Here is a 288,358-nt window from a genome sequence, read left to right as displayed (position 1 = left end):
CAAGAGCTAGGGGGTTATAGCTCCCTTCTAGTAGAAGCTAGAGAATGAGAGAAGGTTGTAGCCTTCTGCAAGTAGAAGCCTGCATACTGGTATAAGACTGCACCAGTACAAAAATTGTAAACAGAATTCTCTTATTATTAAAAGAAGATAGAGACGATTGCAACAGGTGGTTTTCACCCACATTGGGTTTCCACCTTATATCTTGGTGTTCATGTGTGTTTCTTGTGTGTGATGATCTGTTCTATTTTTACTACACCTGGTTACTGTTTATATGGTTCTGATGCATTGATTACAGATCAATATATGATGAATTAACTAAATCATTAGTTTACTGGATATACGGTAGTTGCATTAAACACAGTTGCATGTACACGCGGGTTCCCTTAACTAAAGTAGTGTATATGAATCTGATTATGGAAATGAAAATTTATTGATTTGCTAATATTGATTCACCCCCCCCTCTCAGTATTATTTCCAACAGAAGAGATGTGAAATATGATGATATAACAAATTAATCCAAACATCATATACAAATACATTAATCACAATTTAATTTATATGAATACTATTATAAGATATATGTCAACTTTATGAATAACGAATTTTAAAAATTACAATAACTGCACTATTACAACTCGGTGTTTCTATAAAAAAGAAAATCTCATATGAAATATCAATGGGTCTATAACATAAACATGCATCGGTGCGTTATTGTATCTAAAAGCACAGTTACTTCAAGATTGTTTGCATGGTCGGTGCCTTTTTCTGAAAACAATAGCACCAAGGTGTTATATTCTTCAAGCACCAATGTTGTTTGCATTTAACGCCTTGGTGCATTGCAATTCTTAAAGCACCAATGCTTTCATAGACCTAGCACCCCGATACATTATTCAAATTAACAACACTAATTCTTTTATATGAGTAGTGCACTGATGCTTTTATACAAATCATATGCATCTAAGCTGTGAGTTTAATTAGAGCATCGGGTATATAATATTTTTTTACCTGCCCCAGTGCCATTCCGGGGCATTTTGTTAATATATACGCACCAGGGCGGTATACATTTCAGGCACCGGTGTTCTTTACATTCAACACCTCAGTGCTTTTTGTTATGTATACAGCCCTGGTGCTTTTATTTATTTAGTGCGTTGATGTTATTGTTTCAATGAAGCACGCCGCTAAAAAAACATCCACTAAAACCTCCTACCGCCCATATTTTTTCAGGTGTAATGAAGTTTCATTATCATCTCCACTAAAACATCTGCTACCACAAATAGATGTTGTAGCGGAGTTTTTTTTTTACAGATTTTGCGAATTTTATAACACTAAAAACCTTTGTTATAACCTCCACTAGAAAGTATTTTATTTTTAGTGAGGCCACTAGGTTGATTATATTGATTTAATTTCTCTCCAATATTTGCTACACAAAATTTCCATTTCTATATTCCTCCTTATTGTGAGGAGTTATAAGTCAATTGTATTATGTAAATGCCTACACATCTACCAGTTCCCTCCTAACAATCCTATTAATCATAGGTTCTTACTTCTGGTGCTTTTGTGTTTTTAAACCATGACTAGGAGATTTTAGATAAAGTAAAAATTGCAGTGGAGCTTGCAACAAGAGTCCAACAAAAATCTAGTGGGATTTTTTTATAACAAAAATAGAAAAGAGAGTCATCTTCTAGCATATAGTTGCACATCATGTCTATTTCAATAAACCAAACATCCCAGAATAGCATAGTGATGTAGAATCTAATATCTATAAATAAACATAAAAAATTGATCACTTCCCAAAATATATAAACTTAACACAAGGCACGACAATTGATTGCTTCTTTCAATGTTTTTTTGGCTGGATTTGAGTCCTTCTTGACAACTTCCACATGCTTAGGGAGTTTATGTATTGTTTCTTCTTCTATAGTCTCCCATAGTTTTTATTGATTGATTACATTTAATTAGATGCTTTAGACTACTCACCCATAGTCCTATTTATGACCATATTCCTAAGCATGTTGCATTTTGCCTCCAAAATAGTGACTTGCCATTTTTTGTTGAACCAAGGTTCCCATAATTATTTGTTGCAATTTGGGTGTTGACTTGATGATCCTGCTCATGAACTTTTGTTGTGGTCAAAAGGATTGAGCATCTATTACTATGAATATCATCCTTATGTTGTTGCCATGCAAGTGTAATCTCTTATAACTTGCTATAATCCATATGAGAACCATAATAGTCTCAGTCCCAAATTCAAATTTAAAAACTCAATAATATCAATAATTCCTTGCCTTTGATCTACTATTAGGTCCTTTAAATCCAAGAACAAATGCTATCTTGACTTGAGGAAATTGAAAGAAGCACCACCCAAATAATTTTTATTCAAAATAAATAAGGGACTCAAAGATGGCAACAAATGTTGAAAATTTGGTAGCTTCGGTCAATATTTTCATTGGAAAGGTGAAGGAAAAATTATGATTTTATATGTTGATCAAGTCAGCCTAAATTTTCTCAAGTCAACCCCTCTTAGAACATGTCTTCCTACCTAATAGACATGTATAGTCGCATGGATGAACAACTATATATTGAGCCTAATAGCTCTCCTCTAAGGCAAATTCGTATCTCATGTATCTTTGTTCTATGCATTCTTTGAGGTAGCATTTTTCTATGGAAATATGTGAGTTTTTGTGGAACTATTGCTCTCTGTTCATGCAAGCTTCTAAGGCACCATTCTTCTTTGTTCTTGTGAGCTTCTATGGCACCATTCTTCTATGTTCATGTGAACATTCTTCTATGGCACCTATTCATGGAAATATCTATGGAACCTCTGCCCTTGCTCATGCGAAGGGCTGAAGCTAACCTTTGTGGATATTATGAAGGTCTATAATATCTTCTTTTATGATAAATCTGAGGCTAAGAATGAGGTAAATATTTGTACCTATTGGAGACCATGCAAAGACCTAGTTGCAAACATCTTATGGACAGAATTGAAGGAATTCTTGTGCACATAATTGAAGGGTTGACTTGAGCTACTATGATGGTAAGTTTTGTTTATGTACCTTGTTGAAGTTTTTGTTATGGCATATTGATTGATGTATAAATTGATGAATTTGACTCTCTCTCTCAAAAGGACATATTTACTAGGTTTTCCCCTTGTGGGTTTCGCCCTGGCCTTTAACATAATTTCTAGTGTCTCTTGTCTCATTGATTTACAATGATCTATTCTACTCTATATTGTTAATGGTTTTAATTTTCATGTGTAACTGCTTGATGATTGAAATGCTATAAAATTCAAATTGAATGCTCTAAATATGTCTACTATATCATTGGAAGTAGTTACCATATTTGAAAAATTATACTAGTCTCGATTGAACTAGAAGAAACAACATGGTATCAAAGTTATGGTGAAGAAGAATGAGCACTAGATCACTCTTGAAGAGAAGCCTTCCTACACTTGGGAAGATTTATCATCCTCTCTTAAGGAAGATCTGAAGAAGGAATCATATTTTTGTTCACTCTAGAAACCTAATCCTTAGAAAATTATATGTTGAATAAGAGCTTTTCTCAGCCAAAGAAAGAAGAATGAAGTATATAGTCTTCAAATTTAATACTTAAAATGTTATGATTTGTTTTAGTTTCAAGGCATGACTCTAATCTATGTTTTTGGGATAGTCCAAGCTATTTATTATCCAAGATTGAGTTTTATCCCAACTCATTTACTCTCTGAAGGAGGTTCGAGTTACCTCTGTGGAAAAGCCTGAACTCCTTTTGTTGTTGAGATTGAGTCTTATTGTATCTCTTTGAGGAAAAGACTAATACTTTTTAATATCAAAGCCTTATTTGAGGAAGGTTTAAATCCTATACCAAATTTTGTAATAGGATCATTTATTACATCAAAATTTGTTGACCTATTTGTTTTGAGTTTCAATGGAAAGCTTTATGGAAGGTGATAAAGCCTAAAGCCTTTTGTCCCTGTGTAATGTCCGAGATTATCACTATGAGATAAAATTTGAGCCTATTATACCTATGATCTCTGAATCTCAATTCTGAAAGTGAAAGTACCATCTGAGGCTTTAGGTGGAACCCTGCAATGTGCTCTTTATGGAACAGTGTCAGTCTGTGATATACATCACCCTATGGAACTTTGCATACAATGTGAAGTCTTGAGACAAAATCCGAGGTCTATTGTTGAACTCTTATATAGATGGAATTAAAGTAGAATATATTCTAAAGAGAAGGATGAGCCTTTTGGAAGGCCTTAATTTTCCCTAATCAATATTGAGTTCTTATAGAGGACTAACATAACACTTGTTATGGACAAATTCTATAATGTCTTGCTACAATATTTCTCCTTATCCAAAGATGCATGATAGGCAAAAATTATTTGCAAGGTTCCTAATTCAAGCAAGTCATTCTTGTGAATTATGAATTTTGGAGAAGGACTAGAACATAAAATCAAGGTATGTATTATTGTGTTGTTTTTGGAGATCAAGTACAGGTCTAGCATGAAAGGAATGAGTGTCTTTTAAAACTTACAATGCTCGCAAATAATTTTAGAAGTTCAAGTATGATGAAGTCCTCTCAACATTTTTTTAATTGATATACCTCATGGAAAATATTGTTGATAAGTTACACAAAAATTTCCTTGAAATAATAATGAGTATTTGATATTTTAATGCCTCCTTGGATGCAAGACATGTAGATCTATTGTCTAGAATTCTTGAGCTAATGTCCTCTATCAGGTAGGACTAGATAGGGACCTGTGTTTTGCATCATAATTTTCTTTGGTTCTAATATGTCTCAAAGAATGTAGTTGTTGTGCTCTCATCCAAATATGAGTGGTATGGATTTATTTCAATAAGCTTCAAGTACTATCTCTTGGAATAAGTGTACCCATTTGATGATAGAATGCCATTCCAAAACTTAATGAAGGTTTTATAAGAAATGGTATTGGACATCATTTTGGAAAAGTATCTCTTGTGGATGGTCAAACCCTTTTTCATGATTATCTCTCAAGAAAAAAAGTATAATTGAAGAAGGTCGTGTGTCTTTTCAAGGTTGAAGTACAACGTACTTGATTGAGGAACTAGAAGGAATCATGCTTTGAAATCTTGAATAAAATAATGCAAAGTCACCTTATTGAACTCTACCAAAATATGAAATATATCACTTGTGTAAACCTCTTTTAAAGTCATGAATACCAAAGTCTCTCTCTTGACAATTTTAAGTGGTTTCATAAATATTTTTTGGTAAAAGGATTGGACCTAGGTGTTGGAACTTATTGATGTTAAAAAAAGGGATTCTTGATTATAATCATCATTAAAAAACTTAGGTGTTTTGAGTTGAAAACCCTAGCAAGGGTTTGAACAAGGAATTCCTAGGGTTTATGTACAAAACCCTAGGACTAATCAATCATAATACTAATATTAAAAGATGAAGTTGGAAACAAATGAGTGTTGCTCATTTATGTAATTTTTAGGGTTTGGAGACAAAACCCTAGCTGAACAATTATCTAGAGAAAAAGGGTTGAAGAATAAATCCTAGGAATTATGGATTGTTTGCTTCTGTATGAAAGAAGAAACCCTAGCTCTTGCAAGGAAGATATGGCTTCATAATTATGATATGGACCATATGATCTACAAGAAGGTTGAAGATCAAGAGGGAGTCGACAGGTTCTCAAAAAGGATAATGAGGATTGCATGTACATGAGGAAGCTTGCCAAGGTTGTTGCAATAGATGAAAAGGTTGGAAGAACAAAGCTTGTGACTAAAAGACTTATGTATTAGATGAGCCCTGGATTTAGAGGGAGTAGACAAATCAACCAATATTAAAGCTTGTTTTTATTTGAGATGATGAATATTGCCAAAAGTACTAAGAAAAATATTACCTCAGTAAGAGATAAAATATTATGTAAATACATTTTCTCATGTTGCCAACCTCGAGGCTTTGAGGTTCATGATAGAGTGATTCATGTTTGTAAATTGAAGAAAGCCTTATGTGGGCTTAAGTTGTCTCCTCGTGCATGGTACTCTCATAGTGACGGTTATCTGTTGAGTCTTGATTTTACAAAGAGCGATGCTAATTTGTACTTCAAATTTATTGAAGGTGAGTCCTTGATTTTGCTGCAATCTCATTGACTAGTGTAAGAGGGAGTTGATTGAAGAATATTAAAATAATGAAAGCATGACATGAATCCGGCATGATGGAATGTGAGTACATTGACACTTCCATGATTGGAAGAAGCTGCAAAATTGTGACTTTGATTGATTAGCTCAACCTAATGTCTTCTATGTTGTGAACTCATTAAGCCAATCTCCATCGCACCATTGATTATGGTTTGAGATATGTTTCTAATAGAGAATGGAAGTTGCATGGACATATTGATGTTGTTTGGTATGATTGCACCAAAGAGCACCTCTGGTTTCTGTTTTTGGCTTGGGATCTACAGTGATATCATGGTGGCCTCGAAAGCTAGTTGCAAGTTTGTTTGGACAAGTGATGGAATTGATCATTGTTTATTGTGACAATCAAAGTTGTGTGAAGCTTTTTGAGAATGTAGTTTTTAATGACAGGTCGAAGCACACTGAGATCACTTTGTTCATGGCCTTGTGACAGATGCCCTCCTTGGTATAAGATGATGATCTTGTCTTGGTGATAGATGCTTTCCTTGGTAGAAAAGTATGTTCTTGTCTTGCTAACATATGTTTGCCTTGGTGGCAGATGATGTTCCTGTATTGGTGACAGATGCTTTCCTTGGTGGCAAATGATTTTCTTGTCTTGGTGACAAATTCCTACCCTGATGGCAGATGATACTTTTGTTATGGTGACAAATGTTTACATATAAATTTTACTTGCTTCTATGTAGCCTGGAGTGGCTGACAATCCCTCTAACAGAGAGGGAGCATTGATTGTACAACATCATATGATGTAAAATATTCCTTAGGTTATAGTCAGGAAACCTATGGATTTGACCGGAAGATTGTCACTCCCTGTTGATGGTGCTAGAAATCCCTTAACCAAGGGGGTATCCCCGGTATGAAGTCCCAGTTAGACCTCACACCATTTGGAGTAGGAGCCCCAACTTGGAAATAATGTCAGTTTCCATTATCCGTAGGAATTTTCCTTGGTTGCAATTATCAACATAAGAGATTGTACAAACGGTATTTGGGAAAACTAAGTAAGTTGACATTGTGAGGCATACAATTTCTATGTGTATAAGGTAGTTTCACTGAAGGGGAAAAGAAAGAGTGCACCTCTAGAAGAAAAGTAGGAGTACTATCCTAAAATAGACACACAAGAGCATGAAAGAATCATTGATTAACCTATAAATCAATTCACAAGATAACAATGATCATAAAAGCAAGTAACAATGCACATTCAACAAGATCCATACCAAATCCAACGAAATAGTTCATTTTAATTAGTATGTGTTAGCATAAACATACACCACAAATAATGAAATAATAGTCTCACAATCATTCATGACATATGCATGAAAGTGTGTTAGCTCTTAGAGCTTCAAATATTAAGTGAAAGTCCCAAAATACATGATTACAATGTTCCCACACTAGCCCCAATAGTGGAAAATTAAGTTACCACTTTCTCCTCCAAAGAAATATCTTGTCTCCTATGCCAAGCTAGAGAAGCCAGGGTGAAAATTCCAAAAGTCTCTTCTCTTGAGCTATGAGGGTGCATTTATGACAAATGAGGTGACTCTTGTGACTCTTGACCTCCCTCATGAACCATGAGCTTCTACTATGACTTTTTGAATTCCTATTTGACATTTAAACTTCTACATGACTCTAGGACTTTCTTGTGACTCTTTACATTCCATGTGGGACCCTTGGGCTTCCACACATTTTAAATTTTCTCATTTTTTTGGAAATTACATGATTACATTCCACATGTGATGTGGAAAAATATAATTGACACATATGTCTTTGTAATGACTTGATGACGTTGACTTGAGAATTCATTTTATCAATGCCAAGCTCTTCTCCTTGTTGTTAGGACTTTGACTTATTTATGATGGATTTGTGCTTGTGCTTTATCTCCACCCTCCAACAAGTCTATATGAGTGTCGGAACCTTCCAAGTCAGCATGATTTTCCATGATGTTGTCTTGGTCCAAGATTCCTTCAAGTTATTCATCATGGTCCTTTTAGTGCTTCTTCTTTACAAGTGCCTTATTGTAGCCTATCCTTAATAACCTACCTTAAGCATCACCTTGTCATGCTAAGATGATAACGCCTACAAATGAATTCCACTCAGGACAATACAACATTAGTCTAGAAATAACCTATTCTACATGTGCTTGCTCATGGAGGATGCTAACTATGATGGTTCCGTGCAAGGGGTGAGAGGGAGAGGTGTCCTTGGGTGTATTGCACATTTTTTAGTTGCAAGGGTCTAAGGATGCCTCACTACTGACTGGAACTGTGCAATGCCTAACAAAGAGAGGGCATGACTAGCAGGAAGTTCGGGTGAAAAGGGTGGAGTGATTGTTGACTATGATTGTGCAATGCACAGTGCCCAGGGAAGAGCAAGAATGGATTTCACAATTGAGCTACACATGGACTGAAGGATGGCCCCACTATCCACTAGAACTATGCAATGTGTAGTGGGAGGTAATACAAGGCAATGGATTGTGTAGTGAGGGGTTTCAGTCAGCATGAGAGAGAGATACTAGCCACTATAACTGCACAATGTGCAGTGATTAAGCGACAGGCTCAATGAATTGCACAGTTGAGGATTTCAGTGACCTAGAGGTGACCTATTACTTACTAGAATTGCACAATTCATAGTAGAAGGCCCACCAGATGAAGGGATTGTGCAATTGAGCAAGTTAGGGAGACAAGGAGGTGCGTTAGGACATTGTAATTGTGCAATGCGCATTAGCTGAAGAGGAGGTTTATGAGATTGCACAGTTGGGCATGTTAGTGACATAGGGATGGCCCATTTTCCACTATAACTGCGCACTCCACAATCCATAGTAAGAGGGATGATGAGTTGTGCATTTGGAAACACTAAGAAACCAGATTGATGGTACAGATTCTAAGGTTGCGCAATATGTAAGTGGAGAAGGAAATTGTCTTCTAGGATTGTACAATGTGTAGTTCAAAGAGGCAGAGGATGCTTCACGTTGACTTAATACTATGAAGTGCATAGTTCCAAAAGGGAGAAAGGTTAGCAAGTTGCAAAGGCAGTGAATGCTTTAAAAGTGACTAAGTGTGGGATCAATGAGACAAGAGAGAACAAGGCATCCAAACAAAACTTGAAATAGTGATCTAATACTCACATAACATCAACACAAGCCAAGTGAATGCACAACACTCAAAATCCACGTGCTTACCTTGAAATGATAGCAAAGTGACACTTGTTTCTAAGTGTGCCAATTGAAACATAGTTGTGCGACACTTAGAATACAAGTTACAATAGAAGTGTCGACTACAACCATAAAGTGCGCTAAGCTGAGGGAGAGTGCCTAACACATATTCTTATGATATATATGATAAAATAATGTAGAAGAGTGTGCTAGAGATTCCTCTAGTGGTGCGCTAAAGGGAAATGCATACAGGAGTGAAAACAATCAAAATCGACACTTATGACAGAAAGAATAAGTGAAAATGAAACTTTCAAAAGCTAAATAAAGTGAAAGAAATGTGTGCCAAAGCGAAGAAAAATAAAAAGCGACACTTGTTAAAGTGAAAGAAAGCAAAAGCAACACTTGTTAAAGTGAAAGAAGGCAAAAGTGACAATTGCGAAAGTGAAAACAACACTTGTGAAAGCGAAGGTGCGAAAAGAAATAGTTATAAAATTCACCTGAATGATGATACAATTTCAACTAAGAGTGACAGAGATTGTCAAATGATGTTGTGCATTGACCGTCAGCATGGATTATGCAGTGCACTATCCTTATGGACTGTGCAGTCACTATCAATAATGCCTATGCAATTACTGTAACTAAACATTGCACAAGCACTATTGCTCGAGACTGTGCAAGCCTTACTCTCAAGAACTTCTCAATGCCTATCTTCAAGGATGGTCATTGAATATTGAGCTTGCTAGGAAGATGTGTGCTTATGGATGCATCAAAGGCTAAGCATGTGTAAGAAAGTGACTTTGACACTTAAAATATTTAGAAGAATACTAAATCACTTAGCAAAACATTGACCAGTCATGAAGTGACTAGGAACAATCATGGAATGACAAATCATAAGATCTCAAGGAGGCTCCAAAATTCAAGTGCAGAAAAAATTTTAGAATGTTCTTATCATTGCAAAAATACTTGGCGACACACTAGAAGAACTCTAGCTTCTCTGCTTAGGTTTAATCCTTAAGTGCAAGGTCTCAGTCTTTTAGGAAGTATTGATTCATCGTGTATATTACCCTAGCTTTGACACTTATCCAGATTAAAGTTATAGTTTCTTATTTTCCTTTCTCAACCTCAAAAACATTTACATAATAGTCAGACCTCAAATGTTTCATTAGGGGAGAAGGATAATAAGTATACCAAGTTTTTGATGTTCAGAGTTAAGCACTTTCCCTAGTGTTTCTCTGCTACCAACGAGCCTATTCAGTACCCCCGGTGGATTCTCCTCAAGGAATCATAAGCATTGCTTTGCTATTACTAGGTTTGTTCAGTACCCTAATGAAGTTGCTTGTTTCACCTGTCTGCATAGGAATCCTTTATCTTCTTCACCCTCTATTTATTTTCAATATGCTTTAGCATTTATTAGACTTTATTACACTAGGGTGGAAGAGGCATCCCGACTTATTTTACATGCAAGAGAGGTTGTTCCTTGTTTGAGGGATTTGAATGATATCTGAAATTGATATGCTCGTTTTAGGTTTTCTCCTTTCCCTTCTCTACTCAATTGAGTTGATAGTTCAAAGCACCATTTAATTGCAAGGTCAAGTCAGGAATGAAGATCCTAAAAAACACAACCCACGGGGCTTTGGATTGATGGTGAATGGGTGCACTATTAAGGCACTCCTTGCGATAGGTCACTGGTTCAAATCCCCCGTGGGTGCTTACCTACCAAAAAAAAAAAGATCCTAAAAGACACAACTTCATAGTTTGGCCAAAGACTTTCCATCTAGAAAGAATCATATTTTCCATTCAGACATCATTGAATTTAAAGATATGTAAACCAAAATAAAGAAGAGGATAACAAATTACCAAGCATTTTTCGTGTCACGATTTCCCTTTCAAGTCTTTGCCACATTTTCTTTCAAGCCAAACAAGAGAAATTTTCATGCATGGTCTTATTAAGAAAAACACGAAATAAAATACATTATAAAGCAGGAAAACAAATACAAAATAACGAGGTAAATTTAAGACTGAACTAAAAAGTAGCATGTGAGACAAAAGAAAGAAGACAAAGAAAAGAGTAAATGGAGAGCAAATGCAAGGTGAAAGTAAAAGAAACTAGAATGCAGCTAGACCTACTCCTAACCTAACTAGCTAGAAGGTCAAGGCTAAGTGAAGAGAAATTTCCAATGTTTCCACAAAAGCTTCTATCAACCTGCAAGTAGAAAGATGCGAGCAATTAAAAACAACATAAAGCAATGTGAAAAAAAGTAAAAATAACAACTTGAATATGTTGCACAAGAAATTGAAGCTTTTGCCTAAAGGCAGAAAGATGTGTCATAACAATTAACTTTAACGAGTCTAAAACCTTACCTTTTTTATTAGAACAACAATCATACAAACCTCGAAAGCTTCTTGTGAATGTACCTTCATCTGTGTTCTCATTATTAGAAAACATCAAGAAAGATTGAAACTTATTTTTTACAACAGAACTTGCTAGGTAAGATGTTTCCAACCAATCATAGATTCGATCATGGAAATCGAAACAATATTTATGAAAACCCTGAAACTCTTGGAAAAATAAACTTTCAATTAATGCATTCGAATCATGGGGAGAATATTGCAAAGAAAAGACAACCTGAACTAATTCAAAAACCTAATCAAGATAGTGAGGACCTAACATAACCATCAAAAAAGGCAGAAGTTCCCTAACTCCTTGACGAGGATCTGAACAACGAAATCATGGATCATAATAATTTGTGGCCTTGATGAGATCAATAAATGTAAAACAACCAACATCAGACAAACCAGTGGGAAAATGATACGTTGAACAATAGTTGTTAAGGCTAGTATTACGATCAAGTGGATCAATTAAAGTATAATATTCTCAATTCTCGATTGGTCCCTTTTTCATCAAATTACATAGTAGACCTGTAATATGAAAACTTAGGGAATTTAAATTAGTTGTTGGTATCATAAATTCAGGAAACCAATTAGGATACCCGGTCGACAAAAAATTGGAATCATGTGTTAAATCAAATCTGGTATCTGTAGCCGAGTGAAGGTTTTGATCTACTGAATGATTCAAGCATGTGCTAACCTTGAAAATGATAGATTGTATTAGATCCAAAATAACTTGTTTTAGAACATTCACAAGAAATACTAGGAGTTGATAGTTCACAGAAGCATTTGACATATAAGAATCCTTCGGTTGATGATAATCTTTGTCATGATAATTAGAATTATAGGCTTCATAGATTTTTGCATCCACGAAAGATATACATTCCAATCTCGAGTTCAATGCAAGAGGTTTACACAAAGATGAATTCACCACAGCATAACTCTCTATCTGATCAGAAACCCAATCTTGAAAATTAGAAAATTGTTTTGAAAAAAACCAAAATCTTTCGAGAACAATGAAACAACATGGAGAAAAGAATCATTCGAGAAAATATAGATATGACCTAGTGCGGGTACCCAATTAGGATTGTGAGAACCTGACATAACCATCAACAAGAGTTTAAGTGCGTTGACTCGCTAACAAGTCTCAAAACTTTCAAATGTTGAATAATTATATTTTGAGAGTTGAGTCAAGTCGTGAATTGTATCTAGTCAACTACTATCAGTTAGTGCAACAAGATCGCTATTATCAAGATGGAAACCATTTACATCATTGGTTTGATCATATTTTTCTACCTCAACAAACAAATTACTCAAGTTGTAAGATTCTTCTAACTACATGTCTGAGAATGTATAGATCAGGAAAATTTCATGAATAACCAGAACTATCTACATGCAAGACCAGAGATTGTAAGGAATGGAATGGATGCTCAATAATTTGATTTTTTCTTATTCACTATGTGCGGCCTTACCACCTTGTGTCAATTCAAAATTCATCTCATCAGATTATAGATTCGAAGAGCATGGCATATTTTAATCACAAGTTAATTCATTACAAGTAGTAGGACACGAGGATAACAAGCTAAAGAAGAATTTCCTACAAGAAGATCTTCTTGAGAAATTAAAATATTGGCTGATATACCTAGGCATTCATTAATGAGATCATGATCATTAAAAATATTATTGTCCAAAGCTTTAGTTTGATTAAAAATCTTGATTTCTTTTCATTGATTACAAGATTCTAGATCAACCAAGAATGAAGGAACAATATCTTTACATGGAGGATTTTGAAAGAGAGAAGACAGATTAAAATCATCTCCACATTCTCGTTCCTCTACCTACAGAATGTGGCCACTGTGCACCTTATCACCATTTGGACTAGTAGATTAAAAATCAAGAGTATCTGAAGAACTAGTTGGTGGAGTAGATTGATCAAGTGAATCAACAATCCAAGTGGATATTGCTGGCTACCCACCTATCCCACTTGGACCCTAGATATTGTTTCTTTTATTTTCCTTAATTATAGCACAATTTACTATTTTTGGCAGTTTTTCAAGTCCTGAACTTTTGGAGTCCTTTTTAGGACCTAAATGATGTTTTTTTTTGGGGAAAAAAGGAAACCCAATAGCTTGTGATAAATTATGTAGTTCAAAGTTGTATTCCTTGGATAGATATTTATAACAAGGTATCATACGCGTCAAACATAGATCGTATTCCAAAGTTACGACCCCGAGAGGTTGATTTACCAATTTACCCCAATGGAGCCCACAAGCACTTCATCTCCTAGGGTTAGATTTTTGGATGTTTTGGGTTTTCCATTGTTTCTCAATAATAAATAGGAATTTGAGCCTCATTGTAACATAGTTCAGAAGGCATGTAGCCACACATCTCTTCTAAGAGATAAGCTACCATCGCCCTAGTTAGTATATTTCCATTCTGCATGGAAACAGTTTTCAGCACTTTGTTATTAATGAATTGAAGTTTTGTTTTTGTTGTAGCTATGTGCCTCTATTTATATTTGTATTTCATTTCATTCCTTCATAAATAAGGATCAATTAGTGAAGAAAGGGACATGAAATGTAGATGATAGAGGATAACCCTTGAAGAAACAATACTTTCCATGGTATCAGATTCAAAATTTCAGTGATCTTGAGGAATCAAGGGATCAATCTTCACCTTAGGCTCCATGGAATTATTAGAACATTCAAGGTTTTCTCATGCAAAGAGATCAAATGAGGATGGGATGAATGGATCAACAATCTGATTTTCGAACTTCTCAACTTCAACAATAACACCAGAGACAACCTTGTTAGGCAATGAAAAGGGAGGAGGACAAGGGACAAAAGGAACAGTAGGTTCCTCCTATGAGATTGAAGGTGTCTCATGATTAATAAAATTTGGGAGAGCACTATTAACCAAGGATTCAAATTCATATTGTTTCAAGGAGATTTGAACCAAGCACTAAAACTTTTCTTTGAAGAAATCCCAATCCATATCTTCTTCAGGAAACTCATAACATAGGTGAAGAAATCTATTAGAAAAATTCTTTATTAATTCATCATGCTTCATTCTAAGTTGATTAATTCTTTTATAAACATCTCGGTAATCATGTCTGCCAAAGGCTTGATGAAGCTCCTTGAAAAGTTTTTCAAATGAATGAATAGAAGCAGATGGTAAGGTATGACACCATAGTTTAACTCGACCTTCAAGAGTGAGGGTGAATAATTTACAAGCAACATCTTCACAATTGATTTCATGAGATTCACAAAACTTGAGAAAATGATATTTGTGTCCAGCTATGTATATTTCACCCTCATCGTCAAACCTTAATTGAGACAAGTTCTAAAAAAATTCCATGATGATTGAAAATTTAAATTGGATCTATTAGAAAAACATCTCAGGAATATGCTTTGGGAATGAGCCATTCAAGGTAAGAGATTCAAAACAAGCTCAATGGGATCAGCTTGTCATTTGGCCCTCCTTCTAGCGCCAATTGTTGATGGTGTTGGAAATTCGTCAACCAAGGGGGGTCTCCCTAGTATGAAGTCCCAATTAGACCTCACACCATTTGGAGTAGTAGCCCCAACCAGGAAACAAGGTTGGTTGCCATTATCCTTATGAATTTTCCTTGGCTGCAAATATCAACATAAGAGATTGTACAAACAATGTTTGGGACAAGCAAGTAAGTTGACACGTGAGGCATACAATTGCAATGTGTATAAGGTACTTTCAAAGAAGGGGAAAAGAGAGAGTTCGCCTCTAGAAAAAAGTAGTAGTATTGTCCTAAAAGAGACACACAAGAGCATGAAAGAATCATTGATTAACCTTCAAAGTATTTCATAAGATAACAACGATCATAAAAGAAAGTAACAACACACTTTCAACAAGATGCATACCAAAGCAACCGAAATATTCCATTTTCATTAGTATGTGTTAGCATAATCATACACCACAAACGATGAAAGAATAGTCTCACAATAATTCACGATATATGCATGAAAGTGCGTCGAATCTTAGACCTCATATATTAAGTGAAAGTCCCTAAATACACAATTACAATGTTGCCACACTAGCACCAATAATGGAACATTAAGTCACCACTTTCTCCTCAAAAGAAATATCATCTCTCTTATGCCAAGCTAGAGAAGTTGAGGTAAAAAGTCCAAAAGTCCCTTCTCTTGAGCTATGAGGGTGTATTTATAAAAAAAATGAGGTGACTCCCCACCTCCCATGTGACTCTTGACCTCCCTCATGACTCTTGAGCTTCTACTATGATTTTTCAAATTCCTATGTGACCTTTGAACTTCTACATGACTCTAGGACTTTCTTGTGACTCTTTACATTTGATGTGGGACTCTTGGGCTTCCACACATTTTACATTTTCTTAGTTTTTTTGAAATTACATGATTACATTCCACATGTGATGTGGCAAAATACATTAACACATTTGACTTTGTAATGACACTTTGAGAATCCATGACTTTTCGACAGTGACTTAAGACTTCATTTCATCAATGCCAATATCTTCTCTGTGATGTTATGAATTTGAATTATTTATGATGGATATTTGCTTGTTCTTTATCCTCACCCTCCAATAGGTCTAGATGAGTGTTGGAACCTTCCAAGTCAATATTAGTTTCCATGTCTTTGTCTTGGTCCAAGATTCCTTCAAGTTCATCATGATGGCTCTTCAGGTGCTTCTTCTTTGCAATTTCCTTCTTGTAGCCTCTCCTTAATAACCTCCCTTAAGCATCACCTTGTCATGTTGAGATGATAACACCTACAAATGAATTCCACTCATGAAAAGCCAAGATCAGTCCAGAAATAACCTATTCTACCTATGATTTCTCATGGAGGATGTTGACTGTGATAGGTATGTGCAAGGGGTGAGAGGGAGAGGCTTCCTTGGGTATATTTCATAGTTTTCAGTTGCAATGGTCCAAGGATGCCTCACTGTTTATAGAAACTGTGCAATGTGTAGCAAAGAGAGGAGATGAGAAATCTTTTATGTAGTTGGGAAGTTCAAGGGACAAGGGTGGAGTGATTGCTGACTGTGACTGCACAATGCATAATGCTTAGGGAAGGGGAGGAATGGATTGTGTATTTGAGTTTCACAGAGATGGAGGGATGACCCCACTATCCACAAGAACTATGTATGCGCAGTGAGAGGTAAGACAAGGAAAGGGATTATGTAGTGAGGGGTTTCAGTCAGCAAGAGAGAGAGACTAGCCACTATAACTGGGAAATGTGCAATGATTAAGGGAAAGGCTTAGTGAATTGCACAATTGAGGATTTCAGTGACCTAGAGGTGACCTAATACTCACTAGAATTGTGCAATGAATATTAGGAGGCCCACCAAATGAAGGGATTCCACAGTTAAGCAAGTTAGCGAGACAAGGAGGCAGATTAGGACACTATAACTACGCAATGTACAATAGTTGAAGAGGAGGCATATGAGACTACACAGTTGGGCATGTTAGTGACATAGGGATGGACCAATTTCCACTACAACTACACAATGTGTGATCCAGAGCAGGAGGGATGATGAACTATGTAGTTGGCAAGGTTAGGCAGCCAAATTGATGGGTTAGATTCCAAGGTTGCTCAATGTGTAAATGGAGAAGGAAATTGTCCTCTACGACTACATAGTCCATGGTTCCAAGAGGTAGAGGATGCTTCATTTAGACTTAATACTACACAATGCACAGTTCCAGGAGGGATAAAGGTTAGCAAGTTTCAAAGACATTGAATCCTTCAAAAATTATTAAGTTGAGATCAATGAGAAAAAAGAGAACAAGAAATGCAAACAATACCTAAAATAGTGATATCACACTTGTATAACATCAACACAATCCAATCGAATGCACAACACACAACACCCACATGCATACCTTGAAACAACAACAAAGCGACACTTATTACTAAGTGCAACAGTTGAAACATAGTTTTGCAACACTTAGAATATAAGTCACAACAGAAGTGTTGATTGCAACCAAAAATTTTGTTAAGATGAGGAAGAGTGTCTAGCACATATTCTTATGATATATATTATCGACTAATTCAAAAGAGTGTGCTAGAGCCTCCTCTAGTGGTGCATTAAAGGTAAACACGTGCAGAAGTGAAAATAATCAAAAGGGACACTTGCGACGGTAAGAATAAGTGAAAATGACACTTGCAAAAGCTAAAGAAAGTGAAAGTGATACATGTCAAAGAAAAGAAAAATAAAAAGTGACACTTGTTAAAGTGAAATCAAGCTAAAGTGATAGTTATGAAAGTTAAGATGACACATGTGAAAGTGAAGGTGCGCAAAAGCAACAGTTGAGAAAAATCACCTGAATGATGATACAATTACAACTAAGAGTAAGAGAGATTTTCAAATGATGTTGCACACTGACCGTTGGCATGGATTGCGTAGTGCACTATCCTTATGGAATGTGTAGTCACTTTCAAAAGTGATAGCACAAGTACTGTAACTAAACATTACGCAAGCACTATTCCTAGAGACTTTGCAAGCCTTACTCTCAAGAACTACATAATGCCTATCTTCAAGGATGGTCATTGACTATTGAACTTGCTAGAAATATTTGTGCTTATGAATGCATAAAAGGTTGAGCATGTGCAATCAAGTGACTTTGACACATAAAATCTTTAGAAGAAGACTTGATTACTTAGCAAAATGTTGACCGGCCACGAAATGATTATGAACAATCGTGGAACGACAGATCGTAAGATCTCAAGGAAGCTCCAAAATTCAAGTGTAGGAAAAATTTTGGAAGGTGCTTATCACAGCGGAAACACTCCCTTAGATCAATTAACGGGGAGGCTAGTGAGTCTGGTCGGGTAGCTTGTTTCTAAGGCATAGAGTGATCCCTTAGGTTTTTACCAGGATACTAGTTTTTTTGAGGACGTTGATTGTGTGAGCTCTCTCTTAGGCGATGGCCAAGAGACCTGTGGATTTGTCAGGGAGATTGATATTGAGTTTCCTCCATTGGATTATGAGTCAAGATACCTGTGGATTGGTCAGGGAGATGTATCTTGTGCATATGTTGGGTTTACCTCATTGATTGATCCCACTGGTCAGTAAGGCAGTGAGAAAAATGCCATGGGGTTGTGGCTTTTGGGATGTGTTGGATGTTATGTATCTTTCCTTATGATGCGACTAATGATTTCTCCCTTAGGTTGTGGGTCAGGAGACCTATGGATTAGTCAAGGAGATTTATCTTGAGAGAGAATCAAAAGTACCTCCCTAGCTAAGAGGGAGTGTTGAAAATTTGGTAGCTTCGGTCAATATTTTCATTGGAAAAGTGAAGGAAAAAGTATGAGTTTATATGTTGATCAAGTTGGCCTAAATTTTTTGAATTCGACCCCTCCTAGAACATGTCAGCCTTCCCAATAGACATGTATATTCACAAGGAAGAACAAGTATATAATCATCATATTATCTCTCCTCGAAGGCAGATTCAGATCTCATGTATCTTTATCTATGTTAGCTCTGAGGTAACATTTCTCTATGGAAATATTTAAGCTTTTGTGGCACTATTCTTCTTTGTTCATGTGAGTTTTTGTGGCACCATTCCTCTTTGCTCCTGTCAGCATTCTTTTGTGGCACTTATTCATGTGAATTTTTGTGGCACTTCTTCCCTTGCTCATGTGAAGGGAAGCTACTCTCTGTGGATAATACGAAGGTCTGTAATAACTTCTTATGTGATAAGTCTGAGGCTAATAATGAGGTCAATATTCAGACCTCTTAGAGACCATGCAAATACCTAGTTGTAGACCTCTTATGGACAGAATTGAAGGAATTCTTGTGCACATAAATGAAGGGTTGACTTGAGCTACTATCATGGTCAATTTTGTCAATGTACCTTGTGGAAGGTTTATGTTTATGGCATATTTATTGATGTACAAATTGATGAATTGGATTTTCTCTCTCATAAAGAAAGATTTAATGGGTTTTCTCCTTGTGGGTTTCGCCTCGGTCCCTGGCCTAATTTATGGTGTCTCGTGTCTCATTGATTTACTGTGATCTCCTTTGCTTTGTATTGTTAATGGCTATAGCTTTTTCATGTGTAACTATTTGATTATTGAAATGATCTAAATATGTCAATTGTATCATTCGAAGTAGTTACTATATTTTAAAAATTATACTAGTCTAGATTACACTAGAAAAAACACCAACAAAAAATCCAAAAAAGAACCTCCTCAATGTAAGGACAACAGAAACCCTGAAAAAATGAACTACCATAAGCATAGAGGAAGCTCTTCCCTCACACAGCGCCCTAATTTGATCTTGATGGGAGTCTAAATTGAAAGAGGGCTCCCTCAAAAGGACAAAATCTCCCAAAGATAACTAAAATTAAAATAGAGACATAACAAGTTCTTTAGAGGATGAGATTGAAACTAGGACTATACCTTTAGAGCTAAAGTTTGTGACAATCCCATTAATTGCAAACTCATTAGGAAAATAGGAAACAAAATTGGTAGTTTACTCATAGTATAGAAGAGGATTAATACTACTCACACAATTTAGACCTAAGTACCAAAATCACAAGATAGAAGCTTGATCCTATCAGTCATAATATGCACATGAAAGTTGAACACAAAGTCATAATCCCGCAATGGTAAGGAAAATTGCATTCCATGAATTTAAGTTCATGTTAATCAAGTTCTCAAGGTATGTGAGGAGATGAGAAGAGTCTTCTTTCACAAAACACTATGGCTTATGATGAACGTGTAGATTTAACCTTGTACAATTAATCGATGCAAAGAATTTCTTAATAAAATAGAAAAGATGCAATGTCAAACACACAAATTTACATAGATATTTTATCCTAGAAACCCAAACTAGGAAAAAAACAATATTTTTCAATATATTCTTCTATATATTATTACAATATATTATATATATTCGGTGGCATCCATAAAATGCTAATCGATTTTCCATGGTTTAGAATATAATCGTAGTTCCTTAATCAAACATACAAAACCATGGACAAAACCATCATGTGCCACAAAACTACTAAAGGAAAAAATCGTGTGTTGAAAACCACCAAACATGGATGCAAAAAACTATAAAAAAAAAATATTTTCAAGGGTGTTTCCCTGGAACCACTATGCAAGGGGGCTTTCGTTCTTGAAAACTCCCCCGAGTAGGGGTGGGGGGGATTCAGCCTCGTTGCACCCAACACAACATACAATGTGTGAATATTGTCGTGAAAAAACTATAACATGTAACCAACATTCTCCCACTTGTTGTTATATTTACACATAGTGGATCACAAGAGTACATGATCATCAATCCAAGGCAATAATTTCCATTATTTGTCTACACCAAGAGAGATTCTTCGTGCTCATAAATTTTGTTAATGAATTTTCAACACTCTTTTCTTTTCTTCAACAATATCTCTCACAAAGTGTCCACCTTCTTTTCTTCAACCATATCTCTCACAAAGTGTCCACCTTCTTTTCTTCAACCACATCTCTCATAAAGTGATATTGAACATCGATATGCTTTGTATTAGAATGATACATTGGGTTCTTTGCTAGGAATATTGGAATTTGACTATCACAATCTATCCTCATAGCACATTGTACCAACCCAATACTTGAACACAATCTTTGCAACCATATTAATTCCTTTCTTGCAAGAGTGGCTACCATTTATTTAGCTTTTGTAGTTGAGAGTGCCACTACATATTGTCTCTTGCTCATCCAATTGATTTTCCCTCCAAATAGGTTAAACACATACCCATTTGTAGATCTTCTACGATCAAGATATATAACCCAGTCTACACCAACAAAACCATGTATGTCCAACACTTTGTCCAATCCTAGTCTTCCTTGGTAGCATAATCCATAACTATTAGTGCCATGCAAATAATTAAAAACCCTCTTTAATTTTGTCCAATGCTCCATCCTTGGTTTTGACATGTATCTACTCAACACTTCCATTGCATGCGAAATGTTTTTTCTAGTACAAACCATTGCATACATCAAACTTCCTACTATACTAGCATATGGAACTCGAAACATGTCCTCCTTTTCTTCCCATGTTTGGGGACACTGTTATGCATATAACATTAGATCTACATGAATAGGGACTTTTACTGGTTTACGTTCCTACACATTAAACCTCTACAAAACTATCTCAACATATTTCCTTTGATTTAACCATAATTTATTATTTTCCCTATCTCTTTTAATTACCATACCTAAGATGAAATTTGCAGCACCAAGATCCTTCATGTCAAATTTAAAGGGCAACTGATTTTTCACTTCCTAGATGATTTCCCTATCATTTCTAATCAGCAATGTATCATCCACATACAACACCAAATGACTAAGATGGTGACCAACTAAGCTGAAATACACACAGTGGTCTGCATTGCTTCTTGTGAAGCCAAGTCCCAAGATAAGTATCAAATTTTTGATACCACATCCTTAGTGACTTTTTTAACCCATACAAGTACTTTTCCAGCCTGCATACCAACTCTTTATTTCCTTTAATAGAAAAACCTTTTGGATTCTTCCTATATATTTCTACTTATAAATCCCCATGTAATAATGTTGTCTTCACAACCATTTGTTCTACTTCGGAATCAAAGGAAACAAGAAGAGATAATAATATATATATAATAAAAGTTAACTTGGCAGCAAGAGAAAAATCTCACCAAAGTCAATTCCCTCTACCTAGAAATAACCTTTTGCTACCAATCAAGCTTTGTATTTCTCCACTCTGCCTTTTATGTTCAACTTCTTCTTAAATGCCCATTTGCTACCAATGGGATTTCTTCCAACTGACAACTCCACTAGATCTGAAGCCTCATTCTTGTCCAAGGATGTCATTTCTTTAACCATGGCCTTTTTCCATATTTTTTCATCCTCTAAATCCATTATCTCCCTAATAGTTCTAAGATCATCATCAATAACAAACAAAGCAAAATTTGAATGGAAATTAGGTGGAGTACACATTTATGGATACCTTCTCTCCTGAATTGATCACCTCATTACTAGAGCATGTGGTTCTTCTTATGATCCATGTTCTTTTATAGAATCTAATCCATCATCCTTCAATTCAAACTCTATCTTTTTTGGTTCTTTCTCCCTTGGTATCACTTCTTGTTTGACAACATTCTTGTCTTCTCTAAATACTATGTCTCAACTATACCCTACCACATGAGCAAAACAACCAATCGATACCTCATGTGGAGTCTTATCATCCAACCCTGATGAGGGTGATATATTTACCAGGTAACATGTAGTATCCACTTCCTCCACCTTAAATTCCTATCCTAACCTAACACCACTAAGCATGCTCCTTGCTTTCTCCATCAATGTCACACTCATATTTTCTATAACTCCATTATGTTGAGGTGTGTATGGAGTAGTATTTTGCCTTAATCTACCACACTTCTTATAGAATTCTTTGAAATCATTCCCCGGAAAATTATCCACCTTTATTTGTCCTCAACACATTAATTTTCTTGTTTGTATAATTTTCCACGAGATCCTTAAACTCTTCGAATTTGAAGAAGAGATTGTAACCAAAATATGGTCCACAATTCCATTTTTAAGTCAATGTTGCGAGTCTAGAACAAGACCCATCATTAGGACATAATCGAGCCATTATTTCCTAATGATGGGTATTGTTCTGGACTTGAAACGTCAACTTAAAAATGGAAATATGGATCATATTATAGATATACTATATTCTTCAAATTCGAACCACAGAAGCTTACAAACATTAACTCTTTGAATTTTTCAAAGACTTCATATTTCTTCCAAAGGAATTAAATCCATGTATTCCTAGAGAAGTAAACTACAAATTAGACATAGTACATAAATTTACCTAGTGATTGAACTGACACAGGTCCAAACATGTCATTATGCACCAATTGTAATATTCTCTCTAACCTTATAGAACTAGAGGAGAATCTTACCCAATTTTGCTTCCGAACACATCACTATGTACCAACTATAATATTATATCTCGCCTTGTAGAAATAAAGGAGAATCTTACCCAATTTCGTGTCTTGTATAAATAAAGTTCATAGAAATCAAAATCCAAGGGGAAATTAGACATACTTTCTACCATACCATTATCATGTAGTACTTGAAGGCCCTTCTTTGACACATCCCAGTATTTGATGCCACAACATAGTCTTTTCTCTAGAGACTATAGTATTTTTTCCTTCTTCTACTCCACTCTTAGGAACAAAAGAATTGTTGCACCCATCACTAACAGTGCTACCTAGTAGCTTATATATAGAGTTCCAATCCATACTCCCCTCAATAATACCATTGCTCCTCAAAACATCCTACAAGTATATCTTCAAACATTGTTTTTACACCTACATTGCTCATCTTGCTCACATAAATCAAATTTCTATCCAATCATGGAATGTCCAAAACACTAGGGAGTGTTCTAATCCTTCTACCCACAAGCTTCAACTTGACTTTTCCTCGTCCTAGGATTTTGGTTATTGATTCATCTCCTAAGAAAATATCACCACCATCGTATTTTTCATACTCATAAAACCACTCCTTGTGACGAGTGGCATATGAAAGGATGTGCCTAAGTCAACCAATAATGCCTCATGATCTACATGTGTTCTTGAAGAAGCAAAATACACATCCCCTCCTTCATAGAACGATCTTTTTTCTTTTGTAGAAGGAGCATCATCATATCCCTTCTGTTTCGCAAAAATTTTGGATTTACAATCCCATCCCACTTAAGGACTTTTTTTTTTAATTCTAGGAGCATTCTCTTATAGACAAGGCAAAAATGTTTTGACTTTCCATATTTTTCCATCACATCTCCTCTGATAACAAGGATAAGACTATATCATCAAAACTTAAAGTAGCTCAATTACTACCTATGTCAACAACCAAACCATCCCATGAGTCTAGTAAAGAACATAACAGAATGATACACTTATCTTCATTTGAAATTTTGATATCAATAGATAATATTTGACTTACCATGGTATTAAAGGCGTTTAAATACTTTGTCACTAATTCCCCATCCCTCATCCTTAGGTTATACAATTTCTTCCATATGAATAATTTATTCACCAAGGACTTGAACTGATACAAATTCCCTAATTTGTTCCATAATTCCTTCATTGTAGCTTCTCTTGAAACATTCGTTAATACTAAATTTGAGAGACATAATTTTATTGTGACGTTTCCCTTTCGTTCCAACTTGGTGTAGTCATTTTTTTACATCCCTGTTGTGCGGTACTTAGATCCACTAATATTTTTCCACCAACATATCTTTTATTTTTAGTGTTATCACTCAGGTTGTCCCTGAAGGTTAAGAAAGGGATACGACCGAGGTAACCACAAACCAACTTTGGACTGCAGGTTCTAGCCAACCTGCAATCAAAGAGGGCTCTCTCTTTTAGATTTAGCTTTGTTTGAAAGGATTTAAGCTAGGTCTTGGGTCCAGGGGTTTCTTTGTTTTGTTTTGGTGGGAAAACTGACACTTTCAGGTAGAGAGGCCGAGTATAGTCTGAATATTTCAAACCATTGGGCGTGGAGTCGAGGAGGGGAACTGCTGGTGCGTTTTCTTAATAATAGTGAGGGAACATGGAGCAAGATAGCTGAGGTTTGAAGCAATCTTCAGGTTTAAAGGGTGAAATGAATGCTAAAGAAAGAGAGGCAGTTAAGAATCTCTCCAACAGATTAGCAGAGAAAATAACAAGGCGCTACCTAGGGGCAGTTAAGAATCCCTAGATAATTGGCCAACACGGGCGAATTGGGGTAAACATGAGCCGGAAGGAATTCAATGTTCATAACCAATTCTTTTTAGAGGAAAACATCAAGAAACAACAGAAACTGAGCATAGAGAGTATTTAAACTAATTCTAGGCTATTCTTTTTTTCTGCTATTTAGATAATGGCAAACACATAAACAGAGATAAGAGGCACTTATTGCTTCAGGTCGCAGCACAGGAATTCCATCTTCAACTCTTCAAAACATTCATCAACAACAGACAGTTCGCTCTCCAAGATTTAAGCAATCTTTGATTACAGAAAAATTCAGGTATACACAGCGAGTCTCTAGTGAAAATTCTCAATTAACCAACCCTTAAAACTATACAGAGGGTGGTATATATAGGGCAAAACTTTCTATCTACTGGTTTTATTACATCTTGACCTAATCAGGTCATAAAACATAATTTATTGACCTAACTCTATCTGGAACTAAATGCAAAAAATCTCTTGAGCGGTGCTGAGGGTCGCTGTATCAGAAATAAATGAATGATGTAGTCCTTGGTGGCTTGTTGTAGTGTCTTCTAAAATAAATATGCATGGGTTCCTGCTCCTCAATGTATGCCTGCATTTAAAGTTTAAGCTGTGATTTGAGTGCAGGAATGGGCTTTAGCTGCTTGATTTGACTTTCTGGGGGGCTCATTAATTCTTAGCTGCTTCGAGCCACTAAAATATCTTCGGCTGATACTCTTTGGCATTTTTCCTTCTCTGATACTCTTTGACAAAATCTGGACTACTGATCTGATGTGTTGCGGGTCTAATCACCAGTAAATGGCCGTTGTTCGGCCTCTGTATCTTCTGAAATGATCTTCTGCTCCTTTTGGTGTGCTCTGTGAAGAAAACGGATCATTTTTGCACCTTTTCGAGTTTCCTGGGGCCGCGTGGCGGGATGACGTTAGCATGACGTCATCTCGTACGGATGATGACGTGGCAGGTACGGTGGCGGGGACACGTGGCAGTGACTGTGCAGGGGGTGACGTAGGCGGTGACGTCACCTAGGCAGGAGGCGGTAAGTGGTATGTGGCGCACCGCTTTTCGGGGATGGCAGTTTTGGAGGGAGGGGCTCCGCCACAGCCCAGCGCCTGACGCGTGGCGGGAGTACGGCGGTAATACCGCCCATCTCCCGGACGCTAAAGTTCGGGCGGTTCGGGGATGGGGCAGCCCGCCCACCGTCGATCTGCGGGGCTGTGGATCGGACGGCTGGCGGTTAATGCGATATGACGGAGGGATAAGGGGCTGGTATATTCGCGGTATATGCCTTTTTTAATAATGCGCGCGGGGTTTAAACTTCGGGAAAGTGGGTTATGGGGTTTCAAGAATGCGCGGGTTAATATTTATGCACAAAACTTCGGCTTAGGGGTAGAATATGGGTTTTTTAGAGCGTTAGGGTGAAATTTTACGAGGGGAAAGGTGAAAACATGGGTTTTTTGGGGGTTCTTAGGGGAGAGGTTATTATTCTGACCAGATGTCAGAGTAATCCCTGGACACAGATAGGCTAAAAACAGTCTCAGATGGACTGTGATTTCCCGGACTTAGAGAGAATATGGCTATATTGCCAGGGAGGGGTATTTACATAGGGGAGTTTATATACATGATTTTAATAGGGGAAGGGAAAAACTGATAGGGAGTTATATAATAAAGTTAAACATTAATATGGAGATGAAAAGAGGGCGCTAAGGTGTGAGACCTTATGCCATTTTGGGGAAAAGAAGGCTCACAGATGATGAGTGAGCAGTCCTTGAGTGAAGGAGATCCTCACCAAGGCAAATGTCATGGAGATGATGAAACTGAGAGGCTCAAGCAGATCTTGACCTCTTGGGGGATGTTAGTAAGTGACTTGGGGGAAATGAGAAGAAGGGGATGTTAGTGAATTTATAGCCTGAGTACCTTCATGAAACTGCAAAACTGCCTGATAACTGTGATCTGAAAAAGATAAGACATTGTGAGGTACAAAATTGATCACTAGTCATCACTCTGCCACTGAACAGCTACCTACCCAGCCTACTGTCCTAACATTTTTTCTTCTTTTTGTCTTGGGTGCACTTAGACTTGCAGACCCAGATTCACAATTTTTCTTTTTTCTATTTTCCTATCTAAATCTACACTTATTTCTGCCAGGGCCCAGATTAAACAGTTGGGTCCCTTTGATTCTCTACCTATCTACAAATCTGCCAAGATTGAACTGTTTGGACAGATGCATTCTCTACATTCTATAACAAGAAATTGAAACCTAGGGAGACCAAGATTAGACTGTTTGGACCTCCCTTCAAGAAATTCTTCAATACTGGAACAACTCATCAAAACTGGAAACAGCAGTGGCATTTGAATTGGCACACTTTATTACTTCTTCTCTGGTTTTCTTCTCTGGAAATATGGAACCTTGCTGCAAGAAAGATGACATATTTGGCATGTAAAAATATCAATCATGAAAAATGAAACCTGTTGCAACAGGAGGCTAACAGTGGCTCCACTTGGGGATGGCTTTTCCTTGTGAAAAGTCAAGAACAGCAGGTCAGACTGCCTTGATCTCTGTTGTCACCGTAAACTGAAAGACTTCTTTGCTCTGGCCGTTAGAAATATGAAACTCTGTGACATAACAACCTTCTCCTCAAGTGAATCTTTGTGAACTGCTCAGCAACGCCTGCTTTCTTCTGCGTGCTAGATTATTATGTACAATGTTGCCTGAGAATATATCTTTGAAAACATGGGTTGCAAATTGATGTATTTCTTTCAGCTTTGGTCTGAAACAGTTTGCTGAAATTTTTCCTCTTCTGTTAACCTTTTCTTGCCTGAAAATTTCAAGTGCAAAACCGCTTCTCTTTGACCCGAATTGCTGTTATGACATTGTTACTCCTGCTGCTTTGCTGAGATTGATACAGAGATAGATCTTTAAAACTGGACAATCAGCACCGGTTGTGACTTCATGAATTTACTGTTGTTCTTTCAATAATCGGCCTGCTTATCAAAAGGAATTAAAAACAGTGCTCATATATACATAATATAACTGTACAAAGATATTTACAGAACTTGCATTGTTTCAACAACAAGGGTCGTGATAATGTTTTAACATCCTACCATTCACAGGGCCTTCTTCAACAGTGTTATCCTCCATAGATCTGAGAAAATAGGTGTTGTTTCCTTGAACAGCAAAAATAATAAATGGGCCTTTCCATAGGAAATCAAACTTTGCATGCTTGCCCTTGTCTTCTCTTCTTGAGTCCCACTTTAAAACTTTGTCACCAATACTGAAATTTTCAGCTTTAGCCCTCTTCTCAAACATCTTTTTGAGCTTTTCTTGTAAGATTTGTGATCTGTCATAGACTTTTTCTCTGGTTTGCTGAAGATGAATTGTCTGATTAATTCTTCTTTGAATGTCATTTGGTTCTGCCTGAATCTCTTGTAACAGCTTGATGGTGGGAATGCCCAGGGATGAAGGGAATCTAGCCTCCATGCCATATACCAGCTCATAAGGGCTCATTCCGATTGATCTTTTGCTTGAAATTTTGTCTGCCAATAGGGCATTCACCAGCTTTTTGTGCCAGTTTTTCTTGTTTTCTTCTAGCATTTTCTTTATGACGTTGATGAGGCTCTTGTTAGATGATTCGGCCAATCCATTGCCTTGAGGGTAATATGCTGTAGAGTGGCCCAGGGTGATATGAAACTTATGGCAAAAACTGATCATCTTTTTGGACTTAAAGGCAGTGGCATTGTCAGTGATGATTTTCTCAGGGCAGCCAAATCTGGAAAGGATGTTGCATTCAAGGAATTGGATAATGATGGTATCATTGGCTTGTCTACAGAGAATGGCTTCAACCCACTTGGTGAAATAATCGGTGGCTGTTAGGATCCATTTGTGTTGGCCTAAGGAAGATGGATGGATTTCTCCAATGAAGTCAAGACCCCATTGTTGAAAAGGTTTTTCGGTGGAGATGGGTTTAAGGGGCATGGGCAACAGTTTTCTCTTGCCTTCAAAAATTTGGCACTTGTGACATGTCATGGAAAACTTTTTTACGTCTGCAAAGAGAGTGGGCCAGTAGAAACCAGCCCTCAGGATTTTGTCTGCTGTGGACTTCCAGTAGAGATGTCCTCCACAATCAACTGCATGGAATTATTTCATGACATTGCTAGTTTCATGCATGGTTAAACAATTTAACAATATACCTTCACGATTTCTCCAAAACAATGCAGCATCAATAACACAAAATCTCAAAGCCTTCATTTTCAAAAATCTTTTCTTTGTCCTGGACAATCCTGGGGGAGCACACAGGTTTAACAATACAAAGCAAATATCAGTGTACCAGGGGCATTGTAGAAATATTTCACTGATCTGTGGAGTCGCCAGCTCCGGTTCATTGTCCAGCTGGTTAATGTCTAAGGCTTGAAAATTTGTTTCGGACATCAGTTTAGCTAAACCTTGTCCCTTTATCAGCTTGGTTGGTTTTATTTCAATGTCGTATTCGAGGATACTTACGATCCACTTTCCTATTTTGCCTTCTAATCCGTCTTGAGTCAGTATGTCTTTTACAGCGGCGTGTGGGACGTAGGCAATCACGTGTGAATACAATATGTACACTCTAAAATCCTTGATGGCCTTGACAAGTGCGTAGGCCTGTTTTTCCATTATCGGGTACTTCAATGGGGTGTCTCTTAAGGCTCGGCTGAAAAAAGCAATTGGATTTTCAGCTCCCTGCTCGTCTTTCTGCAGCAGGACAGCAGCTATCGTATGCTCGGATGCAAATGAGAATATGATGAAATCTTTATCGAACTGTGGACTAGTTAGGACAGGGGTTTGAGTTAAGGAAGATTTGATACTTTCAAATGCTTGCTTAGCTTCCAGGGACCATCTTACCTTGGCATATTTCTTTAACATGTTGCTTAACAGTCTTATTAATTCAGCTAGATTTGGAATGAATCTCCTCAAGAAGTTGATTTTCCCAAGGAATGCTTGGAGCTCTTTTATGTTTCTGGGGTATGGAATTTGGAGGATGGCTTGTATTCTTTCAGGATCAATTCTGATCCCATCTTTTGATATAATGTGGCCAAGTAATTTTCCTTCTTCAAGGCCAAATAAGGACTTCTTAGGATTCAAGGAAATGCCATACTTTCTGCATGTTATGAAAATTTGCCTGAGGTACTTGAGATGTTCTTCATCAGATTTGGAAAATGGGGTTAGATCATCAAGGTACACAACTAGGAAGTCATGTATTTCTTTGGCGAAAGCAATATCCATTGCTCGTTGAAAAGTAGCACCGGCGTTTTTAAGTCCAAATGGCATCTTTACATACTTAAATGTTCCCCAGGGTGTGGTAAAAGTTGTTTTGTCTTGATCATCTGGGTGAACAAGTATCTGGTTAAAACCTGAAAATCCATCTAGTAAAGAGATTCTAGATGATCCCACTACTCTCTGCAATATGTGGTCCATTTTGGGCAAAGGATAGTGGTCTTTTAAGGAGACTTGGTTCAAGTTTCTGAGGTCTACACAAAGTCTGATTTCACCTGTCTTTTTTCTTGTAGGAACAAGATTGGACACCCACTCAGAGAATCTGATAGGGGCTATTATGCCTGCTTCCCACATCCTTTTTACTTCTTTTTCAATCGGGGGAAGCAGCACAGGGTTGATTCTTATCAATTTCTATTTGAAGGGCTTCTGATTGGGCTTCAATGGGATTGTGTGTTGAATCACTGATGTATCATAGGACTTCAAATCCTCATAGCTCCAAGCAAATACATCTTGAAATTCTTTGAATAAGTCAATGTACTTGGGCTTTTGATCGGGTGGCAAATTTTTGGACAGTTTGATCATTTTTGGATTCTCTGGCGTCCCAATGTTGTGTTCTTCAATTTCCGTGTTTATTGGTTGCAGTTTTGGTTTTCTGGGAATGTCATTAGAGTCAAACATGTCTTCTAGCGGAGTTAGTCCAGCAGGCAAAAAATTATCTTTTAGGTCAATGATTTCTACCTCTGTTATGTCTGCTTCTTCTGCCTGTGTTTGTTTCAGCTGTTCAATGTTTTCATTGTCAAAAACTGTTGGCTTCAGAATCAGCTTGGCTGTTGCAGCATCTAGAGCTTGCTGACTTTCATTTCTCTGTTCTTCAGAATCTGTTATGGCATCCGTGTCAATGTGAGTATTTGAAAATTCATGTGCAAGGGTAAGGAAATTATTAATCTGGGCATCATTCTCGAATACTTGCCAATCTCTGACGTTATTTGGGACGGTGGGCCTATGTTTTATTTCGGCCGTGAAGTGATGGTGTGGGTCAAAAGGGAGCTTACATGTACTTGAAAATGTGGCTAGGTTGTGTGCATGAATGTTGTGGTTTCTGGAAATCTTGTCAAGCTTGAATTCAGTGAATGACTGGAGTATGTCAGTAGCAGCAGTTCTGTAGGCTCTCATTCTGTTGTCATTGGTAACAAAATTACCTTTCATCTGTTGTATGACTAGATCAGAGTCACCTAGGATAGATATTTTAACATCTCCTAGAGTTTTTAACGGTTTAAGGCCTAAAAGCAGAGCCTCATACTCTGCCATGTTATTTGTGCATTTAAAGTTCAGTCTGTAGGCATGTCCTTCTGCATGGTTATTGTGTGTGTTGTGAATCCAGACACCTGCCCCTGCTCCTAACTTGTTAACAGAGCCATCAAACTCTAGAAACCATGTGATTTCTTGCTTGTGATCAGTATCAAGAGATTGAGCTGTTTTAGGATTGGGCAGATTTGAAACTTCTGTTTGGGCAGGTTCTTGTAACATGTTGGTTGCATTTACTGTTTTGACAATCTCTCTATTGTGGGTAACCGTTTCTTCACTGATGTGTACTTGTTGTTCTAGAGCTAGCAGTTTACCCTCAGTGGGTAAATTTATTTCATCATTAAATAAAATGAAAGAATCCATATCGGAATGGATCGAATAAATGGGAAAATTTTCAGGCTTGCTTTCACTACTCACTACATATTTCATGAGCGTTTCTCTGTACAGTCTCTTTGGTTGCCCAAAGACTGAAATGGTAGCATAGGAAAGGTCTAGTTGAAGGGATCCTTGAAGCTTCGCTCCCCATGATCTTGACAGGAGCATGCCGTACTTGGGAGGAATGTCAGCGACTACTACATCCATGAGGATGGTTTTGTTCGGATATTGGACTAAGGAAACACACAGGTCTTTGATGAGACCTAGACATTTCACTTGACTTGAGTCAAATGAGTATAAATCTTTGTAAGGCCTTGTGATGTCGAGATTCAGTTTTTCCATAACTGCTTTGGGCATAAGATTGTGCGATGCCCCTGAGTCAAACATAGCGTTGTGTAAAACTTTGTCATGTATATGCAGACTGACATAAAAGGGTGGGACAGGTCCGTGGGTGGATTTTCCATTAACTTCTGGTCCAAACAATAGCTCAGGGGAATCATCCAAAACATTTACATCATCTTTGTTTTCTGGCATTTGCAATGATCTTTGAATTTGTTGCCTATACACATCGTGTTTAGCCAATTCTGAAAGAGGAATGGCTATCTTGAGTTTTCCTATTTCTGTCTCCAAATTAAATGGCTTTTCCAGTGGAGTCTTGGTGTTGATAACAGCAGTTTTTTCCTTTTCACCTGAAATATCAGTGGCTTTTTCTTGTTTATCAATGCTATGGGAAGTATTCGCTTGCGGTTTTGCAACTTCAAGAGTATTTTTTGGGACGTTGTTTGAGTTTTGTTTTGAGAAAGGAGGTGGCGAAGGCTGATCCTTGGAAGGCTTCCTGTCTGTTATGTCTTCTACAGTCACTTGACTTGAGTTTGAGGCAGTCGTATCAGCTGGTTGGGTTATGACAGCTGTGTTTTTAATCTTGTTGGGATGTTTACTTTCCTTTATCTTGCTGGGCTCAAAGATGTCAATGGTCCTAGTTCTGAGCTTATACTGTTTGTGTACTTCATACACAGCAGTATCATAACCCTGTTTGAAATCAAAAGACTCGCCAGTTTTAGTTTGAAATTGACTACCATCATGTTCATTTTGGTCTTCTTATGTCAGGAAAGTTTGATGCTCACCCTTTAGGTCCATTAAATTCATGTGATCGTCTTCTATGGGTTGACTAGAAGTAGATCCTTCTACATAGTTATCTTGAAAAGGGGGTCTGATGTCTTGGTCTTGGTTAGACCTACCAGCATTTATGTTCTGTGTTTTCCTGAAATTTGGATTTCTTATGGTGTTGGACTGCTGTCCTTCCCATGATGCTTTTCTCTCAACATGTTCTACTCTTTCTCCTAGTCTTTGCAGGCCATTAATGATAGCATCAAGCTTCTGGTCAAAGGCTGAGGGCTCTTCCTTAAAGGTAGTTCTCTTTTCCATTCTCGCTCTGTTTCTCTTGGCAATTAAGTTAGCTTCTACGGTAACAGCAACCTTTTGGGCGTCTTCAAGAGTTGTAGGGGCTCTTTCTTTCAACTAATATGCCATATCAGGGTCAAAACCATCGGGAAATTTGTACAAGGCCAAGTCAGGTGGAGGCCTTAAATTTTGTGGTATCGCATTATATACATTATTGAATCTTGCACAGTACTCCAAAACGGTCTCTTGAGGACCTCGTTTGATTGTATCATATTCAGCTAATATGTGCAAGGGATCTTTCTTTTTATCCCATCTGTTGGTGAAGGATAGGTAAAGCTCATCAGGAGTGGTTATGGAATTTGCAGCAAGTGATCTGAACCAAGTTCTTACATCACCTGTTAGGCTCTGGACAAAAACTCTCATTCTCACGCTGTCATCATCTATTTCATAATTTTCAAAATAGTCTTGCATCTTTTTGGCATGCTGAATGGCCGTGAAGGGACCAGTGGAATCAAAATATGAAATTTTCAATTGGTAATCTTGGGGTAAAGCTGCAGCGTTAGTAGGTAATTGCAGGGGTGCATATCTATTAGCCATATTGGTGGGGATAAGAGGAACAACAGGGATTACAGGGACAACAGGAACGGTTGGTACAACAGGGGTGATAGGAACGGTAGAAACAACAGTAGTGGTAATGGGTATATGTGCAGTGAATGAAGGTGTGAAGGGAGGGCTTTGAGATGTAGACGATGAACTAGGGGAAGCAGGGGTAGACCGGAATAAAACCTTGACAGGAGTTGGAACAGAGCTAGGGTAAGTTGTTTCAGGACTCAAATCAGCAAAATTTTCCTGTCTTTGTTGCTTCCTAAGGATTTTAGGGATTATGTTAGGGTTTTCAAAAACAGCTGGAGGGTCTGGGTCTGGGTTTGACCTTGTATATCGTGGATTTTTCTTGGGAGCCAGCTTCCGAACTTGTTTTTTGGGTTTATTATTTATTTTTTTTGGAATATTTTTGTATTCACAAGGGCCAGATAAGATTTTGGAATGGCTGTGTATATCTTAAAACTAGCATGAAGATTGACTGAAGCAGCTTTTATCTAAACCTGTTAATGTAAAACAAAAACAGTTTCAAAGGCTTCCTGGCTGACATTCAGGCTTCATCTGTAGTTTTAGGAAATATACAGCAATTGGAAAATCAATTTCTACAAGGGATTTTTAACCTTCTTCGTGAAACTTTGAAAAAATAACTGAGGAAGTTCCCCAGTGGAGTCACCATTATGTTATCACTCAGGTTGTCCCTGAAGGTTAAGAAAGGGATACGGCCGAGGTAACCACAAACCAACTTTGGACTGCAGGTTCTAGCCAACCTGCAATCAGAAAGGGCTCTCTCTTTTAGATTTAGCTTTGTTTGAAAGGATTTAGGCTAGGTCTTGGGTCCAGGGGTTTCTTTGTTTTGTTTTGGTGGGAAAACTGACACTTTTAGGTACAGAGGCCGAGTATAGTCTGAATATTTCAAACCATTGGGCGTGGAGTCGAGGAGGGGAACTGCTGGTGCGTTTTCTTAATAATAGTGAGGGAACATGGACCAAGATATCTGAGGTTTGAAGCAATCTTCAGGTTTAAAGGGTGAAATGAATGCTAAAGAAAGAGAGGCAGTTAAGAATCTCTCCAACAGATTAGCAGAGAAAATAACAAGGCGCTACCTAGGGGCAGTTAAGAATCCCTAGATAATTGGCCAACACGGGCGAATTGGGGTAAACATGAGCCGGAAGGAATTCAATGTTCATAACCAATTCTTTTTAGAGGAAAACATCAAGAAACAACAGAAATTGAGCATAGAGAGTATTTAAACTAATTCTAGGCTATTCTTTTTTTCTGCTATTTAGATAATGGCAAACACATAAACAGAGATAAGAGGCACTTATTGCTTCAGGCCGCAGCGCAGGAATTCCATCTTCAACTCTTCAAAACATTCATCAACAACAGACAATTCGCTCTCCAAGCTTTAAGCAATCTTTGATTACAGAAAAATTTAGGTATACACAGCGAGTCTCTAGTGAAAATTCTCAATTAACCAACCCTTAAAACTATACAGAGGGTGGTATATATAGGGAAAAACTTTCTATCTACTGCTTTTATTACATCTTGACCTAATCAGGTCATAAAACATAATTTATTGACCTAACTCTATCTGGAACTAAATGCAAAAAATCTCTTGAGTGGCGCTGAGGATCGCCGTATCAGAAATAAATGAATGATGTAGGCCTTGGTGGCTTGCTGTAGTGTCTTCTGAAAAAAATATGCATGGGTTCCTGCTCCTCGATGTCTGCCTGCATTTAAAGTTTAAGCTGTGATTTGAGTGCAGGAATGGGCTTTAGCTGCTTGATTTGACTTTCTGGGGGGCTCATTAATTCTTAGCTGCTTCGAGCCACTAAAATATCTTCGGCTGATACTCTTTGGAGTTTTTTCCTTCTGTGATACTCTTTGACAAAATCTGGACTGCTAATTTGATGTGTTGCGGGTCTAATCACCAGTAAATGGCCGTTGTTCGGCCTCTGTATCTTCTGAAATGATCTTATTCTCCTTTTGGTGTGCTCTGTGAAGAAAACGGATCATTTTTGCGCCTTTTCGGGCTTCCTGGGGCCGCATGGTGAGAAGATTCCCTGAAGATTCTCCATTTCGGCCTAAAAAATCTTGTGATGAGCGATTTGCGCTAGGCGCAAATCAAAAACTGCCTCAGAATTCGATTCCGGGGCTCCGAAGTGCGACTTTTGCGCCTCTGCGCCCAAAAAGGAGCTGATGACGTCAGCATTGTACAGCGAGTGACGTCAGCAGGGCGACGTGGCGGGACGACGTCAGCATGACGTCATCTCGTACGGATGATGACGTGGCAGGTACGGTGGCGGGGACACGTGGCAGTGACTGTGCAGGGGGTGACGTAGGCGGTGACGTCACCTAGGCAGGAGGCGGTAAGTGGTATGTGGCGCACCGCTTTTCGGGGATGGCGGTTTTGGAGGGAGGGGCTCCGCCACAGCCCAGCGCCTGACGCGTGGCGGGAGTACGACGGTAATACCGCCCATATCCCGGATGCTAAAGTTCGAGCGGTTCGGGGATGGGGCGGCCCGCCCACCGTCGATCTGCGGGGCTGTGGATCGGACGGCTGGCAGTTAATGCGATATGACGGAGGGATAAGGGGGTGGTATATTCGCGGTATATGCCTTTTTTAATAATGCGCGCGGGGTTTAAACTTCGGGAAAGTGGGTTATGGGGCTTCAAGAATGCGCGGGTTAATATTTATGCACAAAACTTCGGCTTAGGGGTAGAATATGGGTTTTTTAGAGCGTTAGGGTGAAATTTTACAAGGGGAAAGGTGAAAACATGGGTTTTTTGGGGGTTTTTAGGGGAGAGGTTATTATTCTGACCGGATGTCAGAGTAATCCCTGGACACGGATGGGCTAAAAACAGTCTCAGATGGACTGTGATTTGACTTATAGAGAATATGGCTATATTGCCAGGGAGGGGTATTTAGATAGGGGAGTTTATATACATGATTTTAATAGGGGAAGGGAAAAACTGATAGGGAGTTATATAATAAAGTTAAACGTTAATATGGAGATGAAAAGAGGGCGCTAAGGTGTGAGACCTTATGCCATTTTGGGGAAAAGAAGGCTCACAGATGATGAGTGAGCAGTCCTTGAGTGAAGGAGATCCTCACCAAGGCAAATGTCATGGAGATGATGAAACTGAGAGGCTCAAGCAGATCTTGACCTCTTGGGGGATGTTAGTAAGTGACTTGGGGGAAATGAGAAGAAGGGGATGTTAGTGAATTTCCAGCTTGAGTACCTTCATGAAACTGCAAAACTGCCTGATAACTGTGATCTGAAAAAGATAAGACATTGTGAGGTACAAAATTGATCACTAGTCATCACTCTGCCACTGAACAGCTACCTACCCAGCCTACTGTCCTAACATTTTTTCTTCTTTTTGTTTTGGGTGCACTTAGACTTGCAGACCCAGATTCACAATTTTTCTTTTGAATTTTCCTATCTAAATCTACACTTATTTCTGCCAAGGCCCAGATTAAACATTTGGGTCCCTTTGATTCTCTACCTATCTACAAATCTGCCAAGATTGAACTGCTTGGACAGATGCATTCTCTACATTCTATAACAAGAAATTGAAACCTAGGGAGACCAAGATTAGACTGTTTGGACCTCCCTTCAAGAAATTCTTCAAAACTGGAACAACTCATCAAAACTGGAAACAGCAGTGGCATTTGAATTGGCACACTTTATTACTTCTTCTCTGGTTTTCTTCCCTGGAAATATGGAACCTTGCTGCAAGAAAGATGACATATTTGGCATGTAAAAATATCAATCATGAAAAATGAAACCTGTTGCAACAGGAGGCTAACATTTAGCTTCCACAACCCAACGCTCTACCCATTTAATTTCTCGGTCTCTATCTTTGAACTACTCACCATTTTCGTTCACCACAAGATATCTCCCACTATAATAGGGTCTACCATAAGCCCAAGAAAATCTCCTTAGCCACAGAATCGTTTCCTTGAAGTCAAAATTGTTGTGATACCAAATGTAGGCTTTTGCCATGTACAAATAATTATTGCAAAGAGATTCTTAATAAAATAGAAAAGATGCAATTGTAAACACACACATTGACACAAAGATTCTATCTTGGAAACCCGAACCAAGAAATCCAACAAGATATATATATATATATATATATATATATCCTAGCATGCATAAACCACCAATCCATTTACAATGGATTAGAATACAAATTTAGTTCCTTAATTGAAACTACAAAACCATAGGAAAAAACATCATGCACCACAAAACTACTAAAGGCAAAAATTATGTGTTGAAAACCACCAAAAATGAATTAAAAAATCTGCCCAAAAAAAATTTCGAGGGTGTTGTGTCAGTGCAACATAGAACATGTGGACATAGTCGTGCAAATAATATAACACATAACCAACATAGCACGCCTTACACTTCCTTATTTAATTGATATGTGTTTTTTCCTCCATTAATATGTCATGGGATAGGTTGGGTGTATACCTTGCCATTGATGACAATGTTCCTCACTTTTATCAAATATGTTTGATTGGAAAACTTGTCCACTGAGATGTTATTCTTCTTAAAACATGATAAAATGCACCATGAAAAATGGTTTTTCTCTTCGTTTTCTCCACTCTAACCCTAATGCCAAGATAATATTAACTAGAATGATGTTCAAAACCATATGTCAATTACATTTTTTGAATCCCCCACCATAGTCCATTTTTTAATGCAACGGTTGATGGTGACTTTCAGGCCTTGCAATAATGCATAGGCTTGGGCCTAATTATTGATGGATGTGATGATGACCCAAGCAAATGAAGTTTCTATTCTTCCTATGAAATGCTTACTTCCAATGCATTTCCCTTTTCCCTCTTTTCCATTACTATAAGTAGATTAGAAATAAGATAATTTGTTTTATCCATTTAAATATAAATCCATCCATGGTTGGGAGCTCTAACATCTTACAATTGGGTGGGTGAAAGAGTAACAATGGAAGGGGAGCCAACTAGAAAGAAAGACCACCACTCATTGAAAAGAAAAATGCATGGGAAGTAATCCACTAGAGAGTGAAACAAATTAAGTTTTTTGTTATAATCAAAGATTAAATTACAAGGATAAAAGGATGCACCTTAAATTTAAGCAAAGTATGGATATGAGGATAAGTGAAATTAGTGATAAAGAGTGGACAAAAATACGAAGTACACATAAGATAAATGTTATATAATTAATGTTGGAGTGCACTAGCAATGTTAACAAAATCGCAACACAAATTATGATAAATTAAACTTAATTAATTAATCAATTCATACATAAATGAACCACATATTAAATATACCTTGGTGCCGTAAAAATGGGCAAAAAAACAAATCCAAATATACATTGATTGAAAAATAGTCATGTACATTTTGACAATAGCATGAACAATATGAAGCAAATATAATCAGTAATTAATTCATCCAATTATAATGTTAACATAAGGTATTTCCCCAATCGGGGTGTGAGCCAGCTATATTGGACTGCGGAGATGATTAATGTGATGGGTAGTAAGGGCAGAGTGTAGAAATTTTGAATAATTTAACACATATTCAATGGAGATTATCCTGATCATGTACTATTGCGGAAAACATACACAATACATAAGCTCCTCTACGTTGATCATCAATATAGCAGCATCAATAACAATAAAACATCAAGAGCATTCACACATTAACACAGTATGTATCCCGGGGAAAGCATCTCGCTAAAAACCCCAACTATCTGTATATTAATGATTGAGTCATGTAACATTACACAGCATAATACTTCTCACAAGTATCTCCACCTCTGTTACACACAATACAGCTCAGATCTGATCTCCAAATCTCTTCCACTGCTTGCCTGCCTCCACTGCTCAATACCTGCTCAAGAACTGATGAGAATGGCTCACCAAACTCATTTTTCACCTGCAAATAGTCACTCACACTTTGTTGGACGTGAGCACAAGCTATAATGTGGGCAAATACGTGGGCAAACTCATTGGCATACTCAATCCCTTGATTGTGTAAGATCTGGTGCACAACTATAGTCACAACTGATAGCAATCTGATTCTCTACCACCTGTCCCTGTTGAACTGAACATGCACTGACATGCAACTGAGTTAACTGATGTATTCATTAGTTGTATTATGAGTTAATAACTTGTGAATTAATTAATAACTAATTCACCCAACTCATCTCTAGTCTATTTGCCAGTTAGACTAAATACAACCAGTTTAACAAAGCTAAACTGAACACAACTCCATCAACTCCACAATCAACTCCACCAAACTCAACGGATTGAGTTCTAACTGAAGTCATGCATGCAACAACTCAACTGACTCATAAGAAAAGCGTATTTCCTTCTGGCAGCTGCATGTGCCACCACTGTAGCTCAAACTGAAGTGCTCCAAGAGAATAAGATCAAGTTTATAGTCCAAATATTATTATGAGATAATAATATTTGACTTTTCTATTTTTGACAGCCAGTCTAAAAATAGACTTTGATCACTCACACTGTGATCACTCACACTTTCATCAAAAATAGAAGTCCATCTATTTTTTCCAACTTGACCAATCATCCATAAACAGCAACCTGCAATCCATAGACATGATCCATATGTCTAAAAATAGACATAGTCTAAAAATAGACTTGCGCCAAAAATAGCCTGCAGGTCCACTTAGTGAAGGCGACTCTTTTCACTAAGCTCCATCATCTTGTTGCAATCTCAACACAGAGGGTGGTGATACTCCATCCCTCACACATTTGGTTTGATGGAAAAGGTGGCAATGCACATGTCTCTTATTAATGGCGAGGGAGAAGTTACCAGGGTCGCTTGTGTTCTGGAGATTTCTAAAGGTTTCCTTCCATCGGCATTCCATAACCTTCTAGTTATGAGAGTGGTTACGATATCAGGTGGGTTGGACAATAGTGGTCAGCAAGCGACGGAGCTCCAAGTGGCCCATCACCTGTGAGCAGTTGGCCTCCTCCCCTCACCAGTCTTCATCTATGGGTATGTACTTATTGCAAGTTTTTTTGTTGCAATTCCCTTTGTTCACTCCTTTTTTATTGGAAAAGTGTGTTCATAATGATGTCTGGAGCTAGTTAGAAGCTACCTCGTGAATTTTGGAAGGAAACAATGGTTTTCTATGAAGAATTGTCTACTTCTCACTTTGTTGTTTCTATTTATTTCGACATCTTGCTTTCGCACATGGGGTTGTATTCGAGGATTTTGCTTTGGGATTTAATTGTTTTTGCATGTTGGTTTTCCTATGGTAACGTCCATGACAATATTCTGGTTATAATGCTTCATATGTCCTGGGTATTTCTGAGTATGGTTCTCCCTTGTCTGTCTGATTATCTTGGTTCCTCTTGACCTGGGGAGACTTGGGTGGTAATACTAAACCTCCTAAGCCAAACACATTGCACTTTTCCTTAAAATTAGTGGGTCGTTAGTTTCATAACTCACCGTAATCTATATGTATGCTAGGAAATTCCTACAGGTCCTTCAGTGTCGAGAGGGTTATGGGGTCCTAAGTTAATCACTTACCATGCAACTACAATTATAAAGCCTTGGTCCAGGGTTAGCCATTATCGTGGTCCTTTATTCTTCAATCTTATGGCATGCCCTTCCTTTGTCATTGGTTCTTCAGCTGGGGGGAGCGGGGGGGGCATGGATGAGGCAAAAATAAAGGGTCAAACCATGGTACCAAACAGGCCCAACCTCGCCCAGTGAGAAGTTGGGGCCACAAAACCACCTCCCGCCTCATTCATGAAGCAGCCCATGTATTTCAAACTAGAACTCCGTTACAGGTACGTCATTTTATCTCGAGTTGGGAAAGTTGAATTGAACCATTAGGCAGCAGAAAAAAATGTGGATTTGGGTGATTGGTAGGATTTGGCGCCCCACCCAAGCCACTCCAGAGGAAGGTCCTCCCAATATAAGAAAACAACCTATCTTTATTAGTTAATGAAGAACATTGTAGCCAAAGCATTGCTTATTCCTCCAGTTGAATCCTCCAAGACAGATTATGGATTTGCTGATATACAAAAGGAATTCCAGTTGATTCAGTTTCAACTCCAACAACATAATGGATGCCTCAGTCGCATTAAGCGGCATATTCTGTGAATCCCTCAATCTAAACTTCCTAGATCAAGCACAAAGGATCCAACCCTAGTGGATTCTTCTGAATATTAGTAGCATGGTTGGCTCAATTTTGACTTTCATTTTTTCATATGCAGTATTTACAGTTTATAGTTTTTTTTATCTTAGTTATTTAGTATATAGAAGGCCACATGATACTCAAACATACATAGCTCTTCTTGAAAGTATTAAACTTTTCTATTTTTGGATGGCATATAATGCAGTTAGGTGGCCAACAGACCTAGTTTCCCCCTGGGTAGGTTGAGGCCACCTAACGATTTGAATTTTGTTTGTAACCTGCCTTTTTGAAGCAAATTAATGAAAGAGCTCATGCCAAGCTTACAAAGAAAATGTTAAGGTAGGGTATTTATAATCTAGTCAAAGGATTACAAAACACTTCATTTCATGGTATTTTTCCTCTATATTAAATAATTCACAATTGAAGGAAGAGGAATAGAAACATCAGTGAGACAATCCATTATGATTGTTGGTGTTTTGTGCATGTGCTGTTAATTTTTCCAAACACAACAACATGCCACACTATTTAGTTGTGTTTGGACAAAGTGAATGCACAAGGGTTGCATGAAAAATATTAGCATAACCAAAATTTCTACCTATGCAAACAAATTTCAATCACAATACTACACAAAAATATTTTAGAAATTTTGCAACAAAATATTAATGGTCACTCTGATCCATGTCAAAGGTTCACCACTACAATGTTGGATCTACATTAATGTTGCTATGTAATTATGCACCTTTGATGTATCAACCAAATATATGTGCCCACACATATAATTCTATCTTAAATCTAATTTTAGTATAACTCCAGCAATTATAGGCTCAATTAGTCTATGGCTTCCTTAGAAGTCAAACTCCTCGCTTACTAGCTTTAGGTCCATGACAACTATCCTTCCAATCAAGTAAACTTTGTTTTGGTATTCTCTAAAGTTTACCACTGCTCAACCTAGGGTTAATATCATTTTAGCCAAATCTAATAAAAGTATAGGGTTTTATGTATGTTTCCTTATCATTGCAATGTAGAACTATATCTTCTTCCAAGTTTTCACCAATTTCAATGAAAAATGTGTTAGGTATCAACACAATACATTCTTCTGCATCCCTTGCCTAACATTGATCCTTATAGAATTTTTAGTAATCTACAATGAACATTAGTTGAATTTCCGTATAGGCTATCAAATCCAACTTGAACATAATCTCTGCATTCTACATTGATGATGGTGTAGGGGCATTTTATAAAGTATTTTAACATTTTGGTTATTTTATTGAAAGGATATTTCGTGGATAAAAACTAGACTTTGTCATTGTCATGAATTTGACGATATACATGATATTAATAATGCATTTCCTTGTGCTTCTAATGGCCATTCCACTAAGATTCTCAAACTTAATTATTGATCTTCTATATGTGGTTGATGAATCTAATGAATTTCCCACCTATATTTGATTCTTTCATCATTAGTTCCTTGAATACAGGGACTAGAATCATTAATGGACCTTTCAACAAGACTCTAAATCACACTTAAAAAGGAACAATATTAATCACATTATGAATTACATGGTTGTAACAATGTTAAACATATGGAATATTTGAATCCATAATTAGTATTATTATGAATAAAATGTGAAATTATTATACTATAGTGCAATTTTACTCCATCTTTAGCTTCATATCCATTGGTCGCCATAATGCTTGTGAAAAGTATCTATGAAATCTATTAGTACAATAATAGATGATTGATAATGGTAGATGAAAGTGCACCTAAACTCCAATAAATAAAAAGTAGGGCAGTTGCACTAAAAATATATTCTTGCAAAAAGTATCATGATGACCATTTTGTTGAAGACTTGATAACCATTACCTTTATTAGTTGTCAATAAACCTTTAAGGAAGTATATTGACATTGATCCATGTGGTCTAATCCAGAGGAATATTAGTATCTACAAGGATGCAATTGCATATGAACTTTTCCCTCTATCTAAACCATTATCAATTAGTATAAATGCCCATTCAAATAGCATATGTCTTCTCCACTCCAAAGTGTTTTGATTATTTGGAACAGTATAATGGAATTATGATATATCTTTAGTGAACACAAATGCTTCTATGTCTATCTAGAGTCCCATCCTTTAGAAAGTAGCTATGGAACTTTTCATTTGGTAAGGCCATAGTAGAGTTTGATAGGACTGCATAATCTTTATGAAGCATAAGAGCCATACAAAGGCTAGTTCTAAAAGTGTCCAAACTATTGAAACTTTGTAGATGTCGTCAATCCAACTATTGGAGGTCATGAAAGGAAGTCCACAAATTATTTGTGGTTCCCTTTTAATAATTTTCCAAGTTATTAAAACTTGTACAAATTGGTGATCCATTCAATCCATCATACATTCTCAATCTTCCTTTATGTCGAAATAAATTAGAGAGGCTTATTGACATTATGTGTGCCTATTTTTTCTTAAAAAATAATGTCACAAATGCTTGACATATTATGCCAACATGTGCATATCACAATCATAGGTTGTGTGATTCAGTATAGCGACCTATGAGTGATTCATTATAGTGCTTGAAAAAGCCTTGGAGCGGTTTGTGACATGTCTTTTGTAATGCCTAATAATTATACCCATTACATGTTCGAAAGCATCTTCTTCACTCTCAAATTCTTGTTGAATTTCATGTAATACAAGGATAGGAACAAACAATCATTAGATTGCACTTGATCTCTTCAAATACTTATTACTATATGACTTTTCAATTAATCTAGATTTGATCAAAGTTTAGCATGTTAATTAGGTGCCTGAACTTTTGTATGTAATTTTTCGATTCCCATGAAACTTTATAAGACATGAAGGTGGAAGCTAGTTGATGGCACCTAAAATATTCATTAGATCAATTCTTAATCCATCTCATTTCATGTACAATTCAAGATAAATTAGTTCCTACTACCCAAATGATGAAACTGCTTTTTGCTACCCAATAAACTATTTTTATGAAATACTACAAATACTTGGTTCAAATGGTGCAAGTTAGTTCATGTTGAAGATGAGTGTGTAATTTAGATACGTTATCATTATGAGTAAATATATAATCTTAGCACTTCATTCATCATTCTCGCGAACATCACAGGGGCATTAGTAAGATTGAATGACATCATCAACTATTCAAACACTCCTTGAAACACATGGAAGTTTGTCTTACGCATATCCTCTAGCTTGATAATAATCTAATGATTGATCTTAATGAAGAATTTTTCTCCATGTAGTTAATTTAATGGGTCAACGATGCATGACAATGGATAATTTTTAATCATAATTTAGTTTCGAAGTTGATAAACCATGTGTATTATTGATGTGTCATTTTCATTTATAACAATATAACAATTGCTCCATAAGGTGGTGTGTTAGAATGTATATGCCCTTTATTCAACAACTTCAACTCTACCTATTGACCTTTTCATTCTCTAACATGGAAGCCTTGCATAATTATTTGTTTTGAAACACAACTCAAAGTTATGTTTAAATGCAGTAATCAACTATCCCTAAAGATCCAATTAGAAGATGGAAAAGTGGGTCAAAGGAGAGGTGTCTACATCCCTCTCTTCTTTCCTAAACTTGCCTTCCAATAATCTTTGTAGGTGCAAGTCGACTAGATTGCATAAAGAGGTAGGTGGTTTCAGGGATAAGTGGAATGATAACATCTCTAGAGGATTACTTAATTGTGTGATTAACTTTTTTGTGCTAGTTTGGGTTTTTATGGTTGTAGTGTGGCAGGGGTTAGTTTGGCCCTGCCACTCATTAGTGGTGGACATGCCTAGTCAATGCTTAAGAAAGTTACAAACTTATCAAGAATTATGACCTTAAAATGAGAACTATGACCTTGACAACCCACATTTTTGCATAAAAAGCATGAAAAGAGACCCCCCAATTTAAAAAACAATGCCACAGGTGGCACCCCTTTTTAAGGGTTAACATTATAACATTTTTCAATATGGCATTAAAATCCAAATATCATGACTATGGAAAACCTTAATAATAAGCAAGTAAATTAGAGAATGGCTCTACCAAGACTTTTTTCTTTTTAAGATGACAATCATAGCTCATTTGAAATCTTAGCCTAAGATCATGTATACCATTACAACCAAAACTTAAAAATCAACCATCAAATTGAAATGTATTGCAACCCCTTTTCAATGGGGCATTAAAATTACAACATTTTCAACTATGATCTAGAAAATCATCACTAGTGTAAATAATATCATTAAAAATGAACCTTTTTTTAAAGATAATATAATGTTGATTTTTTAATAAAAAAAAAACATTTAATTAAAAAAAAAAAATTACATGCTTAAAAAAACATTTTTTTAATAAAATTTAACTTCTTAAACAAACCCTTTTAATAATAATAAAAATAAAAAACAAATAAATATATATATATATAGCCATGTATATTTATTTAAATAAATTTTATCTTTTAATTTCTTTTTTATATTTATATTTAATTTTTTAATATTTTATATGGAAATGTATATTTTTTAAAATAAATTTTATCTTTTAATTTCTTTTTTATATTTTTATTTTTTATTTTTTAATATTTTATATAGCAATTTATATTTTTTATTTTTTAATATTTTATATAGCAATGTATATTTTTTTAAATAAATTTTAACTTTTAATTTCTTTTATATATTTTATTTTTTGATATTTTTTTAATTTTTGAATATATTAATTTATTTTATTAATGAAATTTTTTTAATTATGGTAATTTCTAATTTCATTTTTTTTGAATTTTTTTAATTATTTTATTTAGAGGAAATGACAATTGGGTTGGTCTCATACTAGCATGATATTGGGTTGATTCCAATTACTATCATTATAATTTCTATGTGCTTATATATGTCCCTTCCACATAGAGAAGTGAATCTGGAGATTTGAGCCTCGAACCTCCTCGCACATAATACTTCATTTTCACGGCCCTCAAAGACTTATTTTGGGGATATTTTAATATTATTATTATATTTTAATTTTATATTTTAAAAATTTGTTTTCCTCTCCCCTTAAAAAATATTTTTGTTTCCCTTTTTTTAAATAGGTGTTTTTTTTTTTCCAAAATAAAAAGTGTTTTTTTTTTTTTTAAGGGAAAAAATAATTACAATTTGATATGGATGATGAGAAATATCTTTATCACATTTACAACTCATCATGTCATAAACCATCATTATCAAGATTTCTCATAAATTATCATAGATCATAATTTATATTGGAGTTGTTTTTAGTGGACGTTTTGGACTTTCCAGTTCCAGAATCCGACCGAAAAATTTGAGGTTAAATCTTGATTTATGTTATTTACACTGCTTTTTTAAGTGCATATTTGGATTCAGCGCCCTGAAAAACCCCTAGGATGCTTTGATTGTGCAGAGATTACCCATCAAACTTGTGATTTCAATAAATTGCTACCAGAAAAACCCACCGAAAAAAAACTTCTAAAAAATCGCACTAAAGACAAACTCCATTTATATTTACACAGAAAGCGTTTTCTTTGCCGGCTTACGATGAGAAAATACTATTCACTCCAGCCAATCTGAATCTTTCATTTTCATCATTCAATCAAATTGAAATCTGACATGTGAAACAAGTTGAGTGGAAAAAGTGGAATGGAGGTCTCGCTTCGTGTACTTGCTGACCAGAGATGTTCATGCCTAAAAAACTGACACGTGGCTGGTTTGCCTCCCCTTGTTGATGAGTTGCGCCTGTGTTGTAGTAGGAGGATGGTGCTCGACTCTTCCGATGAAGTCGCTATTTGGGTGGCCATGAAAGCACTGTCAATCATTGTTTATGCTGATGCCTCGAAGCCACCCGGTGTGGATACGGATTGTCCCATTTGCTTGGCCGAATTTTAAGAAGGAGAAAAGGTAAGAGTTCTGCCAACGTGTAATTATGGTTTCCATTTGGAATGCATATACAAATGGCTTGTCTTGTGTTATTCATGTCCCGTGTGTAGACATCCTCTGAATCCCCGTAACATTAGGCCAGAAGGCGCTGCAATCTCTGAAGCCACCGGGTAAAACAACGCCATGCATAGAGTCATAGACTTATAGTTTTTCGCCATTCAAACATAATTAACTATAGGCAGATACGTTCAACATGATGTCATGTTTCTCAATTACATCGATAGGATGGCCTATATATGAATTTCGCTGCAACAATTTTGACTATTTAAAATTGAAAAAATGTTTGGATGGTCATGATTTTATAAAGCTCCAATATTCTTCGTTAGATTCACAATCCAACCTAATGAATTAAGGGATTGGATAATGAATAGAAAAGCCAAAAAATGTTTATTTTATTAAATGTTTCATGACAGAGTTGACCCCTCACTCAGTGGAAGCAAGGGAGTCAATCCCTTGCCCATTGTTAAAATTTTATAAAAGAACATAATCTTTAATTTAAACATAATTAACTATAGGTAGATACATTCAACATGATGTCACATTTCTCAAAACTTTGCATAGCATAGTTATTCCCTCAAGTAAGTTATCTCTTGTAAAATGCATTGACAATCCTCCACTCTGCATGAATAAAGAGTCAAGCTATCCCAATACTCATAGAAACCAAAAAGTCTAGGCCATAATTCCAAAACTTCATATAATAATTCATCTACCTTTTGATTCAGCCTTTGTTGTTATGCTTGAAAGAGTACCATTGAAAACGATAGAAAACTATTTTGAATTTCCTAAAGAAGGGGGGAAAGTCATACATTATCCAACACAACATTTTTTCATGTTCAATCTATCACAAATTTAAAGTCACCTATGGCCTCTAATCTGGATACTCCCTACTTGCTTGCAAAATGAAGAAAGGTCTAGAAAGTTACAAACTCAACCTTTTTGTTTGAGCCTTTGCATGAACAATAATGAATATGATCCATAAATTGGTGTAGATATTCCATTGGAATTGTTTGTCAAAAAAATGATAATAATAATAATAATAATAAAAATAAAAATAAATAAATAAATAAAAAACATCACTCAAATATTTATTGTTAATTTTTTTTATTCCAGATTTTTTAGTTAGTTTGTTTTCTGCTTAATTGATTGAGAGAAATAGAAAATAGAAAAAAAAAAAATACACACACCATCCACAATAGACACAAAATTTTCCTAAGAAACCCTTTAGAAGGAATACCTAGCTAGAAGGTGTGGTTGTTTTGATACGTGTTTTTTTTCCTAGAATTTATTTCATGCCATTTTTTAAAAAACCCAAATAAATTAAACTCCTCTAGCATGTACCTTGTGGTTGCAAGGATTTCCATTGTTTTGGGACATTTATGTTAGTCTAACTTTCTTCTTAAATTTAACCTCCTGCTACATTCTTTAGCAAATATAGAAACTCAAATTTCGATTGTATTTCATTGTCAATATATTTCACTTCTTTATTGTCTTCCATATTCCCCAACTCCTATCAATGTTCCTTTGCACCTCTCAGTACAATTTCTAGTTATATTATCATCTTAACATTTGCATCTCCCATATTGTAGCACGCTTGTATTTTGTATAAATAGGTGGCTACTATCCATATCTTATTCTACAAAGTGTGTCGGCTTTATTACTTCAAGTAATCTTTTTTTTCGTTTTTCGTGAAAGATTTTTGTAGCACATATGCATTCTCATCTATGTATGATAGTCGTCTTAGTGGAAATTTTGTTATGCTTTCTACAAAATGTCTTCTTTATTTTTTGAACATGATATTTAGAAGAAATGTAGAAAAGGACAATTTTCTTCTGCAACATAATACTTTGTTTTTCCTTTAACAATATGAGTTCAATCTTTTGGAGCGTACTCTCGATAAATGGATTTATTTTTTTAGCACACATTCAATTACTTTATTTCCTAATGTGGAATACACACCAATAATGTTATTTGGATTTTTTTAAACATTTTTATCTTTTGGTAATTTTACCATGTGACAAGTGTTTTTTTTTTTCTTCTCGAGCTAGGTTGAGCCTAGGCCAAGGCCAACCCTAATGTTGGATGGAAGAACAATTTGTCCACTAGTGGAATGCTATCACTAGGTGTTGTAGCGGCTACAACCACCCTCCAAAATTTTTCCTTAACTTCGTGTTGGAGCCTCCCTACCAACCTTTCACAGCAGCATGTCTTGCCTTGTCAAGTACACAAGCTTCAATGATTTTCTTGCAGAATGACAGCCTATCCATCAAAGCTTGTTGCATCCCCCTCACAAGTTCTTTCACCGGACTTGGTCCAGCTGTAGGCTAAGCAGCTCCCTCGAGAAATTGCACAATTCTGGAGGGAAACCAGCCTTCCCTCCAAAAATTGTGCAATTCTGTCTCGCAACCTGTTGGGCTCCAGAATTGCGGGAATCTGCCTGTCACTATTCATTGAGAAAAATGCGCAATTCCTCCTAGCAGGGCTGCTCAACCCAAAAATTACGCAATTCTGGGCAACAGTCAGCTTCTCTGCCCAGAAATTGCTCAATTCCTCTGGGTAGCCAGCCCAGCTCCCTCCCAGAAATGCGCATTTTTCCCCTCAGCTAAGCAGACTGTTGCATGTGTATCTGGGTTGACCGGTTCCCTCCAGGACCGAGCAAAACTGATTTGCATGCATGGAATGCTTCTCCCAAGGCAACATGCAAAGGCATCCCTTAGGCAGCATGAAAAAGCATCCCTTAGGCAGCATGCAAAGGCATCCCTTGATTTAGGGACCTATTTTTATCAGCTGGAGGTTACATGCAAGGATCATTTCAGAAACCTCCCACCAAGTGTCGATTTTCCTAGATTTGTGGCATGCGCATCACAACCTCGATTCTATCGAAAACTCATCAACCGAACGGTACAAATCTCATTCCTCACATAAAACTTGTAGCTCTGACATCCCACATTGCATCTAGGAGTCATCGACACACTCAGCTCAGTTGTTTTGGGGTAAGCCCGCTTTTCATGTCTTCCGTTGAGTTTGCAATAATGTGATAAGCCCATAGTATTAGATATATGGTATTGAGAGAACCATGGTAATGACCCATGGTATTGTATGTATGAATCTTATATAGAGGCTAGAGACTCCCCATTGAGAGATGTCAAGGAATATTGTATGGACAAGCATATGGCTTGTGGCGTGTTCTCCTTCCTTAAGGAGTGATTGTATGGTGTTACCCTACCTTAAGGGTTTTGATCAATAAAGAGAAGTTTATCTATTTATCTTTTATTATTTCTCGGTATATTTATTTTATCATATATTTTCAAGTCAGATATATTACAATTGGTATCAGAGCACTTTCTTGGGCAAAGCGGAGAAATATTTTTTTTCTTTTTGCAGGAATTTTTTTGGGGCGTGAGTTTGCAAATCCGATATGTAACTTCTGGTGAAAAGTTTGAAGAAATAAATTGCAGATCTGGATTATTTGTGAAAAAATATCAATTTCAAAACAGCAATCGGCCGAATCGGAGTCCGGATGAGGGAGATATCGTTGATTTAAAAATCAGTTGTGTTGCAGAAATTTTGTGACAAAAAATTATGGATGACAATATCTAGTTAATTTTTTATCATTTTTGTGAGGAATTTTGAGAAACTAATTACAGATCTTAGATCCTCTTGAAAAATTGACCAATTTCAAAAAAAAAATCAGTCGAATCGGAGTCCAAATGAGGGAGATATCGCTGATTTAAAATTAGCTCTTTTTTTCAGAAATTTTTTGTGACAGCAAGAGAGTTGCATCGCAAATCTAAACTCGAGGGTGCTTAGATCGGGATTTTTATCACATGGGAAGATGCAGAATGGTCGTTCCATTTCTGAAAACAGGTCATAATAAAGATTCTTAGTAATATTGACCGAACAATGGCCATTGTAAATTTTCGCCAAGTAAGTGAATTTTTTTTTTTCAAAGCCCTCTTCATGGCATCTAGCAATATGTTTTTTACAGGAAAAGTTGATGGGCCGACTATTGAATAATTTATACAAGATCAGAAGTGTGATAGGCCATGGTGTTGGAAGGACAAAATAGACTATTATTTGAAAGATGAGGCTGCTATATGGTGGAAATCACTTGACAGTGAGATTATGAAGTTATGTTGTGCTGACGAAATTGAAAAACTATTTTTGGACAAATGATCTCATACTGGAAAGAAGGAAACCAAAAAACCTAGCAAGGATTTTATTTTTACAGAGAAAGATGATGGCCCTACTATTGAAGAAGTCATAAAATGGGCAAAGTCGGAAGTTGGGCAATTTTGGCGACCTTTGGCATGGTTTAAGTTTAGAGGTGAGGCTGCCATATGGTGGAAATCACCTGACCACCAGAAGCATTTAAGCCTTCCTAATGAAGAGTTTGAAAAAGTCATTTTAGACAAATGGTCTCATGCTAGAAAACAGGAGAATGAGACATGTAAGGGGTTATTTTCTGATGGTATCTCCTTATTACAGATTCATGGATGTATTCAGAAAGAGAGAATAATTGTGTCTATCAATCCTAGTTGCAAGTATAATTTTATTAATTTTTGTTTGGCTAAAAGATTGCATGCCCCACCTAAACAAATGGAGCACACACAGGTTAATAATGAGAAGGTGCAAGTTTATAAAGATTTGAAGATTTCTTTCGATAATTATGTATTGCATTCTGGTTTTTATGCTTCAGATATGGCTAATGTGGATATTGTTTTGGGATACCCTTGGATGGAATCTGTTGGTAGTATCAATATTAATGTGCAGAATAAATTCCTGAAGCTTTGGTATAAAAGGAAGAAAATTACATTACAGGATATTTCCATCAATAAATAAGTAGAGTCCAAAGAGGCTGAAGCAGAAGATGTCGCACGTACTGACACATCAGATGAGGAATCCGTGGTTGAAGTAATAATGGAAGATAAGCAACAACCGCAAGCGCCACAACGGGTACCAGATACCAATCAGGCTCCATTAGGTGGTGAATTAAAGAAAGATACACCAATGGTTAAAACTTCAGCATATCACCACCCACATCACCCAGCAAAAAAACAACCAACAAGATGGCAACAAATTAGCCACAAGGACAACAACCCCTACGCGATAGATAGAGCGGTGCAAAGATCCAACCACAACACATCGACACAGAGGAACCACCAGGATCAACTCCCATCTCAAGCGAGGGAGGCACCGGCTATATCGAGTAATCACCTATCTCTGAGATGGCTAGATGCACATACATGGTACCAGTGGACTACTCTTTTGATTAGATCTTATTATTTGTGTTCTTCTTATGTTTCGAGGACAAAACATGTTTAAGGGGGGTGGAATGTAGTATACCTAGGGGAGATAATATAGGGTACAGAGGGAGGTACCCAAGGGAACAATGTAATAATGGGATGGGCCATAGTTAAAAAATAAAGTGGTTAGCCTGCATCATGTAAGGGACCACAAGTAGTTAGCAATAATGTGATAAGCCCATTGTATTAGATATATGGTATTAAGAGAACCATGGTAATGACCCATGTTATTGTATGTATGAATCTTATATAGAGGCTAAAGACTCCCCATTGAGAGATGTCAAGGAATATTGTGTGGACAAGCATATGGCTTGTGGCGTGTTCTCCTTCCTTTAGGAGTGATTGTATGGTGTTACCCTACCTTAAGTGTTTTGATCAATAAAGAGAAGTTTATCTATTTATCTTTTGTTATTTCTGGGTACATTTGTTTTATCGTATATTTGTAGGTTAGATATATTACAGATCATTTCAAAAACCTCCCGCCAAGTGTCGATTTTCCTACATTTGTGGCATGCGCATCACAACCTCGATTCTATCGAAAACTCATCAACCGAACACTGCAGAGCTCATTCCTCACATCAACCTTGTAGCTTTGACATCCCACATTGCATCTAGGAGTCGTCGACACACTTAGCTCAGTTGTTTTGGGGTAAGCCCACTTTTCATGTCTTGCGTTGCGTTTCTGTCGCTTTTTGTGTTTCGCTTCATGTGAGTGTTGTCTGCTTGATTTCAGTGAACGCTTGTTGTCGTTTTGATGTATGTTAGCTTGTATAAGCATCGTTTCAGTTTTCATTTTCATCTCATTGTTGTCGCATGCATGACACTATTTTGCACGGACGGTCGTCGTTGTAGCGACTCGCTTCACACACATGCATGCTTTCCCATTTTCTGAATCATGCACTTGTTGTTTGCATGAATTATCATTCACTCTTGTTTGCACTCATCTCACCATGCATTCAGACTTCTCATGTTTTCAGTCGCCCATCGTCTGGACTGGGTTGCCTTGGCCCAGACCGTGCCTTGCCTGGCTAGCACTGCGCATTTTTAGAAGTGAAGGCTCTCCCTTCCCTCCAGAAATTGTGCAAGCCTGGCCAAGTACTAACCTCCAGACTTGCATTGCGCAATTCTTGGAGGCAGTGTTCTGCTAGCCCCAGAAACTACGGAATGCAGTTTGCTGGTTGCATGTCACTATTGACTAAAATTACGCATTGCGCAGTTTCAGTCCTCAGTAGGACATGCTGGACTATGAATTGCGCAGTTCCAGCAGTCAGTCAGCCTCCTCACACCCGGACTATGCCTTGTGCAGTTTTGGCAGTCAATCTCTCGACCTCCAAACGGAAATTGTGTAACTTTCACATTCAATCACACAGGTATGTTGCAAGTCAGTCCTTAAGTTTGTTTTGGTTTTCGACTGACAGATTGCTTTCCATGAGTGTTTCTATGTCTCCATACATCATAGATGTTCATCTATCTCTCAACAGCACAAGTACAATGGCTTCCAGGAGAGCAGAGTTAAAGACAATGTTAAGAGCACAACTGGGGATGCAGTTGATCAGGTGTCTATGAACTTGCCTATCCATGAAGACATCAAGTTGTTCATGGAAAAGGATATCAAGATCAATGGCAACGACATCACAACAAGCAGCAGCAGAAGGCAGCACACCTGCGTGCGATGAATGTAAGAGAAAGGTTGTTGGCAGCATAGAGGCAAAGCAAAGCTGCAAGTTCAAAGCAGATCCACTCATAACGAGAGCAGCTTTGGAGATTGAGGCTATGAGGTGACGGCGCGATGTGAAGGTCGCACAAAGGAATAGAATGGAACAGAGAAGGAGTTGCATGCGTTGAAGTAGCAACTCAAGGAAGAACAAGGGTTGCATGGACAAGAGAATGAGTTGCAGCAGGAACGGGTACAGTAGGGGGCGCAACATGCACAAACGGATGAAACTACAATACAAGTTATAGATCCATTTGAGTAGCTGGCATGGAGCAGACAAGGTGAGCGTTGTTGTTGATCGCATGGAAGGGAATTCAAAAACATGCATGTCATTGTGCGCACGCATGCGATCCCACCCATTTGGCACACTCACCGAGGCGAAGACAAGAAGCAAGTCCAACTGGAGCTGAACATGTATTTTGACAAGTTGATGTGCACGACCACCAACACATGCTTGGAGATCAGCGCAGACATTATGCATCAACATGTTTTCAGTCCGGTTGCACCCAGGATGACCATGCACATGCTATCAGACGAGTGGGATGGAGGAGCCATATCAGTGTACCCGGATGCAACAGAGGCAAGAGTTCACTTCAGCAAGATGTCACCATTGAGCACACAGACACCATCATGGACGACCAAGCTTGGCATCAGTTCGCCACCATCGACCATCACAAGGATGTCAAAGAGTTGGTCTCACCACAACAGTCTGAGTGTTAGTGATGTCTTGCATGGCTTGCTCAAGCCGTTTTGTCTCACATGGGTACATGTGCATTGTAATGTAACGTCTTTTCAAGTATAAGTTCAAGTGTCGATAGTTGGATTTAACTATCATAGAGTAGATGAAGAGTCATGAGGGTAGATGAACTGTCACAAAGGGGAATGTCAAGGGACACCCCACCCTTTGTTATAAATAGTCCCTCATAACTCATTGTAGAGGCTTTTGGTCAGCCAAGCTTCCGATAAGACTATCTTAGAGAGAGCTTGGACAGTGTTGTAACGCGCCTTGGCTTCTCCACTGCACAGAGCTAGTACATCTCTTTGGAGGAGCAGGTGATTTTCGCTGTAATGTTCCGTTGTCAGAACTAGTGGTTGGACATGGATGTATTGTATGACTGGAACTTACACTTCTTAATATAACAGAGCCAACACGTTTCATGCATATGTCATATTGTATTCCAGTTATCTTGTTTACTCTAAATGATATATGTATCAGTTTGCTTACGCAAGCATGTATGGACTATTTTGTATAAGTATGTATGAATCTCAATGAAATGTGTTGATTGGTTTAACCATCACTTTGGATTGTTAGCTAACTTGCTTTCCAGTTTGTGATGCATCTTCACTCGTGTGTTCCCTTCCAAGCCGCGTGCTATCACAGGTTTCCAAGGGGCGCACTCACCCCACTCTCCGTGTGTTAGAACTGTTCATGCACCTTCCTTGTCTCGCCGCAGCTATCACATCCTTGCTACCAACAGGGACATCTTACTTGCCTCTGTGTAAAATCGCGGTCAAGGCATTAGCGTACGACCCACTGCTGGGACTCCTACACTAAACGGTTTGAGGTCTAATTGGTACTTCTTATAGGGGAGATCCCTTGACATGTTGGCGGGTCCAGCACCGTCAACATTTTTGGCGCTAGAAGGAGGGCCAAATGACAAGTTGTGCCCTCTCGTCCTATTTTGAACCTTTTCATATCTATCATGGAGTCTTGCACTCTCCTCCCTCCACGATGTTTTTCGCATACCGAATCTATCACCATCACAAGGGAGTTCTTTGATCTCTTGTCTACATTCACATATGATGGTGAAGGGGAAGTGGCTTGGCCTGAATTCTTACAGGACTTCCTTGCCTTGCTTCACGAGGATGATGGATGTCCTGACGAACAGGTCAGTCTGTAGCTTGCATAAAAACTTCACGAATCTCCACATCAGTGGTTGTGTAGCATACCAATTGACAGCGTGCACTCACTTTAGCACTTTTGTGATCTCATTAAAGACACTTTCTATCATTTTGATCCAGAACATCTTGACCAAAAACTGTTACAACAATGGAAGGCTCCACATGAATCGCCTATGGATTTTTGGCAGTGCTTCCGTGATTTGCAGTTTCAAGCTCCGAAGAGCCAGAAGAAATTATTTTATATTTGGGATAGATTCGAGTATTGTCTTAAGAAATATTTCCATCACAAGAAGAAGTTCAAGCTCAAGCCCCGCTCAGCATACTTCGGTGAAGGAGTTGCGCAATTGCTGACAGACACGGTCGCTGTCACAAGTGACTGTCCGTCGTCCCCTCATCAAACAGCTCAACCATCGCAAAGTGATGTGGGAGAGCATGAACACACATTTGTTGAACCGTCACGTCCTATCAACATCACTCCTTCTGATTTTTGCGCAAACTTAGTTGTGAGTCCCATACCTCGTCACATGTATTTTGTACCTCAACCTTCGTTTTCGTATTATGATCATCCTCCGTATTACATTGTCTTGTGTTCTTCCATTCTGGACTCTACACTTATTTTGAACGAGGATCGATCTATCGACGGAGTTGGTGATGCACAACCAACATGCGATGGCATTCATGAAGAGCATGACGGGGAGCTTGAACATCCACCAGTAGCCAAGGACCATCCATGTTTGTCTGTACCTCCTCCATTTTTTCCTGACATCCTTGATGATCCAGCCATCCCTGATTTTTCATGTGCATCTCCATCCACGAATGCCCCCATTGTTGATCATTCCCTAGACACACCGAATATCATTCTATCATCTGATAATGGAGAGGACCAATCATTCATTGAAAATTCACTTGATCTTTCATCTTCTCTTTCTGGAAACGCAGAGGGTGAACATCCTTTCTTCTCATCTACCCCTTTGTGTGATTCATCAAATCATGAGTATGTCGACCAACATCCTAAGTTTTCTAATCTTGGTTGTCGTGATCTCTTTACCTCATCATCTGGTCATGATGTTGATTCACTCATCGTTAATCCATCTAAGCCACTGGTCTATGATGATCTATCTGTCGATGAAGTCGAAACCCCCCAGACTGTCGAGGCACTTCAGCTCGAGCTGATGGTTATGTCCAACCCTCGCTATCCTGAGGTTGGTCTCACTTTTGATAAGGAAATTGTTCAAACACCTAAGGCTCCTCATCACTCATCTATATGCACTGAAGAACAGTCCAACACTCAGATTTCACTTCCTCCACTCGAACTACACGATCCCATCGCTCATGCATTGGAGGAATATTACATAGAAAGCACACTTGCGCAACGTAAGTGGTCTACCTTTCTCATGTTTGATTGCATGTCATGGTCAAGGGAACGCATACACTCAACATCTACACGTAGTGTAGCACAACACCATGGAAAGCCCACAGAGTGCATGTCATGCATTTTCACTCATTTTTGTTCTGTGAACGCTTGTAAGCTCAGAGTGTATCTGTTTTCATTGTTGTATATTTCACATCTGTTGGTTCACACAGCTATGTTGTTCGTGAACCATGCCTTCACTGACATGGGTCAACCAATGCGTCGATGGCTACATTGGAAGTATCACTTCACGTGAAATGACCCATGCACTGTTAGCTTAGGAGTAGGAGTAGTGTTTGTTTTTTGAGTTGTTTGCTTGCATGCATGTTTGCTTCTTTCTTTATGTGTTTGTTTGCTTGCTTGTTTGTTTGCTTACTCACTTTGCTTTCACATTTGCTTCTGCTTCTTGATTTTCTTTTTGGTTTGTTTGCTTGTTTATGTCCATAGGTTAGTTTCGCATGGACCGTGTGCGACTCTTGAAACAAGTTGGGTAAAGTACAAGAGGACTTGTACAACTATCAACATTTGGTTATATGTTGTCCGCTCTCTTATGTAAGAACTTGTTGTCTTCAGTTCATGATACATCAATGGAAAATACGTACTCTTCGAAGTGAACCTTGGTGAAAACACAATGCTTGTGCGCTAACTAGTGTTATCTATTATATTCGGTTGTTTTTGGGTTAACCCTTGCCAGCTCAGTCAAGTAGAGTAAGGTGAGGGGGGAAACCTTAAAAGGCACGTTAGAGGTATATAATAAACTACTTCTCTGAAGGAACAACCTCTTCTTCTCTCAATAAGTCGGGATCCCACTTTCACCTCTGAAATGAATAAGTGTTATGCACAAGTATGAAAAAAAAGAAGAAGTGAAAAGTGAAAATTTTCAACAACAAAAAAAATGAAAAATGAATAAGGTGAAAGAAGAGAAAGACTTCCTGCGTAGGGAGGTGATGCAAGTAACTCCGTCAGGATACTGACCACGCTCGCTGGCAGTGGAGTGATACTTGTGTTCCTGCGTGACTCTATCGGGGTATTGTCCAAGCCTGTTGGTAGCGGAGCAACACCAAAGATGAAACTAAGACTCTGACGACTATACCGCTTATGCACCAATATACCCCTCAACCCCAATCAAAACAAATATGTTGACTTGGCTTGGAATGTGTGTCAATCAACCAAGAGCTTGGCAAATGCTACATCTTACAATCAAGCAAGTGTGGAAACCAACACGAACTGAGAACTGAACAACACTTTAAGAGTTGTTAAAATTGATTTTCACGAGCAAGGTCCATTCAGAGAGCTAGAGTTCTACCATTTTGTCTCCAAGTGTTGTAGCGGCTATAACCACCCTCCAAAAATTTTCCTTAGCTTCATTTTGGAGCCTCCCTAACAACCTTTCACAACAGCATGTTTTGCCTTGTCAAGTACACAAGGTTCAGTGATTTTCTTATAGAATGACAGCCTGTCCATCAAAGCTTGTTGTATCCCCCTCACAGGCTGTTTCGCCAGACTTAGTCCAACTGCAAGCTGAGCGGTTCCCTCAAGAAATTGTTCAATTCTGGAGGGAAACTAGCCTTCCCTTCAGAAATTGCACAATTCTATCTAGCAGCCTACTGGGCTCCAAAATTGCGCAAATCTGCCAATCATTGTTCAATGAGAAAATTACGCAATTCCTCTCAGCAGAGCTACTTAGCCCAGAAATTGCGCAATTCTAGGCAGTAGTTAGTTGCTCTGCCTATAAATTTTGCAATCCCTCTAAGCAGCTAGCCCATCTCCCTCCCAGAAATGCGCATTTTTCCCCTCAACTAAGCAGACTGTTGCATGTGCAGTTGGGTTGACCAGTTCCCTCCGAGACCGAGAAAATTTGATTTGCATGCATTGACTGCTTCTCCCAAGGCAACATGCAAAGGCATCCCTTGATTCAAGGATATATTTTTAGCAGTTGGAGGTTACTTGCAAGGATCATTTCAGAAACCTCCCGCTAAGTGTCGATTTTCCTAGATTTGTGGCATGTGCGTCACAACCTCGATTCTATTGAAACTCATTAATCGGACGATGTAGAGCTCATTCCTCACATCGACCTTGCAGCTCTGACATCCCACATTGCATATAGGATTCTTCGACACACTCAGCTCAGTTGTTTTGGGGTAAGCCCGCTTTTCATGTCTCGCGTTGTGTTTCTGTCGATTTTTGTGTTTCGCTTCATGTGAGTGTTGTCTGCTTGATTTCAGAGAACGTGTGCTGTCGTTTTGATGTATGTTAGCTTGTATAAGCATCATTTCAGTTTTCATTTGCATCTCACTGTTGTCGCATGCATGACATTGTTTTGCAAGGACGGTCATCGTTGCGGCAACTCAATTCACACACATGCATGCTTTCTCGTTTTCTGAATCCTGCACTTGTTGTTTGCATGAATGATCATTCACTCTTGTTTGAACTCATCTCACCATGCATTCAGACTTCTCATGTTTTCGGTCACCCATCGGCCGAACTAGGTTGCCTTGGTCCAGACCGTGCCTTGCCTAGCTAGCACTGCACATTTTCGAAAGCAAAGGCTCTCCCTTACCTCCAGAAATTACGTGAGCCTAGCCAAGCACTAACCTCTAGACTTGCGTAGCACAACTCTTGGAGGCAGTGTCCTGCTGACCCCAGAAACTGCGCAATGCAGTTTGCACGTTGCATGTCACTACTGACTAAAATTGTGCATTGTGCAGTTTCAGTCCTCATTAGGCCAGGCTAGAATGTGCATTGCATAGTTCTAGCTATCAGTCAGCCTCCCGACAGCCCAGACTATTCCTTGCACAGTTTTGGCAGTCAGTCTCCCGACCTCCCAGTGGAAATTGCACAACTTTCACGTTCAATCACACAGGTATATTGCAAGTCAGTCCTTAAGTTTGTTTTGGTTTTCAACTGACAGATTGCTTTCCATGAGTGTTGCTATGTCTCCATGCATCACATATATCCGTCTGTCTCTCAGCAGCACAAGCACAATGACTTCCAGGAGAGTAGAGTCAAAGACACTATTAAGAGCACAATTGGGGATGCAGTCGATCAAGTGTCTATGAACTTGTCTATCCACGAAGACATCAAGTTTTTCATGGACAAGGATATCAAGATCAATGGCAATGGCAACACAGAAAGCAACACCATCAACAGCAGCAGAAGGTAGCACACTTTCCTGCGGTGAATGCAAGAGGAAGGTTGTTGGCAGCATAGAGGCAGAGCAAAGCTGCAAGTTCAAAGCATATCCACTCATAACGAGAGAAACTTTGGAGATTGAGGCTATGAGGTGACGGTGCGACATGAAGGTTGCGTGAAGGCAGAGAATGGAACAGAGAAGGAGTTACATGTGCTGAAGCAGCAACTCAAGGAAGAACAAGAGTTGCATAGACAAGAGAATGAGTTGCAGCAGGAACAGGTACAGCAGGGGGCGCAACATGCACAGACGGATGAAACTACGCCTGTACAAGTTATAGATCCATCCCAACAGCTGGCACAGAGCAGATAAGGTGAGCAGTGATGTTGATCGCATGTAAGGGAATTCAGCAATATGCATGTCATTGTGTGCATGCATGAGATCCCAACCATTTGGCACACTCACCGAGGTGAAGACAAGAAGCAAGTCCAACTAGAGCTGAACATGTATTTTGACAAGTTGATCCGCACGACCACCATCACATGCCTGGAGATCAGCGCAGACATTATGCATCAACATGTTGCCGGTCCGGTCGCACCCAGAACGACCATGCGCATGCTATCAGACGAGTGGGACGGAGGAGCCATATCAGTGTACCCGGATGCAATGAGGCAAGAGTTCACTTCAGCAAGATGTCACCATTGAGCGCACGGACACCATCACAGATGACCAAGATTGGAATTAATTCGCCACCATCGACCATCACAAAGATGTTAAAGAGTTAGTCTCACCACAACGGTCCGAGTGTTAGTGATGTCTTGCATGGCTTGCTCAAGTCGTTTCGTCTCACATGGGTACATGTGCATTGTAATGTAACTATTGAAAATAGTAACATGAAATGCTAAAAATAGAAGTGCTAAAATTGGTACTGCTATAAATAGCATTTCAGGATACATTCCAATTTTAGTTAGTCCCTAAACTAAAATTGTGAATTAAAATTTGAATTTTATATTAGCAATTGTTTGTAAAATAATTAATTAATTCATCTTGAGTTAATTAGTTGTAGGAAATCAAACATGAAGTCTATGTGAAGACATGCAACAATTTCTCCATTGATTGAGAAGTTATCCCTTGATTAAAGGAGATCATAATGAGTTGCACTTTGAGTTGTAATTAGTTAGCTCAGTTAACTGAGTTAAGTCCAGTTAGATTAGTTCAAATAGTTTGTTGAACTAATTGTGAGTTTAGTTAGTTAATGCATGCATGCATGTAACTGTTGCACTTCAGATAACTGAATATTCTCTCATAAATAACTCATGCATGTCAGTTCAGACAGAGACCCAGTTGAGATCAGATGATGGGATAATGTACTATCAGTTGCAGGAATATTCCATGGAGGATATCTCTTGCATGCAGAAGGAATTCATTCCTTGGAGATTGCACAGTTACTTTTGGGTTTGATGAGTGTGTGATGAGGCCAATTCACACAGGTGGCAGCATTGGACCCCAAGGAAAATTGTGCAAGGAAATAGGAGGCTTGGAGGGCTGAGGGAAGGCATATCTTGTGTCTATTCAGTCTGTGAGCTGTATTGTTGGATTGTACTGAGAGCAAGATAGCTTGTGAGTTGATGCTTTGTGTAATCTGAACATATTTCCACTTGTATGATAATACAGAGATCGGGGTTTTTAGCTGAGGCTTTCCCCAGAGTATTCTTCTGTGTTCATGTGTGATTGCTTTCTCATTCTCAGTTATATGTGTTCTATTTGATCTTGCTCATAATTGATTAAGCTTCTGCAAGTTTGTTGTAGAATTAGATCTTGTATTTTGCTTTAGTATATTGCATAATTTGTTGATCTACAGTGGGAATTTCTACATGGGATCGGAGCAAAGGTGATCAAAGTGAAGAACAGTATACAAAGAAGGGAGAAGTTCGAAGTTTGAAGTTCCTGATTATGGAAATCGAGTTCTTATCACATCTCAATTTCACCAATGGCATTCAACGATTTAAGACTCGAGTATGCCCTTGATGGTAGCTCGAATTATATAGCCTGGAAGGATCGCATGGAAGCAGTATTAGAGGACAACGGTCTAAAGGACTTCATTGATCAAGAAGTCCCCAACCCAGCAGCAGCTAATGCTATAGAATTGGCGGAATGGAAGAAATGTGTGGCTAGAGCAAGGAGAATCCTCTTGGAGGGAGTTCAAGACCACATTGTCTCGAGCCTCCATGGGAAGGAGACACCGTTATCAATGTGGAAAACAAATTTCAATACCAGAGTAGCTTATATATTCATAAGCCAATGGGTCAGGTTGTTGGGTCCCTATAATACTAGTGATTACCCCATTACTATTGTAGTTGTACCCCTTATTAATATTGTTGTGCCCCTATTGTCCCCATATTGTTATTATTGTGCCCCATAGAATCCCTCTATTGTTATTTTTGTGGCTTTATATTATTATTGTTAGGTCGGCTGGGTTATATTGTGACTCCTTAGACTCCTATATATAGAAAGGAGGTTTTGTCATTTGAATCATCCAAGAATTGTTCATTTATGTAATGTAAAGGAGGTTGCCCCCTCGAAGAGGCTAAATTTTAAGGTGTTGATCTATCTTTCCTATCTTTTTCTTGAGCTGGTTTCGCAACATTTGGTATCAAAGCTTTGGATTCTAGGGTTTCGCTGCTCCAAACAGGTCATCGTGGAATTTTCGCTATAACTTTTTTTCTGCAATGTTTCAGAAGCTAAAAAAAACCCATTTGAGAAGACATCGCGCTGAATCTCGGGTCTGAATTTCAAAGTTTTTCGCGTTATATTTGCGGAGATATGATCTGAGGAAGTTGGTCCTTTTGCAGACTCCTGAATTACATTCCAAACAGGTGACCTGGGGAAAATCATCATAACTTTCTCTGAAAATCATCATAACTTTCTCTCTGAGCATCGGATTGAAATTTTGTAAGAAGGTACAGAAAGAGGACGGACTATAATTTCTTGTATATATTTTTCAGAGCCAAAGGAGAAAACAGGGACACGTGGCACGTCGTACAAGTTCGCTCTACTGAATTAGTCTATAATCAGGTCACTGTGGGAGATTTGGCATAACTCTTCATTGGAGAATCCAATTGGGGTCAGACTAGTGGCATTGGAAAGAAGACACAGAGGGCTACCACAGGTCGCAATTTTAGAATTGGATGATCTGAAATTACAGAGATACATCAGAGACAATATCGAGCTCCTACAAAGTGAAAAAAGGTGTGTAGATTTTTTAAATTTTTGCTTAAGCTTGGTTTGAAAAATTATTTTGAAGGAATTCAAAGGGCATAGTAGAGCATTAGTATCGGTAACTGATGCCCCAAGGAAAGAAAATGCAAACACCTAGTAAGCAATCTGAAAGCTCTAGCATGACTCATGAAGAAGAGGAAGGAATGCTACATGATATATCAAAATTACAAGACCAAGTGCAACAAATTTCACTCTCACAAAAGCTAACAGAAGCTAAGATAAATGGAGTGGAATCTAAGATAAAGGGCGTGGAAGCCAAGATTGACGATTTGAAGATAGATTTGAAGGCAGATTTGACAAATCTTCTACAAGAAATACTTACTAATGGTGAAAGGGGGGAAAGGAAACTCATGATGCAAACAAAGGAAATGTTAATCGTGATTTCATAGACTCTAATGTTGGATCGAAGACGCACCATATTCCAAAAATCGATATGAGGAAGTTTGATGGCAAGGATCCCGCAACATGGATATTACAGATGGAGCAATTTTTCGATCTCAATAATGTGCAAAACACACAAAAGGTACGTATTGCAACTTTATATTTGGAACCAAATCAGTTTGTATGGTATCAATGGCTTTGCTCTCGTAAACAATTTATCACTTGGGCAATTTTTACGGAAGAATTGATAGCACATTATGAGGATACAAAAAGCAACACTTTTTTTAGCCAATTGATAAGTCTCAAACAAAAGGGTTCAATAATGGAGCACATTGAGGAGTTCCAAAAATTGAACATAAGGGTAAAAAATATTCCAGAGGAGCATAGGATTGATGTGTTCATAGGGTCTTTAAAGGATAATATCCAACATGATGTTCGCCTTTGGGAACCTGATTAATTAGAGAAGGCATTCAGGTTAACAAGAAAAATGGAAAGCAAAATTATGGCAACGAGGAAGCATACCACTCACAACTATAAAGATGGAAGTGTTGTTGCCGCTAGTCTTTCACAACCTATAAGGTTGACACCACAATAATTGGAAGAAAAAAGAGCAAAAGGGCTTTGTTACAGTTGTGATAGCAAATACACTAAAGGTCATAAGTGTGCTGAGAAGAAATTATTCTACATAGATTGTGAAGAGGAAGAAGAAAAGGAGCAAGAAAGGTCAAAAGAAGAGGATATACTCCAGGAACAAAGCCTAGATGAAGAACAAATGAATCCGACCATATCTTGTAATGCATTGGTGGGAATTACCACTCCTCAAACCATCAAGATAGAAGGACAAATCAAGAAGAAAAAGGTAATAGTGTTGATTGATTCAGGAAGTACCCACAATTTTATTCATTGTAAGGTAGCAAAAGAATTGAATTGCTTCTTATATCCAGCACTAGAGTGTCAAGTGATGGTTGCAAATGGAGAAATAATAAATTGCTCTGGAAAGTGCCATAATATCAAGCTATCCATGGGAGAATATGTATTGACTAGCCCAATGCTTTCCATTCCAATGGGAGGTGTTGATGTTGTATTAGGAGTCCAATGGCTACAATCCTTAGGTACAATAGCTTTTAATTTTCAAGAACTTTTCATGAAATTTTCTGTGGAAGGAAAGGAAGTTGAATTAAGGGGTATTGCAGGGAAACCGGGAAAGATAATCAGCTCTAACGGTATGACAAAGCTTCTAAAAAAGGAACGAAAAGGTGTAATTGCACAATTATGTTCGCTAGATGTTTCCACATTGGAATCATCTATTTCTACAGATCTCCAAAAAGTCTTGGAAAATCATTCCAAGGTATTTGAGACTCCCAAAGGTCTCCCACCTATTCGTGATCATGATCATGCTATTCATCTGATTCCAGGAAGTGTTCCTCCAAACATCAGGCCGTACAGATATCCCTATGCCCAAAAGAGTGAAATTGAATATATGGTTGCAAAAATGCTAGAGGCTGGTATAATTCAACCGAGTCAAAGTTCTTTCTCTACTCCAGTAGTATTGGTGCACAAGAAGGATGGATCATGGCGCATGTGTCCGAATTATAGGGAGCTCAACAAGCTCACTATTAAAGATAAGTTTCCATTCCTGTCATTGATGAATTAGTGGATGAATTGCATGGATCAATTTACTTCACCAAGTTGGATCTTCGTTCAGGATATCATCAAATCAGAATGAAGACTGAAGACATTCCGAAAACAGCATTTAGAACTCATGAGGGTCATTATGAATTTTTGGTCATGCCTTTTGGCCTTACCAATGCACCCTCAACATTTCAAGGTTTGATGAATTCAATTTTCAAACCATTCCTTAGAAATATTGTGTTAGTATTTTTTGATGATATACTAATCTACAGCAAGTCTTGGAAGGATCATGTTGAACATGTTGACAGGGTGCTACAACTATTAGAGGAGAAACAATTATATGCAAAAAGATCCAAATGTTTCTTTGGAGTACAAGAGGTGGAATATCTGGGTCATATTGTATCTCATGGAGGAGTTAAGGTAGACCCTAGCAAAATTAAAGCCATTAAGGAATGGAAAATCCCCACATCCATAAAGCATCTGCGAGGATTTCTCGGGTTGACAGGGTATTATCGCAAGTTTGTTAAGAATTATGGGAGAATAGCAGCACCTCTAACAACACTATTGAAGAAAGAGGCATTTTCATGGACTCCAGAAGCAACAAAGGCCTTCGAACATCTTAAAGAGGCAATGTGCCAAGCACCTATCTTAGCTACACCGAACTTCACAAAAACCTTTATTGTGGAATGTGATGCTTCAGGAAATGGAATTGGTGCTGTTTTAATGCAAGATGAAAGACCCATTGCTTTTGAAAGTCGTCCAATCAAGGGAAAGTTTTTACACAAAGCTATTTATGAGAAGGAAATGTTGGCAATACTCCGTGCACTTAAGAAATGGCGACCCTACCTAATGGGAAGACAATTCAAGGTAAAAACGGATCATGATAGCCTTAAATACTTTTTAGAACAAAGATTATCCTCTGAAGAGAAACAAAAGTGGGTCACAAAGATGTTGGGTTATGACTTTGAAATCATCTACAAAAAAGGGAAGCAAAATGTGGTGGCAGATGCACTCTCAAGAAAAGATGAGGATGTGGAAGCATTGTTGTGCGCCATTTCTATTATCCAACCAGATTGGATAAACGAAGCAAGGGAGGAATGGAAGAATGACGAAGAAGTGTGGGCACTTATTCGAAAGTTACAACAAGATTCCACTACATCGGATACATTTAGCTGGAAAAATGATTCGTTATGGTACAAAGATCGCTTATACCTCTGTAAGAATTCCCAGCTAAAACAAAACATTCTTATGGAATTGCACACTTCTCCCTTAGGATGGCACTCGGGATTTTAAAAAACTTACCACAGGGTTAAGAAGGAATTTTTTTGGGATGGCCTTAAATCAGATATTCAAAAGTTTGTGGCGGAATGTTTGGTTTGCCAACAAAATAAAGTTGAAACAATTAAGACACCAGGCCTATTACAACCTTTATCCATTCCAAGCCAACGTTGGGAGGAGGTTTCAATGGATTTTATCGCAGGTTTACCCAAGTCTGAGGGAAAGAGTGTCATCATGGTGGTAGTTGACAGACTTACCAAGTATGCACATTTTTGTGCATTATCACATCCATTTAAAGCCAGTACAGTTTCTACTGCATTTATGGAAACAATTCAAAAGCTACATGGAAACCCAAAGATTATTGTAAGTGACAGAGATCCCATTTTCACTGGAAATTTTTGGACAGAATTATTTTCTTGTCTTGGTACTCAGTTAGCTCATAGCTCATCTTATCATCCTCAATCTGATGGGCAAACTGAGATAGTAAACAAATGTTTGGAAGGATATCTTCGTTTCTTTGTATCTGATAAACAGACACAATGGGTCAAATGGTTGCCTCTGGCTGAATGGTGGTATAACACTTCCTTCCATACAGCAACAAAAATGACCCCATTTATGGCACTTTATGGGTATCAGCCACCATCCAACACATCATATTTAAGAGAAAAATCTAAGCTTCAAGCAGTGGAACATCACATCGAACATCAACAACAAGTCCTCCAACTCTTAAAGGATAACCTCGTGTTGGCACAGAATAGAATGAAACAACAAGCAGATCAACATCGCAGCGAAAGAAGTTTTGATGTAGGTGATTGGGTATTCCTATGGCTACAACCATATAAGCAAATGTCCCTCAAGCAAGCTAAGAAGGATAATAAATTATCACCAAAGTATTATGGTCCGTACAAGTTGTTGCAAAAGATTGGTACTATGGCATACAAATTGGAGCTTCCTGCAGCGTCTCGATTACACCCAGTTTTCCATGTTTCATGTTTAAAGAAGGTTATAGGCGATAAGCTCCCAGTTCAAACAATATTGCCAAAACTTGACGAGGAAGGAAAAATTATATTGGAACCAGAAGCAGTCACAGAAACAAGAACTCGACAGCTACGAAATCGATCAATTTCAGAGTATCTTATCAAGTGGAAGAACTTATCTACTGAAGATTCCACATGGGAGGATGAGAATTTTATACAGAAGCATCCAGAACTACTCAAGCGTTGAGGACAACACTTTTTTGAAGGAGAGGGGCATGTTGGGTCCCTATAATACTAGTGATTACCCCATTACTATTGTAGTTGTACCCCTTATTAATATTGTTGTGCCCCTATTGTCCCCATATTGTTATTACTGTGCCCCATAGAATCCCTCTATTGTTATTTTTGTGACTTTATATTATTATTGCTAGGTCGGCTGGGTTATATTGTGACTCCTTAGACTCCTATATATAGAAAGGAGGTTTTGTCATTTGAATCATCCAAGAATTGTTCATTTATGTAATGTAAAGGAGGTTTCCCCCTCGAAGAGGCTGAATTTTAAGGCGTTGATCTATCTTTTCCATCTTTTTCTTGAGTTGGTTTCATAACACAGGTTCATTTACTTATCCTCCATTTTTTCCACTTCTTTTGAAGACTGGTAATTTGAAATTACCAGGTATCCATAATACCTCTGATATGTTCAAAATTAACAAAGATCAAGTAAACTATACACTGATCTTATAGTAGCAGGATGAAGAAGACTATTATTGAGAAAAATATAGTGGTCCTCCCCTCATATTAGTTGTGAGACTCCGTCATAACAAATGTTTTGCCTGAAACCTATTATGACAGATAGTTTTCGTCCCTGAAAAAGGGTTTTCATCATGAAAAGATGTGGATCATACGATGAGAAATGGACACATTGAAAGATCTATATCAAAACAGCAGCGATCAAAGGAAGTTGGCGCTGAAAGACAAGCTTCGGAAAATCAAGTGTGAAAAGGGCGACACGATCTCTACATATCTGAACAAGCTCACCACCTGCAGGGATGAGCTTGGAAGTGTAGGGATCACGACAGCCAATGATGACATGGTGAGTCTTTCTCTCCTCGGTCTTCCTAAGAGCTGGGATAGCTACCAAGATTCGGTAAATGGAAGAGAGAAACAACCAAGTTGGGAATGACTTTGGTCGGATCTAATGCAGGAGGAGATAAGAAGAAGCAACAGACATGGATCTTCATCAAAGCAAGATGATGAAGAAAATCTAGCCTTAGCGAGTAAGGCGAGGAAAGGGAAAGGGAAGGTGTCCCATCCCAAATCTAGTTCTTCCCATGGTGGGAAGAAGTTTGACAAATCAAAAGTGCAATGTTTTCATTGTCATGAGGTGGGCCATTATGCTACGAATTGTCCACGGAAGAAATCCAATAAGGGATCCTCGAAGGGATCAGATGGTGATGCACTGGCCTCACAGTTCGAGTTGGATTTCTCTCTCATCGCATGCATGGTTTCATCCATGGTGGGATGTGTTTGGTACCTGGACAGTGGAGCCTCTTTCCACATGTCCGACGACAAGAATATTTTCAGTACCTTGGAGGAGAAGGATCTCCATATGCGGATCAATATGGGCGATGATGGAAAGTACCGTGTTTCAGGTGAAGGTATGGTTGTGTTTCAGAGGGAGCATGGAGCTCCTCTCACCCTGACTGATGTAAAGTATGTACCGGGTCTGAAGAAGAATCTTGTGTCTGTCGCTATGCTAGAAGATAAAGGCTATGATGTAGTCTTTAGTAAAGGAAAGGTATTCCTGAGGCATATCGGTACTGGACAAACCAAGAGGATTGGGATTCGAGTAAAGAATATCTACAAGCTAGAGGTAGATAACTGTGTTGCATTGAGTTCCAAAGCAGAGGTGGTGCAAAGCCAAGATGTTGGCGAGCTATGGCATAGAAGATTGGGCCACTTGCACCATGGGGCCTTGAAGATCATGCAGCAGATTTCTACCAGACTTCCCAAGGGAAAACTGGAGCATACAGATACATGCAAAGGTTGTACCTTGGGTAAGTATGCGAAATATTCCTTACAAGATCAAGACAGTAGAGCTGGAGCAATCCTGGAGCGAGTTCACATAGATGTTTGTGGACCATTCTCTACAACCTCCACCACTAAACAAAGGTACTATGTTATTTTCATTGATGATTTTTCTTGTAGATGTTGGATCTACTTTATGCAAAAGAAGGATCAGACCTTCTTGAGGTTTTGTGAGTTTAAAGCCTTGGCAGAGAAAGAATCTAGAAATAAAATAAAAACCTTGCGTAGCAACAATGGTGGAGAGTATGTCTCCCAACAGTTTAAGGACTTTTGCGTTGCAGAAGGAATTAAATGGGAGTTGACGACACCCCATAACCCACAGTAGAATGGGGTGGTTGAAAGGAAGAACAAATCGATTGTGGGAGCAGCTCGAGCAATGTTGCATGACCAAAGCCTACCACTTCATTTGTGTGCTGAGGCATGCAATACAGCAGTATACTTACAGAACAGAAGCCCGCACCATATACTGGGAATGAAGACACCTATGGAGGCCTTTTCCGGTAAGTGACCAGATGTGAGTCACTTCAGGATCTTTGGATCATCGGTTTATTGCCATGTGACCAAAGATGCCCGGAGGAAGCTAGATTCAACAGCTGAGTTGGGGATACTTGTGGGGTACACTGATACACCCCACAACTATCGGGTGTTTTTGCCTACCAGTCAGAGGACAATGGTACGCAGAGATTTGAAGTTCGACGAGTAGAAAGCCATGAGAGTATCACTTGAGAGGGAGCTCAAGTTGTATGCAGAGGAGGAACTTTCATTTCCTAAGGAGGAGAAGCCTCAGATTGATGCGGAGTAGCCGCATGCAGAGGATCCGGGAGTGGAGACATCCACTCATGCTGAGTCTTCCAGAGATGGGCGGAAATGCTCAAGGGAAGCTGACAAGTTGATGATGGATGTGCGAGAGAATGTGGGATAACCATCTTCTCAGTGCAGATAGAGGAGGTCACCCGAGCGGTACACTGGTTACATGACCTTGGTTGGGGAGTGTGTAGAGACCGAACCTTCTTCATTCAAGGAGGCAGTGCAACAACCAGTCTGGGTTGATGTAATGGTAGAGGAGTACGACTCTATCATTCAGAACAATGTGTGGGATGTTGTCCCAAGACCTCAGGACAAGTCAGTGGTTAGTTCCAGATGCCTTTACAAGGCAAAGCAGGCAGTTGATGACAGTGTTGAGAAACATAAGGCAAGGTTTGTTGCTCGTGGTTTCTCACAGGTCAAGGGGATCGACTAAGATGAGACCTTTGCTCCTGTAGCAAGGTACTCATCTATGAGATCGATGTTAGCACTATCAGCTCAGATGGGTTGGAAGATCCATCAGATGGATGTGAAGACCGTGTTCCTCAATGGGAAGATTGAGGAAGAGGTGTACATTAAGCAGCCGAAAGGTTTTGAGACCTTCGATCATGAGTCGCATGTGTCCCAACTCAAGAGGGCTTTATATGGGCTAAAGCAAGCACCTCGTGCTTGGTACACCAGGATCGACAGCTATTTCACCGGGTTGGGCTTCACCAAGAGTGAAGCAAATGTGAACCTTTACCACATCATGGTAGAAGGTAAGCCATTGATCATTGTTCTTTATGTGGACGATCTGATTTGATAGGTGATGATCAGTTAATCAAGTCTTGCAAGGAGGACCTTGCAAGAGAGTCCAAGATGAAAGACATGGGTCTTATGCACTACTTTCTAGGCATGGAAGTGTGGCAGAAAGATGGGGAAGTATTTGTGTCTCAAGGCAAGTATGCCAATGAGATACTCAGGCGCTTTCACATGGAGAAGTGCAAGCCCATGCTGACTCCTCTAGCTGGTAACTGGAGGAAGGAGGATGCTACTTCAGGTGAGCTAGTAGCTACTACTATTTATCGGCAGCTTGTGGGTTCACTTATGTATCTAGTGAACACACGACTAGACTTATGCTTTGCGGTGAGCTAGCTGATTCAAGCTATGGTTCAACCTACCAAGATGTTTTGGAAGGCAGCGAAACATGTGCTGAGATACCTCAGAGGCACATCTCAGTATGGATTGTGGTATAGACGAACTGAGGGAGTGAAGCTTCAGGGCTTCACAGATGCAGATTGGGTAGGGAGTCCATCAGTCCAGAAGAGCACTTCTGGAGGGATCTTCAACCTTGGTTCAGCGACAGTTTCTTGGTACAGCAGAAAACAAAGGTCAGTTACACCTAGCTCAGTAGAGGCTGAATACATGGCTGCCAGTTAGGCAACATGCAAGGCCATTTAGATGCGGAAGATTCTAGTGGGATTGTTTGGTCAGAGGATGGATCCAACTGTGATCTACTGCAATAATCAGAGTTGTATCAAACTCTCTGAGAATCCAGTTTTTCATGACAGGTCCAAGAACATTGATATCCGGTATCACCATCTTCGAGACTATGTGATCAAGAGGATCATGTTGTTATTGTATGTTTCGACTAAGGAACAGGATGCAGATATTTTGACTAAGGCATTGTCAAAATGCAAGTTCGAGTTCCATAGAGACAAGATTGGGGTGATTGATAATCCCTTTCTTGTTGAGAGGGAGTGTTGAAAATAGCAACAAGAAATGCTAAAAATAGTAGTGCTAAAATTAGCACTGCTATAAATAGCGTTTTTGGATACATTCCAATTTTAGTTAGTCCCTAAACTAAAATTGTGAATTAAAATTCGAATTTGATCTTAGCAGATGTTTGTAAAATAATTAATTAATTCATCTTGAGTTAATTAGTTGTATGAAATCAAACATGAAGTCTATGTGAAGACATGCAACAGTTTCTCCATTGATTGAGGAAGTTATCCCTTGATTAAAGGAGATCAGGATGAGTTGTACTTTGAGTTGTAATTAGTTAGCTCAGTTAATTGAGTTAAGTCCAATTAGATTAGTTCAAATAGTTTGTTGAACTAATTGTAAGTTCAGTTAGTTAATGCATGCATGCATGTAACTGCTGCACTTCAGATAGCTGAATATTCTATCATAAATAACTCATGCATGTCAGTTCAGACAGAGACCCAGTTGAGATCAGATGATGTGACAGTGTACTATCAGTTGCAGGAATATTCCATGGAGGATATATCTTGCATGCATAAGGAATTCATTCTTTTGGGATTGTGCAGTTACTTTTGGGTTTGATGAGTGTGTGATGAGGCCAATTCACACAGGTGGCAGCATTGGACCCCAAGGAAAACTGCACAAGGAAATAGGAGGCTTGGAGGGTTGAGGGAAGGCATATCTTGTGTCTATTCAGTCTGTGAGTTGTATTGTTGGATTGTACTGAGAGTAGGATAGCTTGTGAGCTGATGCTTTGTGTAATTTGAACATATTTCCAATTGTATGATAATACAAAGATTGGGGTTTTTAGCTGAGGCTTTCCCCAGAGTATTCTACTATGTTCATGTGTGATTGCTTTCTCATTCTCAGTTATATGTGTTCTATTTGACCTTTCTCATAATCGATTAAGCTTCCGCAAGTTTGTTGTAGAAGTAGATCTTGTATTTTGCTTTAGTATATTGCATAATCTGTTGATCTATAGTGGGAATTTCTACAGTAACGTCTTGTCAAGTGTAAGTTCAAGTGTCGATAGTTGGATGTAACTGTCATAGACTAGATGAAGAGTCATGGGGGTAGATGAAATGTCACAAAGGGGAATGTCAAGAGACACCCCACCCTTTGTTATAAATAGTCCCTCATAACTCATTGTAGAGGCTTTTGGTCAGACAAGCTTCCGATAAGACTATCTTAGGGAGAGCTTGGATAGTATTGTAACGCGCCTTGGCTTCTCCACTGCGCAGAGCTGGTACATCTCTTTGGAGGAGCAGGCAGTTGTGGTTGTAACGTTCCATTGTCGGAACTAGTGGGGTGACATGGATGTATTGTATGACTGGAACTTACACTTCTTAATATAACAGAGACAACACATTTCATGCATATGTCGTATTGTATTCCAGCTATCTTGTTTACTCTAAATGATATATGTATATGTTTGCATACAAATGCATGTATGGACTATTTTGTATAAGTATGTATGAATCTTACTTAAATGTGCTAATTGTTTTAACTATCACTTTGGATTGTTAGCTACATTGCTTTGCAATTTGTGATGCATCTTCGCTCGTATGTTCCCTTCCAAGCTGCGTGTTATCACAGGTTTCCAAGGGGCGCACTCACCCCACTCTCCATGTGTTAGAACCGTTCATGCACCTCCCTTGTCTCGCTGCAGCTGTCACAACCTTGCTACCAACAGGGACATCTTACTTGCCTCTATGTGAAATCGTGGTCAAGGCATTACCGTACGACCCACTGTTGGGACTCCTACACCAAACGGTTTGAGGTCTAATTGGGATTTCTTACCGAGGAGATCCCATGACATGTTGGCGGGTCCAACATCGTCAACACTTGGATTGTGTGAAGTTCGGTCAAGCTTGGACACCCCTTGGGATAGTTTAATTCCCCTAAAGGTGGCTTCCATCCTCAACCCCTCTCCATGAGACTTGAACCAATGACCCGGTGGGGACTAAGCCCCACACAAACTAATTTGTATACACCTCATGGGTGAGTGTATTTTAAGATAGGCATGTCAAACATCTCAAGTTATTTCTAGATCGACACAATTATTAGTTTCCCAATGGTCCATGGGATTCACAACTGATTATAATTCTTCACCCATCATCCCAGTCAATTGGTTGTTTTGGATGTACACATTCACTATTTGAGAGGTAACCCATGGCTTCATTGATTTGATCTCTGAAGTGGTGTGGGCCTCTACTTGTAATTTGTTGCTATGAAAAAGTAGAAAACATGGAAGAAAGAGGTATTTTTCTTGGTAGATTCTAGTTAAGGGGATCTCTAGAAGGACTACAATCTACATTGGAAAATTCCCTCATGAATAAAGATAAATATGTTTAGCTTGGATTATGGAAGAAAGTGGGAGGGAGCCACAAGATTACTTTTAAAGGTAGTAAAACCTCTCTTTAATCTCATAATAGATAAGACATTTGAATATCATATGCTACTTTGACTTGGTATCATGTATAAATGAGGATCGTTGGTGATGAATTATATAATATATAAATTGAATTAAAACATACATGCATGCATGTTGGGTATGTGTTATATTTTTTGCATGACTAGTCCGACACATGATTCGTATGTGCTAGGTGAAATGAAGGTGTCACGGGGGGAGAGCAGGTGGAAAAGCCCTCGGAATAATTTTTGGGTGGTTTTTGCATTTGCTTTCAGTGGTTTTTGATAAACGATTTTCACTTTTGGCAGTTCTTCAACCCATGTTTTTCTAATTTTGGCTAGGCAATTAAGGTCATAATATAATCCAAGTCAATGGATGAGGAGTTTTGGATGTCATAGAATATTAAATATTGTATTGCAAATGTTGAAGTTGAATGATGATAAAAATTAGTGTGGCTCTAAACATTTTGTTGGTTTTCTTAGTTAAAGGTTTCTAGGATAAATCATGGTATCTTGTATGTGATATTTGCATTTGTGCTCATCTTATATTATTAATCTCTTTTAGTTTCTAATATGTGGTGATAGAGCTAGAATTGGATTGGTGGACCAAAGTGGGATAGACCTATAGACTCTTCAACGAGGTTGAACTGATTCGAGATCCATGGAGGCATAAATAAGTTGGTACATGACAAGAGTGAAGCATGTGTGTAAAGAAAACAATTTTTTCTGGCTTGAAGGCATTGCACCAAGATGTGGTTGGAAGTCTCGATGGTTAATCATGCATTATGCGCATTATGGATCATTATCTTCGCAACGCAAAAGTTTGCATGAAATTTGTGAGAGTGAATGAGTAGAAAAGTGTGCAAGGAAGCAAGTGGGTAGATGAGTCTTGAAATGATGGAGTTATAATATTTTTTATGGATTTGATTTTATTCTTCACATGTAAATAAACGTATTGTTGTAAGACCTATTTAGGCATGCATACCCCTAGTTTGAAGCTTCACTAATACAGACTAGATGTAAACTTAGGTGATTAGGGGGGGGGGGGGTCCTGATGTATCACTATGAATTGCTAAATAAACTTTGAGGAGGTGGGATGGATATTCTAAGTCAAGTTTAAAGGGGGGAATGTTAGGCTAAATCTTAACTTGGTTTAGAGTATAAGATAATAGTCATTTATGGATTTACCAATGGTGGTTTACAAGACCATGGTTTTGGAAAACCATAGTGTTTCCCAAGATATTAGATGTAATGAACCTTATTTAAAGGCTTGAGATGCTCCATTATAAGATACTTTGATTAGTTGATTTTGGCCTGGCTTGGTAGATTTGACCAACGCCAATAGATCTGTTAGTTGTTGGTTTTCTTAGTTTAAGGTTTCCAAGATAAATAATTATGTCTTGTGTGCTTGATATTTTTATTTTGTGTCTATGTTTTATATATATACACACACAGACCCTAAGGAATAGCTTGGTCAAACCCAAAGACAATCAACCAAATATATGTTTCCAATAGACATGTTGCAGGTTCCAGTTTGGTCAAGTTCCTTAGAATTACCAACCAATCTTATAACTAGCTAGTGACACTATCATCCATTTTAATATTCCAAGGAAGAGAAAAAAGTCCTTTACATTTTATTTCAAAAAATAAATGTTATATACATGTTTATCTATTAACATTCTAATTTTTTTCTATGTAAATATCACTTTTATAAATTACAAAATTATATTCTTATAAATATGGATTATTTAATAATGCTATATAAAGTCAAGTTCATAAAAGTGCCATTTGAATGTTCTAAGGGACATTATTAATAAGAAAGGAAAAAAAAAAAGGAGGAAGTCCTAAACTAGCCACGGTGTCATATATAAATTTCAAAATTTAATGAACTATATGATAGATGAAGCACCATTAAGTTTAATAAAAATAAATAAAAATTGAAAAGTATTCCATTAAAAATTAAAAATATAAATAACATTATATTAAAGTGTGCATTTTGATCAACAAGTCTAAAAATTAGTTCAAATTTGGTCAAATCTCTCGAGATTACCAGCCATTCTTACATATTGCATATTGACACCATCTTACATATTGATATTCCAAAGAAATGAGGAGAATCTTGTAGAGTTTTCTTACCCACCATTCTTGTGGTTTCAGATTGACACCATCTTCCATATTGATATTCCGAAGAAATTAGGAGAATGTGGTAAAGTTTTCTTGAAATAAAATCATAAATAGATTTATCTATTATACAATTTGATGTATAAAAATATATTTGTAAACTATAAAATTATAAATTTTATAAATATATATTACTATATTGGTATGTAAGGTATTATGTATTTAGTTTTGTTTTGATTGTGTATTAATTTGTGTTTGATTAAAAAAATATGTTACTTATTCATAGTTGGATATTGGGAATTCATTTTTTGTTATTATTTAAATTTCTTTATTTGTAAAGTGATTGGTTGAGGTTTTATTATGAGTTGTTTAGTAATTTTCATTTCTATTAGTTATTAATTTTTAGTTTTTAATTTTATTTATTTTTTATTTAATTATTTATTTATATTTTCATGAATTATAGTTTTTTTAAACATATTTTCAATTTAAGATGACATATATGCTAATATAAACAATATTAGTTAATCATATTTCTTAATTTTTGGTGATGGCATTCAACAACATAATATAATATTTTATTAGTTGTTATATTTTTGTGACGAGATCTTTAGTTTTATTATTTTTTAGTTTAATTTAGTTTTATTATTTTTTAGTTTAATTAAGCTATATTTAAGCTAAGCGAAAGGTGCTACCTACTATATCGCACTTGTTTAATAATATTGTATAAAATCAACTTACGAATATTCCTTTTGAAAATTTCAATAAACATATAAATTAATTATTAAAATATATATATAGCAACCCTAATATCATGATAAAAGTGTCAAAATTTATGGCCAATGATAGATAAGGCATTGTTAAGGTCAAAGAAATAAAAAATTGTGCAATAAAATATGAAAAATATAAATAACTAAGGTTGCATTAAACGATTTAGCACCTACCTATGATTAGATTATGTGGTTTGATAAACAAGTTCAAAAAATGATGATACATGGAATAATATTTAGCCTGTATTTAAAAAAAAAAATCTATATGATTTTTTTTATATAACATTTAAAATATATATATAATAATGAAAATCAAGTTTTTTTTGTAAAATTGATTGTTTAAAATAAAAAATAAAAAATAAAAATATTTATTAAATATTTAAGAAATGTCATATAGAAAAAAAATTATAAAGATAAATTATAATATTTTTAAAAGGTTCTAGTTTAATATAGATAAATTTATTACTTAAATATTAAGGATGGTGTCTTGTCAACTTAAGTAAAAAAAAAATGTTGGGAAAAAATGAAAATGGAAGTATAAGTTGTTGACAAAGAGACATCAATTAATCTACAATTAAAATTAGATTAAGGATATTTTTAGATATATACTAAGAATACATAAACCTTAGCAAATTAAAATGTCATTAGTAATGAAATATCAATGATTTGATAGAATGACATAAGTATATAACATAGACATGATACATAAAGTAATTTGGAAGAATATCAAATTCAAGATCAAGAAGAATCGAGTTACAAGAACACCATTTCAACATCTTAATAACAAGATTTATCATATCAACCAATCAACTTATCATTGTCACTTTGAACTACATTTTGAAGAATACCAATTCTAACAAAACTTCGTTCAAAATCAAAGTTATTGTTAGAATCACATCACAAGCTTTGTCCAAAGCCCTTGTCAATAAGTAGTGTTAAAGAAAAATATAAACCTAATGGAATGATTAATCTGTTATGCGACAATACTAATTAAAATTTGAAAAGCCTTTTTATTGGATTTCTTCAACTACTTTGAGGATGAAGCATATTTAGAAGGGGTGACATGTAATCAACATTGGTTACATAAAATTATACTAGATATTATGACATATATTATATTATGAACATTTGTTACATTATTAATGATACTAGATATTATGATATAGATATCATGATACAAGTTTGTGCCCCTTTTGACATGTATTTTCTCTTGGGCACTATATACAAAATATTTTTTACTACACTTTAATCATTATTGTGTATTTTATTTTCATTAAAAATTATTTATGTACTTTAAACATTATATTTATGGATTCAATTTTTTATTTTTTTTGTGTAATAGCTTGGTTAATCAACTGTTTAGTTATTTATACTTGATTTGTTTTGTGACGAGTTCAACTTAATATAATTGTGCTCTAGTTTATGGCATGACTTAGCTAGCTAAATATAAATATAGTGTTATATCACATACACTTGAGCATGATAAAATAAGACAATAAATAAAATTCAAAACCTCATTTATGGGATAAAAAAATGTACAACAAGAACATAAAAACACATGAAATTAATATTGCTCAAATGGGATGTTAAGGAGAGATATGTCACCTTATTCACTATCATATGTGGAAATACTAACATCTTATCAATCCCCAACAACATGCACATTTGACATTCATGTAGTGGTATAGGAGATACAAAGGAGGGAATTTCTTGGATTAGACCAAAGTTACATCTTGATGAACGTTTTACAAGGAATGATGAGGGGGGTACAATTCAAGATAATGCAGAGTTTATGGATGTTTATGAATCTTTACCTCACAACTAGTTTGATTCTCATGTTCATGATGAATAAAATGGACTATGTCAACCTCCCCATTGTGTTTCATCTTTGCAACATACAATAGAGGATCGAGGTGACTCTAAGGAACTTTGTGGAAGTAACAACAAAAGGAGTTGAGGGATTGAGTGCAAGAGTAGAATATAAAGCACTTATTTTGGTTTGTGAAGCATGTAATCTACAAAAATAAATAGAGGAAGATATGGAGCTAGACCCACTTAGACATAAAGGTAGAGGCATGTCTCTTGAGAACAAGACACATTGAGATGATACCCCTAAATGAAATGACAAAAGGGGTCACAATTTTGAAGCATTCCACATGGGAAAAAGGGTTTATGGGTTGGCATAAGGTCACCTTGATTTGGTACTTAAAAGGACGAGAGGAAAAATTTAGAGCTTAAAGAGTTGTGACAAGTAGACAAGAAATCGATGGAGCATAACCCATTGTTCTAGGGATAGGGTTATCAAGGAGATACCACTAGTTACTCTCTCATAATTGACATCTATTTGCATGTAAAGTATTTGATAGCATGCTGTATGGATTTCATCTAAGAGAAAAAGTAACCCTCTCTTGAACACCATCCCTAAAGAGCTACTCCAACTCAATGGTAGGTGCTCTTGCTTACTGCTAGGTTGGAACCATTCCTTAGCACCCCATTTCCATTACAAATGATGAAGAATAGTCCAAATTCACTCTAGTTCAATACTCTCTTTAAGATTCTAGTTTATATGCTTTTTTTATTGTCGAGATATGATAGGTGATGGTTATGAGCCAAGGTATTCTCATTACAATGGAGTTTTATTAATCTTTTGGTTTTATGGGGACATTATTGTACATTTCCAAATTTTGAATATGGTACTCTCAAAATTATAGACTTGAGAGAATAATATCTTGGAATCAACTTGAGGGTTTATGTTCTAATTTTTCATATACATGTGACTTTTTATTGCGCATATGAATAGATAATCTAAATTTTACTTAAAAAACATGAAGCTAATACATCCTATAAATAATCCATCCCTTTAAAATGTTATGGGTATCTATAATCTAATTTCGCTAAAGAAGATGAATAATTTTGTTTTCCATTTATTATAATTTACAATAATTTGGGGAAGAGAAATATTTAGGAAAGAGAGAGGACCCGATATCTTAATCATGTCCCTTTGACATTATGTGTCACTTTATTAGTCCTTGCCTCGCCATGGACTATAGCATTCACCTCGCGGTCAAAGTGTGTTGACTCTGCATTATTTTACTATGTTTTTTGCAATTTTAACCAAAGTTTTGGGAAAATGCTTAATATTTCTAATTTCCATAGATTCAAAAATATTTTTCTAGAAATTTTATTTCTAATTTTTTATTGGTTGAGAAAGTTCTGAAGGAACATAATTCCCCTAGTGGAGGGCATTTTATTTTTGGTATTTGTTAGTGCTTGACAATTCATTAAATAAAAAAACTAATTTTGTGGGTGGCCATTCTGTCAGTGAGTGCTCTGACACTAACACTGACACTCATATTGTTATGCCACTGCTCTACTCAATGTTTCCAAAACTAATGCGCTTGCAGATCCTTTACGTAAGTTGGGGAGGGAAAAATAAACCTCCATAACATTGAGTTCAAAGGTGTGAGAGGAATCATATTGAAAGTTTACTGAAAGTTTCTTCCGCACTCCATGTATATCTATAGGTGTTCGTTATTGACAAGCTATTTTTTAGGGCAAGATCATACGATTAGCAGGATATTTACATGTACAACAAGGTGATGGCAGATGCTTCTTCTAAGTGATGGGTTACTCCCTTCCATGATATTTTCCTTACGATGAATGTTTCGATGATCGTTGACTCCCACATGATCATCATATTAAAATGAAATTTGTTCATGATGGAGTCAATGAACTTAAATATGATTAACATATGGTTTATTTATTTTAAAGCAAAGGATTATTTCACTATCTTTCCATATTAAGCCATTGTATTACAAGCATTAAAGCATTGTTTTATGCGGAGGTGCAAAGAATTTAAAGCTCGGGTGCAGATGGTGTTCAACTGGGGGAGTTTGTGATAAAGCTTCTTTTATATGCTAACGACCTTGTATTGATTACTAAATTGACCTAGGGATTGCAGATGCACCTATATGCCCTTGAGCATTTTTGTACAGCAGTGGGGATACAAGTCAATACCAACAAGACCAAAGTAATGATTTTCTCAAATAAAAAGAAGTAGAGACATCATACATTCTTCTTTGAAGGCAACATTCTTGAAGAAGTAAATGAATACAAGTACATCGATATTGATTTCAACAACAAGTTTAATTGGGAGCACTACGGGAAGAAGAGAATCGTAGGAGGGTGGAAAGCATTATATGCTCTTCAAAACAGATGTAGGGAGGCAGAGTAAGGGATTGGAAAACAATTAAAGTGATTTTTGGGCTCCTAGGTTGTCCAGTGATATTATATGGGTGTGAATTGTGGGCTAGCAGCATCCCTATCTCAAAATGGAAGCAAATTGAGAAAATCCAAAAGCGCTTGATCATAAGCAAGTTTAAAATAAAAAGTTCGTTTTCTTATGAGATAATGTTGAGTGAAACAAGAGCAACTTCCATCGAAGCAATTGCTATGGTGCATTTCATGAGGTATCTTCATAGAATTGAGAAAATGGGAGAAGGTAGATGGCCTAAAGTTATCTTCAATGAAGGAATGAGTGAAAGAAAGAAATCTTGGATGAGACCAAACAAAAAATGGATGCAAAAATGGAATATTTATATCAATGCATGTCCCACAAATAGCAAGAATTTGAAGAGTTATGTCATGGAGAAGTTTCGTAAGCATATATGGGGAAAAGAGTTGGGTAGAAAGAAGAAGTATTATGTTCAAGAATTCAACCCCACGTGTGACCTCCAACAAAAAGAATACATTGGAGCTAGCATTCCATGGAGAAAAAAGATTCTTATTGCTCAATTAAGAACTAACTCGCATAAATTAAGGTGCGAAACAAATCGGAGGAAAAGACCTAAAGAAGCTTGGGAAGAGCGGGTGTGTACATTTTTCACTTATGGGGCAGTGGAATCGAAAAAACATTTCATTTTGGAATGTGATGCTTTCAGAGACATTAGAGACAGTTACATCAGTATGTTGACATCAGTTCCTTCGCATTGTCTTTTCATTGAAGGGACTGTTAGTAGATTGGGTCAGTTCATCATTAATTTGAATAATAAGAGGATTGAATTGCAAAAGGAAAAAAGCAGGGAAGCTAGTGGTCCCATAGACTATAACTAGTCTCGTGGACATTAAAATTTCATTCATTCATTTAATAATCTTAGTTGTCCAAGCCTTTAAATATCACAACATGTCTAACTAAATCAGAACATTTTTTGCTGAAAATGTTATCTATTAACTAGAAAACATACAACATCATCTAATTTCTAGTCTAAATATAGTTAGAGCGATAAATAAACCAAAAAGAGAGTGTGAATAAAGGAGCAAAAGTTGGTGGTATTCCAACAACAATGCCACAAGACTGCCCTTAACATATCACCAAGTTTCAACTCAAACAATGAGATTCACTGTTGCATACTATAAAGAAGAAGTCTTTGTACAAACCAACAAATGATAAATTATCAAAATGTTGGCCAACAATTATTCAAAATTTCTTCCAGTCGGTGGCTCTGTTGCAGAATGATCAAGAACCTTGAAGGAGCTAATGGCACTACAAGGATCAATTGAACTTGCTAGCCAAAACAATATAGCATAATAAGGGATGTTATCATTTTTAAGCCTAAAAAACAACTTGAATTTGTTGAGGCCCAAGCTGAGGCAACCCATGTTTGGCTCTGTTTTTTTCCACAAATCTCGGATTTTTCACAACATGGCATTATTTTTCTTTGAAGTTGATAAGCTTTCCATGTCATTTGACACTATTCAACAGTTGGAAATTTACATTTGCATCTCTGAGATATATATTGATGGTCAGATCTTGCTCCTGATCTTGGTACTAATGATGAACCTAGATTTAGGTTTGAAATGCATCGACCCTTTGTTTTCTATGTGATTTTTGCAGAAAATTTTGAGCATTATTGGAGATGTTAATTTCATGCTGAGAACATCAAAATCTGATCATAAGTGTGTATCCAAAGAGGTTGATCTTTCCACTAGTTTACCATTTAGTTCAAGGCAACTATCAAAACAATTGTTGCTGCATCTGCTACATTTTTCCATTGCTCAATATATATCCTCAATCTCTTCATTTCAGATTCCATAGCCAAGTTCAAGCCTGTGAAACCTCAAGCTTCTCTAATTATTTGTTTGCTCTCTAGCTATTGTTTTCCATCTCAAGAATGACAACTTTTAGCTTCTCTATAACCTCCTCTTCCTTGGCATTAGAAACCTCAGCTTTTGCAAGGGCCTCTGTTATTTTTTCTTGTGCACAAGCTTCTATCTCCTAGAGTTTTTTATAAACTAAACCGTTACCTTCCAATGAAATTAAAGAGTCACAATTTGGGGTTGTGGCAAGTGATTTCTCCATTTGTTCCATTTTTTTTACAATGGGAAGCTCTCTGCATTTCATATTTTCATTTTCTTCCTTGATATTCTACAGTTCATTCTCTTGACCATTAGAGAGGCCTTGAGATCTGCCACTTCCATCTTGCTTTGTTCTAATTCTTATTTTGTGGCAATGGCCTTGACTTCAGCTTCTCTTAGAGATGCCATCAATTGACCCTCTCTTTCAGTAGACTAAGCCATGATTTCCTCTACTTCTCACTTATACTTCTCAATGGATTCTTTGACATGCTTTGCCTCTGATCTAGCCTCTCTTAACATTGCTTCAAATTTTCCCTCTATGGCTTCCAAAGAAGCCCTCAATTGCTAATTTAGATAGCGAGTTTTGATTCTAACAACACATGTGACTAAACATAAACATAACTGAAACAAATATTAATTTAATAGTTGAAGGATCATAATATAATTCATCGATGCTTTTATTTTGTGGTTTTAATGTTAAAGCAGAGAAGCAAACCAATCATAAAATATTTTTTTACTGTCCCGAACAATGCACTTGGAACTCAAAATATGGGGAGAGATATAAATGTTTTATGTTAGAATTGATTCCATAGAAGTACAATTTTAGAAGTTTAGAAGCTACATCTTTTGGTATCCTATAGTTTTGCTTCATAACATTGTCACCCTCGACTACGGGCATCATTACTTTGTTGAGCAGAGGGGCTCATTCTACAACCTAGTATGATGTGTAAGGATGTTCATCCATCATCAAAGTTGAAATTTTTCGCATGTCGATCGAAATAAAAATTAAAAAAAAAATCTAAAAATAAAAATAAAAGAATTAAATAACTTTACAAAACATTCAAATAATTTTGGCTCATAAAAAAAATTGCACGTGAAGAAATTGGATCCCTCTCGGCTCATATTAGATCTGTATTTAAGATGGATCTTGCTAGTATGTAAAAGTCTCGAACAATGCACTTGGACTTCAAAATTTGGGGAGAGATGATTGTATTCTGACCAAATTGATTCCATGTAAGTATAGTTTTGAAAGTTTAAAAGCTACAATTTTTGGCATGCCATCATTTTTCTCCATAACATTGTTGCCATCAACTAAGGGCGACGTCGCTTTGTCTGTAAAAATCCTGAAAAATGCACATGGAATTTAAAATTTGGGGAGAGATGACTATTTTCTAGCAAAATTGATTCATAGAAGCACAATTTCGGAAGTTTAGAAGCTACAATTTTTGGTATCCTATCATTTTGTGACGTTGGCCTTGTTCCATATCTCGTACGATAAAATTGATCCACTAGCATAATAAAACCTATCCACTATTAAATGTTCCACTAGTTGGCTTTCTATCAAAACTAGGACACATTGGATAATCAACAATATAAAAAAATTTGTAGGCCCCACTCTATATGGTTCCGGTGCGGAAGAAGCTCATTGTGCGGAATTACAGAGCTTCGCGCAACCTCCGCACTTTGCACAATGAACTTTCTTAGCATTTTGTATAGTTAAAGCAACTCGGAAACGAGTGTAAAAATGTAGAATACTATTTTAGATTAGGATCAAAGATGTAGGGATTCACGGGGCTGCAAATTTGCCTTGAAAATCATGGAAATTCCAGCAAGATTTTGATCAAATCCGGCAGTAATTTTTGTAAATCTAGGTTACAGCTGTCAAATTTCAAGATTTGGGTGCCCCAGAGGTTTTTGATGGTGTTGAATCCATTTCCACCATCAAAAAAATTATTCAAACACTACTACTGCGGGATTTTTTGAATTTGTTTTTGGCCGGATTCCAACGACTTTTGATCGTCTACACAATTCCTCTGCCTCGGTAGTCACTGCTAGTAAATCCTCCTTCACTCCTCCATTCAGGTAAATTTACTTTTCCCTTGAAGCATGTAGTTTCTTGGATATTATAGATTAGGTTTACTTAATTAGATTGCCTCGGACTAGAGTGTTAATTATTTTTTTTGGTGTCACAAGTGGCATCATAGAGTTTTCAAATTGGGCAACAATATGTTTCTTTGTCAAGCCTGGTTCACAAATGATTCCCGAGACCTTCTAGTGAGCGGTAGTTACGATTTACTTTCTATATCACATTTTGCATATGATTTTGTTTTAGAAAAATGGTAATAAATCAATTATTATTTTTTTGGAAAAATGATAATGGATCAATTTAGAATTCATGTGGGAATTCATTAACATTGCATTTATTCATTCTTCCATGAATATATTTGTAATTTAATGTTATCTTTATGTATTTGTGTTGAATTAATGAGCCCATGTTTAACGGTGCTTATCAAATCTAAATCAATTATGCAATATTCTATGTGATTGAAATGAATCCATTGAATATGATGTTGTTTAAAAGATTAACTTCACTAGAAAAAATACAATTGCCTTGATGAGTCAATATTACTCTTTTAATGCTTCATCTCACTCGATGCAAAAGACTTTTGGCATAGAAATTCATTTCACTCAACTATTGGTAAGTGCTTATCGATGGTGTGTAATTACTACATTGTTAGTTGATGTGTCATTACTACATCGCTCCTTCCAGTTCACACCATTGATTATGGTTGTGTGGTAAATCTGGTAGTTAATGGACCAAAAACATAGAAGCCTTGATACATTGATACATCAAAGAGCCATTCCATTTGAAGCCAACATGTTTTTGGTGCATGTTGCAAACAAGGACAAGGGTTTTTCTTGGAGTCAATCTCTGAACCTCCACCTCATGCACAGAGAAAAGATGATAACATAATGAAGATGAAAAAATCATCTCTAAGTCCAAATCGTAAGATAGCAGTACCCAGGAGGATGAGATTGGCCTCTGTTAATTCAAGACTCAGTGAAAATCTTGATATTAAAATAGGCGGTTGTAATGATCATGGCACAATCCAAAAGAGACTCAAGATTCTGGGAAGGCTTATTCTCGGGGGCAAGAAAATGTGGGTCGATACCCTTTTTTCGAGTCTAAACCATTGACTAACATCTTTTTAAGGGAGTAGATTCCTTCTTTGATCATGCCACTTAAGAGCAATGATCCATGTTATCATATGACATTCCACAATATTAAATTTGAGCATACATACCTCATCTTTCCTCTGGGCTATCCATACTTCCTGCAATAGCTTCCTTTGAAGGAATTTCATTCTCTTGATCTGCTTTTATGTTATCACACCATCATTTATGAATTCCATAAGATTGGAATTCTTGAAGAAATACTTACTTTTCCTCTAGATCGGTGAATCCTTTTATTGAAGATTCCATCAAAGAACCTATGAGGATCTTGTATATCCTTTATCCTACCGATGTTATCTTTTGTATGATGACCTTTTTTCCATATGATTTCTATAATTATCACTTGAGCTTTTAATGAGGTTTCTAAGAGCTATTCCCTACATAGTTGACTTTTATAGGTTTTATTCCAGACATTCATCATATATGTCACGAGCTCTTACTTCTAATGCTTCTATCATGATGTCATTTTTCTAATAGAATGCATCCTATCTTATTTACAATGCTTCATACCTACAATAGAAGAGTACCTTTTTAGAGAAGGAGATTTTCTTAGTCATAATAGAAATCTTGCACTTCCTCCTTCTTAGGCTTCTTTGTCTCAGGCTCTTCTACTTCTTCGATAATATGGGCTTCTTCCTTATTTCTCTTGTTATTGTCACTTCTAAGCTTAGGAAAATTTCTTCGATAGTGCCCATATTCTTGACATCAATAGCGCTGCACCTTATCCATGTTCTTCTTCTTCTTTTGAGGACCAAATTTTCCTTTTCTTCTTGTCATAGCAACATAGTCTTAATTCTACTCATTTGTTCCTACATTAGTCTTTGCTTTTAGTCTAGTTTCTTCGATCTTACATAGTGACCATAGATCTTGAAATGGAGTAGCTTCTTTCTTCCCATAAATACTTGAAATAAAGTTACCCCATTCTTTTGATAGAGAATTTAGTACCAATGTTGTCATTTCTCTATCAGACATGACTTCTCCTAGATCTGGCGGTTGATCTCTTATTTCTGAAATCCTCATAAAATATAAGTTTATTCCATCTTCCTTTGTCATCTCTAGCTTGTATAGTTCCCGCCTCAATGAGATTACTTCTCCTGCAGTGCTTATGGAAAACAAATCTACCAATTTGTCATATATTTCTTTTGAAGTTTTGAGTTTATATACATATGGGATAAGAGAGTATTTGATGGATTCTATGAGAATCTTCTAGGCCCTCACTTCCCCCTTCATGAATATAGCATTTGCTTGAATATAATCTTTGGTAGGTTGGGTTATTGATCCCTTGATGTGATCCATGACCTCATTCACAATGAGATTAAGATTAGTTCTTTCCTTCCATGCAAGGAAGTTTGAAGCCCCAGTAATTTGTTGCTTTCCTTGCAGAAAGACATTTTCATAGTATCAGATGAAGTCATAAACTTACTTGAGTGATTTATGCTTGCTTTCTCCTTAATATTGATGTTTATTGAAGATTAATCCTTGAAGAATTGATGGGAGAGGGCTTGCTTCTCGATCCTTCTTGAATGTTCTAGCCTTCTCTTGATGATGATCTTGGATAAGCTTCTAGGACTTTGGTATGATGAAGATCTTGATCTCTTGCTTGGTGTTCCTTAACTTGCTTTGCTCCTCCTTTGAAGTTCGATTCTCGAGTGTCTTCTTGTCCCTACTTAACTTTAGCACCTTCGCTCCAATACCATGTTGAGAAATATAGGGCATTACTAATTAAGAGATTTCTCTTCTAGATAATTGCTTATGATATGCTTTTTCTTCTTGTATTATGATCTTCTCTTCGTTATATTATCAATGTTCTTTTCATTAAGACAATTACCAAATAAACAATAAAAGACAAGAGACATAGTATGTAGGCTTGTCAGCCAGGGCCAAAACCTCTCACTCTTTTCAGAGGAAAACGCAATCAGAAATTCTTCTTATAGATCTTCAATTGACGAATACCAATACCATGACAAAGACCCTTGACTCTAGTGTCCTCCCAAGACCCTTATCACTAGCCTTGATGTTTTGCATCTTCCCTTTCTCAACTTCTTTTGCTTTTCTTGGCTTCCTTCTAGAGAATCTTGGTCTTTACTTTCTCGGATACCCTAGAGAGTCTCAGTCTCTACTACTCTTCTTCCACTTCCTTCTGAGAGATCTTATACCTAAACAATGTCACCTCAATGCAGCAGAAATTTCGACTTTCTCTCTATGCTTTTCAGACCTTCTTTCTTCATACGTGGGAGAGTATATATGCCCAAATTAGATCTTCTAGAAGTATCCCTTTCCTTCACTATCTTTCTCTTGATCTTCGCTCTTTTCTCTAGTTCTTCTTCACACTTTTGCCTATCTTCTTCACCGAATTTGCTTGCCTCTAAGTGAAGCCGAGTGTGGCTATATATATGCACTGCCTCATGTCCTTTAGGCTGACATGATCACAAGGAGGAGAGTCGACATCATCTTCTAGGTAACTCAAGGCCGACTTGAAGAGGGCTAGTGCCAATCTCTTGGAGGAATGCTTTACATAGACAAGTGTGGCTCTATCTAAATTGTAACATGAATTCAATACATGACAATGAACTAGATAACAAAATTCCTAAAGGCTCTCAATGGGAGCCTTGACTCAAAAATAAAATCTCTTACTCATGAAACCCATGATGCAAGCATTACAATATTTTATTTTTCTTCTTTACGTCTTTTTACATAAAATCAAAATTACATGTCATTATGAAGACCGGACCTAGTCACACTTTTCAACAACAACCACGTGCATCGTGGCTCTGAGGAGTCTTGGAATGTTTCAACAATTCAGTGTATGTAAAAAAACATAAATGTCCAATAATTTTGCATTAGTCGTAAGTTAGTGGAGAATATCATAATCATTGATGGTGGAGGAAGATGTGCATAGGCAGATGTGTGGAGGAAATTGTGTGGAGGAAGCATGCGCGGAGGTGGTTGTGCAGAGGTGGCTATGCGGAGGAAGCGTGTTCAAAGGAAGTTGTGCGGAGGTGGTTGTGTAGAGGAAGTTGTGTGGAGGTGGCTATGCAGAGGAAGCGTGTGCAGAGGAAGTTGTGCAGATGAAGCATGTGCTAAGACAAGAATGCGGAAAAAATGCAGACTCCACTGAAAGAAGCATGGCTTTAATCAATTAATTAGTGGTAGAGGCAAGGGCTATGCTGCATTACAACTATTACCCTTGTTTTGGTTGTGATGAAATTAGTGTGCCAAGGCTGTGTGATAAATATTAGCATGAGCAAACTTTATTCATGAGCTTTTGCATTGTAGCATTGAGACTGCACAACATGGAGTTTAAATGTATATGTGACATTATGTTATTAGTCACTTTAATTTGCATTACAATTTTACCACTATAATGTGTATTCCTAGTTGATATATTGTCATATTTTGCACCTTTGATACAACAATAAAATATATACACAAACACTTAGTGATATATGGTTCGGGCCTCTCTTTACAACAATCCCAGCAACCATGGACATAGATATTTTCTAACTCCTAAGATCACACTCCTCATGTGCATACTAGATTTAACATGCAACCATACCAAAGGCATAAAAAACATATGAAAAATGGAAAGTTAACTCCCAAGAAATTCATTTAATATGGGTAGTTAAAAAATTCTCCCAAGATTTCCTTTAAACCAAGATCATTACCTTTAAGAGGCCCATTTTATTTTATTGATTCATAATAAATAACTTCCCAAAAACATATAACTTCTATATTCAAGTTTTGTTTATTCCATTTTAATATGTACAACACTTCTCCTCTTTTCCATATTTCAATGTGAACTTTCTTTGGTTGAGATCATCTATTTGAATACTTTGTCCTTGTTTTTATGCTCCAATTCTCATTAGTTTTCTATAAATGAGCAATGTTCCATGGATTTTATGGGCTTGTAAAGTGCTTCATTGCAATAATGTTAAAAAAAGTAATCATAAAAATACTATTTTCCCTATCTCATCTTTTAAATACTAAAAACTATTGGTCATTTTTCTTTTAAATTGTCAATAATCTACATATTTTATAAATTTATAAATAAAATCATTATAATTAGCATAGTTCCATTTCAATTATGAATCTACTAAGTGTTAAGAGAGATCAAATTTCTAGAGATACGAACCCTTTTTTAAGTGAAAACTTGAGGAAAGATTTGATTCCTCTCAAATCTAAGTTAAGATGGACCTATATTGGTTCTTAATAATATTGTTTGTATTTTATATAAATTTTACATCTCTATGTTTAAAAATATTTTCATTTTTATGATACATATATATGTGTGTGTGTGTGTGTGTTTTGAATTTTTAATAATGATTTAAATTATATACAAAAGTTTTATATTTTTATTAATTTTTTTTTATTTTTTATTTTTTATTTTATATGTAATATGCATAGCATTATATATAGAGAGAGCGCATTCACACGAGTTTGTAAAGTGTTTTTTTCTCTATATCATCTTTTAAATACTAAAAACTAGTGGTCATTTTTCTTTTAAATTGTCAATAAATAACTTCATTAGAATTAGCATAGATCCATTTTAACTATGAATCTATTAAGTGAGGGATCAAATTTCTCTAGATGCAAACCTTTATTTAAGTGCAAACTTGAAAGAAAATGATTCCTCTCAACACTTGGTAAATCCAAGTTCAGATGGACTTATATTGGTTCTTAATAGTATTCTTTGTATTTTATATAAATTTTACATCTCTATGTTTCATTTTTTTTAAACATATATATGTTTTGTATTTTTATTAATTATTTAAATTTATTTTTTAATGTGATATGCATAGCATTATATATATAGAGAGCGCGCTCAACACGTGCTTAGAAAAAGAGTTTATAATAAGTATTAAATTTTTCTATACTTATTAAATAAATTTAAAATATAGAATATTAAAATATAATGGTTACTAATATGAATCAAATCTTAATTTATAATTATTATCTATATTTCTTTTAAAAGGGGGGGGCTAGTCCCCTGAAGAAGCTTTATATTAGGCCCATTGTTCAATATTTACATATATACAAATGTCATCAATCACATTACACTGTTATATAACTGCACGATGATAGCCGCGCAACGCCACAAAGATGAGAATCGATCACGGGCGGGGTGCGAGAAAGCCGACAACCCCCACCGCGTGGACTGTGCACTCGGGTGCAATTATTATCTATATTTCACACCTTTATATATTCTTATTTCTAATTATACGTTTATTAATTAAATTATTTTAAGCTTTTATATGCTTATTAAACACGGTCGGTTATATTATATTCATTCGAAAAAAGAAAGGCTAATGCTTTGATACAATGCTTTTAATGAGATAAGGAGAGGAACCAGAGAAAAATTGCTTGATTTGTATTTCACTCCTTTTACATGTGACTGATTATCACCTATTTTACCTACGACATTTAACTTGTAGATTCTAACTTATTTCTCCAACAAAAGAACACATTTATTGTTCATAGTTCACTATAATGAAAAACAAAACATTAAAAGATGCACTGTTGAACCTAGACACATGGAATCTAATGCACAATTGAATCTGTCTACTCCTTCTGCTCTTGATTGATGGATTTCTCCGCCTTTTGTAAGTGCATGCTGCTCCGGTCATTAGAGCTTGATTTATCTATAAGTCTCTTTCTAACTATCTCATGCAAAGAGAACAAGGCTTGTTCAATATGGGAGCAACGTTGGTCAGTCTTGTCATTCAATCTTGTCAAGAGAGTTTCTAAGGGAGGTGCATTGGTAATATAAGAACCCCAATTCTGAGGAGCAACACTCCTTCCACTGATTCCGTAGAGCTTTAACTTGTTCTTGCTCTGCTTTGAGGGATCTACATTGGGGTAGTCATGTTTCGAAGCCATTGGGCAGAGGGAGGAAGGGGCAGAGGGGTGCACTGAGAGTTCTGAAAAAGAGACCGCAACTGGGCAAGAGGAGATGCACAAAGAAAGCACCAAGACATAAATCACCACTGTGTTAGGAGGACAAAGGAGAGAATAAGGAAATAAACTCAGTTTGAGGTTGCACACTTGTTGAGAGGATGGAGCTCAAAGGGGAGCAATGAGGAGGATATAAAGAAGGGAAAGAGTAGGACATAATCACAGGATCTCTGTGGAGAAACAAGTGAATAATTACGTTCTAATCAGATTACGGAGGGAAATATTTCAAATAGATACTCTTATCCTCTTGGAAATAGGAGCTTTGACCCATAAGGATATACTGAGGGTTGATAGAGTGAGGCCTGGAGAGTTATTGGAAAGGGCCATTTTTGGAAATGATTATGTCTAGAATACTTTCTTGCAAGTGATCTAGTAAGGAATCATGAAATATGCTTGATATAAATATCCTCATTGATCCTGGCTTCTGCTTGTAGACTGCGACATGCATTGGTTCCCAATTCTCCCCCCTTGCCATTATTTTCTCTAAGTATGTGATAATAGGAGGCCTCTCCCAGGTTCCTCATTTGATGTTGAATTCGGAGACGATTTTCCCAAGGTCAACATTGTTGGGAATCAAATTTTTGACCATTTGATGTGTTGTAGCATCCATTGTTATTTAAGTTTTATTTTCATTTTTATCACAAAATGAAAGAAAAATAAAAAATATGAAAGAAATGGTTGATTATATATTATTAGGCTTTTAAAAGTGATAAACCCGCGAGAAGATCTAGGTCGTCCAATCAAAAGGCCACAGATCCAACGACAATCACGTAGTTAACTAGAATGGGGTTTATTTCGGAGATCGGACGCAATGGTGTATCAAATACAATTTAATTTGTTGAAGTCCGGGCCAAATATCGAGTCGGAAAGTAATTGGGTTCTATCTTTAAAATTGGACCCGATAAATCATTAACTAACCGTTTTTATTTCCTATCGAGTCCATATGGGAGTCAAAAGGGTGTTGAAAAAATGGACGCGATATGTTTATGAACCAAAGTTTTAATTCTTTGAGTTCCATGGTAACCGAAGGTTTTCCATATGCTAAAATGTCATGCAGGTTCAAGAGGCGCGATCAAGCGATAGCTTGATAAGTACATTGAGGTGTGTTGCGGGGAAGCAATGAGCACGAAGGTTAATTAAAGCTCAACCCCCGCAGTTGACTGTGATGTTAGCATGGTTGACCGCAATGTGTGGCTTGAAATCACTGCGGGGGTTCAACCTCGTTGAAGCTCCCATACATTCTTTAACCCTGCGGTGAGCTCCCAAAGTTTTCCGCCCCACATCACTCATTCCACATCTTCCACCGCTTTCATCTATTAATTGCCCACATCACTCACCATACCCCGCCACTTCATCCACTACTCCATTAATGGATGATAGAGCAACACAAAGATACATCAGCAGAACCACAGGCTCAAGCTACAAATTCGAACAATGAACAACCATCACCTTCTAATTTCTGTTACTTCCTGTTATTTTATTTTCTTGAGAATGAGGTGTCTTTTACCCTCTATGTAATATTCTGTAATAATTTTTACTTTAGACAGTTAGGAGAATAGTTAAGTAGTTTGACAGTTTTGGTGATTACCAACTGTCTCATAATGTATAAAAAGAGGAAAATTTATAGAGAAAGGGTTCGAACTTTGGAGAACCTGGAGACTAGGCCACTGTATTCCTGATACAACTGTTGATTAATGAAAGAATTAGAAGTTTTCCATACATTGTTGGGTATGATTTTGTGACTTCTCCCTTATGTGTCATCAAATGTTTTCTTCCTTTAAGTATGGTAATGAAGTTGCAAGTATTTATTCGCTTATGTAAATGAAGTTAAAATCCCTTAAAAGATCGCTCCTATACTTGAAGTTCCCACCTCTGCAATTCTCCTAAGTTACAGATAGTAGTTTCTGTGTAAGACAACATGTTATCTTTAACTTCTCCAAGTGTCACAGATAGTAGATTCTATGTAAAACAACATATTGTCTATGACTCCTATACTTGAAGTTCCCACCTCTGCAACTCTTCTAAGTTACAGATAGAAGTTTCTGTGTAAGACATCATATTATCTTTAACTTCTCAAAGTGTCACAAATAGTAGATTCTGTGTAAAACAACATATTGCCTATGACTTCTTCAAGCTTTCTTCATTAAGCATATATCCAACAATCAAATGGCATTATGAGATTTTAATGTCACCGAAGTATTGAGGGTTTAAAACCAAGTCTTTCAGGTCCTTCATTTTAGAATACAACATACAATTAAGTGACAAGCAAGTGACAATAATTATAAACATTAATGTCTTAAGCACAATTTCTACACAGCCAGGAAATTGGTTTCTTAAGGTACAACATTAATTGGCATCGTTGCCGGGGAGAGAAGACAAGAACACTTTTCCCTGGGTTTTCAATAGTTTCCTCTGGTTGTTTAGTGAGGAGGAAATATTTGGTTGTTTTGAACAAAAGCAATAACTTTGGCTCCAAAGAGACCCCATACAAGGTCAGATACCTCACAACAGAAAGTTCAAGCCCTTTCAGATCCTGAGAGGATAGTTTCCAAGAGGGTTGGAAGGCCTAAAACTCCACTTACACCAAGTCCTACACTGTCTGCACCAGGCAGCAGTTCATCACATCTTTCACATTCATCTTTTATTGACCAAGAGTCACCTTCTACATCCAATTCATTCCAAGAACCCAACTGTCAGGAACAGTCTTTAGAGTCTGTTTCTTTTTCAGTATCTACTATAGTTATTCAGCCTGAACCTATAACTACATTACCACCTTTGCACACTCCATTTACTCCTCAGTCAGGTTCCACATTTGCTGGTAATCAAGGTTTAGTAAATTCAGGAGCAAATATGGTAGCACCTACATTTTTGATGAATAGGTATGCACCTATTTAATTGCCACAACAATTGAATCAAATGCCACGAGAATACTTGAATATTCTTCCTCGTTTCACAGGGGAGGATGAACAAACAACAGAGAATAATATATCAATATTTTGTAATTTCGCAGAAAACCTAAATGTTGAACACCTGGATGTTGTTCTAAGACTTTTTCTCCAATCCTTGGATGGAGAAGCAAGAAAATGGTTTAAAATGCTTCCTAATAACTCTATTACAACATGGGAAGAGATGGAGCGCCTGTTCACCCAGAGATGGGGAGAAAAAAGAGACCATGGGTATTCACTCATAGAGTTTAATGCTATCAAGAAGAAATCTGATGAAGGTGTTGTTGAATTCATCAGAAGGTTCAATAAATTGTACAATAGTCTTCCAATGGAGATTAAGCCCCCTCCTGCTGGTGCAAAAATAACTTTTGCAGGGGCTTTTGAGTCAAATTTTGGATTCACATTGAGGGAGAGGAGATCCCCAACCCTTGATCAGATCCAAATAGATGCATTAGAGATAGAAGCAAATCTGGTGGCTACAGGTAAAACACCAGATGCATAACCTATCCAAGATAAGGGAAAGGCTAAAGTAGAATCCTCTCAAGATCAAACATTAGAGGATATGAATAATGTAATTAGAAATTTGTCTAATTACTTGGTTAAATTGGAATTAGAGAGTAAGAATTCTCAAAGACAAGTACAACAAAATAGAAATTTTAATCCTCAATATAGAAGACAACCTCTGAAAATTTTACAGAGGGAGAGAAAAGATCAAGATCAGATTCAAGCACCACTATATATAGAGGCAAATCCTAATGGAGTACCAGAGCATTCCAAGGATCATGATGACCATATTTTCACATTGTATGCAGTAGATGAAGATGAACTAGGTGTTGAGGGAGGAGAATATAGTGAAACAGATGTCATCTATGATGATAATGAAATTGATGAATGTTGGAAGCGGTTTTCTGATTTTATGCAGGCAAAACTACATAAGAAATATGACTTGAGATCAAGGAAAAGATCTAGAAGTCAAGAAGATGAAGGTGAGCAGCAAGTTCCAGCTCCCTTACAAAAGGCGACTCCACAAGAACAAGAACCACAACCTGCAAAACAATTGAATAAAGGAAAGCAGCAGCAGAATACAAGTAGCAAGACTCAAATGCTTCAAGGTGAGTCCTCTCAAGACAAAAGTGAAAAAATTCCTTTAGAAAAACTTGTTTCCATTCCATAAGAGATTTTAGTCATGAAGAGAAGTGAAGATGAAGATGAAAAGAACACTAAACAGGGTCATGTGTTCAGTTTAACTAAAGAATTAGAAAAAATCAGAATTCAAGTGCCCCTCACAGAGTTAGTCAAAACACCAGCTTATCAAAGAGAAATTATAGAGTTTATCAATCCATCTCAGAATGTGAATATAAATGACATTGTGAATTTGCAAGAAGATAAACTAGTAGTGGTTTTTGGTTCACATGTGGAGGAGGTAGATTCTTCAACACCTCCTTTCTACATTTCTTTATTAGTTCATGATTTACTCTTGCACAATTGTATGTTTGATTCAGGAGCCTCACATAACCATATGCGATTATCAGTGATGAAACAGCCAAACCTACAAGTTACTAAACCTTACAGAGACTTGTATTCTTTTGATTCACATAAAGTCAAGTGTATGGGGGGCATTAAAGATATGGTGGTGTCACTAGCCCAGATTCCAGCCAAAAGTTTGGTAATGGATGTAGTGGTAGCAGATATCCCTGCTAGGTTTGGAATGTTACTATCTAGGTCATGGGGGGCTAAATTGGGTGGTGTTTTGAAACTAGATTTTTCTTATGCTGTCATACCAATTTTTGGTGGGGAAGAAAGGAGGTTGTACAGAGAAACAAGATTTATTAGAACAATCACAAATAATGAAGCAAGTAATTCACCTGTATATAGCCAGGAAAAAGATGACTTTTCTTGCTTCATGTTGCATGACAATGCAGAATTGGTTGAAGATAACCAGAGGCAGCTTACTTCAGCCTGTGTAAATACAGAGCTGCAAACAGAAGGGGTGTGGAAGTGCTTCTTTGATGGAACCTATTCTAAAGAAGGAACATGTGATGGTTTCCTTTCACAGGATGAACAGATTCAAGATCACAATATTGGAACCTAAAAGGACCCCAAGCTGGTCAAATTGTTCAAGGATGTTTCACTTAATTATAAGGAGAGATATATTAAGCCTTTCAAACAATACACTGATGATTTGACTTGGTCCTATGAGGATCTCAAGACATGTGAGGAAAGCATGTTCAACAGACTTGGATGCCCTGTCAAAGTCATAACAGACAATGCTCAAGTGTTCAGTTCAAGTAAGCTTGTTGCCTTTTGTCAGAAGTATAATGCCATTTTATGTCATTTAACTGCTTATCATCCATAGGGAAATGGATTGGTTGAAGATGAGAATCCTTAAGAAAACTACTGCAGAGAATCGTGATGGTGAAACTCTACAGCTGCCTGTCAATGGGCAGTACCTCAAGCATTACTTCTAGTTCTAAAGCATAAGCATCCTATCATTGTAGATACCGAAGTGAATTTAGTTTACAAATGCCATAGAATTTGAATTGGTTAAGCAATATTTGACTCCATGCCCGAGGTGAAGGCACTGATCTGCGGTTCTTAGTGCTTATGTGACAAAAGCATTATCCCCAGGTGGAGCCAAATGTTGTAGCATCAATTGTTATTTAAGTTTTATTTTCAGTTTTATCACAAAATGAAAGAAAAATAAAAAAATATGAAAGAAATGGTTGATTTTATATTATTAATGGCTTTTGAAAGTGATAAACCCACAAGAAGATTTGGGTTGTCCGATCAATTGGCCACAGATCTGACGGAAATCGCGTAATTAACTAGAATGGGGTTTATTTCGGAGATCAGACACGATGGTGTATCGAATACAGTTTAATTCGCTGAAGTTCGGGCCAAATATCGAGTCAGAAAGTAATCGGGTTCTATCTTTAAAATTGGACCCGATAAATCATTAACTGACAGTTTTTATTTCCTATCGAGTTCGTATGGGAGTCAAAAGGGCATTATAAAAACGGACGCGACAGGTTTATGAATCAAAGTTTTAATTCTTTGAGTTCCGTGGTAACCGAAGGTTTGCCATATGCTAAAGGTCATGCAGGTTCAAGAGGCACGATCAAGCGATAGCTTGATAAGTACGTTGAGGTGTGCTGCGGGGAAGCAATGAGCACGAAGGTTAATTAAAGCTCAACCCCCACAGTTGACCGTGACGTTAGCATGGTTGACCGCAATGTGTGGCCTAAAATTACTACGGGGGTTCAACCTCGTTGAAGCTCCCGTACATTCTTTACCCCCGCGGTGAGCTCCCAAAGCTTTCCGCCCCACGTCGCTCATTCCACATCTTCCACCGCTTTCATCTGTTAATTGCCCACATCACTCACCATACCCCGCCACTTCATCCACTACTCCATTAATGGATGATAGAGCAACACAAAGATACATCAGCAGAACCACAGGCTCAAGCTATAGATTCGAACAGCAAACAACCATCACCTTCTAATTTCCGTTACTTCCTGTTATTTTATTTTCTTGAGAATGAGGTGTCTTTTACCCTCTATGTAATATTCTGTAATAATTTTTACTTTAGACAGTTAGGAGAATAGTTAAGTAGTTTGACAGTTTTGGTGATTACCAACTGTCTCATAATGTATAAAAAGAGGAAAATTTACAGAGAAGGGGTTCGAACTTTGGAGAACCTAGAGACTAGGCCACTGTATTCCTGATACAACTATTGATTAATGAAAGAATCAGAAGTTTTCCATACATTGTTGGGTATGATTTTGTGACTTCTCTCTTATGTGTCATCAAATGTTTTCTTCCTTTAAGTATGGTAATGAAGCTGCAGGTCTTTATTCACTTATGTAAATAAAGTTAAAATCCCTTAAAAGATCGCTCCTATACTTGAAGTTCCCACCTCTGCAAATTCTCCTAAGTTACAGATAGTAGTTTCTATGTAAGACAACATGTTATCTTTAACTTCTCCAAGTGTCATAGATTATAGATTCTATGTAAAACAACATATTGTCTATGAATCCTATACTTGAAGTTCCCACCTCTGCAATTCTTCTAAGTTACAATTAGTAGTTTCTATGTAAGACATCATATTATCTTTAACTTCTCAAAGTGTCACAGATAGTAGATTCAATGTAAAATAGCATATTGTCTATGAATTCTTCAAGCTTTCTTCATTCATCATTTATATCTAGCTATCAGATGGCATTCTGAAATTTTCATGTCACCTAAGTATTGAGGGTTTAAAACCAAGTCTTTCAGGTCCTTCATTTGAGAATACAACATACAATTAAGTGACAAGCAAGTGACAAGCAAGTGACAATGATTATAAACATTAATGTCTTAAGCACAATTTCTACATAGCCAGGAAATTGGTTTCTTAAGGTACAACATGATGAATGAGGATGGATGAATCTCCAATCACTATAGGATTTTTGAAGTTACGCTCGCGAAGGATTTGAGCACCCAAAAGGAAACCATAAGCCTCAACCCTGTTGTTTGTTTCAGAACCCAACCCCCACTCAAAAGACATTGATTTTGATCCCTGATGATCGAGGATGAAACCTCTAGCACTAGCTTGACCGAGATTATATTTAGAAGCACCATCAAAGAAGAGATATGGCTACTTGAGAGCTTTTATCCAGTCCCTGAAATCTTGATCTTTCAAACGCACCTTCCAATTGACTGTGCTGAGATGATTTCTTAGGGGGAGGCAGGCAATGCGGGGTGATCTATCCAAGACAAAGCTAAACCAAAGTCTCTCTTCATTTTGCAGAAGCTTAGTGTCTATTTTATTGTTACCTTTGAAAAGAATGGTTTCCGTGGAGAGACTCCAAGTTTTGGCCAAGACTTTCCTAATTTAAGGCTTTTTGTTTTGAAATATAAATTTATTCCTTGTTGACCAGAGCTAGCAACATAAAAAAATTAGGAGACTAGTCCAAAAGCGTTTGAGCATATTTATTGTTTTTTAAGGGATAAGGATAGTTGGATTTTCAATTGATAAAGAATTCAGATATGCTAAGAGTGGAGTTTACTTGGGCTTGGAGAGGACTTACCAATGCCTGCCAACAATTTTTTGAGAATTCACATGAAATGAATAGATGTTGAATGGTTTCCTCAACTCTAGAACAAAAAGGGAAAATTGAAGGGCCATGGATGCCTCGTTTTTTTAGGTTATCAGTAGTGAGAATCTTCCCCTTGAGAATTGTCCAAATAAAGACTTTGATTTTGGGGAGAATTTCAGTTTTCCAAACCATTTTCCAAAGGGGCCATATGGGCAGCTACTTGTAACCTTCTTAGAGTATTCCATATCTAGTTTTGACTAAATAGTCTTTTCCAGTTGGGTTCAATTTGAAATTGTCTTGTTGCCTAAAAAGAATAGGGGTCGCTCCCTTGATATGATGAAGGAGGATGTTCCTTTGGTGGAGGAGCTTGGGAGGGACTATGGGGAGATTCCATCCATCCCATGTATTATCTTGTTGATTCCAAGATGATATTTGATCTAAATTTGAAATGCCTTTATTTTGAAGCCAAAGCTTGAGAGTCTGAATGTCTTGTAAGGAAGTGAGAGTAGGCTTACCCATAATGTTGTTAGTCCAAATGTTTATATCTTGTCCTCTCCTTGGGATTTTGGAAGTGTTGGCTTATATAAGGGGCAAGGATTTTTTTCATAACTTCCAAATTTGCAAACATGGTCTATTAGGAATCTGGGAGGTGAGAAGTTGGTGTCAAGAAGCGCTGATGTATTTATGTTCTAAAACTTGCTTCCACCATGATGCTTCTCCAGATATTAGCCTCCATATGAATTTTTCTCCCAAGGTTGAATTCATCAAGCCCGGATATCAGAGGGATATTCCTCCTTTGTCATAAGGAGATGTTATTTGGTTCCAACTTACTAAACTAGATTTTTTTTGTCTCTGTTTTACTTCCTTGCCAAATGAACTTCCTTATGATTAACTCAATTTTCTTTTGAATACTAGTTGGAGCTTGCATAATTATGTATTGATATAAGGGGAAGGTAGAGAGAATTGACTTAATTAAAATAATCCTCCTTGCTAAGATAAGCCATTACATTTTCCATTGCTGCATTTTCTTCTTCATTTTGTCTATAGCTACTACCCAAACCTCAACTTTCATAGGACATTTTCAAATTGGAATTCCTAAATACTTGAAATGCGACCAATTTGATTTGAAAGCAATGCCAAAAATTTGAGAGATGCGCTGAAGGGTTCTGGAAGGGGTGTCCCATCCAAATATGTTGCTCTTTAAATTGTTTAGAAGTCCTCCCGAGGCTTGCAAGAATTGATCTAGAGTGGATATAAATCTTCTGGCAACAATAGAAGAGGCGCCTCTAATGAGTAATGTATCATCGACGAATTGGGAATGATTCATACTTTTTATTCCTCTACTATATTAAATCCCTGTGATGAGCCCACTTTTCCTGCCATCATCAAGATTTCTACTGAGAGATTCAACCATTATTATGTAAAGGAAAGGGGATATGGGGAAACCCTTGCCTAATACCCTTAGAGCTTTGAAAAGTATTCCCTGACCTTCAATTGATTAAAGGGGAAATCCAAGGTCTATGAATATAGGCTATTATGAGGTTGGTGAAATATCTAGCAAAGCCTAATTTGTGCAGGACAACAAGAAGGAATGAGTGTCTAACTCTATCATAAGTGTTAGCCATGTCTAACTTTAGGATGAATCCTTGCTCTTTTCTGGAAAGGCTAGAGTGGATAGCTTCTTGGACTAGAAAAATGTTATCGACAATTTGCCAGTTGGGAACAAAGCCACCTTGGTTTTCAGAAATCAGGTGGGGGAGGAGAGTTTTGATACGATTAGCCAAAATCTTGGTAATGATTTTATAGGAGGAGTTGCACAAGGATATTGGTCTGAAGCGATTGAGGGAGGTTGGCTTTGATTCTTTCAGGGTTAGAGCAAGGAAGGTTGAATTTGTATTGCCTCCACTTTTGTGCTTTCGTTGAACCCAATGAATCATTTTGAGAAGGTCTTTCTTGATGAGCTCCCAAAATGAGCGATAGAAAGCAATGGAGAAGCCATCCGACCCTAGCGCTTTATCTGGGTGGAGATTCCATATTATGCTTTTCAGCTCTTCTTCCTCAACTAGTTTTGTTGGAGTTATGTTTGCCTCATAAGAAACCATATTTGGAGTATGTATTAAGAAATGTTCATAATTGTTAGGCTTTTCCTCTATTGATAGTAATCTTTTAAAGTGTTGATATGACTCCTCTTTGATTTCATCCGGCCCTTTAATGTCTACATTCCCTTCTCCCCTTATCACCTCTATGTGATTCTTAATTCTTTGCACTTTAGTTAGATTATGGAAGAAAGATGTGTTCTTGTCGCCTACATGTATCCATAAACTCCTAGATTTAATTCTCCAACTTTCCTCTTCTTTCCTATTTATTTGATAAATTTCCCAGTAGAGTTCCTTTTCTTTGGATTGCAGTGCTTTGGTGTCTTCTCCAGTTTCCAACTTTGCCTGGACTTGATCCAACTCTCTTTGAAACTCAATTTTCTTTTGCTTGGCTCTTTGTAGTGGGTTCTAACCCATTCTTTGAGAGCATTCCCGATCATCTTGAGCTTGGTTTCCCAAATGTACCATGGCGATCCATTAATACTAGTTTTCCAAGTAAAATGCACCAGTTGCCTGGCCTCATCGATGAAGGACCATAAAGGGTTGAAGCGAAAGGGGAGAGGTCCCAGATTTGTGGACTCACCAAAGGATAGAGAAATAGGTTTGTGGTCAGAGGCCATGGATGAGAGGTTTCTTGATGGAACTAGATAAGATCCTTAGATAAGATTGACGTGAATTAGAAAGAGGTCAAGTTTTTCCTTTATGTTGCCTGGACCCATTATTCTGTTGCTCCAGGTGAATATACTATTATTTGGGATAACATCCATTAAGTTATGTTCCTCTATAATGCTTTCAAGCTTGTCTATGCTTGGATCAGGTAAGAAGCCACCTCCTTGTTTTTTGCCTGCGTTCATAACCAAGTTGAAGTCCCCTCCAACTATTAGATTTCGATTTACTTCTTCTTCTAATTGGTCTGCTAGGGACTGCTAACACATTTCCTTGTCTCTGTAGTGAGTTGGGGCGTAGAGATTGAAAATAAAAATTTGTTTTCCTGTGTTTTTATTTTTTATTTATGTTTTGACCCAATGCTGATTCTTGTGAAATCTGATAAGATCCCAAATTTTTTGGTTCCACATAGTACAAATTCCTCTCGAAACTCCTTTTGCGCTTATTGTTGCACCTTCAAAGTTTTTTTGTTTTTGGATTATTGACACCATTTCTTCCTCAATTAATTTGGTCTCCTGAAGTAGAAGTAAGTTAGGACTTTCAGATTTAATGAGGTCTTTTATTACATTTACTTTGGAGAAGTGTCTGAGACCTCTGCAATACTAAGAGACCAGATTCATTAATTACTATGAGATGGGGCGGAAGATCCCTTACCTCTCCCTGTCTAAGTTTGCATGTCCTTGATTCCTACTCCTTTGTCTATGTAAGTGTTCATTGGTTGTTAAGTGCCCATTGCCATATCCTTTTGTGTTGCTTTGTCTTAGATTTCCCTATTTGATTTTCTTCTAGATTTTTTGGGATTCTTTGGGGGGGCAAGCCATTCTTTGGATTTATTTCTGGTTAGGATATTTTCAAAGGAAGGGGCATGGGGAATTAACAAAGGGCGTGAATAAGCTAGGAGAGGAGAGGGGGAGGGTAAGAGGTGATCTGCTCAAACATCTCACCGTCTTCACAAGCAGGAGGAGGGTTAGAATCAAGGGGGGCTAAGGAAGAAATAAGGTTAGAGTGGGGGAGGAAGGGAGCTCTATAAGGCTGAGAGAAAGAGGAGATGGGAGGGGGAACATCCAAAGGAGATAGATCAGGGAGAGAGGATGTTGCTGGTTTTGATGATCTGTTCCCTGGTTTTTTACGTCTAGCTATTTCCCATTAGGTTTCTTGAGTTTTTGTGGTCTCCTTTGCTACTTGTTTTGAACATCTATTTGCAAAATGACCATATTCATGACATACCTTGCATTTGAAAGGGAGTTGTTCGTAGTCCAGTTGTTGGATATGAGTCCAATTAACTACCTTGATCTTCACTGCCTCCGATAGTCCCTTACCCAGGTTGACTTCCACACATATTCGAGCACAAGCATATAAGTTTTCTCTTGGCTCACTTACGTCTATATATTTTCCAAATGCACTTCCTATTGCTCTTACTGAGTCATCTCCCCAGCAGTGAAGAGGGAGATGGGGGTGATGAACCCAAACCGGGACAACATTAGGGACTTCAAGTACTAGATCGAAGTTTGGTGTCCATCTATTTAGGTATAGGCCTCTTGAATCCATGAAGTAAGGTCTATTTCTAAAAATTAGGTCACAGTCTTCGTTAGATTCAAAATAGAAAGTAAAGTATCCCCTGCCACATAAGTGGATTGAGATTTGACCTTGGGTTTTAGCAACCCAGTTTCTTTCCACCCATTTCTGAACTGTTTTTGGGGAAGGCCAAAGGCTTGTAAATTGGCCAACCAGGCCACGCTCTGCTAGAGAAAGAGTGGCTTTGTGAGGGATCGCCGGAGGCAAATTGATTTCAGGAATTGCATCTAACTTCTTAATGAGCTTGGAGATGGAAGGGCAATCACGAGGAGGCCCGAGCAAGGAGATGAGGTTGGAAAAGGCAAGGGCAACAACATCAAGAGGGTGTGCAGAAGAGGAGCAAACCCCCTCCAGATCAGACTCTAGAGGGGCCATCGGGGAAGGACGCATAGAGAGAAACAATAACACAATGAGCTCAAAAGCAAAAACAGAACACAACTTATATATATCAAAATTACAATACAACAAATAAAATTAATTAATTTACTAATTTTATTATTGTTTTTAATTAATTTCATATTATTATTATTATTATTTTATAACACTACCACAGTTCTATACTCAATTGTAAAATGCTTCAAAATACAACTATATTGTTAATATTTTATTTAACACTTATAGCGGCAACAAATATTTTTCCATATTAAATGCAACACAATTATATATATACAATTATTAAATACCTCTAAAAACAATTAATTTTATACATGCCTTTATTTTTTAAATAACTATTATTTATTGTCATTTCCATTACTCTGTAATTTACTTACAAATAACTTCATTGTAAGTATATTTAAATAATGTCTATGTCAGTGATTTGTCAAACACCAACGATTTTATGATTAGCTTTATAACTTCATTGTAATTATATTTAAATGTCTATGTCAATGATTTGTCAAACACCCCACAATTTTATGGGTAGCTTTATTTTTTAAATAGAGCTATCATTCTTTCTCCTTTCCATTACATTGTATTTCGGTTACAAACAAAATTGTCAGGGAATTGGATGCACTTCTAATTTTATGCAAAATATTAACTACAATATAAAATTGATGGAATCTCCTGGTGGCAAGCAAATATGGAGTCACAAAGAAAATAGAGTAGGTGACCTAGTGGGGAGGGGGGCCATTTTTGTTTGGCCAAGCCTGCACGACACATCCTCTCCTGCAAGTAAACGGTTCCATTGAGATTTACGTACCAGGAGGAGCGTCTTAGCTGGCAATTGTTTCTTTGAAAGCCAATGATGATGTGTTTCAAGAATTGAATCATGTAACAGGAGCAAAAATGGTTTTTCCCAAAAAGCCCAGAATGACTTTTTACGGATGCACGAATAAAGGAAGCACAGGGAAGGCAGGGGATTTTACTGCAGTTCAGGGCGGGGGAATTGCAAATGGAAATGGACAGATTTATGTGCATTTTTATTGAAATCCGAATGGTAATTGTCTGTAAGGGCCCACCAAATTCTCTTTCCTTTACTTTTCTGTCTAATGCCCCCCCCTTCTCACCCAATGGCATTGCTTCCATGCTGGATCGACGAGCCTCACAGAAACAGAGAGCGCGTGTGTTTCCAACAGCTGCATCTAATCTTGGCCTAAGCAATCAGGGAATTGGGTCAATAGGGATAAATAACTTCATGGAATGGGAATTAACAGTTTGTTTGATGATATATCAGAGAAATTGAGAAAAAGGTTGAATCCAGGAAGAGGAGGAGGGGGCGAGGAAAAACAGTTTTGGATGCGGGTGGATAAAGAGAAGGGGAATAGCAGGAGCAGCATGTGTTATGAATGCGATCGGCATTTGGATACTTTCAATCGACAATATCATTGCTGCATCTGTGGTCGTGCGTTTTGTGGGAAGTGCACGCACAGCACAATTCAATTTGAGGGGGAAGGGGAAGGGGAGGAAGAAGAGTGCAGAACTGGAGTCTGCAATTCTTATTTTATGCTACAAGAGGTACCATTTCAATACCAAGACCGCCACACCCCATATTTCACAGCGCGATTTAGTCCATCGCCATCAGTTTCGATTTTTTTTTCGTGTGAAGATCCAGGTACATGTATCATTATCTATCCTTATCACCCGATTCCTCAATTTTTATCCATCCTTACCACCCGATTCCTCAATTTTTCTTCTGCTTATGATGAAATATGCCATGCCACTTCATATTCAGCCGGTGACAATTTTTGCTGTTATGTTTTTGTTGGCTGACGCAGGGGACATGTCTGCAAATCTCTTCTACAGTGACAGGTATGTTTTATCCTGTTACACTGTAATTGCTTTATTGCTACATCTTCATCGCGAGGGTCTCTTTTCTTTTATATATCTGATTTTGCCCTAAAGCTCATGCTACATATTTACATCTTTGTAGCAGCGACGAAGATGAATACGACGAGTATCATAAAGATCCCTACAATCTAAGTTGAACCTTGTTAGACCACCGGAAGAACATCTGGATGATAATATCACAAATCGTGATTCTGCATACCTTCTGTATGAGATGTCTGCTAGCGGTCTTAGTGCTCCAAATTCCATGGAGCAAGCGAACCCGACTAATGCTTCAAGAAAAACTGAAAATCTGGAGAACGATGAGAGTAGAAAGTGTTCAGGTCATCTAACTGATATACCTTTAGAAAGCGAATTGACAAAATCAGGAGAAGAATCGGATGGTACAGAGAATGCTTTAAAATGCCGTGGTGAACGACCTATATTCCAGATCCCAAGATCAGAATCAGAGCAACGAATGTCGGAATATAAGAAGCCATTTGACATTGACAATAATGCCTCTATATTTATCCCCCCTCCACCTGAAAATGAAGATGATGAAACAGAATTCAGCGTGCTAGATGGAGACGAAGACGATGATGATGGGGGCTTGCCATCCTCATCTGACAGCTTCAGTAGTAACGAATATAGAAATAAGGACAAATTGACTGAGGAGCATAGGATGGCTATGAAAGCAGTTGTAGATGAGCATTTTAGATTTCTTGTAGCACAACTTCTAAGAGCGAAAAATATTCCAATTAGTGAGGAGAATGACGCTGAGAGCTGGAAAGTAATAGTTTCTACATTGGCCTGGCAAGCAGCTTCATATATCAAGCCAGACGCTAGTGAAGGAAGAGCAATGGATCCTGTTTGTTATATAAAAGTGAAGTGTGTAGCATGTGGCTACCGCAGTGAAAGGTAAGTTTGTTTATTTTGGTCTATGTTGGTTGAAATGCGCATAGACTCTTATTTCTCTCGCTGAGATCTAGCTTGCTTTTGAAGGCTGTAAAATTTTTACTTTTCTCTGAAATTCAAATCTGTTGAATAACAAGCAGTTTTCTTTGATAGCAAGGTGATTAAGGGAGTTGTCTTTAAGAAGAATATAGTGCACAAGCATATGCCAAACAGCTACAAAAACCCCAGGTTGCTACTATTGGGAGGAGCTCTTGAATATCAACCAGCTTCAAATCAACTGTCATCTCTCAATGCTTTAATGCAGCAGGTAGGCATAAGCTTTGATGGGTTGGTTTATCTGTTCTTAAATGCCTTCGACTTTGAGTTGTTATCGATTTCGTTCCTTCAATGCAGGAAATTGATTATCTGAAAGCAGCTGTGGCAAGAATAGAAGCTTATCATTCTAATGTACTCCTCGTAGAAAAGACTGTCTCCCGTCAAGCCCAAGAATTTCTATTGGCTAAGGAGATATCAGTAGTGTTGCATGTAAAGAGAACTAATTTAGAGCGTCTATCCCGATGTACTGGTGCACAAATTGTTTCTTCTCTAGAAAATCTTACTCCAGCATATGTGAAGCACTGTGAGCTGTTCCATGTTGAGAAATCTGTGGAAGAGCATGCCAGTTTTGGAGATCCCAGGAAAAAATCAACAAAAACCTTGATGTTCTTTGAGGGATGCACAAAGCCTTTGGGATGTACGGTAAGTTTCTGCCATTGGCTTTTTTCTTATCTCTCTATGACCTTTTAAGTCTTGAATGTAACTGTAATAATTTCATAATTTGATATCTTCGTTACGGTCCAAGACACGCGGCAGTTGTCTCCATGTTCATTGTATATATTTTGAGCAAACCCATTTTCCTATGTAGTCTTGTTTTCAATCATCTACGGTTATTATGGAGTAGGGATAATGGTAGCAGCTATTGTGTTGTTAGAGCACCCAGATATTGTCAATATGATTTGTATATAGGGTTAATTCCTCAGTTACCATAAAAAGGAGACAGGTAACACAACACGACAAGAAATGGGAATGATACAGGAAATGTAATCCATAAGATTTCACGTATAAGAAATGTATATTCTCTATAGTGTATATACTATATAGTATATACCTATTGGCTACACATACAAAATATACAAATATACAATTTTCAAACGCTGAGACAACCTCCTGTTTTACTACTTTGCAAACACACAAAATTTTCTCCAAAAACTCTGAAAAGAAAAGTGAGATGTGGTGATCGAGAATATACGTTTCAAATGTTATATGATGATCCGTAAATACGTTTCAAATGTCATGTGATGATCCAGTAAATACATTTCAATTAGGACAAGTAAGTAAAGCATATATTCACCTTTCATTTATTTTGAAGGCCAAGCCTCAAATATCTCCAGTTCGGGGAAGGCCACCTTCTGTTCGTCCACTTCCATGGTGTCTCTATCTGTAAGTTAAGGCTTCGGCATAATGTTCTTGATTAATGGAAGGGAGGTACATATACTCAATGTCACGAAACATAGGTATAATGGTGTGGTCATGAGATGATCCCAAAATCCAATACAACTTAACCGAGCACCAATATGATCCAACATAATTCTTAGAAAATAAGGCAATATGAATAGAGGCACTGCGAATGGCTTTTTAATTTTCAGAGAAAATAAATTCTCCTGTTGATGTTTGTAGCATCTGTCAGATACTTCTGCACAGGTCTAAGTGTCTAGACGTGCAGAAGATGCTTAATTGACTCTTAACCTTAGCAATTACTTTAATTATTAAAGTAATTGATTTTTATAAGATAAAATGAGTTAATCTAATAAAATGCAAAGGTTATTTGCATTAATAAATTAGATGAATCTCAAGTTCTCAACCATTGTTCTCAAGCGATGTTGAGATTTAATCTCAACATCACTTTGGAGATGAGGGTTGTGGATTCGGTTAATAACTCAAACTCATAAAAGGAAGGCTAGATTGAGGGAGAAGACACATCTTTTGAGCACAAGACACAATGAGATAGTAAGATCTTAGTGATCAGGTGAAGAAGTAATTTCATCCAGGCGTGTAGAGTTCGAGGAAGAGTGCAATGGGCAGTAAGGGAAGGATCTAGATCAGCCAGTAGATCTAAGGACAGGTCAAGGGTTTGATTAGTTGGATCATTTCTATGTTTATTGTTGTATTTGTATTTTTCCTTAGGGCCATTATCCTAGGAAAGGAGCTCTTGTATGTTGTAAACTATTGTCAACGAAATAGCAGATTTTGAAAGGAAATTTTTTTGTGTGCATGTGTATGAGATTGCTGTTTTAATTTGCTTCCACAATTATTATATTTTACGTGTTAAAATTTTAGCCATACTTTTTATTCAGTAGATTTGTGCAATAATCTCCTATGAAATAATTAGCTAGGTTGCTGCCATGCTGGGGTTAAGGAAAATGAACATGGTATGAGAGCTTCGTCTTTGAGAAACCAATGTCAAAAAATTGTGAGAATCCATCCAGGTTTAAAGTGAGGAAAGGAGTAGTAGCACAGAGGAGCAAACAACCGTATGCTAAGTTCATATGTGGGGGGGTAGGGTCGTGAAAATTTCATATGCTGCAGGTCGATGAAAAATTCCATATGTGCAACAAGGAACAAAGTTGGCTTTAAAAAGTAATATATATATATATATATATATATATATATATATATATATATATAAGGAATCCAATAGACATCAAGCCAGATACCAGTCGCGCTGTCTGAAAATACCGCGAGGGATAGGAAAGAATGCAATCACATGTGTTGTTAGTGCACAATAGAGAGCTACAATTGTCGTCTGCAGGGATAAAGGTTGTCAGACACAACAATGGGGAGTAGAAAAAGGTCGTAGTAGAGGATGGGAAAAATGGAAGTCACGGCCAAAGTAAGTGAGCCATCGACAACCAAACTAGTCGCAACCTCAAAGCAGTTTCACATGATGGTTGCGTACAAGAGCCACGGAGCAGCCAAAAGTGCATAAAATAACAGAGGTTGTACGTGGTGGTAACATTTAGTCACAAATTTGTCAGCAGTGATTGGGAGAGGTCATCCTTTAAAGGGAGAGAGGGAGACCATACCAGTTAGGGGTTTGGTAGAAAAAATATTTTTTGTGGGTGTTTCAATAGAGTGAAACACATATCTATAGGAGATTTAAGTAGATCCATATACCAACAACATTTATTCTTGTGGGTGCTTGAAGGACTTAGCACAAGGCAATATTTATCAAATCTAGAGATGGCATTAGCCTGTGTGAGATTGGATGATAGGTTGGATGGAGCATCAAACTTCCTACCCTAAAAGGAAAGGGTGACCTTGTTGCTGAAAGAAAATGACCTTTGGGAGATTGTTGACAAGGAGATTTAATCACCAATAAATCCAACACAGTTGGTAGTCCATGAAAAGGAGGACATTAGAGGTTAGCGAGTCATCATGGATGCCATGAAGGATCACTTGATCCCTCACTTGGCAGAGAAGAAGACAACTAGAGAGATGTTCAAGGCTCTAATGGACCTATTCTAGAGCGACCACATTAACATGAAGATGATCTTGAGGAACAAGCTCAAATTCATCCAAATGTCAAGGTCTAATAATGTTACAAGTTACTTTCATGAGGATCACCCAAGCATGGGATTAGCTTGCAACCATTGGGGAGAAAGTGAAGGACGTAGAGCTTGCAAATGTGGCACTAATGGTTTTCCAAAGTCACGAGAACCATTTGTCAAGGGAATCCGCGCTTAGAAGAAACTTCCCAATTGGGAGAGGCTTTGGAATGACTTCATCCACGAAGCGACTCAGGAGTCTAAGGCCAATAGGGAAAGAGATGGAGAGGAGAACCTGTTCTTGGTTAGTATGGCTAAGAAGGGTAGAGGGAAGGGTTCCAAGGATAATAGTGAGGGGGAAACCTCTCAATCAATAAAGAAGAAGGATTTGAGCAAGCTTAAGAGCTTCATTTGCCACAAGAATGGGCACTATCCATCATAGTGTCTAGAGAATAAGGGGAAGGGGAAGTTGCAACAAACAACAACATCAACAAAGGTTCAACTTGATGAGTTTGTTGCGAAGTTTGAGAAGGACTTCTCATTTGTCTCTTGTCTATCTACTAGCACCATCACCAAGAGTGCTTGGTACTTGGATAATGGTGTATCACGTCATATAACAGGGGTATGTGATCTATTTAGCAGTTTGATGGAGAAAGACTCAGATTTACATGTGGAGCTTGATAATGATGCCAGTTATGCAGTGAAGGGTGTTGGAACCATTAAGTTTCAGCTAGAGTTGGGTGGGATGTTGGAAGCCAAGGACATATTGTTTGTACAATTGCTGCAAAATCTAGTAGGCCTAGTGCAAAGGCTCACTAGGTGGGGCCAAACCTTATGGCAATAAGAGAAAGGGTTGCCATTGTCACCTCAACAACCTTTCTCTTTCTCTTTAGTGGTGTTAAACCACAAGGGAGGCTTCCATGGATCACCTAAAGGATATCTAATGTGATGACTTAAGGTGATGTGTAAGAGGTCTATAATATGGCCCAAATTATCAATAAAGCCTAGATATTCTATACTAAGGTTCGAATACTCTATGCCTAAACCAAAGATAAGGCTTGATTGATATGCAATAATAAGGTGCAAAATGTTGTATAACAGGCCAAAGAAAAGGCCTTCCAATGATAATCAACAAAGAAGAACCAAGGCCTTCTAATAGATTCTAGGATTAGGGTAGGAAGTTGATTTTTATGGCTGAAAAGTATGCATAAACAACAAACAAGTGTGATGTAAGCCCTAAAAAGGAGGGATTGACCATGCACTATGCTAGATTTTGTCTGTATATGTTTTGTAGACGCAATTCCTAAATTATGAGCCACAAACAACCAACACAAATTCACCTTTATGCAAAAAATTTCCCTATAAACCCTAGCGGCTAACACTAGATGTTTAGGAACAAGGGAAAGAAGAAGAAACTCAATAAAATATTTGGATAATCAACATAACAAGGATTAGTGCCTTATCTTACAAGGGTTTAATGGAGTTTTCTAGGGCTAAAGTTCCATGGAAAGAATTTGATTAAGGGGGGATGGCTAAGGCATCCACTCTTAAAACCCTAACTATTTTCCTTGTGAGGGGAGAAATTAAGGAATGCATAATCAATATAGGTTTCAAGAGAACAATTTTGCATAATATAATGGGGCAAGATTTCAAAATAGAATTAGCATTTAGTCATGGCACAAAATAGAAACCTTACTAGCAGAAATACAATATGCAAAATATAGAAAATAAAGAATGAAGCTTACAAAATTCTCCAAGAAACACTTATTTTAATCCCAGGAAAAATCTCCACATAAAGATCTACCTCCACAACAATCTTGCACCATAAAAGATCACATCTTACCCAAGTAGTGGAATAAGGACTGATTTGCACTCTTAGAAGAGAAGAGCGAAGAATGTGTGATGATGAAATAAAATGAGGGGGAGCCTCTATTTATATGAGGCTTTTCTCCCTCAGTTTTACAATAATACAAGTAAAAGCGCTAATTACAAGTCTACTTTAAATGTTCCACAAGATTGAGGTTACAAGCCAACCTCATAGCTCAAAATCATAACAAAAGATGCCAAAAATGCCCACACACTATGATGTCATCCTTCAAAGGAGCTTTAAATGCCATAAGTGTTAAATGGGCTAATGAGTGCTCCATACTCCAAGAAGTAGATCCAATACCATGGGCATGCCTCCAAAGTGCTTTATATCAAAACGTCATCACCAAAATTCCCAATGTGACCCTCTTAACAACAAGAGGGGTGACATGGCACCAGTGTACTCAAGCGGTTGGGGCCAAATAGTGACGTGCCAACACTTCCCTGTCATCTGAAGGATAACCATCATAATCTGGGCTTCAAAACAAGCAACGCCCATCAAACAATGTTAAGACTAGCTTGGGGCCTTCTTGATTCCATTGGGCATATCATCTATAATTCCAACACCAACCTTCATAGGCTTAGTGTTTTAGCATCTAGGGATACCTTTGAGTGTCAAGTACCATGTGGAACCATCAAGTAGCCCAATGCTTAGCTTTGGGTGGGCAACACTACATTAACAAGGTCATATTTTCTCTCTGGAATGCGTAAAATGACCTCTCATATGTTGCTAAATAATCATGTCTCCAAAGTCCACTGTTGTTGTAACAACACTAGTCCACTGTTGTTGTAACAACACTTGACAAAATCTTACTCAAAATCAAGTGAAGTTACCATTCACTAGGGACAATAACCATAAATGCATCATAGTGGACCATACCTAATGCTGAGGGCATAATAATACTTCAAACAAAGCTCACCTTCAAATGTCTAACTAGATTAAGTCTCATAAACAGGTTAGCTCATGTTAGGGATGGTTAGATGGATAACCCTATTAGGTGTTTCCAACCACCAAGGGGAAGTGATAGGTCCTAAGTTATCCCATCAATCCATAGGTGTGTGTGAAAATGTTGGTTGCAGAGTGGGGAGGACTTTAGGGCAAGGTGCCATAGCCATGTGACTAGCTAGTGGAGGTCCAACATCCTGTGTGTAGAGATGTAAGGAGGGAGCAATCGTGGAGGCATGAGTTATCCATTTCCTCGGTTTTCTTTTTCAACCCCTCTGGTGCACCTTTTACTTCTTTATTATTTGCTTTGATTGGGGTGCATAGCTCAGGAGCCCAAGCTTGCTTTTTGAAATTTTCAATTACCTCTTCATGTTGAGTTAGTTTATCGCTCATCAAGGTTGGGACAATACAAGAGTTCTTTTTATAGGTGAAGCATCACATGCTTGAGGAACTGGTTAATGGCTAATGAGGGGGGTAGAGCTCATGCTAGGCTTTTGCCCACGTGCTAATTAAATGTCCTAGCCATCTTTTGCATTTTATCTTTTTCTTTCAATGTGATTTTCTTATTGTTTTACTTGCATCAACCTCTAGGGCAAATTTTTTTGGCCCAAACTCCAAGATGAGTATGAAAGGGTGTGACAATCTGCATGGCTAATGATCACCAACCCAAAGAATGAAGATGAAATAATGGGAAAGATGGAAGGTGGTAAGTATAGAATATCATGGACATGCTACTTCAATAAGAGTCTCCCTAGTACTGCCCTTCCTAAAACCCTAAGGCCTCAGAGGAGGTCCCACTATACTAGAGTCAAAGACTAACCTCCTAGGTGAAGTGAGGGAACAAGAATACATTCAAGATTGGTCAAGCATCAAGTTTGCCCCTTGATCCACATTAGTATGCCCGTAACATTAAGTGAAAGCACATGATTGCAAAATGGTTAAAGTGCCTGCTGATGGATGACCCACCTTCCTTCAAGAAGGAATGCCAGATGGGAGAGGGCAATCAAAAATCTGATTGGAGCAAGAAGTGAATGATCCTGGCATCATGTTAGGTGTTGGTTGTTAGAAAATGTAGCTAGGTTCGGTCTTCATAATTACTATGGTACTTATATTATTGTATATTTCATGTAAAGATCAAAAGATGAAAAAGAAACATTATTTTTCGAGCATGGGTTTAATGCTCAAATTATTTGGTCATCTAGGTCAAGCATGTTCTTCATGTTTCTAGGGTTTATTGAGTCAAAAGAATATTTGTTATAAGTTAAAATATTGTCTTAGAGTCAAGTCCCATTTGGACTTCGAAAAGAAAGTGGAAAAATAAATTTATTCGAGTCAAAAATGTAATTTTTGCACTTACAAGACCAAGTCGGCCCTGGAAGAGGTAATTCGATCTCCTGGATGTCTATAAATAGAGACAATTCGACTTCATTTGAAGCACCACACAAGCAAGTTCGATCTCCAAGACAAGAAGAGCGAAATTCAAGAGAAGGAGCAAGAAAGCAAGAGAGAGAAAGCGAAGTCTAAGGAAGAAGAAAGTCAAAGTTTTTGCCCTAAAATATGCCCTAGATTCCTCACACGGGTGAAATTCTGAAGTTGGGGGCCGAAATTCTAAAGATGGAGCTGTTTTGGAAGGTTTTGACGTGAGTTGACTTTGTTTTGCTAGAAGAGCTTGGGAGGAGGGCTTACTTGGGTCTTGTTGGAGGTCTTGGTCTTGTTGTTTGGGTCTTGGATTCCTCATTTGATCTGATTCTATAAGAAGAGAAGAATTTTTTGGGTTTTCCCCTTGGAGGGGTTTTGCCTTGGCTTGGAGCCTACATCTTGTGTTCATTGTCTATTTGTGATCTTCATAATTTATGGTTTTGATAATTATTTGATTAACATAACATAATAAAAGTAATAAGAAGCCAACATAATTTCACAAGCAATTATCAAGTAAAAAGAAATCACTCTCACTGCTGCCCCTATCGATTTCTCAACATGATTTCAGAGCTTAAGGTGAAGAAGAAGGCAACTTGAAGATCACTCTTGTTGGCATGTTGACCACTATGTCAATGACCCATAGCAGTACACCCCCTTTTTTCGCAAAATGGATAGCGCCTGATCGATGTGTCAGTGCCGTTCAGCTATAATCATCAGTTTGATTTACAAGATGCTATAATGTAAACCCATTCTGCATGTATATGATGTAAATAATCTCAGCAGATTTGTGTCATGTATGTAATTGCCTAAGTAAACCTACTTTTCTGGTGACGATCTACACTCTGGGAGGTTTTTGTCTCACCGATCCATTCTCGGATGGTCGACAGAGTTTTCCTTCAGTCTTACCCCAAAGTCGGAGTGGATTTTGTCACTGGGATTTTAGGCGAGTCCTAGTGTTATAGATCGAGTCTATGTAAAAGTGATTTGGGAATAATCTTAACTATTTGGTTAGGTTATTTTATTACAAATTCTTGGTCTGTTGGATTATATTTGTGTCACAGAAATGCGTAGTCTGTAAGGTTTTATTACAAATGGGTTTTCCCCCTTATGATGTAAAAAATATGAAAATCATGATGTAAGGTCTCTTGAGGGTTGGAAAAATAATTTATCCCCTCATAAGTTAATTAATTAAATTCCTAAGCCAGAAATTTAATTAATTCTAGGTCCTAGGTAAATTTAAATTCTTCAAAGGAAAAATTTGTCGGTCCTTAAAAATTAAATTTTAAAAGAGGCCCATGGACTAAGGTAAATGAATTATTTTGTTAAATTTTAAGCCTTTGGCCCCTGGAGGTTAAGTCAAAGTCAATTTTTTGGGGAAATTAACTCAAATTTTTTTATTTTTGAGTTAATTAAAATGCATTTAATTGAAAAATTCGAATTTCCTCAAGATTTAAATATTTCGACGGATGAGATTAAAAGAAATTTTAATCCTCATCAACGTTCGAGATTGCTTTGACGAGGATCACTCGAACTAGTCGTTGGAGGATTTATTTTTAAATAGGAAGTCATTTGTCAGTTGAGGCATCCAATCTCTGAGTCGTGTGCTAAGCAAAAAGCTCTTGTGTAATTTTTTTTGAACAATAAAGAAAGACTTTGGGGTTAAATTTCGCTTGTGTTACTTGTTATCACAAAATCAGGTACTGAGGGCTGCCAATCAGCAAGATTTTATGTAACTATTTCAGACCAGGCTTTAGACTAAGGCTTAGCCTCCTTAGTCAGAGAGGGCTCTCTCACAGATTATTAATATGGACTACTGACAAAGAAAGATGGCTAACTCTTCAAAAAACACATGAAAATAAGCTGGCTGGACAAATATCAGATTGATTCCCATTGGGCTTATGGAGTCTCACACCTCTCAGCAAACAAAAAACACCATCTTTTCATAGCAATCAGGGCTCTTTACATCTACTGTTCAAACACAACTTTCATAAAACACAGTTTGCCATAGCATACAGGAAGTCAGAGCATGATACATGAGTTCTGAGTGATTATGCAATAACAGGACTGTAAAAGAACACTAAGAAAATAAATCACCATACATTTGAACAATAAGATCTATTGAGAATCCTGAGGAAAGATAACAGCTATTTGCATTACTGAAAATTTGCTTTACATAAACCAAAATAGACTTGTTCTCTATCAAAACATCCAACCCCTATTACATAGATCATTCTCCTCTATATAGACACATACTTCTAACTGCTTAGAGCTTCCACCTCCAGCATGAGGGGAGCTCGATGATTGCCATTGATTACCCCTATCCGCTATTGAACTAACCTATTAAATACAATCAGCACTAACTGAAGTTCTAAAAAGTCCTAATTTAATTATAACTCTAATTCTATCTCCTTCGTTGAAGATTCCTTCTTGCAGCTTTGACACCTGGGTTTCTCTTCGTTCAGCTGAAATGGCATGAGATGGCATAAGATGGGCAATTAATGTCCCATGTCGGCTTTGAATACCGAAGGCTTTGATCTGTTCTGTATTGGCCGAAAATATCCCTAAATTTTCGGTTCTGGTCCCCCATCACCGAGTATACAGCAGTGGATACTTTAATTCTTTAATAACCCAAGAGAATAGGGTAACACCATGCTTCTGATATGCTGGAGGTTTCCTTGGTAAACAGGTGTGCCAACCAAAACTTCTCGTATGCAGCTCTGCGTTTAAAATCACCACCTACAGCAGTTTCGTAGCGCGCTACGAAACTGCTGTGTAATTTAAAAAACACAGTCTTCCTCCTAAAATTTGACTGTCTTCAAGTAACAAGGAAGAAGAGATGTATGCCAATCATTGATAATGAAAATAAAACCCTCCCCATGAGGTCCACTAAAGTGTTCACTGCTTGAGAGCTTAACAATCTTTGGAGCTTCAATAGCTGCCTGACATAAGAGGCTAAAACGAAGTTCATTGTCTTGAGTTTTTATCCCTGAACAAAAGATAACTGCCTCAGAAGGTTTATGATCTTCTGCTTCAACACCATCATCTGTTAAAATGCCACATTCCGCTGCAATTGCTTTAGCTGTGTTAATATTGTCACCAATGACCATCCTCACTGTAATACCACCTTGGAACATGAGTGATACAGAAGGGCAGCTCATTTCCATTCCTTACACATAACGATATTCCCCCGGTACTTTTAGCAGAAAATGTTGGCCGAATGCTCTTCCTTTCCTGGAATGTCTTGCTAAAAATCTTGATCTTGGAAGTATTTTCTCGAACTGCATATTCTCCATCTGAGGCCCAAACAAATTCGAGTGCAGATCCAAAGGATCTATTCCTCCATGCCAGTGCCGTATAAATTATGTATTCACCATCACCACATACAACAACAAATCTTCCATTTGGATTAATGTTACCAAAGGGGTCTAAATTTTCCCATAAAGACCCTTCAAACAAGAACGGAATTTGGAGGACAACAGTCAGTCTGGAGCGGAGTTCTTTGAGAGAGACATTTGATATATCCACATTATCAATAAGTATTTTCCCATCAGAGATTGGAGTAAGGCGAAATATATCATTAAGGACACTAGACCTGTTCTTCCAGCTATTCCAAACTGCTCACATGCATTTATAGTAAATGACACTGCTCGCAGGGCTGGTGGCAAAAATGGCATATATCTCAACATAACTTGGTTGAACTCAATGAGCCTTTCCATTGGCCAGTTTGGATCAACACAGGAATGCCCCTCCAGTTTTTTCGGAAAAATATCCATGTACTGCTGTACTCTCTCAACTAAAATCATTTCCTTCTTTACCTTCAGATATTTCAGTTGCACATTGAACTAACAGCTGTTTGGAAGAGCTCCCTGTATGAACATTATCTTGCCGGTGACCAGTTGATGCGTATGCTTCTTGTGAGATTCTCACTAGATGCTGATTACTTGAGGGTAACAAAACTCTGTTCAATAGGCATGCTAGGATTTTGACCTCTACTGACAACTCGAACAAATCCCCAATTTCGTAGCACGCTACGAAACCACCTAAACATGTAGCGCTGCGAAACTGCTAAAAAGGATTCATGCGCTGCGGAAACACTTTGTCCTTAAGCTAGTCTGAGCAATTTTGGCAACAGAATTTTCAGTGATAACAGTGGCTCCACTTGGGATAGTGTGCCCTTGTGGTACACTAAGAACCTGCAGTTCCAGTGTCTTATAAAATTTATTTGACAAACAGAAATTTGCTTGACCAGCATGACTGTAGGAGAAAGAAAGCTATTTCTACTGAAAGATGCTCAGTTGACCTTGAGCTTATTTTGCATTTACCTCTACCTACCTACCCTAACAATTTCAACTTCTTTCTGCTCAATCAATATGAAATTTCCAATGTAGCCAATCCTCTGTTTTATCTGATATTTGATTTCTTTGACTGCATTGGAGTTCAGAGCCAATCTGATAGTGTGATGACCGCTGCCACTGAAATTGTCTCTGATCTTTATAGGAAAACTGAAACACTGAAGAGTAAAACTCTTCCATGTAATCAGCTATAGGATCCCAGAATATATGATCAGCTTGATGATTCTTGTAACTTTCAGGTTGTGCAAACTGATCTTCAACAACAATACACAGCTCCTTAAACGTGAAAGAGAAAGGAAGTGGCACTCTCTCCTTGTGTTCTGCAGAGAAAGGAAGCGGAACTCTCTCTCTCTCCTTGTGTTCTGTCATAGAAAGCTTCTGAAAATAATGATCATGATTATGAAGACTGTATGCCTGAATTTGTTCTTCCAAACCTTTAATGTCTTTCTCAATGTCCTCGGCAACTTCATCCAAAAATCTCATCTTATCCTCTGCCTTACAGTCAAATGACTTTAGATACGAGGACAAGGACAAAGAAAAATTTTCACCTATTTTTTCATTAATATGATCATCATTCGATTGTTTGAAACCCTCAACTGAAGGAGAGTTTGCCACCACCTCTGACCTATCTATCCATTCCTCCAAAAACATAAGCCATAAGTCTTGAAATGATTTAACGGATTTGATAGGAAAACTTTCAATCCATTGTTTGCATTTCCCTTGAAGTGAATCATAAAATAACATAATGCAAACATCCTCATGTTTAACTCTAAGAAGCTCAGCAAAATGACAGAAATCTGAGATATGCTTCAGAGTTAAACTCAAATCTTCTCCATTAAATTTGGGACCATTCCTTAGAAAATATGCATCCTTGGGAAAATGATTTGGGAAACCCTGAATTCCTGAAAAATCTATGCATGCATACCTTGAAATAAGAATGGTAGCATCTGGGTCTTTCATAACTCCAGTGGAATCACCATGAACCTATGAATTTCGAATTCTTTAACAATGGAGTCGCCAAGGTAGTTTTGCAGCCTCAAAAACCTTTTGAGCTCCTGCTACCTTCAGAAGTTCAGCTTCATAATTTCGGGAAAGAATAATCTTCAGGCTCCCGGCAGACGCACCAAAATGTTATCACAAAATCAGGTACTGAGGGCTGCCAATCAGCAAGATTTTATGTAACTATTTCAGACCAGGCTTTAGACTAAGGCTTAGCCTCCTTAGTCAGAGAGGGCTCTCTCACAGATTATTAATATGGACTACTGACAAAGAAAGATGGCTAACTCTTCAAAAAACACATGAAAATAAGCTGGCTGGACAAATATCAGATTGATTCCCATTGGGCTTATGGAGTCTCACACCTCTCAGCAAACAAAAAACACCATCTTTTCATAGCAATCAGGGCTCTTTACATCTACTGTTCAAACACAACTTTCATAAAACACAGTTTGCCATAGCATACAGGAAGTCAGAACATGATACATGAGTTCTGAGTGATTATGCAATAACAGGACTGTAAAAGAACACTAAGAAAATAAATCACCATACATTTGAACAATAAGATCTATTGAGAATCCTGAGGAAAGACAACAGCTATTTGCATTACTGAAAATTTGCTTTACATAAACCAAAATAGACTTGTTCTCTATCAAAACATCCAACCCCTATTACATAGATCATTCTCCTCTATATAGACACATACTTCTAACTGCTTAGAGCTTCCACCTCCAGCATGAGGGGAGCTCGATGATTGCCATTGATTACCCCTATCCGCTATTGAACTAACCTATTAAATACAATCAGCACTAACTGAAGTTCTAAAAAGTCCTAATTTAATTATAACTCTAATTCTATCTCCTTCGTTGAAGATTCCTTCTTGCAGCTTTGACACCTGGGTTTCTCTTCGTTCAGCTGAAATGGCATGAGATGGCATAAGATGGGCAATTAATGTCCCATGCCGGCTTTGAATACCGAAGGCTTTGATCTGTTCTGTATTGGCCGAAAATATCCCTAAATTTTCGGTTCTGGTCCCCCATCACCGAGTATACAACAGTGGATACTTTAATTCTTTAATAACCCAAGAGAATAGGGTAACACCATGCTTCTGATATGCTGGAGGCTTCCTTGGTAAACAGGTGTGCCAACCAAAACTTTTCGTATGCAGCTCTGCGTTTAAAATCACCACCTACAGCAGTTTCGTAGCGCGCTACGAAACTGCTGTGTAATTTAAAAAACACAGTCTTCCTCCTAAAATTTGACTGTCTTCAAGTAACAAGGAAGAAGAGATGTATGCCAATCATTGACAATGAAAATAAAACCCTCCCCATGAGGTCCACTAAAGTGTTCACTGCTTGAGAGCTTAATAATCTTTGGAGCTTCAATAGCTGCCTGACATAAGAGGCTAAAACGAAGTTCATTGTCTTGAGTTTTTATCCCTGAACAAAAGATAACTGCCTCAGAAGGTTTATGATCTTCTGCTTCAACACCATCATCTGTTAAAATGCCACATTCCGCTGCAATTGCTTTAGCTGTGTTAATATTGTCACCAATGACCATCCTCACTGTAATACCTGCCATATCATGCTGTGGAGATGCTTTCTCAGATATGACTTCCATTAATTCACTCAGTCCCATGCCGAAGTCAATCAAAGAAACAACAGTACATCTGTTGCAGAAGAAATCAAGCTTTGTCATGCAAATGTTCATCTGAGTGTCTGTTCCATCATAGTGAGGAGAATTGGGCTACGAGTTACAATTATCTGTTTTGGCTGCTCCTCAACAGGCAATGAACGTACCAATGCAGCTACTTCTTCAGCTGTCTTCCATTTAGCCAGTTGACCAAGACGCTTCTGTCCTGCCCACACACTAGTATGGATAACCTTTAAAAATAGTTACCCTGTCCTCGGGTTGAATATGAAAATTGCTCCATTGATAGGCTTCGTTGTAAGATTTCCTTCAAAAGTTTTATGGATTGTGACACGATACACATTTATATCATCCACAAACCATATAATTTGGTTGCTGAAAATCTCTCCATAGTTTTGAGATGACAAATACGGTTTTGTTGGCTCCGAAGAATAAAGTTGCAGGCCCTTTCTTATGCGCTCCCTTAACACATACAAGGCAGGATTTTACTTCATTATTTTATTCATAGCTTGGGCCAAAAGAGGCTTTGAACCAGGAAACCAATTACCAAATGCAGAATGTAAATTGTAAGCAAGATCGATTGCAATCATAACACCAGTGGGTGATGTATAAATTGACATATTATCTGTTGTATAGTCTAAGAATTTGGCTCTCGTATACCGTTCACGGTCATGAGAATCATAGTCTTCCCACCGAAGTTGCACATCAATCCAATATTTATTACTTGCCTTCTGATCAAAAACATCCTTAGACTCTGCCACCAGGCTGGGCTTGCATTCTCTAGAAGACCGAAGGAATTGTCAATCAAAACATGCCACTACGCTCCCTGCCAATCATTCTGCGCACTGAAATTAGCACCATTTCCATTTCCTTGAGGATCCAATCCATCAAGATACCGACTATGTGGATGCATATAGATCAACCAAATGGGCAACCCTACCTCCTCCAGCGCCATTTGTATTATCACTTATGTTGGTGCCATACAAACGACCTGGAATTGCGGTTCCTATTGAAAAGTGCATTATGTCCACTTCATGACCACCGCAACTTTTGCTTGTACAACTGTCAACCGTCTCTTTGCAAGCACCCATATTATGACATGTTGCATTACCACCACCTTGGAACATGAGTGATACAAAAGGGCAGCTCATTTCCATTCCTTACACATAACGATATTCCCCCGGTACTTTTAGCAGAAAATGTTGGCCGAATGCTCTTCCTTTCCTGGAATGTCTTGCTAAAAATCTTGATCTTGGAAGTATTTTCTCGAACTGCATATTCTCCATCTGAGGCCCAAACAAATTCGAGTGCAGATCCAAAGGATCTATTCCTCCATGCCAGTGCCGTATAAATTATGTATTCACCATCACCACATACAACAACAAATCTTCCATTTGGATTAATGTTACCAAAGGGGTCTAAATTTTCCCATAAAGACCCTTCAAACAAGAACGGAATTTGGAGGACAACAGTCAGTCTGGAGCGGAGTTCTTTGAGAGACATTTGATATATCCACATTATCAATAAGTATTTTCCCATCAGAGATTGGAGTAAGGCGAAATATATCATTAAGGACACTAGACCTGTTCTTCCAGCTATTCCAAACTGCTCACATGCATTTATAGTAAATGACACTGCTCGCAGGGCTGGTGGCAAAAATGGCATATATCTCAACATAACTTGGTTGAACTCAATGAGTCTTTCCATTGGCCAGTTTGGATCAACACAGGAATGCCCCTCCCGTTTTTCGGAAAAATATCCATGTACTGCTGTACTCTCTCAACTAAAATCATTTCCTTCTTTACCTTCAGATATTTCAGTTGCACATTGAACTAACAGCTGTTTGGAAGAGCTCCCTGTATGAACATTATCTTGCCGGTGACCAGTTGATGCGTATGCTTCTTGTGAGATTCTCACTAGATGCTGATTACTTGAGGGTAACAAAACTCTGTTCAATAGGCATGCTAGGATTTTGACCTCTACTGAAAACTCGAACAAATCCCCAATTTCATAGCACGCTACGAAACCACCTAAACATGTAGCGCTGCGAAACTGCTAAAAAGGATTCATGCGCTGCGGAAACACTTTGTCCTTAAGCTAGTCTGAGCAATTTTGGCAACAGAATTTTCAGTGATAACATTACTCTTCATGGGAATACTGCAAGATGTGTTGTTTTCGTGCATAATTTTTTTTAAAGACATTAATTTTTATTTTTGAGTTAATTAAAATGCATTTAATTGAAAAATTCGAATTTCCTCAAGAATTAAATATTTCGACGGATGAGATTAAAAGAAATTTTAATCCTCATCAATGGTTGAGATTGCTTTGACGAGGATCACTCGAACTAGCCTTTGGAGGATTTATCTTTAAATAGAAAGTCATTTGTCAGTTGAGGCATCTGATCTCTGAGTCGTGTGTTAAGCAAAAAACTCGTGTAATTTTTTTTGAACAATAAAGAAAAACTTTGGGGTTAAATTTCACTGGTGTTACTCTTCATGGGAATACTGCAAGATGTGTTGTTTTCGTGCATAATTTTTTTAAAGCCATTGATGATAGCTTCTGAAGAGTGATTTGAGTACATGTATCTTGCTTAGTCGCTGGGTTTAAATGATAATTTAAATTTTGAATGTAATAGTAGGTATCTCTATTTATCTAAATTTTATTATCATTTTTTCGCTCTATTTTGATGGCTGGATTGAGTTTTGCAGGAAAATTTTTATTTTGGATCCTCGGGCATTATGGGAAGTTTTCAGTTGGACTAGCCAACTCCCGATCTGTGTTTTCTGAAGAGCCCAGTTAAAATAACTCCGGGCTTATCTAGCCGATAATGGCTCAGACATCCGGCACCGGAGGGAGGTTAATTGCGGTAAAGAGTACACCAGCAACCGAGTTAACGGCATGACTGGACTCACAGGAAGATGGTTATACCGGCGGCGGCAGACCAGACAAACCAGCGATCATTACAGATCGCGCCACAAAAATCAAAGCACAAGGAGAATTAACACCAGCACACCTGGAAGGAAGCCGTATCAAAAGGCATCAGTAACATTTATGGTCATGGTGTATCAGTCAGGAAGGCTCAAGGTACAAAGCATGGGGAATCAGAAGGAGGGCAAAATGGGCATATCCGACTCCATTAGTTTCCATAATAACCGATCTGAAGTACAACACACTTGGCAAATTGCTCTATGGATCATACGCAACCACACTCATTCCAAAACGATCGGCATCAGCCTCGCTTGTGTGGACCTCATTCGCTTTGATGGTAATGGTACTCCTACCCACAGAAGGATCCAGACCGATTTCAGAAGGATCAACACCCGCAAAGGCTATAAAGCTGTGGGCTCTCACTCTGTTCTCACTATTGTGTCTTTCCTTAGTGCAGACTTAAATTCCGTGAGCGAGAGTAATTCTGGGTGGAAGAAACACAGAGAGGTCAGTATGGAAGCCAGTGGCTGCCGTAATGTTGCAGCAAATCAGGACCTGTTGGAGGCGAAGCAAGGTTATGAAACCCGTGCTGCTGCGAGGAACAAGCGTAAGGTAGAGGAGCTGGAAGCTAAGGTGAAGCGAGCGGAGGAGGGGCGCACGGAGGAGGAGATTGCTGCGGAGGTCGATTGGCTGAGGGACCCTGGAACACCTTCCAAGCGGGCCACACAATTCGTTAGAACGAAGGCCGAAAGTTGGCGCACCAAAATGCTTATTGCCAAAGCCTTGGAAACTGCGGAGATTGAGAAGCAAAACATAGCAACTGAAGTGATCGTCACGGAGGAGCAGATGGGGAAGATTATCAACTATAACAACTCCCTGGAAGGGCGGATCAACACAGTTCATGAAGCCGTTCAAATTGTCAACAGGAAGCTCACCCTCCTCATCCAGATTCTGCGAGACACGGTCAATGCTGCTCCCGGAACCTCGCAACCTGCCAAAACAGGGGCAAAGGAAAATGAAACTATTGAAGCAATGCAAGCCAGAATGAATACTCATATGCGACAGATGGGACTGGACATCACCAGCCAGATGGGAAAATTCATCTAGCTTTGCTCCCGGTGTGGCTCTCTTCGGTTTTTTTTTCATGTCCCTGTTACAGTTTGTCTATGCCTCTGTTTCTGTTTGTCTATGTATTTGTCATGCTATACAGTGTCTTTGTTGTCTCGGCTGTTAGGAAAAAGTTTGGGTCAAGCTACCCTGCGAGGTATGCTGTTTACAGTCCTGTTTTGGTAAAAACTCTGAGCAGAAGTTTAGAAATGGCTCACTGTGATTTCCTGCTCCCGATCCGCCATAGCGGATTTTTTGTACTATATTTTGTTATATAATTCAATCTCCTGACTTACAAAAAAAAAAAAAAACTCCGGGCTTATCATAATATTTTTTAGCGGTGATATACAAAGGGTTTTGAGCTAAGCACCTCCTTTAAAATATTTAAAAATTTAATTTTTGTGTGGGAAATTGATAGATCTGGTTGTTGAGAGCCTTAGATTATCATATCTAGGAGCGGAGTTGGATTCATACTCCTCAGATCTGATAGATTTACCATTCTTGTGCATAGATCTGTAATTTTTTTTGGTTTTTTGACTTGGGTTTCTGGGGTTTTATTTATTTTTGTATATCTAGGTTCTGGGTGTTTTTGTTTTCAGGTACAAGTTGCAGATCTGAAAGTGAAGTTTGATTTGAAGCTAGAGCTAGGCCCTGGAGGGTAAGATCTTGCCTCAAAGCCATTTTTGCAGGGGCATTGTTTTTGCAGTCCAAGGGTTTGAATTTTTTTTTTTCAATTTTTTTTTTTTTTTGAATTCTGGAAAATTTGATAAATCTGAAGCAGAACATATCAACTTAATCATAAGTTTTTAAGAGTTCATTGAGCTACCATTTTCCTCCCTATCTGCTACATTCGAGATTTCTTTTTTCTAAAAAATTTCGAAATCGTTTTTCAGTTTTGCTGCCTGAGGTTTCTCCTCATTCTTTGCTTCTTGAGCCTACTACCATCATTCCTTGCTGCTTGGACCTGCAATCCGGCTCCACATCCTCGCAGACCTGTAATAAACCTTGCATTGCTGCGCTTTTCTCCTTCAATCTTCAAAACTGCATTCTCATCTCCTTTGAAACCTTTCTTTGCATTTCCTTTCGGCCTCTCCTCTCTGTAAACCTGCGATTTCCTCATCAAATCCGAGCGTTCTACTGCTTTGCCTGCAAACTCCCCTCCTTGCCGCAACTCCCTCGAGCTCCATAACCTGGAAATCAGTGACAATGATCTCCTAGTTAGCTTTGACATAGTGTCTCTCTACACTATGATTCCAGTAGATAAAGCCATAGAATTTTTAAAGAATATTACAGACCATGAAACTGTAGAACTAGTAGACATTTGCCTAAAATCTTCATACTTCAACTTCAAAGGTAAAATCTATGAGCAAACTCATGGAGTTGCCATGGGTTCTCCTTTATCTCATCTGATTGCCAATTTATATATGGAACATTTTGAACAAATGGCCCTTAAATCTTTCCCCTTTACACCTGATGAATGGAAAAGGTATGTAGATGATATTTTCGCTAAATGGAGACATGGTTTAGATAAACTTAATGAATTCTTATCCCACTTAAACAGCCTCTTAGAACACATTAAATTCACTATTGAGATTGAAAAAGACAACCAGCTCCCCTTCCTAGATGTCCTCCTTACCAGGAAAAATGGTAAACTAAGCCACCAGGTCTTCAGAAAACAAACTCACACCGACAAATATCTTCACTCTAATTCCCACCACCATCCAAAGCAAAAAGTAGGAGTCATCAAAACCCTAGCTACCAGAGCTTCAAGAATCTCTGACCTTGATCATTTAGAAGAAGAACTTAACCATCTCTACAAGGTCTTCATCAACAATGGCTATCAGAAAAACATTATCCAAAAGATATTCAAAGAATCCACAACCAATACCCAAAAAAGAAAGACTCTCGAAAACCCTAGAATCTCCTTACCCTATATTAAAGGAACCACTGACAAAATCGCTAGAATTCTCACCAAGCATAACATTATGGGTGCCTTCACACCCCCTAACACCATCAAAAATAGGCTAGATTCTGCCAAGGACCTAAGTGACCCAAAAAATCACAAAGGAGTATACTCAATTCCTTGCTCTTGTGGCAAAGTATATATAGGTGAAACAGGGAGATCTTTTGGCATTAGGCTAAAAGAGCATATTAATGACATTTCAAGAAATAGGTCAGAAAAATCTGGGCTAGCTGAGCATGCTTGTTCCTCCTCACATTATATTTGCATGGAACAGGCAAAATTAATTCATAAGAAAGACCATTATTTAAAAAGAAGGGTAAAAGAAGCAATTGAAATCGAAAATTCCTCCAATAATATGAATAGAGACGACGGACTAAAGTTAAGTGACACCTGGAAACCCCTTTTAAATAAAATAAAAAAGCAATAAACATAATAATAAATAAATAAATAATAATAATAATAATAATATAAATAATAATAAATAAATAATAGATAATAATAATAATAATAATAATAAAAAATTGATAAAAATAAATTAATATATATAAATAATAATAATAATAATAATGATGAAATAATAGATTTATTTTATTTGAAATTTAAATAATACATTATATATGTATATATAAAAATAAACAATAATATAATAAAATTATAACTAAATAAATAAATAATAATAATATATAATAAATATAATAAATACCTAGCTAAATAAATAGGTATTTATTAATTTATTTTTATTTATTTATAATAAATAAATAAAAATAAATAAATAATAATAATAAAAAATTAATAATAGATTTATTTGATTTGAAATTTAAATAATAAATTATATATATATATATATATATATATAAATAAACAATAATATATTAAAATTATAATTAAATAAATAAATAATAATAATATATAATAAATACCTATCTAAATAAATAGGTATTTATTAAAATAATAATAAATAAATAATAGATTTATTGTATTTGAAATTTAAATAACAAATTATGTATATATATAAATAAACAATAATATAATAAAATTATAAATAAATAAATAAATAATAATAATATATAATAAATACCTATCTAAATAAATAGGTGTTTATTAATTTATTTTTATTTATTTATAACAAATAAATAAAAATAAATTAATAAATAAATATAATAAAAAAAAAATAATAAATAAATAATAGATTTGTTTAGAAATTTTTTTGGCGAAATCACATAATTGATCATTTGTCGACGCGTTTCGAACCAACTAGTGTGGTTCATCGTCAGGACAAGTTGAAGATACAGATCCAGTATAGTGAGTTAAATAGTCCAAGCAGAGACTCCAACGGCTAAAAAGACTAACGGCTATTTTTCAACTTAAGGACCCAGTCAAACCCCCTTTAACTAAATTAATATTAATATTCTTTATAATTATTATTATACTACTAAAGCTAAGTAAACTGGGTAAAAATTAACCAGATCATAGGTTATTAATCTATTTATATATTTAATATATAATTATATATAATAATATTTTTCAATACCTAATATAATACTATATTTAATATTTAGTTTTTAAATTATTTATATAAATTATTAGAAAACTATAATTTTTACTAAAAATTGAATTAGATCAATGGTTAGTTATCAAAACTAAACCATTTATTTATTTAAAATATTAATTATATATATATATATATATATAAAGTATATATATAAATTAATATATTACCATACCTAACATTCTAATAATATTATATTTAATGTTTAAATATATATATATATATATGTTTTTAATTATATATATATAAATATATCAATTTAAAATTCTTTAATAACTAATCATTCTAATAAATTTTTATTTAAAGTTTAGATATTAAATATTTTATATCAATTATCAGCAAAACCTATATAATTATAAAACTTTTTTAAATTTTTTTTTATCTTACACTATCTCTTAAGGTTAGTTCAATTACTTAGAACTAACAAAAAATCAAAATTAATCAAATGAATAAATGAAAAGTAATATTGATTAGTTAAGAAAATGCATATTTTAATTATACACGTATTTATAGCATAAGGATGTTAAAAATATAAGGCTAATAAAAAGTTAAATAATTACCTTACAATCTAAGGATAGTTCAATTATTCTTAATCATATATTATGCTAAATATTCCCAGGTTGCCAAATTTAATAATCTTCGAATATAAAGGGAAAAAGAGGGGACTAAATCAAGACCATAAGGGCGATAATTAAAGGAAGAACAAATCAAATCAAGAGAAAAGCAAGCAAATAAACCACAAACACAGAGGAAACAATTCTTAAGGAAAGGAAACAAGAAACACTGAGACCATACCAAGAAGGGACCGCGGAGGCTAGGAAGATAGGGCTGGGACCCAGCAGCTGCTGTTCTTCCAGCCATCATCCCTATTAAGATTATTCGGCCTTTTTTCAATCTCCAGGGCCTCCCTAAACTTGCGATGGTGAAACTGAGCAACTCTAGCAATGACTTGAGCCTCTTCGATACATACATGATGCATCGTCTTCTCGGCATGCTCTGCCAAGGCTGAGGATTTGGTCCTACCATGCCTCAGGTCGGCTGAATGCTCGCTAATCCTTTGATTGATAGAGTGTCCTGTCTCACCAATATATGGAATCCCACAAGAACAAGGGATGACATAGACGCCCTTCATGTCTTTAGGGTCAATAGGATCTTTTACAGACCTGAGGGAGCTACGGATAGTATTAAGAGGTCTAAAAGTTGCGGGCACATCAAATTTTTTCAGAATCCTCGCAATCCTATCCGTGGTCCCTTGGATATAAGGAAGGTTAACTCCCATGACACGATCATTAGGATCCCTACGGATTGACGACTCCTTTTTAGCCTTGAGGAAGGCCTTTTGACCCAGGTGCCTATCATAACCATTTTTTAAAAAGACATCTAGGAGATGAGCCTTCTCCTTTTCCAAGCTCTCTTCATCCGAGATTCTAACAGCACGGGTGGCAAGAGTGCTTAGAACACCTAACTTTTGAGCTGGGAAATGGTGGGAAGAAGCATGCAAGTATTGCTCAGTATGCGTCTTCTTCCTAAACACTTGATGAGAAAAGGAACCATCCGCTTTCTTAGAGATGAGAACATCCAAGAATGGAAGACAACCATTGTCTTCTTTTTCCATCGTGAATTTTATGGCGGCGGAAAATTCACGATGGAAAAAGAAGACAATGGTTGTCTTCCGTTCTTGGATGTTCTCATCTCTAAGAAAGCGGATGGTTCCTTTTCTCATCAAGTGTTTAGGAAGAAGACGCATACTGAGCAATACTTGCATGCTTCTTCCCATCATTTCCCAGCTCAAAAGTTAGGTGTTCTAAGCACTCTTGCCACCCGTGCTGTTAGAATCTCGGATGAAGAGAGCTTGGAAAAGGAGAAGGCTCATCTCCTAGATGTCTTTTTGAAAAATGGTTATGATAGGCACCTGGGTCAAAAGGCCTTCCTCAAGGCTAAAAAGGAGCCGTCAATCCGTAGGGATCCTAATGATCGTGTCATGGGAGTTAACCTTCCTTATATCCAAGGGACCACGGATAGGATTGCGAGGATTCTGAAAAAATTTGATGTGCCCGCAACTTTTAGACCTCTTAATACTATCCGTAGCTCTCTCAGGTCTGTAAAAGATCCTATTGACCCTAAAGACATGAAGGGCGTCTATGTCATCCCTTGTTCTTGTGGGATTCCATATATTGGTGAGACAGGACGCTCTATCAATCAAAGGATTAGCGAGCATTCAGCCGACCTGAGGCATGGTAGGACCAAATCCTCAGCCTTGGCAGAGCATGCCGAGAAGACGATGCATCATGTATGTATCGAAGAGGCTCAAGTCATTGCTAGAGTTGCTCAGTTTCACCATCGCAAGTTTAGGGAGGCCCTGGAGATTGAAAAAAGGCCGAATAATCTTAATAGGGATGATGGCTGGAAGATCAGCAGCTGCTGGGTCCCAGCCCTATCTTCCTAGCCTCCGCGGTCCCTTCTTGGTATGGTCTCAGTGTTTCTTGTTTCCTTTCCTTAAGAATTGTTTCCTCTGTGTTTGTGGTTTATTTGCTTGCTTTTCTCTTGATTTGATTTGTTCTTCCTTTAATTATCGCCCTTATGGTCTTGATTTAGTCCCCTCTTTTTCCCTTTATATTCGAAGATTATTAAATTTGGCAACCTGGGAATATTTAGCATAATATATGATTAAGAATAATTGAACTATCCTTAGATTGTAAGGTAATTATTTAACTTTTTATTAGCCTTATATTTTTAACATCCTTATGCTATAAATACGTGTATAATTAAAATATGCATTTTCTTAACTAATCAATATTACTTTTCATTTATTCATTTGATTAATTTTGATTTTTTGTTAGTTCTAAGTAATTGAACTAACCTTAAGAGATAGTGTAAGATAAATTTTTTTTAAAAAAGTTTTATAATTATATAGGTTTTGCTGATAATTGATATAAAATTTTAATATCTAAACTTTAAATAAAAATTTATTAGAATGATTAGTTATTAAAGAATTTTAAATTGATATATTTATATATATATAATTAAAAACATATATATATATATATATTTAAACATTAAATATAATATTATTAGAATGTTAGGTATGGTAATATATTAATTTATATATATACTATATATATATATATATATAATATTTTAAATAAATAAATGGTTTAGTTTTGATAACTAACCATTGATCTAATTCAATTTTTAGTAAAAATTATAGTTTTCTAATAATTTATATAAATAATTTAAAAACTAAATATTAAATATAGTATTATATTAGGTATTGAAAAATATTATTATATATAATTATATATTAAATATATAAATAGATTAATAACCTCTGATCTGGTTAATTTTTACCCAGTTTACTTAGCTCTAGTAGTATAATAATAATTATAAAGAATATTAATATTAATTTAGTTAAAGGGGGTTTGACTGGGTCCTTAGTTGAAAAATAGCCGTTAGTCTTTTTAGCCGTTGGAGTCTCTGCTTGGACTATTTAACTCGCTATACTGGATCTATATCTTCAACTTGTCCTGACGATGAACCACACTAGTTGGTTCGAAACGCGTCGACAAATGATCAATTATGTGATTTCGCCAAATTTTTTTCTAAACAAACGTTATGGATCACAGAAGTCTAAATTCCTTGATAAATAATAGATTTATTTTTTTATTTGAGATTTAAATAATAAATGATATATATATAAATAAACAATAACATAATAAAATGATAACTAAATAGATAAATAATAATAATATAGAATTAATATAATAAATACCTATCTAAATAAATTAATTAAATAAGTATTAATTAATTTACCATTTATAAAGCCGACTACTAATAAAGACAACAACAATATTTTTCAAATAACTATTAATAAGCTCTGTATTTTTCATGCTCTCTCTTCTCAATAATAAATCTCATTGCCCTGATGATGGACTCACTAAGCTAGTCCGAAACGTTGGTTTCAAATCTGTTCACAGGTTTTTCCTCAATAAAATAAAAAAATCTTTTTTCTTCCCGTCCGTCAGCCTTCTACCCTCGTCCCTCACTGCCATCGCTCCTTTCCTTCTCTTAGCCCCTCGCTACTGTCGAAGCCTGCATATCTCCGTCTCCCTCATTGCCGCCATCGGAGCCTGAAGTTTTATCTCCGTGGAGCTTCATTCTCGCCGCCATACCTGCAAGCAAACCCAAACAATCGATTTCCTTTTCCTTTTTATTTGTTTGTGTGCGCGTTAGGGTTAGTTCCCTTTTAGTTTTACAAAGTCTGATTTCATTTTTTTGGGTTAGACTTTTGTTAAGTTCTTTTTGTGTTTTATTTAAAGGAACATATTTTCCTTTTTTGTTTGTTTGTTTAGTTTTCATTTTTTTTTCTTGTTTTGTTTTTGTTTAAATTAAAAAAGGAAAAAACTCAAAATTTTAATTCAATTTTAAATGTTTTTATTGAGTTTGATTTCTTCTTAAAAATTGAATTTCATTTTTTAGTTTTGCTTTTCCCCTCGGCTTTTGATTTTTTTAGAAAGCAAAAAACTAAACATTTAAAAAACCTCAAAAATTTCATTTTATGTGATTAGAAATTAAATCAAAAGATAAATTTTCACATTAAAAGATTTTAATTTTTTTTGTGGCCTTTGGTCCATTAAAAAATTTAAAAATTATTAATTCTTTTGATTTGTTTTACTTTGGTCACATTAAAAAAAATAAAAGTTAATTGATCATTTACGGCATTAGTCTTGCTTCATAAAACTTAGCACATCGAAGATTTTTTCCTAAGGAATAATTAAATTGTTAATCTAAAGTTCTTTCTTGGTGTCTTTTCAGGCCAAGGGTAAAATCTATAAAAGAAAACTTTTGTGGTATTAAACACTTTAACTTCTCCATAGGCACACCCTAATTTTTTTTTTTTTATTAATTGTATCTAAAGATTGTCTATAGGAAAGTGGTAAATTTTCCTAGATTTGGGTCACTAAGCATAAATCATTGTAATTCTAAGATTGTGAATTGATTAGCATTTAAATTTCATGGTTTTTTAAAGTATTTGGATCTCTAGAAATTTAATTGCTAGAATATTTTGTATCTATTGAAATTGATCGTCATTGCTTAAAATATTTGATGTTCACTACATGTTAGATATTTTGTGAATATTTTCAAGTAGTTGTTAAAGTACTTTGTCATGGAATTGTAATAAATTGCGTATCTTTGTTTCCTAAGTTGAGTATTTTTTTTGAGCATCTGTTGACATTGATATCAAATTGCAAAGAATTTTTTTTTTTGTTCTCTTTGAGCTATGATCGTATCAAAAAGATTTGAAATAAGCTTGTGGTTCAATTGTAATATTTTCAAGGGTTTAGTTTAAGTCTTCATCTAGTAAAGTGAACATTTCACTTTGGTAATTGAGGGCTTTTGCGACACAAGTGTTTCTAATCCTCGAGTCTAACTTCATCTCATCATATAGTGCATTTACATATAAGTTAGCTTTGCATAAATAAAATTTACTTCCAGGCATAAGCTTGGTCGATAGAGAAATAGGTATCCATCCATCTTTGCTTGAGAAGCTTGCTTTTAATAGTACTTAAAACGGTGACCTTGCAGTCGTCAGAGCCACAACTCTCTGTAGGGCCGGAGGCATCGAGTATCTAAGATTTTCAGGAGAGGTATCGTTCATCACACCTTAGTGTGCTTCACCTTATCTTCTCTTTACCAATTACTACGAAATCAGGCTCAACGCAGAAAGGATCGAAGGATTCAAAAAACTTAGATAGGCATTTAACTAAAACTAACCAAGATTCTTGCATCTCACATAAGCTTTAGGATCTGCATTTGATATAATATAGTCATTCATCTAAGTAGCAGTTTCTAATCGATTACTTGGTCTTAATTTCCCTAGCAAGATCGTTGATTCCATAAGGCACTGGTATAAATCGTTTAAAATCTAATCAAATCCTATAAGTCTTGCTAAATCTTAATCAAGTACTTGGTCGCTTCACTGTGTCTCCCGAATTGTTTGGTTCCCAACTAGTTCTTCTTCATTCCATTTTTCCATAGGGTCTACCCTCCTTAGCTTGCTGTAGGGAGACAACTTAGAGAGATTGGGGATCAAGGTGACAACCCCCGATCTGAGCCGTTGTCGTGGTGCCTAGACGTTCTGTGCGACAACATGGCACAAGAAGAAGACTTTCATCAAAGATACCTTGAAGGACATTATTTGCAGGAAGGACACAAGGAAAGACACTAGGAAGGATATAAGGAAGGACATTAGAGAAGGATACAAGGAAGAGGACTAAAAAGGTTCATCTTGAAGGAAGGCTACTACTCCTCCATTGAAGGATTTTTATCTTGAAGAAGAACATTGATCTCTCTCTCTTGGAAGATTATCATTTTGAAGGTTCTTTGGAAGACAAGGAAGCATCAAGAATCCTGGGAACATCATCTACACTCTTTGAAGCAACTTGAAGACACTATTGTTGGAGGCATCCTAGAAGTCATCACTCTAGGGCATCTTTGAAGTTTCTTGGAAGTCTTGGGAACATCAAGGTATTTGAAGATCTCTTTATCAAGTTGGACACTCTTATATCAAGTAAGTACTACATTATTCTCTATGGCTCAATCTTCAAATCAAATGACTTCATTTTGTGAGGAAGGCAATAAGCTTGATGGGTCAACAAACTTTCAAGCATGGAAAGAAAGAATAGATTTGATAATTGTTGAAAATGAAGTCATGGACCATGTTCTGGGCAAAGTGGCATAACTAGAGAAAGATAAGTCTCAAGAATGGGCAAGCACATGAAAGGAGAAGTGAGAGCTCAAAGGATTCTCATTGAATCCATTAAGGATCATCTCATTCCTTTTGTTGCAGATTTGGGCACATCTAAAGAAATATATGACAAGTTGGTGAAATTGTGTTCGGTAAGCACTACAGGTAAGAAGATATCTCTAAGGAATACGCTTTACAAGACAAGGTTATCAAAGGATGAAGACTTGACCTCTTATCTCTAAAAAGTCTCACAATTAACAGATCAATTACAAGGGTTTGGAGAAGTTGTGTCTGATTCTGAACTAATAACTTGTATACTCAATGCATTACATCCTGAATGGAGTAGCTTTGTGACAAGCATTTATTCAAGAAATGACACTCCGAACTTTGATGAGATATGTTTTTTATGTATGATAGAAGAAACAAGAATAAAGGCAAAATGATACTAAACCAAATGAAAAGTCTCAAGCTTTTGTTGCTAAAGTAAAGAAGAAGAAAGAGAAGTTTGGAAAGTTTGAGCCTTGTCAAATGAACATCAATCAACCACAAAGAAATCTTGATATGTCCAAAGTGCAATGCTTTGGATGCAATGAATATGGACACTTTAAGAGAGATTGTCCCAAAGACTCGCAAAACAAGAAGAACAATAAGAGGAAGGAAAGAAGTGGAGCACATACAACTGAAGAAAATGAAGAACCCGAAAAGAAACCCGAAGAATGAAGACACCAAGGATCTATATTATTGAAAGTTTCCCCCACGATCAAGTTTGATTACATTATGTTTTCTTTTTCATTTGAAGATGGCAGTTATAATAGCATGTACAATTGTAGAAGTTTGGTTTTTAAAGCAGGGCATCATGGAAAGAAGCATAAAGCATTGGAAGGATTAGAGTCTACACTATCAGTGGCATCTCATTAGTAGCAGTCGTCAAGCGAGGATAGCATATTTTGGACCTGTTGACCATGTACATGTCAACAGTGCAAGAAGCAGAGTATACAACAATGGAATAATTTTTTTGAGTCAATATCATCAATCCCAAATTCTGCTTTTATAATGTAAAAATGATTCTAGTATGAATATTAAGCCATGTAACAACACCTAGGTAAGCCTATGATTCTTCTCAAAGGGTTTCACTCTAGGGAGTTTTTTAACCTCACCAAATTATCTGTGTTTGTAAACACGGATAATTGGTAGAGTTTTTCTCCCAGATATACCCCAAAGCTAGGGTGGAGCTCATTGACAAGGTCTTAGGTGAGTCTTAGTGTTTATTGAGTCTATGTATTTTATGATATAGATCATGTGTCTTGTCGCAAAATTTGGTTGTCTTAAGAGTCTATGAGTAATTTCCCCTTCTAAGGGTTGAATTTGTAATATCTTGATGTAAAAGTATTATGTAGGAATATTTTTGGTGAATGTTCCCCATAATTAGAACAACATTACCAAAATATTTTTTGGATACACTTAGAGGGTGGAAAATTATTTAATCCCCTCTTGAGTTTTTTAATTTTAATTTCTGGCAAAAAAAAAAAAAAATTAGCCAGAAATTATCCAAAAGATAAAATGAAGGGAAAATTAATTACCCTCCAAGTGGACAATTCATCAAAAATTATTTGAGGCTATTTTCAAAAGGAAATTTCAAGTCAAAAATAAAATATCTCATTTCCAAGGCAGAAGGACCTAGTCCAGAAATTCGTTTGGGCCAGAGAAGACTATTTCTCAGCCAATTGAAGTTTTTGGACCAAGCAGTTAAGAATTTTGCACAAGTAACAATAATTCTATTTTTTGAAGGTCTTCCAGTGGTCCAGAAGTCAAATTTTGATCCTCCAGCATAATGAACAAGGAAGATCGATTTTTGTTGGAGATTTGTGCCAGCTAATCAAGGGATCGAATTTTTTCATCAGGGATCAATTCATGGATCAATGCAACTAGCTGTTATTTCCACTTGGAGGGGTTAATCCCTCTCATTTTTTCTATATAAGGAAGCTTTCAAGCTCCTCATTGTAACTTGATCTGGAACTGGATTAAATTTTGAATATTTTTAATAAAAGTCTTTGGGGTTTCAATTCAAGGTGTCTCTCACTTGATGATTCATGGTATGTGTTCAATTGATCTTAATGCTCTAATTATCTTTCACTGAAGATTATTGTTTCATAGCTAGTGGTTGGATTATCTATTAACACAGGTATCTTGCTTTAGGTATTGGGCTAGAGTAAACACATTGAGGCTAGCAGATCTAGCAAGTATCTCTAGATCTCTAGTTTTCTTGTGTGAATCAAACCCCTTTGAAACCAATAATCTATCTTTTGTGTAGAGATCTTCAGATATTTAGCCCTTGGGCATGCCCCAAGTTCATGGACTTTAAGGTGATCACATCTTGTTTGGACTCTGAGCTTATCTAACGATTATTGGTGAAGGGTCTTAACTTGGACATTAAACAAAACTATTTTTCTCACTTGTTTCCAAAATCTAATTGGGCTATAAATGAATTATTTGCTAATTAGAGCTAATATTTCATTGTAGATTATTGTAAATAATTTCTGAATATTTTTCTACTAACCCTTGTATATTATTTTTCTTGTTTTGTAAATAAGATTTTGGGGTTTTATTTTTATTGTTTTATAAATAATATAAGAAGATGCTGACACTTGGCATTGACATGTTTGATCCAGTTGGAGATCATTTCTTGTGCCCAAGAGGCACCTTGGAGCACCACTTCATGTTTTGCTTGGAAATCAAGGGGCGACTCCCTTGATCATCATTTTGGGAGCCCTCATCTTCATCATGGCACATTGAGGAATCATCTAGGCCTTCCAACAAATCTTTGCACCATTAGTTTATCATTTCGGCCTCATTAAGAAGGTTAATTTTACACATTTGAGCCATTTGGCGGGCTTGCCACCAAAGTTATTGTTATTATGCACATTAAAACATTTTTAGGGGCTTCATTATGCTAATTAGTCCATTCAAACTTGGGAGAGGCTCGTATAAATTGAAGGAGAGCCTCATTTGTAACTCATCATCATTTGGATTGGGATTTTCTCTTGTAAAAGATTTCAACCTTGCAATTGAAAGACGGAATTAGATGTTATTGATGCATTTTGGTGTTTGGGATTTTCACTATCTTGTCTTGGAGCTTCTAATTACAATTGTGATGGATGGATATACTCGCATTACCTTGTAAGTGTGATTTAGTGCTATATCTGTATGTTGTTAAATGTCTAATGTATGGAATATATGTGCCCTAATTTGATGCGAATTCATGAAAACACTGGATTATCAAAGTATTTCATGCATTACTCATTAGATAATGTGAATGAATATTCCTAAAGGCTTGTTTAATCTTACATCCTCAAATCTCCATCATTTCCTGCCAAGCGAAGTATAAAACCCTATTGTAGTCGAGTTGCTGCTTCTTTAGGGTTAGCAAAGAGCTGCATAGGTTTCCTTGATAGAGCGAAGATCTTGCATTAAAGGAAATCTTGACTCCATTTCTCCAATTTGGTAAGGCACTGGTCCTAATCCTAGTTGATCAACCTAGAACCATTTTCTTTTCACCCTTTTTCAATTTTTTGGCCTAACCCTAGAAGGTCACATAGGGCCTAGTGCGAATTGCATTTGAGAGGTCCCCTTGGGGTGTGAGTTGGTAGGCTACTGCGCTATGGTTTCCTCTATCTCCCCCCAAAATTTGAAGCATTTCCCATGGCTAGCTTGAGAGAAATCTCAATCCCTAGCTCCAAAATCGATTCTATCCTTGAACTTCTTTGGTTAGTGGCATTCTAAAGGTCATTTATTCGTGAAAACTTGAAGGAAGTTAATAATTCGTTGACCTTTCTCATCCTTGCTTGACCTAGATATCTCATTGAAGATCATCCTCTAGCCTTAGGCCTAGGTCTCTCAAGTGGTTACAAATCTTCATACGATGATCATTACACAAAACCCTAAGATAGATCTTGCCTCCTTAGGAAGCCTTTAGTCTAGGAGTATCCCTTGTAATTGAATAACCTTTCCTCCTAGGTCTAGGTCTCCTCATGAGTCATAAACCTTTCTTGGAGAGCCATTAGTTTCCCTTAGAAGAAATTGAGTCATTATTTGAGCCTCTCCTTTGAATGGGCTTCAGAAATGACATCACACCTTGCCATTGATCCTATCATTCTAGTGATTTCCCTTATACCGGGACTCCTCCCATTGGTGAAAGTCTGTAAAGAGTAGGGGACGTTGATTGAGGTGACATTTGGTCTTTTTCCCATTGTGTTCATTTGGTCTAGTAGTTGCCCCTTAGGTACCCTCCTAGTACCCCTGCTAGATTGTGTGGCAACCAGTGTTTTACAACCAGGACCAGGACTCCGACCAGGCCGAGGATCGACTCCGACTCCGACCAGGATTCGGTAATGACTCGGCCTAGTCGATTTCAATGACTCGGTTGTTGTAAAAAATACATTAAATATTTATTTTTTTTATAAAAAAACATAATTTTAAATATTTTAAACATAATTTTAAAGATTTTCATTCATGTTTCCAAACACATAGCATTATAATATAGATGGAAGACAACATATGATCAAACTTTTTAACTTGACTAGGGGGGTTTATACCGGAGGGTCTTATGTATTTACACTTTGGTTCGAACACTTTTAATTCAGGTTCTAGATTATAGTATACACATTTTAACCTTGAAAACTAAACATATATAGATATGTGTTTCTATTTAATTCTTCTGTGTTAAAATGCTCTTCATATTTACAAATTTTGCTTGTTTTTACCAGGTCTTTCATGTTTCTAAATGGATTTATTAATATGTTTGCGGTGCTGCAATAGTAATTCTGGATTGTGGTAGTAATTACATAATGCCATTTTATATTCTGCATAAGGAAAATTTTGGTTATTTAAGTGTTGGGATTGATTTGCCTCTCAAATCAAGATTTTGAAATGTGCTTCTATTCTCTCACAGAGCTTGATTTAAAGATTTGAATAGATTGAAGAACTTTCTAATATTGGTATAGCGGCTAGCCTTTTAATTCAAATGGATGCACCAAGTGGTATGGAGATTAAAAATCTGATTGAAGCTGTAGCGATGGATTTCAAACAAGCATTTCTATGGTACCTTATTGGCAGATGGACAAGATCTACTGTGTGGACCAATGTCAATGAGGCTTCAAGCAGGTCACATAGGTGAGAGTTGCACTGTGGTAGTGGGGTTTACTAAATTTTGTGCTCTGTTTTTTCCTGATTGAGGTCCTCAGCAAAATCTTAAAGAATGAAAAACCTCAAGTCCAGTGGATTCATGACATCCTTTTGTCTCTGTAAGCAAGAAGATATGTATTACAGGTAGACATCTAGATACAACACTAAAGGTTAGATGTGTTAATACACCTTTCAACATAATTTTGCTTACTGGGAAATTTGGTTTTTCAGAAAATGCATATTAGAAAGCTTTTCTTGAAGAAAGATGTTCCTCTTTTCAGCTTGATCAAGATTGTCACTAGGGGTTTGAGAGTTGATGAGACATACGCCATAACAGGTAAGTTGTGGATGGTTAATTTAGGTGGAAGCGAACAAATTCTTAAGACACAGGCTAGTGGCCAAACTATGGAAGAAGCAAAAGCTATAAACTTGTCACTTTCTGCCTTTGGAGATGTTATCCGTATATTGCAGGGAAAACAGCCTCACATATCTTACAGGTACTTGGACTTTTGGATTCGAAAGTATGAAGAGGATCTTTGATCTACTTGCAGATCTGAAAAAAATTAGTCATACCTGACATAATGAAAACATCAGAGAGATAAACAGCAAGATTCTGAAAAGAATATCACCATTCTATTACGAGGGAGAGGTTACCTTTTATAAGCAAGGCGCCTTCTTATTAACTTGATTACAAATAGTTTGCAATGGTTCATGGCATACTTTATGCATTGTGTACTTCATAATAAAATTACAGACATCCAAACAGATTAATTTCACACCACAAATCCAAAAAAAAGTGAATAAAATTTATTTTTTACGCTGCCCAGTCGTTTTCCAATGACTAGGCCTGGTCAATACGTACTCGGCCTGGTTGACCGAGTCAACTATGACTCGGCCTGGTCATTGGATGACTAGGGCGAGTCATAGTTGACTCGGCCAACCTAGCCGGTTACTTGGCCTGGTCGTAATTTTTTTTATCGACTCGGTTTGACCAGGCCGTTTCCGAGTCAACTCGGCCTGGTTGTAAAACAATGGTGGCAACAATACCCTACAAGGCTATAACTAGACCAAGTGACAACAATGAGATAATAGTCCACTGGCACCATAGCTACTACCGCCTGCTATTTATGGAATTTCGCCAATGGGAGGAGTCTCGGTATAAAGGTCACCTAATAGGTATTCTAGGTTTTAAATGTATGAGGTAACTTAAATGTAATGTCCCCAATTTTTGGATTGCCTTGTGGTGAGATTAAGAGGGATTTCCAGAGCTTATATCAGCCAAGTCACGGGAGCAGGATTATATTATTGGCGGGCCTAAAGTGTAGGTTTTAACCCTGTACAAATATTTCTTGCAAACAAATTCTTAAAATAGAAAAATAAACAATGGCGAGAACATAAAACAAATATACACAAATTTTCCACTGGATCCCAAAATTGAGACTACTAGATTGATTTTTCATTATATTCCTTTCAATGTTACAATACATATATATACATGCCAAAGCATTCATAACCCCAATACATAACCTTGGATTAGAACATAACTGTAGTTCCCTTGACCGGATCTACAAAATACCATGGGCAGAAAACCATCATGCCCAAAACCATGTGCAAAACCCATGCACAAAACCATGGGTAGGTACACCCACCATCTATGGGTCCACCCCCCATCCTTGGGCCTGCCCAACTATTATTGGGTTTGCATAATTTTTTTTTTCCCGGGGCGCTACTCCGGACCCCGTGCAGGGGGGGCTATCGCCTCCCGTGACCCCCCTGCAAACACCTCGACAAGGGGGGCTACCGCCTCCCGTGACCCCCCTGCTATAGCCCCCCCTGCAAACACCCCGACAGGGGGGGCTACCGCCCCCTGTGACCCCCCTGCTGCGCCTAACGTAACATACATCGCCTGAAGCTAGTTGTGGAAAGAATATAACACACACCCAACATTCTCCCACTTGTTGCTTTCTTTCCACACAGGGGGTCACAAGAGAGATTAGTCATTCGTCCATTTTAAAATTGGCAACTAGGGCCAAACTCCATGTGGGTCATCTTATTAATGGCAGCTGATATTTTTCTTGGATCCCTCTCATCGAGAGGTGTAGGATTGATCTAAAGATCATCCGATTCTGATAAGTATTCATGGAGATATGAATTTATTTGTGTTATGGGACAATTCGTCGAGGTCGGCCAACAACCAAATAAACCCCACATGTGCTCAACGTTTTAGTATAAATAGAGGTGCCTTGAAAGTCATTTGGACACGCACTTGGGATCTCTTCCTCTCTACTTGTCTTTGGGTTTTAGTAGGAGGAGAGATCCAAAGGGATAACGCTGCCCTAATCTAGAGGGAGTGCCCTAGGCTCTATGCTTCCCTAATGAAGAAGCCCTAGACGCAGGAGGAAAGGGAGATCTAGCATGGTGAAGGAAGCCCTAACGTTGCCCTATGAAGAAGCAGTAATACGCAGCCATGGAGGGTCTAAGAAGAGACCCTATCCGCTATCCTAAAAGGCACCTATACGCAACCCTAAGGATTAGTATGAGGCCAAGTTGTTGTTGAAGAGCGGATTAGTATGAGGACTGTTTGAGGGTGCAAACAGGTCCTGAACAGGGTTGTCTCAAGGATCAAGGAGCTATGTGTATGGCTGTTGAGACTAGCCCAAAATCAAGATAGTTTGGACTGCAATCAAGGGTTTTGAAGTGAGCTGTAGATGACAGCTATATACTGTGATAAGCAGCAAGCCTTATCACCTCAGATCAAGAGACAACGTGGATAGGCATGGGGTAGATCTGTGCACAATATTATGATAGGTGGCAGCATGATGAAGGCATATGGTGCTGTATAGTGCAGCCTTGGGACAACAATGAAGCTGGATGGAGTAAGCAAACGGGACAGCTGTATGGCAAGCATGGAATGGCAATGTCACTAACAGTGGGACAACATTATGGTACATGGGACAACAGTGGCAACATGAGGTCCAGCAATTGAGTGCAGCATGGTGCAGCACGGAGAGGTGCAACATGTGGACGAGATGCAACACAATGATAGGTGAAGGAGTCACCTTGGAGAATCAGTTGAAGCAACATGTCTTCAACTGATCTCTTGTAGAGATGATCTATTCTCTTATCTTGAAAGTGTAAGTGTTGACTTCTGTTGAAAATGTACTAGCTCTCTCTCTCTCTCTCTCTACTGAACTATTGAAGAACATATAAGAAGAATTGATCAAGGGTTTCCCCAAATTGGGGTTTGTCCCTGGCTAGCGCCACATCTTGTGTCCTCTTGTATTGGCTTGTCTTCTGCGATTTATATTTATGTTCTATCTGCAGTTTACTTTAATGCTGATGTGATTGCTAATCTGGAAAATATATTGAGCTAACTGTGAAAATTGAAATAAATTGCTCTAGCATAGAACATACCTAAAATTAACATGGTATCAGAGCTGAGGTGAAGACAAAGCCCAAGCAAGAGTGAAAGAGAAATCATCGAAGACAGTTGGGAAAGGATCAATGGATTCCTCATCCCTCTTCTAATTCACCAAGGGTGAAGTCGAAGTAGAGAATATTATTAGATTGGCAGAGCGGATGTTTTTGATGGTCTACCTGAAGATCACTTCTATGGGAAGTCCAGAACTAAGGGTGGAATGAAAGGCAGATGCCTTGGTTGAAATAAGTTCGGCCATTATGCGAAGGAGTGTCCGACTGGCAGGGACACATCACTTGATGATGATAACAATCATTCCAGGGACATCTTTAATGATCAGAGGAATGACAGGTAATGCAGGTCATCAAGGACACGACCGACTCTTTAGAGAAAGAAAGGAACCCCTGGTATGAAGAATCAAATGTTGATTTTGATAAGATAAAGAAGTGTTATCTTGTATTGGCCCTCTCCTTTAGATTCTTTGGGAATCTGGCTTATTGATTGTAGTGTTTCAAGGCACTCCATCGGATAGAAGGGTGCTCTCTCTCTAATTTGGTAGAGATGGAAACATTCGTGGGATTATACTTGGAGCCGATGCCACCTATCCCGAAAAGGGTGTTACCCCTCGATTGAATGAGGGTAACTCGATTCATCTACAAAATCTCTTTTATGTACCTGATCGCAAGAAGAACCTGGTGTCCATTTTGGCAATGGAAGTCAAAGGTTTCAGGGTGGCATTCATTGATGGAAAGGTACGTGTTTGAAAATAGAATTTTCAAAGATGCTTTTACTCATGGGTTCAGGATTGGCAATTTGTACCAAGTTGCAGGATGGTCCATTAGGGATCATGTCAATTGACACATCTCATCTATAGCACTGGAGGTCTATTATAGGGCCCTACCCGATGTGAGTCAGATGGTAACAGGGATGCCTGAATTCTAGAAGAGCATGAAGGTACATGTCTGAGATGTACCGAAGAAAAATATTACAAGGGGACCATTCCCCTCATGTAGCAGGTCCACAGGTTTGGAACAACTCGAGGGGTTTGAGATTCATGATCGAGAATCTCATGTGTGCAGGTGGAAGAAAGCCCCCTATGGCTTGAAGCAAAACACCCCGAGCTTAGTATGAGAGGATTGATAGCTGTCAGATGAAGCTGAGATTCACTAAGAGTGAAGCCGATCCAAACCATTGTTTGAAGGTTGTGGATAATAGACCTCTCATACCGACGCCTTCTGAGAATGACCTATCTCTGATAGGTGTAGACCCTCTCACTTGTAGAAGTAAGAGGGAGTTGGATTCCGGATGTGGAATGGTAAACTGCAAGCTCGTGACTACCTCGAGGATCTTAACTTTCAGAAGTTATATGGTGATGATGTCGGACCAGCTTTGGGAAATGCCTCTGAGTTTCACAAACTCATTTGCATTGAAGTTCTTGGTGAATTTTCGTCCGGATATATGTTTTGCAGTTAGCATGGTGAGCTCATATTTGGTTGAGCCTCACTGGATTGGTGCCAAGAATCTTCTGAGATATCTTCAGGGCACAATCTCTCATGGATTGAGATACACTGCCAGAAATATGAAACTGCATGATTATTCGAATGCTGACTAGGCAGGCAGTGTGGAGGATCACTAGAGCACTTCCCTGTGCTGGTTCTCTTTGGATTCTGCTTCGATATCATGGATGAGCATGAAGCAGAAGTCGGTTGCTATAAGCACTGCCAAGACTGAATACATAGCTACGAGTATGATCTCGTGTGAAGCTGCCTGGTTGCGGAAGCTCTTCAGTGAGCTGTTTGTACACATGATGAATACCACTGTGATTCTCTATGACAACCAGGGGGGATTCGATTGTTGAGGAATCTCGTATTCGATGATTGCTCTAGTAGATAGACATCAGATACTACCTTATCTGGGATATGGTAAATCGATGAGTGAGGAGGCTCCATCGCATTGAGACTGATGTACAGGGCGCAAACGTTTTATCAAAGCCCCGGGGAAAGGTCAAATCTGTGACTTTCCCGAACGACTTGGAGTCGTTGAGAGACCTTCGTATAAGGGTCCTGCATGTTGCATGCATTGAGCTCTGGGAGCTCTGGGGGGGCTTGGGGTACTTACTGGAGCAACACACGACCATAGGGCGACTCACACTCCCCTAATGGTGCGCTGTGTACAGGGTGAATAGCTCAACCTTCCCTGTGATACCCCGAGGCAACTTTGGGATAGGATGATTCGTTCTCCTACGAGGCAGGATGATTAGTTCTCCTGTGGGACAGGATGATTAGTTCTCCTATCGAGGCATCCTACCCATGCAGTCTGGGACTCATGGGAAGTACCTCTCATCTGATCAATGAGCAAGGAAATGGGGTTAGGGACCATAGTAGTACTATCGATGGACGCATCGTTGTATCTACTGTACTCCCTATGCTAGGATGACCTCCAACTGATCTGGGATCAGTATGAGTGGTTTGAGACACTCTCTTGTGATATTGATCTTGGATCAATAAAACTGACTTCGGGTCAGTGAGAGTGGTATGACACACTCTCTTCATATGAAACTGACTTCGGGACAGTAGAGAATGGTATGAGACATTCTCGATCAATTCTTCTTCTTCATGGTTCAGCAGAGCAAAACTGATCAGAGCTCAGCAGATCAGAGCAGAGGAAAGCTCAGTAGAGCAGAACTGAGCAGAGCAGAGCATAGCAGTGCCGGGCACTGATGGCAGAGATAGTACTGTCGGACATATGGATCAGCGGATGGAGTTCTCCCTAGTTGAGAGGGAGTGTTAAAATTGGCAACTAGGGCCAAACTCCATGTGGGTCATCTTATTAATGGCAGCTGATATTTTTCTTGGATCCCTCTCATCGAGAGGTGTAGGATTGATCTAAAGATCATCCGATTCTGATAAGTATTCATGGAGATATGAATTTATTTGTGTTATGGAACAATTCGTCAAGGTCAGCCAATAACCAAATAAACCTCACATGTGCTCAATGTTTTAGTATAAATAGAGGTGCCTTGAAAATCATTTGGACACACACTTGGGATCTCTTCCTCTCTACTTGTCTTTGGGTTTTAGTAGGAGGAGAGATCCTAAGGGATAACGCTGCCCTAATCTAGAGGGAGTGCCCTAGGCTCTACGCTGCCCTAATGAAGAATCCCTAGACGCAGGAGGAAAGGGAGATCTAGCAAGGTGAAGGAAGCCCTAACGCTGCCCTAGGAAGAAGTAGTAATACGCAGCCATGGAGGGTTTAAGAAGAGACCCTATCCGTTGTCCTAAAAGGCACCGATACGCAACCCTAAGGAGAGAGACCTATGTGCTGTTCAAAAGAACCTTAGTCGCAGTTATGAAGAGGTTCTATACTACCCTAGCCGCAGTCCTAAAGAGGGTGGTTTAAGCCGCAGTCCAAGAGAGGAGATCCATGCTCCTATACGCTGCCCAAACCAGCCCTATACGCTGCCCTAACCTGCTCCTATACGCTGCCCCAGCCTGCCCTAACTCGTTGTCTAAAAGAGTGCCCTAACAGTAGTCAACAAAGGCTACTTAGCTGCAACAAGAAGGGAGTTGTTTAGAGGATCATCTATATGCAACAAGGTAAGACCTAAACACGGTCATACTACACTGTTTTGGAAGGGTTTAGGACAACCCTTAGATGCAGGGACAAGGAGACTAAGCCGCAGTTTATACATAGCCAAATGCAGCCCAAAGATGATGACTAGATGCCCTAGCAGCAACAAGAAGAGACAGCAAGGCAATGCCACTTCAGGACAACATGGAGAGCTTAGATCAGAGGCCAAGTTGTTGTTGAAGAGCGGATTAGTATGAGGACTGTTTGAGGGTGCAAACAGGTCCTAAACAGGGCTGTCTCAAGGATCAAGGAGCTGTGTGTATGGCTGTTGAGACCAGCCCAAAATCAAGATAGTTTGGACTGCAATCAAGGGGTTTTGAAGTGAGCTGTAGATGACAGCTATACTGTGATAGGCAGCAGGCCTTATCACCTCAGATCAAGAGACAACGTGGATAGGCATGGGGCAGATCTGTGCACAGTATTGTGATAGGTGGCAGCATGATGAAGGCATATGGTGCTGTATAGTGCAGCCTTGGGACAACAATGAAGCTGGATGGAGCAAGCAAACGGGACAACTGTATGGCAAGCATGGAATGGCAATGTCACTAACAGTGGGACAACATTATGGTACATGGGACAACAGTGGCAGCATGAGGTCCAGCAATTGAGTGCAGCTTGGTGCAGCACAGAGAGGTGCAACATGTGGACAAGATGCAACACAATGATAGGTGAAGGAGTCACCTTGGAGAATCAATTGAAGCAACATGTCTTCAACTGCTCTCATGTAGAGATGATCTATTCTCTTATCTAGAAAGTCTAGTGTTGACTTCTGTTGAAAATGCACTATCTCTCTCTCTCTCTCTGCTGAACTATTGAAGAACATATAAGAAGAATTGATCAAGGGTTTCCCCACATTGGGGTTTGTCCCTGGCTAGCACCACATCTTGTGTCCTCTTGTATTGGCTTGTCTTTTGCAATTTATATTTATGTTCTATTTGCAATTTACTTTAATGCTGATGTGATTGCTAATCTGGAAAAGATATTGAGCTAACTGTGAAAATTGAAATAAATTGCTCTAGCATAGAACATACCTAAAATTAACAGTCCAGGTTTGCAACACCCATTGTTTATTTTTCTGTTTTAAGAATCCATTTGCAGGTAATTTCTGTATTAGGTTAAAACCTACACGAAGGGTTTTGAGGAGTTTTACAGGGGCCAAATGGGATCACTTGCCATTTTTCATCATTAGGGTTAGTTCCGCACAATTTGATCTTGGTTTCGCTGCATTCCGATGATTACCCTTCAATCGATATGTGTTAGTGAATAATGATGGTATGGATGGGAGAAGACTTCATGGCCAAGTGCCATGGTCAAAGGGACCAACATGATAGGGATCCACATCCTGAGTGTAAAGATGTGAGGAGGGAGCAATTGTGGATGCATGAGTTACCAATTCGACCTTTGTTTTTCCACCTCTCTTGTGCGCCTTTTACTTTTGCATGATTTTTCTTTGTATTATTGCTTGTAGCTCAAAGGGTTAGAGCTTGCTTTGTATGATGTGTACCAATTGTATTACCCCTCAATGATGAGGCAGCCATTGCCCATTGGGGTTGGGACATGCAAGGGTTCTTTTTTATGATGTGATGGAGCAACATGTGCTCAAAAATAGGGTTGTGGCCATAATGAGTGAGGTAGAGCTCATGCTAAGCTTTTGCCCACGTGCTAATGCGTCTGTTCCGACCATCTTTTGCATTTTAATATTTTTTTATTTTATTTTATTATTGTACTTCACAAATTGTTATCATCGTCAAAAGAATCTCATTATAACCTAGATGCCCTAGATTCTTCAACATAGTATCAAAGCTAAGGTGACACATCAAGGAAGGGCATCTTAAGAACACATAGAAGATTGAAGCATTAAGATCAAGAAGCAAGGGCACAAAAAGGTTGAAGCATCATATCTACAAGCAAGAGTTCTAGATCTATCAAAGACAAGAAGGATTACTATCTTCTCTCCTAGATCCATAAAAAAAAGGACTATCATTCTGGGAACAAAAGAAAGCCTTTCATCTAAAGGCATCTTCAAGAAGGTTCATCCAAGAAGGGCTTACATTAAAGACGGATCATCTTCAAAGGAAGGTACTCAGATCTAGGCCCAGCATTGAAAATCTCTAGATCTACACATTGAGAAGTTTTCATCAACAAGCAAATCTATCACAAGGCACCTTGAAGGAAGCATATTGAAGAACTCCAAGGTCCAAGAAGCTGAGACTTCATTCATCAAGGAAGCAACAAGATATCCTCATCACTAACGCTCTCAAGTAAGTATTTTTATGTCCTCTCCTGAAAATATCAAAATATCTTTTTGCAAGGAAAGCAACAAATTGGTTGGGACTGCTAATTTCCTTACATTGAAAAAGAGGACTGATCTACTTCTCAAAGAAAATGAACTTCTGGACTACATCAAAGGGAGTGTCACTGTTCTTGCTAAGGAACAAACTCAAGCCCTAGCAAAGTATAATAAGGATGAAACAAGGGCTCAAAGGATTATGATAGAATCCATCAAGGACCCTCTCATTCCTTATGTTTCCAAACTTGAAACATCTAAAGAAATCTATGATAAGCTGGTGGAGCTATTCTCAGTTAGTACAACTAGAGAAGTGATATTGTTGCGTAATGAATTATATAAAATGAAGATATCAAAGGAATAAGGAATAACTCCCTACTTTATGAAGGTCTCTGAGATGAGAGACCAGCTGCAAGAACTAGGAGAAGTTATGTCAGATAGAGAAATGACAACCGTGGTGTTCAATGCATTACCTGAGGAATGGGGCAACTTCACATCAAGTATATATGCCAAGAAGGAAGCTACCCTGTTGAACGAACTTTGGTCTCTATGCAAAATTGAGGAGACTAGACTCAAAGCCAAAGATGATGTGGGATCAAAGGAGCAAGCATTGGCTGCTATGGCCAAGAGAAAAGGGAAATTTGGCAAGTTTGGTCCACAAAGAGAGGGTAAAAGACATATGTCCAAAGTTTAATGTTTTCGCTGCCAAGAATATGGACACTATAAGAGGGATTGTCCTAAGTTCAAGAAGGACAACAATAAGAGAAAACGAGAAGAAGCCCACGTTACCCAAGAAGTGAAAGAAGAAGATAAGAAGCAGAAGGAGGACCCTCCAGATCTCTACCATGATTGAGATCAACTTCTTCACATAAGTCTTCTTTAAAGTTTTGGGTATCATATGAACATGTAGCAGTAGGATAGAATGCATGGTTTATGGGAATGGCATCTTCAAGAATATAGGAGCATTATGTAGAGATAGCTCAGATAAAGATATTCATATAGGGAGGATGAAACCATTGAATGACCTCATCAATGCATAAAGGAATGATCATGACCAGGAAGAATCATCTTAGAAGGCCACTATCATCAACAAAAAGGAGCATTTGCAGAATGAGGACTATAAGGATCCTCCGGTGGAATCTTCAATAAAAGGTTCATGACTTTCAGGAAAAGCAGATGTCTCGATAGAAATTCCACTTATGGGGATTCAAGAAAGGATGATATGTAGGCAAGGAAAGATGTAGCAGAACAAAGGAGATTGAGGTAATCTCAATCTAGGAAGCTGAGATGATCAAGGAAAGAAATAAGATGAGGTATGTATGCATCTATGTTTTTAGTTAAAGTCATGTCATCATTTGTATCAATGAGCATGGGGAATTGCTCTGGTAGCATGGTCAAGAACATGATAGATCTCTTTCATTGAAGAAAATGCACGAAGGCATGGTTCACTCACTAATAAAGGTCAACATGAGAAATGTCCTCATATGGAGTATGAGGTGGTTGACAAAGAAAATCTATAAAGAAGCATATGAAGAGATCAGGGATAAAAGGATACCATGGATACTAGAAATCAATATCCGACAGATTTGTTGAAGGCATCTCCCTGAAGAAGGCACAAGAATTCTGACATAGGAAGGAAAAGATTAAAGTACCCTTGACACCTGGAAAGGCCTTGGAGATGTGAAAAATGCAGGATGCTAATGATTCAAGCCAACAAGATGTCATGATGGAAAGCCATCTCGTAAGGTACTATGTGATTTAATGCTATTCTTTGATTTCTTGAATAATATCTGGATAGTTCCATGCAGGGCAATTGGAACAAGGGTTGTAAGTGCAAGTACAACTAGCATTCATGTGGTGGATGGAAATTCCTGAGAGAAGCATTATGAGAAAGAAGTAGCCACATGACGAAGGTTCCAGATATGTATCAACAAGGCCACTTTCCATGAAGAAAGGAATGACATGATGAACCAAGAAGGAAAGTGATCGATGGCTGATGCCATACCAAGAAGAAGCTCGACTGAATTTCATGACATCAAGAAAAGAAATTGATCAAGCAGCTGAAGGACCCATAAGAAGAAGTTGCTAATGAAAAGGAGAGTCCCTGGTTGAGAGGGAGCTTGGGCAAGTTCCTAGTCAGAGGGAGCTTGGGTACATTCCTTCACAGGAATGGGAATATCTTCCCTAGTTAAGAGGGAGAGATAGACACAACATTCTTGTCTTGGGAAGAAAGAATGGAGGATTGGGTAATCATCTGGCATCTGATGCTCTTTGAGGATGTGTAGGGCATCCAAGATAAGAGTAGGCAAGAGGACCGATATTCTTTGAGTGTTGGGAACCCAAGATAAGAATAGTCCTAGAAGGTCATATTCAGTGAACACCCGGGTGGGTATGTACCTTGAGAGACAATGATGAAGGTGTCTATAGTCATTGGTCTCGCCAACATTGTGCTCTGATCTAATGAGAGATAGAGCTGTCAGTCAAGGCCTTGCTATGGAAACAATGTTGGTTACTATGATGCTATGACAGATGGATTGCCAATCCGATTTCTCTTATGTGAATTCTTCAAAATGAAAATGTCCGAACACCTTGTAAAATGATTTATGAATACCTCCCTAGTTAAGAGGGAGTGTTGAAGAAAGTGTAACTAGCAGGGAAAATTTTAAGAACCCCCACTAAATTTACATGTATAATAAATGGGCGAATCTCCATGGTATATAGGAAAAATGGAAGGCGATTTTATCAATAATATGATATGTATATATATATTTTTTGGCGAATCTCTCACCAGGCATGGCAAATATTTTACTCAATTATAAAATCTTGTGTTTATTGAATACACAAATGAAATCATTGCATTTCTTTAAAATATCTTTTGAAATCAAAATTACCGAAATTACATATCGATAATCTAGTGGGTGTAGGATAAAATTCACCCGTTCCATTCACAGAAAGCATGAGAAAAAACCTAATACTATATATAAAACCAAGAAAAAATCAAATTCATCACTTCTAGGGACCTCGTAACCACCCTGCCAATACACAAGTATGTTCTTGTTTGCAATTAGAAAAATTACCCAAATTACAATCTGTTTACTCCAGCATATGTTGGAAAGTTATAGAAGGATGACTAGTGCAATCAATCCATTCCTTTTAGCCCTGGATTTGTTTCAGTTTAAAACAGAAGTATACAAATATACTTGTCCAATGTCTATGCTTTAACCATTCACCTTAAGATGTTTTTACAATATAATTTCCTAAGTCTATTTAATATCTTCATTATCATAAAAACCAACCTATATCCATCTTAACTCCACATCTACCACTCTTAGGGGGATGAAATCTATTTATCCCTCTGAGCACTTGGTAGACCCAGAATTAAGATGGATCTAAGATGATGGAATTTCCCCTTTAAATAGTCTATGCTCTCATGAATACCATGGTATTACCATGGGTCAATACCATGGGTTATCATAAACCTGGAGCTTAAAAATTACTATTAGTATTTATAAAAATTAATAAAATTAATAGTTGATTTTTATTTTATTTTTTATTTTAACCAAGCTAAAATGTTTAACATACATTAAATTACAACATCCATTTTTACTCTTGATCTGATCAAATATTTTTTCACTCTATTCTAGTTTGCATATCATGATATTTGATACCTCTCGGGGGTTAGTAGATCGAGAGTAAAGATGGATCTATGCTGGTTTAATTCCCCCATTTAAATAGGCTACATTCCAGGTGAATACCATGGGTCAATACCATGTGCCATTTTGGTGAATACCATGGGTCAATACCATGTGCCATTTTTATTTTTATTAATACTAATATTAGGGTTAATAATGTTTTTTTTCATGGTATTAATAACAATCTAGTCCATGGTATTTGTCCCATACGTTTCACCTAAATATAACGCATTTTTTGAGTGTTCGTAAATATAAGGTGACTTATGGAGTAAATATAAAAAAATGTTTTATTTGTTTACCATACTTCTCGTTTATTTATATTTTTATTAAAATAAAACCTCTTTCTTGAGCCTTCACAAATAGAATGAGGGTTATGGACTAAATATAAAAAGAGGTTTTATTTATTTACCATGCGTCTAGTTTATTTATATTTTTATTTATTTACCATACCTTTTGAGTAAATATAAAAAACGTTTTATTTATTTACCATACCTCTCATTTATTTATAGTTTTATTAATTTACCATACCTCTTTTATAAATATGGTATTTGGGCCTTTGGCCCATAGGATTCACTTAAATAAAACCTATTCTTGAAAATGGGCGAATGGATTCACCTAAATAAAACCAATTCTTGAAAATGGGCGAATGGAAGGTTGTAACTCCTAATTTCAAGGGCTAAATTTACCTTTTTTACCCTCTCCCTTAAAATAAGGTGGGCTATTTGAGGTGATTTGTAAAAATGTACTATGATACAAAATATTCGTCCACTAAAAATTTAAAACCCCTTAATTTCGCCAAAGGGCGAACATTCGCCCCTAAAATTTTCTATGGTAATTAGGTTCGGTCTTCATAAATGTAATTTTGATCTTTGTACTTGTAAAAGAAAATAATTATTATTTTTGTAATCATCAAGAATGGGTTTCTTGCCCATTTGATAGGTCAAGCACATGTTTGAGTGCTTCTAGGAAAGTCAAAGAGTCAATGTACTTATTGAAGACCCCTTGAGGGCATGTTACACTATGTAACTTATGTAATTATGTCAAAGATATGTGTCAAAAGTGATCCTCCAAAGCAAAGACAAGTCTCCTCTTCAAGTTGGCTCAAAGAATGAATTTTTGGTGCACTTAAAGTCAAGTCAGCCTCAGTGGCTCAAGTCAGCCCAAAAGGAGGGACAAGCTCCTATATATATAGGGAAGTTCGACCTCACCATTAGACCATCAAGTGATCTCTGAAATCAGTGAAGAAGAGAAGCAAGAAAGAGGTGTGAAAAAGGGGCATAAAGGTGATTCTAGGGAAGCGAAGAAGAAGCAAGAGAAACCGAGTTTGGGAGGGTTGTTTTAGGGCCTAATTGTAGGAATTTACAGGGTAAGTTCCTCAGAAAGAATACCAAAAGGACACCGCTCACAACCAGATCACAAATCAATACACCAGTATTTTTGACGTGGTTAAAACCCTCAAAGTGCAAGGAGGGAAACAGTCCACGGCCTGTCCCAACGTGGGTACTACAGGCAATTTATTAATCAAAGAATGAAAATTTACATAAGCTTCTCTCATGCACGGATTACCCGAACAATGACCCTCCATGCGCTTTAAATAGAACTCATGGACCAATCGGGTGTCAAGCCACGGATCAAGTGTCGGTAATACCGAGGTGAGAGTGAACCGTCGGATCACTACATATCGTGACCGTCGGATTGTAAGTTACAAAATGTACAACGGTAAAGAAACACACTTTACCTAACTCTAACCTAACTCTATACTAGACCAAGTTGAACTTAACTATATCCTATGTGTCGGAATATCCTAACATCCCCCCTTAAGAACAACTTGGGATAGGATTGAAGGATTTACAAATATGACACAATAGGAGAAGGAAGGAGGCACTAGAGCCTATCCCCCCTTAGTGACAACTTCCTGAACTCCAAGCATATATCGAAGTTTAGTGAACTTCGCCTCTGTGAGAGCCTTTGTGAAGATGTCTGCAACCTGATCATCTGTTGGACGATATTGCACTTCAAGAACATGGTCATGAATGAGCTTTCTGATGAAGTGCATGTGTAGTTCAATGTGTTTGTTGCACTGATGCTGGACTGGATCTTTGCATAGCTGAATGGCACTTTGATTATCACACCAAAGTGTGGTTGGATGCTGCTGCTCAAAGCCAAACTCTGATAGGATCTGACGAAGCCACAAGGCTTCCTTACTAGCTTCCACGGCACCACGATACTCTGCTTCTGCTGACGAAAGAGAAATGGCAGCCTGTTTCTTACAAGCCCATGTAATAGGTCCTGAACCAAGAGTGAAGACATAACCGGCAGTAGACTTCCGATCATCAGGGTCACCAGCCCAATCAGAATCAGTGAAACCAACTAACAGAGGAGCTGCTTTGGCACTGTAATGAATCCCAAACTGTACTGTACCTCGAACATAACGAAGTATTCTTTTAGCTGCTTTCCAATGACTTTCACAGGGGTTTTGCATAAAACGAGCAACAAGACCAACATCAAAGGAAAGATCAGGACGAGTATGGGTTAAATACAAGAGTTTTCCGACAAGTTGACGGTATAAGGTAGCATCAACTTCAGGAGAAGTACAAGAGACTGAAAGTTTGACTCCAGACTGAAAGGGAGAAGGGGCTGGCTTACAGTCTTCCATGTGAAAATGACGAAGAATATCACAAGCATACTTGGACTGGGAAAGGAAAATACCCTCCTGGGATTGCAAGACTTGAAGACCGAGAAAATAGTGTAAGTGTCGTAAGTCTGTCATTTCAAATTTCTTTTTAAGGCTGGACTTCACATGGTTTATAAGGTTGGGATCACTACCAGTAAGAATAAGATCATCAACATAAAGAACAAGGATGATAAGAGAGTTGCCCACATTCTTGGTGTAGACAGTATTGTCAGAATGACACCTAGAAAAGCCAGATTCTAAAAGAAAGCTATCCATTTTGGCATACCAAGCCCGAGGAGCTTGCTGAGGCCATAAAGGGATTTCTTAAGTCGACAAACAAGGCTGGAGTCTGTTTGTATGAAGCCAATGGGTTGTTCCATATAGATTTCTTCCTGCAAGTCCCCATGCAAGAAGGCAGATTTAACATCCATCTGATGGACTTCCCATTTTAAAGAGGCAGCAAGGGAAAGAACAAGGCGGATAGAGTTCATTTTGGCAACAGGGGAGAAGGTTTCAGTGTATCCAATGCCTTCAACCTGTGAAAAGCCCTTAGCAACGAGACGAGCTTTATGTTTATCAACTTTCCCATATGGTCCATACTTGGTTCTGTAAACCCATTTACATCTAACAAGTTTGCGTCCCTTTGGTAGAGGAACAAGATCCCATGTATTATTTGTCATCAATGAATGATATTCTTCATTCATAGCTGCTTCCCAATGTGGATGGCCTGAAGCTTCTGCAAAAGTGTCAGGATCATGATTTACTGGAGCTTGAGCCAGTAAAGAAGAGGCTCTGTTAAACTGAGAACGTGTACGTCGCTGATCTGTAGGATCACCGGCAAGATCACCTGCTGCATCCCGAGTAGCACGGACCCATCTTGGAAGTTGAGGATCCTGAGAAGGTGGGGGAGGATTATCATCCTCGCTTTCATCATCTGAAGAAGAAATGTTTTCAAAAGTAGAAGAGATAGGAAGAGGTGGCACATCCGCCGGACTAGGCTCGCAGGCCGATTTATTTTCATCAAATTTTACATCTCTTCTAATGATAACATTTTTGGACTTAAATGGAATAAGTCTATAACCTTTTACATCTTCAGAATATCCAACAAAAGTACATTTCTCACTCTTAGGTTCTAAAGCTTTATGCTTTTCATCTGGAATATGGGCCCATGCTTCACTTCCAAACACACGAAAGTGACTTACATCTGGTTTAATGGAACTCCAAGCTTCTTCTGGAGTGATATTCTCTAGAACCTTAGTAGGAGTGCGATTGATTATATAATTTGCACAATTAATTGCTTGGGCCCAAAAACTAAGACTGAGTCCTTTAGATTGCAGCATACAATTAGCCATTTCCTTTAAGGTGCGATTTTTCCTTTCAGTTACACCATTTTGTTGTGGAGTGTATGGAACAGTATGTTGCATTTGAATTCCATTTTCGGTGCAAAAGTTGATGAATGTGTTTTTAACATATTCTCCACCATTATCAGTTCTTAGCTTAAGAATTTGATGTCCAGATTGTTTTTCAACAAAGGCTTTGAAGGCCAAAAAAGTGTTAAATACTTCGCTCTTGAGTTTTAAGAAGTATACCCAAGTGCGTCTGGAGAAATCATCAATGAAAGTTAAGAAGTACTTGCAGCCAGAGAATGAAGCAACAGGAAGAGGACCACATAAATCACTGTGCACAAGCTGTAAAGGGGCTGAGGCGTGCCAAGAGGCACGTTTGTCAAAACTGTCCCGATGATGTTTTCCGAGTACACATCCGGAACAAACACCATCTCTGCAAGATACCATAGGAAGACCTGTCACCATATTTTCTTTACATAGATGCTGAAGGGAGCGATAGTTTAAGTGACCAAATCGCTCATGCCAAAGTTTGCTCACTTCATCATTATGAGCAACAAATACTGAGGGAAGATTTGATGACCCAAAGTTGTGAAACTTATACAACCTTTTGGAATCATCAGCAAGACCAGTAGCTAGAATCTGTTTAGGATCTTGTAGATCCTTGATTACAACATCATGAGGTGAAAATTCAACAATTTTACCTTCACCTGAATGAGTTATCTGATAGACAGATAGAAGGTTGCAGGATAAGGTTGGAACACATAATACATCATTAAACTGACCATTGTCTAGATGAACAGTTCCAGTCCCTACAACATTAAGAGATCTATCATCACCAATATATATATTTTTGGTGTTACAATCATTTAAAGAAGAAAACATGGCTTGGTTTTTGGCCATGTGATAAGAGGCTCCAGAATCAATGAGCCACTCATGAGAATGAGAAGAAGAAGAAGATACATTTAATGTATAACCAGACTGAGATGATTGACAACGACATGCAGAAAGTGCCATTCCGGAAGTTGAAGTTGAAGTAGGCTCCACATGGATGTTATGTTTCTTCATTGCGGCTTCCAAGGCTTCCATCTTCTTAAAGCATTTAGATTCTAAGTGGCCATCTCGATTACAAAAGTTACAATGTCTATTAGTCTTCTTCCATTTGTTTTTATTGGTCTTATCATTTTGCTGAAATGATCTTTCATTTTGAGGCTGAGATGGTTTAGGACCATTCTTTTGAGGATATGACTTCTTAGGATTCTTTGAATTTGGTTGCTGCTGGGCGGCTAACGCTTTCGCGGAAGAGTTTCCAAGATTAAGAAGACCAAGGTGTAAGAGTTTTTCTTGTTCTCTTATTAAGGAATCACAAAAGGAGTCAAAGGAAGGGGCCTTGTAGTCTTTTCCTTGACAAATGAAAGCTTCCCTTGTAGAATGGAAAGTGGAAACAAATACAGAGTAGGCTGGTCCCAACTTAGTAAGGATGGAATAAATAAGGTTACCATCTTTTTTCTTAACTTTAACACCTTCCAAGAGATATCTAAGGGTCTTGAATTTGGACAAGAAATCTTCAATGCAAGAAAAATTATTAGGATCCAAAGTAAGCAACTCATTTTCAAGTTGATGGGCTCTAATTTCATTTTTAATCCCAAAAACTTTAGCGAGTTTTTCTAATGCTTCATGAGGAGTCTCAAGTTCTGCAATGTGGAATCTAAGATCAGGAGAAATAGACATCCCTATCAAACCACGTGCTTGATCTTGTCTATTTTCCCATTTTGCAGCCTTGTCTTCATCTTTTGGTTTCTTCTCTTGGTCTGTGGCTATTCTGAAGAGACCTTTACTTCTAAGTAAATCTTCCATGTAGGCTACCCATTGGAAGTAGTTAGTGCTGTCAAGAATGACTTGGCATGGACTTTCCATTTTAAAAAAAAAACTGAAGCTGAAGATGCTGAAAGTAAGTGTTCCAATGGATAGATCTCGAAAAAATAGGCGGTTTTAAAAAAAACGGCTCTGAAAAAGGCTTCCGGATGAAGAATTTATGGCTTTTTGAAAAAAAATTGTTGACGTTGCCGGCAAAGTGCGCGAATGAAAAAAAATCGCCCCCACAAAATGGAGACTTGAACCCAAGACCTCTACTCTCTTAAAATAGCTTTGAACCAATTGATCTATACAAAAAATTTGAGAGAGAGAGAGAGAGAGAGAGAGAGCGGGGGGGGGGGGCTTGGTTTGCGTGCTTGCCTTGAGAAAACTCTTTTTCTCTACAAAACACAAAACACAAAACCCAACACGAATATGCAAAGAAAAACGAACCTTGCGGCTCGAAGTTAGCTTTAGCCAAAAAACTAGAAATTTAAAAAAAAATCTCAAAGTTAGCTTTAGCCGAAAAACTAAATATTTTTCTCAATGTTTCTGATTTTCCGAGATCACACTAAGGTGCAGGGAAAAGAGCATACGCATGAGAAAAATCCTTCCTTTCTGTTTCTGATTTGCCCAGATCGCACAGAGTCGCGGGGCAAAGAGCATACGCAGAAATGAAAGGTATAGATCCGGTTAAAAAAAGGCTAAATAAACTGAGACCGAAATAAGCAGAGAGAAAATAACAGTAAACTGCAAAAAAACATTGTATACCTCCCGATCTGAAAAATGACGCAGCTAGGGCTACCGGAAACCTTTTCGCGTGAAACGAAAGGGGTTCCTCATTGGAACAGATGCTCCGAACGCAACAGAGCAGTCCTCTCGGCCCGAAAGCAGTCAGAAACAGCAGATCTAGGAAACGACAGCCGCATGCAGTTCTACCGGCTTCAGATTTGGATCACCAACGAACGCGGCCCTCAAATAGCTCCGATACCATGTAGGAATTTACAGGGTAAGTTCCTCAGAAAGAATACCAAAAGGACACCGCTCACAACCAGATCACAGATCAATACACCAGTATTTTTGACGTGGTTAAAACCCTCAAAATGCAAGGAGGGAAACAGTCCACGGCCTGTCCCAACATGGGTACTACAGGCAATTTATTAATCAAAGAATGAAAATTTACATAAGCTTCTCTCATGCACGGATTACCCGAACAATGACCCTCCATGCGCTTTAAATAGAACTCATGGACCAATCGGGTGTCAAGCCACGGATCAAGTGTCGGTAATACCGAGGTGAGAGTGAACCGTCGGATCACTACATATCGTGACCGTCGGATTGTAAGTTACAAAATGTACAACGGTAAAGAAACACACTTTACCTAACTCTAACCTAACTCTATACTAGACCAAGTTGAACTTAACTATATCCTATGTGTCGAAATATCCTAACACTAATTTTGTCACACGTGCGAAGAAAGGAGGGCAGTTTTGCAGTCACTTCAGATCCACAAGTGCAGCAACATAATCAAGTTTGATTGGGCAAGTAAAAGAGCTCATTTTAAGCCCTAGATCAGCCACACGCGCGAAGTATTCAGATTTGCAGTAAGGTAAAGAGGATCAACCTCTCAACTTGGAAATATCTCTAAAGGAAGGTCTCATTCTCTAGCCTAAGTGTCAAGGAAAAGGAAGATTGCCAAGCGAAGTAGAGAAAGAAAGGAAGACTCCAAAGAAGAGGTCTCTAAGGAGACCTAGGGTTTCTGTAGTTGCTGGAAAAAGAGCTATCAATTGCCGGAAGAAGTGCGAAGGAAGATATTAGGGTGCAAAGCAGAAGAAGGCATTGATTGAAGGAAAAAAGGAAGAGAGACTGTCTTGTGCTTGGAGGATCTACTGGTCAAGGGTTTGGAATTTGTCAATTGAAGCTTCAATAAGAGAAATTTGCAGAACGGTTTTCCTCTCTAGGAGAGAGAGGTTTTGCCCTCGCTGAGAGCCAACTTCTTGTGTTCTTTTCTCTTTTGTTTTGGTAACTATTTGATGAAGTAAGAGAACGCATACTAATAATAAAATGAGAAGATTGTACTAAAAAAAAATAAAGTACTTCACAAATTGTTATCATCATCAGAAAAATCTCACTATAACCTAGATGCCCTAGATTCTTCAACACTTGTAATTTAAGATGGAAAGTGGTAAGTAAGGAATAGGGATAGATGGAACAACGCTATCTCAATCAAGGCTTCCTGAATAGTGCCCCTCCTAAACCCATTGGGCCATTAAGGGAGGTCCCATTGAACTAGGATTGAAGATTAACCCAACATTTAAGGCGAGGGAGCAATATCACGTTCAAAACTTGTCTTTCTTCCAGGTCATCCTGTAATCTATGTCAAATGCCCAAATACAAACAAGCATAAGCACCTGATTGCAAAATGAATAAAGTACCTTTTGATCGGAAGCCCAACGTCATCTATGTGCTCTTGCCATATGGGTGAGAAGCATATGAATGATGCAGGTGGCAGAGATATAATGGCACATCGTCATTGGCTAGTGGTGGCTGTCAAGGGCTGCTGGCTGGACGACTGGATGAGAAGAATGAGAGAGAAGTTTTCTCCTATAGGGTTACCCATTTTGGTGGGTAACAGGTCCCACTTGGCATCCCCCAATGGAAAACCCTTGCACACAATGTGGTATTCTAATAGTATCTTAGTCCTCAACTTCTTCTCTTGAGTTGCAAAAATGTGCTATTAGAGGAACACGTCCTTGTCATATCGGGGAGGTGAGATATTGAAAGTTCTAACACTTTCTTCAAGCATAAAACATGAAATGTGTTATGCACTCATGCCCTTGTTGACAGTTCAAGAGTATATGCAGCTTGTTCAACCCCTGCTAGAACCTTATAAGGCCCATCGTATCTAGGTCGAAGTTTCTCCACCTATGTGCCTTTGAGAGATTTTAGCTTCTAAGATTGCAGTTTCAAGAAGATCTAATCTTGCACTTTAAATCCATTCTCACTATGTTTCTGGTTCTGTTTGGATTTCCTCCTGTCTTGGGCCACTTTGAGGTTCTCCACTGGCTTTCCTTAAGAAATTTCTAACAATTGGCACTTGAGTGTCTTCAATAGTCAAATCAATTATGAAAGGAGGTTCATAACTATAAAGGGCCTTAAATGGTGACATTTTAACAGATGTGCAGTATGTTGTATTATACCAATTCTCTGCCTAGTGCAGCCAGTTTGGTTTTAAGAAGCTTGCTGTTTTGCAACATAGTTTTTCAAGTATCCATGTAGTTCATTTGTTAATGATCTTTAGCTGTCCATCTGTTTGAGTGTGATAACTTGTACTTGCCATTAATGTATTACTGACTAGTCTAAACAAGCTTTTCAAAAAATTGTTGATGAATTTTGGGTCACGATCACAGACATTATTTTTTGAAAGCCCGATAACCTGTAGATTTATTGTATGAACAATTCAACAACATTCGAGGCTTTGGCAACCACATCTATAGGAATAAATTGTCTATACTTATTCAATTCATCAGTCACCAAAAATGTGTTCCCTTTTACTCCTAATTTGTTTTGGGTCATGATCACAGACAATATTCTTTGAAAGCCCAACAACCTATAGATATATTGCATTAACAATTCAACAACATTCGAGGCTTTGGCAACCATATCTATAGGAATAAATTGTCCATACTTAATCAATTGATAAACCACCAGAAAGGTGTTACTTTTTCCTCCTACCGAAGGGAACCTTGTAGTGAAGTCCATGCTAATGGATAGGTTTCAGTTGAAGTAAGAAAATTTTTCATATCTTCTTTAAGCCCCTTCTGAAATAATTTACTCCTGATGCTGTAATAGGTCTTAAAGAAGCAAACACGACTAACAGTAGGTGAGGAATGGTATTCTATTAAAAGCCACTCTTTAAATTTAGAATCTAGCACAAGATAAAGACTATTTTTATAAAATAACAGATTCGTTGAGTTAGTATATGTGTTGTGTTTTTGTGCCATTTCAGGTCTTGTAGTATAGAAACAACCTTCTCATCTTTGGCATGTTCAACCACTGTTCTTCTTCCCACCTTGGTTCCAATGTAGCTATACTTCTAGTTCTGGATGGTGGGACAAACAGTCTACAACCACATTGTTTACTCCATTATTGGATTTCAAAGCCAAAACCATGTAATTTGTTCACCCACTTGGATTGCTGATCAGTCAAGTTTGTCTATGATAAGAAATACTTCTCCATAACACTAACCATAGGACAATCTTCAGCATATTCCTTCCTTATCAGTAGGATGATGGATCCCAATAATTTTTATGTCTTTTGATTAAACCAGTAAATGAGGTTATCCCCCTTGTCTGAAAATATTTCCCAAACCATTTCCAACCATCATCCTCAAGGATTTGTGCAGACATGTTCATTAATAGGTTCTCATGGACAATGCTAAGGTATTGTGCAAATCTAGTAAAAGATCTGAGATGTCACTTGACCAAATTATTGCAACAATGGATCTTTGGACCATCCTTCATCCGATTTATTTCCTTTATTCTGGTAGAGTGTGGACTTAGATACCCTTGAATACTTGAAAAGTTGAAAGGAACATAGGAGTTTTCAGCAAACAATTTTACCAAAAAGGACACCATGGTTCAAGATGACTTGACCCTCCATTAAAGCAATCCATACTTACACAATTTCATTGCCATGCTACAAACTGTAGATGTCTTCCTTCATAGAATAGGTCTTGCATCCCTTGTGGAATAACCAGGTGAGACCTGTTAATGCCTTGATCATCACTGCTTGCTTTCACCCCCCACAAGTAACTAGATGGGTGATGGAATTTTAGCATGAAGATTTTCCACTGTACATATTGATCACAAAGCTTCTGGAGCACTGTGTGAAATTGTTGAGGTCTCCGATGATTCAGGTGAACACATCACCCATCCTCAGGGACATAAAGCTGTAATGAAGAATCGAAGAGTGCCAGACCAGGTACATATAGAGAAAAGAAATCATAAATTGATTATGACTGTTAGAGGTAAATGTGACTATTGATGAAAATCAATCTATAAAAAAATATTACTAATGAATTAAAAAGGAGAATTCGGAAATAAATAGAAAAAGTCAAATTAGAAAAGGAAATGAATGATATTGATGGGTTAAATCACTAACTGGTTAAATTATTAAATAATTTTATTTATGAATAAAAATAATAAAATTTTAGTATAATTAAAGAGTTAATGAGTTAGATAATTAAATTATTAAGGTTAAAGAAGGAAAACTATTAATAATAGAAAGGGTGGGGGGGTTAGGAAATAATTAGAAAGAAATTGAAAGGTCAAATTACTAATTGGTCAAAAATGAGACAATTTTTTTTACCATTAAATAGTAATGTTTATATATTAGAATAGAATTAAAGAATTAATGAATTGGATTAAGAATTAAAATAGACTTGAAATTATATATATATATATATGTGTGTGTGGTCATTTTAAAAATATTTTATTAGATATAATAAGGTTAAATTAAATTATAAAGCTACATTAAAATAGAAATAAAAATAAATGAATGAAATAGAATAAACGATTAGAATATGAAAGTGGAGTACCGAAAGAATTAAAGGTTAATAATGAAGAAGAAAAAGAAGGGGGAAGGGAAAGGGAGAAAGGTAGGAATAGATAAGAAAATATAGTGGATGGAAAACTAAGGGAGGAAATAGATAAGAGAGGGACGAGGGTGGGGGGTGTTTGACTAGGGGAAGAAAAGGGATAAAAGGGGATACTAGGGGAAGGTGAAGGTAAAGGGGGGAGGGGGAGGGGGGAGGGGGAGCATTAGGATGGGTTAGAACTGACATTAGAGTAAGGAGGATTATAATGAGAGGTAAATAAATGGATGTTAGGCTTCCAAGCAAGGCTCAACTTATATCCATGTTCTTGATTAAAGTTATAGGGGTGTTTTTCAATCTCTAAAGCTTCCATGATGATGCGTTTCGAGTGGAAGGGGACAAAGGCTAATCTTTTAGTTTATTCAAAACAAATTAAATGGTTGGTATTGTGGGAGTGTTCAACAATAGCTAATTTAGTGACACAGTTATGGTAGGTATCAACCATATGCTCTTTAAGCTGAGCTTTCAAGGATCTCTTAGTTTGACCTATGTATGACATATCACAGGAGCAAGGGATCTCATATACTCCCGTGCCAAGCATAGGGTCATTATTGTCTTTGGAAGATCTGAAGAGTTGGCTGAGGGTCTTATGGGGTGTGAAAAAGGTTTTGAAGTTCTTTTTAGAAAATATTTTGGAAATATGATCAGTAACACCTTGGATGTAGGGAAGGGAAACTTGACGCCAACCATTCCCTTCCCTTTCTTGACGTCCTCGTCTCTTGCCTTCCAGATGGCTCCCTTACCCACCAAGTCTATGGGAAGAAGACTCATACTGATAGATATTTCCATGCCAACTCCAACCATCATCCAACTCAAAAATTTGTTGTAGTCAAAAATCTTATTACTCATGCCATGCGGATTTCATCCTCCCAATCTTTTTCCAATGGAAAAGCCCATCTCACTAAGGCCTTTAAAGCCAATGGTTACTCGTCATCTTAGATCAATAAGGCCTTCCATTCTTCTCTACATTCTTAACCTAATAAACTTTCTAGCAACCCACCCTTAGCCCTAGTTTTCCTTTCCTACATCCAAGGTGTTACTGATCATATTTCTAAAATCCTTTCTAAAAAGAACATCAAAACCTTATTCACACCCCATAAGACCCTCATCTAGCTCTTTAGATCTACCAAAGACAATAATGACCCTATGCTTGGCCTTGAAGTCTATGAGATCCCTTGCTCCTGTGGTATGTCATACATAGGTCAAATTGGGAGATCCTTCAAAGCTTGGCTTAAAGAGCATATGGCTGATGCCTACCATAACCACATCGCTAAATCAGCCATTGCTGAACACTCCCACAATACCAAATATTTAATTTGTTTTGACAAAACTAAAATCTTAGCCTCCGCCCCCCTTCCACTCGAAACGCATCATCAAGGAAGCTTTAGAGATTAAAGAACACCCCTATAACTTTAATTGAGAAGATGGATATAAGCTGAGCCTTGCTTGGAAGCCTAGCATCCATTTATTTTCCTCTAGTTATAATCCTCCTTACTCTGATGTCAATTCTAACCAATCCAATTCCCCCTACCCCTTTCGTCCCTCTCTTGTCGATTTCCTCCCTTCGTTTTCCATCTACTATCTTTTCTTATCTAGTACTACCTTTCTCCCTTTCCCTCCCCCTCTTTTTCTTCTTCATTATTAACCTTTTATTCTTTCTAGAATCTAAACTACACTTTCATATTCTAATCTTTTATTCTATTTTATTTGTTTATAATCTATTTCTATTTTAACCTAGCTTCATAATTTAATTTAACCTTATTATATCTAATAAATTATTTTTAAAATGACCATATATATAATTATATAATTTTATTTCTATTTTAATTCGTAATCTAATTCATTAATTCTTTATTTCTAATCTATTCATTAATTCTTTATTTCTATTCTAATATTTTAACATTATTATTTAATGGTAATTTTTTTTTCTCTCCTTTTTGACCAATTAGTAATTTGATGTTTTAATTTCTTTCTAATTATTTCCTAATCCCCCCTTTCTATTATTAATACTTTTCCTTCTTTCACCTTAATAATTTAATTATCTAACTCATTAACTCTTAAATTATACTAAAATTTCAATATTTTTTATTCATAAATAAAATTATTTAATAACTTAACCGATTAGTGCTTTAACCCATCAATATCATTCATTTCCTTTTCTAATTTGACTAATCATAATTTGACCTTTTTTCTATTTATTTCCGATTTCTCCTTTTTAATTCATTAGTAATAATTTTTTATAAATTGATTTTCATCAATGGTCACATTTACCTCTAATTGTCATAATCAATTTATGAATTTTTTTCTCTATATATAACTGGTCTGGCACTCTTCGATTCTTCATTACAGCTTTATGTCCCTGAGGATGGGTGATATGTTTACCTGAAACGTTGGACACCTCAACAATTTCACAGGATGATGAAATTTTCAACATATGCATGCTTATCAGAAATTGTAAGCAAACTAATTCTCACAGAAGCTGGACTTTGTCACCAAATGGTTCCAATTGTTAGCATCCAAAACTGCAAAATATCCAGTCCCTCACACTAATTAAGGCAGATGTAGTGCTACTCAGGACGTATTCCACTGCCACCACAGTAATTCTCCTTTCTTTTCAGGGTTTGGTGCTTTTCCAGCCCTTGTGGGAATCTCTAAGTTGCTGCTTCAGATTTGTCAAGAAAGCTTAGACACAAAATATAAATCACACAACAGGGAGATTTGTAATATAAATCCTTGAAATTTGGTGGTTTTTGAGGGCTGGTGCCTTTGTGCAAACATAGGTTATCAAGCCTATGTTTGCACAAAGAGACTTTGAGTGAAGATGGAGAAAATGGACAAGGTAATCTGGCATAAGAAATTCAACTTGTTAATTAATATCAACTGGATAATTGAATTGCTTCTAAATGAAAGATGCTTGAAACAACCAAGTTCCCAGAGAATAAAAGATAATTTTTGCATCATGTATGGTAAATAATCACAACTGCAACATTTCAGATTTTAGAAAACATAGTATTTCTGATTACAACAGTCATACTTCCCAACATTACATAAGACAGTGGGGGACGAGTAGAAGGTCAAACTCTTGTTCTTTGTCCATATGAAACACAAAGATACACTGGTTTAGACTAACCCTGATTACAGCAGCAACCTGATCTACAGAAAAAAAGAACAAGGTAGAAGGTACTACAATAGTTACATAATCTGCCAATCTTGAAGTACAATTGGTCTTACTGTTAGCCCTAGGATTAACTCCTAATTATATTCCCTTTTGGGAGAGAATTTTTTTTCTTTATTTATAGATTTTTCTAACTAAATTCAACATTGACCATCAATGACTTTGTCATAGGTGATCATCCATTAATAATACTATAATAGAGTATATTAATAATGAAGTATACAAATCTGTTTCCTTAAAATGCTCTTTTGGGTTCATTTCAATGGCAGACTGCTCCATGATTATTGTTTCCAATATCTGATCAATGCCCAACTTTGAATCTTCTCACGCTCAGCATCAAGGAAGGGTCTCTTTCATTTCTTGAAGAATGGGCCAGCTATATTAATCACTTTTTAACCACCTTATTTGTTAGAAAATCAGAAAGGCAGAAATTTTTTCTTTATATTGATAATTATTTGTGGTATTCTTATGTTCTTCTTTTATCTTTAGTTCATCAAGCAATTAATAACACAAAGATCACATACACCAGATGCAGGCAGACAGCTAGGGAAAAACCCCTATCTAGGGGAAAACTCAGTCAACGAATCTTCTTTAATAATTTCACGAGATGATCCAAGACTCCTTGACCTAGACTCAAACTTCCTCTAGCGACCAAGTCAGCCCTTCCCTTCTTCTGCAGATGATAACCTTCTAGCAACAACTTCGACCTAGATGCAACAACAGAATTTCGACCCAACAGTAGCCCAGCAAAATCTTCGACCCAGCAGAAACTTCAACTTGCCAACAAATAGCCCACTAAATCCACATGTGTGAGAGAGAGAGACAATCCAGAAACTTATATTTTTCCTTCTCTAGCAAATCTCCTCCTCTTGGATATCGAACTTGTGTGAGAGATGTCTTCCAAATGAATCAAACTGCTTGTATATATATATATACCCTTTTCTGGAGTTCGATTTACTCTCTTGTAGGCTGATTTGATTAGGTAAGGGCCGACTTGGTGTGGAGTTGACTAATGACTTATTTTACTCATCATATTAAATCTTTTTACATGATTCAAAAGCCCAAGAAGGGTCTCTTTAAGTGGATAATGACTCTAATGACTCAATATAAAACCTAGAAGTCCTCAATGGGGACTTTGACCTAAAAGTTAAAACATGATGACACAAGCATGAAATCCATGCTTTAATAAGTCATAATAATAATAATAAAAATTTCTTTTTCTTGCTTTTGATAAATACATCTCATTATGACTCAAATACAATTATGAAGATGAACCTAGTTACATTCTTCAACACTTCCTCTTAACTAGGGAGGTATTCATACATAAGTACATGGAAGATCTCAAAACTCATGAACCATGAAGAGTTTAGGCACATACGGTGCCACAGACAAGATTCCTGACTAGGGCAATTTATCAGGGTGGGACTAAGATGAACTAAAGCTTTCAGCCTCTCTAGGTACCATTAGGCTTACGTACTAACCATCAACCCAGGGAACTAGGTGCGTAATGCAAAGTCGGAGCTCTTTGACCAATGCCACCCTCCCCACTTCGGGAACTAGACATCAACACATATGCTGACCAGATGTCCTTCCAGGCATTTTACACACACAATGCCTCAACACATCAAATCTATCTTGATCAAACAAATCGATAACCCAATGTTGCGAACATCGCGATCAAGATTAAATCAGCGAGGGTCCGAAATCGGAAGAAATGATAAAAATCAGGGAAAAATCGGTAAAAATCGACAAATACAAAAAGGTTAATTTTTTTTAATATCTAAAGCATCCACAACATAAAATAAATGCATTGACAGATAAATATGAAAATAGAACTAATATATAAGATGTGTAATATCATGTCTAGTGCGACATCACACATAACAATGAATCATGTCCTGAATACTAAGTCCTAAGTCCAACTCAGCCTCAAAATATCAACAAAAAATATAATAATATATCTCATATCATGAGTCATAATGTCATATACAATGAAATGAAACAAATAACTAATGCTACTAATTTCCTCTGCCCCTCTTGCGAGAAAATGTAACAACTTTCCCTCTAGATGAAGAAGACGGTGGGGCTGGTAATGGACTCTGCTGTGCTCTAGAAGATGAAGAACTGGGAGCTATAGGAGGTAGACTACGTCCTCTACTAGTGCCAGGGGTAGGTGGTGTCACCTCCTCCTCCTGTTGCTCCTCATCCTCCTCCTCTACCTCCTGTTCTAACCAATCAGGGGCCGACTCCATGATAGGCCTCTCGGCTTCAACCCTCCATGCAACAGTGGTGTCAATCCAATGAGATGGCCTCCACATCAGATGTCCTCTCAAGTTGCCTCCCCCACAATCGAAGATTGTAGTAGACGTAGACCATGTCATTAAGTCGTTGGGACTCCAATCTGTATAAGGGTCATAAATTAATAAATTATAAAAATTAATAATTATAAATAATAAATTAATAATTATAAAAAATATTATTTAATGAATTCAAAAAATTAATTAGAAATTTGGAATATTTTAATTTTTAACCAGTTGCACTTCTTGGTGTGTATTTTTTCAAATACATTCTAGTTGCGTTCACATCCTGAGGAGCTACATGTTTGGCTAAGCACTCGAATGGCAAGCCTTTGGAGATTGGGTAGTCTGCCACCATAGCTTCTCCACCATGCATCTACAAATAAGATAAACATAAGAAAAAAATGAAATTTAAAAGTTGAAGCACAGTATGAACTTGAAGAGACAATGAAATTTGAAACAAACTAAAGTTTACATGGCATTTTAGTCTTCCTATCCACAACAACCATGTGAAAGCTAAATGTGCCACCTGCCATCCTGTATATCCCAATTTCTTTGGAGATTTCTGCACGTTCTGCTGGAGATGGCACCATCCTCTGAACACAAGTGAAGAATCCATCCATGACCTCAACATCAAATAAGAAACCACATGAGTAAGAAAATGCGGGGTTCAGATAGACCCCTCCAGCATGAATGGGACGATGGAGTGTATTGTTCCATCACTCATCAATCACTTCCCATCGGAGTTGTTGTTTCTCAAACCCCTCATCCCCTTGATCATCATAGTAGCTCCGAATGGATTCTTTGGCTCTATCCATGGCCTCATACAAGTAGCCCATTGTGGGCTTGTCTCCATCAACTAATCGAAGAACTTTTACCAAAGGTTCAACAATGCTACACACCTCCTTCACTCTTGCCCATAAGCTTTCCTGGTACGAAATTAACATGCATATGGCCTCTCCCTCTGGTTTGCGGCTATATGCCAAAGCATGCCACTCCTTTGAAAGGAACATTCTCTTCACATCCCACATAGAATTCAAGAGAGATTGAAGAGATATGAAACTGGTGGCAAACCGTATAATGGAAGGGCGCACCAACTCCTTGTTGTTGGTGAATGTTCTCATCAAATGAAGCACAAATGCATGATTATATATAAATTTTGTAATGCTTTTTGATGATTCAACAATATCCTTGACAAAAAGAATTTTTCCTATGTCCTCCAACATCAAATCAATGCAGTGTGCAACACAAGGTGTCCAAAATAAGTTAGGATGCCTCTCCATAAGCATCTTGCAAGTAAAAACATAATTTGCAGCATTGTCCGTTATGACTTGGACAACATGTTATGGACACACCTCCTAAATGAACACACCCAAAAAATCACATAATAACCGTACTCTTTGATATGTGCAGATGCATCAACAGATTTCGTAAACATTGTCCCCTTGGGACAATTAACCAAGAAGTTAATAAGGCTTCTACCCTTTTGATCGATCCAACCATTTGACATCACAGTGCACCCTGTGTGTGCCCATGATTCCCTAAACTCCTCCAATCTCTTAGTGCATTCAACCTTATCATTTTGAAGAATGCGCCCTCTAAAGTCATTATATGAAGGGACTTTGTACCCTGGGCCAATAATAGCAATAACACCAACTGTGGGCTGGAAAAATGGATTGTTTCTGGTAACGCTGAAAGGAATATCACTCCAAAGAAGAAACTTGCCCAACTACTTGTCAGCTTTTTCCTTCTCCCTTTTTTTAATAACTGACGAAATAGATGGTTGTGCACCAGGTGTGGTTCTAGGAACAAAAAATGATAAGGTAGCTACAGGGTTGGGTGTAGATGTTGATGGTGAAGTAGAACTAGTACCACTCTCATGGTCACCTCCCAATCCTGACACTCTACTCCCTGCTATTTGACTCTTCAGAGTTACCTTGGACAATTTGGTTGTCTCTATTTCTTCCAATGATTTGAGGGCTCTTCGGATGATTTCTGGATTTGTATTTGAGCAAGGCCCTACCTCATGTTCAAGAACTTGTGCAAGGTGATACTTCAATTTGTATAACCCCCCTGTCATATGATGCCACATAACTTGCAAGTCAAATTTGATTTGTCAAACCCTCCATCAGGTTCACCAAATTCCCACAGAGGGTCCAATTTCCTTGGCATGTTTGTAACTTTGTTGAATCTTGAGTTTTAATGTAAGATTGAAGTTTGAAGTTTGAACCTAGGGCACAAGAAGAATTGCAAGTTAAACAAATGAAATTAAAATTTACATACAACATTTTGAATTTTTGACAAAAAAAAAACTTCAACTCAATGCAACAATAATGGCAAAAAATACACATTCAAACCCAAGCAAAAATGATGGAAAAAAACTAGGGCACAAGAAGAAATTAAACAAATAAAACTAACAATCAAGATTTTGCATTTTTGACAAAAAAAAACTCTCCACTAAATGCAACAAAAATGACAAAAAAAACTCAAATCCAAACAAAAATCATGGAAAATAAATGGGTGATAGAAACCCAAGGAAAAACAAGAAAAAAACCAAAAAAAGTGCCAAATTTGATGCCCATACCTGAAAACCACGCTCTGTTGAAGAAACTTGGTCCAAACTTGAATTTTTTTGCTTGGGATGCTAAATTCCTTCACTTTTCTCCTCTCTTGCCCTTGTAGATGAGTTCTCCTCCTCCTTAGCTCTCACTCTTGCCCTTTGTTTGCAAAATGAGCCATAAAAAACTGAATTTAGCCTTTAAAACCGCGTTGTTTTCCACCCCCACGATATTTACGGATCGACCCACGATTTTTTAATAAAAATCATGATTTTTTCACGATTTTTTGAAGTTTAAAAAATCGCCGATATAATTGGATGATAAAATCGCATCATGAAAAAATTGCGATGTTCGCAACACTGCGGTAACCTCAAGCATTCTTTTCAAAAACATCGAGAGATTTACCTGAATAGTCACACCCCAAGCAGTAACAACCTTTCAAATAGAGTAAACACAAACCTTTGGGGTCTTCAGACATCTTGATGCTGCTTCAAAATTTATCACAGTAGAACTTAGAGGGTTCCCAAACAAATCTTGACAGAAGATTTATCAATCATATAGCTTCCTTTCCTACTTCTCATGCAACAACAACAGAATCCTTCTTTCCTTCTTTTAGCAACACCTTAATATACATTCTCCAATTTCTTCTTCAAGGTATTCATCATGACTATGGTATTCCCTCCCTCTCAACTGGGGAGATATCCTTCTTACTTTTATCTAGGCTCCCTCTTAACTTAGGGAGATTAACTTCTTTCTATGACATCAAAGAATCTTTCATGGCTTCCATCCTTCCTATTAGAGTCATCTTGATCATCATTATTCACATAACTTCCTTCCTCATGCTTATCAACCAAATCAACTTTACTTACGAATATCTTTAGCATCTTGAAGATTATGTACTTGCACAACTTAGATAGCAAGTACAACCATATACATATATAGAAGCATGAACTTAACTATATCATAATCATATAATAATGGAAGCATTTGGACTTTAGATATCAAATACCTAAACTTAGATAGGTTCATAATCAACAAGAGACACATACTTTTATATTTCAATTTCTTGCTAGGATTTTGTCATAAACCCTAGACTTCATCATCAAGACTTCAAGCAACTTAATCAAGATAACAATTTTCATTATATCTAGGGTCTCAATATTTCTTCCAGAGATATGACATACTCTACTATAATATATTGCAAACCCTAGAAGCAATTCAAACAAGTACACTTACAATGCATTTAACAATTTTAGAATTCATATGTTAAACTTCTACTAGGATTTAATGCAAACCCTAGATCCCATCTTTGAGACTCTAAGCCTTAGATGTCAACAATAAAAATCAATCAAAACATAGTCTAAGGTTTCAACTAAATGATCAACTTCTACTAGGGTTCGTAGTAAACCCTAGGTTTTATCATCATAATGGAAACAATATCATCACATCATATCCTAGAATATCAAACTTCTACTGGGGCTTAGTTGCAAACTCTAGACTTTGCACACTATAAGCATCAACAATTTGGTTAGCAAATATATCTAGGATTTCATAATCATGCACAAGCATATCAATATCCATAAGGTAAGCCCAAGACACAAATATCAATACATTTAAAGTCATACATATAACAATCTTGATTAGGCTAGGGTTTTAATCAGACATACAAACATATACCTAGGGTTTCATTCCTAGGAGCTTACTCTCGATACATAAGGGTTTTGCTCATAAACCCTAATTTACCAAAACCTCAAGGTCTAGGAACACATTACCATCCAACCCTAAAGGACTAGGGTTTCCATAATAATACTAAAACTCCAAACATGACAAAACCATCAAAACCCCAAACATCAAAAGAATAGTATTTTCTAGATTTCATCAATAACCCTAAGTAGACTAGGGTTTTTCACATTAGCGTACCCTTAGGTTAGGGTATTAACAGAGAACCTTTTTAGAGTTCCACAAACATGATTTTTTAATTAGGGTAGATTCAATCTAATAATTAATTACCCAAACAAGAATCTCTATGATTCAAAGGTCCTAGACATACTTGTTAGTAATGTCAAGCAGATTTAAATGAACATGCCTTTATCACAAAGAGAACAAAACTTATGATCTAAAACTTACCTTTGAGTTGTTTTCTAGACAAACCTTATAGGACATCAATTCCAATGCTTTGTCTTGTGAGATCTACTTCATAGCCCTTGAGCACATCAACAAGATTTTCCTAAACAAGGAAAATATAAAAAGAAATGTTATTAGCATCTAGCATAAACACATCTAGATGAGAAAATGAAAACAAAATATAAAAGATAATACAAGGAGTAAGATACTTATCTTTGAAAAATTAGTGAGGGCTCCTTCTTAATCCAATCTCGAGGGATACCTATAACTTCAAAACAATTCAAAAATGTTTTTACAAAGTATGTTAAACCTATAAGTGCTAGAAATCAATGCCTAAAGGAAAATAATTCAAAACTTTAGAGTAGAAGGATAGAGTCCATAAGAGTCCTTAGCAAATAAATCTTTGACTTCAGATTCTTTCTTCTTGTTCTTCTTTGGTGGTCCTTCATCAACAACATTTGCATATTCCCTTTCTCTCTTCTTATTTCTTGGATTCTCAGGACAATCGCTTCTATAGTGACCCATCTTGTGACAATTGTAGCATTCGATTTTGGATAGGTCTATCTTCCTTCTAGGCCCTTTAGACTTCTTGAAAGATCCTTTGTTCTTGTGATGAGCAGAGTAGGCATTTGGAACTTTCTCCTCTTCATTCTTTTTGCTGCTAACTAATGAAATTCTAACTTCTTCTTGACTGCATGCAGTCCATAATTGTTCAGATGTAGGAGCTTCCTTCCAGCTGTTGAGACCCGATGAAAAGGCACTCCAAGATGTTGGTAGTCCTAGAAGTGCAGTATTTACAAGCTCCTTTTCAGGTACTATCTCATCGATTGCTTGGAGTTCATCTTTGATTCTAACTATTCTCACAAAGAAAGATGCCACAATGTCTTCCTTTGTCATCTTTATAGATCTCAACTCATTCTTAAGACTTGCTATTTGACCAAGATTCTTGATTGTGAATAATTTGTATAATGGGTCATACATTTCTTGAGCAGAATCTATGTTGGATATATATGGGATGAGGTTATCCTTTATTCCATCCACCATTAGTGTCATGGCCAATATCTCTGTTTCTCTGAACTTTGCCTTTTCTGCATCACTTCACTCATTTGTGGGCTTTACTTTTTCTTTAACTAAATCCAAGAGTTTATTCTTTTCGAGGATGAGGTCTATCCTCTTCTTCCATGCCCTGCTCTAGTTTGTTTTCTCCCTTCATTGAGTTTGATATTGTCCTTGAAGATGGTAGGCTTGACTTCTTATATGATCCTTTTGATGACCCTTATTCAAATTTCTTAAAACTCCTTATTCTCATTTCAATAGTTCTTCAAGCTACCTTTTTCCTCCTTTACCTTATCTTTGATACCATGTTAGAAAATCAGAAAGGTAGAAAGATTTTCTTTATATTGATAATTACTTGTGATATTCTTATGTTCTTCTTTTATCTTTAGTTCATCAAGCAATTACCAATGTTGAGAATTCAATAGGGCAGTGAATATGTTAATTCTCTTTAACTTGATAATTGTTTGTGTTTCCTTTTACCTTATTAGCTTTGTTCCTTATTATTATAGTGTGATATACATCAAACAACTACCAAAACAATAAGAACAGTGACACAGTATATAAGCTGCAAGCCAAGGCCAAAACCCCTCCTCTTGAGAGGAAAACCCTTAAATCTCTTATTCTTTTATAGATCCTTCAATTGATGAATACCATGACCTAGTGTCTCAGGCAAATACCCTCCAAGATCAAGATCAACTCGACCTCCTATTGCAATATCTTCGACCTACTACTTCAGATCTGAAATTCTGTCTTTTGGCAACTGCTACAAATGTTGTTGCTCAAGAAGAGTAAGATCTTCTTCGTATGACCTCCTTTCCCCTTTGCTTGCCTTTCCTTGAGACTTAGGGCTAGTGAGATACCCTAAATGACCTTCGCTTGACTTCCTTTCTCTCTTTCCTCCAAGATCAAACCAAACATAGCCCTAACGAAGAAACCCTAACTTCGATTTGAATGTGGGAGAGATAGAACTAGCCCAAGCACTTCAACTTCCTTCGATTTCTTTTTCGTCCTTCTTCTTCGACCTCTTCTTGTCCTCTTCTTCGCATAGAAAGAGTTGTGTGTGAGTGTGTCTAATGGAGGACGAGTTCCTCTCTCTATATAGGCTTCTTCAAAGGTAGACGTGGCTCTTCATGTAGGTCGACTTGACAACTTCTTGGCCAACTTGATCTTGGAGGGAATTTTGACACTTTAAAGCTAAGTTGCACGAAACGGGGAAACGGAAATGAGTTTCCGAAACGGGAAGCGATACGAAACGCGACCTCCCCAAATTTTGGAAACGGGGAAACGTGAATATATATATATATATATATATATATAAATATTTAAAAATTATTAATATATATATGTGCAATCATAAAGCATTAATGATACATTTACATTATATGATTATAATTTATTACATTTAAACATTAAGATTAAATTTACATCACATTTACTCATGAGTCATGAATAATCACATAATGAAAATAAAAATATAGGAACTGGAAAATCCAAAATCAGCCTTTATTTATATTAGTATATGAGACTGCAAGTACAATAAAGACTATAAGGCTGCAAGAACTATAGAGACAAGTCACAAAAGACTAATCCTCATCATAACAATCCTCATCAAAAATAGAAGCAGCAGAATGCTCAACAGTGGATGGTGGTGCTGAAGAAGTTGAAACAACTGCCAGTCTCCAAGAGAAACGACTTGCTGAATAGTGTGATGAGAGAATGAGACAAACTGCTCTTTATAACTTTAGAATAGGTTTCTAGAACATCCTGGAAACCCTAGAAAAATTTAAAAACAAATTTAAAAAAAATAAATTAAAAAACAACTGTAATTTTGGGGAAACGTGGCCCGTACGGCCTGGAAACGCGTTTCCGGCCGTACGGCCACGTTTTCGTTTCGGGAAACGTGGCCGTACGGCCGGAAACGCGTTTCCAGGCCGTACGGTACGCGGAAACGCGTTTCGTTTCGTTTCCCTTGGGGAAACGACCCCTAGGGCCACGTTTCCTGCAACTTAGCTTTAAAGACAAAAACGATTTTTTCTTTACAAGATACAATGTGCCCATGGGGTGTTCAATATATGACAATGACTCTTAAACCTAGGACAAACCCTAGAAGCACTCAATGGGCATTTGACCTATAAAATAAAAGAACTTGAGCATGAAACCCATGCTCCAATAATAATTTCTTTTCATTTTATAATTTACAAGAATACATTTCATACGTATGAAGACCGAACCTAGTTACACATTTTTCAACACTCCCTCTTAACTAGGGAGGTATTCATAAGAGGTACATGGTCATTCTCAATCTGAAGAGATCTCATAAAAAGGGTCGGATTGGTAACCCATCTGTCTAGCATCATATTTAGTCAACATTGTCACATAGCAAGACCTTGACTAACAACTCTATCTCTCCACAAGATCAGAGCACAATGTTGGCGAGACCAATGATTTATAGACACCATCATCATTGTCTCTCAAGGTACATACTCCACCCGGGTGTTCACCGAGTATGACCTTCCATTGGACTATCCTTATCTTGGGTAGCTGGTCCTTAAAGAATATCGGTCCACGACTACTCTTGTCTTGAATGCCCTACCACATTCTCAAAGAGTATCGAATGCCAAATGGTTACCCAATCCTCCATTCTTTCTTCCCAAGTGAAGACAAGAATGTAGTGTCTATCTCTCCCTCTCAATTAGGGAGGATACATCAACCAAACCAAGCTTGTCTCTCAAGTACACAAGCTTCTTGTTCGGAAGTGACTTTGTCAATATGTCAACTACCTGCTCATCAGTGGAGATATACTGTAGCTGCAACACACCATTTTGCACTAGCTCTCGAATATAGTGATACTTGTTGTTTATATGCTTTGTCTTTCCATGAAACACTGGATCTTTAGACAAACGTATACAACTGGTGTTATCACAAAGTATCACTGTAGGGTTCATCAGTACTTTAAACAGGTCGAATAGTAGCTTCCTCAACCATATTGCTTCTCTGCTTACTTCACAGACTGCAACATATTCAGCCTCAACATTACTCGAAGCAACTTTGTCTTGATTTCTGCTCATCCATGAGACCATGGAGGATCCCAAACTGAAACATCCTCCCATAGTGCTCCTTCCATCTTGCTCACTGCCTCCCCAGTTGGAATCTGTATATCCAATAAGTTGGACATCATTCCTTCTATCATACTTCAGATAGTAGTGGATGGTTCCTCGTAGATATCTCAGAATATGTTTCGCTGCTACCCAATGATCATGCTTCGGCTCCACTTGGAATTGACTAAGAACATTTACTACAAAGCATATGTCTGGACGAGTATTCACCAAGTACATCAATGAGCCAATAAGTTGCCTATACTTGGAAGGATCCACAAGGCTAGATTCAGAACTCCTTAGTCTCTTCAAGTTTGTGATCATCGGAGTGGTCATAGGTTTGCAATCCATCATGTCAAACCTCTTCAACATCTTGATTACGTACTTTCCTTGACCCAAATAAATTTCATTAGATCCTTGCCAGACTTCTAGTCCCAAATAGTAATGCATCAGCCCCAGATCCTTCATGTCAAATTTTGCTACTAGTTGCTGCTTACATTCTTTAATTCGACCTTTTACACCTGTCAAGAGAAGATCATCTACATACAAAAGAATGATTACAGGTTCTCCATCTACAACCTTAATATAGAGGTTCAGATCAACAAAACTTTTTGCGAAGCCTATTCTTTGTAGGTATGCATCCATTCTAGCATACCATGCCCTTGGTGCTTGCTTGAGGCCATATAATGCTTTCTTCAATCTGCAAACATATGCCTTCCTATCTTTAACTTTGAATTCGAAGGATTGCTCTATATAGACTTCTTCATCTATTGTGCCATTCAGAAACACAGTCTTGACATCCATTTGGTGGATGTTCCATCCCATTGATGCTGCCAGAGAGACTAATGATCGAATCGTTGTATATCTTGCCGTTGGAGCAAATGTCTCTTCATAGTCGATGCATTCAAGATGAGAGAAACCCCTAGCCACAAATATTGCTTTATATTTATCTATACTTCCATCTGCTGCATGTTTGATCTTATAGATCCATTTGGAAGTAACCACAAATTTGTTTTCGGGCCTAGGTACAATCTCCCATACTCCATTCTTCATTATAGATTGATACTCTTCTCTCATGGCATCTTTCCATTCCTGATTATTTACAACCTCTTCAAAAGTGGATGGTTCTGCTCCTATCAGTTTTGTCATGTATGCAGCATACCTAGAATATCTTTTGGGTTTCTTGCTTTCTCTAAATGATCCTTTCGCTGCCTCATGACCTTCTGCATCAAGTAGAATAGATTTTAACCAATTAGGGCTTTTTCTTTTTCTTGTTTCAGAGATGACCACAAGTTGAACAGGCTCACTAGGACCTTCTTCTTCATGGTGTGATTCTTCTTCTCCCTTGTCCGCTTCCTCCTCAAATACCGGAAGTTCTTCATCATCAGAGTCTATGGAAAGCTCCTTTGATTTCTTGAAAGCTATGCTTTCATCAAATATGACATCACGACTGACTTCTATGTGATGTCCATCTTTCATGTAGATCCTATAAGCTTTCGATGAGTTGCTGTACCCAACAAATGCTCCCTTCATGCCTGAATGATCCAACTTCTTTCTTTTGTCCTTTGGTATGTGGATATATACAGGACACCCAAAGATCCGGAGATGATCTACAGATGACTTCTTTCCAGTGAACACTTCTTTCGGAGTTTTGTTGTCTAGAGATCTGTTGGGACTTAGGTTTTGAATGTAGATAGCTGTCTTCGTGGCTTCTCCCCCCAGGAACTTAGGTAGATCCTGATTGTGTAACATTGCTTTTACACTTTCTTCAATGGATCTATTCTTCCATTCTACGACTCCATTTTTTTCGGGATTATATGGGACTATCAGCTCCCTCTTAATCCCATACTCCTTACAGAATGCTATAATTTCTTTGGATGTATATTCTCCTCCATTATCAGATCCTTAATATATTGATTCTTCTTTCTGTAAGGTTCTCCACGTCAGCTTTGAATTTTTGAAATTTTGTAAATACTTCGTCCTTGGTTTTCATTAAGCCTAGGTTTTTCTTGAATGATCATCGATGAATGTAACATAATATAGATGACCTCCAAGAGATTTAGGAGTCATAGGGCCACATACATCAGAGTGAATGAGATCCAAGATTTCTTTTGACCATGAAGCACTGCTTCCAAATGGTCTCTTGGTATTCTTACCCAATGCACATCCCTTACAAACTCCTTCATGATCTTCCTTTAGAACATGAATTCCATCTACTATAGAACTTAGAGTTGGAAGGATTTTGAAATGTAGATGTCCAAATCTTCTATGCCAAAGTTCACATGGGCTAATTTCAATGTGAACTAGGGCTTGGGCCACAAGAGATATTAGTCTATAGAGTCTTCCTTCTCGAATGCCAATGACTTTGGCTTGATCTATACTTTAGTCTTTACTCCATACAACGACCTTACCATCAATGAAAGTTACCGTATCACCCTTATCTTCTAGACTTGAAATGGAAAGTAAGTTCTTGTGCAAACTTAGAACAAATAGAATGTTGTTGAGGTGAATGTTGCTTCCATCTTCTAGCTTTATGGAGGTTGATCCAATACCTTTCACAGGATAGCTCTTGTTATCTCCAAGTTCCATTGAATAAGTGGATTTTCCTTTTGATAAGGTCTTCAATCGATTGGAATGGCCAGTCATGTGCCTTGATGCACCACTATCAATTACCCAAATGTCTTCATCTTGGAATGTGCCAGAGAGAGCCGAGAAGAGACCTTCATCTTTTTCTTTGATTGATACCTTCTTTGAAGAAGATAAGAAACTCCATGCTTCCTTGATACCTTTCTTGAGATGGCTTGCGATCTTCTTGATGAACTTCTTCACTGTAGAGGAGATCTTCATGATGCCCTTAGATAACCTTAGCTCTGATACCATGTTGAGAATTCAATAGGGCAATGAATATGTTAATTCTCTTTAACTTGATAACTGTTTGTGTTACCTTTTACCTTATTAGCTTTGTTCCTTATTATTATAGTGTGAGATACATCAAACAACTACCAAAACAATAAGAACAGTGACACAGTATATAGGCTGCAAGCCAGGGCCAAAACCCCTCCTCTTGAGGGGAAAACCCTTAAATCTCTTCTCTTCTTATAGATCCTTCAATTGACGAATACCATGACCTAGTGACTTAGACAAATACCCTCCAAGATCAAGATCAACTCGGCCTCCTACTGCAAGATCTTCGACCTCCTACTTTAGATTCGAAATTTTGTCTCCCGGCAACTGTTGCTGCTCAAGAAGACTTCGATCTTCTTCATATGGCCTCCTTTCCCCTTCGCTTGTATTTCCTTGAGACTTAGGGCTAGTAAGATACCCTAAGTGACCTTCGCTTGACTTCCTTTCTCTCTTCCTCCAAGATCGAACCAAAGATAGCCCCAACGTAGAAACCCTAACTTCGATTTGCACGTGGGAGAGAGAGAACTAGCCCAAGCTCTTCGACTTCCTTCGATTGATTCTGCGTCCTTCTTCTTCGACCTCTTCTTGTCCTCTTATTTGCATAGAAAGAGATGTGTGTGAGTGTGTCGAATGGAGGACGAGTTCCTCTCTATATATAGGCTTCTTCAAGGGTAGACGTGGCTCTTCATGTAGGCTGACTTGATAACTTCTAGGACGACTTGATCTTGGAGGGCATTTCGATACTTTAAAGACAAAAAACAATTTTTTCTTTACAAGATACAATGTGCCCATGGGGTCTTCAATACATGACAATGACTTTTAAACCTAGGACAAACCCTAGAAGCACTCAATGGGTGCTTGACCTATAAAATAAAAGAACTTGAGCATGAAACCCATGATCAAATAATAATTTATTTTCATTTTATAATTTACAAGAATACATTTCATACTTATGAAGACCAAACCTAGTTACACATTTTTCAACAACCAAAACAATAAAACAAAGATCAGATATTGGCGGACAACCAGGGAAAAACCCCTATCTAGGGGAAAACCTAGTCAACAACTCTTTAATAATTTCACGAGATGATCCAATACTCCTTGACCTAGAATCAGACTTCTTCCAACAACCATGTCAGTCCTTCCCTTCTTCTGCAGATGATAACCATCCAACAACAACTTCGACCTAGATGCAACGACATAACTTTGACCCAGCAGTAGCCCAACAAACTCTTCGACCTAGCAGTAGCCCAGCGAAATCTTCGACCCAACAAAAACTTCGACTTGCCAGCAAATAGCCTAGTAAATCCACACGTGAGAGAGAGGGAGACAACCCAGAAACTTCGATTTTTCCTTCTCCAACAAATCTCCTCCTCCTCTTGGAATTTCACACTTTTTCTGCCTCCTCTTGGATATCGAACTTGTGTGAGAGATGTCTTCCAAATGAATTGAAATGCTTGTATATATACCCTTTTTTGGAGTTCGATATGTCCTCTTGTAGGCTGACTTGATCAGGTAAGGGCCGACTTGGTGTGGAGGTGACAAATGACTTATTTTACTCAATATTAATTCTTTTTACATGATTCAAAAGCCCACGAAGGGTCTCTTTAAGTGGACAATGACTCTAATGTAATGACTCAATATAAAACCTCGAAGTCCTCAATGGGGATTTTGACCTAAAACATGATGACCCAAGCATGAAATCGATGCTTTAATAAGTCATAATAATAATAATAAATTCTTTTTCTTTCTTTTGATAAATACATTTCATTATGACTGAAATACAATTATGAAGACCGAACCTAGTTACATTCTTCAACATTATCCTCTTACTCCATTTATTCAAGGGCTTTGCTGCCACCTGTGATAGGCCATTATGAATGAAGATTGATCTTCTTTGTAACAATGTGGTTATAGCAAACCCTACACTTATCCTTGATTCCAGAAAAATTCCTTGAACCACACCTATTCCAATTCGTTCCTCATTCTTGGGTGCAATATCGATCAAGCAAACTTGTTGATCCTTATAACTTGGTTCATTTCTTTGGGTCAGAACTTATTATTGTTATTAACAAAAACCAATCTTGTTGATCCTTATGTTAGTTTTTGTAGCTCAGACATGTTTTCTAGTCTCTATTGGTGTCTATAAGGCTAAGAAACACAGGAGGATTAATTATCTCTAATACCCAGAAAAAAATTCTAAGGGAAATGTCTTAATTAGATTAATTAGCCAATTTTTAATTATTTTCCAAAGTCTAACTTAGGAAAAGTGGTTAATGAAATCAGATTATCTGAATGGAGGCTTTTGTGGGTAGAATTATTTAGACTATCCTCCGGATCCACATATAAAAGCATTGATTGTTGATGCATTTTGAACCAACCAATGTGGTTCATCATTAGGACGAAAAGATGAAGATAAAATATGATCCAACAAGGGTATAAAAAGGGAGGGGTCTAAGAGGTCAAAAGTCAACGAAATTAACTGTTAGAAGACTAAATAAATAAATGAAAGAAATAAGGGCCAAAGAGTAATTAAATAATAATAAATATTATAAATACAAAAATCCATATAACTATTATAATTATATAAATATTTATATAATAGCAAATATAAAAAATACCAAGAAATATTTTGATTTAAGAGAAAGATTGCTTACTTGGAATTATATCTCTAACGAACGCCAAGCCGAATTCCTCAACTGAGTATGCTAACCCTTAATAGCCTTCTTTCTGGCCTCTCATACAGGAAAACTCTTTTACAGCCTGTTGACCACTACGTGTCAACGGCCCATAGCAGTACACCCCCTTTTCTCGCAAAAGGGATAGCGCCTGATCGATGTGTCCATGCCGCCCAACCATCATCATCAGCCTGATTTCCAAGATATTATGTAAACCCTTTCTGCATGTGTATAATGTAAATAATCTCAACAGAACTGTGTCATGTATGTAACGACCTAGGGAAACCTACCTTTCTAGTGACGATCTCCATTCTAGGAGGTTTTTCGTCTCACTGATCCATTCTCGGATGGTCGGCAGAGTTTTCCCCTCCAGTCTTACCCCACAGCTGGAATGGATTTTGTCGCTAGGATTTTAGGCGAGTCTTAGTGTTTTAAATCGAGTCTATGTAAAAGTGATTTGGGAATAATCATAACTATTTGGTTAGGTTATTTTATTACAAATTACTTGGTCTGCTGGATTATATTTGTGCCGCAGAAATGAGTAGTTTGTGAGGTTCTATTACAAATGGGTTTTTCCCCTTATGATGTAAAAAATATGAAAATCATGATGTAAAGTGTCTTGAGAGTTGGAAAAATAATTTATCCCCTCATAGGTCAATTAATTAATTTTTCTGGCTAAAAATTAATTAAAATCCTAAGCCATAAATTTAATTAATTCTAGTTCCTAGGTAAATTTAAATTCTCCAAAGGCAAAATTCGTTGGCCTTAAAAAATTAAATTTTAAAAGGTCTTGGGGCTAAGGTAAATTAATTATTTTGTTAAATTTTAAACCTTTGATCCTTGGGGGTTAAGTCAAAGTCAAATTTTTGGGGAAATTAAAATGCATTTAATGAAAAATTTCGAATTTCCCCAAATATTTAAATATTTCGACGGAAGAGATTAAAAGAAATTTTAATCTTCATCAACGGTCGAGATTGTTTTGACGAGGATCACTCGAACTAGCCGTTGGAGGATTTATCTTTAAACAGGAAGTCATTTGTCAATCGATTCATTCGATCTCTGAGTTGTGTGCTTTGCAAGAAGCTTTTGTGTAATCTTTTTTCTGGATAATAAAGAAAGACTTTGGGGTTAATTTCTGCTGGTGTTACTCTTCATGGGAACACTGTAAGATGTTTTATTTTCATGCACGATTTTTTTCTAAAGCCATTGATGATAGCTTCTGAAGAGTGATTTGAGTACAAGCATCTTGTTAGTCGCTGGGGTTTGAATAATAATCTAAATTTTGAATGTAATAGCAGGTATCTCTATTTGTCTGAATTTTATTATTATTTTCTCGCTTTATTTTGATCGCTGGATTGAGTTTTGCAGGGAAATCTTGATTTTAGATCCTCGTGTATTAGGGGAAGTTTTCAGTTGGACTAGCCAACTCCCGATCTGTGTTTCCTGAAAAGCCCAACTAAATTAGCTCTGGGCTTATCATCAAATTTTGTTGGTGATACACGAAGGATTTTCGAGTTAGAACCTCCTATTAAATTTAAAAATTTAATTTTTTGTGCAACATAATGATAGATCTAGCTACTTAGAGCCTTCAGCGTGTAATTCTTGTAATTTAGCTGGTTTTTTGGAATTTTTTTTTTTTTTTTTTTTTTTTTTTTTTTTTATTTTATCATTGTATATCTTGTTTCTGGGTGTTTCGTTTTGTCATTACAGGTACAAATCTGAAGGAGGATTCCTGTTTGAAGCTAGATCTACGCCCTTGAAGGTAAGATCTGGTCTCAGTATCATTTTGCAGGGACATTTTATTCAACTTTTTTGCAGTCCAAGGGTTTTAAAATTAAAATTTGGAGATTTTATAAGTTTTTTCAAGAATAGATTTGAAGCAGGAGAATATCAGTGTAATTAAAAATTTCTGAGAATTTTTGTTTTAAGGGTTTGAGCTATAGCGTATGGCTGCTTTCTCTGGAAAATTTTGAATTTTTTTTTTATGCCTGGGGTTTTCGATCTGCTGCAAATTTCGATTTTTTTTTAGAAACCCCTTATTTCTCCATTGTTGTGGCTCGATCACTTCCATCCCTGCGTAGCTGCTCTTTTCATTACTGTGGCCTTAAAACCCTCATCTCTCCCTCTCTGCGGCCTTCTTTCCTCCATCGATTTGCAGATTCCGTTGCCCCTCCATCTGCCATTGCTGCCGCATAAAATCCCTATCTCTCAGCTCCTCACATTTCCCATTTGCTGCCTGCAAAACGTTGCTTGAAATTTGCTGCCATTGTTGCCCCTCTCCTCTTTTGTCCGTTGCCTGCAAAACAAGTTCTTCCCCCTCACGCTGCCTCATTACTTGCGCAACCTTTTCTTCCATCTCCCTTAAACCTCCGTGTCCCTTCCTCGCTTTCCCTCCGTCTACAGCGTTCTTCCCTCTGCTGCAACCCGCGGCCTTCCCTTGCTTTCTCCCTCGACCTGCCGTTGAGTTCCTCCTTCCGCCATCGAGTAGACCTGCACCCTTGCTCTCCTCCGCAACCTTCTTCTCCGTCTTTCCTCCCACCTTCTAACCTGCATACACAACATTCACAAGGCTCATTCGACTTTTTTTTTTTAATTGCTTTATGGCTAGGTACACGTTAGGGTTTAGTTAGTTTCTTTTTTATTTTGTTTTAATTTGATTTTTTTTACTTTGGTTAACTTCTATATTCATTTTTTTATTTTAAATTTGATTTTTTTGTTCTAGTTGTTCTCCATTCCCTTTTTTTTTTCATTATTTTGATTTTGTTTTAAAAAAATTAAGAAATCTAAAAGATAAAAGAAATTAAAAAATTAAAATTTGGTGACTTTGAAATTTTGAATGAATTAAATCAAAAGAATCTAAGCTTTCACATTTAAGAAATTTTATTTTTATGTGGCCTACGACCCATAAAAATTTAAATTTGATTAAGGTCTTTTGATTTGATTTTTAGTCACATTAAAAAATTCATTTGCCACATTAAATTTTGCTTTATAAGCTTAGCACATTAAAAATTTACCTAAAAGATAATTAAATTCTAATCCAAATTTCCTTGGTGTTTTTTTTGTGTGTTAAGTGTAAAGTTTTAATTTTTGTGGTGGTGATTTCTCTATTGTCAAGTGCGATTAATGTTTTAAAATCATATTGACTATAGGAGAAAGATAAATTCTAGATCTAGGTTATTAATGAAAATCATTTTAAATTTGGAATCATTGCTTAGCGTTTAAATGTCATAATTCTTCATAGGATTTAATTGCTAGAAAATCTTGCATGAGAAATTTTTGGGCGTTTACTTTTAATCGTTCATGATCGTCACTTTCGCCACATTTATAAATTGATCTGAATAACTTGTTTTTATTTAGTATATGGCTAATTGAATATAAGGCACTGGTCTAAAATCATTTCTATCTTGTGGTTGTGTCTTATTTGTATTAATTATTTGATCTATCCATCTCAGTTAACCAGGACTTGTTCTACATTCATCAAGTTGTTCATCCTTAAGTCTCCTAAAGCCTGTAATCCATAGGATATCCTCTTTCATTCACCCTAGGGACTACCTCCCTTGACTTGTCTAAGAGAGAGTCTAAACGGAGTAAGGATTAGAGTGACAACCCTTACTCTAAACATTGATGCAGAGTCTAGACACTTTGTGCGACAACATTTTTTGGCGCCATTGCCGGGACAAAGTTTTTCTGTCCTTGGTCCTTTCAATCTCTTCTCATCATTTGATCCTTTCATCTTCATTCATATTCATCTCATTTTTCATCATATCATCTTCTGTGTCTAAGTTAGATTTCTGTCCGAGTGGCGACTCCACTTCCTTCATCTTCTACAAGGGCATGTACTAGGAGGAACCCAAGTAGCTTGGCTAATCCTGCTCCGAATCTTGAAAGGGCTCTCAGAGCTAGATTACACAAGCTCTCTTCTCGTACACTCCTTGACAATCTCGGCCAGGAAGCTCTCTGTGACATCCATTCACTCTTCTTGAATCCTCCCATTCCAGACATCATGGATATCTATGAACCTCTTAACTTTGCTAACATCCAGGGTTATCCCCATAACCTTCCTAATAATGGTCTAGACAAGTTACCCGCTTTCCAAGGAAATAATGCAATCACTGTTAAAAATCATTTATATGCTTTTCATACTTGGTGGGCTAAATTCGCTCATGCTCATAATTATGAGGATGTGCAAATGAAATGCTTCGTCTTGACCCTTGAGCAGGATGCTATGGATTGGTTTAGGGATAGGCCTGATCATAGCATTGATTCATTTAATTCCCTCCTTAATGCTTTTAGAGAGAAATTTGGTGATAAGAAAGAAGATCGTTTTTTAGCAAAAGCCATTAGTGTCATTAAAAAGAAATAAAATGAGACGTGCGAAGAATTTAATAAAAGGTTTAATGGTATGCTTAAAGAAATATCTATTGATTACAAACCAACTGAGAAAATGCTTCTAGAATATTATCTCGATGCTTTCAATCCTGACACTTCTTATGAGCTAAGAAGGACCAAGCCTGATGACTACAAGGCTTGTCAAATAACAACTGAAGAGTTGGAAAAAGATAAGAAGGCTTCTGGCAAATCTGAAATTCCTGGGTTTGATAGATCTGCTGTTAAATTAAAAGAACCTAAAGGAAAAGAAAATGAATCTGAAGAAGAACTTATGCAAAAATTTCTTAAGAAGTTAGAAAATATGGAGTTAAATCAAGCTAGGATGATTGCTGATCATGCTAAGGAGATAACTACATTACAGTCTAGGTCGATTCAAATGGAAAGAGCTCAAATGAAAAATCATCAACCTAGGGGTCAGGATAATAATCGAAATAATTGGCAGAAAGAAGGTCAAACCAGTGAGCAGAGGCCTCCCAATCCTCTCGAAACTAATATTCTTGTGGAGGATACCTCGCCTTACTGTAGGGGCTATGGCGAGCTTCATGAAGAAGCTACTTGTCTTGTTATCAAGAGAATCATACATCATGAGATGCTTAAGACAAATAATCAGATAAACATGGTTGGTAGAGAATATCATTTATCGCAAGAGAATTGAGAAAAGGTCAAGGAAAATTGTCAACCCGTCAGACCTTTCACATCATCATATAGCATTAATAATTTTGGTCAAGAAACTGATGTCTTGGTTAAACTTTTTAGTGAGGAGCCTCCTCCCAAGCGAGTTCTTGAAATTGCTAAGGACAAGGGGCTAGCCTATTAGAGAAGAAGTCAAGATGATAATCAAGTTAATTCTCGAAGTCTTAACCCTGGATCAACTTCTGGTATGAATATTGATTTAGGAGGTTGGTTTAATAACTCTAAAGTTTTGGTTCCTGTCACCTAAATAGTGAAGATCCCCTCCCAGAAGGCCAAGTTACTAAGTACTATTGGCAGTACCCAGGGGAATGCAACTCAAGAGGAAACTCATGAGGCTTTCTACCAGGATGCTCCTGTGTATTTGCAAAGTATGGAATCCAATAACAAAGGGCATTCTCCTTTTTTCATTACTTTTCTTGTTAATGATTATCGGTTATACAATTGCATGCTTGACTCTGGTGCTTCTACTTGTGTGATGACTAAGAGAGTCATGGAACAACTTAACTTGAGGATATCTAGGCCTTACTATAACATATGTGCCATGGATTCGAAGAATGGGTTAATTAAAGACTTACAAGTCCACCTCTCTGTGTACCTTGATATAATGATTGTCATGGACATAGTTGTGGTTGACGTGCTTGATGCTTGGGGTATGCTTTTGTCTAGAAAATGGGCCTCTGATTTAGGAGGAAGCATTCAAATGAATTGGTCATATGCTATGATTCCTTCCCCTAATGGTCAAGGATTTATTAAATTAAATACAGAGCCCGAAAGGAGATTCCATGTCGAAGATCTTAAAATTCCCCATAACGAGATAATATGTGAACGAACAGACCATGGGAATCATGCTATTTTATCTAATCTAATCATTCCCCGTAGAGGTCAAGGTTGATAAAAAGAGGGTAACTTAAAAAATAAAGTTTGGCATTTGTACTTTGATGGTGCAACATCTAGGCATGGTAAAGGTGCGAGAATTGTCTTGAAATCTCCCCTTGGTCATATTTTCAAATTTGCCTATCGATTAGAATTTGAAGCAACCAGTAATGTGGCTAAATATGAAGCCTTGTTGTTGGGTATTGAAATGGCAAAAACTTTGAAAGTCAAATTGCTTAGTATTAAGGGTGATTCAGATTTAGTTATCATGCAAATAAAAAATAAATTTACATGTAAAAATCAAAGATTAAGAAATTATAGAATTGTTGTGTGGGATACCATGGAGTATTTTGATGCCATCAATCTTGAAGCTATCCCAAAAAAGCAAAATATTTTAACTAATGAGTTAGCTGTTGTTGCTTCTACCATGCAATTTTCTGATAAATTAATTGAAGATAAAACTAAGACGGATATCAATTTTAAACCTTCTATCCCAGATAAATCTGAACATGGGCAGGATTTTGATAATGAAATAATGGTTATTCACTTTCTAAATAATTTGGATAAGTTTCAGGGTTTTCAGGTAAATTCTGCGGAAGATGGATCCAAACGGCGTAATTTTTAAAGAGGGAAGAGTCCTACCATATGCACGATTGAACATGGTACATCTGAAAAGCAGCGTACAGATTTGCCTGAAAGCAGGCAAATGCTCAGCATGCATTACATTGAACACCTTTGATGCCATGGCGCATCCTTTGTATTGTATTCCTAACCCTACACCCTTTTATTTTAGTATTTCATTTCGTAGGTAGATATATGTTTTTCATGTTATTAGGATAGTTAATAAATGAAGTGCTTATATCTTTCCTATGCTTAATATTATATGATGACTTTTGGATGGACGCTACTTATATTATTTTGTGCGTTGCGTGGATACAGATTCTGGATTTTCACATTTCTCTGGTGCAACAACGTGTCCCCAAGTAGAGCCAGATGTTGACCACTACGTGTCAATGACCCATAGCAGTACACCATTTTTTTCGCAAAAGGGATAGCGCCTGATTGATGTGTCTGTGCCGTCCAGCTATCGTCATCAGCCTGATTTCCAAGATATTATGTAAACCCTTTCTGCATGTGTATAATGTAAATAATCTCAGCAGACTCGTGTCATGTATGTAACGACCTAGGTAAACCTACCTTTCTAGTGACGATCTCCATTCTAGGAGGTTTTTCGTCTCACCGATCCATTCTCGGATGGTCGGCAGAGTTTTCCCCTTCAGTCTTACCCCAAAGCTGGAATGGATTTTGTCGCTAGGATCTTAGGCGAGTCCTAGTGTTTTAGATCGAGTCTATGTAAAAGTGATTTGGGAATAATCCTAACTATTTGGTTAGGTTATTTTATTACAAATTGCTTGGTTTGCTGGATTATATTTGTGTCGCAGAAATGGGTAGTCTGTGAGGGTCTATTACAAATGGGTTTTCCCCCTTATGATGTAAAAAATATGAAAATCATGATGTAAAGTGTCTTGAGGGTTGGAAAAATAATTTATCCCCTCATAGGTTAATTAATTAAATTTTCTGGCCAAAAATTAATTAAAATCCTAAGCCAGAAATTTAATTAATTTTAGGTCCTAGGTAAATTTAAATTCTCCAAAGACAAAATTCATTGGTCCTAAAAAATTAAATTTTAAAAGGTCCCGGGACTAAGGTAAATTAATTATTTTGTTAAATTTTAAACCTTTGATCCCTGGGGGTTAAGTCAAAGTCAAATTTTTGGGGAAATTAACTCAAAATTTTTATTTTTGAGTTAATTAAAATGCATTTAATGAAAAATTTCGAATTTCCCCAAATATTTAAATATTTCAACGGATGAGATTAAAAGAAATTTTAATCTTCATCAACGGTCAAGATTGCTTTGACGAGGATCACTCGAACTAGCCGTTGGAGGATTTATCTTTAAATAGGAAGTCATTTGTCAGTCGATTCATCTGCTCTCTGAGTCGTGTACTTAGCAAGAAGCTCTTGTGTAATCTTTTTTCTGGATAATAAAGAAAGGCTTTGGGCTTTGGGATTAAATTCTGCTGGTGTTACTCTTCATAGGAATACTGTAAGATGTTTTATTTTTATGCATGATTTTTTTCTAAAGCCATTGATGATAGCTTCTGAAGAGTGATTTGAGTACATGTATCTTGCTCAGTCGTTGGGGTTTGAATAATAATTTAAATTTTGAATGTAATAGCAGGTATCTTTATTTTTCTGAATTTTATTATTATTTTCTCGCTTTATTTTGATGGCTGGATTGAGTTTTGCAAATGTTGATTTTAGATCCTTGGGCGTTAGAGGAAGTTTTCAGTTGGACCAGCCAATTCCCGATCTGTGTTTCCTGAAGAGGCCAACTAAATTAGCTTCGGGCTTATCATAAGATTTTGTTGGTGATACACGAAGGGTTTTTGAGTTAGCACCTCCTATTAAATTTAAAAATTTATTTTTTTGTGCGACATAATGATAGATCTGGCTACTTAGAGCCTTCAGCTTGTACTTATTGTAATTTAGCTGGTTTTTTGAATTTTTTTTTTTTTAATTTTATCATTGTATATCTCGTTTCTGGGTGTTTTGTTTTGTCATTACAGGTACAAATATGAAGGAGGATACTAGTTTGAAGCCAAATCTAGGCCCTTGAGGGTAAGATCTCGCCTCAACATCATTTTGCAGGGACATTTTATTCAACTTTTTTGCAGTCCAAGGGTTTTAAAATTTAAATATGGAGATTTTATAAGTTTTTTCAAGAACATATCTGAAGCAGGAGAATATCACTTTAATAATTTTTTTTTGAGTTTTTTTTTAAGGGTTTGAGCTACCAGCGTTTGGCTGCTTTCTTTGGAAAATCTTAATATATATATATTTTTTTTGGTTTATGCCAGGGGTTTTCAATCTGCTGCAAATCTCGTTTTTTGTTTGTTTGTTTTGTTTTGTTTTATTGTTTCTTTCAGAAACCCCTTATTTCTCCATTGTTGTGGCTCGATCACTGCCATCCCTGCGTAGCTGCTCGTTTCATTACTGCGGCCTTAAAACCCTCATCTCTCCTTCTCTGCGATCGTCTTTCCTCCATCGATCTGCAGATTCCATTGCCCCTCCATTTGCCATCGCTGCTGCATAAAATCCCTATCTCCCAGCTTCTCCCATTTCCCATTCGCTGCCTACAAAACGCTGCTCGAAATCCGCTGCCATTGTTGCCCCTCTCCTCTTCTGTCCGTTGCCTGCAAAACAAGTTCTTCCCCCTCACGTGTTGAAGTTTCTAAGTTTACTTAGTTTAGAAACCCTTTATGCACTTTTTCTGATTTATTCCTACCTACTTGTTATTTTTCTTTAACAAGTTATTTACAAAGTAAATACTGGAAATAAACACCAGTGCATGCTCAACATATTACAGATCAGCAACTAAAAGGAACAAGAACAAACACACCACATGACACCATTATTTTTGGACCAATGTCCCCGGAAAAACCCAATGCGGAAAAACCGATGCAGCTATCTAAGGGTTTTCTTATTAAGCAATATCAGAGTATAATCTGGGTACCGAAACTGGCCTACCCAACAGAGAATTTCCTTAGCAGCTATACCTCACATTTTGAGAGAAAACTCCTGGCTGAAACCCCGGAAAATCCTTCTGGCAGCTCCTCAGCACAAAACTGCTCTGCAACCCCAGCATCTGCCCAATTTGGATTGCGTCAGCCCCTTTCTGTCTCACGCTGGCCCTGCGTCAGCCCCAGGAGGCCCTGCATCAGCTTTCTGGGCCTCTGCGTCAGACACGCTGACCTCTCTGGTGCTCTGCACAGCACTTGGCTGCCTCTGCGTGGCCCTACGTGGGCCCTTGCTGGCTCTGCGTCACTCTCCTTGACTGTTGCGCTACTCTCCCGACACAAACTCTGCCTTCTTTGTTTCTCTGTACTCAATGCCCTTCAACTGCTCTCCCGATCACTGATTCTATCTTTCTTAGCAAACCCCGCTCTAGAGAATAGAATGACTGATCACTCTGGTGTATTCTCCTAGTGACCCTCAAGCCTACTCTTATACTTTTCCTGTTGACATCTCAACGACCGAGATTAAGTCCCTAATCAACAGCTAAGATTAGTTCCGGCTTGATCCATGTCTTTTGGACTACTCTAACACAGATTCATATTACTACACATTAATATTTTATTTTCCCTAAGTTTAGACTTAGGGACTCCATTAAAAATATTAATTATTTTAATATCTCCTGATCTGTTTAGAATATGCCCAAACCCTCTCTGGGTATTGGAGATCTCATGTGCCCCAACCTCTCCACCAAATTTTGTGGCTAGAGCACATCCGATGCTACCCCAAATCAACATCACGTTGCCTTATTACTTGCGCAACCTTTTTTTCCAGCTCCCTTAAACCTTCGCGTCCCTTCCTCGTTTTACCTCCGTTCGCAGCCTTCTTCCCTCTGCTGCAACCCGCGACCTTCCCTTGTTGTCTCCCTCGACCTGCCGTCGAGTAGACCTGCACCCTCACTCTCCTCCGCAACCTTCTTCTTCGTCATTCCTCCCGCCGCCTAACCTGCATACACAACATTCACAAGGCTCATTCGACTTTTTTTTTTAATTGCTTTATGGCTAGGTTCGTGTTAGGGTTTGGTTAGTTTCTTTTTTATTTTGTCTTAATTTGATTTTTTTTTACTTTGGTTAACTTCTAGATTCATTTTTTATTTTAAATTTGCTTTTTTTTATTTTGGTTGTTCTCCATTTCCTTTTTTTGTTTATGACTTTTTTTTCTTTTCTTTTTTTATGTTTTGATTTGTTTTTTTCATTATTTTGATTTTGTTTTAAAAAAATAAAAAAATCTAAAAAATAAAAAATATAAAAAATTAAAATTTGGTGACTTTGAAATTGCAAATGAATTAAATCAAAAGAATCTAAGCTTTCACAATTAAGAATTTTTATTTTTATGTGGCCTACGGCCCATAAAAATTTAAATTTGATTAAGGTCTTTTGATTTGATTTTTAGCGACATTAAAAAATTCGTTTGCCACATTAAACTTTGCTTCATAAGCTTAGCACATTACAAATTTACCTAAAAGATAATTAAATTCTAATCCAAAGTTCCTTGGTGTTTTTTTGTGTGTTAAGTGTAAAATTTTAATTTTTGTGGCGGTGATTTCTCTATTGTCAAGTGTGATTAATGTTTTAAAATCATATTGACTATAGGAGAAAGATAAATTCTAGATCTGGGTTATTAATGAAATTCATTTTAAATCTGGAATCATTGCTTAGCATTTAAATTTCATAATTCTTCATAGGATTTAATTGCTAGAAAATCTTGCATGAGAAAGTTTTGGGCGTTTACTTTTAATCGTTCATGATCATCACTTTCGCCACATTTATAAATTGATCTGGATAACTTGTTTTTATTTAGTCTATGATTAATTGAATATAAGGCATTGGTCTAAAATCATTTCTATCTTGTGGTTGTGTCTTAGTTGTATTAATTATTTAATCTATCCATCTCAGTTAACCAGGACTTGTTCTACATTCATCAAGTTGTTCATCCTTAAGTCTCCTAGAGCCTGTAATCCACAGGCTATCCACTTTCATTCACCTTAGGGACTACCCCCCTTGACTTGTCTAGGAGAGAGTCTAAACGGAGTGAGTAAGGATTAGAGTGACAACCCTTACTCTGAGCGTTGTCGCGGAGTGTAGACACTTTGTGCGACAACAAAGCCAATAACTCAAGATACTTGTGGAAGAACAATCCTCAGACTGGCGGCCCAACAGGCTTTGATATTAATTCAAACAAACAATCACCAATTCAAGCTCCGAGGTATAGCTCAGGTATGCTTCGAGTGATGATTTACAAGGCTATAGATACACTTATTTATAGTGCAGAGAACACTCTTCGGATCTGAAATCCGGAATTCAAACCTATTCTAAGAATCTAAAATATCTACAATAATAGAGATAGTGCGAGGGTCCTGTCGGAATCCTTTTGCCGACCTTTTGCCGACGGTGTCTACTCCACTCCTTACAAAAATAAAGATTCGTACTTTAAAGTAAAAGTATTTACATTTATTTAGACATGTAATTATATTCCCATGTAGAATCATATCCACTACCCAAAATGGGGTCTGGCTGGGAATCATCGGGTACAATAATTGGAGGTGGTTCATCCTTTTGTCTTGATGATTCTCCTTCATCTGTTCGCATCTGCATTATTTTGGCTTTATCTATGTTTTTCTTTCTTTTTATCATTTCATCTGCATAGGCATACAGTTCGATTTCCCAATAATGTACTATTGATCTGTCAATTTGCAGTTTTGGTACATCAACAACCGAGACTTATACTACTGATAATTTTTCAAATTCAATATTTGCATTTATCGATTTGAAGATCCACTCAATGCAGTCATTATTTAAATCACCATCTTTAATCTAATCAAGAGTGAAGAAAATCGATTCACACCTGGTGGAACATAATAAAATGCTGATCAAACATAAAATGTCAGGATTCCAATTTCCCAAACAAACAACCATTTCTATCCTTGTCTGGATGCTTATAACAAATTTTCTTACTTTGTCTGTAATCCTTTCACATTCTTCTAAAATGGTTTTTTTATGTCTAACAGATCTTATAGGAAAATCTTTGAACCATTCTGTTACTTTATTAATCATTTCTCGGTTCTGTGCTAATTTAAAAGCCATGCTGATTTCTCCTGTATCAAGCCATAATTGGTCAAAAGGATTAAATATCAAGTCTTCAGATAAACCAATTGTTTCCCAAGGTTGTCCAAATTGTCTTAAGTACCTTAAGGATCTTTCAATAACTTGAGAGATTCTCACTTCCTTTTTTTGCTGCATATTCCACCCCTTGTTTCCCAATCTGCAAAAGGTTCTGTGATAAGGAACATGGGAAATTCATCGTCCATTTCAAAATTATCTTCAAAGTTTTTCATGTATGCATCGTCAATTTCTTCAAATAGATTTGGAATGCCTAATGTGAACATCCAATTTTTTTAATGATTCCTTGATAGGAATGTTCATTAGGTCAAGTAATTTAGCTCCATTATAAATCCTCATTCCAAAATCTACACAGGCAATTAACTTATAATAGTCCAAAGTATATAATACTTTTATCATTTCTTCTGTCCAGACCTGCGACCATAGATCTATTAAAGATCTAAAATAAAGATTTACTTTTAATCCTTCAACAAGGTATATTCTGCAAAGTTCATCATCTATCCCTAGAGTATTTGAAATACTCTGTCTTATACCCTCTTATTTTAATTATCCATCTATTTCTCTGCAATTTGAACCCAATCAATCTTTTGATTTCTTCTGTACATTCAGGAGCATATTGTTCTAATGTATGAAACCTTTTAACAAAAGTCTCATAGCTATCTTTTTCTTTAAGATCAAAGACACTGGAAAATGGCCCAATTCTTATTCTATGAGTTTTAGCCATTTCTCTTGTTAACGCATCAGCTAACCAGTTAGAGTTACCTGGTATCCATTCAACATCGAACTCATACTGCTGGAACCAGATCTGCCATGATAAAAGTCTACCTCTAGCTAGCTGTTTATCAATCTTAGCATTCAAAAGGAACTTGAAATTCATACAATCAGTTCTTATTAAGAATCTGGCTGGGGCTAAATAAAGTTCGAACTTTTGAATACCATCGAAGTTTGCTAGTGTCTCTTTTTCAGCTGTAAAATAATTCTTTTGATGAAAGTTAAATTCTCCTGATTTATATGCACAAATTTCTTCTTTTCCATCCGCCCGTCTTTCATAAAGAATTGCTGCCCAATAATTATCTGAAGCATCAGTTTGTAAAATAAGCTTTACCATTACCAGGAGGTTTTAATTCTGGTAGCTTTGTAGCTTCTTCTTTTATTTGCTTGACTGCTGCTGTTGCTTGGTCGCTCCATCCACCATTGAGATGGTGTCTTATGGTTCTGTTTTTTCTGATAATCTGGGTATATACTTATGTACATAATTAAGAATTCCCAGAAATCTTTGTATCTGATTTTTATCTTCTAAATTGTTGGGAAATCGAGATATTTTCTGTACAATATGTTGTTGCACCTGGATTTTTCCGTCAATCACATGTATACCAAGTAAATCTATAGAAGTTTTGAACAGTTTGATTTTTCTTGTCAGATAACACAATGCCATGCATCTCTACTTTGTTAATAAATATTTTCAAATGCTGCAGATGCTCTGGTATGTCATTACTATGTACAAGGATATCATCTATATATACAGTGATGAAGTCATACCTTCCAAAAATTGAATCCATTCGCCTTTGAAAGAATGCAGGCGCATTTTTGAGACCGAAAGGAACTACATTCCATTTATACTTTCCTGCTGGACATGTAAATGCAGTTTTATGCCGATCTTCTGGTTTAATTTGAATTTGATAATAACCGCCCCTCATGTCAAATTTTGAAAAGACTTTGCTGTTTTGAATCTTCTGCATGATGACCTCTTGTCTTGGCAAATGATAGCTAAAATATTTTGTGATAACATTCAATGGTTTATAATTAATAACCATTCTGGCTTTTCCACGAACCATTTCTGCATGATTTTTAACAATAAAAGCGGAACATCAATAATGTGATTGAGATTCAGTAATCAAATTCAAATCAAGTAACTCTTTCACCTGATTTTTTATTTCTCGCTCGTCCTGTGGTGTGCAGGGAATTAATTTTCCTTTGACTTCATTGTCATGTAGCGTCTCTATCTCCTGCTAAGGGCTTGCAGTGTTCCAAAATTCTTGTGGATTGCTGGAACGGAATTTTAATAATTCTTTATGAATTTCTTGTTGTTCTTTTGTCCATGATTCATCTCTTGATGCCTTATTCTTATGCAAACTTTTCTGTTCATATCTCTGTGACACTTCTTGCCAATCCTTTGAATCATTTTTAGGTTTTTTGATTGAACCTTTACTTTTCTGCTGAACTTTCTTGCTTTTAACATTTGAATCTGCAAGGGTTAGTCTTTGCACACTAATGGCTTTGCACACTGATGGCTTTTAACATTTGAATCTGCAAGGATTAATCTTCGCACACTGATGGCTTTCTTCTTGATGTTACAAATAAACTATGTTGCATGAGTTTCTAGAACGTGGGAACGTTGGGAACTTGGGTACGGGTGTCGGGAACGGCTAAAGGTTTCCCCAAAATTTACAGGAAATGGCTAATCGGGAACGGTAATATTATATAATAAAAAAAATAAAAAATATAAAAATAAAAAATATATAATTATATAATAATCAAAATTAATATTAAATCAAAATATTCAAATATTAAAATCAATTTAAATATATAATCTCTCTTATATATAAATATATTCTCTAGGTGTCTCTCTTCTTGAGCCTCTCCCTTTTATATATATAAAATATTAAAATGTCAAGTTCATAATCAGTTCTCTGACACATGACCAGTGTTTGAAACAATCTGCCTTAAAAATACAAAGGAACAATTTTACCTATGTTTCTCTAGTTATTCTTATGAGAAAAAGTAAAGCGACTCTAATGGTTAAGCATTGACTGCCACATACAATATGCACACAATCTTCTGCGATACATATACATAAACAAAAAAATAAATACTCATCAGCATGACATCCCAGATATCGCCCTTACATTGAGGTGTCACACGCTTCCTTAACCCATCAAGAGATTGCTCCAGTTTCTCAATTAAGGATATCGGTGTTAAGGATGTCTTTGGCCTTTCTTCCTGCGAAGGTTTCAACAAAGCCTCATGTTTTGTGGGCAGTTCAACATATTTGTCTACATGCTTTGTATTCCCCAACCCCAGGGAACGCAGGAACTCCAAAAAAAACAGTCTTCAAAGCTCCCGGAACTTTCCCAAGCTCCCATTGCAGCTCCCACAGAAAAGGGAACGTTCCCATATAGTTCCAAAGCTTCCGGGAGTGCGGGAACCACTGGAACAGGTTTCCCACCTCTAGGGAGCGGTTCCCGTGTAACAGAGCAAATAAATCTATTTTCTGTAATGGTAACAGGCAAAACTGATGATATGAAAGGCATAACAAGTAGTAGACTGCTTGTTGGATCATAATGCTGAATAGCGCTGATTTTTACAAGTTGACCTCCAACTTTCATATTTACGTTATCTACATAATGAGTAAGATGTACCTTACCCCCTATTGTTTCAGAACTAAGTACATGCTGCCACTGCTTCCATTGATTTTTGAATAATCTGGGTCTTGCTAAATTATTGGATCTGCCTGTATCTATAAAAGCATCAAATTCCAACCAATCTTTTTCAAGAAGTTTGATTCAACAACTTTATCAATTGTTTGAGGCGTTGTTGAAGAAGAAGTGCCAATATTTTTTGGCATAGAACATAGACTAGGAGCTATTGAATATATGTTTTCATTTACTGTTTTCCCTTTTTCAAAGACTTTTGGTTCTATGATTTCTTCCTCTGTTGAACTCTGAGAATTCTCTTCTTCTTCTGTTTCAGAATATTCTGTCAAATCCTCTGTTTCCTCACAATCTTCACATTCTGAAAAATCTGAATCAAACCTATTCATTTTCTGACTATTTCCTGCATCCTCTATTTCATCTTCAGTTTCTTATAGCATATATACATCAGAAACTTCTTCATCTGTTTCTACTACTGACCAGTTATCTACAAATTAATAAAATTCTGTACACTTTTTGAGTTTTGAAGACCTCTTTGGGCATTTTGCTGCAAAGTGGCCTTTTTCTTTACAGATAAAATAACATCCTTCTTTCTTTAAATTTCTTCTTCTTTTCAGATATTTGAACTTCTTAAATGGTTGTCTTGGATTAGATACCTTCTTTATTTTGTATTTGCCATATCTCTTCTTATGATGCCTTTTCTTCATTGCAGTCCATAGAAGCATTTCATAACAACAATCCTGAGAAGGTTTTGTAGCATTTTCTTGGGCGTTCTTTTCCCAACACAGACATTTTAATTTTTCTTTGCATAAATCTATCTGATCAACCCAATAAATTGCTCCCAATTGTCTATTTTCTGATTCTAGGTCTTTCATTACTAAATTACCAATATTATGAGGTAATTTAGAGCAATAAGTGACTCTAGACATATAATCATCTTGAAGCTGGGCTTTTAATATTAATCTGAAATATTCTCTCGAGAATTCATCCAACCTTTTGGCATCTTTTAATTCCATTCTAGACAAATCTGACATAGCTTGTTTCCTTTCATCTTTAGGCTCAATACAAAACTGAGTTTAAGCAGTTGTTCCAGTGTATCTAATCCTGCAGAGATGACTGTCTCTCTTTGTTCTTGGGGTGGCAATTTCCACCAATCATAGACAATTCCAGTCATTATTTTTTTAGCTATCGAAAAGATAGATTGATTATCTAGCTTAGCTGTTAATAGCATTTACCATAATGAACCAATCCATACCCTTATTGTATCTGTAGGGTTATCTGCATGATCTAAATCTAGTACATATCCATCGCTATTGGCTGCCATTAGATTTTCTTCAACCTTAGGATATTTGGGCATAGAATGAAAAATGTGAGCTTTATTAAGACTGGGTCTTATGAAATCCAGAAACAATTTAGCTGCATCAGTCATACTTAATTCACTCTTTTTGAACTCTGGTTCTGCCTTAAGTTTAAACTGTGTTTCTTTGCTACTCTCCCCACCTGAAAATGAAAGACATTTTTCAGGTTGTATTTTAAAACTAGATGATTCTTCCTCTTCAGAGTCATTTCTGATGAAAGATCCAAGATTTTCAAATTTTGATCTTTCTTTTCTCTTTTTCTTTCGTTCTTCTCTCTGTATTTTCCGTATTTCTTTCTCAGCCTTTGCTTGTTGTTGTTCATCTTGTATTAGTTTGAGATTTTGTAATACTAATTCTGCTTGTGATCCCAAATCATCTAAAGCAACTTCAGCATGACTACAGCAATTTGCAATATGATTATTTATCTGGTATATTTTATCCACATCTGTTACAACATTTGCATCTTTCTCTACAATAGGTGCACAGTCAGATCTTGTAGTAGGCTGTTTATAATTAGAAGAACTTGTAGCGCAGTATTGTGTTTTTGGTGGCCATTTACCTCCTCTATAGAATCTTCTGTTATTATATGTCCATTCTTCAGTAGGCTGCTTAGAAGATGATGTTGTCCTAAAAGCCTTTTCAGAGATTGATCCAGCCAATGATCTATATCCTTTTGGTAAAACTGGTTCTTGATAAATCTAATCCCATTGATTCTAAAGGCTTTGGCCATAAAAGGTTTTTCATTTGGTATATTGAAACCTTTATTTTCTTCTGGTATATACAACTTATTTTCATTACTACTGGAAGATCCTGCTTCTGGAATAACTTGTAACTTATTTATATGATCAGAGAAACTATATCTTGGTGGTTTTATAACAGGCCTAGGAATTTCTTCTTTTTCTTGCAACCACTGTACTTGCCCATTTTTTGCCACTACTCTTTTTGGTTGTTTTTCGTTTTTCTTCCGACTCTCTAAAGATTGAGATCGAAAATACCAATTGGATGGAAGACCAACTTCTTGATATCCTACTCCTTCAACTTGAGCATTGGTTGTTCCTGTTGTAATACAATCTTTTTACACTGGTTGTTTTAACTTTGGATGTATGGTGTTATTCAGTTGAAAGGCAGTTTGGATTTTAACTGAAAGATATTCTGATTCATCTACCATATTTATTTCTTGGATTCCAACCAGTAATTTCCAAGCATTTTTGATATGCTTATCTGTCAGACTAACAGCATAATCTGGATATATTGCCCCATATTGACAACCAATTGCCAATTTCCAGCTATGGTTCCCACCCTTGCATGTTCATATTCTAAATGACTGGTATCAAACAATTCTACTAAACAGGGAGTGTTAATTCCACTTCTGAATAAAGGTGCTAACCCAATTCTTATTCCCCCAAAGTGAATATATGAATATTTCTTTTCTTTCACATACTTCCAAATTTGTTAATATTTTCATCAGTGAAGTTGTTTAAAACAATTATCTGGGTGGATGGTCTAGATATCTTGACTGTTAAGTCTACTTCTTTTAGTAAAACTTTCTTTCTTATTAACTGATTGGTAGAGTTTCTATACACATCATCACTTGCTAACTTAGGAGGATTCCATTTAGTTAGGTCGACTGTTTCAATTTCTTGTTCTATTTCTCGTTCTTCAGCAAAGCTGGCTTGATCTCTTCCTCTCTTCTTATTCCTTGGATTCTCGGGACAGTCACTCTTGTAGTGACCTTTCTTATGACATTGATAGCACTCTATCTTAGACATGTCAACTTTCTTCCTTGGTCCCTTCGATCTCTTTCCTTTATGATGAGCAACATAAGCATTTGATACTCCTTCAGGATTGGCAACCATTGAGATCCTTAATTCTTCTTGACTACATGCAGTCCATAATTCTTCAAAGGTGGGAGCTACCTTCCAACTGTTGAGACCTAAAGCAAATGCACCCCAAGAGGGTGGCAATCCTAATATAGCAGTGATCACCAATTCTTTGTCTGGAACAATCTCATTGATGGCCAAAAGATCATCCCTGAGTCTAGCTATCTTCACAAAGAAGGTTGCCACAATATCTTCTTTAGTCATTTTCGTATTCCTCAGCTCATTCTTCAAACTTGCTACTTGACCAATGTTCTTAATAGTGAACAACGTCGACAAGGCTTCATACATCTCCCGAGCATGATCGATGTTAGCTATGAATGAGACAAGATTGTCTTTTATCCCTTCTACCATTAGAGTCATAGCCACCAATTGTAAATCCCTGAATTTCACTTTGTCGGCATCACTGGCACCTTCTGTAGGTTTCTTTACATTTCCTCTTACTAAATCCAGTACCTTGTTCTTCTCGAGGATTAAGGCAATCCTCTTCTTCTAGGATTTGAAGTTGGATGCTCCTTCAAGTTTGTTCTCACTCTTGATTGAGTTAGACATCTTCCTTGAATATAATAGACTCTTTCCTTGAGATAGTGCCTATGAATGGATCTGCCTTTTTCTTCTTTCTTCACCAAAGCTCTGATACCATGTTGGAAAATTGTAATATCCCTTATCAGGAATATTCTCCAAATACAAGCAAACTCCAACAAGAGATGGACTGGGAGGGCATTTACCAAATATGTCGCCTCTGAAAAGAGGACGAGATGCGGAGGCTACCTGGTCCTTTCCAGACTTTGTCTAAGAGTATACGAGAACACACAAGTGGTATAATAGCTGAGAATGCTCAAGAGATACAAATAACGATGATGCAATGTATAACAATATAACCATAAGCGAATACTCAAGAAATGCAGAGAGAACGCTGAGCCATTTGATTATACTGATTAATAGAATGAGTACAGGAGGTGATCAGGAAGATGGCACCTCGACTTGCACCAGGAAAGTGAAGAAATACAATCAGAATAGCAAGGAATGGACCTTTGGTGAACTGCGTCCAAGCTGTTGGAGAAATGCCGTGCTACTGCTGCTGCTAGAAATCAAATGAGGATTTGGGGCTGCTCCCCTCCTCAGAAAAGGCTGAAACTCTGGAATCGGACTCTACTCAAGAAACCCAGAAAAGCCCAGAAAGCTTTTCTGAAACGGCCGACCCCCAAAAATCACCCCCTTGGGGTTCTGCGCAGTCCCTCAATGCTCTGCGCTGCCACTGAATGAAACCCTCCAGAAAACTGCCTGAAACTCCTACCAAAACTCTCCAATATGCAAGAGTTGATCCCCTGCTCTACCTCTCAGCACAAATCCTCTTGCAAACCCTCAACCCAGACTCCTGCCAGAAAGAACTGTGTCCTCCTCTCAGTGCTGCGCAGTCCTCCAAAACGCTGATAAAACTGCTGCTGAAATGCTGATGAAACTACTGCTGGAATGCCAATGGAAATACCTTGCCCGAGCAGGCACTCGAAGTCCCCCAGGGCTAAGAGTGAGATCTCTGAACGGAGACACTCAATGCACTAAACAGTGCTGCAGACTAGCTAAACAGCTAGCCTGCTCTAAGTCGAAATGACTATCACAAATGCTCATAACCGGAATGATCAAAATGAGGGGGCTTCTCTCTCTTTTATAGCCTTTGCCTCTCTCAATCCCAAGGCTCACCTCCTCCTGCGTGATTCCCCTCTTGCCACGTGGTCCTTTCCTCCTGTGCAGTCCCTCCATGAGTCTGCGTGGGCCCCATTTCTGCGTCCCCCTTTGGCCCCCTTGGTTCCCCTTTAAGTCACAACGTTGTGCTACTAGGAAGTGACTTTTTATTCTAAAAGTGAGTTATGTCCCCCTTCCTCACTTTTTATTTACAAATAACTATAGAAGGCAAAAATCAAACAAAATCGAATATTCCAATTAGCCATGGCTAATTAGGAATATTACAGTCTCCCTCGGCAAAATGTTGCTTGTCCTCAAGCAATTGAAGTGATGGATGCTGTAAGATCTTCTCACTCTCCCAAGTGGCATCCTCATCCGGCAAATTCTTCCACCTCACCAAGAATTCCCGGACCGTCCTGCTCTGCAGCTGCCTCTCCCTGGTATCAGTGATAGCCTCCGGCTGCAATACCAAATGCCCCTGATCATCCATGGGTGGTAGCTCATCTGTCACTGTCACCTGCTGCCCCAATGCCTTCTTCAGGCATGATACATGAAAAATGTTATGAATCTTGCTGCCCAACTCATATGCAACCCGTCCAATCCTGCATATCACCCTGTATGGCCCATAAAAGCGGGGCTTGAACTTCTCAGCCCCCTTTTGCTTCAGTGATGACTGTTGGTATGGCTGTAATCGTAGGTAGACCATGTCCCCTACCTCGAACTGCCTCTCCACCCGACCCTTGTCGGCATACAGCTTCTGCTGGTTTTGTGCTGTAGCCATGTTATCCTTGAGAGCTCGGAGGATATCTTGACTCTCTTGGATCCAAATCTTGGCTCTACGAGCCCTGCTGTCACCAAACATCACGTCAACAAAATATAAAGGATGATACCCATATAAGGCATAGAATGGTGACATACCAATGGACATGTGATATGAAGTATTGTAGCAGTACTCCCCCAGATGCAGCCACTTCAGCCATGCTCGTTGCTGCCCACTGACATAGTTACGCAAGTAGCCCTCCAGCCACTTGTTAACTCTCTCTGTCTACCCGTCCGTCTGTGGGTGATAACTGGTACTCGGTGTCAACTCCGTCCCCACCAACCGGAAAAGCTCCTGCCAAAACCCGCCCATGAAATGGCTGTCCCTGTCACTGACGATGGTCTTAGGAAGACCGTGTAGCCTGAAGATTTCTCTGAAGAACAGCTTGGCAACCTGTGCTGCTGTATAGTGTGCAGATATGGCAAAAAAATGTGCGTACTTTGTCAGTCGATCAACGACGACAAAGATACAATCCTTGCCTTGTACCATGGGCAACCCTGTGATGAAGTCCATCAAAATACTCTCCCATTTCCCCTCTGAAATGGGAAGAGGCTGCAATAAACCTGCGGGATGGCTCATCTCTCCCTTGTTCCTTTGGCAAACATCGCACTCCCGGATGTGCCGGAGTCTAAGTTGCAGGAAACGTGGCCCTAGGGGGCGTTTCGCCAGGGGAAACGAAACGAAACGCGTTTCCCCATACCGTACGGCCTGGAAACGCGTTTCCGGCCGTACGACCACGTTTCCCGAAACGGAAATGTGGTCGTACGGCCGGAAACGCGTTTCCAAGCCGTACGAGCCACGTTTCCCCGAAAAAACATTTGTTTTTTTTTTTTTTTTTTCTAATGTAGATCTCTTACATTTGTTTGCCCTATTGTTGATATGCAGTTCATGGTAATGTTAAATTCTTAAAGTAAAAGTGATATTCTCCTTTATTTTTCATTTTCATCCTTTTACTTAAATTTTTAACATTACCATGAAATGACTCAGGATGTTTGAGAGTGGTTTCGCCGTCATTGGATTTCATATAGAGAAAGTAGAATTTTAGATCTTACTCAAAATCCAGCAGACTTATCTGTTTTTCAGGATTTCAGGATTGGGGGGATTTCAATGTTTCCATTGGATTTTATCATGTACTAGGGTATGTAACTTGTATTTAATCGAGAGAACAAAGCCCTCTATGCAGGGGAGACTCCCAATAATCAAGAGAATGTAGGGTACTAGGGTATGAAACTTGTATTTAATCAAGAGCACTAAGGTCATTCGACTATGTAGGAGGAGACTCCCAATCAACCACGAGACAAAAAATTAGAAATTTCTCGTGGCTGATTTTGGATATTTCTATTTTCATTATGTGATTATTCATGAGCAAATGTGATGTAAATTTAGATACTTATAGTCTATGCATTGACAATTGACAATTTTATCATAATGTAATAAATTAGAATGTATCATATATGCTTTATGATTGCACATATTTCTTAAATTCCTAATATATATATATATATATATATATATATCGCGTTTCCCCGTTTCCAAAATTTGGGGAGGTCGCGTTTCGTATCGCTTCCCGTTTTGGAAACTCGTAACCGTTTCCCCGTTTCGTGCAACCTTGGCTGGAGTATGTCCTCCTTGAGGCCCTTCCATGAGAACCTCTCTCTAATGGCCCTGTAGGTTTTGGTAAACCCCTGATGTCCTGCCAAAGGTGAATCATGTGATGCCTGGAGTATCTTCTTCTTGAGCTGAGACCCCTCAGTCAAGAAGATCCGGTCCCTGTAATAGATGATCTCATCGACCACCCTGTACCTGTCATCTGCCACCTGCCCATCCAGAACCTCACATGCAAACCTGTCCTTGGAGTACTCTACTAAGAGTCGAGCCCTCCAATCTATATCCAAGCTTATAAGAGACAACGTGGCTGGTCTACGTGAAAGGGCATCTGCTACCACGTTGTTCTTATCCTTGACATACTCAATGTCAAAGTCATATGCTTGGATCTTACTGATCCACTTCTGCTGCCTCTCCTGTAGCTGCTTCTGCTCCAAAAAGAACTTGAGGCTGTTGTGATCAGTCCTCACCTTGAACCTGTTACCCACCAAATACTGCCGGTACTTAGCCAATGCATGCATGATGGCCAGCATCTCCTTGTCGTATATGGAATACAACCTCGTGCGGAAGGAGCTTCCGGCTCTCAAAGGCTATAGGGTGACCTCCCTGCATCAATACTGCGCCGATCCCCTCTCCCGACGCATCACACTCCAAGACAAATGGCTGCGTGAAATTTGGCAATGCGAGCACTGGGCAGCTGCTCATAACCTCCTTGAGCCTGTCAAAGGCTCGCTGCGCTGTATCCGACCAACTGAAAGCCCCCTTCCTCATCAAATTTGTCAGGGGTGCAACAAGCTGTGAGAAACTCTTGACGAACTTCTGGTAGTAAGTACAAATGCCAATGAATCCTCGAAGTTCTGTTACGTTTCTCGGCTCTGGCCATTCTCTGATGGCCCTGATCTTCTCGTCGTGGACCCTTACTCCGTCCACCCCTATGATGTGTCCCAGATTCAACATCTCCGTCAACCCAAACTCACACTTGGAGAGTTTGGCATAGAACTGTTGCTCCTGTAAGATACACAATACTGTCTCAATGTGCTGGAGATGCTCCTCCCAAGTCCTGCTGTAAATGAGAATGTCATCGAAGAATACCAACACAAACTTCCTCAAGTGACTACGGAAGATGTGATTCATGCAGGACTGAAATGTAGCTGGGGTGTTGGTTAGCCCAAAAGGCATCACCAAGAACTCAAAGTGCCCATAGTGACACTTGAAGGCGGTCTTGGGAATGTCCTGCTCCCTCACGCGAATCTGATGGTACCCAGATCTCAAATCAATCTTTGAGAAGAAACGTGCCCCTCTCAACTCGTCCATCAACTCATCGATCCTGGGTATGGGGTACCTGTTCTTTAGGGTCTTCTTGTTCAGGGCCCTGTAGTCAATGCACATCCTCAATGTACCGTCCTTCTTCTTCACCAACACCACAGAAGAAGCAAAAGGACTCGTGCTCGGTCGGATATGCCCAAGAGCCAACAACTCCTGGATAGCCCGCTCAATCTCATCCCGATAGGCCTTGGGGTGCCTATAGGGGGTGGTAATCACGGCCTGTATGCCCTGCTCAAGCTCGATGGTGTGCTCAAACCCCCGATCCGGCGGCTGTCCTAGTGGAATCTCCCCAAACACTATGGCATACCGATCAAGGATAGACTGTATCTCTGGATGTATCGTCTGCCCTGAAGTCCCTGCCTCTGATGCACGCAGCTCCACTGCCCACTCTATGTCCCCCTTTTGGAAGACTGCCTCCATCCAATGAGCCGAAATAGTCTGAGGCGGATATGTGTGCTGTCCCCATATCTTCTCATGCCTCCCTGTCTTCTCATCATCCCACTCCATCTCTAGGGTCTTCCAATTTGTCGTGACCTTCCCTAGAGTGATAAGCCACTGAACACCCAGTATCATGCCAGTCCGGAATATCGACCACGAAAAAGTGGTCAGTCAATGTGTAGGTGCCCATCGTCACTGAAAGCTTTGGAACATAACGAGCACACGTCATGGTCTGATCTCCTGGGACCAAGACTGAAAACCCATCGAAGCTCTCTCTCTGTATACCTATCCGCTCAACCATCTGGGCATCGATGAAGTTGTGGGTTGCTCCACTGTCCACCAAAACTGATAGTCGCTGGCCATGTACTGTCCCCCATACGCGTAGCGTCAGATACTTGGGAACTCCTCACAATGCTGCAAGGGCCCCTCCGGTGGGTGCAAAAGATGCACTACTTGTTGTTGGCAGTGGGGGTGGCAAAGGACCCTATACGGCATGGCTATCTCCTGCATCCACATCATCCTCGTCATCCTCTTCTCCACTGCTCCTAGAGAAAACCTCAATAAAATGTGCTTTACTAGCAGCACATCTATGTCCCGGTGCCCACGGCTCCTAACATGTGAAGCACAACCGCTTCTTCTTCAGCTCCCTCCTGACATCGTCATCAATTTGTACTTGTCTTGGATTCCGCTTTGGAGGTGGAATCCTCACATCCTTCCCCTTAGACTGAAAACTCTATCTCTGGGGGTAAGGTGTCTAGGTCCTGGGTAAGACATCCTGTAAGTCCCGGGTCCTGCTGATAGCGTCCTGGAGTGTGGCTGGTCTAGTGGATCGGACTAAACCCCGAAGTGGCTCTGCTAACCCCTCAACATACATATAGACCCTCCATGCTGTGGATAGGTTTGGCACCATCACAGAGACCCTCAAGAAATCTGCAATGTAGGTCTTTGCGTTCCCTGTCTGCTTGAGCCTCGTCAGCTCAACAAAATGCTGCTCTGGATCCCTCCGATCAAATCGCTCCATCAGTCTCCTGGTAAACTCGGCATATGTCGTCACTATGGAGTGCCCTAGTGTAACCATCCCATGAAACCACCAATCCTGGGCCTCACCATCCAAATGCAATGTTGCCACCTTGATGGCCTCTGTCTCCGACATCTGGTTAAGTTGGAAATAAATGTCCAGCTTCTCCACCCAAGACTTTGCCGAACTGTTTGATGAACCATCAAACGTAGGCAAGTGGAATCTACTCGCTGCACGGTGGGTGTCACCATCATGGTAATGCCGGTACCCTCTGTGATGGTCGCGGGGTCTACTATCCCGCTGGAGCTGAACAAAATCTTTGAATGAGAGGGCTTCCCTGAACTCCTGCCCATAGGCCTGGTACTCTCCAAAATAATCGCCCATATGTCCGGGCTTTGCTTCCTGCTGGGCTATGGCCCCTGTGTCAGCTCCTAAGAAAGTGGGCATGGTAGAGCGTGTAGGGGCATGTGAGGCCACCTACTGCGCAGTATCACGTGGCTCTGGCAAATGGTGGGATGCGCTCGATCCCTCACCAACTTGAAAAACCCGTGGGCTTTGTTGTCTGGCCTCTACTGCCGTGAATCTCTGCCCCATCACCCCAATCTGCCTCGACAGATCCTGCATGGATTTGAGGAGCATATCCGCAAATCTCTTCCCGTCATCATCTGCCATCGGATCCTCCTGCTCTGCGTCCACCACAGGCTCCCGTTGTCCTGCGTTCACCACAGGCTCCCGTTGTCCTGCGTCCACCACAAGCTCCTCCTGTTCTGCGTCCACCACCGAAGCACAGTCTCCCTCTCCGTAAGTGTTCTCCAACCTACGCCCATCGTCTCTGTATCTCCTACCTCTGTAACCACTGTAATATCCCTTATCAGGTATATTCCCCAAATACAAGTAAACTCCAACCAGAGATGGACTGGGAGGGCATTTACCAGATATGTCGCCTCTGAAAAGAGGACGAGATCCGGAGGCTACCTGGCCCTTTCCAGACTCTGTCTAAGAGTATACGAGAACACACAAGTGGTATAATAGCCGAGAATGCTCAAGAGATACAAATAACAATGATGCAACGTATAACAATATAACCATAAGCAAATACTCAAGAAATGCAGAGAGAATGCTAAGCCATTTTATTATACTAAGTAATAGAATGAATATGGGAAGTGATCAAGAAGATGGCACCCGACTTGCACTAGGGAAATGAAGAAATACATTCAGAATAGCTAGGAATGGACTCTCGGTGAACTGCGTCCAAGTTGCTCGAGAAATGCTGTGCCGCTGCTGCTGCTAGAAATCAAATGAGGATTTGGGGCTGCTCCCCTCCTCAGAAAACGCTGAAACTCTGGAATCGGACTCTACTCAAGAAGCCCAGAAAAGCCCAGAAAGATTTTCTGCAACGGCCGACCCCCGAAAATCACCCCCTTGGGGTTCTGTGCAGTGCCTCAATGCTCTGCGCTGCCACTGAATGAAACCCTCCAGAAAACTGCCTGAAACTCCTACCAAAACTCTCCAATATGCAAGAGCTGATCTCCTACTCTACCTCTCAGCACAAATCCTCCTGCAAACCCTCAACCCAGACTCCTGCCAGAAAGAACTGCGTCCTCCTCTCAGTGCTGCGCAGTCCTCCAAAACGCTGATGAAACTGCTGCTGAAATGCTGATGAAACTACTGCTGGAATGCCAATGGAAATACCTTGCCCGAGCAGGCACTCGAAGTCCCCTGGGGCTAAGGGTGAGATCTCCGAACGGAGACACTCAATGCACTAAACAGTGCTGCAGACTAGCTAAACAACTAGCGTGCTCTAAGTCGAAATGACTATCACAAATGCTCATAACCGGAATGATCAAAATGAGGGGGCTCCTCTCTCTTTTATAGCCTTTGCCTCTCTCAATCCCAAGGCTCACCTCCTCCTGCGTGATTCCCCTCTTGCCACGTGTTCCTTTCCTCCTGTGCAGTCCCTCCATGTGTCTGCGTGGGCCCCATTTCTGCGTCCCCCTTTGGCCCCCTTGGTTCCCCTTTAAGTCACAACGTTGTGCTACTAGGAAGTGACTTTTTATTCTAAAAGTGAGTTATGTCCCCCTTCCTCACTTTTTATTTACAAATAACTATAGAAGGCAAAAATCGAACAAAATCGAATATTCCAATTAGCCATGGCTAATTAGGAATATTACAAAAATAAAAAAGGTAGTAAAAAATTTCTTGATCTTGATAATTACTTGTGATGTTTCTTATTATTACGATTCTTTATATCTTCTATATTTTAGTTCATCAAGCAATTACCAAAGCAACGGCACATAAAACGGTAGACACTAGATGTAGGCACATGCCAGGACAAAACCCCCCTCGAGGGGAAATCCCAGTCAAGATAATTCTTCCTTTCAATAGTATTCTTTGAGACTTTTCACCCTATACCAAGACCAAACTTTCCCTCCACACCATATCAGCCTCCAAGCTCTTCGAACTCTTCCCAACAACTTCGACTATGCAACAACTTACGACAACTGACAGCTTCCAGCAACAGTGAAACTTGGAAGACTTCGATCTCCCAATCTAGGGCACGAAACATAGAGAGAGAGAGACCAAAATTTCGATTTTCATTGTCTCCTTAGACTTCCCAAACTCGCACTCACTTCGGCTTCCCGACAACAGACTTCGCACCTTTTCCCAGCTACAAGAGAATTTCGCACTTCTACCCAACAACAAGAGACTTTCACACTTCTTCCCAGCTACAAGAGAATTCGAACTTGATGAGAGAATGATGCTCCAAATGAATTCGATGTGCTTCCTTTTATAGGCTTCTTGTGGAGTCGAATAGGGTCCTTAGGCTGACTTGATCTTCTCTTAGGCCGACATGGTGTGGAGGTTACATAATTCATATTTGACTCAATACTTAACCTTTTTACATGATTCAAAAGCCCAAGAAGGGTCTTTTTAAATGTACAATAATTCTATCGACTTAGAATAAATCCTAGAAGTCTTCAATGGGGACTTTGACCTAAAACATGGTGACCCAAGCATGAAACCCATGATTTAATAAGTCACAACAATAGTAATAAGAATTCTTTTCTTTATTCTTTTGACAAGTACATTACATAATGACTCAAGTACATTATTTTTTTTAACAAAGTCGGTTACTGGATTACTATTCCAAAAAAAGAAAAAAGAGTGAGACATGCTCCCATTACATCAAGCCAAAATGGGAGAAGGCATCCTGGAAGAGAAACAGAGGGCAAACAATCCCTATCTTCCAAGCTCTTCCCCTTTTGTTACTGAGGTTACTAATTGCACTATCCTTAAAAATACTTACATACTGATTCAACAACAATTTACACCTACATAACATAAAAGACTAGTAGTGGTAAGACTTTGCAGAAAAGAGAAGAATGAGGCAATTACAATTAATGTTTGTTGACTGAGGGATCCTGATGGGGTAGAGTCCAATTCTTGCTGCTTTGAGCGTTAGAGTTTTCTCCTGTCTGATTAATAAGTAAACTTTTCAGATAATTGATCGTTTCCTCCAAATGCCTGCACTTTTGTTTTAGCGCAAACATTTCTTTCCTCTGCTCTTCCATTTGTCTCTTTAGGAAGGAATTCTCAGATTTTGCTTCAAATTTGTAGTCTTTGATCGTTTCTCTAACCTGCTCAATCATGAATTTGTTAGCTCGATAGACTGCGCAGTTTTCGCACTTTGGGACATCTACCTGCAGGTTCCAATCCATTTTTCCTGAAGGGAGAAGACAACCAATCCAACAGAGAATAGAAGGGGAAATAAGACACAAAGTGAAGAAACAAAAGCAGCCTCTAGACAGACCCGCGAAGACCCACAGTTGCTAGAGAGGGAAACTGGGCTCCAAAAGCAGAAATCACACAAGCTGCGCGAAAGCTAAAGAATCTGGGAGGCGGAGGCCACCAGAGTTGCACGGTGGCGAGGGCAATAGGATCTGCGGGAAGGCAAAAGGTTCGGAGCGTCTTCCATAGATGCGCGAAGGCGGGGGCCCCTAAAGCTGCACGAAGGCAATAGGATTTGGAAAACAACCACCAGAGCTGCGCGAAGGAGAGGGGCAAGGCTAAAACAGAGAAGATAAGCACGATCCCCAAAGGGGCACAATGATGAATACAGGAAAAAGAATTACAACTTCTGAGACAGGAGGAGGAAAGGGAGGGCGAAGATGGCATAGATAAAATAAGACGAGCGGAGGGGAAGAATATATTGCTGCGCAACTTGCCACATCAGGGAAGAGAACATTAACTTTTCACGGGAAGCTTGAGTAGTTGCAGTTCGCTTGATAGCCATAGACTGACTATCCTGTCTGTTCTTGGGGATTTCGTGATCTTCTGAGATCTAACCATTCGAGTTGAAGTGACTGTTGCCCACCTTGAAGTTCTCTCTTTGGTTGAAATTCTCTGCACATTGAGGCGAGAGATCCTATGGGATCGATTTCTGAGCAATCACATTATCAATTCTAGATTCTCCCATAGGATGGTTGACAACCAGATTCGCTTGCATGTTGGTGGTATGATTATTTTCTCTAAGAATATGCTTGAAGGTGACTTCACCTAGAAACTACAAATTTTTTCCCACCCTTTTTGTTATTTGTCTCAGGGCCTTGTTCTTGGGGCTTCTACTTTCCACCATCGATTGGATTATTATTGAAGAGTCCCCCATTATGACCGGATTCTTCATACTTCGCTGCCTTAAGATTTCCATTCCCAAGAGGAGGCCATATGCTTCTGCCCTGTTGTTGGATAGTTCTCTTAATCCCCATTCATAAGTGACAAGGTTTTTCCCTCTTGGGTCAAAAAGTATACCTCTCGCTCCAGCCTTGCCTGGGTTGGACTTAGAAGCACCATCAAATAGTAAGCAGGGCCTATTTAAATTTTCTGTCCATGTTTTGAACTCCTCTTTTTTAATTATGATTTTCCAATTCTGCATGCTATTAGGAGATTTGCTGAAGTGAATTTTTTGTTGCTTGCTCATCGCGAATTCAACCAACTTTTTCCTCGTGCTACATGTGTTTGACATCTATTGCTTTAACTCCTTTAGAGTTGATGAATTCTGATGACATGCTCCAAGTTTTTGCCAGGACTGTTATGGAATTTGGGGTGCGATCTTTAAAGGTCCTCTGGTTTCTTGCTAACCAGATTTGCCAACACATAAATGAGGGCAAACTCAACCAATATCTTTTTACTATTTCTTTATTTTTAAAGGAATATGGATATCTTTTTCCCCAAGTTGATAAAAGATCATGTAAAGGCAGCGAATGAAGGATACCAACCTCCAAGGGGCTAACAAGCCCTTTCCAGCAGGCCCTAGCAAAGGGGCATCCCACAAAAAGATGTTGAATATTTTCTTCACTTCCTTGACACATTGCACAACGAGATGGGCCTTCATATCCTTTCTTTTTAAGATTATCAACGGTCAGTATTTTACCTTTGAGCAGCGTCCACATGAAAACTTTGATTTTTGGCAATGTTTCAATTTTCCATGCCTCCCTCTAGTAATCCCAGTCTCGATTTCCATGATGATGTAAAGTAGCATATCCAGATTTGACTGAGTAATCCCCTCCATCAGGATCCCATCGAAGAGAATCTTTTGAGTCTAGACTTAGTGGAGCGGCCCCCTTAAGATGTGTGATTAGGGACTTCCACTGAGAGACAAGGCCGAGAGGGAGGTTGAGAATCTGCCAATCTCCCCATTCTCCTTCTCTCCAAAGAGATATGTCATCTAGAGTAATGATTCCTTTTGATTTCATCCATCTTCTCAGATCCTAAAGACTTTCTTGGCAGGCTATAGGCTGAATTCCCATTATTCTATCCTTCCATATTTTTATGAGTTTACCATTTCCAGGGATCTTAGAAGAGTTTTCTTTGATGAGGGAAACAATTTTTTTTAATCAGACTCCAGAGTTGGGAGCAGGGCCTGATTGGATAACCTTTTCTCAATAAGAGGGTTCTATTGTGGTTCATGTATTTTGCTTCCAGGATTTGCTTCCACCAGCTGCTCTCTCCTGTTATAAATCTCCATGTTATTTTTGCTCCTAGAGCCAAGTTCATTATCCCTGGGAGTCTTATTGCCAACCCACCTTTCTCATACGACAGAGTTACTTCATCCCATTTTACAAGGCTATGCTTCTTTGTCTCCACCTTACCTCCTTGCCATAGGAACCCCCTGATTACTAGCTCAATTTGTTTGTGTATACTTGTTGGGGCTAGAGTTGTTGTGTACTGGTAAATTGGGAGAGCTGTGAGTAGGGCCTTTATTAGTACCACCCTACCTGCCATATTGAGCCAGATCATACCCCAATTCTGCACTTTTTGTTTCATTTTCTCAATGTACTTATTCCATATTTCGGTCTTCAAATTTTCTTTTGAGATCGGGAGTCCAAGATATTGGAAATGGCTCCATTTTTCTTGAAATGGGATTTCCAGAATTTCTGAGATTTTTTGAAGAGTGCGAGAGGGTGTGTTCCATCCATAGATTTTGCATTTATGATTATTTAGTAGTCCTCCAGAGGCTTCCAAAAAACTGCTTAGTACCTTTTTGATTCTTCTTGCCATTATGCAAGAGGCCCCTCCCATGACCAAGGTGTCATCTGCAAATAGGGAGTGGTTTATGCTTTTAACTTCAGGAGAGATTGAGAGTCCTGTAATAGTCTTATCTTGTTTGCATTTCTCAAGGCTTCTACTCAGAGAGTCTGCCATTATTATATATAAGAAAGGAGAGAGAGGACATCCTTGGCGAAGCCCCCTTGAGCTCTGAAAATATTCACTTGGTCTTCCATTGACCAAAGGTGCTATCCAGGGACCCACAATACAGGCTTTTATCCAAATCTTTGTAGAACAACAGCAAGAAAACTCGAGTTGACCCTATCAAATGCATTAGCCATGTCAAGCTTGACAATCATTCCTTTTTCTTTTTTCATAAGTCTAGAGTGCAAAGCTTCTTGCACTATTAGAATGTTGTCAAGGATTTGTCTTTTTGGGACAAATCCTCCTTGGTTTTCTGATATTATTCCTGGAAGCAAAAATTTTATTCTGTTTGCTAGAATTTTTTTTGTGATTTTGTAGGAGGAGTTACACAGAGAAATGGGCCTGAATCTACTAAAGGAGTTAGCATTTGACTCTTTTGGAACAAGGGCAAGGAAGGAAGAGTTTGTGAATCCTCCAACCCTGAATTTCTCGAAAGCGTTTTTGATCATTTTGATCAAATATTTTTTGATAATGATCTAGTTGTTTTTATAGAATGAGATAGGGAACCCATCCGGGCCTGGGGCCTTATCCGGATGCAAATCCCAAACAACAGCTGCTACTTCCTTTTTTTCAATTGCTCTTGTGAGTTCATTGTTTTCTGCTTCACTGATTTCTTGGGAATATGTTGTAGATAATCTTCATACTCGTTATTTGAAGCTGGGGATGATAATAGATTTTTATAGTATCTGTAAGCCTCCTTTATTTCCTCTTGACCTCTGACTTCTTTGCCTTTGTTATCTTTTATGCTGTCTATTTGGTTTTGGTTTCTTCTTATCTTGGCACATTATGGAAAAACGTGGTGTTCTTGTCTCCTGCTTTGAGCCAAAGACTTCGCGATTTTAGCCACCACTCTTCTTCTTCCTTTCTGTTTTGCCTATACATCTCCTAATATGCTTTCTTTTCCTGCCATATGCTCTCCTGCGATTCCTCTTGCTGCTCTTTTTCAACTTGGATTCTATCAATTTTTTCTGCTATTTCTAACTTTCTTTTTTGTGTTTCTAGTTAGTTAATCCTCGCCCAATGTTTTAGCTCTCTCCTCAGGGATTTTAATTTGTTTTCCCAAACATAGTTGGGAGAGCTAATAATTGATATCATCCATACTTCAACAATGATTTTTTTAACTTCTTCACTGTTGTTCCAAGTGGAGCTGAATCTGAAAGGAACTGGGCCAAGATTTTCCAACTCCCTAAGGGTGAGAGCCACTGGTTTATGATCTGATGCTATATTGTGGATGATTTTGGATTTTATATCGCTGAATGCATTGGAAACTTTGTCTTGAATTAGAAATCCATCCAACCTTTCCTTTATGTCATTTTTCCCAATTCTTTTGTTACTCCATGTATACTTTCCATTGCTAGGAGGCATGTCCAATAATTTGCATGCTTCCATGATATATATGGATCAACATTGTATATTCCCCCGAATTTCTCCTTTGTGCTCAAAACCAGATTGAGATCTCCTCCTATGATTATGTCTCTGTTTTGGTCCTGCATAAGATAATTTTTTAAGGTGGACCAGCAGACTTCCTTATCCCTGTAATGGTTTGGGGCATATATATTTATAATACCATATTTCTCTTTTGTTTTTTTGTTTTCCAAGTCTGTTTTTATCCAGTGCAACTCTTTTTATTTTTGTTGAATGAGTTCCCAATTTTCGGTTTTCCATAGTGTGCATATTCCTCCTAAGGCTCCAATCGCTTGAATTGAGGTTCCTTGATAATTTTTTGTTTTTTTGTATCATTGTTTCCATTTCCTTTTCATTTGTCTTTGTCTCCTGTAACAAAAAGATATCTGGTTTCTCTGAAGTTATTAAATCTTTCATTGCCTTAATTTTTGGCATACTTCCCATTCCTTTGCAATTCCAGGAGACTATATTCATTTTCACTTGATGTTATGGGTAGAGGGACCTTTCCCTCTGTTAGGGTGGGCAATTTTATCCTTACTTTTTTCCACGAAAGCCTCTAGAGGTTGTTGGGTGTCCAAAGCCATTTCCTTTGCTGCAGTTTCATCTCTAATTTCTCTATTGGTTTTTCTGCCAACCCTTTTAGGGTGGTCGAGAGAGGAGAGGAGCTCTTTGGAGAGGGTACGAGTGATTATTCGGTCGAAGGAGGAGGGGAGAGGGCTTTGGGAGGGGATGGGCGATGTAGGGGAGGGGTTAGAGGGGAAGGGTAGAAGAGGGGTGGAGGAGGGGGGAGGGGAGGGGAGATCAGGTCCACAAGGGAGCCAAAGGGATTAGAAACCAGAAGATCTGATAAGGGGGGGTATAGAAGATGGAGGGAGGGGGGCAGAGGGAGAGGGGGTGTCATTAGATGAAAAAGGCCTGGAAGGAGAGGATGAGGGGGAGAGGGGGGAGAGGGACGAGGGAGGGAGAAAAGAAACTGAAGAGGGTTTGGGTTTGGGTTTGGTTGCTGTCTTTTTCTTCTTGACCTGCTCCCATTTTGGTTCTTGGTTTTCTACTTCTTTTGTTTCCTGATTTTTAGTACATCTATTTGCAAAATGACCATATTCATGACATACCTTACATTTGAACGGAATTTGTTCGTAGTCTAGCTATTGAATGTGAACCCAACTATCCACTTTGATCTTGACTGCTTCCGGAAGACCTTTCCCCAGATCTACTTCTACACATATTCTCGCGCAGGCATGCATGTTTTCCTTTGGTTCACTTCTGTCGATATATTTCCCCACAACATTTCCTATTGCTTTCACAGATTCATCTCCCCAACAATGTAGAGGGAGATGCCCCAGGAGCCGAAGGAATAGGTTGCACTCAGAGATTGAAGTCGACCAGGTGCGAGCAGAGCGCGCGCTGTAGTTTCTCCTCTAATTCCTTAGGTCACCAGTTAGGTTTTTTTGACTCAAGTACATTATTGAAGACCGAACATAGTTACATTTTCCAACACTATTGAGTTGGGATCGCCTATGGAGTGATTTCACTTAGGAGGAGCTTAGACAAAGCCTCATCAGTCGCAGTAGTAGTGGTAAAACTCAAAAACGTGAAGAGGACGAAAATGTGGCCCTAGCAGCAAGGGGCAAGGCCAAGAAGGGCTCGAATAAAGGGTCCACGGGAGAGAAGAAGAAAAATGACTTGAGTAAAATCAAGTGCTTTGGTTGCGGTCAACGAGGACAATATGTCAACCAATGTCCATGTTTGTTTTTGTAGCATTAGACAAGTGTTCTTGTCTCAGTTTTTGTTCAAGAGACTAAGGAACATGAGATCTTCAAAACCCAGAAAAGGTTTCGCAAGATAAGCTTGCGAAACGTCTTAATTACATTAATTAACCAGTTACCATCATTTAAATTTTTCCTAAGTCTAACTTAGGAAAACTACTTAACTAATAGGAATTAATTAAGATAAGTTGAGAAAGCTCTAGAGACTCACACGGATCGAGTCTAAGATAATCTTAGGCATTGATAATGATTTAATCATGGCTGTTGGTGCTCCAATGAGAGATTATAAGAGCAGGTCGATGGGGATGGAGATAGACACATTGAGCCGTAGTGGTGAGATACAGAGAGAGCGAGTTCTTTGGCAGATCGAGCTATCCAGTTGCAGTGATTTAGCAAGAGAGAGTTCGAGCCAGAGATTAGCGATTGAGAAAGCTCTAGTGGAAGTTTGCAGGAGTGTGAGGAGGCAGCATCCAGTCCATAAAGAGACTGCGCATGGGCTACGCAGGTCTCCAAGAGGAGCAATTTGAACTAGCCAAGCAGGGGATTGATTCAACGGCTAAGTGCCAGGAAATTCTTCGAGAGGGCCAGCGAATTCATCTTAGTGGCAAAGACAGTCAACCAGAGGCAGTTCGAGGCTATTTCGGAGAGTGCGAGTTATAGCTTGCGCAGAGGCTACGCAGAGGTATTTTCGAGAGGTAGTTCGAGAGGCCAGTTGAGGCCAGATTGTTTGTGGATAAGGGAAATTTTCTTTTAGAGATTTTGCTATAGATTCACTTAGGAGAGGATTGCCAATTTGGCATCCAGATTATTGTACTCAGATTTTTGTTGTTACATAATAATAAAATAAATCCTCATCTGTTGCACTGGTTTTCCCTTCGAGTTTTTCCGGGGATGTTAGTCCAAAAATATTGGTGTCATTTTTATTGTGTGTGCGCATCTATTTTCTTAGTTCCAGTTTATTTTCCGAAGTGTAATTTAATTGTGAAGAATTATAGTGATTTATTTGTTATTTGCCGTAACAAATAAACTGCTAATTAATCAATTAGAAGATTAAACTTTAGTTACTTCAATTCGAGGAAATTTCACATGGTATCAGAGCGACATTGAAGATCAGATCAGAGGCTCAGTAGCAGAGGGAGAAGATTTTGCAGTTTTAGAGGGAGTTCTGAGTAGAATTTCTCAAATCTGCGCAGGCCACCAGGAAGTGCAAATTTGCAGAGGTAGAGGGCTCAATTTCCAGTTTTAGACAGGAGGAAGAATCGATCAAGCTCAGAAGCAGAGATTTGCAGGTTGTGAATTTGCTAGATAAAGGGTTTTGGTGAGCAGATCAATTAGTTCGTTGAACAAATCTAGGCACAGTTGGTTTGCAACAAGTTTTCGCAGCAACTGATCAACGCTAGGTGGAAGAAAAAAGCACACAGAAAATTATACTCAGGATGTCTTTAATAGATTTCACAAATTTCTCTAGTATGGCCGTAGAAAGATTTGACATTCATGATTCAGGAGGCTATAGATTTGTCTTCTAGATTGGAAGACGAATCTGCTCAGATATCTTGCCTTTCTAGCTCAACTTCACAAGGAGTCTGGTATATAGACAGTGAAGTGTCATCTCACATGACAGGAGTTAGAGAATACTTCTCCAACTACAAGGAGGAGCAAATGGACTTCCAGATTCAAATGGGAAACAAGAGTAAATGTACTCTAGTTGGAGTAGGTACCATCGAGATTCAGAGGGAGTCAGGAGCAAGCACCAGTGTTACAGATGTGTTGCATGTGCTCGACTTAGGTATGAACCTTATTTTAGTATCCCAGTTACAGGATAAGGGATATGATGTCCACTTTGTAGGGAAGAAGGTGTTCATCAAACACCAAAACTGGAAGAAGGTGAGGCAAATTGGAGTTCGTAGCAACAAATTGTACAAGTTGCAGCTCGATTCTCCAAAGGCACTAGTTAGTAGTGGCAGTAGTGATTGTAGTAGCAGTGAGAGAGACTTGAATGAGGCTATGGCATAGGAGAATGGGGCATTTACATCATGGGGCACTTAGGATGCTCAAGGAGACAGTGACATGTGTTCTAAAATTAGGCATGAAACACGATGATGTGTGTAGGGGGTGCGTACTTGGGAAGTATGCGAAGGTAGCGTTCCCAAGAAGTGATAGTAGATCAGATGGTGTGTTACAACTTATACACGCAGATATTTGCGGTCTTATGTCCACTAGATCTCTCGGAGGGTACAAGTAATTCGTCACCTTCATCGATGACCATTCCAAGAAAATATGGATCTATTTCTTGAAGACCAAGGATGAAGTCTTCAGTCGCTTAAGGGAGTTTAAGGCTCTAGTAGAGAATGCGATAGGAAAGAAGATCAAGGTACTTCACTCAGATAATGGAGGAGAGTACACAGATAGTGACTTCACTGACTTCTATGTGAAGGAAGGCATCAGGAGGGAGTGAACAACTCCATACAATCCACATTAGAATGGGGTAGTGGAGCAGAAAAACAGGTCAATAGTTGGGGCTGCAAAGGCAATGTTATATGACCAGGATTTGCCCAAGTTTCTATGGGCAAAGGCATGTAACACTGCTGTGTATATCCAGAATAGGGTTCCTCATAGAGCGTTGGGGAAGATAACACTAGAAGAAGTCTTCTCAGGGAGGAAGCCAAAAGTAAGTTACTTCAGAATCTTTGGCAACATAGCTTACTGACATGTCCCAGATGAATTGCAGTGTGATTTATTCGTTATTTGCCGTAACAAATAAATCGCTAATTAATTAGTTAGAAGAATAAACTCTAGCTGCTGCAATTCAAGGAAATTTCACAGACCAAATAGGAAGAAGGGAAGCAACAAACAACAACTTCAACGGGCATTGAGGACTTATCTTCAAGGCTAGAGGATGACTTTGTTCCCATAGCTTGCCTCTCTAGCTCTACCTCTACAGGTGTTTGGTATATTGACAATGGAGCGTCATGTCACATTTCAGGAGTTAGAAAATATTTTTCCAGTTATCAGGAAGAGGAGATGGGCTTCCAGATTCTGATGGGGAACAAGTCCAAGTGTACTACAGTTAATAGGGTCTGTCACTATTCAAAGGGAGTCAGGCAAGAATACTAGTGTTACAGATGTGTTACACATGCCAAATTTAGGAATGAATTTGATTTCAGTTTTTGCACTTCAGGACAAGGGATATGATGTCTACTTTCAAGGGCAAAAGATGTACATTAAACACCGGAATTGGAAGACGATGAAACAAATTGATAAAGAAGCAACAAGCTATACAAGTTGCAGTTAGACTCTCAAAAGACATTGGTTAGCAGCACCAATAGCAATGACATGGGAGAATTATGGCATAGGAGGATGGGGCACATACACCATGGAGCACTTAGGTTGCTTAGGGATACTGTAACAGGAGTTCCAAAATCAACAGGAAACATGATGATGTGTGCAGAGGGTGCATGCTTGGGAAATTTATGAAAGCAACATTCCCAAGGAGTGATAGTAGAGCCAAGGGTGTGCTTGAGTTGATACATTCTGATATATGTGGCCCGTTGTCTACAAAATCTCTCAGGGGTTATGAGTATTTCGTAACCTTCATTGATGACTTCTCTAGGAAAACCTGGATATATTTCTTGAAGACAAGGGACAAAGTCTTCAGTTGCTTCCAAGAGTTTAAGGTTCTTGTGGAGAACATGACAGGGAGAAAAATAAAGGTTATTCATACAAATATTGGAGTTGATTACACATATAAGGTCTTCACGGGGTTTTGTGTGAAGGAAGGCTTCAAGAGAGAATGGACAATTCCATATAACCCACAAAAGAACGGGGTCATAGAGTGGAATAATAGATCGAAAGTCGAAGCAACAAGGGTGATGTTGTATGACTAGGACATGCCTAGATTTCTTTGGGCAAAGGCATGTAGTACAACAATGAATACTAGAATAAAGTTCCTCACAAGGTGTCGGGGAAGATGACACCCAAGGAGGCTTTTACAAGAAATAAGCCAAAGGTTAGACACTTCAAAATGTTTGGCAGCATAACTTATTGTCACGTGCCAGACGACAAACGCACCAAGTTGGATTAGACTACAGAGAAGGGACATTTCGTTGGGTATAGCAAAACGTCTAAGGCATACACTATTTACATTCCTAGTAGCAAGAAGATTATCATGAAATGGGATGCAAAATTCAGTAGGAGAAAGCCTTTAGAAGATCTCGCGAGTTGCCAACAAATGATCAGAGTATGCCAGTAGAAGTTCCAAGAGTTGAACAGGGATCTCAGTCTCAAAGCACTAGTACGAGTACAGTGACTAGTATAGGTGCGGGTACAAGTGTAGAGGAGAGTTCATAGTAGATGGAGCGTCAGGGGTAGGATGAGGAGCATGAAGGTCCACTCACCACCAATGGAAGAATAAACAGAGAGGTGCTTCAAACATTGAGAGATGCATAAGAGTTTGTGGGAGCTCTTAGAGCGAGCACTAGAGAGCGAAGACAACCAAACATGTATAAGGCATTGGTGACAGAGGTCATTGACAGAGAGCCTTCCAATTATTATGAGGCCGCGCAACATCAGGTGCAACAAGATGCAATGGTAGATAAATATAACTCCCTCATGCTAAATGATGTATGGGAAGTCGTGCCTAGACTGGTGGACAGGGAAGTTGTTGGCTTTTGTTGGATATACAAGATCAAATATGCTATAGATGGTAGCGTGGACAAGTATAAGGCTAGGTTTGTGGCCAACGGATTTGCTCAGAAAGAGGGCATAGACTATAAGGAGACATTGGCTCCAGTGGCCAAATACTCTTCTATCAGGGTTGTGATCTCTCTAGCAACACAGATGGGATGGAAAACTCCCCAGATGGATGTCAAGACGACTTTTCTGAATGGAGTGATAGAAGAGGAGGTATACATCGAACAACCAGAAGGATTTGAGACGCATCGGAGAGATACCCATGTTTGTAGGGTGCTATACGGACTCAAGCAAACTCCCAGAGCATGGTATGGTCGGATCAACAATTATTTGCAATAGATAGGCTTTGTGAAGAGTGAGGTAGATTCAAACCTCTACTATTTGATGGTAGGATGTGAGCCTCTCATTTTCATACTGTATGTTGATGATCTATTTTTGACAGGGTCATCAAGGCTCATAAAAGACTGCAAGAGGGACTTAGAAGCAGAGTTTGAGATGAAGGATTTGGAACTGATGCATTATTTCCTAGGACTGGATGTATGGCAGACAGATGGGGAGATCTTCCTTGGGCAAGGGAGATATACTATGGAGATCTTGAAGAAATTTAAGATGCAGGACTGTAGACCCATGTCCACACCTATGATTATCAACTGGAGGAAGATAGACGCATCAGATGACACATCGGTGCACCCAACCTTGTATAGGCAACTTATTGGCTCTCTTATGTATTTGGTCATCACAAGGCTAGACATTTGTTTCACGATCAATACTCTTAGTCAGTTCATGGTTGAACCAAAGAGGGTACATTGGACAACAATGAGACATGTACTACAATATCTACGAGGTATAGTCGAGTATGGTTTGAGATTTACTCGAGGTGATGGTATTAGATTGATGGGATATATAGATGCATACTGGGTAGGTAGTGCAGTGGATCGGAAAAGCATCTCAGGGTGTTGATTCAATATGGGATCAGGGGTTGTCTCTTGTTGCAGCAGGAAGCAAAAATCTGTTGCACTGAGTTTTGCAAAGGCAGAATACATGGCAACAAACATGGCTACACGTGAAGCTATTTGGCTTCGGACGTTGCTGGTGGCACTATTTGGTCAAAGGATAGATTCGACCAGTATTTACTATGACAATCAGAGTTGCATTAAACTCTCTGAGTATCCAATGTTCCATGATAGTTCAAAACATATCGACATTAGATACCACTTCATCAGAGATTGTGTACAACATGGATCAGTTCGACTAAAATATGTTTCCACAGATCAACAGGTCGCATATATTTTGACGAAGGCATTGGGTAAGGTAAAGTTTGTCTTCTTTAGGGATAAGTTGGGAGTAGTGGAGAACACCTTTCTCTAAGAGGAAGTGTTAGATTTTGAAGCTTGGACAAGTGTTCTAGTCTCTATGAGGCTAAGGAACATAGGAGGATTAATTATCTCCAATACCTAGAAAAAGTTTCCAAGGGAAATGTCTTAATTAAGATTAATTAGCTAGCTTTAAATTATTTTCCTAAGTCTAACTTAGGAAAAGTGGTTAATCGAATCAGATTAATTGAGACAAAATTGATTTTGCTCTAGTGACTTCTAGAAAAGTCATGAGATGGAGTCAAGACTTAAGATGATCTTAGCCATCGATTAGAGTTAGATTGTGGCCATTGATTCTCCAACGAGAGATTATAAGAGAAAATTGATGGGGCTTTTGGAGATACAATGATTTGCAGTGATAGCGTGGAGGACACCAACAAGGGTTTTAGCAAGAAAATTTGAGAAGAGAATTTCCAGAGAAATTCTTCACGAAGATTCCAGTTATTCTGAGTGAAGGAAGGAGGTCGAATTCAACTGCAGAGGCATTAGCCAGTGCGATTTACAGGGAAGTAGTTCAATTTCCAGTTGTCGGAGGAGGTGCGAGTTGCTCTAGTGAGTTGTTTGAGGTAGAGATTATTGCCGGAACGAATTTCCAGAGGCAGCGCTAGTTCTTGAAGAGGTCGTACGAATCTCTAGATTTGCCAGTGCTTGTTGCTGGACGAGGTGCGAGTTGCACAAAGAAGGACAAAGTTTATTTGCAAAGGATTTTCTAGATCGATTTGGCTAGTAGAGGTGAAGAAAAGAAATATTGCCAGAGCTTTGCTAGTGAGAGGTGAGCAGTCTATGTAATTCTCAATCGCTGAAGATTATTATTAATAATAAAACCCTCATTTGCAGAACTGGTTTTCCGCACATGGGTTTTTCTAGGGACTATTGTCCAAAAATATCGGTGTCTAAATTGTGTGTGCATTACTTTTTTCAGTTCCTGTTATTATTGGTGAAAATTGCAGTAGTGATTTTATTCATTATTTGCCGTAATTAATTTCAGACGGCAAATAATCTGCATAAGATAGAAGAATAATTTCCAGTAACTGCAATTAAGGAAATTTCACACCTTATAGCTGGATTCATTTCTCTGGGTCTCAACTTATTATTGTTATCAGCAAAAAGCAATCCTGATGCACCTTTCTCTTTATATGGCAAGTTATGGAGCACTACCAATGTGGAGACCTCTTGTTCTCAAAATCTTCCCTTTGTGCCCTTACTTTGTCAATTTGGATCAACAGAATTTGGGTTTACGGTCTCTAACCAGAGCTACTGTGTGTGAATACTCCATATTTGGGTCTATATTTTAGATCTCTCAGTCTCTGGGCTTCCTTATGGTTTTATGGCTTTGCCTTTATGATTGAATATGCTGTTAACAGCCAATTTTCTGCTGTTGAATTGGTCTGAGATTTCTTGATTTTTACTTGACTTGGGATCTCATCTGATGCATGCATATATGGTTCCTTTATTCCCTGTCCATTTAAAAACTTCACACCTGTATCACATTCATCATAATCAGTCTTTTCAACTTCAGAAACAACATCATTTCAGCCATTCTTCCAATCACCTGCCAGGGATTTGAAACAGCTATGTTATCCTTATGATGACACAGAAAATGTCTTTGGATCTGGTAGCAACATAGAATAAGGCTATGGATTTATCACTTTATTGTAGGGGCTAGCAGTGGGGATGTCTTGAAGATGCAAGTGGAAACTTTGGCCCTCGAGCAAGGTTGAGGAAGCAAACCCTTTGTGGAGCCAAGTTTGGAATGTGCCCCTGATGGTGATTTGAGGGCCTGTAATTTGACCAGCAAATATGTGTAGGTTGTGGTAACCTCCACCTTTTCTCCTGCAGAACAAGAAATGAAAATACTCCAAAGATTTCTTGGAGGTGTTAAAATCATAAACATAGTTTTGCAAAGTTTGACTGCCATTTGCTTAAGATCTCAAAAGCTGGTCGGAGCATCCAACTACCTCTGAAATCCCTCGATGGAAGGACACAGAGGAATCACATTGTCCAAGAACAAGAACAGGACAATCAAGACGTGGTGTGGGATGCAGTCATAAATTGCATGAGTTTCTTCCTAAGAAATTTCTCTAGCTCATCAATGTAGATCCCAAACAACGTGGGAGACAGGGGGAAGCCCTGTTTGACCCCAAAGGTGCTCCTGGTGAAGTCAGAAAATCCATTCCATGTACATAGCTGACCTACATGTCTCATAAGGCCTCAGGAATGCCACAGTGGGGGACTCAACTTCGTCCTGATATATGTCATTGAATACATGTCAGGGCACAAAAGCTGTCACAAACTGTTTCATTAAAGCCTTGGCCATATGTGATCTTATTCATTAGTTTGACAGAGACATGCTTAAAATTGAAATGAGTGGATTTTATCCTTTTAAATTGACATTTTTCCTTTTAACGTTTCCAAGGAAACCTCTGAGACACTAATATTAACGACTTGGTTATCACCGTAGACTTATTACCCTAAACAACTTGTGTAGAACATCACCTTGATGCAGTTAAATAGTAGTACAATAAACCACACACCAATAAACACCTAGTGACCCACATGCCTGAAAACAATATGGCAAATAATCCCGATGAAGATGTTTTCATTGGTTCTACACTGTGGATCTCCATACACCTCATGCTCACTAAAGGTGGAAATATGTTTGGCCCTAGTTACACAGTTTCAGATGGACAAGATTTTTTGCCTGGTCTGTTATGAAAATTTTGAACCCACTTTTTCATTGAAACTTACAAGCTTAGCCTTCTAATATGCTGGAAAAAATCTTTTGCCTCACATAGACTTATGAGTTATTATAAGGGAAAATAGTTCCTCAAAATTGCTGGTTGACCTGCCATTGTCACAAGATTTAGAGGCAAAAGTTTTCTGAGCAAGAGCCATTCACCACTTGGATTTTATGTTCACGATGAGACATCCAAGATATTTTGTTGGTATACCTATTCAATGACCATAATCTTGCACTCATTTACATTCTTTTAACTTTAAGTTGAGAACAACTACTTGGATTGATGCTATGTGGAGATGTTAACATGAATGATCGTTTGTACAGATGAGAAATTCCTAGCACTGGTCTCTGTGTACAATACCCTCCTTAACCATTCATGAAAAAGTTATAAATGGTATATCATCTGTTCTTTCAGTAACACTCTGCAGAAACTAGATTTTGGCAATTGATTCTTTCATTACTTTATGAGGCCTGAAAAGTATGGTCATTTTTGTATAATTTAGGATCTTAATTTAGTAATTTTCACTAAACTTTTTGTGTATTTAAGGATTTGAGTTAGCTGTTTGCATGTCTTATCATGTTCTTTTGCTATTCTGATAATGATTATGTGTTGGCAGATTTTGCTAAAAGGTGCAAGTGGAGATGAGTTAAAGAAAGTTAAATCTGTTGTTCAGTATGCAGTTTTTGCAGCTTATCATTTAGCTCTTGAGACTTCATTCCTGGCAGATGAAAGGGCCACCCTCCCTAGAACTCCCTTCAGTTCTGCAGTAAATGTTACCATGCCAAACAGACAAGTGCAATTGGAGACATCTATTTGTGGAATAACAGATCCCACGGCTCCTATTCCAGGCAAAGTGCACACAAGAGAACTCCAAATACAGAACAGAGATGATAAAATTATGACCAATTCTCTTCTAACAAGTGATTCTTTGAATGAAATTAAGGGGGATTCTAAACCCACTATAAGTGCTACTGGCACTTCTGAGACAACCAAATCTTTCAGCATGTCTACTACAAGGGATATATCTATTGCTAGTGAAGGTGTGCATCAGAAAGACACATATTCAGCTTGTGAGAGCTTTTCACCACCATCTTTTTCTTCTGGTCATTCAATATCTGGGTTATCGGTTTCTTTTAAAAAAACACTAGGGGAAGCTCTTCCACTTATAGGTACAGGTCCTTATGCAGCAATCACTTCTTATTTCGGTATTAAGGATAAAGAATTCAAAGATTTGACTCCAGTTGATATATCCACAGTTTCGGTTGCATCTGGAGCTAAGCATTGTGAAATGGCCTTAAAGGAACCTCCTGGTACAGTGCAGTTAAAGAATGAAGGGATAACTGATAATAAGGTTGATTCGATTTTATTACAGTCTCAATCCACATTTGAACACAAGGAAGAAGGTACTCATTATGAAAAACAGGGATTCTCTAAAGCAGGAGTCATGCCTTCCCATTCTGGTTATCCAAGTATTTTGGTTTCATTATCCCGCCGGTGTATTTTGAAGGGGACAGTTTGTGAGAGGAACCAGGACACTTGTATCAAGTACTATGGAAGCTTAGACATGTCCCTTGGAAGGTTCTTGCGGGATAAATTATTTAACCAGGTAATGCTGTTGATTTACGAGTTTGTTTTTAGTTACTATAAAATTCATTTATGAGTAGCTTATGTGGCTGTATTATGCACCCAAATGAGTTGCAAACTAGGTATGGGTGTGGTGATTGCTATTCTGTTGTGGGCTAGGGCATGGTGGGTGCTTGCTATGATCCTGGAATGCACTCAATGTATCCTAGTAACAGCAACAACAAATGCTGCCAAAGAGTTCAGAAAAAGTCAAAATAGATCATGAAACTTAACTCAGTTTCACTTAATCCTAACCTAAGCTATTCTCCTCATAGTCACTGGGTTCGGCGAATTTCAAGGTTGAAATTTGAAATTCACCAAACTTCAAGCGAGGCTGAACAATTTCATTACAATTCAGCAAATTCCAAGGAAAATTTAAAGCTACCTCAAATATGAACAAATTCTTGATTAAATCTGCCTTTATTCATCCAAGCTCATTGATATTCAATTTGAACTTGTTTCTGTAGAGTTTAAAAAAAAAAGTACAAACCCTAATTGAGTCTTCCAGCTGCTTAGCAATACTCTGCCGTCTGCGCATCTTTCCTCCCACCCAGCACACTATCATTCCTTCTGCACTCCAGTCTCAATACCACTAATCATTCCAGACTCCAGTCTTGGCTCCTCTGAGACCGAGCAGTGTTATGTAATGAATGTATTTTTTCTGAAGTAAAGACACCTGTAATTTTATTCATCATGAAAGAAAAAACAAAATTACATTTTGCATACTGTAAGAATTCCGGAAATATGCCTCATGGCATTGAGTTAAAAAGAAAAAAGAGACTGAATTTTTTTTACAAAAGGAAATATACAAAGTTAAGTGTGAAAATAATATCTTAACTTCTCTTTTTTGCCTTTCTTTTTTTGCACTTTCTGCCATCCTTGAGAGTTTGGTTCAACAAGAACCATTGCCAGTTCTCTTCCTGTTTCCTTTGGTGAGGTTTCTTTGTCTGAGTCTGAACTCTTAGATAGTAATGAATGTATTGTATTTTATTATAAATATTTTTAATTTTCAAATTTTAGAATCTGTTGAACTTAATGCTAAATTTTATTACCAAAATTTTTGTTGTCACATTTTTGTCAAACTTCAAGGTTGCCAGACTCAAACTTGTACTTGAACCAGGTGATTTAGATTCTCCTATGTAAACATCAAAAGTTGCTGAATTTAGGTCATGTAAGAAAGAGATTGAAAAGGATCAATGGATGCAAAACCCAGGTTCCGAAAATTTAGGTTTTGAACATGCGAAGAAGCTGACAACAACATACAGGGATGAGAAGGAATAATTATTCCACACGAGAAAAAGACAGGACACAGCATACTAGGAAAACTGGCAAAGGGGATGAGAAAGAAGTAGAACACTTCATCTACTATACCATCGCTGCTTGATTGCAAGAAGAATTCCTCACATTTAATATCTAGTTTCACATCAGCTTTAAACTTTAAAGTCAGCTGAAATAATTATACAATACAGTCAATAATGCTAAAATATAAAATACAACAATGCAAAATTAAAATATTATAAACTTTTTGGGTTCTCTTTTCATTAACTTGGACCATACAGGTATATTGGACTATAATATAGTTTCCATTTTTTTTCTATTACAATACTTCGATATAGGATCTCCATCATTGTTTTCCTGCTTCAGTTTTTTCTGCTGCAATTATTTGTTTTAGCGTGCAGTTATTGTTTATATTGTATGTGATTGCAGTTACATGTTAAAAATTTGGAAGTGTATGCTCTTCATAACTAGTTTGAACTTTGATATGTAGCTTTTCATGGTGTTATTAGTGTTTTCCATCTTATTGTTTTATTATGTAAGTTATGTGAGCTAGTTCTTGTGTTGTAATTTTCATTCACTTCCTACACAAAGTTATGTGAGTTGGTTCTTATATTGGGTTGAGTAGGTTTCTGTGATGGAACATTATAGGCAATAGAATAATCCCACCCAGTGTTGCGGGGGAGCGCCACCCCAAATCCCGCTCCCAATCCGCGCTCCGGGCAGGAGCGTGCTCCCTTAAAAAAAATTCTGCTCCCTAGTTTTTTTCAAATCGATATAGGGAGCATCGCACCCATCGCTCCGGGAGCGTTTTGTATAACCCGGGAGCAGTTGGGGAGCGATTGCTCTCGACCGCTCCCGGCGGCGGTGAGCGACGCCCGGAAAAAAACGCGCGGATAAAAAAAAATTTCGCCAAAAAAAAAAAAAAAACAATGCGATTTGTGTGGAAATAAAGTGAGGGTGGGAGGGAGGGAGGGAGAGAAAGAATATAAATAGACCCTCCCTCATTCATTTCATCATTGTAGTGAGAGTGAGAGAGAGGATGAGAGTGAGAGTGAGAGCGAGAGTGAGAGTGAGAGCAAGAGAGTGAGGAGCAAGGAGAGAGAAAGAGAGAGCAAGCAGCAAGGAGTAAGAGAGTGAGAGAGCAAGAGAAAGCAAGGAGCAAGGGGAGATTGAAGAGCTTGCAAGGGGAGATTGGACGCCAAAGAGGTAGGCTCTACAATATTGAATAGAGTGTCTAGCAATTTTTTTTTTAATGTTCATTCCTAAATAAATAAATAATTTTTTTCTCTATTTCCCATTCCCATTCCCATTCCATTTTTTAAAATTTTGCAGATTCAAAACTTCAAATTTCAAACATCATGGTTATATTTCTTGGCATTTTCTTCTTCTTGGTTCCTTTTTTGGTTATTATGGTGTTGGAGAGTAGAAAAAGGAGGGTTGAAAATGAAGAAGGGGATGAAGAAGGGGGTCATAGTGGATTTGATGAAAACCCCGGTGAGGAGCTGGAGGAGAGTGAACATGAGTCAGCTCAAAAAACTAAACAAGACCAAACTCCATTGTGGAAATATGTTAATAGGCCTGAAGCAGGGAAAGGGGGTGGAACCACTAAATTTCATTGCCCCCATTGCAACAATAATTACACAGGTTCATACACCTGTGCCAGAAAGCACCTCTGCGGGAAAAGGCCATGGGATGGAGATAAACAAATAGGAATCAAAACTTGTTCAGGTGTGTCAGCAGCAAATAGAGCCAAATACATAAGGGAAGAGGAAGAAGCCCAATACAAATGTAAAAAATCAAAGGGTTTCTTTGAACCAAGCTCACAATCACATGCACAAAGAACTCCTTCAGCATCCTCCCAAGGAAGTGGATATGGAGGCACAGGGTCACCAGGTTTAAGGCGTAGAAGCATATTAGATTTCCTTGATGAAGGGTGTAGGAATGATGTGGATTCAAAAGTTTACAGGTTTCTCTATGCATGTGGGATACCATTCAATGTTCTTCGCTCACCTTGTTGGCACGAAATGGTTTCTGCCATAAATGATACCCTTAAAGGATACAAGAGCCCTGGGTATGACAAGGCAAGAACCGTTGGACTTGATCATGAAAAAGCAAAAATATCACATTCTTTGAATAGAATGACAAGTTCTTGGACTGACCATGGGGTGTCCATTGTATCTGATGGATGGACAAATGTAAAAGGCAAGCCATTGATAAATGTTCTTGCTGTGTCTGTTAGTGGTGCCATCTTTCTTTCAGCATATGATTACTCAGACAAGTTCAAGACCAACATCAACATTGTAGAACCATTACTTGAAACAATTGAGTGTATTGGGCCATACAATGTCATCCAAGTCATCACTGATAATGCTCCTAATTGTAAGGCAACGGGAGCAATTATTGAGGATAAATACCCCAACATATTTTGGTCTGGGTGTTTGGTTCACACAATGAACCTTTTGATGCATGATATTGTTAAGAACAAAAATGAACAATACAAATGGATTGGTGATTTGTACAAGAGAGGCAAACAAATGATAAAATTTATTACAAATCATAGCAATACCCATGGCCTTTTCCGCAGTCACTCAAGATTGAAGTTGTTGAAGATTGCGAGGACTAGATTTGGTAGCTATTAACTCACCTTCAGGTGCCTTTTGAAGGTAAGAGAGTCATTGGTTAGCATGGTATCAAGTCCACGCTGGTAGGTATTAAAGGAAAGGGCTACAAATGCAGCTGACAGACAAGGTTTTGAGCAGGTGGAGGAGGCCGCTCTTGATGGTATGTTTTGGGCACGTGTGAGGCAAGTATTGGATTTCACCAAGCCCATTTATCACATGATTCGGTTTGCAGATACAGATAAACCAGTGATTGGCGAGGTGTATGAGCAGATGGATACCATGTTGGGGCAAATAAAAGATATTGTTCATAACAATGATCCCAACTTGTATAAACTGATTCACGATTGTGTGTGTATACGGTGGGATAAACTTAATGTTCCACTACATTGCTTGGCGTATATCCTTATGCCAAAATACTACTCTACATCTTGGTTGGGCCAACCTGCACCAGGGGGTGGGGTTAGGGTCAAACCCCATATAGATGAAGAGGTATCTACAGGATATTTGCAAGCATTAGAAAAGTTGATACCTGACAGGGAGGAATGTGCTAGTGTGTGTCTTGAATTAGGCAGATACTTCAGTTGCACTGGTTTGTTTGGTACCTTTCATGCAATGGAAGATAGAGACAAATTTGATGTTCTCACATGGTGGGAATCATATGGCGGCCATGGACTTTTGCCAGAATTGGCAAAAAATGTTCTCTCACGGGTGGAGCACCTACAACTTCATACATAATGTGAAAAGAAACAGACTCAATGAAAACCGGGTGGAAAGCTTGGTTTATGTGCACTACAACTTGAGGTTGTTGAGTCATTACTGTGATCGGGCTTATGAGGATCCAACATACAAAATTTGGGACAACCACCCAGAGGATGATAATTTGGAGGATGGCACTATACATCTTGAAGAACTGGAAGCGGAACTTATGAGAGAGGAAGATGAAGCAATAACCATGCCACCTCCACCATCCAGTAGCAGTGCTCGAGTTCCGAGTCTTGTTCCTTTGCTGTTGCCGCCTCCATCTACACCCTCACGTGGAGGGCATGTGCCTTCTGATTCTAGTCGTTGGTCTGTGCGGGAGGAGACTCCTAGAAGACTACCACGACCTGCTCATACATCAGACACTTCTCGTGGCAAGGGCCACATGAAGTAGTAGATAATAGATTAACAATTTACTTGTCTTTTCTAGTTTCTATTAGTTTTCATAACTGTTGAGTTTTGACTCTTTCATATCATAATGATATTTTTTGTAAACAATATATGACTGTGACAATTTAAGTTTGAAGTTTGAAGTTGGCAATTATAAGTCATTGGTAATGATTCTGAATTATGAATATGATGCTTTGTGAAAGTTGTTTCATTTCATTTCATAATTCATTTTATAACATTTCATTTCATGTTAGATATTATTTCTTGTAATGGTTAAAGTTTAAACTTAGCTTACAAGTACAACTTTGGTGATCAATGATGATAAATGTTATATATTGAATTTTCAATTTTGAAAGCTTGAAGTTGAAACTTTAAGATTGATGAATCATGATTCACGAGACTCAATATGTTGTATGTTACTAACTTGTGGACGTGGTTGATGAAGATTATAACTTCTAGATGATTGATGTTATATGGTTCAATGATCAATCTATTTTTTTTTTATGTTTTTTATATTTAATTCATCATTCTACATGTTTTTGTTGACATATATGCATCAAAATACAAAATATATATATATTATATAAAAATCGCTCTGGGATTCGCTCCCAAACCGGGAGCTTTTGAAAATGTAGCTCCTGCACCCGTTTTCGCTCCCGCTCCCAAGTAACACTGATCCCACCATTGGCAGCTCCAATGCCAATGAAAAATGCATAAACTAAATAAAAAAAAATTCTTCACACAACATTGAAGGAATAGTTGGTGAAATGATTAAATTCTTTGTTTAAGAGGGTTTTTCACTCGAGGCCCCAGACTATGAATAAAGCTGGTATCCAAATACAGTCCAGAACTCGCGAAAAGTAGGACAGCAACAGCCCCTAGGAAGAGCTACATGCCAATGAAGCTGTCAAGTATGGGGAATATCAAGGGAAGACAAGTTTATGTTGGCTGCTACAAGATCAGGGATGGGATGACTCTAAAAGAATAGAAAGAACCTCTCAAGCAGGGGCAATGCCCATCTCTTTAATGCAATCTGTGTGTTCTAGTTTTCCCATAGTGGTAGAGTATAATCTGGAAACATAAGCTTTCCATCCAACCCTAGCTGATGAAGTGGAAGAGAAATTTTTTCTTCCGACTATGACTATAAATATAGCCAAGGCAAGTTGGTGGAAAATTGGAAGGAGAATTGATTCTCCTTTATGGGAAATCTGATTTGTCCAAGTGGATTAAAGGTATTGATGTTTGCACTTTCCAGAGCCATCTTGAGAGTTGAGCTTGTTTCTGACATTTAGTCCCATGCATTGTGATTGAATAATTAATTTACTTAAATTAGAATCTCTTTCTAGCACCACTTGTCTTTTCTCTCAAGAGCTGATGATTAGCCCAAGGTCCATATCAAAGTCCTTATGGTCCTTTAGCAATTGGTCACTAATCTTTAGCTAGTGGACTTTTAGGTTTTAACTAGTACCTTATTCCATGGGTTAAATTTCCAACTTGCCAAAAGCTAAAGAAGCAAACTAAAATTATTTCATGATAGTTGGGCATGCCCCATGCATTTGCAGACTGCAGTTAATCTCTCGTTTTACAAAAATGGGATGTAACATATAAATGCAAGGTTCTACAAAATTGTCAAGCGCTTGGCGGAAGAATAAGGGTGACTCTATTTAAATTGTAATAATATAACATATATGAAAATTTTGTAGAACCTTGAATTTATATGTTGCATCCCATTTTTGTAAAATGGGAGATTAACTGCAGTCAGCAAATGCATGGGGTATGTCCAATTATCATGAAATAATTTTAGTTTGCTTTTTTAGCTTTTGGCATATATATATGCCCCATGCATTTGCAGACTGCAGTTAATCTCCCATTTTATATATTTCTCCTAATTCTAAATCATAGTCCTCATTGTGAGCTTGAATATTTTTTTCCTGCTTGATTGGTTTATGATATTTTGTCTATATTTATTTCTACTGTGGCTGTTTCTGCGTTTTAAAAACTTCTTGTACAAGTCTGACTCATATGCCCATTACTTATACCACTGTTGCAGAACTCTCCAATTAATTGGCAGTTCAATTATAAAATGATTAATTAGCTGAAAAAGTTGCTGATTTTTACAGTTTTTAATATTTGGTGAGTATTTTTTTGCCAATCTTTTCAATAAAATCAGCAGCAGTGGCAGATGTTACACTTCCAAGATAGATTTTTTTCATATTTGTTGGATAGGGGAAATGTTGATTCAGCTTGCTTATGTTGTTTTAAGTCCATATTTTAATTTATTATTTAGTTGAAAAATATGAAATTAAATGCATTTTTTATTTCTCAGTGTTCTTTCACTGAGTTTTTCTGGAGTCAGTGATTTTGGACCCTTGTTGATTTATTTCCAAGTCTGAGTTCTGCAACATTGATTTACACGTTTTAAAAGTTGGGGTCTTACATCTATGTAACTGTATTCTAAAACTTTGCTTCTATGGCTATAAGGAACTTACAATTTGTCCTGGACATTGCAGAATTCTCGCTGCCATGCTTGTGAGCAACCTCCAGATGCCCATGCTTACCGCTATACTCATCAGGAGGGAAGGCTTATGATATCTCTTCAACGAATTCCTCAACCTCTTACTTTACCTGGTGAACGGGAAGGAAAAATATGGATGTGGCATCGGTGCCTGAAATGTGAATGGAAAGATGGACTTCCTCAACCAAACAGGAGAGTGTTGATGTCTGATGCAGCATCGGGTCTGTCGTTTGGAAAATTTTTAGAGCTTAGTTTCTCAAACAATGCTGCAAGTAGAGTAGCAAGCTGTGGCCATTCCTTACAGAGAGACTGTCTTCGTTTTTATGGGTATGGATATACCTTATTTATCAGTCATTGACTTCTAATAATTTCCAGCTGTTGCACCTAGTATATCATGATCTCTTCTCAGACACTTGGAATGACTTATTTCTATGCCTTTCCCAATGGAGCAGGCTTGGCAGTTTGGTGGCATGCTTCCATTATTCTTCCATCGATACTCTGAGTGTTCATTTGCCACCTGCTAAACTAGAATTCAATAACCCAAATCAACAAGACTGGCTCAGGAAGGAAGCAACAGAGGTGCCCGCAGCCTTTTCATCATTCTTCTGTGTAAATATTTATTTCTAGATCTGCAACCTTACAAACAGGTGGTTTGGTTTATGTATCGTCTTTTAATGCTCCTGTCTGATTATGTAAAATAGGTTACACAAAATGGGGAGGAGTTCTTTTCGGAGGTTTTTTCTTTGATTGAGAAAATTTCAAGTGCCAGGCCTTATCCCACTGCAAGTTTTCCAGAGTCAACAAAAATTGCAGAAGTAAAAGGGATGTTACAGAAAGAGAGAGCTGAATTTGAGGTGACAATCCTTGGTCCAATAATCGGTTTCTTATATATTTTCTTCTCAATGCAAGTATGCTTTCAAAACTTTATCTGGATTATATAGCATTTTATTCTATCAATACTAATATAACTGCAAAATGTACTTGGTTCTGTACATTGTTCTTTCTGAAACAGGAGTCATTGCAAATGGCTATCACCAAAGACTGGCAACCTGGTCAACCGGCAGCTGATATTTTAGAGCTTAATCGCTTAAGGCGGAAACTTATATTTCAATCATATATATGGGATAAACGTCTTTGTTATCTGCATTCATCTCTTAAAGTGAAAAGGTCTTTGGTCAATTCAGACTTTGGTCTACCAGATCTTAATGGTTCTTTGCAGGAGAACATTAATCCTGAGAAACAAGGGTTGATTCATGTGGCACAGATTCATGATAGTAACATCAAAGGTGCCAAAATTTCAGAGGAACATAATTATGGTTGTACAGTGAATAACGTCAGTCTTGGTGATAAAGAGGTGCCAGTTGTTGGTCAGAAAATAATTACTGGTGCAATTGTGCAGTCCCCTAGCATTCCTGGCATTCAACAGGGTTCCAATTTGGTTGATCAATTAACAGAGGCAGCCAGAGTGGACTTGATAGTGAATTCAGAGGCCATGAAACCAGATCAGATGTCAATGAATGAAGATGATACTATCAAAGATTTGAATCCAGTCAGGCAGGATAGAACACATGAGGCTGTCAGTGACAAGTACTCTACTGATAACAATAATTCAGAAGATAGATCAGTTGGTAGAATTGGTACCGGGGACATGTTGGATACTTCAGAGAAAGATTTGGGAGTTCATAGGAGAGTGCTAGAGGGACATTCCTGTACCTGTAATGTGTCTAAACTTTCTCATAAACTGGATGCTGCATGGACTGGTTATCCTTCATTGGCAGGCCAGGCTGCCCATGTGACATCACAAGGGCAAGGAGTTGTTAATGCAATTCCAAGTCTTGACAATTCTGGGGCATGTTCTGAACTGCCTTCGAAGATGGTTTCTGATTCCATCAAGCCAAGTCTGGTTCCATCTATGGTAAGGACTGAAATTAATGATTCTAGTTCTGAAACACGAGATATTGATGGGTCAGACTTACCAGATGCAAACGTGCCTCTATCAGTGGTTAGAACAGCTCATTATTCAAATTATCCCGAATTTGAAGAAAGCTTGATCTGGGAACCCTTTTCATACTTGCATATGATTTTCAGTAACACCTCTCAGGAATCTATGAGAATTATTGAACTAATTAGTGATTATAAGCCAGAATTTGTGTCCTCAGCTGTTAAGCTGCTTGATCAGGGTGGAGCAAAGTTACTCTTACCGACTGGCATTGACAATACTGTCATTGCTGTTTATGAGGATGAGCCTACAAGCCTGATAGCATATGCTGTCACCTCTAAACAGTACCAGGGCCAGATCTCTGATGATCAATTGGAGGAGAAACACAAAGAGAAAGATGAGGACACAGAAAGAGATTCTGAAGACTCATCTGTTAGAGATACTGCTCCTTATTCTCTTCAGAACACAGATAACTCCTTTGAAGCGGCTGGAGTTCCTTTTGGGGGTGAAATTGTGGCTTCAGATACTGTATTACATACAAAGATCAGGCATGCAGAAATATGTTTTGGTGATGAAAATTTGCCGGGAAAAGGGAAATATTCAGTAATTTGTTACTGTGCAAAACAATTTAATGCTCTTCGGAAAAAATCTTGCCCAACAGAGAGAGATTTTATATGTTCTCTGAGCCGTTGTAAAAAGTGGGGGGCACAAGGTGGAAAGAGCAAGGTTTTTTTTGCAAAAACTCTCAATGATAGATTCATTATTAAGCAGGTCACTAAAACAGAATTGGAGTCCTTTCTTGTCTTTGCCCCAGAATATTTCAAACATCTTACAAACTCGTTAAGTACAGGAACCCCCACATGCCTGGCAAAAATCCTTGGAATTTATCAGGTTATTGCTATAGTTATTTCCATGTATTTTCTTAGACATGCTCCTAAGGTTGTTGGGAAATGATAGTATTCCTGTGTTGACATGCCCCTAAGTTTTCTTTTCATTTATTTGTGTTCACTTCAAATATGGATGGCTCATAATCTGATTCTGCAGGTTACTGTAAAACATTCAAAAGGTGCAAAAGATGTTAAGATGGACCTTATGGTGATGGAGAATCTTTTGTTTGGAAGGACTGCAACACGGATTTATGACCTGAAAGGCTCTCTTCGCAACCGATACAATAAAGATTCAAGTGGAGTTCTTCTAGATCAGAATTTTATTGAAGCAATGCTAACATCTCCAGTATTTGTTGGGAACAAGGCTAAGCACCTTTTAGAGCGAGCTGTTTGGAATGACACTTCGTTTCTTACTGTGAGTATGGTTCCGTTTTTTCCTCCATACTCATATATTTGTTCCAGTATTCTGTTGGTTTGCAGTTTCTCATGGTTTTGTATGTGGCACTGATGTTTACAGTTAATCAATGTGATGGATTATTCATTGCTTGTTGGAGTTGACGAAGAGCGACGAGAACTAATTTTGGGCATTATTGATTATATGAGGCAGTATACATGGGATAAGCATCTTGAAACATGGGTAAAAACATCTAGAATTCTGGGAGGTCCAAAGAATGAAGCACCCACTGTTATCTCTTCAAGTGAATACAAAAAAAGGTTTCGTAAAGCAATGTCTACCTACTTTGAGAAAGTGCCAGATCTACGGTCTTCTAACTTTATCATGAATGCTTCCCAGAGTAATTAAGTGAAGATAATACCAAAGAGAGCACTGAAGAGCAAGCTGCAAAGTCCACTCCATAGTACATTTTTCTCTGCCAACCATTATACAACTCTTGCAGGATTAGCGGGGTGAATTTTTCCTGGGTAACCTATTCAAAGAGTAGTACTATTGATTGTATGAGTAAAAGAAAGTTTGTTTCTTCTAGAGCCAGATAGTTCCATTCTTTTTAGTTTTGACTAAATCTCATCTGTATGATTATTTCTGTAATATCGATGAGTGTAGGAATTTTAAATTGTCAATGCTGTATCCTTTAATCCTTGTAAAAATTCTGTAGATAATTATTTGTATATCTCATGTCATATGAGTTGGGTCTAGAAAATGGCTGTATTATCAGCGATTTGGTTATGATGACTCTGCACTTGATTTTTATAGTGATTACAAATCCAAATTCTTAAGTCAAAGTCCAGGAGGTAATAATTATAATTCACACGTTGAGCACATACATATCCTATCTGTAATTAAATCTTGGGTATTGCTCTAACTTGAATCAGTTCTTTCTTGTCTAAGATTATTCTTGATGAAGATCCAGTAGTTAGAGGTTTCATGGCTTCTTGAAGTCTGCAGGTTATTGGGAACTGAGTAACTTAAAGTTGTTATAGTGCTGCACTTGCTATCCAGAATAGATATTACATGTCTCATCATGAAATTTCATTTTGCTACTGCTTACTAATACACCAATTGATAAGGTAATATTGCAGACGTTTAAACATGTGCTTGATTGGTTGCATCAATCAAGCAAACTAGGTACTTATGTTTTGGTCATCACAAAATGTTGTTAATAAATCCACTATACCTGCTTTGAGGATACACATTCATTATGCATGTTACACGTCTTTACTTGGCATCCAAAGCTCTTATTGTTTGGTAGCTCTTGTTTAATTAACTTGAAAGCCTTAAAAGGCTTATACAAAGAGAAAATGATTTATCCAATAAAATGATCACTAACGTTTGCAGAGTTTGTAGATGTTACATATGTCATGCCAAGGCAATTGTCATGGATCAGTCTCCTACAACAATCACAAAACATTTTGACAAAGAGAAATATTAATCGTAGTTTGATATGTATTTGGAGGGTGTCTTAAGGGTGATTTTTATATGATGATGATGATGTTGTTCAAGGTGCTTTATTTCCTCCCATGCTAAATTGGACACGTGTTTTATGGTAGATTTACCTAACAAGTCTTGCACAAAACAGTTTAGGAATCTTGCAACATTCTTTAGGTTACATATTGTGGATTGAGTTCTTGGGTATTTAGCTTAGGTATTGAAATACTGAGGAATTTGGATATCTATTAGTTCATTTATTTTGGTCTTCGAGTAGCCATTAGGTGTTGTCTTCTGCAAAGGGTAAGATAGTACAATTGAGCATTCACACATGCATTAGATGACAGACAATAAGATTATGTGTAAAAGAATATATCATATTATTATTGTTAAAATTCATAGAAGAATAAAAAGCTCATCAACACATTTATCTACTAACCTTAACTAGGGATCTACATATTTATATCTAATAATAAGAACCATAACAGAGTAACCACCAAAAACTAATGACTCGCTACTTTACGATGGACATTGATTAGTCAACATTTTGACTAGCCAACCTAACATCCTTATTTAGTCAATGTCTTAAGTTCGCTAATATAGGAAACCCTCTAGCATCTGCATATAAGAAATAGCTGAAATTTACAAGTACACTTCATCTTCGTTATGAATTAGACATGAGTTTCTTGAAGATCTTGACATTATCTACAAAGCAAATTTGGTGCTATAAATTCAATTTATGAAGATAGTAAGTTCAGGACAGTGCTTTGTTTGAGTTTGTTAACTAGTTTGATATGTGTTGGGTAGATTAACAAAAGGATGGAAAATTAATCATGCATGTTTTTATAAAATTTATCTAATTGAATTTGTAAACAAGGCTACCACACAATTTTGAAGGTTCTCTTATTTAGGATCACACCTTTTATTTCACAATATGTGATTACCACTGCTCTCTTCTTCATCCTCCTCTATATTTAATCCAATCTCCACATTTGTTGGTATGGAGGATGACCCCTTAAGAATATCATCAACGTCAAAAGTGTCTAGCTTTAACATTGGCTCATTAAGATTTAATCAACATTGTTGTCCAAACTCATATCATGAAGACACTTCAATCACTCCTCCCTCTACCTGCAAATAAAATGGAGGTTAGAGTGCATATACACCATTGTCTCTGCCTTGGACTACTCAAGCTTGCTCTTCTTCAAACTATACAAATTCTCATATGTGCTTCATCTCCTCTCGCAACAAGAGAATCAAGTAACCTGAGAGAGAAGCCTCATGGATAATTGTTGTGGAGGGGGGCATGCTACCCCATGAGTTGCACACCAAGCATAGGGCTTCGTAGGTCCCTTGTCTTTGAGCACATCATAACCTCCAAATCTCCTAATGCTAGTGGAAAACTCTACTAAGTACCCCTCCACCTCATCAAGGGATGCTCTATCTTGATATATCTAACCAAATGCATCCTTCCTCCCTTGTGAAATTTCACCATTCACATGAGGAGGGAATTGCAAGAAGGCCCATCATTGAGTCAACCGTTGTTGGTGTTTGAGATTCAATGAGTGAGCCAGGCAATGCAAAGGTATGCAATTCTTATCCCACATGCTAACAAGAATATTCTATATGGTGGTGAAAAAGCTCTCTATTAATGTCTCAGATTTGGGGCATTCATTTTGGAAAAAAATAGTGTTCATAGACTCAATCATGGAATCACACTTCACATAAACCTCTCCTAGGATGGGCTAATCCATGCCAATGAATTGCAACAAACGATTGGGTCCATGCTCTTTTGATCCGTAAACTGCCGTGGATATTCCACTGAACAATTCGTCACAACATATCTGATAAAATTATATTTAAAATATGAAATTGTACACTATCAAAGTGTGATTAGATTTATGGATCTGTAGATTTACTGTTAATAGTGCATGCATGCGAACTAAAATTATGCAGAAAATAGAGAACGAAAAATAAAAGTTCATACACATTTGACACACAATATGACCTGCAAAACCCTTTCGGGGGAAAAACCCCACTGGAAGGTGAGGCCACTTCGCTCTCTTTGTCTGAATGGAAATATGGCTGTGAGTTTGAAGAAGTATGACTTGTGGCTCGCGGGCTACTACAATATACAAATCCTCTCTATGTGCTCTATCTCCTATCCCTCTCTATTATTTTGCTGAGCTATGGAACAAATGCACTCGAAAGAATGTAACCCCTTTTCCTCCTCGCAACCCAGTTATAACACAACCTAATAGCCTATACTAGTGGTTATGATTGACTACCTCAACTCTTATCCAAAGTTACAATATAGACTCTTCGAGATTCTTTTACATCATAATAACGTGGCTAGTCCCTTTTGTTGGAAAACCGAGAGGCTTTATAATTAGAGTATATTTTCCTTTCTATGATAACTGCGTGTGAATTTTGGCTTCTTATTTATTTAATTATGTTCTTCTTCATCAAAAAATTATCAAAACGTAAACATGAAGATCACAAGAAAACGGAGAACACAAGATATAAACTCCAAGCCAGGGAAAAACCCCTCCAAAGTGAAAACTCGGAAAATTCTCTTCGTATAGAATCAGAGCAAATGAGACATCTAATACACTCCCACCTTCTAGAAGCCAAGTCAAACCCTCCTTTCTCTCAAATTTTGGCCTTTCTTTGTAAAATTTCAGATTAGATGCTCCAAATTGTATGTCCAAAATGAGCTCCAACTTTCTTCTATTTATATTTGTTCAGAGGGGTGCGAACAATCATGTCTTTTGGAGCAGATCCTAACATGGCCGACTTGGCTTCCAGAGGGAATTTTTATCCAAAATACATATTTAAAAATTCTTTTTCCCTTTTCTTTACAATAAGATTTTGAATCTTTGACACAAGAAAACCTAGAAGCACAAAGAACATGCTTAAGTATTAAAATAATAATTTCTTGAGCATGAAACCCATGCTGGAAAAAAATATTTCTTTTTCTTCTTTTGCATTTATACAAAATATGTAATGACAATTATGAAGACCAAACCTAGTTACATTTTCCAACACTCCCTCTTAACTAGGGAGGTATTCATAATTCCATAACTGGTACAAGGATACTTCTCAAATTGAAATATTCTCATAAGAAGAGTTGTACCAACATCACAATCAACATATACTATTCTAGGGATCTATATACCACTGGGCTACTTCCAAGGTATCAACCCAAGATCTTTTAGGGATCTAGGTACCATCTAGGCTACTGCCAAGTCACCAACCCAACATCTCACAGGGATCTGGGTACCATCTAGGTTACTTCCAAGGTACCAACCCATCTTACAGGGATCTAGGTACCATCTAAGCTACTGCCAAGGTATAACCCTAAATACCATCATACTGTTGAAGAATCTAGGGCAAATAAGAGTAGTGTGATTTTTCGTTACTTGATAACAATTTGTGGAGTTTTTTTACTTTTTCTTGTTAGCTTAATCTTCTTCTTCTTCCTATTAGTGCATGTGTGTGTACTTCATCAAACTGCTACCAAAACATAAGAACAAGAACCCAAGATGTTGGCTCTCTGCGAGGGCCAAAACCTCTCTTCTCTTGAGAGGAAAACCCTTTCGTGAATTTCTCTTATTGAAGCTTCTATAGATCAATGCCAAACCCTAGACCTTTGATAAGAAGATCCTCCAAGCATAAGTCGAGTCCTTTCAAGATTACTTCCTCTTGCAACACTTCGTCCTTCTCCTTCCAACACTTTGTCTTCCTCCCTTTGACACTTCTTCCAGCGATCATAGAGACCTTAGATTGTATGCTCTAGGATGAACCTTGACCTTTTCTTCCTTCGCTTGAGATGGAGCCTTCCTAACTTGAGAAGATGACCTTGTTGCCTCCCAATCGAGCCTTCTTCTCTTTCACAAAGATTGCAGACTTAATATGATTGTCCTACAACCCTATATTTTCGCACGTGTGGTGACTTCCTTTATATAGTAAGCTCTTTTCTTCCTTCGCTTGAGTGTCCTTCTCCTTCGCTTGATTGGGAGACCTTATAGGTCCAGTTTCCTGGTCCAATTATATAGATATGCCAACAATGAGTTTATGTTTCCATGGCCGCAAGCAGACCCTTCCCCTTTCGCACATGTGGCTGTGTGTTCACCCTAGAGACAATCCTTAATCTTCAACTTCTTTCTCTCTTCCTTCACTGCCCTCGAAGACCTCCTTTTCGTCCTTTTTCTTAGCCTCTTCTTCCCTTGGATTTTAGATCTTTTGATTGTGTTGTAATGGAGTGGACAACCTCTATTTATAGAGGACTGTCCCTCCTTTTAGGCTGACTAGAAGGATGACATGTTAACTGTTTGTAGGCCAAGTTGTTGAGAAAACTTCAAATGGTTTCTATGGTGGTGTAACATGCTTGAAGGAGCTTCTTTGATTGTGCCTTTGCATAGGAGGAGACTTGACTTTGCTTGGAGGTATTCTTTTGACTTTAATACATAAGCATACATGGTGTAACATGCCCTTAAGGCCTTCAACATTTCCTTTTGACTATTTGACTCACCGAGAGCACTTAACATGTGCTAGACCTATTTCAATGAGCAAGAAACTCATTGTCATATATTATAAAAATAATATTTCTTTTCTTGAATAAGTACAAATATCAAAAGTACATTTATGAAGACTGAACCTAGTTACATTTCCTTCAACACTCCCTCTTAACTAGGGAGGTATTCATACAATATTACAAGGTGTTTGGCTATTATCAATTTCTGAAGAATTCACATAAGAGAAACCAGATTTGCAATCCATTTGTTATAGCATCATATCCATCAACATTGTCATAGTGCAAGGCCTTGACTAACAATTCCATCTCTTCATGAGATCATGAGCTACAATGCTGGCGAGACCAATGATTTATAGACACCTTCATCATTGTCTCTCAAGGTACATACCCACCTGGGTGTTCTCTGAGTATGACCTTCTAGGACTATTCTTATCTTGGGTTCCCAACCCTCAAATAATATCGGTCCTCTTGCCTACGATTGTCTTGGATGCCCTACACATCCTCAAAGAGTATCAGATGCTAGATGATTACCTAATCCTCCCATTTTTTCTTCCAAGTGAAGACAATAATGTTGTGTCTACATTTCCATTCATGGCCTTCATCTAGACTTACGGCTGTTAGTCCTGGTATAGTGCATTACCCATGAGATGGAAAAAATAGAAATGTCACTCCTTTGTAATCAGGGGTGATCCAAAACTCCCTCTTGATTAGGGACTTGTCAGGGCTCCCTCTTAACTAGGGACTCTTTCATTCATCATCAACTTCTTCTTCGTGGGTCCTTCAACTGCTTGATCTCATTTCTTGCTTGATGTCATGAAGTCTTTGTTCGAACTTCTTCTAGGTAGGGCACCATCCATTGATCACTTTCCTTCCTGGTTTGTCATGTCATTGCTTCCTTAGTGGAAAGTGGCTTTCTTGTCATACATCAGGTTTTCTTGTCATCTGGCTACTCCTTTGTCATCTGTCCATGCTTCAGAATACTCTTCTCATGGATGCTTTGTTGTACTTGCTTGTTTACATGCTTTGACCTAATAGCCCATCTTCCTGATATTGCTTCAACATTAAATGGTGCTTTTTGCTGGATGGCTTCTTCATCATGACATCTTCGTAGAGTAGAATCAATTATTTGCATCTTTCATATCTCCAAGGCCTTCATAGGTTTCAAGGGTACTTCCTTCCTTTGTCAGAGTGGTCTTGCCTTCTTTTGGGATATATCTTCAATGGTTCTTTGTCAGATAGTGATTCTTTGTGATCATGGTGTTCTTCACATGCTTGATCTACACCTCAGCAAAATGGAGTTGCAGAAAGAATGAATAAGACATTGATGGAAAGGGCAAGAAGCATGCTCCGTGTTGCCGAGTTAGGATAGGAATTCCGGGCAGAGGTGGTAAATACTGCATGTTACCTAGTCAAAAGGTCACCTTCATCAGCGTTGGAGGATAAGACTCCACAAGAGGTTTGGACTGGTAAGAAACCCTCTCTTTCACATCTAAGGGTATTTGGATGTGATGCATATGTACATGTTCCAAAGGAGAAACGAACCAAGTTGGATAGTAAATCTGAAAAGTGCATCTTTATTGGTTATAAGGATGGTTTAAAGGGTTATAAGCTTTGGAACCCAGTAACAAGGAAGGTTATGTACAGCCGAGATGTGGTGTTCAGAGAGGTGAAAGATGTTATTAAACATGAAGTCCAACCAAAGGAACCTGAGAAGATAGAGTTTGAGCTAAAGGAGGAAGAATCAGACTCTACAGCAGAGGAGGAATCAGAAGATGAAGAGCCACAAACTCCGGCTGTGAGAAGATCATTTCAAGAAAGAAGGCAGCCAGAAAGGTATAGTCCATCTTCTTTCTATTCAAATTTTGCTTTGTCTGTTACTGATGATGATCCCAGAACTGTGAAGGAAGCAGTGGATTCAGAGGATGGAAAACTCTAGAAAGAGGCCATGGTTGATGAAATGGCATCTTTGCACAAAAATGAGGCTTGGGATCTGGTGGAGTTGCCGGCTGGAAGGAAACCCATTGGCAGCAAATGGGTGTTCAAAAAGAAGACAAATGCAGAAGGAAAAGTGGAGAAATACAAAGCTCGGTTGGTAGCAAAGGGTTATTCCCAGGTGCCGGGAATTGATTTTGGTGATATTTTTTCTCCTGTTGCCAAGGTAACTTCTATTAGATTACTTTTATCTATTGCTACTGCTTTTGATTTTGAGGTAGAATAGATGGATGTCTCTTCATTTTCTTCTTCTTGGATAGATTGGTCAACCACCTTATGCTCCTTGTGAGAGCACTTCTTCATTGCTTGCTCCTTGGACTAGTTAGCATTTCTTTTTGCTTCTTAGTCAACAATCTTATACTCCTTATGTGAGCATATCCTTTTGTTGACCTTCATTGCATTGTAGTACATGCCTTCGAGCATGTTCTTGGTGAAAGAGATTCTTTCATACTTGATCATGTTATAGAACTATTCCCATGACTCAATAATATACAAATGATAACATGACTAAACTTTGATGCATACATACCTCATCTTGATTATCCTTTGATCATCTTAGCTGAATTTGGTTGTCCTTTGTGTGGCCCTTCTTGCTTCATCTTAGCTTGCCTGCATATCATCCTTTTCTTGAATCCCATGAATGAGACTCCCAATGAGACTTCTACTTGGGTTCATAAACCTTCTTTTGAAGATTCCATCATAGGATCTTAAAGACCCTTGCCTTGCAAATGTTTCTTTTCTTTTGATGATGGAAGTCTTAAGATTCTTAATCATGATCAATCTTATTTTATCATGGATGACATCCTATACTAGGTATGCTCCTTCTATATGAATATCTTGAGCTATATTTACCATGCTCCTATATTCTAGAAGATATTTTTGACCATGCATTTTGTTCTTATTTATAAATGTTCTTCCTACATGAGTATCTAAAACTCCATGTATTTCATGCTTCTAGATTCTAGAATATTTTTCTAGCTAGCAATTTTATTTTATTCCTACATGCTCCTATCCTACTCAAAACCTTGAAAGAAGACTTGAAGTAAAGAGTTTGACCTAGTCATAGTAGAGATCCAGAGGATCTTCCTTATTTTGCTTCTTTTTTTATTCTTTCACCCTTGGTTCATGTGAGCTTCTTCCCTCTTTCTCTTGTTATTGTTGTCCTTCTTAAGCTTAGGAAAATCCCTTTTGTAGTTTCCATATTCTTGGCATCCAAAACATTGGATTTTAGACATGTCTTTGTTGTTTGTTCTTCATGGACCAAATTTGCCAAATTTTCCCTTTCTCTTGGCCATGGTAGCAAATGCTTGCTCCTTTGATCCCACATCTTCCTTTGCTTTAAGTCTGGTTTCCTCTATCTTGCATAGAGATCACATTTCATTGAGTGTGGTTTCTTCCTTCTTGGCATATATGCTTGATGTGAAGTTGCCCCAATCTTCAAGTAGAGCATTGAGTACTACAATTGTTATCTCCCAGTCATACATGATTTCCCCAAGCTCTTGAAGTTGATCTCTCATTTCAGAGATTTTCATGAAGTAGGGAGATATTCCTTCCTTTGTTATCTTCATCTTGTACAATTCATTCCTTAGAGATATTACTTCTCCGGTTGTGGATACCGAGAATAGCTCTACTAGCTTATCATAAATTTCTTTTGATGTTTCAAATTTGGAGACATAAGGAATGAGAGAGTCTTTGATTGATTCTATCAGAATCCTTTGAGCTCTTGTCTCATCCTTATTGTACTTAGCTAAGGCTTGAGTTTGTTCCTTAGCAGGGATAGTGATATTCCCTTTGACATGTTCTAGAAGTTCATTCTCCTTGAGAAGTAAATCAATCCTCTTCTTCCATGCAAGAAAGTTATTGGTACCTACCAATTTATTTCTTTCCTTGCAAAAAGACATTGATGTATATTCAGAAGGGGACATGTACTTGATAGATTTTGAGATGTAGTGGATTTGATTTCTCCTTGAATACTTGATGGCTTGCCTTCCTAGGATCTTGATGTTCTTCAAGTTGCCTTCTCCAAGGGGACTTGCTTGATGACTTGTAGCTTGATGTAGGTCTTGCTTCAATCTGCTCTTATTTGTAGGTGCCTTTATGTAAGGCTCTTCTTCTTGCTATGTAGTCTTCCTTGGTGAATGATAGGTGATAGGCCTTCTTTTCCTTGAGTATATTTGGCTTGATGCTTCAACCTTGTAGATGACTTTCCTTGATGAGTGTTCTTGAGTTTCCCTTTCCTTGACATGTCACCTTATGCTCTAATACCATGTTGAAGAATCTAGGGAAAATAAGTGTAGTGTGATTCTTCGTTAGTTGATAACAATTTGTGGAGTCTTTTTACTTTTTCTTGTTAGCTTAATATTCTTCTTCTTCTTATTAATTCATGTGTGTGTGCTTCATCAAACTGCTACCAAAACATAAGAACAAGAACACAATATGTTAGCTCTTTGCCAGGGCCAAAACCTCTCTTCTCTTGAGAGGAAAACCCTTTTGTGAATTTCTCTTATTGAAGCTTCTATTGATCAATGCCAAACCCTATACCCTTGATAAGAAGATCCTCCAAGGACAAGTCAAGTCCTTTCAATATTACTTCATCTTGCAACACTTCGTCCTTCTCCTTCCAGCACTTTGTCTTCCTCCCTTCGACACTTCTTTCGGCAACTGTAGAGACCTTAGATTGTATGCTCTAGGATGAACCTTGACCTTTTCTTCCTTCACTTGAGATGGATCCTTCCTAACTTGAGAAGATGACCTTGTTGCCTCCCAACCGAGCCTTCTCTTTCACAAAGATTGCAGACTTAATATGATTGTCCTGTAGCCCTATATTTCCGCACATGTGGTGACTTCCTTTATATAGTAAGCTCTTTTCTTCCTTCACTTGAGTGTCCTTCTCCTTTGCTTGATTGGGAGACCTTATAGGTCTAGTTTCCTATTCCAATTATATAGATATGCCAACAATGAGTTTCTATTGCTATGGCCACAACCAGACCCTTCCCCTTTCGCACATGTGGCTGTGTGTTCACCCTATAGACAGTCCTTAATCTTCGTTTTCTTTCTCTCTTCCTTCACTACCCTAGAAGACCTCCTTTTCATTATTTTTCTTAGTCTCTTCTTCCCTCAGATTTTAGAGCTCTTGATTACATTGTAATGGAGTGGAAAACCTCTATTTATAGAGGGATGTCCCTCCTTTTAGGCCGACTAGAAGGCTGACATGTTAATTGTTGTAGGCCGACATGTTGAGCAGACTTCAGATGATTTCTATGGTGGTGTAGCATGCTTGAAGGAGTTTCTTTGATGGTTCCTTTGCATAGGAGGAGACTTGAATTTTCTTGGAGGTATTCTCTTCACTTTAATACATAATCATACATGGTGTAACATGCCCTTAAGGCCTTCAACATTTTCTTTTGACTATTTGACTGACCTATAGCACCTAACATATGCTAGACCTATTTCAATGAGCAAGAAACTCATTGTCATATATTATAAAAATAATATTTCCTTTCTTGAATAAGTACAAATATCAAAAGTACATTTATGAAGACCAAACCTAGTTACATTTCCTTCAAAACATACAGGCTATACAGACTAAGTTACAACAACTCTGTGTACCATCATACATGCTACCCAACCTAAGGTACAACAACTAGTCACCATTATCTGGTCGGCGCCTAAACCTCATAGTATACAAACTAGTATAGGTTTGTCATCAACAAGGTCAAACCTCCAAGAAAATTTGTGTTCCAATTACGCAGGGTTGGCCAAACCCTAGAGGACATTCAACTCCTCACACCATAGGGTAAAAATCCTAAAGGATCCTTACATTACAGAGTTTCCATTATCTTGGTCAAACCCTAACATTGCAGGCCTCACTCTAGGCCAAAAGGCTCACTCAACAAGTAACCGAGCTTGAATAAAGGAACCCACTCTTATAAAGTGATTGGGTCAGCATAGAAAGACACATACTCTTCTGAGTAACTGGGCCTCAACAATAGTCTGGGCCATTCTTCCTAAATTTGGAGAATGTCTTCCCTCAACAATAGTATGCACCATTCATCCTAAATCTGGAGAATGTCTTCCCTCAACAATAGTACGCACCATTCATTCTAAATCTGGAGAATGTTTTCCCCTATTATTATCTTATTAATGGTCCTTCTTACAGATAATTTATCTTAACAAGTCCAAGCTTGTCCCTGAAGTACATGTACTTCATCTAGGATAGAGGCTTGTCAAAATCCTATCACAACTTTAGCCTTTAAATATAATTTAAAGATAATACTTAAAGACATACCTTAAAACTTGAGAGTTGAACTACTCCCTTTGAATCAAAACTTCCTTTTAAAATCATAGTTCTTACTAGATGCAAAGCTTTCTTCGAATCCACAACCCTTTCAAGATTCAAAGCTCCCTTGGAATCTTCCTATATATCCCAGATTTGTCACAAACTTTGTTTTGATATTATAACTTCTTCTAGCGTATACAATTTACAACATTTACATGCAATCCTATTCAGGGAGATCACAAAAGAATAGTTAAAATCAAGTAATGAAAATCAAGCAAAAGATTAGTTTTACTAAAGAAATCAATAATAGTGAAGAGAGATAAAGCACTTATCTTTTATGAACAACATCATCTCCTTCTTAAACTAGAGGATCATTTTTCACCATAGTCTTGTTCAGCAAATGTTGTCATCTTTCTCTAGATACACCTCAAACTGTCAACTACCGAACCATAGAGAATTCCTTATTTTTTTAAAAAAGATCTGGTCTTTCTTCACGTGTCAACACTTTCAAATAGAGGTGCTTCAATCTCAGAAATTTTATTGAGATGTGTTTCAAAAAGACATTCGTACTTCATCAAGGCATTTTGTCATGTACTTTGCAGAGATTTGGTCTCATATGTATCAACTTCATTAAAAAAGAGACAATTTCATTTTCATAGCCTTCATTATGTATCTCTTCTTTTGCAAAGATCTGGTTCAATTCATCTTGCTACTTTTATCCAAACTTTTTTCCATTGACCATTATTGTCAATTTTTGACATAGAATAAGTCATATAGTACATGGAAATCATCCAATCATTGTTGTATATCAACGAAAATTACTGTTAGGAGTCCTGTAGATAGTCAATTCCATATAATGCCATCACTATGTAGGAGTCGTGTAGATAATTTATACAATAAGTGATGTTACGTCCAAGTCATTTGCTGTCATATGTCATTGTCTAAAGTCACTGTAGATTCTTCAGAGCATAGAGCCAAACCATATAGATAACAATTCCATCATTAACAATTCGATTCCACAGAGAGGTTCAACTATATCATAGCAATGTTCGATGTTGATTCAACTGTCACTATATATATATATATATATATGAATGAGCCATATGAGTCAAAGATGAGCAAAGATTCCATGATCTCAGAGCAACAATATATATATATATATATATATATATATATATGAAATTTAGATTAGGGTTTTGTTGATGGTGCTGGACCCACCAACATTCAGGGGATCTCCCCGGTGTGATGTTTGAACTAGACCTCACACCATTTGGTGTAGGAGTCCCATCCGATACGATGGCTTGGTTTCCATTATATTAAATATTTGTCTTAGATCTTGCTTGTTAGCACGTAAGAGTGGTTTGATTTTTCTTCGAATAACGAGGTTCGCGTGCCTAGTGAGTGCTTAGTGTCACTTGTGTCAAAGTTCTTTCACTGCAGAGGGAGAGGGTGGAAGTGAGTCTCTGGTTGAAAGGGAATAGTCCCAACTCTGCTAGAGACACACAACACATCAGGACATGCGCAACTTTCGGCGGAGTAGTCCACACGAATGCAGTTGTCACAAACACAAGGTGAACAGATAGCACGTACAACACCCAACAGAATAGTCCATGTGAGTGTGACAGTTGTTAGAACAAGTTTACTAGAATGAATATGTCGAGTGTTTGGCAGGATAACCCACACGGGCAAGACAATGTTAACAATTGATACAACACATTTACAATAGCGTATGTACTAAAAAAACCGAAATAGTTCAACTATTTTAATATAGGTTAAAGTAACATGCATTACAAGCGTCCAAAGAATAGTCTTCAAATGAATACAATACATGTGTGAAAACGTGTTGGCTATTAACAGGCTTCTGAATTAAGTGAAAGTTCCAAGACACATCCGTACACCATTACATCACTAACCTCGATAGCGGGGCGTTGGAGCCACTGCTCGCTCCCCAAAGAAAAGATTGCAGACTCTCAAGGCTATATGAGAGGAGCCAAGGTGAAAATCCCTTTGCATGTACAAATGTGGGGTATTTATAGCCAAGGGTGAAACTGGCCCTTGTGACTGTTCGACTTCCTTCATGACTGTTTGACTTACATGACTCTTCAGATTTTCATGTGGGTCTCTTGGACTTCCATGTTACATTACATTGATTACAATAGTATGGTCCAAAGTAGTGATGTGGCCGAGATGAATCATGACATAACTTGACACGATAGAGCTGGTATGTTCATGCTGCTGGTGGTGTCCGTGTCGAGCTTTAGTGCTGCTAAGTGATGAATGTGCTCTTGGTGTATCATAGCTTCACTTATACATGGAAAGGTGTGCGAAGTCTTTGATGTTCTTGGTGTTTGCTTGGTAGTTCATGCATGTGCATGTGTCTCCTTCGATTGCTTCTTGGTACGCTTAGTGTGTTCGTCCGTCCCCAAACAAGTCTCCTAGCATGCACTCCTTGTTCATCCCATTCGTCGTCATGCCATGTCTCATCCATGTACCTGTATCTGAAATCACTCATGACGAGATGACATCAAATCCATAAATATCCTAGTCTATCATGATGCATCATCTATCGTTTTCGGGTGCAGGTGACCGGGAGAGAGGAAAAGGTTATGAAACTGCACAAAGCACATTTCAGGCCGGGATGCGGGCTTCGAGCATTGTCAATGAAAGTTGCACAGAGGTCACTGGGAGGCTGAGATGGGTAGTCCGTATCAGCAGTGACTGCCTGCGGGACCTAGCTCGGTTGGAGGGAAGATCTATGCAAGTTTTACAGGGAGACAGTTCAGGCAACAAGGGGAGGCTGGTAGTGAAAACTGCGCAATCTCTCCAGGGAGGCTGGTCTGCAAGAAATCCCTGTGCAGTTTCTGGGCTGAGCGGGATGCTAGGCAGCTGGGAGACAACCCATGAAAATTGCACAGTTTTTAGGAGCAGCAGCAGACTGACTGATAGGGTGAATGGCAAAGAAAAATGCACAATTTTTGAGGGCAGTGCAGTGACAGGAAGTGAGTGTCTGTCCGACATGTCTACACATTTCTTCAGTCAACAGAAGCGAGCATGCTTGGTAGCTTCTACACAATTTTTTGGAGAGTGAGGCCCGGGGTGATTGCCCGGTCAAACTCTCTAGTTGACCAGTTGGAGGCTTGATGGATTGTCTTGCGGGAAACACAGATTGGATGGCTTGCTGAGAAAATTCTGCGCTATTCTGGGTGACAGTGAACCTCGTCGATTTGAATATTGCATAGTGCAGATTGCCTGGGAGGCAGCCTCAAGCTCTGCGCAATTCTGGGTAGCAGTACATGCTCATTGAGGGCTGAGACTGTGCAACGCAGCTCAACAAAGGTTCAACTGTTGGAGGATGGCCCAGTCGACAGATTTTCGACAAAATGACTAAGTGTGTGAAGGAGTGACTTCGTACATGTATGAACTTGTGAACACACACTCAACATGACTTGACGACAAGACACCTCAAACCATCAAGACAACATGCACTTAGTGTGACTGACTAATGGGTGTGAGAGACAAGCGCGACACTTGTGATAGACATTCAGACGACTGTGACGACACTTGTGCAACAATGCTTACAACATCATGTGTGAGCGCGATAGATGTTTACATAGCGAACAAAACTCAAACACAACCTTCAACATCACCAAAACGAAGCCGCAAGCATGACATAACAGGAAACATGCCGAAGACAACAGTTGGTTGAACAAGTGAAAAGGAAGAAATTCATGTATAAGAAACACATAAAATAACTTTCCGTGTTTGCACACATGCATGTTACTGAGGACAGGATGATATGACAATGACAAGCAGTCTTGCAAAATCAACTAAGAGGTGTACTTTGAAAGGTGTTCTTTACTTACCATACTTACCCTCAAGATGATCATGCATTTGACAGAGTTTGCATGCGGTCTTGATATTTTCCATTACTTGGTTCCTTGGTCCTTCTCCTCAACTCCTTGGAAGCGATTTCAGCGTCTCACCTTTTTCTGTAGTCACTAAGAGGTAGATTTGTGCAATTTCAGCAGACAGTGATTACTGCCAGAATGAGGCCCTGGGAGGCTCGTCTGTGCAGTTTCTACATGCAAGACAGACAGGGAATCTTGGACTGCAGTTTTGAGGCGTAGGACACTACTGCAGGATGGGGGTCTTGGGAGGACACCTCTGCACAATTTCTGAGTGCAGTGCAACTAGATTGCTGTGCGCATTTCTGGAGAGCAGTGCTGACTGCCTGACTGCTCTTCATATTTGGAGAGCAGTGCTGGTTGGGGTCTCTACAGGCTGCAGGGTTTCAGTAGGAAAGGGAGGTTGGTGTCTTTGTGCATTGTGGGGTTTCTGCAGGCAAGGGAGGAAGCTTGATGGTTGCAGAAACAAAGAGAACAGTTCCGAGAAGCTGGATGAGGCTAGGTTTCTCGGGAAAATGGCTAAATGTGAGATGAGTGAAACATATGTAAACATTGATAGGAATTGACTGTGATCTCACATAGACACTTAGTGACACAACATAGACCATCTAAAATACATAAGACATACTTTGCTTGATGCAAAAATCTTCGTGACAAGAGTGCATGAAGTGAGTGTGAAACATGTCTAATGATGACAACCACTCATGTGCACATTATTTCCCTTGAAGCAAAACAACATTCCCTTTGCATGACAAGCAACAAACCCTATGCTCGAAAATGAAACATGCTCTATAAATATGAGAATGCAGACAACTCTTAGGATCAAGGAGGGGAGCTTGAAATCATCAGCTTACCAATAAGCGACCAAGGATGATCGATTGCAGGATCCAAGGTAGGCCCTGAAATTTGCATGCGACCCAAATTTTGGAGGGTGGTTTTCACTACTATAACACTTGGTGACACACTGGTAGAACTCCAGCTCTCTGAATGGACCTTGTTTCGAAAAAGCAAGTCTAACCTTTCCGGAAGTATTGTTCGATTCTTTGATCATCATGGTTTCCACACTAGCTTGATTGAAAGGTGTAGCACTTGCCATGCTCTTGATTGGTCAACACACATTCCAAGGAAAGTCAACTTCGGTATTTCAATTGGGGATGAGGGGTATATTGGTGAACAAGTAATATAACTGTGAGAGTTGAAGTTTCATATGTGGTGTTGCTCCACTGTCGGCAAGCCTGGACAGTACCTCGGTGGAGTCACGCAGGAACACAAGCATCGCTCTGCTGCTAGCGACCTTGGTCGGTACCCTAGCAGAGTTACTTGGATCACCTATCTGAGCAGGAAACCTTTCTCTTCTTTCACCTTATTCATTTTTCATTTTTTTTTCAAGAACTATGCATAGGCACTTATTTATTTCAGAGGCGAAAGAGGGATACCGACTTATTGAGAGCAGAAGAGGTAGAAGTATGTTATGTATACTTCTAACATACTTGTTAAGGTTTTTCCCCTCACCTTACTCTACTTGACTGAGTTGGAAAGGGTTAAACCAAAAGAACCAATTAGAGTTGGTGGTAATAGTTAATAGTGCAAGCTTTGTGTTTTCACCAAGACTCACTCTAAACAAAATGTATTTTCCCTCAAGGCATCATCGACTGAAGACAACAAGTTATTCATAAAGAGAGAGGACAATAGATAACCAGATGTTGATAGCTGTACAAGTCCTCTTAGATTTACCCAACTTGTCTCGAGAGCCAAACACGGTTTCACGAGAGGCTCACCTACAGGTACAAGCAAGAAAAGAAAGCAAAAAGCAAAAATCTGAAGTAGAGCGAAAGAAAAACAAATAAGAAAAACGAGTAAGCAAACAAACCAAACCAAGTAAGCAAGAAAACAAACATGCAAACCAGAAAGCAAAGCAAAGCAAGAAGAAAATACTACTCCTACTCCTACGCTAAACATGCATGGGCATACTCACATGAATTGATACTTTCAATGCAGCGACCGATGCATTGGCCTGCCCATGTTGGTGAAGGCATGTTTAACAAGAAAGATATGCATGTAAACCAACGAACAAGAAATATAGATCAGTGAAGACCAACACGCTCCGAGTTCTAAAACATCCACATAATAGAAAAGAGCGAATGCACAAAACAAACATTCTGCATACGTACCATGGTGTTGCAACGCACTGCATGTAGACGGTAAACATACACACTCTTTGGACTATGAAATAAGAGTGAACATGAGAAATACCAACAGCTTATGCTTTGAAAGCACGCTCGTCATGTAAGATTCCTTCAAATATTGAGCGATGGGATCATGTGATTCAAGTGGAGGAAGAAAAATCTGGGTGTTTGGTTGATCTTTAATGCGAAGCAGAGAGTGATGAGGAACCTTGGGTGTTTCGAAAATTTTCTGATTGGAAGTGGAACCAACCTCAGGACAACGAGGGCCTGACATAACCATAAGCTCAGGTTGAAGTTCCTCGACAGCCTGTAGGGTTTCCAATCCGTCAATAGATAGATCGTCAGAGACCAGTGGCTTATAAAGATTAACAACGAGTAAATCAACATCATGATCAAATGAAGAAGTACAAAGATCACGACAGCCACAATCATAAAATTTGGGATGTTCGTCGACATCCTCATGATTTGATGAATCATGCAGAGGGGTAGATGAGAAGCAAGAATGTTCACCCTTTGTGTTTTCAGAAATGACAGATGACAAATGGGACGGATTTTCAGAGGAAGATGTGTCCTCTCTGCAATGTAATGACAAACTAACATCCGATGTGTTCTGTGAATGGTTGGAAGTAGAAACATCAGGAAATAAGTTTTCACAGGGGAAATCGATAGTCGCAGAATCACAAGGGATGTCAGGATAGAGTGGATGAGGCACAGATGGAAGGGAGTCATCCTTCACCGCAGGTTCTTCTTTAGATCCCCACACATACTCATCATGAATGATAGTGTAGGTTGGCTGCATAACACCTACTCCATCAACAACTTGATCCTCGTTCACAACAAGTGTGGAGTCCAGAACGAAAGAACACAAGATAATACAATCCGGAGGATCAACAGAACGTGGGGACGGAGGTTGCGGTAACAAGTCCATATGACAACCAACAGGCTTGCAAACCAAATCTGTGCAGTTATCGAGAGAAGGTGGGGTAGGAGGATGTGACAGTTCAACATATGTGTGTGCATGTTCTCCCACATCACTCTGCAGGGGTGGAGCTGTTTGATGAGGGGAAGGTGGACAATCACTTGTGACAACAACTGTGTCCACTTGTGATTGCGCAGCTCCATCACCGAAGTATGCTGGGAGGGGTTCAAATGATTCTAAGAGTTACAAATTTTCAGATATGTAAAGAAGATGGTTAAATCTTCCATTGAGGAATTCCCAATCAATTTCATCTTCAGGAAATCGATATGCAAGATTACGAAAGCACATGTAAAATTGTTCAACGGATTCATCAGGTGCTTTCCGTAATTTCAAAATTTCTTTATTGAGTGTTTTACGGTCAAAATGATTGAAAGCACGGTCTATCTCTGCGATCAGATGATGGAAAGAGTGAATGGATTTTTTGGGCAGCGTGGCATACCAATGCAGTGGGTGGCCTCGAAGCGTGTATGCGAATAATGCACAGGTCATGTAATCTTCAAATATTTCATGCCTTTCACAGGAGCCTACAATGCCAATCGCGTGTCTAACCAAGGCTACTTGGCCTCCACCATCATATGTTTTACGTGACAAGTTATTCTAGAGCTCTTCCGAGATCTCAAAGTCGTTTCCATAAGACATACACTCCGGAAGAGAAATTTTGTGTTTAGTCATGATAAGTATGCGGAGATTCAAAACAGATTGTGAGGACTCAGCTTGTCATCTGGCCCTCCTTCTAGCGCCAAAAATGTTGACGGTGCTGGACCTGCCAACATTCAGGGGATCTCCCCGGTATGAAGTCCCAACTAGACCTCACACCGTTTGGTGTAGGAGTCCCATCCAGTATGATGGCTCGGTTTCCATTATCTTAAAGATTTTCCTTAGCTCTTTCTTGTTAGCACGTAAGAGTGGTTTTCTTTGTCTTAGAATAAGGAGGTTCGTGTGCTTGGTGAGTGCTTAGTGTCGCTTGTGTAAAATTTCTTTCACTGCAGAGGGAGAGGGTGGAAGTGAGTCTCAAGTTGAAAGGGAATAGTCCAAACTATGCTAGAGACACACAACACATCAGGACATGCATAGCTTTCGGTGGAGTAGTCCACACGGATGCAGCAGTCACAAACACAAGGTGAACAGATAGCACATAAAACACCCAACGAAATAGTCCACGCGAGTGCGATGGGTGTTATAACAAGTTTACAAGAATGAATATGTTGAGTGTCCAACAGGATATCCCACATGGGCAAGACAATGTTAACAATTGATACAACACATTTCCAATGGCGTATGTACTAAAAATACCGAAATAGTTCAACTGTCTTAATACAGGTTAAAGCAACATGAATTACAAGTGTACAAAGAATTGTCTTACAAACGAATACAATACATGTGTGAAAACGTGCTGGCCTATTAATAGGCTTTTGAATTAAGCAAAATTTCCAAGACACATCCGTACACCATTAGCTAACCCCGATAGCGGGGCGTTGGAGCCACTGCTCTCTCATCAAAGAAAATGTTGTAGACTTTCAAGGCTATGTGGGAGGAGCCAAGGTGAAAAGCCCTTTGCATGTGAAAATGAGGGGTATTTATAGCCAAGGGTGAAACTAGCCCTTGTGGTTGTTCGACTTCCCTCATGATTGTTTGAATTACATGACTCTTCAGATTTGCATGTGGGTCTCTTAGACTTCCACATTACATTACATTGATTACAACAGTATGGCCCACAATAGTGATGTGGCCGAGATGACTCATGATATGACTCGACATGACAAAGCTGGTATGTTCATGCTGGTGGTGGTGTTCGTGTCGAGTTGTAGTGCTGCTAAGTGATGAATGTGCTCTTGGTGTATCATAGCTTCACTTCTGCATGACAAGGTCTGTGAAGTCTTCGATGGTCTTGGTGTTCGCTTGATAGTTCATGCATGCACATGTGTCTCCTTCTCTTGCTGCTTGGTACGCTTAGTGTGTTCGTCCATTCATGAACAAGTCTCCTAGCATGCGCTCCATGTTCATCCCATTCGTCATCGTACCATGTCTCATCCATGTATCTGTATCTGCAATCACTCATGACGAGACGACATCAAATCCATAAATATCCTAGTCTATGCATCATATTTCGTTTTCGGGTGTAGGTGATCGAGAGAGAGGACAAGGTTTTGAAACTGCATAGAGCACATTTCAGGACGGGATGCGAGCTCTGGGCACTGTCAATGACAATTGTGTAGAGGTCACTAGGAGGCCGAGATGGGCAATCCTGATCAACAGTGACTATCTGCGGGATCTAGCTCGGCTAGAGGGAAAATCTGCACAATTTTTCTAGGGAGACAGTGCAGGCAGTAAGGGGAGACTGAAAGTGAAAACTGCACAATTTTTCCGGGGAGGCTACTTGCCAAAAATGCACAGATCTGGGAGGCTGGCCTACAAGACATCCCTGCGCAGTTTTTGGGCTGAGCGGGATGCAGGGTAACTGGGAGACAACCCATGAAAACTGCACAATTTTTAGGAGGAGCAACAGGTTGACTGACAGGGTCACTGGTTGAGAAAACTGTGAATTTTTGATGGCAGTGCAGTGATAGGTAGCGGGTGTCTGTCCAACATGTATGCGCAATTTCTTCAGTCAACGGAAGCAGGCATGTTTGGCAGCTTCTGTGCATTTTTTTGGAGGAGTGAGGCCTGGGGTCACTGCCCGATCAAACTCTCCGGTTGACCAGCTGGAGGCTTGATGGATTTGCTTGCGGGCAACATAGATTGGGATGGATTACTGAGAAACTTTGCGTTATTCTGGGTGACAGTCATCCCGGTCGATTCCAAGATTGTGCAGTGCAGACTGCCTGGGAGGCAACCTCAAGCTCTGCACAATTCTGGGCAGAAGTACATGTTCAATGAGGGTTGATACTGTGCAACACAGCTTAGCGAAGGTCCGACTGTTGGCGGGTGGTTTGTTCGATAGAGTTTTGAAAAAATGACTAAGTGTGTGAACGAGCGACTTTATACATGTATGACCTTGTGAACACACAATCAACATGACTCAACGATAAGACACCTCGAACCATCAAGACAACATGCACTCAGTGTGACTGATCGACGAGTGCGAGCGACAAGTGCGACACTTGTGATAGACATTCGGATGACTGCGATGACACTTGCGCGACAATACTTACAACATCGTGTGTGAGTGCGATAGATGTTTACATAGTGAACAAAACTCAAACACAACCTTTAACATCACTAGATCGAGGTCGCAAGCATGACATAGAAATTAACATGTCGAAGACAACAATTGGTCGAATAAGTGAAAAGGAAGCCAAACATGTAGAAGAAACACATAAAATAACTTTTCGTGTTTGCGCACATGCATGTTACCGAGGACATGATGATATGACAATGACAAGCAGTCCTGTAAACTCAACTAAGATGTGTAATTCAAAAGGTGTTCTTTACTTACCATACTTACCCTCAAGATGATCATGCATCCGACAGAGTTTTCATTCGGTCCTGATATTTTCCATTACTTGGTTCCTTGGTCCTTCTCCTCAACTCCTTGGAAGCGATTTCAACATGGCACCTTTTCCTGTAGTCAATGAGAGGTAGATTTGCGCAATTTCAACGGACAATGACTGCTGCTGGAATGAGGCCCTGGGAGGCCCGTCTGCACAATTTCTGCATACAAGATAGATAGGGAAACTTGGTTAACATTGCGCAATTTTGAGGCACATGACACTGTTGCGGGATGGGGGTCATGGGAGGAAACTTCTGCGTAATTTCTGAGTGCAGTGCAGCTAGACTGCTCTGCACATTTCTGGAGAGAAGTGCTGGCTGCCTAAATGCTCTACGCATTTTTGGAGAGCAGTGCTGGTTGGGGTCTCTTTGGGCTAAGGGGTTTCAACAGGCAAGGGAGGTTGGTGTCTCTGTGAACTGCGGGGTTTCAGCAGGCAAGGGAGGAAGCTTGATGGCTGTAGAAGAAAAGCGCATAGTTCTGGGAAGCTGGATGAGGTTAGGTTGCTCGGGAAAATGGCTAAGTGTAAGATCAATGAAACAAATGTAAAAATTGATAGAACTTGACTGTGATCGAAAACGGACACTTAGTGACACAACGTAGACCATCAAGAATACATAAGACATACTTTTCTTGATGCAACAACCTTTCTGACAAGAGGCATGAAGTGAGTGTGAAACATGTCTATGTGATGACAACCACTCATGCACACATTCTTTCCCTTGAAGCAAAACAACATTCCCTTTGCATGCCAAAAAACAACCCATATGCCTGGAAATGACACATGCTGTATAAAGATGAGAACGCGGACAATTCTTAGGATCAAGGAGGGGAGATTGAAATCATCAACTTACCAATAAGCAACCAAGGATGATCGATCACAGGATCCAAGGTAGGCTCCGAAATTTGCATGCGAGCCAAAATTTTTGAGGGTGGTTATGCCGCTACAACAAGTTTCCACAAAGTTTTTCATATTGCAGGTTTGTGTCTTTTTCTTATAGATAACATTCTATCATATGCCCAAAATTCATTAAAAACATAAAGAGAGTTCCAATTGCCAACAGGATGTGATCTTTAGGCCTTCTTCTTCAAACCTCAGATCCAATACCATGTTGGAAAATTGAGAGACTTTATAATTAGATTATCTTGTCCTTTCTTTGATAACTACTTGTGAAATTTGTTGGCTTCTTATTTATTTAATTATGTTCTTCTTCATTAAACAATTATCAAAATGTAAACATGAAGATCACAATAAAATGGAGAAAACAATATATAGGCTCCAAGCTAGGGAAACCCCCTTTAAGGGTAAAACCCATAAAATTATCTTCTTATAGAATCATATCAAATGAGACATCCAAGACCCTTCCACCCTATATAAGCCAAGTCAAACCCTGCTTCTGCTCAAATTTTGGCCCTTTTCTTTCCCTGTGAAAATTTTAGATTAGATGCTCCAAATTGTATGTCCAAAATAAGCTCCAACATTCTTCTATTTATACTTGTTCAGAGGGGTGCGAACAATCATGTCCCTTGGGGTAGATCCTACATGATAGACAGGGTTGAATTGACTTCTAGAGGGATTGTTTATCTAAAATACATATTTAAAAATTCTTTTTCCTTTTCTTTACAATAGGACGTTGACTCTTTGACACAAGAAAACCTAGAAGCATGAAGAACATTCTTAACTAATAAAACAATAATTTCCTAGGCATGAAACTCATGTTGGAAAAATAATATTTCTTTTTCTTCTTTTGCATTTTACATAAAATCTAGAATTAAAGACCTAATCTAGTTACATTTTCCAACAACATTTTCATGAATAATGGGGGTTGACATGGCATCCTCTTGAATTATGGTAGTGAAAATAGGAAGGTCAAATTTTGAGTGGCATAATTTCGTATGGGAACTCTGATTGACACAATTCATGTACCGTTGGAAATATCTCTATTTGTAGAATAAGAAAAAAAGGTGCGACACTATAGAGAAAATTTTTTACCCCAAAAAACGACATTTGATGCCTCAAAATTGTCCTAGAAGGTTTCAAACCCCATTTTTCCAAACTAGGTCCCCTCGGTAAAAATGGTCCTAAGAGTTGTTTCCTCCACTTTTTCCACTTTGAAAGCATCAATATGGATGACAAACAATATAATGATCCAATTTGGATCACACCTCCCCATTTTGGGAGGGTTTTGTTCCCCAAAAGCTTCTACTGAATGAGGTGAGGACATTTTTCCTCAACCTTCTCTTTGATGTACCATTTAGCTTTGCCTGGAAGTTGTCCTTTCAACCCAATTTGCCAAAGGTCATGCTGCCCATGTCTTCTAGTTTTGGACCTCTTCTACAAACTGTATATTTTTTCAACTCTGCCTAAAAATATGGTTCCAAATTCTCCATAGAAAGCAGGATCTGTTCCTCTTCTTCATCTAGCATCGAAGGCTCATAGAGTTTCAAATTCTCTACATTCACAACTGAGTAAATGTGCATATATGGTGGTAAATTGAGTCGATAGGCATTATCACCCACCTTTTCTAGTATCTCAAAGGGACCGTACCTTATATGCTTATTTTCTTACCAGACCCTTGTAGCCTATCCTCGTTTAATTGTAGTCGTTTCTTTGTCTCCCACCTTGAACAATTTCTCTGTTCTATGTAGATCTTACCTATCCTTATATTTCTCCTATGAATTTTTCAGTGTCTCTTGTACTGTAGATGGATTTGCCTTATTTTCTCTATAAAATTTTCAACCCTCAAGGCATCTCTTGTAAGATCTTTCCTCACTCCTCCTTGCTACCCATATGCAATGTCCAAAGGTGAAGGCGAAAAATATCCAAAACAATTTTCAAATGGGGATTTTTTTGTAGAAGTGTGGGTTGTTCTGTTGTAAGAATGATGTATATATACCATATTTTCATGCTAAGTATTCAGATGATTTTGGTTGTATCCCCTCAGAAGTTGCACCAAAGTACTGTTGACTACTGTTGTTTGCTCGTCTGTATGTTGATGTAATTTTGTATATCTCTTCAATTTTGGGTCCATCTTCTCCCACAATGTAGTCCAAAATGCATTGAGAAATCTTGTGCCCCTATTTGAAACGACACTCCTTGGTATCCCAAAGTGCACATAGACCTATCCAAAGAACAAGTTTGTTGTTTCTTTCCCACTGATGGTCCTTTTACAGGGAATCAAAACACACATCTTACTGAATCTATCAACTACCACGAACATGTAGTCATGTCCCTTTCTGGTTGTTGGAAAATCTCCCACAAAATCCATGGAAATGATTTCCCAAGGACGAATAGGTACAAGTAAGGGATGATATAGACCCTGTTTCCTATTGCTAGGCTTGATGGTACAACAAAGCATGCATCCTCTTATGAACCTAGCTACAACATCTTGGGCCAATACACATACCACTACAAGTTGGCCACGTATTCCCCACACCAAAGTTCCTTGCAACCTTGGAGGTGTGAGCCTCTCTAATTAGCTGCGTTCGCTCACCTTTAGGAACACATAGCTTATCCAACTTGTAGAGTAACCCATCCTGGATATGGTCATCAATGGTGTTGTCGCCATCGTGCACACGACTTTGACTCTGCAACTGCGGAAACACCTCCTTGAAGTCCTCATCCTTTGAATATGCCCCTATATATGCGTCATGAGTGAATGGCTCCATGTGCATAAGATTCCCCGTAGCTGTGATCTTTGATGTGGGTTGCCTTGAGAGCATGTCATCCAACTTGTTTTTTCTTCCCTTCTTGTACTTGATCACCAAATGAATCTGCTGTAGAAACCCCATACACTTGTAATGCCTGGTCTATTGTAACTTACTCCGGGCCTGTAGGTATTGTAGTGGCTGGTGATCTATGTGGATTACTGTCTACTTTCTCATTAGATAGTGCTACCACTTCTTCACACCTTGCACCAAGACATAGAGCTCCTTGTCATAGGTAGGAGAGTTAAGAACTTCCCCATGAAATACTTCAGAATGGTAGCATACATGCCTTCCTCCCTACATCAAGAGCACTCCCATAACATACCCACTCATATCTATCTCCATTTCAAAGGGTTTCTTTAGTTTGGTAATGCCATAACTGATGCTTGACTGATTTTCTTCTTTAGATCCTCAAAATCCCTTTGCTGACCCTTTTCCCACTGGAAACTCTTGCCACTTGTTATGGTGTAGTGTGGTGCTACCACCATTGAAAAGGAGGCTGTGAATTTCCTTAGGTACTGTGCTGCCTCAATGAAACTCATGACCTCAGAAAGGTTAGTAGGTGCTGACCATTTCATGATGGCCTCCATCTTAGCAAGATCTATCTTCAACACTCTATAGTTGTGTGGGATTCTAACATACCCATGATTTTCTGTGCAGTTGGACAAAAAAACTTGCTCAACATCAACCCTTTTGGAAACACCCACAGAGTGGATGAAGTCTCACCCGATATGCTAATGGATCACTATCCGAACGAGGTTTCTACAGTCATACATTATTGTTAAGATCTTAAGGAACTAAACTTCAACCTGCAACATAAGGCTTATAAATCCATCGAACAAACATTTAGCTATCATCCTGGGACTGCGCATCGCACAAGACCTCCACACTCTTATGTTCACTGGTTGGTGTGAAAGTCACAAACAAAATTACGCTGAAGGCTGACCTAAATTACACATCTCGTCATTCGTATCAACGTTAACAACACAAGGCATAATTAATTATGGGAGCATTGTAACATATTAATTCATTACCAAACTATCGATTTACTTGGCTATTCAAAACATTCAAACATATTAAGTGCAATAAAAGAGCATTATACATGCGTTGAGCCAACAAAATATAAGCAAAGAAACACACACATGCGTTGAAAAATATATCAAAGGCAACCCAACCATACATTATATTACTTCATCATAAATAAGCAAATGTCCGAGGTGCTACAACACAGATACTATATAATTCGACTCATCAACCATCATTCACTGCCAAGTGTACAAAAAGGACCACACATGAAACAAAAAGACATACAACCTTTACTATGGATGATTTCCCTTACATCATGTGTTGTAGAGCAACTACAGAATCATACGTTAACACTTGAAACTAATGACACAAAAATAAAGATAAATTCACAACATTCCTTTCGTCTTCAGCAGTTGCAGTCTGATCATCCCATCGTCCCACTATCCAATTGTCTAACCATCTAAACAACCATTGATATATCTCGAGCCTCTCCCTATATTGTCTCTTGGGAGATTTTCAAACTTTCTCGTCATGATCTGCCATTCTTCTAGTTGTCCTTTCCACTGGTTGTCCTTTTGACTGGATGGCCATTAGGATATTTCATGACATTTCCCCCTTAACAGTCCAATGGTTGCTTAACAGTTTGCTAGAAATATCTCCTACCTATTCATTCCACTTTGTTGAACTTCCCCCCCTGTAAATATCTGTAACTTCTCTTGCCATGACATCCCTTTCCTCTTTCACCATCAACTGTAAAATCCTAACTACCTAATCCTATTTGCACACGTCCCCACTCTCCGGATGTTGCCATCTTCTCCTTGAGCTGTGCCGCCCTATGCCATGTCTCTTCCTCCCACGCCAAATCCCTCTATTGTACACCATATTCTTCTATTCCTCCACTTCTCTATCCTCCTATCCGGTCACCTACTTAACAAAATTTTCAAAAAATAAAATTTCAGCCTCCAACAACCCCCTAACACAAAACTGTGGCTTGTCTCGAGCCACTCAATCCTTCTTTTGAGAGAATATTTTCTCTTTTGCAGCCTTCTGCAATGCATTCAAATCTTCCTCTTGTGCCTTAATATTTACCTTAAGTTCTTATCCTTCACTGGTAATCTTGTACATCATTTCGGTGGTCGGATCCAAAGTGACAACACCAAAATCCTCGTTGCTTGTTTATTGCACGCTCTTCAACGATTCATTGCACTCATCTATGAAATGAGAGTTTTATCCCTAATTATTGGTTCCAAACCCTCTCCCTTGATAAATAGACCTGTAATGTCAGGAATTAGTTTGATAGTCAACTGCTCTAGTTTCTCTACCACAGGTATCCCCCATGTACCCAGGCTAGAAAGCATTTGGTGGTTGCCCTTATATCATCCCCTCTCCCAAAGTACGGGATGTGAAAAAGGTTCATGATACCACTTGTTTCTAAGTCACGGGCCCAGTCTTGCGAATCTAGCATGGTTACATCGTCTAATGCCTGTACTTGTTGCAAATAATCTTGGAGTTCTCGAAGTCGAGAGGGATCACATATATTGTGATCGAAATACTTGATCCATTCCAAATAAATTCACATTCTCCCTTCTCTGCAAATGCCATTTGGGAGAAGAGGTATCTCTACAAAATATTTAGAATCCCAAGGAACTGGGTTAGAAGCATGGGGTTATTTCAATGGTGATAATACCTGGGATCCGCTCTGAAGCCAATGGTTACAGTTGGCTTAACCGTCTCAGAAAAGAGTTTTGCACTACTGTCCTCCCGTGTTGTTTCTGAATCACCATTCTTTGTTGATACCTTTCTCCTTTATGTCTGGCCGGCCTCACCCTTATGATGGAACAAAGGGTGCTTCTTGTGTTTCTTTTACTCTACTAAGGACCTTCTTTATTTTCCCATTGCCTAATCTTAGTTAATCTTCTACCTGAAAAATTACTCTCTAATTCTTGGCTTTGGTATGATTGAATTTTCCTAAATTGCGACTTCTATCTCATATACTCTCCTTCACTTATTTCTTCTTACTCCCTTGATTGCACAACTGTACTACATGAATGCATTCTCCATACTCATACTTCCATGCACCCTTTTCACACTCCCAAGCCATCGCCTTGCTTCTTTACCAAAATTTGAGGTGATCTGCCACCCTGGTTGGTGTCCTCTCATTGTATGTGGGATGTACTATTACGTCCCTCTAATATTAGTGATCCCCCCATTACTATTGTCGTTTAATCCCTTATTGTTATTATTGTGCCCCATAGAATCCATCTATTGTTATTTTTGTACCTTTATATTATTATTGTTAGGTCGGCTTGGTTATATTGTGACCCCATAGAATCCTATATATAGAAAGGAGGTTTTGTGATTTGAATCATCCAAGAATTGTTCATTTGTGTAATGTAAAGGAGGTTTCCCCCTCGAAGAGGCTTATTCCTAAGGCGTTGATCTATCTTTTCTATCTTTTTGTGAGTTGGTTTCATAACATTTGGTATTAGAGCTTTGGATTCTATGGTTTCGCTGCTTCAAGTAGGTCATCGTGGAATTTTAGCTATAACTTTTTGTCTGTGACGTTTCAGAAGCTAAAACAAAAACCCACTTGAGAAGAAATCTTGCTGAAGCTCAGGTTTGAATTTCAGATCTTGTCTCACTTTATTTTCAGAGATATGATCTGAGTAAGTTAGGGTTTTTGCAAGCTCCAAAATTTCATCTAAAACAGGTCATCGTGGAAGTTTCGCTATAATGCGTTCGCTACGAAGTTTCAGAAGAAAAAAAAACCCATTTGAGACAAAAGCGGTCTAAACCTTAGGTCCAAATTTCAGATCTTTTCTCGCTATATTTTTAGAGATATAATCTGAGACATTTAGGGTTTCTGAAGGCACCCGAATTACATCGTAAAGAAGTGACCTTGGGAAAATCATCATAACTTTCTCTCTGAGCATCAAATTGAAATTTCATAAGAAGTTGTAGAATGCGGACAGGTTGTAATTTTCTGTGTATTGGTTTCAGGTCCTAAGGTTGAAACAATGACACGTGGCACATCGTACAAGTTCACTCTACTAAACTAGTCTATAATCAGGTCACCGTGGGAGATTTGGCATAACTCTTCGTTGGAGAATCCAATTTCGATCAGACTGGTGGCATTGGAAAGAGGATGCAGAGGGCCACTGCAGGTCATGATTTCAGAACTGGGAGATCCAAAATTACAAAGGTACATCAGATTCAATATCGAGCTCCTACAAAGAAAACAAAAGGTGTGTATTTTTTTAAAATTTTGCATAAGCTTGGTTTGAAAAATTAGTTTGCAGGAATTCAAGGGGCATAGTGAAGCATTATTATCTGTAATTGATGCCCTGAAGAAAGAAAATGGAAACACCTAGTAAGCAACCTGAAAGCTCTAGCATGACTCATGAAGAAGAGGAAGAAATGCAACATGATATATCAATATTACGAAACCAAGTGCAACAAATTTCACTCGCACAAAAGGTAACAAAAAATAAGATGGATGGTTTAAAGAAAGACGTAGAATCTAAGATGGATGGTTGAAAGAAAGGTGTAGCTAAGATGAATGACTTGGAAGCTAAGATGGACGGCATGGAGGCTAAGATGGACAGCGTGGAAGCTAAGATGGATGGCGTGGAAGCTAAGATGGATGATTTAAAGAAAGGCATGGAATATTTGCAGACAAATTTGAAGACAGATTCGACAAAGTTTCTACAAGGAATGCTTACTAATGGCGAAAGGGTGGTAAAGGAAACTCAGGATGAGAACAAAATAAATTTTAATCATGATTTCATAGACTCTAATGTTGGATCGAAGAACCACCATGTTCCAAAGATCGATATGAGGAAGTTTGATGGCAAGGATCCTGGAACATGGATACTACAGATGGAGCAATTTTTCGATCTCCATAATATGCAAAACACACAAAAGGTATGCATTGCAACTTTATATTTGGAACCAAATCAGTTTGTATGGTATCGATGGCTTTGATCTCGTAAACAAATTGTCACTTGGGCTATTTTTACGGATGAAATGATAGCACATTATGAGGATACAAAAAGCAACACTTTTTTTAGCCAATTGATAAATCTCAAACAAAAGGGTTCAATGATGGAGCACATTGAGGACTTCCAAAAATTGAATATAAGGGTAAAGATATTCCAGAGGAGCATTGGATTGATGTGTTCATAGGGACTTTAAAATATAACATCCAACATGAGGTTCGCCTTTGGGAACCAGATTCATTGGAGAAGGCATTCAGTTGGCAAGAAAAATGGAAAGCAAAATTATGGCAACAAGGAAGCCTACCACTCACAATCATAAATATGGAAGTGTTACTTCCCCTAGCCATCCACAACCTACATGGTTGACGCCACAACAATTGGAAGAAAAAAGAGCAAAAGGTCTTTGTTACAGTTGTGATAGAAAATACACTAAAGGTCATAAGTGTGCCGAGAAGAAATTATTTTACATAGATTGTGAAGAGGAGGAAGAAAAGGAATAAGAAACATCAAAAGAAGAGGATATACACCAGGAACAAACCCTAGAAAAAGAAGAAATGAATCTGACCATATCTTGTAATGCATTGGCTGGAATTACCACTCCTCAAACTATCAAGATAGAAGGGCATATCAAGAAGAAAAAGGTAATAGTGTTGATTGATTCGGGAAGTACCCATAATTTTATTCATTGTAAGATAGCCAAGGAATTAAATTGCTTCCTATATCCAGCACTAGAGTGTTAGGTGATGGTTGCAAGTGGAGGAACCATAAATTGCTTAGGAAAGTGCCATAATATAAAGCTATCCATGGGATAATATGTATTGAATAGCCCAATGCTTTCCATTCCAATGGGTGGTGCTGATGTTGTACTAGGAGTCCAATGGCTACAATCCTTGGGTACAATAGCTTTTAATTTTCAAGAACTTTTCATGAAATTCTCTTCAGAAGGAAAGGAAGTTGAATTAAGGGGTATCGTAGGGAAACCAGGAAAGATAATCAGCTCTAACGGAATGACACAACTTCTATAGAAAGAAAAACAAGGCATAATTGCACAATTATGTTCCCTAAAGGTTCCCACATCGAAATCATCCATTTCTCCAGATCTCCAAAAAGTCCTGGACAATCATTCCAAGGTATTTGAGACTCCCAAGGGCCTCCCACCTATTCGTGATCATGATCATGCTATTAATTTAATTCTAGGAAGTGTTCCTCCAAACATCAGGCCTTACAGATATCCCTATGCCCAAAAGAGTGAAATTGAACGTATGGTTGCAGAAATGCTAGAGGCTGGTATAATTCAACCTAGTCAAAGTTCTTTCTCTACTCCAGTAGTATTAGTTCACAAGAAGGATGGATCATGGCGCATGTGTCCAGATTATAGGGAGCTCAACAAGCTCACTATTAAAGATAAATTTCCCATTCCTATCATTGATGAATTATTGGATGAATTGCATGGATCAATTTACTTCACCAAGTTGGATCTTCGTTTAGGATATCATCAAATCAGAATGAAGACTAAAGACATTCCAAAATCAACATTTAGAACTCATGAGGGTCATTATCAATTTTTGGTCATGCCTTTTGGCCTTACTAATGCACCTTCTACATTTTAAGGTTTGATGAATTCCATTTTCAAACCCTTCCTTAGAAAATTTGTGTTAGTATTTTTTGATGATATACTAATCTACAACAAGTCTTGGAAGGATCATGTCCAACATGTTGACATGGTGCTCAAACTATTTGAGCAGAAACAATTATATGCAAAAATCTCCAAATGTTTCTTTGGAGAACAAGAGGTGGAGTATTTGGGTCATATTGTATCTCACGAAGGTGTTAAGGTAGACCCTAGCAAAATTAAAACCATTAAGGAATGGAAAATCCCCACATCCATAAAGCATCTACAAGGATTTGTCGGGTTGACAGGGTATTATCATAAGTTTGTTAAGAATTATGGGAGAATAGCAGCACCTCTAACAACATTATTGAAGAAAGATGCATTTTCATGGACTCCAGAAGCAACGAAGGCCTTTGAACATCTTAAAAAGGCAATGTGCCAAGCACTAGTCTTAGCTACACCAGACTTCACAAAAACCTTTATTGTGGAATGTGATGCCTCAGGAAATGGAATTGGTGTTGTTTTAATGCAAGAAGAAAGACCCATTGCTTTCGAAAATCGTCCAATCAAAGGAAAGTATTTACACAAAGCTATTTATGAGAAGGAAATGTTGGCAATACTACATGCACTTAAGAAATGGCGACCCTACCTAATGGGAAGACACTTCAAGGTAAAAACAGATCATGATAGTCTTAAATGCTTTTTAGAACAAAGATTATCTTCAGAAGAGCAACAAAAATGGGTCACAAAGATGTTGGGTTATGACTTTGAAATCATCTACAAAAAGGGGAAGCAAAATGTTGTGGCAGACGCACTCTCAAGAAAGGATGAGGATGTGGAAGCATTTCTTTGTGCCATTTATATTATCCAACCAGATTGGATAAACAAAGCAAGGGATGAATGGAAGAATGACGAGGAAGTGTGGGCAATCATTCAAAAGATACAATAAGATCCCAGTACATCTGATACATTTATTTGGAAAAATAATTCGTTATGGTACACAGATTGGTTATACCTATATAAGAATTCCCAACTCAAACAAAAGATTCTTAGGGAATTGCACACCTCTCCCTTAGGAGGGAACTCAACATTTCTAAAAACCTACGACAAGGTTAAGAAGGATATTTTTTGGGATGGCCTTAAATCAGATATTCAAAAGTTTGTGGCGGAATGTTTGGTTTGCCAACAAAATAAAGTTGAAACAATTAAGACTTCAGGACTATTACAACCTTTATCCATTCCAAGCCAACGATGGGAGGAGGTTTCAATGGATTTTATCACAGGTTTACCCAAGTCCGAAGGAAAGAGTGTTATCATGGTGGTAGTGGACAGACTTACCAAGTATGCACACTTTTGTGCATTATCTCATCCATTTAAAGCAAGTACAGTTTCTACTGCATTTATGGAAACAATTCAAAATCTACATGGAAATCCAAAGATTATTATAAGTGACAGAGATCCCATTTTCACTGGAAATTTTTGGACAAAATTATTTTCTTGTCTTGGTACTTAGTTAGCTCATAACTCATCTTATCATCCTCAATCTGATGGGCAAACTGAGATAGTAAACAAATGTTTGGAAGGATATCTTCGTTGCTTTGTATCTGATAAACAGAAACAATGGGTCAAATGGTTGCCTCTGGCTGACTGGTGGTATAACACTTCCTTCCATACTGCAACAAAAATGACCCCTTTTATGGCACTTTATGGATATCATCCACCATCCATCACATCATATTTAAGAGAAAATTCTAAGGTTCAAGTAGTGAAAAATCACATCGAGTATTAGCAAGAAGTTCTCCAACTCTTAAAGGAGAAGCTCACCTTGGCACATAATAGAATAAAACAACAGGTAGATCAACATTGCAGCGAAAGAAGTTTTGAGGTAGGTGATTGGGTATTCCTACGGCTACAACCATATAAACAAATGTCCCTCAAGCAAGCTAATAAGGATAACAAATTATCACCAAAGTATTATGGTCCGTACAAGGTGTTGCAAAAGATAGGTACTATGGCATACAAATTGGAGCTTCCTGCAGCTTCTCGAGTGCACCCAGTTTTCCATGTTTCATGCTTAAAGAAAGTTATAGGTGACAAGCTTCCAGTTCAGACAATATTTCCAGAACTTGATGAGGAAGGATAAATCATATTGGAACCTGAAGATGTCAAAGAAACAATAACTCGATAGCTACGAAATCGATCAATTTTAGAGTATCTCATCAAGTGGAAGAACTTACCCGTTGAAGATTCCACACAGGAGGATGAGAATTTTATACAGAAGCATCCAGAACTACTTAAGCGTTGAGGAAAACACTTTTTTGAAGGACAGGGGCATGTTAGGTCCCTATAATATTAGTGATCCCCCCATTACTATTGTCGCTGTATCCCTTATTGTTATTGTTGTGCCCCTATTATCCCCATATTTTTATTATTGTGCCCCATAGAATCCCTCTATTGTTATTTTTGTACCTTTATATTATTATTGTTAGGTCGGCTTGGTTATAGTGTGACCCCGTAGAATCCTATATATAGAAAGGAGGTTTTGTCATTTGAATCATCCAAGAATTGTTCATTTGTGTAATGTAAAGGAGGTTGCCCCCTTGAAGAGGCTTATTCCTAAGGCGTTGATCTATCTTTTCTATATTTTTGTGAGTTGGTTTCATAACATGTACTGACACAATTTCCTACTATGATTATGGTCTGGCAGTAACAGTTTCCAAAATGAATACCCACCTTTCCTAACAATTGGAAACTAGTCATTCTAAGTGCATCTACTACCTTTTCGTCGGGTTCTCTACCAACCACATCTTTGTTTATTGACTTATGACAAGTCTATTGATCACCTAACTGTCTTGAACTTAGTGTTGATTTGACCCTGACCCTAATATGCAACAAACATTATGCCACTAATTGATCCCGTTCACCTTCGTTCATTGTCACTTTCTTCCATTATGAATGCTTCTTGATGGTAGGGATCCCCCCAAAACTCCGCATTGTCTAGTCTGATAACCATATTACGTAGGATCCTTCTCTGATGTACAATGTTCTACTAGTCGCTACCTCAAGAAAATTAAATGAAATGCTAACCACTAACTTCAACAAACACAATTCTAATTCCATACAATCCTTAACCAACCTACCTTATTTATGTACAACTCATAGACTGCTTCTCAACCCTCCTCACATAAAGAACATAGGAGCTCAGTTGTCCCTATATGGTTTCAAATGACTCCCATTGACAAATCCATCATGTGGCGTACCATCCAAGTTATTTAGTTGCACCATGCCCTTATCCATTACATGTTGGATGATATATGGGCCCATCTAGTGTATTTGGAACTTACCTGGATGCTTGAGGAACTTGTTGTCGTATAGCAAGACTAAATCTCTAGCTAAAAATGTCTTCTACTTAAGCCTCCTATCATGTCAGGCTTTATCTCAGGCTCTCGGGCCTTTTGCACTTCCTGGTGGAAACTGGCCAGTGCTTGGTCTTCTTCTAGTTGCAGTAACTCCTGGCCTCTGCTTCACTATGCCAGACTTCGATAGTTATGTGGCTATTGCGATGCATCAACTCAGTACCAAAAACTCCATGGGCATGTTGTAGCGGCTACAACCACCCTCCAAAATTTTTCCTTAGCCTGTTTTGGAGCCTCCCTACCAAAATTACACAACACTTTGTCTTGCTTTGTCAAGTACTCAAGCTTCAGTGTTTTAATAGCACAAAGGCAGCTTGTCGATCACAATTGATCCATTCTCCTCACAAGCTTCTCACCCGGACTTGGTCCAACTGCAGGCTGAGCATCTTCCACTTGAAAATTGCGCATTTCTGGAGGGAAACCAGCCTTCCCTCTAGGGATTGCGCAATCCTCTTTGACAACTTGCTGGGCTCCAAGATTGTGCAATCCTGCTAGCTAACCCTCCTAGTAGGATTTGCGCAAATTTTCCCAGTAGCAAGCTGTTCAGCTCAGGATTTGCGCAAATCAGGGAAGTAGTCAGCTGATCTGCCCAGAAATTGCACAAATCTCATGGGTAGTTAGCCCAACTCCCAACCAGAAATGCGCATTTCCTTCAAGCAGTCGAGTAGTCTCTTGCATCTGCAGCTGAGTTGACCAGTTCCCTATGGGACTGAGCAAAACTGACTTGCATGCATAGCTGCTTCTCCCAAGGTAGCATGCAAAGGCATCCCTTGTTTTAGGGATCTATGATTAGCAGTTGGAGGTTACATGCAAGGATCATTTCAGAAACCTCCCACCAAGTGTCGCTTTCCCTAGATTTGTGGCATGTGTGTCACAACCTCGATGTTATCGAAACTCATCAATCGGAAGCTGCAGAGCTCATTCCTCACATCAACCTTGCAACTCTGACATCCCAGATAACATCTAGGTGTAGTCTGCACATTCAACTCAACTGTTTTGGGGTAAGCCCGCTTCCCATGCCTTGTTTTTCATTTCTATTGTTTTTTGTGTTTTCACTTGATTTATTTGAACACTTGCTATTGTTTACATGTATATTAGCTTGTCCTAGCACCATTTCAGTTTTAGTCAACATCTCACTGCTGTTGCAAGCATGAAACTGTTTTTCGCAAACAGTCGCCGATTCGGCGACTCGCCTCACCCACATGCATGTTGTTCCATTTTTTGAATCTGTCATTCACTGTCTGCATGCATGATCATTCACTTGTGCTTACACTCAGTATCAACATGCATTCACACTCACATTCACTTTCAGTTGCCCGTTGACGAGTCTGGCCAACCTCGGCCCAGACTCCGCCTCACCAAGACAACATTACACAATACTAAGAGGGAAGGCTCTGCCTTGCCCCCCAGAAATGCGCATTTCTACCCACCAGCTATTCCCTAGGCCTGTTTTGCGCAATCCTGAGGGACAGTGACTTCTGGCCAAGAAAATTGCGAATGTAGTCACTGAGCCTACAACCATTTCTAGCTGAGATTGTGCATTACGCAATCCCAATAGTCAGCAGCCAGAATGGACAATGCATTGCATAGTTCTAGCAGTCAGTCAGTCTCCCAGTAGCCTAGACTATGCCTTGTGCAGTCTTGGTAGTCAGTTTCCTAACCTCCCGGCCGAAAGTGCGCAACCTTCATGATCAGTCACATAGGTATGTTGCAAGTCAGTTCTCAAGTATATTTTGGTTTTCAATTGAAAAATTGCTTGCCATGAGTGTTGCCATGTCCCCAAGTATTGTAGGTGCTCATTTGCGTCTCAACAGTGCAGGTACAATGGTTTCCAAGAGAGCAGAGTCAAAGACACCGTTCAGAGCACACCTGGAGATGCAGTCGATCAAGTGTCTATGTGCTTTCCTACTCACAGAGACATCAAGTTGTTCGTAGACAAGGACATCAAGATATTACAACAACAACATCACAGCGAGAAACATCATGAACAACAGCTGAAAGCTGCATACCGAATGTAGCAAATGCAACGAATGCAGTGAATTCAAGAGGAAGGTTGTTGACAACACATAGACGAAACAAGGTTGCAACATCAAGTAGGTCCATTGATGATGAAAGAAGCTTTGGAGACTTCGGCTATGAAGTGATGACGTGACATGAAGATCGCACGAAGGTAGAAGATGGAACAAAGAAGGAGTTGCATGTGCTGAAGCACCAACTCAGGAAGAACACGAAGCTACACAGCCATACAAATGAATTACAACAGGAACATGAACAACAGTGGCCGCAACATGCACTCATGGATGAAACCGCACCCGTACAAGTTAAGGATCCATCTTAGCAGCTAACATGAAGCAGACATGGTGAATAGTGTTGGTGATCGCATGCAAGGGATTCAACAACATGCATGTCATTGGGTGCACGCATGCAATCCAACCCATTCAACACACTCACCTAGGAGAAGACAAGAAGAAAGTCCAACTAGAGTTGAACATGTACTTCAACAAGTTGACGCGCATGACCACCAGCACACACTTGAAGATCAGCATGAACGTTATGCATCAATGTGTTGTTGGTTCATCCGCACCCAAGAAGACCACGCACATGTTAGCAGACAAGTTGGATGAAGGGGCCGAACCAATGCAATGGAGGCAAGAGTTCACTTTAGCAAGATGTCACCATGAGTTGCATACACACCACCACGGATGACCAAGCTTGGCATCAGCTCACCACCTTCACCATCACAAGCATGTCAAAGAGTTGGTCTCATAACAACGGACCGAGTGCCATTGATGTCTGGAAAGGCTTGCTCAAGCCATGTTGTCTCACATGAGTACATGTGCATTGTAATGTTGGGTCATGTCAAGTGTCAATGGTTGGATGTAACAACCATAGAGTAGGTGAAGAGTCATGAGGGTAGTTGAACTGTCACAAAGGGGAATGTCAAGGGTCACCCTACCCTTTTCTATAAATAGTCCCTCATAACTCATTGTACAAGATTTTGGTTAGCTAAGCTTCTACTAAGACTATCTTGAAGAAGGATTGGACAATATTGTAACGCTCCTTGGCTTCTCGACTGCACGGAGCTAGTACATCTCTTTGTAGGAGCAGGCAGATGTGGCTGTAACGTTCCACTGTTGGGGCTAGGAAGTTTACATGGATTTATTGTATGATTGTGACTTACACTTCTTTATATAATAAGAGCCAACACATTTTAATGGATATGTTGTTATTGTACTTGGACTGCCCTGGTTGCTTTAATGATATGTGTTGTTTAACTTACGTACTTGTGTATGAACTGATTCACATGCAATTATATGAGTCTTGTTGTTAATGTGTTGCATATGTTGTTAAGGTTGTCACCATCTATGTCGAATGCTCTGCTGGACATCAGACAAAGCTTTCACTTGAACCTTGCTATAACAACCGCCACACTTGTCTCAAACTGATCCGTGAGTGTTGTACGTGTTATATTACCTTGTATGATGTGACTACCGCATCCGAGTGCACTGCTATGCCGGAAGCTGTTCATGTCCTTTGTGTTGTGTGTTCCTAGCCGAGTTGGGACTGATCCCTTTCAACCTGGAACTCACCTTCACCTCCTTCCTCCTTCGAAGTGTTGGAATCTCTTGTACACCTTCCTTGTCTCACTGCATCATTCACACCCTTGCTGCTAACAGAGTTATTCTACTTGCCTCTGTGTGACACTACGGTCAAGGCATTACCATATGACCCACTATTGGGACTCCTACACCAAATGGTCTGAGGTCTAATTGGGACTTCTTATCGGGGAGATCCCCTTAACATGTTGGTGGGTCCAGCACCATCAACATTTCTGGTGCTAGAAGGAGGGCCTGATGACAAGTTGTGTCCTCTCATCTAGTTTTTAACCTTTGCATATATTTCATGGAGTCTTGCACTCTTCTTCCCCCGAGGTGTTTTTCGAATCGTGAAGATGTCTCCATCTCAGGGAATCTTTTCGATCTCTTTTCCACTCACACATATGATGGTGAAGGCGAAGTGGCCTGGCCTGAGCACTTATATAACTTTATTTTCATGATTTATGAGGAAGATGAGTTTTCTGATGAACATGCCGGTTTGCTGCTTGCATACACACTTCGCGAATCTCCATTTCGTTGGGTGCTCAGCCTACCGGCTGACACCATGCACTCATTTGAGCACTTATGTGATCTCATTGAAGACACGTTCTATCATTTTGATCCAGACTATCTTGACCAGAAACTGTTACAACAATGGAGGGCTCCGCATGAATCCGTTATTGATTTTTGGCAGCACTTCTGTGACTTGCAGTTTCAAGCTCCGAAGAGCCAGATGAAATTTTCTTATCTTTGGGACCAGTTTGAGTATTTCCTTAAGAAATTTGCTCGTCCCAAGAGGAAGCTTGATGTCAAGCCTCGCTAAACGATCTTCAGTGGGAGCAGGCACTGTCTCAACTGACTGTCCGCCTCCCTCTCATTCAGCAACTCCACCACTGCCCAGTGATGTTGAGGATCATGCTCACACACTTGTTCATCCTTCACACTCTCCCAACATCACTCCACTCGATTTTCGTGCAGATTTGGTTGTGAGTCCTTCGAGTTCTCATATGAATTCTTTTCCTTGACCACCGTCTTCGCACTCAGGTGTTCCTCCGGGTGACGGTGTCTTGTGTTCGTCCATTCTGGACTCTTCACTTATTGTGAATGAGGAACAACCCACTGACGGAGTTGGTGTTGCACAACCAACATGCGCTGTCATTCATAAGTGTATGAGTGGGAGCTTGAACATCAACACTCGGCAAAGGATGACTCCCTTGTGTATGAGTCCCATCCATTCTTTCCTAATCTCTTTAGTGAACCTGCCATCCATGATTTTGCATGTGTATCTTCATCTGCAGATGCTCCCATTTTTGATCACTCGTAGGACTCACTAGATGTTATTCCATCATTCGAAAACAGAGAGGATAAGTTACTCTTTGAAAATCCACTCGATCCTTCATTTGTCTTTTCTGGAAACACTGAGGATGAGTTTGTTCTCTTTTCATCTACCCCTCTATGTGATTCATCCAACCATGAGGATGCTGACCAGCATCCTGATTTTTCTGATCTTGTTTGTCGTGATCTCTTCACCTCATCATCTGATCACGATGTTGATTCACTCATTGTTAACCCGTCTAAGCCACTGGTCAATCAATATCCATCTATCAACAAAGTCGAAACCCCATAGACCATCGAGGCACTTCAGTCCGAGCTAATGGTTATGTCAGGCTCTCGCTCTCTTGAGGTTGGTTTCGCTTCTAATAAGGAATTTGTTCAAACACTCAAGGCTTCTCAT

General features: G+C 38.1%; 1 protein-coding gene across 1 annotated transcript; it reads left to right on the top strand.

Annotated features, from left to right (window-relative positions):
- Positions 1-108,190: 108,190 nt before the first annotated feature.
- On the top strand, positions 108,191-247,298 carry LOC149167598 (1-phosphatidylinositol-3-phosphate 5-kinase FAB1B-like). Its single transcript, XM_089433046.1, is given in 13 exon segments — positions 108,191-109,165; positions 109,329-109,362; positions 109,487-110,295; positions 110,446-110,599; positions 110,686-111,030; positions 234,625-235,614; positions 243,190-243,521; positions 243,647-243,773; positions 243,896-244,048; positions 244,207-246,024; positions 246,178-246,435; positions 246,538-246,814; positions 246,817-247,298. Coding segments are annotated over 11 exon segments (5,199 nt in total). The 5' UTR covers positions 108,191-109,165; positions 109,329-109,362; positions 109,487-109,612; the 3' UTR covers positions 246,879-247,298.
- The last annotated feature ends 41,060 nt before the right edge of the window (positions 247,299-288,358 follow it).

This window comes from Pinus tabuliformis, chromosome 5_1 (assembly GCF_031772625.1).
Source record: "Pinus tabuliformis cultivar Carrire ecotype Pingquan chromosome 5_1, CPIR1, whole genome shotgun sequence".
NCBI lineage: Eukaryota > Viridiplantae > Streptophyta > Pinopsida > Pinales > Pinaceae > Pinus > Pinus tabuliformis.
Note: the sequence above shows the minus strand (reverse complement) of the source record. Positions and strands in the feature narration are given on the sequence as shown.